This window comes from Cherax quadricarinatus, chromosome 21, assembly GCF_038502225.1.
Source record: "Cherax quadricarinatus isolate ZL_2023a chromosome 21, ASM3850222v1, whole genome shotgun sequence".
Lineage (NCBI taxonomy): Eukaryota > Metazoa > Arthropoda > Malacostraca > Decapoda > Parastacidae > Cherax > Cherax quadricarinatus.
In genome coordinates this window covers 35,305,126-35,535,125 of record NC_091312.1, presented here as the reverse complement: position 1 = coordinate 35,535,125, position 230,000 = coordinate 35,305,126, and the positions used below count along the sequence as shown (strand labels likewise).

At 40.8% G+C, this 230,000-nt stretch overlaps 1 protein-coding gene across 2 annotated transcripts; it reads left to right on the top strand.

Moving 5' to 3' along the window:
* Positions 1-36,641: 36,641 nt before the first annotated feature.
* On the top strand, positions 36,642-212,189 carry LOC128689166 (uncharacterized). Of its 2 annotated transcripts, XM_070087371.1 has the most exons (8): positions 36,642-36,945; positions 106,340-106,399; positions 124,578-124,937; positions 146,823-146,929; positions 152,982-153,102; positions 164,944-164,967; positions 203,661-203,783; positions 209,895-212,189. In XM_070087371.1, exons 1-8 carry the CDS (start codon positions 36,889-36,891, stop codon positions 209,997-209,999), a joined length of 957 nt encoding a protein of 318 aa, XP_069943472.1. In that variant the 5' UTR covers positions 36,642-36,888; the 3' UTR covers positions 210,000-212,189. The 2 variants fall into 2 exon arrangements, with proteins under 2 accessions (XP_069943472.1, XP_069943474.1); XM_070087373.1 differs by lacking the exon at positions 164,944-164,967 and having other exon boundaries at positions 209,895-212,186.
* The last annotated feature ends 17,811 nt before the right edge of the window (positions 212,190-230,000 follow it).

The window sequence follows — 230,000 nt, the reverse complement described above, 5'->3', positions numbered from 1 at the left end:
ACCAGGTGTCCAGTCTGTCCAGGTCTCTTTGAAGTCCTGCCTGGTCCTCATCAGATTTAATTCTCCTCATTAACTTCACATCATCTGCAAACAGGGACACTTCTGAGTCTAACCCTTCCGTCATGTCGTTCACATATACCAAAAATAGCACTGGTCCTAGGACCGACCCCTGTGGGACCCCGCTCGTCACAGGTGCCCACTGTGATACATCATTACGTACCATGACTCGTTGTTGCCTCCCTGTCAGGTATTCTCTGATCCATTGCAGTGCCCTTCCTGTTATATGCGCCTGATGCTCTAGCTTCTGCACTAATCTCTTGTGAGGAACTGTGTCAAAGGCCTTCTTGCAGTCCAAGAAGATGCAATCAACCCACCCCTCTCTCTCTTGTCTTACTTCTGTTATTTTATCATAAAACTCCAGAAGGTTTGTGACACAGGATTTGCCTTCCGTGAATCCGTGCTGGTTGGCATTTATACTCCTGTTCCACTCCAGGTGCTCCACCACTCTCCTCCTGATAATCTTCTCCATAATTTTGCATACTATACACGTCAATGACACAGGTCTATAGTTTAGTGCCTCTTTTCTGTCTCCTTTTTTGAAAATGGGAACTACATTTGCCGTCTTCCATACCTCAGGTAGTTGCCCAGTTTCCAGGGATGTGTTGAAGATTGTGGTAAGTGGTACGCACAACATATCTGCTCCCTCTCTAAGGACCCACGGAGAGATGTTGTCCGGTCCCATTGCCTTTGAGGTATCGATGTCCTTTAGCAGTTTCTTCACCTCCTCCTCATCTGTATGTATGTCGTCCAACACTTGTTGGTGTATTCCTTGTTGGTGTCCCCATCTGGTCTGTCCCCCCAGAGTCCTTCCTGTCTCTACTGTAAATACTTCCTTAAATCTCGTGTTGAGCTCCTCACATACCTCTTGATCGTTTCTTGTGAGTTCTCCACCTTCTTTCCTCAGCCTTATCACCTGGTCCTTGACTGCTGTCTTCCTCCTAATGTGGCTATACAGCAGTTTCGGGTCAGATTTGACTTTCGATGCTATGTCGTTTTCATACTGTCGCTGGGCCTCCCTCCTTATCTGCGCATACTCGTTTCTGGCTCTTCTACTAATCTCCTTGTTTTCCTGGGTCCTATGCCTCCTGTACCTTTTCCATTCTCTGTTGCACTTAGTTTTTGCCTCCCTACACCTTCGGGTAAACCAAGGACTCGTTTTGGTCTTCCTATTATTTCTGTTTCCCTTGGGAACAAAACTTTCCTCTGCCTCCTTGCACTTTGTTGCCACATATTCCATCATCTCGTTTACTGATTTTCCTACCATTTCTCTGTCCCACTGAACCTCCTGCAGGAAGTTTCTCATACCTGTGTAGTCCCCCCTTTTATAGTTTGGCCTGTCCCCTTCAGTTCCTGTTACCTTCTCCACTTGTAACTCTACTATATAGTCAAAACTCAGAACCACATGATCGCTAGCTCCAAGGGGCCTCTCGTAAGTGATGTCCTCAATGTCTGAACTGCTCAGGGTGAACACAAGATCCAGTCTTGCTGGCTCATCCTCCCCTCTCTCTCTGGTTGTGTCCCTGACATGTTGATGCATGAGGTTTTCAAGTACCACATCCATCATCTTGGCTCTCCATGTTTCGGGACCCCCATGTGGCTCCAGGTTTTCCCAGTCGATCTCCCTGTGGTTGAAATCGCCCATTACCAGTAACTTTGCTCTGCTCGAGTGAGCTCTTCTTGCCACCTCAGCCAGTGTGTCCACCATCACCCTGTTGTTTTCTTCGTACTCCTCTCTTGGCCTCCTGCAGTTCTGTGGTGGGTTATACATCACTCCAATGACTACTTTATGTTCTCCGGACTGAATTGTACCTACAATGTAGTCTCTTTCTCCAATCATGTCCATGCCTTCCATTTCCTCAAATCCCCATTGGTGTTTTATGAGCAGTGCAACCCCTCCTCCCCCTCTACTCCTTCTATCTTTCCTCAGGATCTGATATCCTGTTGGGAAGATTGTGTCTGTTATTGTCTCAGCGAGTTTTGTTTCTGTGACTGCTATGATGTCTGGGGATTTTTCACTGATTCTTTCATTCCACTCCTCATGTTTATTCGTTATTCCATCTGCGTTTGTGTACCAAACCTTTAGTTTCTTTTCTATCATTGTGGTCATGCAAGAATATTGGGGTTGGGGGAGCGAGAGCCTTGGTGGGGGCCTATATGGGGCTGTGGTGTAGGTGGGGTTTGTGTTGATGGGGGTGGGGTCAGAATGTCCATAAGGGACAGCTGTTGGGGTGAGGTTTGTGATATGGGGGTTGGTGGCAGAGGGAACAGTGAGTGGGTTGTAGTATAGGTTGCTCAGTTGCGTTGGGAATGTCGCGGGTGGAGTCTTTTGGTGGGAGATTCTGTGGGGTGTGTTTGCCCTTCCTCCTGTGTCTGGGTCCTGCTCATTTTCATTGCTTCTCGTTCCTCCTTGCGTCTCTGTACCCTCTCTTTCAGTGTAGTCCTTTCTTCTTGTGTTCTGTCGTGGTCGAGGTATACTCTCTGGTACCCCTCTTTGTCCCTCAGTCTTGCTTTCTCTTGCAGAATCCTGGTTCGAACTGATTCTTCCTTGAAAGTTACTCTGACAGGCCATATCCTTCCACTCGCAAACCACCCAATTCTCTGAAAATTTGTCACCTGGGTCATATTGCCCTCCCCTATTGTTTTCATGATGCCTTCAATCATTTTTTTCTCCTCCTGTTTTATTTCTTCAAAGTTGGCCCCCTTGGCTTCTTGGAGCCCGTACACAAAAACTGACCTCGCCCTTTCCTCCTCCCACTGAGTCTCCATCTGCTTCCTCTGAGGCATTTTATTTCCTTCCATTGACATGTTCTTGCCTTCAGTCCCTGTCATATCTGAAACTTCTATTCTCGGTGAATTGTCTTTCCTGACCAGCTGTCCCTTGCTACTGCAGTTGGCTGTTAGAATCTCTGCATATAACAAACCTTCATTGTCTTCGGACCTGTCGCTTGATCTTAGTGTGCTCATCGTCTTTTCCCTGGCCCCACGTGGGTCTGATAGGGCCTTCGTGTACGGCATGTCTCCGTTGTTGCTTACCATCCCCTTGTCTGCGCCTGACTTTGAATTTCCTTCATTGTCTTTGGACCTGTCGTTTGATCTTAGTGTGCTTGTCGTCTTTTCCCTGGCCCCACGTGGGTCTGATAGGGCCTTCGTGTATGGCATGTCTCCGTTGTTGCTTACCATCCCCTTGTCTGCGCCTGACTTTGAATTTCCTGATGTTACATCTGAATTGTCATTTGTCTCTCTAATCTGTTTCAGGCTTTGCAGTTTCTCTTCTAAGCACTGTATCCTAGCTTCTGCTGCTAAGACCTGTACTTCCCACTTCCTGCACTCTTCAGCTATCCGCTCCTCCATTTTCTTACCAAGCTCTACTATCTTCCTTCCCCACTCTTCCTCCCTGTGTGTGTGTGTGTGTGTGTGTGTGTGTTAGTTACCATTTTGTCCTAGGCACATGCCGATTAGAAACTAGGCCTGTTGTATATGAGTACATGTGTGTGAGTGTTAGTTACCATTTTATCCTAGGCACATGTCGATTAGACACTAGGCCTGTTGTGTACTCACCTATTTGTGTGTGTGTGTGTGTGTGTGTGTGTGTGTGTGTGTGTGTGTGTGTGTGTGTGTGTGTGTGTGTATGTGTGTGTGTGTCAGTGTCAGTGTCAGTGAGTGTGTGTGTGTACTCACCTATTTGTACTCACCTATTTGTGGTTGCAGGGGTCGATTCATAGCTCCTGTGTGTGTGTGTGTGTGTGTGTGTGTGTGTGTGTGTGTGTGTGTGTGTGTGTGTGTGTGTGTGTGTATGTGTGTGTGACTCAACAATCAATATTTGCACCAATAACTCATTACAGTTGTGACCGGGTGTGGAAGTGTGAATTGCTCACTAAACTATAATTTGTTCATGATTGCAGCCATGTATAAACCTAAGTAACCATTCTTACAGAATTCATTACCTTTGTAACTTGTGAGCTCATTACCTTTGTACCTAGTTCAGCTATCAAAACTTTGGGGGCCCAGTCCCTGGACCCATTACGTACCTCTGTAATCTGTAAATACCTTTGTAACTTGTCATGGTTGTGACCAAACCTACCTGGAGTTCATTACCTTTGTAAATTGTGAGTTCATTACCTTTGTAAATTGTGAGTTCATTACCTCTGTAACTTGCTCAGCTATCAAAACTTTGGAGCCCAGTCCCTGGACCAATTATGTACCTCTGTAATCTTTTGACTACCGCCCACAGGATTGGTATGGGGTGCATAATAAACATGTTAAACTAAACTAAACTTGGGCGGTGATGGCTGGAAGATCAGTTGGAACAATGTTTCTTTTTTTTTATGGATGTGATTTTTAATATATCTGATGATTTTTAATATATCTGATGATCAGGAAACTTGAAGCTGGGCAGGTTGTTGAAGCAAAAGAGATCAGTAATGGTGGAGTCGAAGGTTTCTGAGCATGCAACGTTTTTCATGCTTCCATACAGTACAAGATCTTGGTGGGTACGCCGTCTGGGTGAGTTGAACTAGGGTTTATTGCAGTAACAGCTTGTTGGGTGATTTGAAGGATCTTCTGGGTATCACATTGCTTAAGAGTGATGACAGTATGAGTCGGGTTTTTGATGGAGTTGAGGTTCTTCTGATTTTCAAACCTCTTGCTAACAATTTCTTTCTGGACTGGGTACATAACTGCAAAAATAAGAACTTTATTTCAGCGTTATATGGTTGTACAAAGGAGTATAACAACTGAGTGTACATGCCAAAAGCCCCTTTACATGCAGAGCATTTCGGGCAAACTTAAGACTAACTTAAGATTAATAACGCAATAACAATGCAGTAAATTTGTGCATATGGTCATTAGGTGAGTTTACAATAAATACAAGAGAATTAAAAATTCTATTAATTCATGTTCTATGGTTTTAATAGGCTTGGTAGAGAGGAATTACAGTTTTGATTATTTACATTTGAGAGAATTACAGATATTGAGAGTAAGTATATATTGATTATGTTTTACCTAGGTTCATGATATTGAGCAAATGCATGTGTAGTTTTTACATATGTATTTATGATGGGCTGGGATAGGTTAAGGAGATAAGTTGTTTTTTAAATGTAGTTTTAAAAAATGCTAGTTGAATCAGTGGTTCTGGAGATTTCTAGCAGAGAGCTCCAGATTTTGGTCCCTTTTATGTACATTGAATTTTTTAAAAGATTTAGCCTGACACGGGGAATGTCACAGAGATTTTTGTGTCTAGTGTTATGTCTATGGGTCCTATTACAACTGTCAAGAAAGCGCTTCAGGTCGGGATTACTGTTAGAAGTGATTGTTTTGTCAAAGCAGGTTGCACAGTAGTACGAGTGAATGTTTTATATAGTGAGTAGGTTTAGGTCTTTGAAGAGTGGGGGGAGGGGGTTGTCTAGCGGTGGATTGTGTGATCATTCACACTGCAGCTTTTTGTTATCATTGGCTTTAGGCGAATTGCTGTTGTGGAATCCCAGGCACAAATAGCATAGGTGAAGTAGGGGTAGATCGGTGAATACTATAGTGTAAGTAGTGCTGTTTTTGGTACATAGTAACGTATCTTTGAGAAGATGCCAACTGTTTTAGATACTTTTTTTGTTATGTGTTGGATATGGGTGTTGAATTTTAGGTTGCTGTCAAGGTGCAGACCCAGCAATTTTCCCTCATTATGTTTAGCAATAAGGATGTTATTAAGCATAATGTTTAGTTGAACCTCACTTGATCTGCTCCCAAACATAATGTAGAAGGTTTTTTCTGTATTAGTGTAAATTTATTAACAGTCAACCAGGTTGCTATTTTTGCGAGCTCTTCGTTAACAATAGTATTGAATGAGGCTAGATTTTTTTTAGATTTTGCCACTGAAGTGGCTAGTTTATTGTGCACCCCATATCCATCCTGTGGACGGTAGCGCAAGAGCATATGGATACACAAAAGGCCCAGGAACTAGGCCCCAAAGGGTTAACAGGAATACATATGGATTTATTTATATCTACATATCTATAGTTCACTTATCTGTTACAAGCAAATTTAGGAAATTTGCTTAGTATATCTGGTATCTTATTTTCATTAATAAGATATCTTGACATGTCACATAGGTTATTATACTGTCTGTCTCTGTATTCTTCAATAAGTGGACAATTAAGCACATAGTGTTCAAGACAGTGACCATATGCCTGATCACATAATTTACATCTAGTTTGATCATCATCTGTGTGTCTCCCAAACTGCCAGAAGTACTTGTAACCAAGCCTAAGCCTGGACACTACAACATCAGTCAGTCTGTTCACATTGCAAGTTGCTCCATAAACATACTTATTTACGTTCATGTTATCATAGTGGGTTATAGATCTACTCAGGCTTCTAACTGCATTCCTATAACAATCATTTTCATTATTTACTTCTCTCCTAATATTATTCCTAATGCTAGACACAGTTATACCAAAGTTATATTCTACATTCTCCTTCTGGGTACTTTTCTTGGCTAACATATCAACTTTATCATGAAGGAGTAATCCAATGTGTGATGGGATCCATAGCAATTGTACATTAATTCCTTTGTCCCTGATTTTTTAGTATCTATACCTGGCTTCTCCAATGAGCATGTTGTTGGAGTCATTATATGAGTCAAGAGCATTCAGTGATGACATAAAATCAGTAATGATGATAGAGTAAAGCTCAGTGTCAAAGAACAAGGCAGGAACCTAAATAACTTACCACCACTCATGTATAAAAAAAAGCTTCTCATGTGTTGTCTCCAATTATTGCAACTCTTTTCAACAAATCCATTGAATCTTCCACCTTCCCATCCATACTCAAGACAGCATGGGTCACCCCGATCCTCAAAGGTGATCCAACTGAATTAAACAACTATAGGGCTATATCAAACTTGCCCCAACTATCTAAAATCTTCGAAAAATTAATTCACAAACAAGTCTACTCCTACTTAGTATCCCACAACATACTCAACCCCTGTCAGTTTGAGTTCAGACCGAAAAAAGTATTAATGATGCTTTTATACATATGCTTGAACTAATATATTCTGCACTCGAAAAAAAATAATTTTCCCTGGGACTTTTCACAGACTTACGAAAAGCATTTAATACAGTTGACCATAACCTTTTGCACCTAAAACTCGCACATTATGGGGTCAGAGGACACTCTCTCGATTCCCTAAAATCTTATCTTAGCAATAAAACCCAGTATGTACACACAAATGGAGCCAGTTCCACTACACATCCTGTTCTTGTTGGAGTCCCCCAGGGGAGTGTCTTTGGCCCACTTCTCTTTCTCATTTACATCAATGACCTACCAAACGCATCTAATCTCCTTAAACCCATTTTATTTGCAGATGCCACTGCTTATGTCTTCTCTCGCCCAGACCCAACCATACTAACAGACACTGTGAATGTAGAACTGCTAAAAGTATCTACCTGGATGACTACCAACAATCTTACTCTCAATATAGACAAAACCTCCTTCATGCTATTTGGAAACAGAGCTTCAAATGTACAGCTAAACATATTGATAAATAGTTCACCCATTTCTAGACAGAGGGAAAATTCCTAGGTCTCCACCTTGACTGCAATCTCAAATTTCAGACACACATCAGCAAATTTCCAAGAAAGTCTCCATAACAGTAGGTATCCTTTCAGAGATACGGTACTATGTACCTCAATCAGCTCTTCTAGCTTTGTACCACTCTCTCATTTACTCTTACCTCACCTATGGTATTTGTACATGCGGCTCAACCATAGCAAATCACCTAAAGCCTTTAATAACCCAGCAAAAAGCTGCAGTGAGATTGATTACTAACTTCTACATTATACAACACACTCCACCACTTTTCAAGAGTCTTAACTTGCTTAATATACAAAACATCCACACTTATTATTGTGCCTGCTACCTACACAGAACTCTATACTCAAATATAAACCCTCCTCTCAAACTCTTCCTTTATAGCTATAACAACACAGAGCCATAATACGAGACACAAATCACTCTTCGATATCCTTCATGTCTATCTCCCCCTATGCAAAAATGCTATGCACGTAAAGGGCCCGAAGATCTGGAATTCATTGCCAGAACACACTAAAGGACCCCTGTCTGCAAATCAGTTTAAGGCCCTACTAAGAAATCACCTCATCACCCAAATTTAACCAGACAAATCGTACCTAATACCTACCAATTGCTCAAAAGCTACTCATATTGTGCTGAGGATTGCTCAACCACTTACTCTCTGCTTCAAAATTAGTATGTCTAAATTTCATTGTTTTAAATAGAACTAAATTGTAATACATCATATTGTAAATTGTTTTCAATTCTTCTATTGTAATACTGTAATCTTTATAAACTACTTCAATATTGTAATTATTCTCTGCTAGACTTATCAAAGCCATGTAGCATTACCTAATAGAATATTCAAATCTCTCGTACTCACTGTAACTTATCTAATGACCATGTGAACTATTATTGCCTTCCTAATCTTAAGTTAATTTTTAAATTTGTCCGATATGCTCTGCATACAAAGGGACTTCTGGCATGTACACCCAATTATTATATTCCTCTGTACAACCATGTATCACATCAAAATAAACTTCTTAATGTTATTCTTGGTAACCTCAGTGGGCTCTGTTGGTGCAAGATAGAGGGATGTTGGGAAGTTTCCATCTAGATAATTATTAGCTCGGGCATTGGTAATTGTAATTTTATTGGCGATATTTGACCCTATGGTTGACAAGTCATTTATCTTGTTAGCTGTATTAATAGACTGGAGTTTCGGTTCGTTTGGTTTAGTTAGTTTAATATTACTACCTTTGTTCAGTTTGTGGGCGCCCAGGATCTGAGAGTGTCTTCCAAGTCTTTTTCATATCTCTTCTCGTTTCAGTGAATCTATTAGAATAGTATAGTTGCTTGAACTTTATGATTAATTTGGTGAGGACTGACGTACAGTGTCTAACAAATTCTTTAATTATTAGGTCCCTTCTATATTGCTTTTCACATTGATGGATCTTAGGATGCTGTTGGGTAACTTTGTCCTTTATTTGTTTTTATTGGACAATGTTTGTTATGTAGTCTTCAAATGGGCCACTCAAAGCAATATGAAGTTAAATGAAGAGAAATTTCAATCACTCAGATATGGAATAGTTGAAAAAATTAAAATTGTATCAGGGTATACAACAAATTCTAATCATACAATAGAGCGAAAAAGTAATGTGAAAAACCTGGAAGTGATAATGTAAGAGGATCTTGCCTTCAAAGACCACAACAATGTATATACCGCATACGCTAGGAAAAGGATGTGATGGATAATGAGACCCTTCAAAACTAGGGACACTAAGCCCATGATGATTCTCTTTAAATCGCTGTACTCTAATTGCCCCCTTCAAGGCAGGCGAAATTGCTGACCTGAAGAGTGTATAAAGAACTTTCACGGCACACATAAGTGCAATAAGGCGCCTAAATTACTGGGAACAGTTGAAGTCCCTCGATTTGTATTCCATGGAATGCAGGCGAGAGAGATACATGATAATATAAACTTGGAAAATCCTAGAGGGATTAGTATCAAACTTGCACACGAAAATCACTCCCTATGAAAGCAAAAAACTCAGCAGGACATGCAACATTCCCCAATGAAAAGCAGGGGCTCCACGAATACACTGAGAGACAACACAATAAGTGTCAAGGGTCCAAGACTGGTCAACTGCCTCCCAGTATACATAAGGGGGATTACCAATAGACCCCTGGCTGTCTTCAAGAAGGCACTGTCTCAGTAGTAGTACCAGTTCCTAGTAACCAGTTACCAGTAACCAGTGTACCAGTAGATGACTCACTACCAATCGTCTGTGTGAATCACTGTTATTCATATTGCTGCTGACCATAGCAGGATTTCAAACACCCTCACCCGTAGGCACTTGTGGGTCAGTCGAAGATAGGGAGCAGAGAGAGGCAGGTCGGCTGTTGGCGCTTCCCATACTTTCCGTTATATTATACATACTACCAGCCTACATGAGTATTCTTACCCCATCCACGTTATCGAAAACCCAACTGACAACTGGACAGGCACCTAAAGTCAGTACCTGATCAGCCGGGCTGTGGTTCGTACGTCAGTTTGCGTGCGGCCAGCAGTAACAGCCTGGTTGATCAGACCCTGATACACCACGAGGCCTGGTCTCACCCCGAGCTGCGGGGGCGTTGATTCCTGAAACCCTCTCCAAGTATACTCCAGGTATAGTCTATGTATTTTGTTTAGAAATATGTCTATACATTCATCTATACCAACAGCATTGGAAAATTCTGTAGGCCAGTCAACTGAGCTTAGTCGTGCAGTGAAGTTACTTCTTACTGATTCCTCATCATGAAGTCGAAAAGAGAACTTATTATGTTCCATTGGTTGCTAACAAATGTTTGTTAGGAGGAAAGTTGGGTAGTGGTCAGTAGTGTTGTCCGTGATTATCACAACTCTAAGGGGGGCTAGTATGTTTGTTCATATATGGTCAGTTATGGTTGCACTCGTCTCAATTAGTCTTGTTGGTTTTGTAATTGTTGATATGAGTAGTGTATTATTCATATTGTTAATGAAATCAGTTACAGGCTGGTCATCTGCTAGGCCAAGGTTAATGTTGAAGTCTCCTGCTAGTGGTAGGTGGTGCTTGTTCATGTGTGTATCTGTAATGAGTGTGTTTAGTTTATCATTAAAAGCCGGGATATTAGTATGAGGCATCCTGTGTATGGCCCCAATTGCTATAGGATTTTTTTAGTTTTTTTTACAGAGAAGTTTGCGAATATATATTCATCATACTCATCACTGAAGGATATAGTGTTGCAACATGATAGTTCATTTGAATAATAGATGGCAATACCTCCCCCAGTTTGTTCTGGCCTGCAGTTATGGATCGCTGTGTATCCTGGTAGTGTGTAGATGTTTATTGTGTCTTGCTCTAGCCAGGTTTCAGTAAGAATAATACAGGAGAATGTTGTCTTTAATGAACCTAGGAGTGCCAGGAGGTCATCATAGTGTTTACTTAGGGATCTAATATTGTAATTAAAAATTGTATTATTTCTGTCATTGCTGAGGACAGCACTGGCTTCATTATAAATCGGTAGCACCTAACTTTGGATTGTTATTGCACTCTGTTATAAACTGCACGCAATAGACAGTAAAAAATAAAGTGTATAGTTCTGTACTAATAAAGGACGGTAAAAGATAGTTAAAAATAATAAAAAAAAATTGTATACCAAAGGTTTGATGGTCACTCTTGCAGTGGAGATATTTCACTCTTTCATTCGAAGGGCAATCCTTGGAGTATACCTGAAGGATGCTCTGGGGGTCAACGCCCCCGTGGCCCAGTCCATGACCAGGCCTCGCGGTTGTTCAGGACCATATCAACTAGGTTCTTACTGCTGGCCGCACGCAAACCGATGTATGAATGTGCACAGTCCGGCTGGCCAGGTGCTGACTTCAGGCGCCTGTCCAGCTCCCTATTGAAGACAGCTAAGGGTCTATTGGTAGTCCCACTTATGTATGCTGTGGCAGTTAAATAGTTTTCGGCCCCTGACACTTATTATGATGTCTCTTAGTGCACTCATGGCACCCCTGCTATTCATTGTGGGATGCTGTACCGCTGCCGAGTCTTATGCTTTCATAGGGAGTGATTTTCGGGTGAAGATTTGGGACTAGTCCTTGGATTTTCCAAGCATATATTATGATGTATCTCGCCTGTATTACGAGGAATACAGGTCAAGGGACTTCAACGGTTCCTAGTAACTTAGGTGCTTTATTGTATTTATACGGCGACGGAAAAGAATAACAGAGCGGCTAAAAGAGGTCAATATATCTGAAATGCGTAGGGAGACACTGGTCAGAGAAATAGCAAGAATCGAACTTAAGCTAAAGAAATCTTGTAGGAGTCAGGAATCGCGGGAAGAACTAAAAGCCATAAATGAAATCGAAAGAAACCCAAAGTATTTCTTCTCCTATGCCAAATCAAAGTCGAGAACAACGTCCAGTATTGGGCCCCTACTTAAACAAGATGGGTCCTACACAGATGACAGCAAGGAAATGAGTGAGCTACTCAAGTCCCAATATGACTCAGTTTTTAGCAAGCCGCTAACCAGACTGAGAGTCGAAGATCAAAATCAATTTTTTATGAGAGAGCCACAAAATTTGGTTAACACAAGCCTATCTGATGTTATCCTGACGCCAACTGACTTCGAACAGGCGATAAATGACATGCCCATGCACTCTGCCCCAGGGCCAGACTCATGGAACTCCGTGTTCATCAAGAACTGCAAGAAGGCCCTATCACGAGCCTTTACCATCCTATGGAGAGGGAGCATGGGCACGGGGGTCGTCCCACAGTTACTAAAAACAACAGACATAGCCCCACTCCACAAATGGGGCAGTAAAGCAACAGCAAAGAACTACAGACCGATAGCACTAACATCCCATATCATAAAAATCTTTGAAAGGGTCCTAAGAAGCATGATCACCACCCATCTAGAAACCCATCAGTTACACAACCCAGGGCAACATGGGTTTAGAACAGGTCGCTCCTGTCTGTCTCAACTATTGGATCACTACGACAAGGTCCTAGATGCACTAGAAGACAAAAAGAATGCAGATGTAGTATATACAGACTTTGCAAAAGCCTTTGACAAGTGTGACCATGGCGTAATAGCGCACAAAATGCGTGCTAAAGGAATAACAGGAAAAGTCGGTCGATGGATCTATAATTTCCTCACTAACAGAACACAGAGAGTAGTAGTCAATAGAGTAAAGTCCGAGGCAGCTACGGTGAAAAGCTTTGTTCCACAAGGCACAGTACTCGCTCCCATCTTGTTCTTCATCCTCATATCTGACATAGACAAGGATGTCAGCCACAGCACCGTGTCTTCCTTTGCAGAAGACACCCGAATCTGCATGACAGTGTCTTCCATTGCAGACACTGCAAGGCTCCAGGCGGACATCAACCAAATCTTTCAGTGGGCTGCAGAAAACAATATGAAGTTCAACGATGAAAAATTTCAATTACTCAGATAAGGTAAACACGAGGAAATTAAATCTTCATCAGAGTACAAAACAAATTCTGGCCATATAGAGCGAAACACCAACGTCAAAGACCTGGGAGTGATCATGTCGGAGGATCTCACCTTCAAGGACCATAACATTGTATCAATCGCATCTGCTAGAAAAATGACAGGATGGATAATGAGAACCTTCAAAACTAGGGATGCCAAGCCCATGATGACACTCTTCAGGTCACTTGTTCTATCTAGGCTGGAATATTGCTGCACATTAACAGCACCTTTCAAGGCAGGTGAAATTGCTGACCTAGAAAATGTACAGAGAACCTTCACGGCGCGCAAAACGGAGATAAAACACCTCAATTACTGGGAGCGCTTGAGGTTCCTGAACCTGTATTCTCTGGAACGCATGCGGGAGAGATACATGATTATATACACCTGGAAAATCCTAGAGGGACTAGTACCGAACTTGCACACAAAAATCACTCACTACGAAAGCAAAAGACTTGGCAGACGATGCAACATCCCCCCAATGAAAAGCAGGGGTGTCACTAGCACGTTAAGAGACCATACAATAAGTGTCAGGGGCCCGAGACTGTTCAACTGCCTTCCAGCATACATAAGGGGGATTACCAACAGACCCCTGGCAGTCTTCAAGCTGGCACTGGACAAGCACCTAAAGTCGGTTCCAGACCAGCCGGGCTGTGGCTCGTACGTTGGTTTGCATGCAGCCAGCAGTAACAGCCTGGTTGATCAGGCTCTGATCCACCAGGAGGCCTGGTCACAGACCGGGCCGCGGGGGCGTTGACCCCCGGAACTCTCTCCAGGTAAACTCCAGGTCTCCAGGTACGTGCAGTGAAAGTTCTTAGCATATTCTCCAGGTCTGCAATTTCGCCTGCCTTGATGTGTGTGTGTGTGTGTGTGTGTGTGTGTGTGTGTGTGTGTGTGTGTGTGTGTGTGTGTGTGTGTGTGTGTGTGTTTATGTGTGTGTGTGTATGAATTTGTATGTGTGTGTGTGAGAGAGAGAGACTCAGCAATCAACATTTGCACCAATAACTCACTACAGTTGTGACCGGGTGTGGAAGTGTGAATTGCTCATTACATACTCTAAAATTTGTTCATGATTGCAGCCATGTATAAACGTAAGTAACCATTCTTACAGTATTCATTACCTTTGTAACTTGTGAGTTCATTACCTTTGTAACTTGTGAGTTCATTACCTTGTACCTAGTTCAGCCATCAAAACTTTGGAGCCCGGTCCCTGACCCATTGTGTACATCTGTACTCTGTAAATACCTTTGTAACTTGTCATGATTGTGACTAGACCTACCTGGAGTTCATTACCTTTGTAAATTGTGAGTTCATTACCTTTGTAAATTGTGAATTCATTACCTCTGTAACTTGCTCAGCTATCAAAACTTTGAGGCCCAGTCCCTGGACCCATTATGTACCTCTGTAATCTTTTGACTACCGCCCACAGGATGGGTATGGGGTGCATAATAAACATATTAAACTAAAAACTTGAAAGGAGCCGTTAGTGTACAGCAGTACTCCAGCTTAGAGAGACCAAGCGATTTGAAATGACTCATCATCGGCTTCACCACCACCAGATGTAGACCAAACGAAATATAAACTTTGCGTCATTATGTATTGGAGTGCGATAAAATTAATGAATTTAGAGACAACTCACTCAGAAATGTTCAAGATATGTCTAAGTATTTTATCCACAGTGGTATATTACAGACCATTCTGGAAAAATACCCTGACTTTGCTCCCTGTAAATAAAGCATCACCACGTGTGTGTGTGTGTGTGTGTGTACTCACCTATTTGTGGTTGCAGGGGTCGAGTCATAGCTCCTGGCCCCGCCTCTTCACTGATTGCTACTAGGTCCTCTCTCTCCCTGCTACATGAGCTTTATCATACCTCGCCTTAAAACTATGTATGGTTCCCGCCTCCACTACTTCACTTTCTAGACTATTCCATGACTTGACTACTCTATGACTGAAGAAATACTTCCTAACATCCCTTCGATTCATCTGAGTCTTCAACTTCCAATTGTGACCTCTTGTGTCTGTGTCCCATCTCTGGAACATCCTGTCTTTGTCCACCTTGTCTATTCCGCGCAGTATTTTATATGTCGTTATCATGTCTCCCCTGACCCTCCTGGCCTCCAGTGTCGTCAGGCCGATTTCCCTCAACCTTTCTTCGTAGGACAATCCCCGTATCTCTGGGACTAGTCTTGTTGCAAACCTTTGCACTTTCTCTAATTTCTTGACGTGCTTGACTAGGTGTGGATTCCAAACTGGTGCTGCATACTCCAGTATGGGCCTGACGTAAATGGTATACAGGGTCTTGAACGACTCCTTACTGAGGTATCGGAACGCTATCCGTAGGTTTGCCAGGCGCCCGTATGCTGCAGCAGTTATCTGATTTATGTGTGCCTCAGGAGATATGCTCGGTGTTATACTCACCCCCAGATCTTTTTCCTTGAGTGAGGTTTGCAGTCTTTGGCCATCTAAACTATATTGTGTCTGCGGTCTTCTTTGCCCTTCCCCAATCTTCATGACTTTGCATTTGGCAGGGTTAAACTCAAGGAGCCAGTTGCTGGACCAGGCTTGCAGCCTGTCCAGGTCTCTTTGTAGTCCTGCCTGATCCTCATCCGATTTGATTCTTCTCATTAACTTCACATCATCTGCAAACAAGGACACTTCTGAGTCTATCCCTTCCGTTATGTCGTTCACATATACCAAGAACAGCACAGGTCCTAGGACTGACCCCTGTGGAACCCCGCTTGTCACAAGCGCCCACTCTGACACCTCGTCACGTACCATGACTCGTTGTTGCCTCCCTGTCAGGTATTCTCTGATCCATTGCAGTGCCTTTCCTGTTATGTGTGCCTGATCTTCTAGCTTTTTCAGTAACCTCTTGTGAGGAACTGTGTCGAAGGCCTTTTTGCAGTCCAAAAAAATGCAGTCGATCCACCCCTCTCTCTCTTGTCTTACTTCTGTCACCTTGTCATAAAACTCTAGTAGGTTTGTGACACAGGATTTTCCTTCCCTGAAACCATGCTGGTTGTCAATTATACACTTGTTTCTTTCCAGGTGCTCCACCACTCTCCTCCTGATGATCTTCTCCATGACCTTGCATACTATACACGTTAGTGATACAGGTCTGTAGTTTAGTGCCTCATGTCTGTCTCCCTTTTTAAAAATTGGGACTACATTTGCCATCTTCCATACCTCAGGGAGTTGCCCAGTTTCAAATGATGTGTTGAAGATCTTTGTTAATGGCACACACAATATCTCTGCTCCCTCTTTAAGGACCCACGGAGAGATGTTGTCTGGTCCCACCGCCTTTGAGGTGTCAAGTTCGCATAGCAGCTTCTTCACTTCCTCCTTGGTTATATGTACCTCATCCAGCACTTGCTGGTGTACCCCCCTGTTCTGATTTCCTGGAGTCCTACTGGTTTCCACTGTAAATACTTCTTTAAATCTCGTGTTGAGCTCCTGACATACCTCTCGGTCGTTGCTTGTGAATTCCCCATCACCCTTCCTCAGTCTGTGTGTGTGTGTGTGTGTGTATACTCACCTACTTGTGGTTGCAGGGGTCGAGTCTCAGCTCCTGTCCCCGTCTCTTCACTGATCGCTACTGGGTCCTCTCTCTCTCTGCTTACTGAGCTTTGTCATACCTCGTCTTAAAGCTATGTATGGTTCCTGCCTCCACTACATCACTTGCTAGGCTATTCCACTTCCTGACGACTCTATGACTGAAGAAATACTTCCTAACATCCCTGTGACTCGTCTGAGTCTTCAGCTTCCAATTGTGACCCCTTGTTTCTGTGTCCCTTCTCTGGAACATCCTGTCTCTGTCCACCTTATCAATTCTACGTATGTATCTGTGTGTGTATGTGTGTGTGTGTGTGTGTGTGTGTGTGTGTGTGTGTGTGTGTGTGTGTGTGTGTGTGTGTGTGTGTGTGTGTGTGTGTGTGTGTGTGTGTGCTTGTGTGTGTTTGCGTGCGTATTTGTGTACTCATATATGCGTGTGCTTGTACTCGTGTGTGTGTGTATGTATACTCGTGTGTGCTTGTACTCACCTATTTGTGTGTACTCACCTAATTGTACTCACCTAATTGTGGTTGCAGGGGTCGAGACTCAGCTCCAGGCCCCGCCTCTTCACTGATTGCTGCTAGGTCCTCTCTCTCTGCTCCCTGAGCTTTGTCGTACCTCCTCTTAAAGCTATGTATGGTTCCTGCCTCCACTACCTGGAGGTTATTCCGGGGATCAACGACCCCGCGGCCCCGTCCACGACCAGGCCTCCCGGTGGATCAGGGCCTGATCAACCAGGCTGTTACTGCTGGCCGCACGCAGTCCAACGTACGAACCACAGCCCGGCTGATCCGGCACTGACTTTAGGTATCTGTCCAGCTCTTGAAGGCAGCCAGGGGTTTATTGGTAATTCCCCTTATGCTTGGTGGGATGCTGTTGAACAGTCTTTGGCCCCAGACACTTATGGTGTTTTCTCTTAGTGTACCATTGGCGCCCCTACTTTTAATTGGGGGTATTTTGCATCACCTGTCCAGTCTTTTACTTTCGTAGGGAGTGATTTCTGTGTGCAGATTCGGGACCATTCCTATCATGTGGGAGTTCGACACGTGGATTAGGTAAAGAAATACTCACGTAGGCTGGTAGTACGTATAATTACAGACAAGATGAGTAGCGCCCTTACAGCCGTAACCTAGTCTCTCTGCTCTCTCTTGTACAACTGACTGACTGGCCACCCACAGTACCCATATGTGAGGGGGTCTTTGAATAGTGCCAGGTCAGCACAATATGAATAGACAGTGACTCAGGCAGAGACGGTTGGTCGTGAGTCAACTGGCACAGTGGTTACTGGTAACTGGTTACTACTACTGAGATTCCTTCTAGGATTTTCCAAGTGTAGATTATTCAATTCAATTCAAGTTTATTCTCTATAAGGGTTACAATGTGGGGTTTACAGGTTTTGGGTATTGTGTGGTTTATAAAATACTAATTACAGAGGGGGCCACTAGGACACCTAGCATGGCTAGGCATTTCGAGTAGACTTAGATTAATTCTTAACATTAAATCCTTACAGATTATGGTATTAAGGCTAAGTGACTGCATCATAATTTGTGAGTTTAGCAATGTGAATGCTTTTGTTTTGGCACAATACAAGGTGTCTATATTGGAGTATCATAGGCAAACTTATGACTAGTTAGGATTTATTATTTTAAGATTAAGATTAGTACTTCTGGGTTTATAGTCAGTGGGTGAGTGAGTGTAATTGTGAACCACCAGGTGGTTATCATGTAGTTAGTTGTCGGGGTGGATCAGGGAGATAAGATGTTTTCTAACTGTAGTTTTGAAAGTGATGAATGTGTCTGCAGTTCTAGAGTTTTCAGGTAGGGTGTTCCAGATTTTAGGTCCTTTGAAATACATTGAATTTTTGTAAAGGTTTAATCGAACACGGGGAATGTCATAGAGATGTTTGTGCCTGGTGTTATGTCTGTGGATCCTGTCACAACTATCAAGAAAGCGTTTTAGGTCAAGGTTAATATTGGAATTTAAGGTCCTGTAGATATAGATTGCACAGTAGTAAGTGTGGATGTTCTGAACAGGGAGTAAGTTTAGATCTATGAAGAGTGGGGGGAGGGGGTGTTGCCAGGGATGGGATTTAGTGATTATTCTTACTGCGGCTTTTTGTTGGGTTATTATTGGATTTAGGTGTGTTGCTGCAGTTGAACCCCAAGCACAGATAGCATAGGTGAGGTATGGATATATAAGTGAATGGTATAGTGTGAGAAGGGCAGTTTGCGGCACGTAGTATCGTATCTTGGAGAGGATCCCCACCGTTTTGGATACTTTTTTGTTATGTGTTGGATATGGGTGCTGAAATTTAGGTTGTTGTCGAGGTATAGGCCAAGGAATTTGCCCTCATTATGTCTGGCAATTAGAGTGTTGTCGATCTTAATGTTAAGTTGCGCAACACCTGCTCTGCTACCAAACATAATATAGTAGGTTTTGCCAGTGTTAAGTGTAAGTTTATTGGCTGTCATCCAAGTCGATATTTTGAGCAGCTCCTCGTTAACAATGGTGTTGAGGGTGGCAAGATTAGGGTGGGAGATGACATACGTCGTGTCGTCAGGTGTTGGGATATGTTTGGAAGATCATTGATGTAAATGAGGAAGAGCAGGGGTCCAAGGACACTTCCCTGCGGAACTCCAGTATCAAGTGGCCGTATTGATGAGGCTGTGTTTTTAATGGTGACATACTGATACCTATTAGAAAGGTAGGATTTAAAATATACAAGCGCATGGCCTCTTATACCATAGTGGTCAAGTTTGTGGAGTAGGATGCCGTGGTCTGCTGTGTCAAACGCTTTTCTCAGGTCAATAAAAATTCCTAGCGGATATTCCTTATTTTCCAATGCTGTGTAAAGCAGGTCTAGCATTTTTATAATTGCATCATTAGTGCTTTTATTTTTCCTGAATCCAAATTGGCAGGGGTTAAGTATGTTTTGTGACGTTATAAATGAATATAGTCTCCTGTGCACGAGTTTCTCGAAGATTTTGGATAGCAATGGTAAGTTTGATATTGGCCTATAGTTGTTTACGTCTGTAGGGTCACCACCTTTATGTATTGGTGTAACCCTTGCGGTCTTGAGTAGTGTCGGGAAAGTGCTAGTTTCTAGTGACTTGTTAAAAAGTAATGTAATAGCATGCGAAAGGACATGGGCCGCTCGCTTGTACAATAATGGTGGGACGTGAGACAGATTCCCCGAGTTATTTTTAAGTGACTTCATGATCGATTATGATATATCTCTCTCTCCTGCGTTCCAACGAGTACAAGTCAAGTGCTTCCAAGCGTTCCCAGTAGTTCAGGTGCTTGATAGAACTTATATGTGCAGTAAAAGTTCTCTGCACACTCTCTAGATCTGCAATTTCACCTGCTTTGAACGGAGATGTTAATGTACAACAGTATTCCAGCCAAGAGAGAACAAGTGATTTGAAAAGAATCATCATTGGCTTGGCATCTCTCGTTTTGAACGTTCTCATTATCCATCCTATCATTTTCTTTGCACTTGTGATCGTGGCACTGTTGTGATCCTTGAAAGTGAGATCCTCAGACATTACTACTCCCAGGTCCCTTACATTATTTTTTCCGCTCTATTGTATGGTCAGAGTTTGTAGTATACTCTGTTCTAGTTATCTCCTCCAGTTTTCCATAACGAAGTAGTTGGAATTTGTCCTCACTGAACATCATATTGTTTTCCGTTGCTCACTGGAAAACTTTGTTTATATCTGGTCTGGTGGCTAAAACTCCCGCTTCACACACGGAGGGCCCGGGTTCGATTCCCGGCGGGTGAAAATTCCGACACGTTTCCTTACACCTATTGTCCTGTTCACCTAGCAGCAAATAGGTACCTGGGTGTTAGTCGACTGGTGTGGGTCGCATCCTGGGGGACAAGATTAAGGACCCCAATGGAAATAAGTTAGACAGTCCTCGATGACGCACTGACTTTCTTGGGTTATCCTGGGTGGCTAACCCTCCGGGGTTAAAAATCCGAACGAAATCTTATCTTATCTTATCTTATCTTATCTTAACCGTGTCCTCAATAGACGACAGCCTCATGCAGATCCTAGTATCGTCTGCAAAGGATGATATGGTGCTGTTTACCTGGAGTTTACCTGGAGAGAGTTTCGGGGGTCAACGCCCCCGCGGCCCGGTCTGTGACCAGGCCTCCTGGTGGATCAGCGCCTGATCAACCAGGCTGTTGCTGCTGGCTGCACGCAAACCAACGTACGAGCCACAGCCCGGCTGATCAGGAACTGACTTTAGTTGCTTGTCCAGTGCCAGCTTGAAGACTGCCAGGGGTCTGTTGGTAATCCCCCTTATGTGTGCTGGGAGGCAGTTGAACAGTCTCGGGCCCCTGACACTTATTGTATGGTCTCTTAACGTGCTAGTGACACCCCTGCTTTTCATTGGGGGGATGGTGCATCGTCTGCCAAGTCTTTTGCTTTCGTAGTGAGTGATTTTCGTGTGCAAGTTTGGTACTAGTCCCTCTAGGATTTTCCAGGTGTATATAATCATGTATCTCTCCCTCCTGCGTTCCAGGGAATACAGGTTTAGAAACCTCAAGCGCTCCCAGTAATTGAGGTGTTTTATCTCCGTTATGCGCGCCGTGAAAGTTCTCTGTACATTTTCTAGGTCGGCAATTTCACCTGCCTTGAAAGGTGCTGTTAGAGTGCAGCAATATTCCAGCCTAGATAGAACAAGTGACCTGAAGAGTGTCATCATGGGCTTGGCCTCCCTAGTTTTGAAGGTTCTCATTATCCATCCTGTCATTTTTCTAGCAGATGCGATTGATACAATGTTATGGTCCTTGAAGGTGAGATCCTCCGACATAATCACTCCTAGGTCTTTGACGTTGGTGTTTCGCTCTATTTTGTGGCCAGAATTTGTTTTGTACTCTGATGAAGATTTAATTTCCTCATGTTTACCATATCTGAGTAATTGAAATTTCTCATCGTTGAACTTCATATTGTTTTCTGCAGCCCACTGAAAGATTTGGTTGATGTCCGCCTGGAGCCTTTCAGTGTCTGCAATGGAAGACACTGTCATGCAGATTCGGGTGTCATCTGCAAAGGAAGACACGGTGCTGTGGCTGACATCCTTGTCTATGTCGGATATGAGGATGAGGAACAAGATGGGAGCTAGTACTGTGCCTTGTGGGACAGAGCTTTTCACCGTAGCTGCCTCGGACTTTACTCTGTTGACGACTACTCTCTGTGTTCTGTTAGTGAGGAAATTATAGATCCATCGACCGACTTTTCCTGTTATTCCTTTAGCGCGCATTTTGTGCGCTATTACGCCATGGTCACACTTGTCGAAGGCTTTTGCAAAGTCTGTATATATTACATCTGCATTCTTTTTGTCTTCTAGTGCATTTAGGACCTTGTCGTAGTGATCCAGTAGTTGAGACAGACAGGAGCGACCTGTTCTAAACCCATGTTGCCCTGGGTTGTGTAACTGATGGGTTTCTAGATGGGTGGTGATCTTGCTTCTTAGGACCCTTTCAAAGATTTTTATGATATGGGATGTTAGTGCTATTGGTCTGTAGTTCTTTGCTGTTGCTTTACTGCCCCCTTTGTGGAGTGGGGCTATGTCTGTTGTTTTTAGTAACTGAGGGACGACCCCCGTGTCCATGCTCCCTCTCCATAGGATGGAAAAGGCTCGTGATAGGGGCTTCTTGCAGTTCTTGATGAACACAGAGTTCCATGAGTCTGGCCCTGGGGCAGAGTGCATGGGCATGTCATTTATCGCCTGTTCGAAGTCATTTGGCGTCAGGATAACATTGGATAGGCTTGTGTTAGTCAAATTTTGTGGCTCTCTCATAAAAAATTCATTTTGGTCTTCGACTCTCAGTCTGGTTAGCGGCTTGCTAAAAACTGAGTCATATTGGGACTTGCTGTGGGTTACATTTCTGTCTATGTCTGATATGAGGATGAGGAACAGGATGGGGGCGAGTACTGTGCCTTGTGGAACAGAGCTCTTCACTATGGCAGCCTCCGATTTAACTCTGTTGATCACTATTCTTTGTGTTCGATTGGTTAGGAAGTTGAAGATCCATCTCCCCACTTTACCAGTTATTCCTTTAGCATGTATTTTGTGCTCTGTTACGCCATGATTGCACTTGTCAAATGCTTTCGCAAAGTCTGTGTATATTACATCTGCATTCTGATTTTCTTCCAGTGCATCCAAGGCCATATCATAGTGATCCAGTAGTTGTGAGAGGCAGGAGCGACCTGCCCTGAACCCATGTTGCCCTGGATTGTGCAGTTTTGGGGAATCCAGGTGGTTTGCAATCCTGCTTCTTAACATTCTTTCAAAAATTTTTACGATGTGGGACGTTAGAGCTATTGGTCTATAGTTCTTAGCTAATGCTTCGCTGCCACCTTTATATAGTGGGAATATATAATAGCTAAATTCAAATCCAAATACCTACAAAAACCTCTCACAGTGATAAACATCTACAGAGTTCCACAATCAAACATTAGCCAATATAGTCAAAACCTAGGAAGTATGATAATTGATGCACGCATGAACAAAGATCACTTACTACTCTCAGGTGACTTCAATATAAATCTCCTGCAAGACCAGGACCCACACGTTACTGAATTCACAAACATAATGAGTAACTGCATGTTGCTACCAACAGTAACAAAACCTACAAGAGTTACAGAGACTAGTGTTTCCCTACTTGACCACATCTGGACCAACACCATATCCCATTTAAAATCAGGCATAATTACAGATAATACCACAGACCACTACCCTACTTTCCTCATAACAACTCTTGGTAAAATACCCCAAGACACTACTAAAGTCACCTTCAGACTTCACAATGAGGCAGCCATTAATAACTTCACAACAGCAGTAACAAACATTGACTGGCACACTGAGCTAGAAATCTATACAGATATTGACGAATGTTTTAATAATTTTCTAAAAAAGACCCAATACCTTTATAACAAGCACTGCCCTAAAAAAACTAAACAGATGACAGCTAAGAGACTGAACAGTCCCTGGCTAACACCCAGCATTCTCAAATCCATAAATACAAAACACCGATATGAAAAACAGTACAGAATGGGTCACATAACCAGAGACCAAACAAAACGTTACTCGTCAATCCTAACCAGCCTGATAAGAAGGGCAAAAAAAAAAAATGTATTATGAGAACAGATTATCCAACTTACCAGGTGATATAAAAAAGACCTGGAAGACCCTATCAGAAATTCTGGGAACAAAAAAGATATCACGACATAGCGAAATAAAATTAGCAAAATCAGATGAACCCCAACTCCCACCAACAGAAACAGCAAACAGGCTCAATGATTTCTTCTCCACTATAGGTCAAAACCTTGCCAATAAAATCCCAAGCTCAGATACCCCACCAAATGACTACCTCACTGGCAACTACCCGAACACACTGTTCCTAGCTCCGACTAACCCATACGAAGTCTCCCTTATTATCAACGCACTGAAAAACAAGGCAGGAGATTTAAATACCTTACCACCCTTTATATACAAAAAAGCGTCACAAGTACTATCACCAATCATTGCAACACTCTTTAACAAATCCATTGAATCCTCCACCTTCCCTACAGTTCTCAAAATAGCAAGGGTCACCCCGATCCATAAAGGAGGTGACCAAACAGAGTTGAATAACTATAGGCCAATATCCAGTTTACACCCTCTCTCAAAAATCTTCGAAAAATTAATTCATAAACGAATCTACTCCTACCTCATCTCCCAAAACATTCTCAACCCCTGCCAATTTGGATTCAGGCCTAATAAAAATACTAATGATGCTATTATACACATGCTAGAACATATATACAATGCAATAGAGAAAAAAAGAAGTCCCACTGGGGATCTTCATTGACTTACGTAAAGCTTTTGATACAGTTGACCATGACTTGCTCCATGTAAAATTGTCACACTATGGTATTAGAGGGCACTCCCTCAACTACCTCAAGTCTTACCTCAGCAACAGAAGCCAATATGTGTACGCAAATGGGGCAAGCTCTTCCGCACAACCAATTACAATTGGTGTCCCACAGGGAAGTGTCCTTGGCCCTCTTCTCTTTCTCCTATACATAAATGACCTACCAAATGCTTCGCAATTACTCAAACCCACACTTTTTGCAGATGACACTACATACGTCTTCTCTCACCCGAGCCCAGTCACTCTAGTCAATACTGTAAACACCGAATTACAGAAAATATCTACCTGGATGAGGACTAACAAACTTACACTAAACATTGACAAAACCTACTTCATTCAGTTTGGTAACAGAGCTACAGATGTACCTCTTAACATAACGATAAACGGATCACCTATCACAAAGCTAACAGAGGGAAAATTCTTAGGAATCCACCTAGATAATACTCAAATTTCATACACATGTACAACAAATTTCTAAGAAAATTTCCAAGACTGTAGGCATACTATCGAAGATACGGTACTATGTTCCACAGTCAGCCCTCCTGGCCCTTTATCACTCTCTTATTTACCCCTATCTCACCTATGGAATTTGTGCATGGGGCTCAACAACAATTAACCATCTCAGACCACTAATTACACAACAAAAGGCTGCAGTTAGAATGATAACAAATTCTCACTACAGGCAACACACTCCACCAATATTCAAAACACTCAACCTACTCACCATACAAAACATCCATACTTATTATTGCACCTATTACATACATAGAACACTTAACTCTGATATTAACCCTCCCCTCAAACATCTCCTTGCCAACCTCAACAGAACACATGACCATAACACAAGGCACAGATCACTCTTTGATGTTCCTCGTGTCCATCTCACGCTATGCAAAAACTCAATGCACATAAAAGGCCCTAAAATCTGGAATTCATTACCTGTAAATATAAAAGAAACACTACCTGTTTACAAATTCAAGTCTCTTCTCAAAGTTCACTTACTCACTCAAAACCAAATAAATACTGAATAACTGAACCTTATAAATTGTATATCCAAAATGTTACTCACAATTATATCACATAAATGTTAAACCTAGGACCCAATCTAACTTTGTTATTTTTTTAGATACACTACCTAACAGAATACTTCATTCTACTGAATGAACAGCAATGCATGCAACCATATGAGCTGTCTTTGTAATACTCATTTGTGCTTTATAGTTATCTGTTTACAATAATGTCTTATCACTGATTTCATCATTGCTTAGTTAATCTCAAGTTAATTTTAAGCCAGCCCGTAATGCTATGCATATAAGTGGCTTTGGCATGCTGCTCTTACCTGTATTTTTTTTTGTACCTCTGTATGTATGCTTAAATTTCTAAATAAATAAATAAATAAATAAATATATCCGTTGTTTTAAGTGACTGTGGAATTTCACTCATGTCCAAGCTCCATCTCCATAGTGTACTTAGTGCACGTGAGAGGGGTTTCTTGCAGTTCTTAATGAACACAGAGTTCCATGAGTCTGGGCCTGGGGCTGAGTGCATGGGCATGTTGTCAATGGCTATTTCAAAGTCTGTATAATGTTGGTAGAATTACCGACAATATGCAAAGTAAAAGGACACAAGTGCAACTAATGTGACATTTTATTGTGGCAACGTTTCGCTCTCCAGGAGCTTTGTCAAGCCGATACGGCTTGACAAAGCTCCTGGAGAGCGAAACGTTGCCACAATAAAATGTCACATTAGTTGCACTTGTGTCCTTTTACTTTACATATTTCAAAGTCTATCGGAGTTAGGGTAATGTTGGAAATCTGGCATACGTTTATGGAGTTTTCAGGCTCATTCATGAAGAAATCATTTGGGTCGTCGATCCCCAGACTGATTAGTGGCTCACTAAACACAGAGTCGTATTGGGATTTCAGTATTTCACTCATTTCCTTGTTGTCATCTGTGTAAGTCCCATCCTGTCTGAGTAAGGGCCCGATACAAGATGTGGTATTTGCCTTGTTTTTGGCATATGAAAAGAAATATTTTGAATTTCTTTCAATTTCACTAATAGCTTTAAGCTCCTCCTGTCTCTCCTGGTTCCTGTAAGAGTCTTTTAACTTAAGTTCGATAGTTTCCACTTCCTTGGTCAGCGCCTCCTTCCGTGTATCAGATATTCTAGCGTTCCTAAGGAGCTCAGTGATTCTTTGTCGTCTTCTGTAGAGGGAGCGTCTTTCTCTCTCCAGTTTACTCCTGCTCTTCTTCTTTCTTAGGGGAATATGCCTAGAACATGCTTCAGCTGCCAGGAAGTTGATCCTTTCAAGGCACTGGTTTAGATCCATGTTATTTAAGATATCTTCCCAACATGTTTCATTTAAGACATGGTTTACCTGGTCCCAGTTGATGATCTTGTTGTTGAAGTTGTATTTTGTGAAGACACCTTCACAGGTACATACATTTTACTGATCAGGACCCTTGTGCATGTAAGTCTCAACTTCGATTAGACTGTGGTCGGAATTAATTGTTTTTGATATTGTTATGTCATGTCTCTTACCAGGTCCTCATTATTTGTGAAGATAAGGTCAAGTGTGTTTTCTAGTCTTGTTGGCTCCACTATCTGTTGGCTTAAGGTGTGTTTATCACAGAGACTTAGTAGCTCATGTGTGTGTGACCTTTCATCTGCGCTACCTCCGGGGATTGTTTCAGCTATAACATTATTCGCTACATTCTTCCATTTTGTATGCCTTAGGTTGAAATCACCAAGCAGTAAGATGTTTGGGAATGGGGTTGGAAGGCTTTCCAGACAGTAATCAATTTTCAGTAGCTGTTCCTTGAACTGTTGGAAAGTTGCATCTGGTGGCATATATACAACCACGATGACTAGGTTTTGGTTCTCAATCTTTATTGATAGAACTTCCACTACATCATTTGTGGTGTTCAGTAACTCCGTGCAGATGAGCGACTCTGACATATAGGCCAACCCCCCCTTGTTGCCTGTTCTTTCTGTCGCATCTAAAAAGGTTGTACCCACTTATCCATATTTCACTGTCAAAGTGATCTTTTGTGTGGGTCTCTGTGAAGGCTGCAGACATTGCATTAGACTCCTCTAGAAGTCCACTGATAAAAGGTATTTTGTTGTTGGTGGATGGCTTAAGGCCCTGTATATTAGCAAATATGAACGAGGTTGTATTTTGTGTTTGTTGGGGGGATTTTGTTATTGGCATCAGTAGTTGTAGTTCTGGAGGGCCATGGGTGGCCACTGGCTGTGCCTCCAGTCCAACAAGGCTCCAAGGTGGCAGACATCACTTGTTAGACTATTCCACTTCCTGACAACTCTATGACTGAAGAAATACTTCCTAACATCCCTTTGACTCGTCTGAATCTTCAGCTACCAACTGTGACCCCTTGTTTCTGTGTCCCCTCTCTGGAGCATCCTATCTCTGTCCACCTTGTCTATTCCACGCAGTATTTTGTATGTCGTTATCATGTCTCCTCTAACCCTCCTGTCCTCCAGTGTCGTCAGGTCGATTTCCATTAACCTTTCTTCGTAGGACATTACCCTTAGCTCTGGAACTAACCTTGTCGCAAACCTTTGCACTTTCTCTAATTTCTTGACGTGCTTGATCATGTGTGGGTTCCAAACAGGTGCTGCATACTCCAGTATGGGCCTGACGTATACGGTGTACAGTGTCTTGAATGATTCCTTACTAAGATATCGGTGTGTGTGTGTGTGTGTGTGACCCAGCAATTAATATTTGCACCAATAACTCATTACAGTTGTGACCGGGTGTGGACGGGTGAATTGCTCATTACTCTATAATTTGTTCATGACTGTAGCCATGTATAAACGTAAGTAAATTTACTTACAGTTTTCATTACCTTTGTAACTTGTGAATTCATTACCTTTGTACCTAGTTCAGCTATCAAAACCCTGGGGGGCCCAGTCCCTGGACCCATTATGTACCTCTGTAATCTGTAAATGCCTTTGTAACCTGTCATGATTGTGACCAGTTCTACCTGGAGTTCATCAGCTTTGTAACTTGTTCAGCTATCAAAACTTTGGGGCCCAGTCCCTGGACCCATTATGTACCTCTGTAATCTTTTGACTACCGCCCACAGGATGGGTATGGGGCGCTTAACATATATATTAAACTAAACTAACTTGTCATCCCTTGTTTTGAAGGTTCGCATAATCCATCCTATCATTTTCCTAGCAGATATGGTAAAGACATTGTTAAGATCTTTGAAAGTGAGATTCTCTGACATTATCACTCTATTGTGTGGTTAGAATTTATTTTATGCTCTTATCTGGTTTTTATTTCCTTGATTTTTCCAGAGCGGATCAATTGAAATGTATCCTCATTGAAATTCATGTTGTTCTTTGAGGCCTATTTAAGATTTGGTTAATATCCGCTTGGAGATTTCCATTGTCAGTGGATGACACTGTCATGCAAATTCTGGTATCGTTAACAAAGGAGGACATGGTGCTCAGGCTTACATCTCTATGTCAGATATGAGAATGAGGAAAAGGATGAGGGAGAGTACTTTGTGGAACAGAGCTTTTCACTGTAGACTCCTCTGACTTTACTCTGTTTACCATTACTCTTTGTGTTCTATTTGTTAAAAAGTTATAGATCCACCTCCCCACTTTTCCTTTTATTCCTTTATCACGCATTTTGTGTGCTGTTACATCATGATCGCACATATTGAAGGCTTTCTCAATCTGTGTATACTCCATCCACATATTGTTTGTCCTCCAATGCATTCAAGACCATGTCATAGTGGTCCAGTAGTTGTGAGAGGCAAGAGCGACCTGGGGTTGTGCAACTGTTGGGTGTCCAGGTGGTTGGTGATCTTGCTTGTTAGAACCCTTTCAAAAAAATTTTATGATGTGTGACGTTAGTGCTATCGGTCTGTAATTCTTTGCAATTGCTTTACTGCCACCATTGTGGGGTGGGGATATATCTGTTGTTTTTAATCAATACGGGATGACCCCTGGAGCTGTGGAATTCAGAGTAACAGCTCCAATATGGGGTGATGTGTTGGTATCGTTCTGGTTCAATATTCCTAGGGTTGATGTTGTACTATGAGATGCAGAAACCTTTGTGGAGAGTTTAGTTGAACATTGAAATCTCGGTGAAACTGATCTTAAGTATCACAATGGTCGTGTCTACCTTGGCCCATTCGTTCTAGTTCGCTGACGGGTTGTTGATTTCACGATCTAGCCTCTGAGCGAACACTTCCTTCGCTCCCTGAGCCTGAAATAGAATTACTTTGAAGTCTTTCAGCGCCCTCATAACTGCAAAAGTGGCGATCTTGTTGGCCTCAGCATCGCTGAAGCAATCGAGGAAGGCATTCTTGACTGAGATCTGGTTTGACAGTTTCATCATAGTGTTCTTCAGGATGGAAGCAATGATCCTCGTCATAACGTCGGTGGTTGTCCCACGAGGTGGTCTGGTTTTTACTCGATGTGCTTGAATCATGGTGAGGAAAGATTCTCCTTCCCAACAGCGAATATGGAGCAGAGAGTAAGACTTAATGGCTAAAGTATCTCCCCTCTCCGACAGGGATCGTAGGGAGACTGGAAGTAAGAACGCTTTCTGAGCCTGTACAAACCTTGTCACGCACTGAGGTTGTAATAGTTTTGTAAATAACAAAAAAGGCACAATACCGTGACTGGAACGATACACAAATAACCCGCACATAAAAGAGAGAAGCTTACGACGACGTTTCGGTCCGACTTGGACCATTGACAAAGTCACACTAACCAGAGGTTGTTGTTGTTAAAGATTCGCCGGAATTTTCCCGGCCCGGGCCTTTTCCAAGTGGTGGCCCGGCACTGGCTCCCTGTCTAGGGAGTGTCTGAGACCTAAGTCTTCCATGGGAGGAGGCACAAGTATCCCCTCATCTTGTGAGCTACAAGCTCGGGCTCAGGCACCAACCCTGCCCTAGAAGGGCTGGGCATGGTGTCGATCGTACCCGTCATCTCCGGGACCAACTGTCCTCAGGCCTAGGCACATTCCCCGCCCTCATGGAGCTCGTAGGGAGAAGCTAGGCCTCTCTAGTCTGCCATCCCCGCCCCAGGGGGGCTAATGGGAATGGCAGTCTTGTGAGCTGAAAGCTCTGGCTCAGGCACCTACCCTGCCCTAGAAGGGCTGGGCATGGTGTCGATGCTCCCGCTGTACAGTGTGCTGGTCTGTGTGTTGATTGCTGTGACAATCACAATGCTGGGCTGTGCTAACCAGAGGTACGAAAACGAAACGAAACGAAAGTTCAGGTAAGATCCCAAATGGGATGAGCGGGAAAGACGGGACAGACGTAGAACAGTGCTGGAGAGGAGTGTTCTTAGTCGTAGAAATAGAGCCAGGGCTTAACCCAGCAGCGAGGCGATCGTGGGACAAATATTGAGAAGAGAAATTCAGGCTCTTCTGTTGGGACTCCGGTGGGGTGAGCGGGAAGGAAGGGACATGGAAATAGAGTAGACACCAGGAACATCTGTAGAGGGAGGAGAGGTATGAACGAGATTAGTGCGAAGAGTGTTAGTCTGGCGGAAGGTAAGCTTGATGTCTAAGGGACGGAGAGAATTGTTGAGATTAGAAAGACCGGAAATGTAGGGAAGGCAGAGGATAGAAGAGTTCCCATGAGTAGAGAGTTTGGGAGAGAAGAAATTGCGTTTAGCACGTGAGAGGGCAGGGTCTATGAAATGGGAAGGGTAGCCAAGACGGGAGAACGAATTATGAAGAGTGGAAATTTCTGCTGGAAGGAACTGAGGATCACAGATGCGGAGGGCACGGAGAAAGAGGGAGATAAGAACACTTTTCTTGACAGGGGAAGCATGATAGGAAAAGTAGTGAATGTACATGCCACTGTGCATAGGTTTACGGTAAACGGAAAAGGAAAAACCTGTATCTGAGCGGTGGACATGGACATCAAGGAAAGGAAGCAAGGAATTAGATTCCCATTCAGCCTTAAACTTAATGGAAGGGGCAAGATTATTAAGAGCTTCAAGAAAAGGTTGGAAGAGACTGGAGTCATGAGGCCACAGAGCAAAGATGTCATCCACGTAGTGGAGCAAGAGTGAAGGTTGCACATCGAGGGTAGGAAGAAGAACAGTCTCGAAGTATTCCATGTAAAGATTAGCAAGGACAGGAGAGAGAGGAGAGCCCATAGCGACACCGAAGGTTTGAGAATAATATTTCCCTTGGAAGGAAAAAGAGTTAGAGTCCACACAGAGGCGGATCAGATCAAGAAAGACATCAGTGGGGATAGGGAGATGAAGAAACCCTTCATGGGCCTTCTCTCTAAGGAAATCAAAGACATCATCAAGAGGGACATTGGTGAAGAGGGACTCAACGTCAAGACTAAGCATCTTACAGGTTGGGAGAGAGCGAACCCGTTCAATGAAGTCTTGAGAGTGACGGAGGTGGGCAGGAGAAAAAGTACCAAGAAAGGGAGTGAGGGTTTTGGCAAGCCAAGAAGCAAGAGAATAAGAGACAGAACCTCTAGAGGATATAATAGGACGAAGAGGAATATCAGGTTTATGAGTTTTGGGAAGGCCATAGAAATAGGGAAGAGAGGGACAGATGACACGAAACCGTTGAACAAGGTCAAAGTCAGGAGGACAGAGGTCGGAGAGAGTCCCTCTTGATGCGATCAAGAGGGTTGGAAACGAGAGGAGTGTAGGTGCGTGAGTCAGAGAGCAAGACATCAGCTTTACGGAGGTAATCCTCGCGATCAAGGATAACTACTGAATTACCTTTGTCAGAAGATAGTATGACAATGTTAGTGTTGGATTTAAGAGAAGAAAGGGCAAGTTGGTAACGGCGTGGAAGGTGGTGATTCTTAGAAAACAGACTAACAAGAGCAGGAAGGAGAGCACCACGAAAAGTGGACAAGTCAGGAAGATTACGGAAGCGAGATTGACGAAAGGAATCAAAAGAGCTAATCAGGGAAATACCAGCGCGAGGAGTAGGCGAAGTGGCAAAGGAAAGGCCAAAACCAAGAAGTTCAAGCTCATACTGAGAGAGAGACAGAAGACAGATTAGTAACACAGTCAGTGAGGGAGAATTTAGACCAAGGGCTAGCTGAGATGAGACGTTGAAGTTTATTTTGTAGTTTGGAAGAATGAATTTGTGCATTCAGGCGAGCAGTGTCAAAGGCAATGGTAGAAAGAAGGTTACAGAGATCCTGTGGTAGAGCCGCAAAGAGAGCACGTTGACGTTGACGAAAAGTAAAGAAGGCATCTTCAACCTGTGATTTAGTAGAAAGAATGAGCTGTTGAAGTAGGAGACGGGCATGATCAGGAAAGGGAGTGCTCAGTGGGTTGGTTTTCAGGAAGTGGGAGAAGGAAGGGCGCAGAACTTGTTCAGCAAGACAGTCACATAGGAAGCGAAGCTGATTCTTACGACGCCTGGTAGCAATAAGAGCAGCCTCATAAGATCGAAAGAGGGGTTTAAAAGAGGGAAGAACATTAAAAAAGTTGGAGAGAATATGACGCTTAACTGCGGGGTCCATAAATTTCTATGGCCTTCCCAAAACTCATAAACCTGATATTCCTCTTCGTCCTATCATATCCTCTAGAGGTTCTGTCTCTTATTCTCTTGCTTCTTGGCTTGGTACTTTTTCTCCTGCCCACCTCCGTCACTCTCAAGACTTCATTGAACGGGTTCGCTCTCTCCTAACCTGTAAGATGCTTAGTCTTGACGTTGAGTCCCTCTTCACCAATGTCCCTCTTGATGATGTCTTTGATTTCCTTAGAGAGAAGGCCCATGAAGGGTTTCTTCATCTCCCTATCCCCACTGATGTCTTTCTTGATCTGATCCGCCTCTGTGTGGACTCTAACTCCTTTTCCTTCCAAGGGAAATATTATTCTCAAACCTTCGGTGTCACTACGGGCTCTCCTCTCTCTCCTGTCCTTGCTAATCTTTACATGGAATACTTCGAGACTGTTCTTCTTCCTACCCTCGATGTGCAACCTTCACTCTGGCTCTGCTATGTGGATGACATCTTTGCTCTGTGGCCTCATGACTCCAGTCTCTTCCAACCTTTTCTTGAAGCTCTTAATAATCTTGCCCCTTCCATTAAGTTTAAAGCTGAATGGGAATCTAATTCCTTGCTTCCTTTCCTTGATGTCCATGTCCACCGCTCAGATACAGGTTTTTCCTTTTCCGTTTACCGTAAACCTATGCACAGTGGCATGTACATTCACTACTTTTCCTATCATGCTTCCCCTGTCAAGAAAAGTGTTCTTATCTCCCTCTTTCTCCGTGCCCTCCACATCTGTGATCAGTTCCTTCCAGCAGAAATTTCCACTCTTCATAATTCGTTCTCCCGTCTTGGCTACCCTTCCCATTTCATAGACTCTGCCCTCTCACGTGCTAAACGCAATTTCTTCTCTCCCAAACTCTCTACTCATGGGAACTCTTCTATCCTCTGCCTTCCCTACATTTCCGGTCTTTCTAATCTCAACACTTCTCTCCGTCCCTTAGACATCAAGCTTACCTTCCGCCAGACTAACACTCTTCGCACTAATCTCGATCATACCTCTCCTCCCTCTACAGATGTTCCTGGTGTCTACTCTATTTCTTGCTCCTCCTGTCCTCTTCAATACTTCGGAGAAACTGGTCGATCTCTTTCTGACAGACTTAGGGAGCACAAAAATAGTGTTAGGCTTGCCGACACTAACAATGCTCTTTTCTGTCACGTCAGAGATCACAAGTGCAACTAATGTGACATTTATTGTGGCAACGTTTCGCTCTCCAGGAGCTTTATCAAGCCATTACAAACAATACATGGACACAGAGGGTATTGTTTGTAATGGCTTGATAAAGCTCCTGGAGAGCGAAACGTTGCCACAATAAATGTCACATTAGTTGCACTTGTGTCCTTTTACTTTACATATTGTCGGTAATTCTACCAACTTTATTACACGTCAGAGATCATAGCCATCCTATTGACTGGTCTTCTGCTAAAACTGTCTTCCCTACTTCCAACTCGAACAGTCGCTGTGGAAATTTATTTGGTCCAAATAGTTCCACAGCTCAGATCCAGCTTGGGCGTCTAGTCGTCTGAGCCGAGCGGCCCTTAAACCCTCCCAAACACGGCATTCTCTGGTTGGTGGTTGGTAAGCTTATTTAATTTATAGATTTACTCTTCAGGGAAAGAGTAGGTAGTTTTACTGGTAGTACACTAATATTAGGTTTACTAAGGCATCTGTAGATAATGATAGAGTAGACCTAAGACCTTAACATAGGTAGTAATAGGCCGATAATGTAGGCAAACACTAGGATAAGTTAGCTAGGGAGAACTGGCAGCCCTAGCTTGAATGGCGGGGCGCAGGTCACAAAGACAGAATAGCGTCCTTCTTATGATAGACACCGACTGGACGAGACGTGCCGTGAACAGCAGGCGGCGCCCCCACGTGTCTTCACATCTGAGACCTGGGGAAATCTGGTAGAGGCACCTCGACGTACCGTAGATGATCTCCTCCATCAGCCCATACAGTAAGACGAGATATTCACCTTTTCCCGTAGGATCTGGCCAGTGACTTAGGAGATTGTGGGTTGAGTTACTGTGGGCTCGGTGTGCTACAGAGAGAGAGCATGCCCAGTAAGTACCAGCGTCTCAGAGCCGTTTGAAGCTAGCGTCTGAGTCTGCATAGTTATACTAGGGGATACATACCCTCTTGGATATAGGAATTTCTGAGGTGCAGGCAGGACACTAATAACGATTGAATATTGCAGGAATTAATGCTCCCGGTTGCATGTGGTTCCCAAGGGGAAGTCCAAAGGGGCTAAAGCTAGGCTTAGGAAGTTGAAGATCAGGATATATGCTGCAACACCAAGTAAGTTAGTCCTTTACACGTGCATGCAGGCAAAGTTTCTTGCAATACCAATCATTTGTGAAAAATCTGTTCTATAAGCCACTTGTGAGGCTGAGGTACCCACCTCAGAGCTCGGTGTCAACAGAGATTGCCAGGGTAGGCGACTCACTTGGAGGCAGTCCACACAAATTTTCACAGTCGCCGTCTAGTTGAATCCTCTCTAATACACAACTTTCCTTGTATGAACCTTAGCCCTGGCTTCGTCTCTGTAGATGCCTTCCTCTCCCACTACAATGTAAAATGCTCCAAACTTCAGAACACCCGTGACTTAACCTGAATCCTCATTTTTTCTTTTTCTTCTTCTTCCTCTTTCCTTTTCTCCTCTGGGTTGTCTTTCTCTCTCCTGTCTCGTGTTTCTGTTCCTTCATTTATTTCACCACTTTCCCTTTCACGCACCTCTGTGCGCTTGCTCTCCCTCTGTGGGCATCTAGCTCTCTTGCAGTGCTCCCCTTCCTTTGTATCTGACTGGCTCGTCATTCTTATTTCCCACTTCTACTACCTCTTCTTCTACTACAACTACTGGTGAAATTAAGACACATGTGCGGCGTCTGGTTGTCTTCGTTGTGGACGTTTCGCCATCCAGTGGCTGGCTGGATGGCGAAACGTCTACGATGGGGATGCCCGGGTGTTGTGCATGTATCTTAATTTCATCTTGTCGGTATTATATACAATTCTTGTACTACTACTACCACCACCTCTTCCTGCCTATATATAGCCGTCCTGCTCCACCTCTGGTTAGTGTGACTTTGTCAATGGTCTAAGTCTGACCGAAACGTCGTCGTAAGCTTCTCTCTTTTACGTGCGGGTTATTTGTGTATAGTTTCGTAAAAAAAAAAAAAAGTTCAATAAACGCATAAATATTCTTTATCACGTGATTAGATAAACCACAATATATGGATACCTTTTATGCAACTCGAGAATAATTTCAGCGTCTGGAGTTTTCTTACACACTGGTAAATCCTCTATGGAAATAAATGGTATAAAATACCGACACAATGGCAATATAAACACAAATGCAGTATAATGTGACTTGAAAAAGCCCACTGTGTGGGCGAAACGTAGTCAATAAAGGATCACATTATACTGCATTTGTGTTTATATTGCCAAATCCTCTATAATATATCTCTCTCTCTTAAGTTGCAGCAGAACAGCACACGATGACACGCTCATTAAAAACCACCTGTATCATCTCATCTCCAGCAAACTGAACTATGCACGTAAATTATATCTAAAAGATGAAGAAATAAATATAAATTATATAGTAAAATAGCCATTCTGTAGATAAATACGGACGTATGTGTTGAGAGGAGTGTGAGATGTGTGGTGGAGTAAGAAAGTAATGTAAGTTTGAGGGACTCGTACACGTTCATCCTACTCCGTGTTTACAAATATAACAATGGCGGCAAACGACGTGATACAGCTTGACTCTGGATCCTCCGATGATGAATTCCAGGTAAGAGCCTCCAGGAGCCACACTCTGCTCTCGGTAGTCATGTTTCAGGGGTGTTAAACCAAAGGGAAGCAGAGAATTGATAACATGTTTCACATTTCGTCTGTTTATTTGAGCGTGTGAGAGTGTATGAGCCCGGGATGTTATCTTGTAGTAGACATCTTCATCTATCATCCATTGGTACTTCTCACTATTTTAAATATTTTTTTTAATTCACTTAGTCATTTATTTTTGCACTTCCTGATTTCATAAACAGGGCGGAATGGGAAGGTTACAGTGGTATCCGGGTAGTTCTTATTACTACCTTCCTCTTCAGTGTAAAAGGTTCTTGATATAAATGCAAATCTTCATTTAAAAATTACGGAACAAAACACACTAATCTGAAGAGCCATTTGATGCAGAGAATTTTGGACAAAACTTAGACTATGCTGTACTTAAAATTTACATAGTTTTTTTTTTTATTGGAGTGCCTTGGCCATCCAAGATGGTGTGTGAGAGTGTTAGATAGCAGTGAGTGCAGGAAAGTGATTTTTTGTGCCTTGATGTGCTGTTTATGAAGGTTTTGAGGGAAACAGGTTACCTGGACTTGAGTCCTGGAGGTAGGAAGTACAGGGCGACCTGCACTCTGAAGGAGGGTGTTGATACTGCAGTTTGGAGGAGCATCTGAACTAGCATCAGCACACCTCAGGCAAGACAGTGATGGTGAGAGTGATGGTGAGAGTGATGGTGAGAGTGATGGTGAAAGTGATGGTGAGAGTATTTCCTCTTTTTAGGGTCACCCTACCTTGGCATCTGTGTTAAAAAATATATATATATTTTATTAAGAGTGATTTTAAATTGGAACTTAAAAATAGATAAAAATTTTCAATTTAATTCGTAAAATAACAAAATAAGAAATATAATTGTTGAGTTGTAATTGGGTGAGTGGTATTAGTTAAGTTACAAACAAAAGAGCATGATGAAGTATAAGTTCTCTGAGAATTGTTTCTGCAGATATGGATACAAGAAATATAGACAGAGGTAATGCTATATGTAAAATTATCAGTACAGCAACTATCAAAGAAGGGATCGCAGCATATTGTATAATGCAGCCTCTCCTCACTTTGTGACATACTCGTTTACCAGTGACTGGGACTTACGATGGGCTCCCTGACCAGTGTGTAAATCTCAATAATGTATATTAGAGCTGATTTCCTTTGTTCTGTTTATTACAATATACAGTACATTGCTGTATAAACATTTAAAAATATACTTAAAATGTTATAAATGTTGCAAAGGTGACATTAAAACAATATCAAAGATGGTTAACACAAACCCACTACCATTATAGTACGTATAATAATAATAATATATCTTTATTTGCTACAAGTACGTGTACTTGTAGTACTAGTACCAAACTTGCACACGAAAATCACTCATTAGGAAAGCAAAAGACTTGGCAGACGATGCACCATCCCCCCAATGAAAAGCAGGGGTGTCACTAGCACGTTAAGAGACCATACAATAAGTGTCAGGGACCCGAGACTATTCAACTGCCTCCCAGCACACATAAGGGGGATTACCAACAGACCCCTGGCAGTCTTCAAGCTGGCACTGGACAAGCACCTAAAGTCAGTTCCTGATCAGCCGGACTGTGGCTCGTACGTTGGTTTGCGTGCAGCCAGCAGCAACAGCCTGGTTGATCAGGCTCTGATCCACCAGGAGACCTGGTCACAGACCGGGCCGCAGGGGCGTTGACCCCCGGAACTCTCTCCAGGTAAACTCCAGGTACAAGGAATACAGGCCTAGCTGACGTCAGTGACATACTACTATATAGAAAGCCCCTTGTTATGCTGAGCATTTCGGGCAAATTAGGTCAGTGTCCCAGGATGCGACCCACACCAGTCGACTAACACCCAGGTACCCATTTTACTGATGGGTGAACATAGACAACAGGTGTAAAGTAACACGCCCAGTGTTTCTACCCTGGCTGGGAATCGAACCCAGACCCTCGCCATGTGAAGCGAGAGCTTTAACCACCAGGCCACCAGAGCCCCTATGCTCCTTGCTTAGTGATGAATTCGTTTACTGACTTGGTCTTAGGAATGGAACTCCATCGTTAAGTGAGGAGAGGCTGTATGTATATGTGAGTAGAAAGAACAAACTGATACAAGAAGTACATGTATAGAGATGAAATTGGAGGAAAACAAGGTTTCAAGATTTGTTTGACATGTTTCGCTCAGGTATAATTTGCTGCAGTCATTACAAGGGATTATGCATACCCCTGCAGAGATTGAAGCTTGTCTTGTCTATTACTGATAATGTCTTTGATGGTGGTGGATGTGGAGGTAGATACTTGGAATGAGGTATTGGTATATTGCTGTCAAGAGTCACAATAAAATGAGGAAGTGCTTTGAAGCAGTTGGCACACACGGAACCTTTGGAATCTTCATGCAGAGTTTTCCAGACTTTAGTGCCTTTTATACACATTGAGTTTTTACTCAGGTTGAGTCAGATATGTGGGATATTAAAGAGATTTTCGTGTCTTATATTATGCTTTTGAGTTATGTTGCAGCTATCTAGGAAGAATTTGAGAGCAGAGTTTACGTTAGACAGAAGGAAATGGAATTCTCTTCCCTTTCTTTGGATCTAACCTATTTAGTTTTCATTCCCCAGGTGCTGTATAACTCCAGTGAGTTTAGTGCTCCTCATTGAATTTAATAATAATAACAATAATAATAATAGCAATAATTAGCTACCGCCCAGAGGATAAGCATAGGGTATCCAGTAACATTAATGATAACTTACCTTGTACAGTAATTAGGGAATAAGTTTTTTCAGTAAGTGCAAATGCTGTAGTTTTTTATGTCTTATCTTGTTAACCCATAAACGGTCCAAACGTATATATACGTTCTCTCCCGTAGTGCCCCAAATTTTTTGAGAGAAAAAAAACTGTTTTAATAGGAAAAAAGAGCATATGGTACCTAGGCATCCCTAGTTATTTTAATATGGCACACAGTGAGTGCGCACACCCATTCTCTCATGTCTGGGCTACTCAGGCTTATCGTGGCAATGTTGAATGCATGACAAATAAAACGTATATATACGTTTGGGGGACTAGCGGTAAAAATGTATATATATACGTTTGGACTGTTTACGGGTTAATAAGTACAGGTAAGTTTTTATTCAGATTCAGTACACACAAAGATTTTAAAAATTATAGAATAACTTATGTGTAAATAAACCTAGGGTAGCTCAGTAGTGTCAATTAAATATTTATGCTAATTGCTACAGTATTTTGTTTGATAAAATGTAATTCTTAAAGTAAATAAACTATTATGTTGGTGATTGTACAGCTCTGGCTATGGAAGTACTTAGCAGAGTGATTGTTAATGTATAGTGAAACTAACTTCCTTACTCTATGCTTTCTCTCGGTTGATAGCATCCTCAGCTCACACACTGAGGGACCGGGGATCGCTCCTCGGCACAGGTCAAACGTTGGGCATGTTTCCATACACCTGCTGACCCTGTTCACCTAGCAGTAAGTAGGTACCTGGGTGTTAGTTGACTGTTGTGGGTCGCATCCTGGGGAGAGCATTAAAGGACTCCAATGGAGTCCCTGATGACGCACAGATTTTATTGGGTTATCCTGTGTGGCTAGCTCTCCAGCTTAAAAACCCGAACAAAATTTCATCTTATCTCTTATCGTATTGTAAATTTACCCTTAAAGTGTAGCTAAAATGTCTAGGTGAATTCATAACAGCCTTTGAAATACAGTGTACCCTCGCCTAACGATATTAATCCTTTGTCAGGCAATGTCTGATATAATGGAATTTCACACTTAACTCCTTTAGAGTGGATAGAGTACCTCAATATAAGATGAATGAGGCCATATAAATGGAATTCTGATGGTTAGTTTCCGAGCAATTGCTAATCTGCGAAAGGCAGTTAAACTCGCCCATGCCTGAAATAGGGAGTATAAATTTCAATGTTGCAAACTTGCAATTGTTAATAAAACACCCAATAACTATTTTTAAAATTTATTATACAAACATACAATATCAAAAACATCAATGGAACTTGTATCAAAACATTTTGTAAGTATTAGAAAAATATAAAAATGAAAGAAATAGCAACAAGAACACATTGCAAAGGGATAAAACTTTCAAGTCCCATATTCCTGAGATTCATGAGGAAGAGCAATCATTGTATATTACTAATTGCTAGAATGGAAGTCTATGAAGCAAAGGGTCATTTTGGAGGTCAACCTGGGACCACTTGGGTTCAACTTGAAGAGCAAGATCGTCATAAGTATGTTCCTCATCAGGGTACTCCTCGATCGTAATGCCTCTTTTTCTTGACTAATTTCTGCTTTTTGGCTGGCCTTTCTTCCTCCTCATCATCACTTGACACCTCTGCATCCAGTGGCAAGTATTCATCGCCGCTATCAAGCAATTCAGGGTCATCTACCTCTGGTTCTGAGTCACTGTCATCCAAAATGCAGACATATTTTGACCTGGTATTGGAGGGCTCCCCATAAAACAATTTCTCATTGATCTGGAAGGACAATAAAAACGTTCTGTATACATCCAGACTACTACCGAATTCATATATGCAGTAGAATTTTTTTTATAAATATTTATTTTACTGAAAGTGGACTATGTCGCTACTCGGGCAGAGGCAGTCCTGACTGCCCTTCTTTTGTTGCACTTTTTTCAACTGCATGCTACACTCACATTATGCTTCACACAGACTTTATGTATATATCAAAATATGCCTAAACTATTCATGTACACACTAAACACAACAATCAGTACTTACCGACATTGTAGAGGGTAAAAATGGATGGAAAAAACCCACTCTGGGTGACGCCAAGCCAGAAGTGTTTACATTTTGTTCTCTCAACCAATGGGAAGCCGGCAAACGCCATCACCACTTATCTGAAGCGACTCAGGGAAGGCTTGTGATTGGTCTGAATTAAAGAACGGGAATCCAGATGCGCGGTGCGAGTAGGATGACACGCGTAATGGTGCACGTGTTTAAAGGCAGTCAAACCTGCCTCTACCCGACAAAGGGTTTAATCCGCTCCTGAGAGCTCATCGTTAGCCAAAATTATCGTTAGCCGAATTAATTTTCCCCTTAAGAAATAATGGAAATCAAATTAATCCGTTCATGACACCCCAAAGTATGAAAAAATTTTTTACCACATGAAATATACATTTTCATACACCCAAAAAGAAGACATGCACAATTACTACTGTACTAAATAAAGAATACATGACACTTACCTTTATTGAAGTTCTGGTGACAATTGATGGGATGGGAGGAGGGGAAATGGTGGAAGTTATTGTTGTTTGAAAGGGGAATCCCCTTCCATGTGGACTTGAGGTAGCAAGTCCTTTTCTGGGGCTACTTCCCTTCTTTTAACGCCACTAGGACCAGCTTGAGAATCACTGGACCTCTGTTGCACAACAGATCAGTCCATAGAGCTCTGTACCATGCGTTCCTTTAAGATTTGCCTAAAATGGGCCACAATATTGTCATTGTAATAGTCACCAGCACGGCTTGCAATAGCTGTGTTAGGGTGATTTTCATCCATAAAGGTTTGCAGTTCAACCCACTTTGCACACATTTCCTTAATCTCTTTTTTCAATTCCATACTAATTCTCACCCTATTTACCACAGGGTTGGCACTAGAAGCTTTCTTGGGATCCATGGTGACTTATTTTGCAGTTACAAGCACTAAAAACACTGGGATATTGTGAAGTGTACCGAATGTATGCGTAGATGCGACCGCACTGGCTGGCTTGTAAACACTGGCACTCATGGGGCAGCGTGGACAGGTTCCGGACGAATCACGTTGGGCGAGTTTTTTATCGTTAGGCAGGGCAAAATTTTTACGCTCAAACACTTTGTTAGGCAGATTTAATGTTATGTGATGCGTTCGTTAGGCGAGAGTCCACTGTAGTGTATTAAAGAGTTCGGCAATGTAACTCCTCAAGGAAGGTGCCTTGATTCAAGTGAGGGGCTGCTGGCCCAAAGCAGTGTCTCTATCCTCTTCCCTTGGATCTAACCTGATTACTTCCATTTCCCATGTGCTGTATGACTCATATGGGCTTAGTGTTTCTTCTTGATTATAATAATAATTGTCAACGTAATAACATGAATCTTAGGTTCGCTTAGTCTGCAGAAGTAGCACTACTTTACTTAACTTTGTCTAATCATCCTAACCTAGCTTTAGTACATTATCCATAAAAACAATCATAAAGCCTAAATACCTTTAACATAGCATAATGCCTACAATAAAAAATAGCCACAATGTCTAGGTACATCCAGGTTTACAATTTTTGTGACGATATCCCCCTCAAGAAAGGTGCCAGTGTGGGGCTTTTGATCCTGTCCTTCCTTATGAATTGAACCTGATTGCCTTCCATTCCACATGTGCTGTGACCCCTATGTGTTTAGTGCTTTCCCCTGATTTTAATATAAAAAATGTGAATACAGTAATTATACCTAGATATATCTTTAGCAATTGTCATGTTTTATTCAACACAAGAGGATGATTCTCTCTCCACCTACATCTGTAGAAATAGTTCCAACCAATACTTCTACTGAGAATAATTTTTGACGTCATTCTCGTGGTACAGTAGGGCCACTTATATGGCGGGTTAGGTTCCAGGCTGTCGCCGGAAAGCAGACATCGCTGGAAGGCAGAACGCCATTTTTTCCATTTATAAATGCATATAAATGCCAGACAATAAGTTTACACTAAATTATATTAAGTTAGTAATAGAACTAGGCATTAAAAACACACAAAGTAAAATACATTCACAGTACATTCATTACTTATCTTAAAGTATTTGTAATCTTAATGTAGGGAGAGAGGTGAGTAGTACTTGTTTGTAGGAAGTCAGGTGCAGGTAGCCCAGGTGTAGGTAGCCCTGGCTCCCTGTCTCATACTTAATATACAATATTTAAAACATCCCAGAGAGGTAAAATACACATACAGTACACTCATTATTTACCTTACAATGTGTGTAGTCTTAATATAGGAAGAGAGGTGAGTAGTATTTATTTGTAGGAAGTCAGTAAAGGTAGCCGGCAGGTGTAGCCCGCCTGGGCTACACCTACTGGCTACCTACACTGTGGCCCAGAGCCATATTATTAACATCGACATACCTTGTTCACTGAATTTAATAATTTCTAACAACTACCTTTAGATGCCATCATAAACGAAGTGAGAAGTAATGAATAATTCATGCCGAAAATTGTAAACAAAAGCAGAGTGGGGGAGTGGCTGGGCCAAACGCAGATTCATACACGTTTTCTCTGATGGCTGTGCAGAGAAAACGTAATGTTGTCCCTCCACCCAGCTACCACACAGGTCCACAAGTATTATTATCAAGAGCACATATAAAATATGCAATAAATGCCAGACAACAAGTTTTCACTAACTTATATTAAGTTAGCAATAGAAATAGGCATTAAAAACACAATAAAAGGTAAGATACACACAGAGTACACTTATTACTTGCCTTAAAATATTAATACAGTGGACCCCCGGTATTCGATGGCATCGGTATTCGATAAATCCGGTATTCGATGCATTTTAACGCAGAAATTTCGCCTCGGTATTCGATGCGATTCGTACGAGACGTGTCCACGTGTGGCCTGAACTGCCCCATGTGTGTCAATGTTTACAAGCCAGCCAGTGTGCGTGCATCTAAGGATACATTCGGTACATTCCATATCATCACTGTTTTTGGCGCTTGTTTCTGCAAAATAAGTCACCATGGGCCCCAAGAAAGCTTCTAGTGCCAACCCTGTGGTAAAAAGTGTGAGAATTAGTATGGAAATTAAGAAAGATTTTGAAGGGTTTGGGGCTAACCCTGAGAAGCCTATGCCAGTTGTGGAATCCATTGTGCCTTCTTCAAAAATTAAGGAAATGTGTGCACAGTGGGTTGAACTGCAAACCTTTATGGATGAAAATCACCTTAACACAGCCATTGCAAGCCGTGCTGGTGACTATTACAATGACAATGTTGTGGCCCATTTTAGACAAATCGTAAAGGAACGGGAGGTACAGAGCTCTATGGACAGATTTGTTGTGCGACAGAGGTCCAGTGACTCTCAAGCTGGTCCTAGTGGCATTAAAAGAAGAAGGGAAGTAACCCCAGAAAAGGACTTGCTACCTCAAGTCCTAATGGAAGGGGATTCCCCTTCTAAACACTAACACCATCCACACTCTCCCCTCCTCCCATCCCATCAATCATCACTAGATCTTCATTAAAGGTAAGTGTCAATTATTCTATTGTTATTATTCTATTGTTATTGTTGTTATTGTAATTATTCTATTGCATTAGACTTAATATTTCATGTGGTAAAATATTTTTTTTTCATACTTTTGGGTGTCTTGCACGGATTAATTTGATTTCCATTATTTCTCATGGGGAAAATTGATTCGCTTTTCGATATTTTCGGTATTTGATGTGCTCTCAGGAACGGATTAATATCGAATACCGGGGGTCCACTGTATTAATGTGTGAGAGGTGAGTGGTAGGGTGTTTATTGAATAAAATCAGAATGGCACACCATCATCCTCTAACTTGGCACTTAAAGCAAGAGGCTTACGACTTCTCTTTTTATCACAGCTAACCTTAGATGCCATCGTCAATGAGAGCCAGCTAGTTAAAGAAAGAGCAAACGAGAGAGAGAGAGAATGAGATACAGAGTTGAGACAATGTAAGAACACAAACTGAACAGGTAGTGGGCGATCACTTGGTCAGGCGAAATAAATGTGTATTATTGTGTCTACTTTTAGTTCAGTCACGTACGTTTGTAAGAGTTGTAAAACATTTACCTCAATATTTTTTTATTATAATAATTACCTTGCAATACAATTACTCTTACATTTTGTACAAGTTAGTACAGAATAAACAAACAGCAACACACCATTTTTAGAGTGAATGATGATGATGATGATGATGATGATGATGATGATGATGATGATGATGATGATGATGATGATGATGATGATGATGATGATGATGATGATGATGATGATGATGATGATGATGATGATGATGATGATGATGATGATGATGATGATGATGATGATGATGATGATGATGATGATGATGATGATGATGATGATGATGATGATGATGATGATGATGATGATGATGATGATGATGATGATGATGATGATGATGATGATGATGATGATGATGATGATGATGATGATGATGATGATGATGATGATGATGATGATGATGATGATGATGATGATGATGATGATGATGATGATGATGATGATGATGATGATGATGATGATGATGATGATATAAAAAGCACTAAACCCACAAGGGTCATGAATTGCTATATATAAAGGCATACGAAAGGAATATTTTTCTACAGTTATCCCCCAGTTTGACTAGAGAAAACGTAATTCTTCTGGCTCTACCTACACAGCTGCTTTGTAAACAAATCTCATATTTACATAAATTTTTATTATGTATGTATCATGTTTATATGCTATGTAACGGGTTTCATATATAATTTTGAGGAAAATATCATAGATGGATTAATGAAAATGCCTATATTAATGTAAAATAAGACATTTAGTGTGCGCAAGAGTGATTATTATTACGTAGTATTGACGTCATGAGTAGAGAGAGACTTAGCGATTTTATTGTGTACCTGCACACCAGCACAGTAAGTATATTTAGGTACAGGTACACATAAGTATAATTATCAGAGTACATATAAAATACGCAGTAACTTTAACCCTTTGAGGGTCACAAGGCCCTCTCAGAGACTTGTTCTCAGGGTCGCCAAAATTTAAAAAAAAAAATTATTTTTTCTTATGAAAAGATAGAGAATCTTTTCCCGATCATAATGACACCAAAAGTATGAAATTAGATGGAAAACTTACGGAATTATGCACTCACGAAGTTAGCGGTCTCAACGATGTTTATGCATCGGCGATTTTGCCCACTTTGAGCCCTATTTTCGGCCAATTCCAGTGTACTAGGCGACAAAAATCATAACTATTTCTCTAGAACTCCGTTTTTTTCTATCGAATGAGTACAAGAAACCACTCATTTACTGATTTCAACTATCCAATAAAGTGGTCATAATTTAACAATTTTGCCAATTTCACACAAATTTCAAAAGATGCCAATTTCCAAATAGGGTCCAGAATAAACAAGAAAGACATTCCTGGCACTAAAATAACATATCCTCTGTTCATTAGTCACATCCCCAGGCCCCTCTTACATTTCTTTTGTTTTCCCCTTTGATTTTTTATTCTCACAAAAATAATAAGATTTTCTGTTATGCAGACTACTGCATTAGTGTAGAAATGGTATAAATAATATCGACGCACTTGTGAAAGAATATTAGACTCACCAGTTGACGTGTATTGGACGCTGGGCATGATTTGTTTACTTTTGAACTTTGGTAAAAATCGAACATTTCTGCTACTTTGAGCTCACATTCTAGGTACTTTTCATTGTAAAACCAGTCAAAATCATCTCAATTTCTGTAATATGTCTTCCATTTTATACAATGAGACCAGGAAAACTAGAATACAACAATAAATACCATACGAAAATACAGTGCAAAGTCACTGTCGTAAACCAAAAACGGTCAAAGTTTTTTTTTCTCGTTACGCACTGTGTGCTGCAGGATTTTTTTTTTTATACTGAGCACACTGACCACATAGACCCATTCTTTCATATATAGGCCTACCAGCTTTCTCTTGCTAGATTTGAGGGCGCTAGAATTTATGTGCACTAGTACGTCAAAAACCCTGGCGCGTAAGCCGTACTAGTATGGCCGAAACCCCGAAAGGGTTAAAACATTTGAAATTTTGGAAAGTTTCCCGACATAATAGATGTGGTCACGGAGAATGTAAACAAATCGGGTGGGGGCGCTGTATTTGAAAAACCACTTGCCGTATAGCAAATTTTGGTCATAATTTGACATCGCCGTATTAGCGGAATGTCGTAAGGTGAAACGCTATAAAGTGGGGCCCTACTGTACTGAGAAATCAGCAGCTGCTGCTATTATTACGGTACAGAGGAACTAGCACTGTTGAGCTTAACCTAATCTAACCTGATTAATATACTGTAAATAAGTCTTAACCTTACCTCTGCCTGGCATTTTAGGGATCAAAAGTTGAAAGTGATCTTTCTGTTAACCACGAAAAACCCAAAACAAAATCCCAAATCCCTCCAACATAATGTAAAAATGGCAGTTGGAGCTGTACGTTAGTTTTCTACAAGCTGAAAGAGACCTAGTTACAGGGATGTAGGATTGCATGCCCATAAACCCAGACATACCTAACTTAATCCTACAGTTGCACGTGATATTTAATAAACAACAAATCATCTCTGTTATTACTGTTCCATAGACCCTGTGGACACATTCTCACAAATGTGAACAGTCCATTGTTAGTCCCTCATGTATGTTCAAAGCTAAGGCTTTTCATCTAAAGTGCTCTGCATGGCTTCTATGCAAGTTCAGTTGTACTGCAGAGTGCTGTCTTCATTTAACCCTTTGAGGGTTTCGGCCGTACTAGTACGGCTTACGACCCAGGGTTTTTGACGTACTAGTACGCCTAAATTCTAGTGCCCTCAAATCTAGTGGGAGAAAGCTGGTAGGCCTACATATGAAAGAATGGGTCTATGTGGTCAGTGTGCATGGTATAAAAAAAATCCTGCAGCACACAGTGCATAATGAGAAAAAAAAAACTGACCGTTTTTTTGGAATAAAACAGCAACTTTGCACTGTATTTTTGTATGGTATTTATTGTTGTATTCTAGTTTTCTTGGTCTCATTTTATAGAATGGAAGACATATTACAGAAATTGAGATGATTTTGACTGGTTTTACAATGAAAAGTGCCTTGAAATTGAGCTCAGTGTAGCAGAAATGTTCGATTTTTACCAAAGTTCAAAAGTAAACAAATCATGCCAAGCGTCCAATACACGTCATCTGGTGAGTCTAATATTCTTTTGCAAGTGCGCCAATATTATTTATACCATTTTTTACACTAATGCAGTAGTCTGCATAACGGTAAATCTTCTATTTTTTGTGAGAATAAAAATTCAAAGTGGAAAGCAAAAGAATGTAAGAGGGGCCTTGAGACATGACTAATGAACAGAGGAAATGTCATTTTAGTGCCAGGAATGTCTGTCTTGTTTATTCTGGACCCTATTCGGAAATTGGCATCTTTTGAAATTTGCGTGAAATTGGCAAAATTGCTAAATTCTGACCACTGTACTGGATAGTTGAAATTGGTAAATGGGTGGTTTCTTGTACTCATTCGATAGAAAAAATGGAGTTCTAGCGAAATATTCATACTTTTTGTCGACTAGTACAGTGGAATTGGCCGAAAATGGGGCTCAAAGTGGGCAAAATTGCCGATATGTAAACATCGCTGAGACCGCTAACTTCACGAGAGCATAATTCCGTAAGTTTTCCATCAAATTTCATAATTTTGGTGTCATTATGATCGGGAAAAGATAATCTTTTCATAAGAGGGTCGACAGGCTAGAGGGCCTGTCAACCCTCAAAGGGTTAAATAATCGTGGGGGCATACATGTCATATTAGTCACGTGAGATTGTACCATCATGTTGGTATACGTATGTCTACTCTTAACCCCTTCAGGGTCCAAGGCCAAAATCTGAAGTGGTGCTCCAGTGTCCAAGAAATTTTGAAAAAAAAAAAAAATTATTTTTTCTTACAGAATTAAAGAGCATATTTTTGTGAAGGTAATAAGACAAAAAAAAAATTCTGATCAGTACTTACCGAGATACAGTGCCAAGATGTCAAAAATGATGTGGTGGCGGCAACATCGACGAATTCCACATACGCGCATTACATTATTTTGCGGTTTTTGTTGTTTTTTCTTTTCTTTTCCAATTTTTTTCTATTCCTACTAACATTTGGGGCCTGAGAGACCAATACTGTATATAATGTATATATATAAACTCAATGTATTGAACACAATAACCGCACTAAAGTTATTATCATATTATTGTTTACCACTGTTATTATTATTTTATTATCATACTGGCCGATTCCCACCAAGGCAGGGTGGCCCGAAAAAGAAAAACTTTCACCATCATTCACTCCATCACTGTCTTGCCAGAAGGGTGCTTTACACTACAGTTTTTAAACTGCAACATTAACACCCCTCCTTCAGAGTGCAGGCACTGTACTTCCCATCTCCAGGACTCAAGTCCGGCCTGCCGGTTTCCCTGAATCCCTTCATAAATGTTACTTTGCTCACACTCCAACAGCACGTCAAGTATTAAAAACCATTTGTCTCCATTCACTCCTATCAAACACACTCACGCATGCCTGCTGGAAGTCCAAGCCCCTCGCACACAAAACCTCCTTTACCCCCTCCCTCCAACCCTTCCTAGGCCGACCCCTACCCCGCCTTCCTTCCACTACAGACTGATACACTCTTGAAGTCATTCTGTTTCGCTCCATTCTCTCTACATGTCCGAACCACCTCAACAACCCATCCTCAGCCCTCTGGACAACAGTTTTGGTAATCCCGCACCTCCTCCTAACTTCCAAACTACGAATTCTCTGCATTATATTCACACCACACATTGCCCTCAGACATGACATCTCCACTGCCTCCAGCCTTCTCCTCGCTGCAACATTCATCACCCACGCTTCACACCCATATAAGAGCGTTGGTAAAACAGTACTCTCATACATTCCCCTCTTTGCCTCCAAGGACAAAGTTCTTTGTCTCCACAGACTCCTAAGTGCACCACTCACTCTTTTTCCCTCATCAATTCTATGATTCACCTCATCTTTCATAGACCCATCCGCTGACACGTCCACTCCCAAATATCTGAATACGTTCACCTCCTCCATACTCTCTCCCTCCAATCTGATATTCAATCTTTCATCACCTAATCTTTTTGTTATCCTCATAACCTTACTCTTTCCTGTATTCACCTTTAATTTTCTTCTTTTGCACACCCTACCAAATTCATCCACCAATCTCTGCAACTTCTCTTCAGAATCTCCCAAGAGCACAGTGTCATCAGCAAAGAGCAGCTGTGACAACTCCCACTTTGTGTGTGATTCTTTATCTTTTAACTCCACGCCTCTTGCCAAGACCCTCACATTTACTTCTCTTACAACCCCATCTATAAATATATTAAACAACCACGGTGACATCACACATCCCTGTCTAAGGCCTACTTTTACTGGGAAAAAATTTCCCTCTTTCTTACATACTCTAACTTGAGCCTCACTATCCTCGTAAAAACTCTTCACTGCTTTCAGTAACCTACCTCCTACACCATACACTTGCAACATCTGCCACATTGCCCCCATATCCACCCTGTCATACGCCTTTTCCAAATCCATAAATGCCACAAAGACCTCTTTAGCCTTATCTAAATACTGTTCACTTACATGTTTCACTGTAAACACCTGGTCCACACACCCCCTACCTTTCCTAAAGCCTCCTTGTTCATCTGCTATCCTATTCTCCGTCTTACTCTTAATTCTTTCAATTATAACTCTACCATACACTTTACCAGGTATACTCAACAGACTTATCCCCCTATAATTCTTGCACTCTCTTTTATCCCCTTTGCCTTTATACAAAGGAACTATGCATGCTCTCTGCCAATCCCTAGGTACCTTACCCTCTTCCATACATTTATTAAATAATTGCACCAACCACTCCAAAACTATATCCCCACCTGCTTTTAACATTTCTATCTTTATCCCATCAATCCCGGCTGCCTTACCCCCTTTCATTTTACCTACTGCCTCACGAACTTCCCCCACACTCACAACTGGCTCTTCCTCACTCCTACAAGATGTTATTCCTCCTTGCCCTATACACGAAATCACAGCTTCCCTATCTTCATCAACATTCAACAATTCCTCAAAATATTCCCTCCATCTTCCCAATACCTCTAACTCTCCATTTAATAACTCTCCTCTCCTATTTTTAACTGACAAATCCATTTGTTCTCTAGGCTTTCTTAACTTGTTAATCTCACTCCAAAACTTTTTCTTATTTTCAACAAAATTTGTTGATAACATCTCACCCACTCTCTCATTTGCTCTCTTTTTACATTGCTTCACCACTCTCTTAACCTCTCTCTTTTTCTCCATATACTCTTCTCTCCTTGCATCACTTCTACTTTGTAAAAACTTCTCATATGCTAACTTTTTCTCCCTTACTACTCTCTTTACATCATCATTCCACCAATCGCTCCTCTTCCCTCCTGCACCCACTTTCCTGTAACCACAAACTTCTGCTGAACACTCTAACACTACATTTTTAAACCTACCCCATACCTCTTCGACCCCATTGCCTATGCTCTCATTAGCCCATCTATCCTCCAATAGCTGTTTATATCTTACCCTTACTGCCTCCTCTTTTAGTTTATAAACCTTCACCTCTCTCTTCCCTGATGCTTCTATTCTCCTTGTATCCCATCTACCTTTTACTCTCAGTGTAGCTACAACTAGAAAGTGATCTGATATATCTGTGGCCCATCTATAAACATGTACATCCTGAAGTCTACTCAACAGTCTTTTATCTACCAATACATAATCCAACAAACTACTGTCATTTCGCCCTACATCATATCTTGTATACTTATTTATCCTATTTTTCTTAAAATATGTATTACCTATAACTAAACCCCTTTCTATACAAAGTTCAATCAAAGGGCTCCCATTATCATTTACACCTGGCACCCCAAACTTACCTACCACACCCTCTCTAAAAGTTTCTCCTACTTTAGCATTCAGGTCCCCTACCACAATTACTCTCTCACTTGGTTCAAAGACTCCTATACATTCACTTAACATCTCCCAAAATCTCTCTCTCTCCTCTGCATTCCTCTCTTCTCCAGGTGCATACACGCTTATTATGACCCACTTCTCGCATCCAACCTTTACTTTAATCCACATAATTCTTGAATTTACACATTCATATTCTCTTTTCTCCTTCCATAACTGATCATTTAACATTACTGCTACCCCTTCCTTTGCTCTAACTCTCTCAGATACTCCAGATTTAATCCCATTTATTTCCCCCCACTGAAACTCTCCTACCCCCTTCAGCTTTGTTTCGCTTAGGGCCAGGACATCCAACTTCTTTTCATTCATAACATCAGCAATCATCTGTTTCTTGTCATCCGCACTACATCCACGCACATTTAAGCATCCCAGTTTTATAAAGTTTTTCTTCTTCTCTTTTTTAGTAAATGTCTACAGGAGAAGGGGTTACTAGCCCATTGCTCCCGGCATTTTAGTCGCCTCATACGACACGTATGGCTTACGGAGGAAAGATTCTTTTCCACTTCCCCATGGACAATAGAAGAAATAAAGAAGAACAAGAGCTATTTAGAAAAAGGAGAAAAACCTAGATGTATGTATATATATATATATGCATGTGCGTGTCTGTGAAGTGTGACCAAAGTGTAAGTAGGAGTTGCAAGATATCCCTGTTATCTAGCGTGTTTATGAGACAGAAAAAGAAATACAAATCTTGTATAATACTAATGTTCTATCATATATTTACATATTTACAATCACTGGACATGGTTTTAGAACTGCTGGAGCTTGTGGAACTCCTTGAAACAAGGCACCATGCACAGAGGCACCTTACATTCCTCACACATAAACCGAGTGTCTTTGCGTCTTTGTTGCCGTCGTTTTGTTTGTGCACAGACGATGCATCTCTTCTGAGCAAATTTCTTCTGAGTTGAAGGAAGTTGTATTATGAAATGATCACCTTCCCTCCTCAAACGCTTGGGTATATCCTGAGAAATTCGAGGACCGTGTTGTATAGCAGGTGTTCTTACCTGGTACTTCATTATGAGTTGTCTGACAACAGACAAACAAAATTCACCATACGGTGGTCTGTTGCCAGTCTTTATTTGGTACATATTATATGCATTGAGCATTGAAATGTCCATGAGGAGGAAGAAAAGTTTCATGTACCACTTGTAACTCTTACGAACACAGTCAAGAAAACCAATCTGCATGTCACATTTGTCAACCAAGCGCATGTTTTGTGTATAATCAATCACTGTCACTGGTTTTCGAATACGTTCATTAGTCACTCGATCAACTTTGCCACTGTCTTGCATTTCATTACGGTGAATGGTTGTCAACAATGTGACATCTCGTTTGTCATGCCACCGTAATGCCATGATGTCATTGGCAGTAAACACCTGCATGTCATCACCACGAGCACCTGCGTTGAGCCTGGGCATATATTTACGATTAGAACGCACTGTGCCACACACATCTGTCTTGTTCACTCGCATGAAATCACTGAGTAATGGGCTTGTGTACCAGTTATCGGTATATAATGTATGCCCCTTACCAAGATAAGGTGCCATCATGTTTCTCACTATGTCACCTGAGATACCCAATAACATCTTGGTATCTTTCAATGTTTTACTACCCGTGTATACAACAATATCCAACACCAGGTCACTGTCACAATCACAGAGTACAAACAGTTTTATGCCAAAGCGTTTCCTCTTGCTCGGTATATACTGCTTGAATGACAGTCTACCTTTGAACAAAATCAAAGACTCGTCAATTACAAGATTCTTGAATGGATAAAAGTATATGCTGAACTTTTGTTTGAGATACATGAAAACATTTCTAATCTTGTATAACCTGTCACTTCTGTCAGGCCTGGTTTTGTCAGAGAAGTGCAACATACGTAAGAGTAAGATAAACCTGTTCACTGGTATGATTTCACTGAAGACCGGGGTAGAAATTACCCGATCTGTGGACCAGTATGCTTTTATATTATGCTTATAGACGTGAGGCATAAGCATTATTGTTGCAAAAAGCAAATACATTTCTGCAACAGTCGTCTCTTTCCACCTGTGTAGTCTTGACTGTGGTGATAAGATCGTATTTGCCATAGTGTACTCAAAATACTTATTACTTTCCCTGACAATAATTTCCATCAATGGCTGGTCAAAGAATAATTCAAAGAATTCCAGTTCTTTGGCCGTGGTTCCAAGGGGACAAGTAGGTAGAATTCCACTTTGAGAGTCATCAAAGTGGTGAGGCTTGGGAACAAAATTGGGATTTTGCTGCCAATCCCACATACGGTTTGCTGGTAGATACTGGACATCATAGGCTGGTTGTGCGGGTGGTTGTGGTTGTGGTGGGCTGGTGGCTGGCGCTCCGCTTTGTCCTTGAACTGACGAGTCAGCAGCGTGGGTCCCAGCGTGGCCTGGTGAGTCACGCATGGCGTTGCCATTACCATCACCACTAACACCATCCACTGATGCCTGTGGTCTATCCATGCCAAGTGTAGCCACATCATCCTCACTATCACTACCTAAAATTGGTGTTGGGCCACGGGATGTACTCCAGGATGTACTCCGGGATGTACTCCGTCCCCTGGGCACAGCATAGGGTACACTACCCGAGCGCATGCAGCGGCGAACATACCGACGCTTCACTGGTGAATATGATTCCTCACTATCACTACTCGAATGATCGTCGAGCGCAATAAAATCACAGTCCACGTCACTATCATCATCATTACTGAAGTCAGAGGCCTGGCCACGCGAAAATATTAGTTTTCTCTTGCGATGAGGAACAACCGACCGTGAGTCACGAGTGCCCACACCAGAGGTAGAAGGTTGAGGATCGTCAGGGTTTTCTGCACTATTATCGATATCCTGGTCATTCTTTTCGGTCACTAACTGATCAAAGCCGTAGAATTCGTCTTCATTTCCACTTCCATCAGTGTCAGAACTATCAGATAGGAAGAGGAGAATCCCAATTTTCCGGGGAGTGAGAGCTGACTTGCGACGAGGCATGGTGAACAAGGGTAACTGAGCCGGCGTTCCCACAATGCTATGCGGGTGCCTAGATTTTTTGTTTATGGCGCACACCCACCACGCAGACCCGTTCTCTCACATGTAGGCCTATGAGCGTTTTCGCGCTAAATTTGACGGCGCTAGAATTTTGGCGTAGATCTACGGTTTGGACACTCAACGTGAAGCCGTAGATCTACGGGATGGACCCTGAAAGGGTTAATACTGCGACCTGTGTGTGTGTGCAGATTTTAGGAAGAAAGGTGTAGAAACTGGTAGGAAACTTCTCTCCAGACTTGGTTCCCTTCTTTTCATTGGTAAAAGAAGGGAACCAGTTCTGGTGATATAGCATTGGCTACAGGATATTACTTTGCTTAAGTTTCCCAAGAGCTACACTTGGCACCACACTTACTTTTGGTACAAAACTATGCAGGAATCTATACGTATTAGGTTTTACATTACATATTGATGAACCATTTAATGTACAGTAACTTTTATGTACCTTGAACTTGTATCGTTATTCTCAAAATATCAGGCTACAACTGCCAGGCGGTGATGTTTGAGGAGCTTAACTTTGAATATAAAAGTGATGAGTGTACACTAGGGCCCCACTTATGTGGCAGGTTAGGCTCCAGGCTATTGCTGGAAAGCAGACATCGCCGGAAAGCAGAACGCCATTTTTTTCCATTTATAAATGCATATAAATGCTAGACAAATGTACTCTAACTTATATTAATTTAGTAATAGAACTAGGCATTAAAAAACACAACAAAAAGTAAAATGCATACACAGTACATTCATTACTTACATTAAAATATTTGCAGTCTTAATGTACGGTGAGAGGTGAGTAGTACTTATTTGTAGGAGGTCAGGTGTAGGTATCCCTGGCTCACTGTCTCATACTTAATATACGATATTTAAAGCAGCCCAGAGAGGTAAAATACACATACAGTACACTCATTATTTACCTTAAAATATGTGTAGTCTTAATGTAGGATGAGAGGCAATTAGAATTTATTTGTAGGAAGTCAGTGTAGGTAGCCAGTAGATGTAGGTAGCCTGAGCTACATAGCTATAAATATTTAATGCTGCCAAGAGCCATATTATTACCATCGACATACCTTTTTCACTGAATTTAATCGTTTCTAACAACTACCTTTAGATGTCATCATAAACGAAGGGAGAGGTAATGAATAATTCATGCCGAGAATTGTAAACAAAAGCAGAGTGGAGGAGTGACTTGGCCAAATGCAGATTCATACACGTTTTTTTTTGGTGGACCAGAGAAAATGTAATATTTTCCCTCCACCAGGCATATAAACATAGCATGTTTATATGCTATGTAATGTGTTTCTTACATAATTTTGAAGAAAATTTCATAGATGGATTAATGAAAATGTCTATATTAACGTAAAATAAGACATTTAATGTGCCCCAAGAGTGATTATTATTAGTATTACGTAATGTTTCCTCTCCGCCCGGCAACCACACCTCCATAGCATATAAACAGCATGTTTATATGCTATGTTTATATAACTTGTGTCTTATATAATTTTGAAGAAAATATCATGGATTAATGAAAATGTCTATATTAACATAAAATAAGACATTTAATGTGCCCAAGAGTGATTATTATTAGTACATCCTCTCCTCACTTAGCAACATATTTGTTTACCGATGCCTTGGACTTACGATGGGCTCTCAAATCAGTATTCATACTTAAATAATTAGAGCTGATTTCTTCTATTCTGTTTATTTCAATATACAGTACACTATTGTATAAAAATTTAAAAATGCAGTGGACCCTCAACCAACGGCTTTAATCCGTTCTAGATAGTTAGCCTTTAGTCGTATTAGCCATTAGTCGAATTAATTTTCCCCATAAGAAATAATGGAAATCCAATTAATCCGTTCCAGAGAGCCAAAAGTATTAAAAAAATAATTTTTTTCTTTGTGAAATATACATTTCCCTACACAGAAAACAATGAGACATGCCCAATACATACATAAATAAATACTAAAATGACACTTACCTTTATTGAAGAGTATTGTTGAGTGATGAGACACTGTTTCTCTTGAACACACTGGGATTTTCACAGTGATACATAAGTAACGGCTTCACTTTGCAATCCCTACTAGCATTACAACAAAACTTGAGAGTTAGCCTGTCTTTCATAGGCTTGTGTCCTGAGAGTGCCTCCTCCTGAGTAATGAGTAATGTAGGTCCTGTTTGGCATTTTCTTCCAGAACATGCCTGTTTCGTCACAATTAAACACTTGTTGGGGTTGGAATTTTTCAGCTTTGCCATGTCTTATCACATTGTATGCCACTATGATTCTTAAATCTCTCAAACCAACCTTTGCTGACCTTAAATTCACTAATATGAGCACTAGTTCCAGGAATTTTTTCTGTTCACCTGGGTGTTAGTTGACTGGTGTGGGTTGCATCCTGGGGGACAAGATTAAAGAGCCCAATAGAAATAAGTTAGACAGTCCTTGATGACGCATTGACTTTCTTGGGTTATAATGGGTGGCTAACCCTCTGGGGTTAATTGTTTCTTGGTATTCTCAATCAGCCACACCAACAACAGTTTCTCCACATCTTCAAGTAGTACAGCTGACCGTGGTGCAGCAACAGCTGAAGGTGGTGCAGCAACAGCTGATGGTGGTGCAGCAGCAGCTGATCGTGGTACGATAATATTTCGATAGTATTTCTCACCCTTTTTACCACAGAGTTAGCACTAGAAGCTTTCTTGGGGCCCATGGTGGCTTATTTAGCAGTTACAAGCACAAATAACACTGGAATAATACAAAATATATCGCAGGTACCTGTGGAATCAACCGAAACAGCTTGTAGACATTGGCACACTGAGTCTTGGAGTAGCTGCGCCCGCTCAGGCCACGCTCTGGTCGCATGGACTTGTTCAGGACGAAAGCCATTAGAGGAGTTTTTTGCCGTTGGTAGAGCCAATATTTTTACGCCAAAGAGCGCCGTTAGATGAATTTGGCGTTAGTCAATGCCGCCGTTGGTCAGGGGTCCACTGTATACCAGAAATGTTATAAATGGTGCAAAAGTGACATTAAAACAATATCAGCGATGATTGACACAAACTCACTACCATTATAGTATGCTCCTCACTTAGCGACGAATTCATTTAACAATGTGGTCTCAGGAATGGAACTCCGTCGTTAAGTGAGGAGAGTGCTGTTACGTAATATTTCCTCTCTGCCCGGTAACCAGACCTCCATAGCATATAAACAGTGTGTTTACATGCTATGTAACGTATTTCTTATATAATTTTGAAGGACATATCATAGATGGATTAATGAAAATGTCTATATTGATGTAAAATAAGCCATTTAATGTGCCCAAGAGTGATTATTATTAGTGTTACGTAATGTTTTCCCTCCACCTGGCAACCACACCTCCATGTTTCTTATATAATTTTGAAGAAAATATCATAGATGGATTAATGAAAATGTCTATATTGATGCAAAATTAGACATTTAGTGTGCCCAAGAGTGATTATTATTACATAATAGAGAGATGTGCTGATGGAGAATGTAAACAAACTGGGTGGCGCGCGCTGTATTTGAAAGACTGCTTGCCGTATAGGAAGTTTTGGTCATACATAGAACACTCAACTCTGATATTAACCCTCCCCTCAAACATCTCCTTGCCAACCTCAACAGAACACATGACCATAACACAAGGCACAGATCACTCTTTGATATTCCTCGTGTCCATCTCACGCTATGCAAAAACTCAATGCACATAAAAGGCCCTAAAATCTGGAATTCATTACCTGTAAATATAAAAGAAACACTACCTGTTTATAAATTCAAGTCTCTTCTCAAAGATCACTTACTCACCCAAAACCAAATAAATACTGAATAACTGAACCTTATAAATTGTATATCTTAAATGTTTCTCACAATTATATCACATAAATGTTAAACCTAAAACCCAATCTAACTTTATTATTTTTTAAATACACTACCTAACAGAATACTCCATTCTACTGAATTTATAACAATGCATGCAACCATATGACCTGACTTTGTAATACTCACTTGTGCTTTATAGTAATCAGTTTACATTAATGTTTTTCACTGATTTCATCATTGCTTAGTTAATCTTAAGTTAATTTTAAGCCAGCCCGTAATGCTATGCATAGTATAAGTGGCTTTGGCATGCTGCTCTTATCTGTATTTTTTTTGTACCTCTGTAAGTGTGCTCAAATTATAAATAAATAAATAAATAAATAAATATGTAATTTGAGATTGCCATATTAGCAGAATGCCGTTAGACGAAATGCCGAAAAGCGGGTCCCTGCTGTAAATGAAAGCAAATCTTTTGAGTGACATATATACAACCAGGGCCCCACTTTACAACACCTTGCTTTACAGTGTTTCACTAATACAGGGGTTTTCAATTACATTGGTACCCCGGTTTTCGTCCAGTCCGGTTATCGAACAATTCCGTTTTTGACTACTTTTTTCGGCAAAATTTTCCCCGTTTTCCTATATCCGCTCGGAAATTGTCCATACCAGACGTATCCACCTGCCCGCGGGATGTGGCTGCTCATATGTTAGTGACTTAGTCTGCCTTTGTTACTCGTTTGGTGAGCATTACTCCACATGTTCATCCGAAACATTTTATAATATGTAATCCATTGTTTTTTGTGCTTGCAACTGCTAAATAAGCCACCATGGGACCACAGGGTCCAGTGACTCAAGCTGGTCCTAGTGCCAGTAAAAGACAAAGAAGGGAAGTAACCCCAGATAGGGCTTTGATACCTGAAGTCCTTATGGAGGGGGATTTCCCTTCCAAACAATAACCTCTCCTCCCTCTCCCCTCCTCCCTGTCTTCCATATGCCAACAAGAGTCTTCAATAAAGGTAAAAGTGATGTTAAATGCTCATTTATCCATTTCATTGTTTTCTGCATGTACAACTATAGTTATTCTCTATAAAATGTATTTTTTGTTAATATTTTTGGTGTATGGAACGGATCAATTGGATTTACATTATTTCTTATGGGAAATATTACTTCAGTTTTTGTACAAATCAGTTTTCAGCCGACCTTCTGGAATGGATTGAAGACGAAAACTGGGATTCTACTGAATACCCATTCTTCATTTATTCAGACTTCCTATACAATATATACACCACTTGCTACAGGTCAGCCATCACTAATCTGGCATCATTGGGACCTGTAGTGTGCCAGATTACAGAATGGTTAGGTTAAAATACACTTAATTAACCTTTTCAATAGAGAGACTGCTACATCTTCCTCATTTTCATCACTGCTTTCTCCTCCACTGGCTTGCTGCTGTGGATTTACAACCATCTGCACAATTTCTGAGTCAGTATAATGATGAAATTTGAGTCAGTATAATGATGAAATTTGAAATTATGCTAGCTGAAATTAGTGCTGGATTACTAATGGAACCAGATAACTGATTGCCGGATTAGTGATGGCCGACCTGTATCAGCTAACGATGAAAGGTAAGTAAGGTAAGTAATGCGTGTACTGTATGTGCATTTTTTAGCCCTGGCTATATTGCTCACTTAATACAGCCTTTCTTCACATAACGATGGAGTTCCATTCCGAAGACCACATCGGTAAAGGAATTCATCGCTAAGCAAGGAGCATACCATAATGGCAGTGGGTTTGTGTCAGCCATGTTGGATATTGTTTTAATGTCACTTTTGCGCCATTTATAAAATTTTTAGTATATTACTAAATGTTTATACAGTAGTGTACTATACAGTACGGCCCCACTTATATACAGTAGGGCCCCACTTATACGGCAGGTTAGGTTCCAGGCTACCGCCGTAAAGCAGAAACCGCCGTAAAGTGGAACACCCTTTTTTTCCACTTATAAATGCATAAAAACACTAGATAACAAGTTTACACTAACATATATTAAGTTAGCAATAGAACCAGGCATCAAAAAACAATAAAAAAGTACAATACAAACATAGTGCACTCATTACTTACTTTAAAATATTTAGTCTTAATCTAGGGTGAGACAAGTAGTATTTATTGTAAGAAATCAACTGTGGTATGTATGGTAGTCAGCCAAGCTACCTTACCAGGCCACCCCACCCACACATACTATTCTATGATATTTAAGCATCCCAGAGCGATAAAATGTATATACAGTTCACTCATTACTTACCTTAAAATATTTGTAGTCTTAACCCTTTGAGGGTCCGTCCCGTAGATCTACGGCTTTACGTTCAGGGTCCAAACCGTAGATCTACGTCATGAGCTCAGCTCTCTCTGATAAACTGTGAGTGGTACATTTGGGCCTAGATATGAGAAAATACATCTATGTGGTATGTGTGCACCACATAAAACAGATCCTGCAGCACGTTGTGTATAATGAGAGAAAAAAACTGAAATCATGATTTTTCGATTAAAACAGCGACTTTGCAGTGTTTTTTCATATGTTTTTTATAGTTCTATTTGCGATTTCTTGGTCTCATTTGATAGAATGGAAGACATATTACAGAAATAGAGATGATTTTGATTGGTTTTAGCACTGGAAATGGCTTGAAACTGAGCTCAAAGTAGCAGAAATGTTAAATTTTTGCCGATATTCAAGAGTAAACAAACGACCTCACACGTCTAATACACGCCAGCTGGTGGGTCTCATGCATTCACAAATAGGGTGATGATATTTATACAATTATTACCCTATTGCATAACTGTAAATCTTCTATTTTTTGGTGTGAATAAAAATTCATTATGTGAATAAAAAATCAAAATGGAATTTATTTGTAAAGCCTCAAAACGTAACTAATGAACAGAGGAAATGTTAGTTTAGTTCCAGGAATACCTACATTGTTTATTCTGGACCCTATTTTGAAATTGGAATATTTTGAACTTTGTGTTAAATTGGCCAAATTAACAATTTCCGATCACTTTAATTTGTAGTTGAAACAGTTGACTTGGCGATTTCTTGTGCTCAATCGATAGAATAGAAGGAATACTAGTGAAATAGCTAAGAATTTGGTTGACTGGAATAATGTAATTGGCCTAAAATGGGAGTCAAAGTCGGCAAAATCGCCAATTCGTGAATATCGCTGACACATCAAAATTCGCGAGAGCATAATTTCGTCAATTTTCCATCAAATTTCGTACTTTTTGTTTTATTACCTTCACAAAAAGATTCTCTACCATTTCATAAGAAAAAATAACAAATTTTTTTTTTTTAAATTCTTGGACACTGGGGCACCACTTCAGATTTGGGCCTTGGACCCTGAAGGGGTTAATGTAGGGTCAGGAGTAAGTAAATGAGATAAAACGAATAAATGAGAGAGAGAAAGAATGAGTGCATGAGAGGGGACAGGTGCAGAGTTATGTAAACAAACCAGGCGAAGGTAAGTTTTGTAAACAAAGTGTACACGTCTGGTTTGTGTACAAGTTACATTGTGTACAGGTTGTCTCTACATTGATACAGTAGAATAAATAAAGAAGAACACTCCCATTCTCATGTAACATCATTTTGAGAAGAAATGATGTTGTGAGTGAAGGCAATGGAAATAAGTCACTCTGACTTTTTTGGGTTATCCTAGGCTCTCTGCACATATGTTGTTATGTATGATAATCTATGTAACTGTATTTGTGTATACCTGAATAAACTTACTTACATACATACAAAAGGAATAATTTTCTACAGTTATCCCCAGTAACACATTTTGTGGAAAATATTTTAATTTTCCGAAACTATAGTGCCTAATAGGTGTTTAATGTGTCTATATGGGTCAAAAATGTATTTGAAAATAGAGTAGAACCAAGAGTTCCCTTTGCGCATGCGCGGATGTGCGGGGGGTTTGGGGCGACTCGGGCCAGAGGGGAGGCGGATTGTTTTGAATGTGGTGAGGAGGCTGAGAAAACCGGGAATGAGGAAACTGGCGTTCACGGGGGCCTAAGGATCAATATAGGCCTCAATTCATAATAGGAAGTGTCGTGACTGTCCCTAGTGAAGAGTGAGGGAACGTGATTTACGGGACCACTGTAAAGGGGTGGTAAAATTAGTGAATAATGTTCGACCGGGTGGCAGGTGCACGGCCAGGGTGTGTGTCCAGGGGACATACCCGTGTGTTAATCCTCGCTCATCGGCCTCAGATCTTAATGGAGTGACCTCTAATTTGTATAATAGTTATGAGACGTTAAATCGTCTTGTGAATGGTAATGTAATCAGTGATAATAACATTGAGTTAAGAGAATGCGGGATGTGAAATAGAGCGCCCTGCTCCGAGTGAACGTGTGACTCTCGTACCGGGGATAATGGAGATTTATGGAATCACGACTTCTAAACCGGGACAAACCGACGGATACCTCGTCCTGCCGGAATGAGAACCGTGTCGGTGTAGCAGGACATCGAAATGAGATGGTGAATGGAGGAAATAAGGAGTATCAATCACCCACAGTTAAGTAACCCTTCTAGTTATAACAGACTCATGCTGGCCAGTTATGTTATGTTGTAATTGGATAGGTTATGAGTGATCCAGCTACATCAAGTGACCACCAGAGAACAGCTGGTAAGTGGTGGGATTATGTACAAATGTTTTTCCTTGATGGATGTATCCATGTGTATCCTACCCCCCCCCCCCTTCATTCAGCTAAACTAATATAATATATACAGTCCACAATTAATTAGTAGCACCGTACTTGTGGGTGCTATCCAATCCATACTGGTCTCGGATAGATATGGATAAGATTGTGAGGTCGAAGGGGCCACCTGTAGTGACCAGAGGTGGTTAAGTTTTCTCACATGTCTACACGGGGTGACTACGGTAAACAATATGGTTGTCTCCCAATGAGATTACTTGTATGTATATAATGTTGAGGTACATACAGATAAGCATCCTAGAAAATTTTCCATACATTTTCTCTTATGTTAGATTAGAGAAAAAGTCATTCTTGCCATCACTTGGACAAGTTATCTGGCTACCACATCTCATATTTATGTTTATTTATTCTATTGTGGGGTGTATTTACCATCTTTTTATGTTATGTATTGTGTTTATTATATAATTTTGAAAAAAATATCATGGATGGATTAATGAGAATGTGTATATTAACGTAATATACGACATTTAACCCTTTCAGGGTCCGTCCCGTAGATCTACGGCTTTACATTCAGGGTCCAAACCGTAGATCTACGTCATGAGCTCAGCTCACTCTGATAAACTGCGAGTGGTAAATTTGGGCCTAGATATGAGAGAATACATCTATGTGGTATGTGTGCACCACATAAAACAAATCCTGCAGCACACTGTGTATAATGAGAGAAAAAAAACTGAGACCATGATTTTCGATTAAAACAGTGAATTTGCAGTGTTTTTTCGTATGTTTTTTATAGTTGTATTTGTGATTTCTTGGTCTCATTTGATAGAATGGAAGACATATTACAGAAATAGAGATAATTTTGATTGGTGTTAGCACTGGAAATGGCTTGAAATTGAGCTCAAAGGGCGGAAATGTTAAATTTTTGCCGATGTTCAAGAGTAAACAAACGACCTCACACGTCTAATACACGCCAGCTGGTGGGTCTAATATACATTCACAAATGTGGTGATGATATTTATACAATTATTACAATATTGCATAACAGTAAATCTTCTATTTTTTGGTGTGAATAAAAATTCATTATGTGAATAAAAAATCAAAATGGAATTTATTTGTAAAGCCTCAAAACATAAGTAATGAACAGAGGAAATGTTAGTTTAGTGCCAGGAATACCTACATTGTTTATTCTGGACCCTATTTTGAAATTGGAATATTTTGAACTTTGTGTTAAATTGGCCAAATTACCAATTTCCGGTCACTTTATTTTGTAGTTGAAACAGTTGACTTGGCGATTTCTTGTGCTCAGTCGATAGAATAGAAGTAATACTAGTGAAATAGCTGAGAATTTGGTCGACTGGAATAATGTAATTGGCCTAAAATGGGAGTCAAAGTCGGCAAAATCGCCGATTCGTAAATATCGCTGACACATCAAAATTCACGAGAGCATAATTTCGTCAATTTTCCATCAAATTTCGTACTTTTTGTTTTATTACATTCACAAAAAGATTCTCTACCATTTCATAAGAAAAAATAACAATTTTTTTTTTTTAAAATTCTTGGACACTGGGGCACCACTTCAGATTTTGGCCTTGGACCCTGAAAGGGTTAATGAGACTCGGTGATTATTATTATTATTATTATTATCATCATTTCTAATATGGCGTCACTTGTGCAAGTCGTCTGCTACCACATCTCACATTTATGTTTATTTATTCTACTGTGGGGTGTATTTGTCTTATTTATATGTTATGCATCGTGTTTTATTATATAATTTTGAAAAAATATCATAGATGGATTAATGAAAATGTGTATTTAACGTAATATACGACATTTAAATGAGACTCGATTATTATTATTATCATTACTAATATGACGTCTGGAGACATAAGACACTCTTACTGATTTTAATGTGTACCTGCATGCCAGCACAGTATGTAAGTTTATTTAGGTAGAGGTATACATAAGTATAATTATCAGAGTATATATAAAATATGAAATAACTTTTAAAAACATTTGAAATTTTGGAGTTTCCAGACAAAATGGAGAGACTTAGTGCTTATTGAGCTCACGGAGAATGTAAACAAACAGGGTGGGGCGCGGTGACCATATTAGAAAGTCAGGTGGGGGGAGCCGTATAGCGAGTTTTGGTCATAATTTGAAATGACCGTATTAGCAGAACACCGTAAAGTGAAACGCCGTAAAGCGGGGCCCTACTGTATTAGGTTAGGTGTGAGGCTTCTGCCGGAAAGTGGACATCGCCAGAAAGCAGAATGCCATTTTTCACTTATAAATGCATATAAATGCCAGATAACAAGTTTACACTAACATATATTATGTTAACAATAGAACCAAGCATTAAAAAACAGTAAAAAGTAGAATGTGCACACAGGACACTCATGACCATAACACAAGACACAGATCTCTTTTTGATGTACCCCGTGTCCATATCACACTGTGTAAAAACTCTATGCATATAAAGGGCCCCAAAATATGGAATTCATTACCAGAAGATACTAAAGTAACCCGGTCTGAAAATCAGTTTAAGACTCTTCTCAAAAGCCACTTAATCACCCTAGACCAAATGCTCAATACTCAGTACTCACATACTCAATACGTATTCCCACATCATAATTTCAACAATTACTTTTGAACCTTTTATCCATTGTTGACAGGAATATAATTGAATCATTGTTTCACAAAAAGCATTTTTGAATATATGGATACAGTATATCTTTTGTCTTATATAATTTTTTTTTTTTTTATTTTTATTAACACACTGGTCGATTCTCACCAAGGCAGGGTGGCCCGAAAAAGAAAAACTTTCACCATCACTCACTCCATCACTGTCTTGCCAGAAGGGTGCTTTACACTACAGTTTTTAAACTGCAACATTAACACCCCTCCTTCAGAGCGCAGGCACTGTACTTCCCATCTCCAGGACTCAAGTCCGGCCTGCCGGTTTCCCTGAATCCCTTCATAAATGTTACTTTGCTCACACTCCGACAGCACGTCAAGTATTAAAAAACCATTTGTCTCCATTCACTCCTATCAAACACGCTCACGCATGCCTGCTGGAAGTCCAAGCTCCTCGCACACAAAACTTCCTTTACCCCCTCCCTCCAACCTTTCCTAGGCTGACCCCTACCCGGCCTTCCTTCCACTACAGACTGACACTCTTGAAGTCATTCTGTTTTGCTCCATTCTCTCTACATGTCCGAACCACCTCAACAACCCTTCCTCAGCCCTCTGGACAACAGTTTTGGTAATCCCGCACCTCCTCCTAACTTCCAAACTGCGAATTCTCTGCATTATATTCACATTAGATTCACTTATAATTAATAATCTACTGTACAACTATGAAATAATTCTTAGTGTTAAGTACTCAGTAAGCCATTAATGTTAAGTTGGCCCATAATGCCTAGGCATAATAGAGGCTCTATTTGCATTGCAACCCATTACAGTGGACCCTCAACCAGCGATGGCATCGATTAACGATAAATTTGACTAGCGATACATTTTAACGCAAAAATTTTGCCTCAACTAGCGCTTAAAAACCCGACCAGCGCTATTCGGTCCGTACCATACGCGTCCACTTTGGCCTGAGCGCGCCTCACTTGTCCCTTGGTGCCAGTGTTTACAAGCCAGCCAGCCACCGCGGTCGCTTCCAAACATACAACAACTGGAACATTTCATATTATCACAGCCTTTGTAGTGATTGCACCTGCAAAATAAGTCACCATGGGCCCCAAGAAAGCTTCTAGTGCCAACCCTACAGCAAAAAGGGTGAGAATTACTATGGAGATGAAAAAAGAGATCATTGCTAAGTATGAAAGTGGAGTGCGTGTCTCTGAGCTGGTCAGGTTGTATAATAAACCCCAATCAACCATCGCTACTATTGTGGGTAAGAAGACGGCAATCAAGGAAGCTGTTCTTGCCAAAGGTGCAGCTGGTGCTGCACCACAGTCAGCTGTTGTTGTTGCTGCACCACCATCAGCTGTATTACTCGAAGATATGGAGAGAGTGTTGTTGGTGTGGCTTAACGTGAATCAATTACCGAGAAACGATTAACCCCGGAGGGTTAGCCACCCAGGATAACCCAAGAAAGTCAGTGCATCATCGAGGACTGTCTAACTTATTTCCATTGGGGGTCCTTAACCCTTTCAGGGTCCGTCCTGTAGATCTACAGCTTTACGTTCAGGGTCCAAACCGTAGATCTACGTCATGAGCTCAGCTCACTCTGATAAACTGTGAGTGGTACATTTGGGCCTAGATATGACAGAATACATCTATGTGGTATGTGTGCACCACATAAAACAGATCTTGCAGCACACTGTGTATAATGAGAGAAAAAACTGAAATCATGATTTTTCGATTAAAACAGTGACTTTGCAGTGTTTTTTCGTATGTTTTTTATAGTTGTATTTGCGATTTCTTGGTCTCATTTGATAGAATGGAAGATATATTACAGAAATAGAGATGATTTTGATTGGTTTTAGCACTGGAAATGGCTTGAAACTGAGCTCAAAGTAGCGGAAATGTTAAATTTTTGCCGATATTCAAGAGTAAACAAACGACCTCACACATCTAATACACGTCAGCTGGTGGGTCTAATATACATTCACAAATATGGTGATGATATTTATACAATTATTACAGTATTGCATAACAGTAAATCTTCTATTTTTTGGTGTGAATAAAAATTCATTATGTGAATAAAAAATCAAAATGGAATTTATTTGTAAAGCCTCAAAATGTAACTAATGAACAGAGGAAATGTTAGTTTAGTTCCAGGAATACCTACATTGTTTATTCTGGAGCCTATTTTGAAATTGGAATATTTTGAACTTTGTGTTAAATTGGCCAAATTAACAATTTCCAATCACTTTATTTTGTAGTTGAAACAGTTGACTTGGCGATTTCTTGTGCTCAATCGATAGAATAGAAGTAATACTAGTGAAATAGCTAAGAATTTGGTTGATTGGAATAATGTAATTGGCCTAAAATGGGAGTCAAAGTCGGCAAAATCGCCGATTCATAAATATCGCTGACACATCAAAATTCGCGAGAGCATAATTTCGTCAATTTTCCACCAAATTTCGTACTTTTTGTTTTATTACCTTCACAAAAAGATTCTCTACGATTTCATAAGAAAAAATAACATTTTTTTTTTGAAAATTCTTGGACACTGGTGCGTGACTTCAGATTTTGGTTTTGGACCCTGAAAGGGTTAATCTTGTCCCCCAGGATGTGACCCACAACAGTTGACTAACACCCAGGTGAACAGGAAAAAATGCCTGGAACTAGTGCTCATATTGGTGAGGTTAGTGGGGAGGATGTGGAAGAGTTGGTGGAGGAGGACAATGACGAACTAACCACTGATGAGCTGCTAGAGCATCTTCAACAATAAGAGGCCACACCTGAGGAAACTGCTTTGGAGGAGGGGAGAGAGAAATTGAAGAAGTTGCCTACTTCAAAGATTAAGGAAATGTGTGCAATGTGGCTTAAAGTGCAAACCTTTTTTGATGAAAATCACCCTCACACAGCTATTGCAAGCCGTGCTGGTGACTATTACACTGACAATGTTGTGAAACACTTTAGGATAAAGGAACGAGAGGTACAGGCCTCTATGGACAGATATGTTGTGTGACAGAAGTCCAGTGACTCTGAAGCTGGTCCTAGTGGCATTAAAAGAACAAGGGAAGTAACCCAAGAAAAAGACTTGCTACCTCAAGTGCTAATGGAAGGGGATTCCCCTTCTAAACACTAACAAGATCAACGGTCTCCCCTCCTCCCATCCCATCAATCATCACCAGATCTTCAATAAAGGTAAGTGTCATGTAACTGTGCATGTCTTCTTCTGTTTGTGTGTATTAAAATTAATATTTCATGTGGTAAAAGTTTTTTTTTTCAATACTTTGGGGTGTCTTGCATGGATTAATTTGATTTCCATTATTTCTTATGGGGAAAATTAACTTGACTAACGATTATTTTGATTAACGATGAGCTCTCAGGAACAGATTAATATCGCTGGTTGAGGGTCCACTGTATTGTAAATACATAATCTCAATGAACTATTTGTAAAGACATAAATAAATAAATAAATAATTACTTACCTCAAAATATTTGTAGTCTTAGTGTAGGGTAAGAGGTGAGTAGTATTTATTTGTAGGAAGTTGGGTGTAGGAGGTATGGTAGCTAGCCAGGACACCCCACCCACATGTAATATACTACGACATTTAACCCTTTCAGGGTCGGCAGGCCCTCTCCTAAACTTGTTCTCAGGGTTGGAAATTTTTCGAGAAAACAAAAAATTATTTTTTCTTATGAAATGATAATCTTTTCCTGATCATAATGACACCAAAAGTATGAAATTTGATGGAAAACTTATGGAATTATGCTCTCTCGAAGTTAGAGGTGTCGACGATGTTTTCGCATCGGCGATTTCACCCACTTTGAGCCCTATTTTCGGCCAATTCCAATGTACCAGTCAACAAAAATCATAACTACACTATGTCGCTAGAACTTCATTTTTTCTATCGAATGAGTAAAAGAAACCACCCATTTACCAATTTCAGCTATCCAATAAAGTGGTCAGAAATTGACAATTTTGCTATGGTGCTCTTCGCACCTACTCCTAGGTTGAGGGACTGATTACCTCATCTTCTGTATATAGTCCTACTGTCTTCAAGCTATGTCCTAGAATTTGTATTGATAAAGCCACTGGATGGCGAAATGTCTACAATAAAGATACCCAGATGTTGCACATGTGTCTACATTTCTTTTGCTTTCCACTTCGAATTTTTATTCTCACAAAAAATAGATTTACTGCTATGCAGACTACTGCATTAGTGTAGAAATTGTGTAGAAATGGTATAAATAATATCAGCGCACTTGTGAAAGAATATTAGACTCGCCAGTTGACGTGTATTGGACGCATGGCATGATTTGTTTACTTTTGAACTTTGGCAAAAATCGAACATTTCTGCTACTTTGAGCTCAATGTCAAGGTACTTTTCATTGTGAAACCAATCAAAATCATCTCAGTTTCCGTAATATGTCTTCCATTCTATAAAATGAGACCAGGAAAACTAGAATACAATCATAAATAGCATACGAAAATATACTGCAAAGTCGCTGTTTTAAACCAAAAACACGGTCGGAGTTTTTTTTTTCTCATTATGCACTGTGTGCTGCAGGATTGTTTTTATACTGTGCACGCTGACCACATAGACCCATTCTTTCATATGTAGGCCTACCAGCTTTCTCTCGCTAGATTTGAAGGTGCTAGAATTCATGTGTACTAGTATGGCACCAACCCTGGCGTGCAAGCCTTACTGGTATGGCACCAACCCTGAAAGGGTTAAAGTGCTCCAGAGCAATAAAATGCATGTACAGTACATTCATTACTTACCTTAAAATATTTGTAGTCTTAATGCAGGGTGAGGAATGACAATGAAAATGAAAATGTTTGCAGTGGACCTTCCCTTTTCGTCTTTAATTTGTTCCAGAGAGTCTGACGATATGTGAAATCAACTAAAACTGAAACCATTTTACCCATAAGAAATAATGTAAATCCAATTAATCTGTTATAGCCACCAAAAAGTATTAAAAAATAATTTTTTATACATTAATCCTTTGACTGTTTCGGTTGTATGTATGTATACGTCTTACGAGCCAATTTTTTTGACGTATTAATAGGGCAAAATTCTAGCGGCTTCAAATCAAGCAGGAGAAAGCTGGTAGGCCAACATGTGAGAGAATGGGTCTCCATACAGGATTCATTACCTTTGTAATTTGTGAGTTCATTACCTTTGTACCTAGTTCAGCTATCAAAACTTTGGGGGCCCAGTCCCTGGACCCATTATGTACCTCTGTAATCTGTAAATACCTTTGTAACTTGTCATAATTGTGACCAAACTTACCTGGAGTTCATTACCTTTGTAAATTGTGAGTACATTACCTTTGTAATTGTGAGTTCATTACCTCTGTAACTTGCTCAGCTATCAAAACTTTGGAGTCCAGTCCCTGGACCCATTATGTACCTCTGTAATCTTTTGACTACCGCCCACAGGATGGGTATGGGGTGCATAATAAACATATTAAACTTAAAACATGGTCAGTGTATGCACTATAAAAAAATTAGGGAGCCAGTAGTGCATTGTGGGAATGCCATTTCAGTAGTCCTTGTTCAGCATGCCTAGTGGTAAGAAATATGTGACTCCCTGGCGAATCTGGGACTTCTCTTCCCAAGTGATCACTCTAACACAGATGGAAGTGTCAGTGAAGATGAATTTCATGTTTTTGAGGAGTTTGTGACTGAAAGCAGTGCCCAGGATACCAGAAGAAAGAAAGATAAAGAGAAAGAAAGAAAGAAAGAGAAAAAGAAAGAAGGATAGAGGAAGAAAGGGAAAGAAAAAGAGAAAGAAAGACATAACCAACACCTTATACAGAGGGACTTTGATGACCTTGCAGTATTTGACATGGGAAACTGTTGATTTCTCTACTCACATCTCTGGCTCCTCCCTTGACCCAGTACAGGTCCTCCATCACAAATCTGGCATCACTGGGACCTGTAGTGTGCCGGATCACTGAGTTTGCCGAATTACAGAGTGGTTAGGTTAGAATACACTTAATAAAATTAACCAACTTGACTTACACAGTTCATTGAACATTGGCAAAAATCGAACATTTCTGCTACTTTGAGCTCAATTTCAAGGTCCTTTTCATTATGAAAGCAATCAAAATCATGTCTATTTCTGTAATATATCTTCCATTCTATCAAATGAGTCCAAAAAATGAGAATACAACCATAAAACCATATGAAAATATACTGCAAAGAGGCGGCTAATGGCTGAGAAGTGAACTCCCTTATTTATCGTCCGTCTTTTTTATTTTTGTTGTACGTTAAGAAGCATCTTTCTATCATACATTGCCCAAGTTTCAATGAGATAGCCCAACAAACAACCGAGAAAAAAAAATATTTACCAAAAATCATATATGGCAAGCCCAAGCCAGGTACTGGAAATAAGTCACATTGTCTGACTTTCCTGGGTTATCCTAAGTTCTCTATACATACACTGATGTGTATGATAATCTATGTAACTGTATTTGTGTATACCTGAATGAACTTATTTACTTCTAGTCTGTCAACTGAGTACAAGAAACCGCCCATTCACTTATTTCAACTACCCAATAAAGTGGTTAGAAATTGGCAATTTGGTCGATTTCACACAAATTTCAACAGATGCCAATTTCAAAATAGGATCCAGAATAAACAATGCAGACATGCCTGGCACAAAAATAACATTTTCTCTGTTCATTAGTCACGGCTACAGGCCCCTCTTATATTACTCTTGCTTACCATTTAGAATTTTTATTCACAAAAAAAAATAGAAGATTTACTGTTATGCAGACTACTGCATTATTGTAATAATTGTATAAATAATGTCAATCCATTCTTGACTCCGTACTGGAATTTAGACTGGCAGGCGGACAGGTATTGGACGGTGACATCATTTGTTTACTCTTGAGCTTCACTAAAGAATAGGACATTTTCGCTTCTGTGAGCGCAATTTCAAGGTACTTTTCGTCATGAAAGCAATCAGAATCATATCAATTTCTGTAATATATCTTTCATTCTATCAACGAGACCGAAAAAATGAGAATATAACCATAACAACCATACAAAAATATACCGCTAAGCGGCCGCTAATGGCTGAGAAGTGAACTCCGCTATTTATGGTCTGATTTCTTTCATTTTTGGTGTACGTGAAGAAGTATCTTTCCATCATACATTGCCCAAGTTTGAATAAGATAACCCAACAAACAACTGAGAATATAATATAATAATAATAATAATAATAATAATAATAATAATAATAATAATAATAATAATAATATCTTTATTTACTACACGTACATGTACACAGTATACAGACCTAGCTGATATCAGTGACTTACTACTGTATAGAAAGGCACTTGTTATGCTGAGTATTTCAAGAAAATTAGGTCAGTGTCCCAGGATAACACCCACACTAGTCGACTAACACCCAGGTACCCATTTACTGATGGGTAAACAGACAACAGGTATAAAGAAACACGCCTAATGTTTCTACCCTGGCTGGGAATCGAATATTTACCAAAAATCATATATAGCTAACCTAAGCCAGGTACTAAAAATAAGCCACGTTGACTTTTTTGGGGTTATCCTAGGTTCTCTACACATATGCTGCTATGTGTGATAATCTATAGAGAGAAAATAACTTTTTTATTTCATGTTTATGGTGGAGTACGAGTGTATATCATAGTTAGCCCTGTGCTATACTCCGTTTTCTCTAATATAAACCACCAAGACAAGGATAGGAGAATGGTATTTGTTTACCATATCCTCTTCATAACTCTGTCGAACTGCTCGGTGTTATGCCAAATATTATTCATTCTGGAGTATTTAACATGTTTTATGTTATTTATATTGTTTCTTATGTCATATTAGATAAATTGTGATAGGCAAATAAGCTGTAGTGTTGATATTAGCGTAATAATAAAGCATATTCTCCTGCTTCATGAGACTGAGCTCATGGCAACCGACAATGGCTTCAAAGCCACCTTATCTTTAATGGATAATGTACTGTGTAGATGCTTTACATAATGAGAAGCATTTCTTTATTCATTGGAACCATGGCTAGGGCTAAAAGTAAGCAGGTTAAAACAATAAATGGAGAAAAAGAAATTGGAATGACTTGTGCAGCAAGTACGCCACCAAACAGTACCAGCAGGTTGGTGTGGCGACCCTGGAAATTTGAAATTATGCTAGCCAAAATTAGTGCCGAATAACTGAAGGAACCGAATAACTGATTGCCGGATTTGTGATGGCGGACCTGTAGTAAGTGATCTGGCAGAAGGTATAGTCACTTGTCAAGCCCTCGGCTACGTTGGATCATCTGACCACAAGGTTGTTTTTATGACACTTAAGACCCCAACAGAACGAGGTGAGGAGTCCACACGCACAATGTGGCTATGGGAAAGAGGTAATTGGCCAGCCCTTTGCTCTGAGCTTGCCACCACCGATTGGAATGCTCTTCTCCAAGGGGATGTTGACAACCAAGTGAAAACCATCACTGGACACATCTTTAATCTACAACAAGAACACATTTCTCACTGGCAATATGTGACAAAGCCTACAGATCAGCCTTGGTTTGGCTTTCGTTGTAGAGAGGCTGCTACTGCTAAGTACAAGGCATGGTGAAGGTATAAGAGACATCCTACCACCTATAACAGGAACTTGCACAGGCAAGCCCGTAGGCATATGGGTGACGTTCAAAAGTGGGCCATCGCTAAATGGGAGGTGGACACAAAAAGAAAGCTAGCATCAGGTAGAGTAGGCTCCAAAACCTGGTGGTCCCTGGTCAAGGACAGACAAGATTATCTGCCTGATGAACTCATTCCACCTTTAAATCGACAGGATGGGACCACCTCTACTAGTAGTCAAGAGAAAACGGACCTCTTTGCCGAACACTTTGCTACCAAAATGCAAGTTCCTGATCCAGCAAGGGACCCTCCTTGGCTAGCTGCAAGAACTGTGTCAAAACTGTCAGTGGTTACAATAAGGCAGGAGGAGGAGGAGGAGGAGGTGGTGCATTTCCTTCTTAAATTGCTTGACCAAGAAAATGCTGTGGGCCCAGGCAAGTTGAGCCCAAGATTGCTGAGAAGATGTGCAGACCAGCTAGCAGCACCTCTAACCCGCAGCTTTCAGCACTGCCTTGTACAGTGTAAATGGCCTTCTCTGTGGAAAGAGGCAAATGTGGTCCCTGTTCACAGAAAGAAGAGCAGAGCAGAAATCGGCAACTACAGACCAGTGTCACTGCTGTCACTCATTGGCAAGATCCTTGAGACAGTAATCTAAAGACAATTGACAGGTTACTCTGCTGCTGATCTGTTGTTAAACCTCTCCACTAAGTGGCATCAGTCACTGGATGAATCCAAAGTCAGCTGTGTGGTAGCACTGGACATTGCTGGTGCTTTCGATCGGGTGTGGCACCAGGGCCTCTTAGTAAAACTGCAAGCTCTGGGAATTGCAGACTCTATGCTATGTCTCCTCAGTGACTACCTTCATGGTAGATCTCTAAGGGTAGTTCTCAATGGAATGGAATCAGCAAGACATCCTAGTGGGGCAAGTGTTCCACAAGGAAGCGTGCTGGGACCATTGTTATGGAATGTCTACTTCAGTGACCTTCTTCATCTCATCCCAGAATCCCGTGCATATGCAGACGACTACACACTGACATTCACTTATCCAAGAGAAGAAATGCCAGCTGCTCTAAGATACATCAATCACCAGCTAAGAGCTATATCAGCTTGGGAAATAGATGACAAGTAACATTTGCACCTGAGAAAACACAAATGATGATGGTCTCTAGGCACCATGATGGTAATGCCGTGCAGTAGTAAGGATGAATGGGAGGGTGTTGGCACCTGGAGAAGAAGTTGATATCCTTGGGGTGAAATTTGACTCCACACTGATCATGAGGAACCACATTGTAAATCTTGCAAACAAGGCAGCCAGGAAGCTTATAGCACTTCACCCTATCTCGCATCTGCTTGACAGTAGGGGTTGCAAGATTTTGTATGAGGCACAAGTACACTCACACCTTGAATATGCTCCATTTTCTCGGTTTGCCCGCCCCCCTCCCTCTCATCTGCGACTGCTTGACAGAGTAGAGAATAGAGCAAGACATCTCATCTCTCACCTGGACCAATCCTGGATAGATCTGTCATTTTAGCAGAGCCTTCAACACAGGAGGGATGTGGGTGGCCTTACTGTTATGTACAAGGCCAATATTGTCAAAGTACCACACCTTGATCCACTTTGAGGACAGCGTGAAGCAAGCTTCTATACCACAAGACGGGCAGAAAGCAGCAACTACACTCTGGCTGTACCCTTCTCCAGAACATCACTTCATCACTTCATACAGCATTATGATGTCAACGAGATAGTCAGTTGATCAAATGAAAATGCTGGCCCACAGATGGCTCCAACTTCATCCTGTTTCCTACTTGTATGTCTCATAACAATAAAAATGCTTTCAAATGAGCTGATGTAGGTAACAGCTCTTAGATTGTCAATAAAGGTAGGAATCCTTAACCTGTAAATAGCTTGTCAATAAAGTTAGGGATTCTTAACCTAACCTTGTCAAGCCCTGTGTAAAAAAAAAAGAGAAAGGAGAGAAAGAGAGAAAGAGAAAGAAAGACAGAAAGAAAGTAAGAAAGAGAAAGAAAAAGAAAGAGAAAAGGAAAGAAAGAAAGACTGGTAGGTAGTTACGAAGGAGGTGGGCAGGAAGGCATGGTACCCCATGGGTGTTGACGAACAGTAATATGTCATTTTGACAGCTGCGGACCCTGACTCAGCATATTTAGGAGTGGGCACATGCACACGCACACACACACACATACACATACACTCACACACGAAGAAAGGTTGAGGGAAATCGGCCTGACGACACTGGAGGACAGGAGGGCCAGGGGAGACATGATAACGACATATAAAATACTGCGCGGAATAGACAAGGTGGACAAAGACGGGATGTTCCAGAGAAGGGACACAGAAACAAGGGGTCACAATTGGAAGTTGAAGACTCGGATGAATCAAAGGGATTTTAGGAAGTGTTTCTTCAGTCATAGAGTTGTCAGGCCATGGAATAGCCTAGAAAGTGACATAGTGGAGGCGGGAACCATACATAGTTTTAAGGCGAGGTATGATAAAACTCATGGGGCAGGAAGAGAGAGGACCTAGTAGCAATCAGCGAAGAGGCAGGGCCAGGAGCTATGAATCGACCCCTGCAACCACAAATAGGTGAGTACGTACACACACACACACACACACACACACACACACACACACACACACACACACACACACACACACACACACACACACACACACACACACACACACACACACACACACACAGGCAGGACCAGGCACTGGAGGACAGGAGGGTCAGGGGAGACATGATAACGACATATAAAATACTGCGTGGAATAGACAAGGTGGACAAGGACAGGATGTTCCAGGGAGGGGACACAGAAACAAGAGGCCACAATTGGAAGTTGAAGACACAAATGAGTCAGAGAGATAGTAGGAAGTATTTCTTCAGTCATAGAGTTGTAAGGCAGTGGAATAGCCTAGAAAATGACGTAGTGGAGGCAGGAACCATACACAGTTTTAAGACGAGGTTTGATAAAGCTCATGGAGCGGGGAGAGAGAGGGCCTAGTAGCAACCGGTGAAGAGGCGGGGCCAGGAGCTAGGACTCGACCCCTGCAACCACAAATAGGTGAGTACACACACACACAGCTTAGCTTTAAGCAGAGGTATGATAAAGCTCACGGTTCAGGGAGAGTGACCTAGTAGCGAACAGTGAAGAGGCGTGGCCAGGAGCTTGGACTCAACCCCTGCAACCTCAACTAGGTGAGTACGTACACACACACACACACACACACACACACACACACACACACACACACACACACACACACACACACACACACACACACACACACACAAAAAAAAAAAAAAAAAAAAAAAAAAAAAGCATTCCGGTACATCAGTAAGGAATCGTTCAAGTCTTTATACACTGTGTACGTCAGGCCCATACTGGAGTACGCAGCACCAGTTTGGAACCCACATCTGGTCAAACACATCAAGAAATTAGAGAAAGTGCAAAAGTCTGCAACAAGGCTAGTTCCAGAACTAAGGGGAATGTCCTATGAAGAAAGGTTAAGGGAAATCGGTCTGACAACACTGGAGGACAGGAGGGCCAGGGGAGACATGATAACTACATACAAAATACTGCATGGAATAGACAAGGTGGACAGAGACAGAATGTTCCAGAGATGGGACACAAAAACAAGGGGTCACAGCTGGAAGCTGAAGACTCAGACGAGTCAAAGGGATGTTAGGAAGTATTTCTTCAGTCATAATGTTGTCAGGAAGTGAAATAACATAGTAAGTGATGTAGTGAAGGCAGGAACCATACATTCAATTCAATTCAGTTCAAGTTTATACTCTATAGCTTTAAGACAAGGATGACAAAGCTCAGGGAGCAGAGAGAGAGAGGCCTTAGTAGCGATCAGTGAAGAGGCGGGGCCAGGAGCTGAGTCTCGACCCCTATAACCACAATTAGGTGAGTACACACACCACAAGCTTCCAGAAGATAATAGCAGTTCTATATTAAGTGTCCAGTGACTATATATGTGTATATATATTATAGAAACCAGAAGGAAGGAAGGAAGGGAGGAAAGAATGAAGAAAGAAAAAGAATGAAGAAAGAAGAAAGAAAGAATGAAGAAAGAAAGAATAAAGAAAGAAAGGTAGGTACGAATGATGACACATGGCTATTTACCTAGGATAACTACCTAACACAACTGCCTGCTAATACTTTGAAGAAAACTGCTCAGAAGAGGTGTTTTGTCTGTGCACATATAAAAAAATGCCCACAGAAATGCAGACACTCGTTTTATGTGTGAGGAGTGTAAAGCACCATTGTGCATAGACCCATGTTTCAAAGAATTCCACAAGCTGCAGCAGTTCTAGGAAAGTGTCCAGTGATTGTACATTTGTATATATATTGTAGAACAATAGTAATAAAATTTTTTTTATATTTTTGTGTAAACAAATTTTGTAAACAATATAATGATACTAATGTTTGTGCGATTATTGTGTTACATACGAGTGTATATATGTACAGTGGAACCTCAAATTTCGAATGTATTGCTTATCGAACTCTTCGAAAAATCGACTGCTCTTTTCAAACCAGTTTTGCCCATTATTGAACTCGCCCCTATTTTCGAACCGCCGGGTACCAGACCTGTCCGCCAGCCCGCTCTATCCGCGTCCCATTGCAGGCGCCTTGAGCCAGTCAGGCTTTGTTGATGCTTGAGTGAACACTAATCTGCGCTCTCATTCAAATATTTTACGATTAATTCATTGTGTTTAGTGCTTGTGGGACTGTGAAATAAGCTACCATGGGTCCAAAGAAACTTGATAGTGGTACCCCTGTGGTAAAGAAAGTGAGAAACACTATACAGAGGAACCTCAAAAATCGAACTTAATCTGTTCCAGGAGCTAGTTCTAAATTCGAAAAGTCTGAAATTGGAAGCAATATTTTCCATAAGAAATAATGGAAATACAATTAATCCGTTCTAGAAACCCAAAAATATTCACACAAAAAATACATTTTATAGAGATAAATTACAGTTTTACATACAACAAATACTATAGTTTTTAATTATGTATAGTAATACATATAAAATAACATTTTTACTTACCTTTATTGAAGATTGGTGATGGCATCTGGAAGATAGGGAGGAGGAGAGAAGGAGTTGGAGAATCCCCCTCCATGAGGACTTCAGGTAAAGCCTTCTCTGGGGTTACTTCCCTTCTCTGTCTTTTAATGCCACTAGGACCAGCTTGAGAGTCACTGGACCCCTGTCTCGCAAAATAACTGTCCACAGTCCTCTGTTTCTGGCGCCTCTTTAATATTTCCCTAAAATGGGACATGGTTCTGTCACTGAACTTGTTGCAAAGATGGCTTGTTTCAGCTTGCTCAGGGTGGTACTTCTGCACAAACATTTGGACATCATTCCACTTGGCACAAATCTCCTTAATCTTTGAAGAAGGCACCTCATCCACTCCCTATATTAACACCTTTTGCAACATCAGCTTCATTGATTTGTTCTTTCTTTGACAGGATAGAACCGATGGTCGACTTGTTTTTCCCTTACATCCTGGCAAGCTCAACAAGTCTCACACCACTCTCATACTTCTGTATTATTTCCTTCTTCACATCTATGGTGTTTCTAACTTTCTTTACCACAGGGGTACCACTAGCAAGATTCTTTGGGCCCATGGCAGCTTATTTCACAGTCCCACAAGCACTAAACACAACGAAATAATCGTAAAATGCGTGAATGAGAGCGCAGGTTAGTGTTCACTCAAGCATAAACAAAGCTAGACTGCTCACAGCGCCTGCGCGGGAATGCAGACAGAGCGGGCAGCAGACAGGTCCTGTACCCGGCGGTCCGAAAATAGGGGCGCGTTCGATAATAGGGACACTGTCCGAAAAAATGGTCCTATTTTCGAAACGTTCGATATGTGATACGTTCGATTTTTGAGGTTCCACTGTACATATGAAGAAGGAAATAATACAGAAGTATGAGAGTGGTGTGAAACGTGTTGAGCTTGCCAGGATGTATGGGAAAAACAAGTCGACCATCGCTTCTGTCCTGGCAAAGAAAGAACAAATCAAGGAAGCTGATGTTGCGAAAGGTGTTAATATGCTAACCAAAAAATACCACAGACAATCGATCAGGTTGAGAAGTTGTTACTGGTGTGGATCAAGGATAAAGAGATGGCAGGTGATAATGTTTCAGAGACGATTATTTGTGAAAAGTTCAGTGGCAAAACAATGTCCCATTTTAGGGAAATCTTAAAGAGGCACCAGCAACAGAGGACTGTGGACAGTTATTTTGTGAAACAGGGGTCCAGTGACTCTCAAGCTGGTCCTAGTGGCATTAAAAGACAGAGAAGGGAAGTAACCCCAGAGGGCTTTGATACCTAAAGTCCTTATGGATGGGATTCCCCCTTCCAAACACTAATCCCAACTCCCTCTCTCCTCCTCCCTATCTTCCAGATGCCATCGCCAATCTTCAATAAAGGTAAGTAAAAATGTTATTTTATTTGTTTATTTAAATTTATTAATACATAATTGTACACTATATTTGTTGTGTGTATGTAAAACTATAATTAATCTATAAAATGTATTTCTTTTTTGTGAATATTTTTTGAGTTTCTGGAACGGATTAATTGTATTTCCATTATTTCTTATGGGAAATATTGCTTCGCTTTTCAAACTTTTCGAATTTAGAACTAGCTCCTGGAACGGATGTCATGTGGGTTCAATAACGTGGATGGGGTAAAAACACTCACGTAGGCTGGTTAGTACGTATAATTATAATGGAAAGTATGGGAAACACCATCAGCCGCCCTGCCTCTCTCTGCTCTCTATCTCAGACTGACTCACCAGTGTCTAGAGGGTGAGCGGTGTTCAAAAACATGCTAAGGTCAGCAGCAACGTGAATAACAGTCAGTGATTCACACAGATGGTTGGTAGTGAGTCATCTACTGGTAACTGGTTACTGGTACTACTGAGAGCTCGGCGACGCTAACGTATGTCATCCCGACATACAGCTAATACAAACTAGAGATGGCAAGCGTACGGCTTGGGCTGATTCTGTACAATGTCAAAGTACACAACAATTGAACATTATAACATACATAAGTAGAATATTGGAATGGAAGGTTACGTAATTGACTATAATGAAACTTACTGTAATGAAACTGTAATAAATTACAAGGTATGATATAGCACAACTCATCGAATGAAACTCAACATTGGGATTACACAATAGAAGTGATAAAAAAAAAATTTGATCGATCGATCTGTATTCATGTGATCTACGGATTCTGAGGAAGAAATATATACAAAGAAAGAAGTGTTTAACAGAAAGGCAGATTCGGTGCACTCAAATCTAGACTGTTAAATCTCAGAATTCGGAGAGAACGTGAACACAAAAAAAAAAAAAAATTCTTGAATATTGATAAAGTTGATACTGTAATTATTCATCTATACAGGTTATTTACATTTAACCCCAACTCTGCTAGGGTGAGATTGACATATGGGTGTCATCTCTGGGAGGATCAAACTGTTGCACTGGCTAACTCATGCCGTATTTGAGGCAAATCTGAATTGGTAGTTACAAATGATACTTGAGGATTTCTCAATACCTGTCGTATATGTAGGGAATAACGACATTCAGGTTGATCGTCTGACTGATTATCAGAGGTAGAGAGTACAGGATCAGGAGGATTGTCAGAGTCTGTCACATTAGTCTGGGTTGGAACATCATTATCATCACATAATAACTTCATATGATCTAAATGCGATTCTTTATACTGACCAGTACTAATTTCTCTAACCTTATACTTATTACCAGTGATATGTTCAACTACTCGATAAGGACCAACAAACTTTTGATCAAGCTTAGGCACTGCAGACGTTTTGTTAAAGTTAGTCAGCATAACTCTCGAACCTACTTTGATTTTGGACGGCTTTGCTCGAGTGTTTGCGACGTGTAAATTCTGCTGCTGATTTATGAAATGTTTCACGGATTCTTCTAAAGACGCTTTGAACTAAGCTGGTACGAGTTGCTATGAAATCATCAGGGTTGTAATTTGGGTTTGGAATAGAATATAGCAACTCGTAAGGCAAGCGTGTATCTACACCGTACAATGCATAATGTGGAGTGTCACCTATGGAAACATTGTAAGCAGAATTTATAGCACACTGCACATAGGTATAACTTCATCCCAAGTTTCACTGTTGGGATTGATAGTGGCTCTCAAGACATCAAGTACTTTCTTATTGGTTCGTTCCGCTAACCCATTGCTGGCAGGATGATGAGGTACAATGGTGGATTTAGAGATCTTGTACAAGGTACACAAATTTTCAAGAATCTCATTACAGAATTCACCTCCATTATCTGTTACTAGGGACTTAGGGGTGGTATGCCTGCAGATAATGCGTTCTTTAAACCCTTTAGCTACTGTCTCGGCAGTCTTATCTGCAATAGGAACTAACTCACAATATCTGGTGAAATGGTCTACCATAACACACAGATGTTTGTTGCCCTGGAGGGAACATTGGAAATTAGTTAACAGATCTAGCTCAACTCTTTCCCACGGTTCTCTAGTAGTTGGATACACTTAGATTGGATTAGGACCATTAGCATTACCTTTATGTTGCATGCAGACACTACATTTCTTAACATACTCAGAAATATCAGTTGCCATACGAGGCCAAAAGTATTTCAATCTGGCTTGTTTTACTGAACGATCCATACCAGGGTGCGCAACACCTGGTACATCGTGAACTAGCTGTAAGGCTACATTCACTAGTGACTGTGGAATTACTAACTGGTATACTCTTCTGCTAGGAGTACCCAACTCGGCTGTTCGATACAGTAATTCTTGGTTCATGACAAAGTCACAGATAGGTGCTGGTGGCTTCACAGTCAGAATAAGATCTTCCTGGAGCAGGAATTGAATCACACCAGACCACATGGGATCTGTTCGTTCTTATTGGAGGAATGAACAAACTCGGTGGAGTGGATGACTCTCCCCGGTTGAAAAAATAGCGCTATAACATGCAATGAGCAAGGAAGATAACGGCTCTATCTCTCATTGCAAGCACAGGGGAAAAGAAATGAACACGGTTGACAATACTGGTATTCATTCTGAGTCGCACACAGTGACACGAGGTATCAACTATAAGGAGACTACACTTACAAACATTAACAACATGTAAAGGTTACTCGAGAAACAACTTTTTACATTACACGGATTACTGTCAACGAGGATAGTATCACCATCTGGAACACAAACAACAAACACTCGAGTGAGTACACTAGCCACAGAAATGTCTTTCTGCAACGGTTTGTGACATCAGCAAGAGATGGCATAACTCATTACAAGTAATGTTCTTCACAAAGCGTCCCCTGGAAGGAACGACTACTTTAACAAGTCGCCATCGCAGGGATAGTAGTCTCAGCACCCAGGGTTGTCTGAATCCTCTGAAACCCAAGGTAACTGTACACTATACTTCGTGCATGATATTGTGGCTGGATTCCAGACAGGAGTGACAGTATTACTAGTGCCTGACCGCTCGGCTACGTTAATAAGTAATTCACAGAGGAACTTAATCTGAACTTCACATTCCTCAACACTTTAACAAGTCTCAGATACAAGCTGTGAGAACAAACACGTTGTCTAAGAGCTAGGTATTGTCTTTCAGTCAGTAAGGGAATATTAGGACTGTGGACTGATTCATGTTTACTTGGACCAGCATGGCACACTAAGTGAGCATTCGAAAGTGACTGGGACAGTCTGTCAGTCAATAAGAAACTAGGACTGATGACAGGAGCAGCAGTAGCCTGAGAGATCTAAGTGTCGCCATTCACTAAAGTATCACTTGATGGTATGTGAGGCATAATGGCAAAGAAGTTGCACAAGAACAAATAAGGCAAAAAATAATGAATAATAAAAATGACACAAAATGCTAAAATTGAAATAAAAGAGATGCAACTAATTCTGCAGAAGTAATAAAAAAAAAATGTCTAAGATACACTGCAAGAGGAAGGACAACTCAATGTAAGGGACTGCTGGCCAAGATAAAGTAACACATTGAAATTTACAAGTAAAAATATTACTGGAGGCTGAATTAAATGCAAAATGAGTTGTCTGTACTCTTGCTAATAAAGAAATTAACTAATAAAATTGTAAATCAATGTAAAAAGTATAAAATAAAATCACTAAATTGTATGCAAAGAGAGATAACTGGGAAATTTAAATATTTTCTAAGCCTGCATAAACAAAATTAAAATATAATGCAAAGACAATATCAGGAAAAATAATAAAATGAAAAACAGGACACTCAAACAATAATGAACTGAGAATAATAATGGGTAGAAATATCAATAAAAGAAAATAATTCACTGCAGAACAAGTGCGACAAAATAAGGCACAGAAATAATCAATGCAGTAATAAAAGTCACACTGGGAAAATGTAGGTTAAATAATAAAAATAAAAATATGAAGAAAGACTGATTGAACACTTTAACTCTAATTGTAAATTAAACAAAACAGTTTTACTCAGAGTAAAGAAAACACTTTACGTTAAAAAGAAATTGAAATTACACTAAGAGTGAATTTGTTCAAGAAATATGAAAAATATGAATAAAAATAAAACAAGAAACAAAACTGGAAGTGTAACACTTACAAGTGGCGGGGCACACAACACTTACAAGTGGCGGGGCACACAACACTTACAAGTGGTGGGGCACACAACACTTACAAGTGGCGGGGCACACACAACAAAGATTAATTATTTCTCAATTATGTTCTTACAACAAAATCTTGCTGTGACTGAGACGACAAAAATTGCTCGCAAAAATAATGGTACACAAGTCTGCAAAAAAATCAAGGGAATGAAACACTGCTGGACATACGAAAAAATAAAAAGGCACAGTAATAAATGGATAATTTAGTATACTGGGATGAATATCACTGCAGGGACTACAATAATGACAAATACTGGAGAATACATTGCTGAAAGAATACAAGATAAAAAAAATGAATGAATTACTTCACATGCAGTGAATGACTGGGGTAAGGAACAAAATACTGCACAGAAATAAGGAATACACTTGAACACTACAAAATAATACTTACTAAAGGCAGAGAGTGGTATAAAAAAAACAGATAAAAAATATAAAAGTGAAACACGAGAGATGAGCGATAACACTGAAAAATATTGCAAAAATATTGAGTCAAAGAAACACTGAGTCTACACTGAAAACACAAGGCTTAGAGTACACAAGAAATTCACTGTAAATGTCTCACACACGCATCTTTAAATGCAGGAAAATGTCTCTAAACAGAAAATTATCACTGGAATCTGGAGTGGTAAACGGGAGGTGACGGGTGATGAGGTGAAGACGTGGTCCTGTGGGCGGGTGATGATCCCTCCTACACTCACACTGTTGCCGTGAAGAAATGCACTTTCTAGGTGAACTCACATAACTGGCTTTATCGTTGGTGCACAGCTACAATCTCTTGACCAATTATGTGAGCCAAAACAGTACTAGGACCAGGGTGGAAAAACCCAAAGGTAGATGAGGAGAGTGGGTGGCGGGTGGGTGAAGGGAGCGTGACTCAACTCGCTGGTGCTCACTGGCGCAGTCTCACCACTCACACTCCAGGTGGCTTAACTAAGCCACACTATGCCACGGTGATGGTGAAGACCACTCCTAGCATCCAACTGGGAGCACAAAGCGATATATGAGACAATACTTCAGAGGAACTTGCGTGGCTTACTTCTCTCTCTCAGCTGGGTTGTCATGCTGGCTTAACCCACGACAATGCCTGACTGGAAGACGTGTAACGATGCACACAGCATGAAGGAGCAGGTGGATGACAGGAGACAGACTGGATGATAGGCTGAGGCAGGCTGACTGGCGCTCACTTCCACAGTCTGGCTTACTGGTTGGCTTAATTGCAAAATCCGGGTCAACCCCTCGGAGATTGAAGCAATTAGCACACGAACTAAGCCAGGAAGCTTGAAAGACGGCTGCAACTTGCTTGCAGGCTGGAGTACACAGGGTGGAGGTGAGTGAGGGTAAGCTGCTAGCTGGAGGTGGCAGAGACGGTTCACCTCTGACCTGCCGGCACCCCACAAACAATCTTCTGTCTGAAATACCCGTAAATCCACGCATCCCACCACTGCCACCAAATTGTCATGTGGGTTCGATAACGTGGATGGGGTAAAAACACTCACGTAGGCTGGTTAGTACATATAATTATAACGGGAAGCACCATCAGCCACCCTGCCTCTCTCTGCTCTCTATCTCAGACTGACTCACCAGTGGCTAGAGGGTGAGCGGTGTTCAAAAACATGCTATGGTCAGCAGCAACGTGAATAACAGTCAGTGATTCACACAGACGGTTGGTAGTGAGTCATCTACTGGTAACTGGTTACTGGTAACTGGTACTACTGAGACGGATTAAGTTTGAAATTTGAGGTTCCACTGTACATTGCACCTTACTTTGGTCTCACAGGCCAGATAAGTTATGTGAAGAGTAAAATAGTGGAAAAAAAGAAACCTTCAAATGGAAGTAAGCCAAAGTTTAGTGAGTGAGCAGTATTCGCCACTGTTGCCATACGCGGCTCATTTTCTGCCAACTACACTCCTCTATATCTCAGTAAGTACTGATGGCAATTTTTTTTTTTTTTGGGGTGGGGGGGCTTAAAACAATCACAAAATTAATCTTATCATTTTGATAAGAAAAAAATAATTTTTTTTTTTCGAATATTTTTTGACACCAGGAAACACTTCAGAGTTTGGGGTTGCAACAGTCAAGGGGTTAAATATAAAATAATAATAACATGACACTTACCTTTATTGAAAACTCTTGTTGGTATATGGTCGATAAGGAGGAGGGGAGAGGGAGGAGAAGCCATTATTGTTTGGAAGGGAAATCCCCTTCCATAAAGACTTTAACCCTTTGAGGGTCGACAGGCCCTCTCCGAAACTCGTTCTCAGGGTCGGCCAAATTTAAAAAAAAAAAAATTATTTTCTCTTATGAAAAGATAGAGAATCTTTTCCCGATCATAAGGACACCAAAAGTTTGAAATTTGATGGAAAACTTACAGAATTATGCTCTCGCAAAGTTAGCGGTCTTGGCGATGTTTACGCATCGGCGATTTTGCCCACTTTGAGCCCCATTTTCGGCCAATTCCACTGTACTAGTCGACAAAAAACATGAATATTTCGCTAAACTCCATTTTTTTCTATCGAATGGGTGCAAGAAACCATCCATTTATGAAATTCAACTATCCAGTACAGTGGTCAGAATTTAGCAATTTTGCCAATTTCACACAAATTTCAAAAGATGCCAATTTCCGAATAGGGTCCAGAATAAACAAGAAAGACATTCCTGGCACTAAAATGACATTTCCTCTGGTCATTAGTCACGTCTCAAGGCCCCTCTTATATTCTTTTGTTTTCCACTTTGAATTTTTATTCTCACAAAAAATATAAGATTTACTGTTATGCAGACTACTGCATTAGTGTAAAAAATGGTATAAATATTATTGGTGCACTTGTGAAAGAATATTAGACTCACCAGTTGATGTGTATTGCATGCTTGGCATGATTTGTTTACTTTTGAAATTTGGTAAAAATCGAACATTTCTGCTACTTTGAGCTCAATTTCAAGGTATCTTTCATTGTAAAACCAGTCAAAATCATCTCAATTTCTGTAATATGTCTTCCATTCTATAAAATGAGACCAAGAAAACTAGAATACAACAATAAATACCATACGAAAATACAGTGCAAAGTCGCTGTTTTATTCCAAAAAAATGGTCAAAGTTTTTTTTTCTCATTATGCACTGTGTGCTGCAGGATTTTTTTTAGACTGTGCACACTGACCACATAGACCCATTCTTTCATATGAAGGCCTACCAGCTTTCTCCCACTAGATTTGAGGGCGCTAGAATTTAGGCATACTAGTACGTCAAAAACCCTGGGTCGTAAGCCGTACTAGTACGTCCGAAACCCTCAAAGGGTTAAGTAACGAGTCCTTATCTGGGGTTACTTCCCTTCTTTGTTTTTTAATGGCACTAAGACCAGCTTGAGAGTCACTGGACCCCTGTCACACAAAATTTTTTTCTGAGAGCTCTGTTTCTGGCTTCTCTTAAAAATTTGCCTAAATTGGGACGTGGCATTGTCATTGTACATGTTGCCGACAGGGCTTGCAACAGCTTTGTAAGGATGATGTTCCTCCACAAATGTTTGCACCCTGCTCCACATTGCACAAATCTCCTTAATCTGTGAAGAAGGCGCCTTTTTCTCTCTGTCTTCCTCCTCGTCTGAAGCATTTTCCTCAGCTGTGCTCTGTTGCTGTTGCAGATAAAGCTCTTGCAGCTCTTCAGTGGTTAGCTCTTCACTGTGGTCCTCCATCAACTCTTCCACATCCTGGCCACTCACATCCAACCCTAAGGAATTCCCCAATGCCACAATACATTCCACAACAGGTGTAGGGTCAAAAGGGTCAGCCCCAAACCCTTCAGAATCCCTCTCTTGGACACACACTGGCCACAGTTTTCTCCAAGCAGAGTTCATTGTCCTGGAAGTCACTCCCTGCCAAACCTTATCTATAAGGCCTATGCAATTGAGGATAGTGAAGTGATCTTTCCAGAACTTTCTTAGGGTCAACTGAGTGTCTGAGGTCACATCAGAGCACCTTTGAAACATTGCTTTGGTGTAGAGTTTTTTGAAGTTTGAAATGATCTGCTGGTCCATGGGCTGGATGAGAGGAGTGGTATTAGGGGGCAAGAACTTCACTGTGATGAAATTAAACTCCTCCACCATTTGGTCATCCAGGTCTGGAGGATGACCAGGAGCATTGCCCATTACCAGGAGGCACTTGAGTGCCTCCTGGTAATGGGCAATGGTAATGGTCAATGCCTCTTCACACTTGGGCCAAACATTTCATTGAACCAATCAAGGAAAATTTCCCTCGTGACCCATGCTTTACTGTTAGCCTTCCACATCACACAATTTACTCTTGGCGACACTCTGTTTTTTGAACATTCTGGGATTTTCAGAGTGATACACCAGTAAAGGCTTCACTTTTAAATCCCCACTAGTGTTACTACAGAGCAAGAGAGTTAGCCTGCCTTTCATAGGCTTGTGTCCTGGCAGTGCCTTTTCCTCCTGTGTGATGTAGGTCCTCTTTGGCATTTTCTTCCAAAAGAAGCCTGTTTTGCCACAATTGAACACTTGTTGGGGGACAAATCCTTCAGCCTCTATGTACTCCTTGAATTCATGAACAAATTTTTCAGCCTCATGTTTATCTGAACACGCTGTCTCAGCATGCCTTACAACACTGTGTATGCCACTGTGCTTCTTGAATTTTTTGAACCAGCTTTTGCTGCCCTTAAATTTACTAACATCAGCACTCGTTCGAGGCATTTTCTTTACGAGATCGGCATGCAACTGCCTTTCCTTTTCGCAAATTGTCGACTGCACAATACTGTCTCCTGCTAATTGTTTCTCATTGATCCACACCAACAACAATTTCTCGACATCTTCCAGTGTTTGTGATCTCTGTTTTGTTATTACTTTTACCCCTTTCACAACATCAGCTTCCTTGATTTCATTTTTCTTTGCTACGATGGAACTGATGGTTGATGCAGGCTTACTGTATATCCTCGCGATATCGATCACACGTAAGCCAGGTTCATATTTTTCAGTGACTTCTTTCTTTAATTCTATCATGTTTCTCACCTTCTTTACCAAAGGACTGGCACTATCAGCTTTGTTTGGGCCCATGGTGGCTTATTTAGCAGTCACACAGAATAAATACATGCAAGAAACAATGAATTATTACGAAATAATTCCTATGAGCTTGCAGGGTAATGTTCACTCACCCATAAACAAAGCGATACTGCCTCCTCAGAATGCATGTGTGGGAGGGTGTGTGTGCGGTACACTCAGACATGTACCATACCACTGACGAGAACGGATGAAAGCAACGACAACTGAGCCAATAATTTTACAGAGAAATTGGCGATAACTGAAATAAGCGAAAACAGAGCCCAACGAAAAGGGAGGGTCTACTGTATTTCCTTGTAAAGCTTACAATGTGTGGTTTACATATTATAAAATATTAATTACAAAGAAGGCCACTAGCATGCCTAGGGATTTCTGGTAGACTAATACTAATCCTTACTCTACTCTATATTGAAATAGGTTATGGAGCATTACATTTTAACATACATTATTAGATACAGTGGAACCCTGAATATTGGCCACTGAGTTTATCGGCCGATTTGTATTTAGGGCAGCTTTTGGGCTGAAATTTTGCTCCGTATTTCGGCCGGTGCCTTGTAAATTGGCCGTATTATATGCATCAGCCTGCCTCCCGCCGGGACGCTGCTGTATAGGTGAGTCAGTCTCCTTGTGTCTCTCGGTGAATGAGCACATACTCCGTGCATTCATCCAAACATTTCTTTAAAATCCATTGGTTTTTGTGCTTGTTTATTAAGTGTGACTGTGAAATAAGCCACCATGGGGCCAAAGAAAGTGAGAAACACGATAGGATTTAAGAAAGAAGTTATTGAAAAATATGAGAGTGGTGCTCGAGTGCTAGAACTTGCCAGGTTGTATGGGAAATCGCTGTATAGCCCTTGTGGCTTAGCGCTTCTTTTTGATTATAATAATAATTATATGGGAAATCCAAATTAACAATCACTTCTATCCAGGCAAAGAAAGAACAAATCAAGGAAGCTGATGTGGCAAAAGGAGTAAACATGTTAGCAAAAAAGAGATCACAAACAATGGAAGATGTGGACAAAGCTTTCATGAATGTGTTCAGTTTCCTTGTGTTAGGAGCAAGCTGTGTTTGTGAATTGTTTTGATCTTTAATTACCATATTTTGTATCTTCCAAGCAGTCATAGCACCCAATAGGTATACAAGTGTTGCTGAAAGTGGCAAGAAAAGGTATAAGTGTTTAAGTCTTAGAATTAACAAAGAAAATAGAGATATTAGACAAGAGATAGCCTTTGGAAATAAGTCACTGACTTTTTTTTGGGTTATCCTAGGTTCTCTACACATACGCTGCTATGCATGATAATCTATGTAACTGTATTTGTGTATACTTGAATAAACTTACTTTTGACCTTAATGAAGCATCCCTTTGTACAATTAAAAAATGAGATAAATATACGAGTTTGTGTGATGACTTGACTGACAGACTTACTTGGCTGACTTTACTGACTCACTGACTGACTTGACTGACTGACTGACTGACTGACTGACTGACTGACTTACCGACTTAACTGACTGACTTACTGACTTGACTTACTGACTTGACTGAATGACTTGACTGAATGACTTACTGACTTAACCCTTTCAGGGTCCAAGGCCCAAATCTGGAGTCACGCACCAGTGTCCAAGAATCTTCAAAAAAAAAATTTGTTATTTTTTCTTATGAAATCGTAGAGAATCTTTTTGTGAAGGTAATAAAACAAAAAGTACGAAATTTGGTGGAAAATTGACGAAATTATGCTCTCGCGAATTTTGATGTGTCAGCGATATTTACGAATCGGCGATTTTTCCGACTTTGACTCCCATTTTAGGCCAATTACATTATTCCAGTCAACCAAATTCTTAGCTATTTCACTAGTATTACTTCTATTCTATCGATTGAGCACAAGAAATCACCAAGTCAACTGTTTCAACTACAAAATAAAGTGATCGGAAATTGTTAATTTGGCCAATTTAACACAAAGTTCAAAATATTCCAATTTCAAAATAGGGTCCAGAATGAACAATGTAGGCATTCCTGGCACTAAACTAACATTTCCTCTGTTCATTAGTTATGTTTTGAGGCTTTACAAATAAATTCCATTTTGATTTTTTATTCACATAATGAATTTTTATTCACACCAAAAAATAGAAGATTTACTGTTATGCAATACTGTAATTATTGTATAAATATCATCACCATATTTGTGAATGTATATTAGACCCACCAGCTGATGTGTATTAGACGTGTGAGGTCGTTTGTTTACTCTTGAATATCGGCAAAAATTTAACATTTCTGCTACTTTGAGCTCAGTTTCAAGCCATTTCCAGTGCTAAAACCAATCAAAATCATCTCTATTTCTGTAATATGTCTTCCATTCTATCAAATGAGACCAAGAAATCGCAAATACAACTATAAAAAACATACGAAAAAACACTGCAAAGTTGCTGTTTTAATCGAAAAATCATGATTTCATTTTTTTTCTCTCATTATACACAGTGTGCTGCAGGATCTGTTTTATGTGGTGCACACATACCACATAGATGTATTCTCTCATATCTAGGCCCAAATGTACCACTCACAGTTTATCAGAGTGAGCTGAGCTCATGGCGTAGATCTACGGTTTGGACCCTGAACGTAAAGCCGTAGATCTACGGGACGGACCCTGAAAGGGTTAACTGAATGACTTATTGACTTAACTGAATGACTTAGTGACTTAACTGATTTGACTGAATGACTTGACTGACTGACTGGACTAACTGAATGGTTTGACTGACTGACTGGACTAACTGAATGACTTGACTGACTGAATGAATTAACTGACTTACCGAATGACTTAAAGTTAGGCTTTTTTACTGAAGAGGACCCTGAAATGGTGTCTAGAGCAGCTGATGCCTTACCGTCAGTTGTATAATGTACTGCAGGGTAAAATACAACAGAAATCCATTACAAAATTTATGCACAGTCTAGTACAACCATTGATTTCAGTACCAAAACCTCTACCATCCACCTCAGCCCAGTAGGACCACAACATAACTCTCCACTCTCTTCACAATCATCCACAAACACCAGCACCCACAATTTAAGGTAAGAAATACTATTATATCTGTTGCAGTTATAGTCTTAAGCAATAAAAACAACATAATACATCACGACAGTGAACTACAATTATATATTCACTTTTATTTTTGTAATATCTGGAGGTCTAAAAAAAAGTTGTTCGAAGGGGAAGACCGCATCCTGAATTTTTGCCCATATCCAAAAACAAAAAAATCAACTGAGCGACTGCTTGTATCCTGAAAAACTCATATGGTGGGGGATTCGTAAGCCGACGTTCCACTGTATTATTATTATTATTACGTATTATTATTATAATAATAAATTAAGGGTTATTTTCAAGCCGTGGTAAACTGTGGATGACTGAAACTGCGGAAACTGAATTCGTGGATACGAGAGTTCTACTGTAGTATTGTAAATTGTACTAATTGTATTTTTTTTTTTTGCAATTGCTCTACTATAAATTTTATTAATTTTAAAATTTTTCACTATCCCTCTTTTTGTAATAATGTATAATAAAAATTCACCTCTCCATAACCTGTGTCTAGCTTTAAGTACAGTGGAGACCCTCAAGTTTCGTGATTAATCCGTTCCAGAGTCTGCCGACTGGCAAAATTCATGATTGGCAAATCTATTTTCCCCATAAGAAATAATGGAAACCCAATTAATCCGTTTCAGATAACCAAAAGTATTAACAAAAAATAATTTTTTTCAAGATTAAATATAGATTTACACACAGAAAACAATGACAAATAAATATAAAGCACTAATAAAATGGATAAATGAACATTTAACATCACACTTAACCTTTATTGATTCTTGTTGGTGTAGGAGATAGGTAGGAGGCAAGAGGAAGGTGCGTTTATTATGCTTCAATATGACGCTAATATCATCTCTACAGCTTATCTATCTATCACAATTCATCTAATATGACATTATAGGTAGTAGGTTGGTAGACAGCAACCACCCAGGGAAGCACTACCGTCCTGCCAGATGACTGTGAAACAGAAACCTGTAACTGTTTTGCATGATGGTAGGATTGCTGTTTTCTTTTTCTGCCTCATAAACACGCTAGATAACAGGGATATCTTGCTACTCCTACTTACACTTTGGTCACACTTCACAGACACGCACATGCATATATATATACATACATCTAGGTTTTTCTCCTTTTTCTAAATAGCTCTTGTTCTTCTTTATTTCTTCTATTGTCCATGGGGAAGTGGAAAAGAATCTTTCCTCCATAAGCCATGCGTGTCGTATGAGGCGACTAAAATGCCGGGAGCAATGGGCTAGTAACCCCTTCTTCTGTAGACATTTACTAAAAAAGAGAAGAAGAAAAACTTTATAAAACTGGGATGCTTAAATGTGCGTGGATGTAGTGCGGATGACAAGAAACAGATGATTGCTGATGTTATAAATGAAAAGAAGTTGGATGTCCTGGCCCTAAGCGAAACAAAGCTGAAGGGGGTAGGGGAGTTTCAGTGGGGGGAAATAAATGGGATTAAATCTGGAGTAACTGAGAGAGTTAGAGCAAAGGAAGGGGTAGCAGTAATGTTGAATGATCAGTTATGGAAGGAGAAAAGAGAATATGAATGTGTAAATTCAAGAATTATGTGGATTAAAGTAAAGGTTGGATGCGAGAAGTGGGTCATAATAAGCGTTTATGCACCTGGAGAAGAGAGGAATGCAGAGGAGAGAGAGAGATTTTGGGAGATGTTAAGTGAATGTATAGGAGCCTTTGAACCAAGTGAGAGAGTAATTGTGGTAGGGGACCTGAATGCTAAAGTAGGAGAAACTTAGAGAGGGTGTGGTAGGTAAGTTTGGGGTGCCAAGTGTAAATGATAATGGGAGCCCTTTGATTGAACTTTGTATAGAAAGGGGTTTAGTTATAGGTAATACATATTTTAAGAAAAAGAGGATAAATAAGTATACAAGATATGATGTAGGGCGAAATGACAGTAATTTGTTGGATTATGTATTGGTAGATAAAAGACTGTTGAGTAGACTTCAGGATGTACATGTTTATAGAGGGGCCACATATATATCAGATCACTTTCTAGTTGTAGCTACACTGAGAGTAAAAGGTAGATGGGATACAAGGAGAATAGAAGCATCAGGGAAGAGAGAGGTGAAGGTTTATAAACTAAAAGAGGAGGCAGTTAGGGTAAGATATAAACAGCTATTGGAGGATAGATGGGCTAATGAGAGCATAGGCAATGGGGTCTAAGAGGTATGGGGTAGGTTTAAAAATGTAGTGTTAGAGTGTTCAGCAGAAGTTTGTGGTTACAGGAAAGTGGGTGCGGGAGGGAAGAGGAGCGATTTGTGGAATGATGATGTAAAGAGAGTAGTAAGGGAGAAAAAGTTAGCATATGAGAAGTTTTTACAAAATAGAAGTGATGCAAGGAGGGAAGAGTATATGGAGAAAAAGAGAGAGGTTAAGAGAGTGGTGAAGCAATGTAAAAAGAGAGCAAATGAGAGAGTGGGTGAGATGTTATCAACAAATTTTGTTGAAAATAAGAAAAAGTTTTGGAGTGAGATTAACAAGTTAGGAAAGCCTAGAGAACAAATGGATTTGTCAGTTAAAAATAGGAGAGGAGAGTTATTAAATGGAGAGTTAGACGTATTGGGAAGATGGAGGGAATATTTTGAGGAATTGTTAAATGTTGATGAAGATAGGGAAGCTGTGATTTCGTGTATAGGACAAGGAGGAATAACATCTTGTAGGAGTGAGGAAGAGCCAGTTGTGAGTGTGGGGGAAGTTCGTGAGGCAGTAGGTAAAATGAAAGGGGGTAAGGCAGCCGGGATTGATGGGATAAAGATAGAAATGTTAAAAGCAGGTGGGGATATAGTTTTGGAGTGGTTGGTGCAATTAGTTAATAAATGTATGGAAGAGGGTAAGGTACCTAGGGATTGGCAGAGAGCATGCATAGTTCCTTTGTATAAAGGCAAAGGGGATAAAAGAGAGTGCAAAAATTATAGGGGGATAAGTCTGCTGAGTATACCTGGTAAAGTGTATGGTAGAGTTATTATTGAAAGAATTAAGAGTAAGACGGAGAATAGGATAGCAGATGAACAAGGAGGCTTTAGGAAAGGTAGGGGGTGTGTGGACCAGGTGTTTACAGTGAAACATGTAAGTGAACAGTATTTAGATAAGGCTAAAGAGGTCTTTGTGGCATTTATGGATTTGGAAAAGGCGTATGACAGGGTGGATAGGGGGGCAATGTGGCAGATGTTGCAAGTGTATGGTGTAGGAGGTAGGTTACTGAAAGCAGTGAAGAGTTTTTACGAGGATAGTGAGGCTCAAATTAGAGTATGTAGGAAAGAGGGAAATTTTTTCCCAGTAAAAGTAGGCCTTAGACAAGGATGTGTGATGTCACCGTGGTTGTTTAATATATTTATAGATGGGATTGTAAGAGAAGTAAATGCGAGGGTCTTGGCAAGAGGCGTGGAGTTAAAAGATAAAGAATCACACACAAAGTGGGAGTTATCACAGCTGCTCTTTGCTGATGACACTGTGCTCTTGGGAGATTCTGAAGAGAAGTTGCAGAGATTGGTGGATGAATTTGGTAGGGTGTGCAAAAGAAGAAAATTAAAGGTGAATACAGGAAAGAGTAAGGTTATGAGGATAACAAAAAGATTAGGTGATGAAAGATTGAATATCAGATTGGAGGGAGAGAGTATGGAGGAGGTGAATGTATTCAGATATTTGGGAGTGGATGTGTCAGCGGATGGGTCTATGAAAGATGAAGTGAATCATAGAATTGATGAGGGGAAAAGAGTGAGTGGTGCACTTAGGAGTCTGTGGAGACAAAGAACTTTGTCCTTGGAGGCAGAGAGGGGAATGTATGAGAGTATAGTTTTACCAACGCTCTTATATGGGTGTGAAGCATGGGTGATGAATGTTGCAGCGAGGAGAAGGCTGGAGGCAGTGGAGATGTCATGTCTGAGGGCAATGTGTGGTGTGAATATAATGCAGAGAATTCGTAGTTTGGAAGTTAGGAGGAGGTGCGGGATTACCAAAACTGTTGTCCAGAGGGCTGAGGAAGGGTTGTTGAGGTGGTTCGGACATGTAGAGAGAATGTAGCGAAACAGAATGACTTCAAGAGTGTATCAGTCTGTAGTGGAAGGAAGGCGGGGTAGGGGTCGGCCTAGGAAAGGTTGGAGGGAGGGGTTAAAGGAGGTTTTGTGTGCGAGGGGCTTGGACTTCCAGCAGGCATGCGTGAGCGTGTTTGATAGGAGTGAATGGAGACAAATGGTTTTTAATACTTGACGTGCTGTTGGAGTGTGAGCAAAGTAACATTTATGAAGGGGTTCAGGGAAACCGGCAGGCCAGACTTGAGTCCTGGAGATGGGAAGTACAGTGCCTGCACTCTGAAGGAGGGGTGTTAATGTTGCAGTTTAAAAACTGTAGTATAAAGCACCCTTCTGGCAAGACAGTGATGGAGTGAATGATGGTGAAAGTTTTTCTTTTTCGGGCCACCCTGCCTTGGTGGGAATCGGCCAGTGTGATAATAAAAAAAAAAATGACATTATAAACAATATTAATAACATAGAAACATGATATATTCTCTAGAATGAATAAAATATGTCATAATGTATTTGAGGAGTAAATGGTGTAAGTTGTTGTTGGGTTTAAGGGCTGCCACTGAGCGAAGCCATGTTGGTGGCGGTGGAAGCTTTGGCCAAGACCACCATCACACTTAATGTATGTAATTTATAAATAAGAAATATTTACATTTTAATTTATGAATAAGAAATATTTACATTTTAATTTATAAATAAGTAAGTTTATTCAGGTATACACAAATACAGTTACATACATAGATTATCATACATAGCAGCATATGTGTGAAGTACCCAGGATAACCCAAAAAATTCAAGAGTGACATATTTCCATTGGTGTCCTTTTATATTTACACTTATATTTACTTTTATACTTACACTTTTATATTTACACTTACCTTGGAGGACATATTAGTTTAATTAGTTAGTTTGATGAAGGAGATGTTAGCAGAGGTTTAGGGTGGTGGAAGATAGCAGGGCGGTGTATGTTCAGCAGTCCTATACACATCCAACAACATTAGAGAGTTACTCTCATGTTGTTTTTCTATCACTTACTCGCTTAACTTACTTGCTACACTGTTAATTCTACACTTTATCGCTGGCTGGAGCTATAGCCTTTATTGATACCTGCTGCTTTAGTATCATACATATTGTAGAATCACTGAATCACTGCAGAAGGCACATTCTCCCCTCTCTCTTCCTCCTCTACTTTAGTACTTTGCTATGAGTTTTTTCTTGAATTCTATCATGTTTCTCACCTTCTTTACCAAAGGGCTGGCACTAGGAGCTTTCTTTGGCCCCATGGTGGCTTATTTAGCAGTTGCAAGCACAAAAAACAATGAATTATTATGAAATGTGTTGTATGAACCCGTGGGATGGTCACATGCTGGTAAACAATGGCACACTGAGTGTGAATAGTGCAGGAGACTGGCTTTGTGTGCGTGCTGATGGGCAGACGCATACCAGAAGGTCGCCGAGTCACGAGTCCAATCACGAACCATGAAGCTAAATTTTGCTGAAAAAACTTACCGAAAGTCGGATTTCACGAAAGTCACAGCCGACAAACAGCGCGGGTACACTGTAGTCTGTAAACATTAAAATTAGCCTGCCCGAAATGCTCATGCAAGTTAGTGGCTTTCTTTGTGCTTAACAAACTTTTACTGCATGTAAACTACTCGTTGTATACTATGCAAAGAAATAAATTTTTGAATTTGAATATTAGGAACCTATAAAGCAGACTGGGGAGTGTAGGGAAGCCTTATCTGTCCTCAGGAAAATCGGAAAAATAAAATATTTCCACTACAGTGGAACCTCAAATTTCGAACTTAATCCGTTCCAGGAGCTAGTTCTAAATTCGAAAAGTTTGAAAAGCGAAGCAATATTTCCCATTAGAAATAATGGAAATACAATTAATCCGTTCCAGAAACCCAGAAATATTCACAAAAAAATACATTTTATAGAGATTAATTATAGTTTTACATACACACAACAAATATAGTGTACAATTATGTATTAATAAATTTAACCCTTTCAGGGTCCAAGGCCCAAATCTGGAGTCACGCACCAGTGTCCAAGAATTTTCAAAAAAAAAATTTGTTATTTTTTCTTATGAAATCGTAGAGAATCTTTTTGTGAAGGTAATAAAACAAAAAGTACGAAATTTGGTGGAAAACTGACGAAATTATGCTCTCGCGAATTTTGATGTGTCAGCGATATTTACGAATCGGCGATTTTGCCGACTTTGACTCCCATTTTAGGCCAATTACATTATTCCAATCAACCAAATTCTCAGCTATTTCACTAGTATTACTTCTATTCTATCGATTGAGCACAAGAAATCGCCAAGTCAACTGTTTCAACTACAAAATAAAGTGATCGGAAATTGTTAATTTGGCCAATTTAACACAAAGTTCAAAATATTCCAATTTCAAAATAGGGTCCAGAATGAACAATGTAGGTATTCCTGGAACTAAACTAACATTTCCTCTGTTCATTAGTTATGTTTTGAGGCTTTACAAATAAATTCCATTTTGATTTTTTATTCACATAATAAATTTTTATTCACACCAAAAAATAGAAGATTTACTGTTATGCAATACTGTAATAATTGTATAAATATCATCACCATATTTGTGAATGTATATTAGACCCACCAGCCGACGTGTATTAGATGTGTGAGGTCGTTTGTTTACTCTTGAATATCGGCAAAAATTTAACATTTCTGCTACTTTGAGCTCAGTTTCAAGCCATTTCCAGTGCTAAAACCAATCAAAATCATCTCTATTTCTGTAATATGTCTTCCATTCTATCAAATGAGACCAAGAAATCGCAAATACAACTATAAAAAACATACGAAAAAACACTGCAAAGTTGCTGTTTTAATCGAAAAATCATGATTTCATTTTTTTTCTCTCATTATACACAGTGTGCTGCAGGATCTGTTTTATGTGGTGCACACATACCACATAGATGTATTCTCTCATATCTAGGCCCAAATGTACCACTCACAGTTTATCAGAGTGAGCTGAGCTCATGGCGTAGATCTACGGTTTGGACCCTGAACGTAAAGCCGTAGATCTACGGGACGGACCCTGAAAGGGTTAAATAAATATATAAAATAACATTTTTACTTACCTTTATTGAAGATTGGTGATGGCATCTGGAAGATAGGGAGGAGGAGAGAAGGAGTTGGGGTTAGTGTTTGGAAGGGGAATCCCCCTCCATAAGGACTTTAGGTATCAAAGCCCTCTCTGGGGTTACTTCCCTTCTGTCTTTTAATGCCACTAGGACCAGCTGGAGAGTCACTGGACCCCTGTCTTACAAAATAACTGTCCACAGTCCTCTGTTTCTGGCACCTCTTTAAGATGTCCCTAAAATGGGGAAATCAGCTTCCTTGATTTGTTCTTTCTTTGCCAGGATAGAAGCGATGGTCGACTTGTTTTTTCCCATACATCCTGGCAAGCTTAACATGTTTCACACCACTCTCATACTTCTGTATTATTTCCTTCTTCACATCTATGGTGTTTCTCACTTTCTTTACCACAGGGGTACCACTATCAAGTTTCTTTGGGCCCATTGTAGCTTATTTCACAGTCCCACAAGCACTAAACACAATGAATTAATTGTAAAATGTTTGAATGAGAGTGCAGGTTATTGTTCACTCAAGCATCAACAAAGCCAGACTGGCTCAAGGCGCCTGCGCGGGGACGCGGACAGAAGGGGCTGGTGGATAGGTCCAGTACCCAGTGGTTCGAAAATAGGGGCAAGTCTGATAATAGGGACAAAGCTGGTTCGAAAAAAGCAGTCAATTTTCAAAGAGTTCGATATGTGATACGTTCGAAATTTGAGGTTCCACTGTACTTTGAGCTAAATTTTTAACTGCCTTCAGTCCTGAAACCAACCAAAATCATCTCTATTTCAGTAGTATGTCAGCCATTCTATCAAATGATACCAAGAAACTCCAGTAAAACCATTAAAACCATCTGAGAAAACACCTCAGAAATACTATTTTAAATCATATACGTACATGGTCAGACTTTTACTTTTTCCATCATGCACCACATGGGGCAAGATTTTTTTTATACTGTGCACACTCACCAAACAAGCCCATTCTCTTATCTAGGCCAAAATTTACTGCTCATGGCTTATCTGAGTGTGCTGAGCTCATGATACAGAACTGTATGAGGGACCCCTGACCTCATTGAAGTAGTTCAATGTGATGGCCACTGAAAGGGTTAATAATATCTGTAGATCCCTTTCCTTGTATCCTACTCCCAAAATTTGTAACATAATCTATATTCTTAATGTGATCTGATTTTGCTTCTCATTTCCTTTACATAGTTTTTATCAGCATTAAACTCCATTATCCACCTGTCATTCCACTTGCTCAATGTATCCAAGTTACCTTGTAAAGATTTAGTCACTTTTATTATGGTATTTATTTTGTATGAGATTTTTTCATCATCCACATGCAAATTCATGGGGTATTCTATTCCTTCTAGAAAAACTAAACAGATCACAGCTAAGAGACTGAACAGTCCCTGGCTAACACCCAGCATCCTCAAATCCATAAATATGAAGCACCAGTATGAAAAACAGTACAGAATGGGTCACATAACCAGAGACCAAACAAAACATTACTCATCTATCTTAGCCAGCCTGATAAGAAGGGCAAAAAAATTATATTATGAGAACAGATTATCCAACTTAAAAGGTGATATAAAAAAGACCCGGGAAACCCTATCTGAAATTCTAGGAACAAAACCAGATGAACGTAGCCTACTTCCACCTACTGAAACAGCAAACAGACTCGACGTTTTCTTCTCCACCATAGGAAAAAACCTTGCGGGTAAAATCCCAAGCTCAAATACCCCACCCAATGACTACCTCACTGGCACCTACCCGAACACACTATTCCTAGCTCCAACCAACCCAACAGAAGTCTCACTTATTATCAACACACTAAAAAACAAGACAGGAGATTTAAATACCTTACCGCCCTTTATATACAATAAAGCTTCAAAAGTGCTGTCACCAATCATTGCAACACTCTTTAACAAATCCATCGAATCCTCTACCTTCCCTACAGTTCTCAGAATAGCAAGGGTGGTCACCCCGATACATAAAAGAGGAGATCAAGCAGACTTGAATAACTATAGGCCAATATCCAACTTACACCCTCTAAAATCTTTGAAAAACTAATTCATAAGCAAATCTATTCCTACCTCATCTCCCACAACATACTCAACCCCTTGTCAGCCTAATAAAAATACGAATGATGCTATTATACACGTGCTAACACAAATATACACTGCACTCGAGAAAGAAGAAGTCCCATTGGGAATCTTCATTGATTTATGTAAAGCTTTTGATACAGTTGACCATGATTTGCTGCACATAAAATTATCACACTGTGGTATAAGAGGGCACTACCTCAACTACCTAAAGTCATACCTTAGCAACAGAAGCCAATATGTGTACACAAATGGAGCAAACTCTTCCACACAGCCAATTACAGTTGGTGTCCCACAGGGAAGTGTCCTTGGCCCTCTTTCTCATTTACATAAACGACCTACCAAATGCATCGCAACTACTCAAACCCACACTATTTGCAGATGACACTACATTGTCTTCTGTCACCCAAGCTCAGTCTTACTAGCCAATACTGTAAATACCGAATTACAGAAAATATCTACCTGGATGATGATTAACAAACTTACTCTCAATATTGACAAAACCTACTACATTCAGTTTTGGAACAGAACTACAGATGTTCCTCTTAACATAATGATAAACGGATCACCTATCACAAAGCTCACAGAGGGAAAATTCTTAGGAATCCACCTTGATAATAGACTCAAATTTCAAACACATGTACAACAAATTTCCAAGAAAATCTCCAAGACCGTAGGCATACTATCGAAGATACGGTACTATGTGCCACAGTTAGCCCTCCTGGCCCTATATTACTTACTCATTTACCCCTATCTCACCTATGGAACTTGTGCATGGGGCTCAACAACAATAAATAATCTCAGACCATTAATTACCCAACAAAAGGCTGCAGTCAGAATGATAAATTCCCACTCCAGGCAGCATACTCCACCAATATTCAAAACTCTAAACTTACTCACCGTACAAAACATCCATACTTATTATTGTGCCTACTACATACACCTACCATCCGACTTACGACCTGCTCGACTTACGACCACTCGACTTACGACCGTGTTTTTTATGCCAAATTTCTGGGAATTAAACAACTATTTGTGTTGTACACAGTGTTTATCCTAAACCTTACAGTATAAAATACAGTACTAACAGCATAAAAAGTAAAGTAAAACATGAAATACCAAAATAAAACAATAAAATAAAGTCATTACAAAAATGTTTTGTTGATATTCAGTAGTAAAGTTCGACTTGCGACCATTTCGACTTATGACCGGTTTCTCGGAGCCGAACTCGGTCGTAAGTCGGATGGTAGGTGTACATATAACACTAAACTCGAATATAGACCCTCCCCTCAAACTTCTCCTTACCACCTTCAGCAGAACACATGACCATAACACAAGGCACAGATCACTCTTTGATGTTCTCCGTGTCCATCTCGCACTATGTAAAAACTCAGTTCACATAAAAGGCCCAAAAATCAGGAATTCATTACCTGTGAATATAAAAGAAATACTGTTTGTTTATCAATTCAAGACTCTTCTTAAAAACCACTTACTCAACCACAACTAAATAAATACTGAATAACTGAATCTCATAAATGTATAACCTGTGACCCTATCAAACTATGTTTTTTTTTTAATTACATTCTCTTGAATGCACAGTAACTCATCTAATGACCATATGACCTGTTTCTGCACTACAAATCATTGATTTTACTTGATCTGATTCGATTATATTATACATTGTTATGCTACAAATTTGTACAACTTTAATGCTTCTTATTTGAAATACTCATTTGTACTTCATGTTGTAATTTGTTTACTGTAATTTTTACCACTGAATATATCATTGCTTAGTTAATCTAAGTTAATTTTAAGCCTGCCCATAATGCTCTGCATACAAGGGGCTTTTGGCAGGTACACCCAATCACTATATTTCTTTGTACACCTATGTATCATGTCCAAATAAAAAATAAATAAATATGTACAGTACTGTATTTAAATTATTGTTGGGGCAAGTACAAATCCTTATGACACAGACCTTTATGGATTGTGCACTTCCCATAAGTATTAGAATATTTGCTTAGACACAAGTATACTCAATAAACACAAATATAGTAGGATGGTAGATTACAGTCATCCAAGAAGTAACTACTGCCCTATAACATGAGCTGGAAATGGGAGCCTGTTGAATGTCTTGCATTGGTAGGATTACATTTTCTTTACCCCATGAACATGTAGGGTGACAATATACAGTTACCTTTACTTACTGGAGTTTTTCTTAATACAGTAGTTTTATTTCTATAACTGCATTTCCTTTCCTATTTATAGGGTCCAGTCTGAGACCAGGCTATGAGGGTGATGGTCTTCAGAGGTGGAGGTAACCTGAGTACACGTACTTTGTTTCCAGGCAGACTACAGATATTCGAACACAAACACATGCATGAATGCATGCACGCATGTGTTCATGCACATAAACATGACTACAGATATTTAAGATTTTGCAAAATTCCTGCCATGAAACACTAAGTGGGAGGTGATGGGGGATACCTTCCTTCCACCATTTAGTTATCAATTCATTATCTAGTTTTATGAATGATTATACTGTATTTTTATAATTTAGTTTAGTAACTATTTATATGAGAGAAAATCATATTAGTTGTTACTGTAAAGTTTTACTTTTCAGGATCCTCCCAGGAAACCTATTGGGTGGAATTACCAGTTAAAAACATCAAAAGATGACAAGGTTAGTATATGATGTTTTAATATTTTAATGGCTGTTATGTTCATGTGTTATGTGATGAGATTGCAGTGAATTCAGTGGGAAGTATGCTTGTTTACAAGAGAATTAATGACGTATATAAAGAAAAGTCATCAAGGATGAATGAGTTTTTTAATTGTGAGGCTTCAGTATTCACACTACTATTCATTTGTACAATCTGCTAATATTGAATGTCAGCATGTATATGTGAAGCATTTTAGGCACTATTGTTATTTTTAGTTTATAAGGCAATGATTATTTTACCAAAAATGCTGTGTGTAAATTCATTGTTGTAATAATTCTTCTAAAATCAGTTTGAACACCAGAAAATGGAATTTCACTTATGTTAATTAACCCCTTGACTGTCGCGACCCCAAATCCTCAAGTGTCTCTCTGTGTCGCAAAATATTAAAAAAAAAAATTATTTTATGAAATGATAGAGAATCTTTTCCCGATGGTAATAACACCAAAAGTACGGAATTTGATGGAAACCTTATAGAATTACTTTCTCACGAAGTTAACGATCTCGGCAGTATATACGCATTGGCGATTTCACCCATTTTGAGCCCTATTTTCGGCCAATTCCATTGTTCCAGTTAACCAAACTCATAGCTATTTCTTTAAAAATCCATTTGTTCTATCGATTGAGTACAAGAAACTGCTCATTTACCGATTTCAACTACCCAATAAAGTGGTCAGAAATTGGCAATTTGGCCAATTTCACGCAAATTAAAAAAGATGCCAATTTCAAAATAGGGTCTAGAAGAAACGATGCAGACATTCCTGGCACTAAAATAACATTTCCTCTGTTCATTAGTCATGTCTCCAGGCCCCTCTTATATTACTCTTGCTTTCTATTTTGAATTTTTATTCACACAAAAATAGAAGATTTACTGTTATGCAGACTACTTCATTATTGTAATAATTGTATAAATAACATCAACCCATTTGTGGCTGCGTATTAGAATGGCTAGTTGGACGTGTATTGAACATCGGCAAAAATCGAACATTTCCGCTAATTTGAGCTCAGTTTCAAGGTCCTTTTCATCGTGAAACCAATCAAAATCATCTCTATTTCTGTAAAATGTCTTTCATTCTATCACATGAGACCAAGAAAGCGAGAATACAATCATAAATACTATATGAAAATACACCTCAAAGTTGGTGATTTAATACAAAAACACGGTCAGTTTTTTTTTCTCATTATGCACTGTGTGCTGCAGGATTTTTTATACTGCGCACATTGACCACACAGACTCATTCTCTCACATGTGGGCCTACCAGCTTTTTCCTGCTTGATTTGAAGCTGCTAGAATTTTCACGTATTAATACGTCAAAACCACTGGCTCGTAAGGCGTATATATACAATGAAAACAGTCAAAATATTAATATAATTTAAATTAAAACTTGACTGATACAGATTTAGTAGGATTTAGTTGAATTATATCAGGTTAATTTTGGAAAGATTAGTTTTGGTGCAAAGTAAATATTTTTTTTAGCACTCTGGTAGTCTCCCACCAAGGTAGTGACCCAAAAAAGAAGAAACACTCACCACAACTCACTTGATCACTGTGTTGATAGAGACATGCCAATACTACAATTCAGATGCCCCTCCAAACTACAATTATCCCCACCCCTCCTTCAGAGTGCAGGCACTATTCTTTCTACATCCAGGACTCAAGTCTGGCTAACTGGATTCCGTGAATTCCAGCATGAGAACATAAGAAAGAAGGAGCACTGCATCAGGCCTACTGGCCCAAGCTGGTCAGGTCCAGCTCATATCCTCCCACACCCACCCATGTATTTGTCTAACCCATTTTTGAAACTACACAACATTTTAGCTTCAATGACATTACTTAAGAGTTTGCCCCACTCATCCACAACTCTATTACCAAACCAGTGCTTTCCTATATCCTTTCTAAATCTAAATTTTGCTAACTTGAACCTATTGCTGTGAGTCCTGCCTTGGTTAGATATTTTCATCATGTTATTTACATCCCCTTTGTTGATTCCTGTTTTCCATTTACATACCACAATGATATCCCCACTAATTCTACCCCTTTCTAGAGAGTGCAGAATCAGGGCCCTCAGTCTATCCCTGTAGGAAAGATTTCTGATACGTGGGATCAACTTAATTATCCTTCTTTGTTCCATTTCTAGTGCATTCTTATCCATTCTGTAATATGGTGATCAGAACTATGCAGGATAATCTAAATAAGGCCCAACCAATAATATATATAATTGAAGAACAACCTGAGGACTCCTGTTATTTATACATCTTGATATGAAGCCAGGTAGGTAGTAGGTTGGTAGACAGCAACCACCCAGGGAAGTACTACCGTCCTGCCAGATGACTGTGAAACAGAAACCTGTAACTGTTTTGCATGATGGTAGGATTGCTGGTTTCTTTTTCTGTCTCATAAACACGCTAGATAACAGGGATATCTTGCTACTCCTACTAACACTTTGGTCACACTTCACAGACACGCACATGCATATATATATACATACATCTAGGTTTTTCTCCTTTTTCTAAATAGTTCTTGTTCTTCTTTATTTCTTCTATTGTCCATGGGGAAGTGGAAAAGAATCTTTCCTCCGTAAGCCATGCGTGTCGTATGAGGCGACTAAAATGCCGGGAGCAATGGGCTAGTAACCCCTTCTCCTGTAGACACTTACTAAAAAAGAGAAGAAGAAAAACTTTATAAAACTGGGATGCTTAAATGTGTGTGGATGTAGTGCGGATGACAAGAAACAGATGATTGCTGATGTTATGAATGAAAAGAAGTTGGATGTCCTGGCCCTAAGCGAAACAAAGCTGAAGGGGGTAGGAGAATTTCAGTGGGGGGAAATAAATGGGATTAAATCTGGAGTATCTGAGAGAGTTAGAGCAAAGGAAGGGGTAGCAGTAATGTTAAATGATCAGTTATGGAAGGAGAAAAGAGAATATGAATGTGTAAATTCAAGAATTATGTGGATTAAAGTAAAGGTTGGATGCGAGAAGTGGGTCATAATAAGCGTGTATGCACCTGGAGAAGAGAGGAATGCAGAGGAGAGAGAGAGATTTTGGGAGATGTTAAGTGAATGTATAGGAGCCTTTGAACCAAGTGAGAGAGTAATTGTGGTAGGGGACCTGAATGCTAAAGTAGGAGAAACTTTTAGAGAGGGTGTGGTAGGTAAGTTTGGGGTGCCAGGTGTAAATGATAATGGGAGCCCTTTGATTGAACTTTGTATAGAAAGGGGTTTAGTTATAGGTGATACATATTTTAAGAAAAAGAGGATAAATAAGTATACAAGATATGATGTAGGGCGAAATGACAGTAGTTTGTTGGATTATGTATTGGTAGATAAAAGACTGTTGAGTAGACTTCAGGATGTACATGTTTATAGAGGGGCCACAGATATATCAGATCACTTTCTAGTTGTAGCTACACTGAGAGTAAAAGGTAGATGGGATACAAGGAGAATAGAAGCATCAGGGAAGAGAGAGGTGAAGGTTTATAAACTAAAAGAGGAGGCAGTTAGGGTAAGATATAAACAGCTATTGGAGGATAGATGGGCTAATGAGAGGATAGGCAATGGGGTCGAAGAGGTATGGGGTAGGTTTAAAAATGTAGTGTTAGAGTGTTCAGCAGAAGTTTGTGGTTACAGGAAAGTGGGTGCGGGAGGGAAGAGGAGCGATTGGTGGAATGATGATGTAAAGAGTGTAGTAAGGGAGAAAAAGTTAGCATATGAGAAGTTTTTACAAAGTAGAAGTGATGCAAGGAGGGAAGAGTATATGGAGAAAAAGAGAGAGGTTAAGAGAGTGGTGAAGCAATGTAAAAAGAGAGCAAATGAGAGAGTGGGTGAGATGTTATCAACAAATTTTGTTGAAAATAAGAAAAAGTTTTGGAGTGAGATTAACAAGTTAAGAAAGCCTAGAGAACAAATGGATTTGTCAGTTAAAAATAGGAGAGGAGAGTTATTAAATGGAGAGTTAGAGGTATTGGGAAGATGGAGGGAATATTTTGAGGAATTGTTAAATGTTGATGAAGATAGGGAAGCTGTGATTTCGTGTATAGGGCAAGGAGGAATAACATCTTGTAGGAGTGAGGAAGAGCCAGTTGTGAGTGTGGGGGAAGTTCGTGAGGCAGTAGGTAAAATGAAAGGGGGTAAGGCAGCCGGGATTGATGGGATAAAGATAGAAATGTTAAAAGCAGGTGGGGATATAGTTTTGGAGTGGTTGGTGCAATTAGTTAATAAATGTATGGAAGAGGGTAAGGTACCTAGGGATTGGCAGAGAGCATGCATAGTTCCTTTGTATAAAGGCAAAGGGGATAAAAGAGAGTGCAAAAATTATAGGGGGATAAGTCTGCTGAGTATACCTGGTAAAGTGTATGGTAGAGTTATTATTGAAAGAATTAAGAGTAAGACGGAGAATAGGATAGCAGATGAACAAGGAGGCTTTAGGAAAGGTAGGGGGTGTGTGGACCAGGTGTTTACAGTGAAACATATAAGTGAACAGTATTTAGATAAGGCTAAAGAGGTCTTTGTGGCATTTATGGATTTGGAAAAGGCGTATGACAGGGTGGATAGGGGGGCAATGTGGCAGATGTTGCAAGTGTATGGTGTAGGAGGTAGGTTACTGAAAGCAGTGAAGAGTTTTTACGAGGATAGTGAGGCTCAAGTTAGAGTATGTAGGAAAGAGGGAAATTATTTCCCAGTAAAAGTAGGCCTTAGACAAGGATGTGTGATGTCACCGTGGTTGTTTAATATATTTATAGATGGGGTTGTAAGAGAAGTAAATGCGAGGGTCTTGACAAGAGGCGTGGAGTTAAAAGATAAAGAATCACACACAAAGTGGGAGTTGTCACAGCTGCTCTTTGCTGATGACACTGTGCTCTTGGGAGATTCTGAAGAGAAGTTGCAGAGATTGGTGGATGAATTTGGTAGGGTGTGCAAAAGAAGAAAATTAAAGGTGAATACAGGAAAGAGTAAGGTTATGAGGATAACAAAAAGATTAAGTGATGAAAGATTGAATATCAGATTGGAGGGAGAGAGTATGGAGGAGGTGAATGTATTCAGATATTTGGGAGTGGACGTGTCAGCGGATGGGTCTATGAAAGATGAGGTGAATCATAGAATTGATGAGGGAAAAAGAGTGAGTGGTGCACTTAGGAGTCTGTGGAGACAAAGAACTTTGTCCTTGGAGGCAAAGAGGGGAATGTATGAGAGTATAGTTTTGCCAACGCTCTTATATGGGTGTGAAGCATGGGTGATGAATGTTGCAGCGAGGAGAAGGCTGGAGGCAGTGGAGATGTCATGTCTGAGGGCAATGTGTGGTGTGAATATAATGCAGAGAATTCGTAGTTTGGAAGTTAGGAGGAGGTGCGGGATTACCAAAACTGTTGTCCAGAGGGCTGAGGAAGGGTTGTTGAGGTGGTTCGGACATGTAGAGAGAATGGAGCGAAACAGAATGACTTCAAGAGTGTATCAGTCTGTAGTGGAAGGAAGGCGGGGTAGGGGTCGGCCTAGGAAAGGTTGGAGAGAGGGGGTAAAGGAGGTTTTGTGTGCGAGGGGCTTGGACTTCCAGCAGGTATGCATGAGCGTGTTTGATAGGAGTGAATGGAGACAAATGGTTTTTAATACTTGACGTGCTGTTGGAGTGTGAGCAAAGTAACATTTATGAAGGGGTTCAGGGAAACCGGCAGGCCGGACTTGAGTCCTGGAGATGGGAAGTACAGTGCCTGCACTCTGAAGGAGGGGTGTTAATGTTGCAGTTTAAAAACTGTAGCATAAAGCACCCTTCTGGCAAGACAGTGATGGAGTGAATGATGGTGAAAGTTTTTCTTTTTCGGGCCACCCTGCCTTGGTGGGAATCGGGCAGTGTGATAATAAATAATAAAAAATAATAATTCTATTCACTTTATTGGGAACACTTGTGCCTTATGACTGAGAGAGCAAAGTCCCCATCAATTCAATATAATTAGGTATTATTATAGTAACTGTTACTTATAAATACATGTTGGGTCCTATATCCCCATAACAATAAACATGTTAATAAACAACCAGGGTGACATCAAGCATACCTGTCAGGCTTATTTTTACTGGAAAATCTTTTTTCTCTCTCCTACACACCCCAACCTTAGCCTCACTATCCTCATAAAAACTCTTTACTTCTTTAAAAGTCACCTTTTAAGACATGCATAGCTTACTGGGGAAAGATTTTTTCCACTTCCTCACTAATCTAATCTAAAATAATGTGCATAGAAGAATTGCCTTTCATATAGTAGATAAGAGAGCAAATGAGAGAGTGGGTGAGATGTTGTCAACAATAAAATAAGAAAAAAATAAAGTAAGAAAAAATTCTGGAGTGAGATTAATAAGTTGAGGAAGCCTAGGGAACAAATGGATTTGACAGTTAAAAATAGGGGAGGAGAGTTATTGAATGGAGAGTTAGAGGTATCAAGAAGATGGAGGGAATATTTTGAGGAATTGTTAAATGTTGATGAAGATATGGAAGCTGTGATTTCATGTATAGGGCAAGGAGGAATAACATCTTGTAGGAGTGAGGAAGAGCCAGTTGTGAGTGTGGGGGAAGTTTGTGAGGCAGTGGGTAGAATGAAAGGGGGTAAGGCAGCTGGGATTGATGGGATAAAGATAGAAATGTTTAAAGCAGGTGGGGATATAGTTTTGGAGTGGTTGGTGCTGTTATTTAATAAATGTATGGGAAAGGGTAAGGTACCTAGGGATTGGCAGAGAACATGCATAGTTCCTCTGTATAAAGGCAAAGGGGATAAAAGAGAGTGCAAAAATTATAGGGGAATAAGTCTGTTGAGTATACCTGGTAAAGTGTATGGTAGAGTTATTATTGAAAAACATAGACAGATTTATTCCTGCCTCGTCTCACACAACATATTAAACCTTTGTCAATTTGGATTCAGGAATAATAATAGCACAGGTGATGCTAGAACTAATATATCCCGCACTTGAAAAGAAAGAAGTCCCTCTGGGCATTTTCATTTTCATTGATTTACGTAAAGCTTTTGATACAGTTGACCACGAACTGCTGTACTCTAAATTAACACACTATGGTATCAGAGGCCACTCCCTCAACTACCTAAAGTCATACCTTAGTAGCAGAATTCAATATGTGTATGCAAATGGTGCAAACTCTTCACCTCAACCAATCACAGTAGGAGTCCCACAGGGAAGTGTCCTTGGACCACTCCTCTTTCTCTTATTATTTTATTATTATCACACCGGCCGATTCCCACCAAGGCAGGGTGGCCCGAAAAAGAAAAACTTTCACCATCATTCACTCCATCACTGTCTTGCCAGAAGGGTGCTTTACACTACAGTTTTTAAACTGCAACATTAACACCCCTCCTTCAGAGTGCAGGCACTGTACTTCCCATCTCCAGGACTCAAGTCCGGCCTGCCGGTTTCCCTGAATCCCTTCATAAATGTTACTTTGCTCACACTCCAACAGCACGTCAAGTATTAAAAACCATTTGTCTCCATTCACTCCTATCAAACACGCTCACGCATGCCTGCTGGAAGTCCAAGCCCCTCGCACACAAAACCTCCTTTACCCCCTCCCTCCAACCCTTCCTAGGCCGACCCCTACCCCGCCTTCCTTCCACTACAGACTGATACACTCTTGAAGTCATTCTGTTTCGCTCCATTCTCTCTACATGTCCGAACCACCTCAACAACCCTTCCTCAGCCCTCTGGACAACAGTTTTGGTAATCCCGCACCTCCTCCTAACTTCCAAACTACGAATTCTCTGCATTATATTCACACCACACATTGCCCTCAGACATGACATCTCCACTGCCTCCAGCCTTCTCCTCGCTGCAACATTCATCACCCACGCTTCACACCCATATAAGAGCGTTGGTAAAACTATACTCTCATACATTCCCCTCTTTGCCTCCAAGGACAAAGTTCTTTGTCTCCACAGACTCCTAAGTGCACCACTCACTCTTTTTCCCTCATCAATTCTATGATTCACCTCATCTTTCATAGACCCATCCGCGGACACGTCCACTCCCAAATATCTGAATACGTTCACCTCCTCCATACTCTCTCCCTCCAATCTGATATTCAATCTTTCATCACCTAATCTTTTTGTTATCCTCATAACCTTACTCTTTCCTGTATTCACCTTTAATTTTCTTCTTTTGCACACCCTACCAAATTCATCCACCAATCTCTGCAACTTCTCTTCAGAATCTCCCAAGAGCACAGTGTCATCAGCAAAGAGCAGCTGTGACAACTCCCACTTTGTGTGTGATTCTTTATCTTTTAACTCCACGCCTCTTGCCAAGACCCTCGCATTTACTTCTCTTACAACCCCATCTATAAATATATTAAACAACCACGGTGACATCACACATCCTTGTCTAAGGCCTACTTTTACTGGGAAAAAATTTCCCTCTTTCCTACATACTCTAACTTGAGCCTCACTATCCTCGTAAAAACTCTTCACTGCTTTCAGTAACCTACCTCCTACACCATACACTTGCAACATCTGCCACATTGCCCCCCTATCCACCCTGTCATACGCCTTTTCCAAATCCATAAATGCCACAAAGACCTCTTTAGCCTTATCTAAATACTGTTCACTTATATGTTTCACTGTAAACACCTGGTCCACACACCCCCTACCTTTCCTAAAGCCTCCTTGTTCATCTGCTATCCTATTCTCCGTCTTATTCTTAATTCTTTCAATTATAACTCTACCATACACTTTACCAGGTACACTCAACAGACTTATCCCCCTATAATTTTTGCACTCTCTTTTATCCCCTTTGCCTTTATACAAAGGAACTATGCATGCTCTCTGCCAATCCCTAGGTACCTTACCCTCTTCCATACATTTATTAAATAATTGCACCAACCACTCCAAAACTATATCCCCACCTGCTTTTAACATTTCTATCTTTATCCCATCAATCCCGGCTGCCTTACCCCCTTTCATTTTACCTACTGCCTCACGAACTTCCCCCACACTCACAACTGGCTCTTCCTCACTCCTACAAGATGTTATTCCTCCTTGCCCTATACACGAAATCACAGCTTCCCTATCTTCATCAACATTTAACAATTCCTCAAAATATTCCTTCCATCTTCCCAATACCTCTAACTCTCCTCTCCTATTTTTAACTGACAAATCCATTTGTTCTCTAGGCTTTCTTAACTTGTTAATCTCACTCCTAAACTTTTTCTTATTTTCAACAAAATTTGTTGATAACATCTCACCCACTCTCTCATTTGCTCTCTTTTTACATTGCTTCACCACTCTCTTAACTTCTCTCTTTTTCTCCATATACTCTTCCCTCCTTGCATCACTTCTACTTTGTAAAAACTTCTCATATGCTAACTTTTTCTCCCTTACTACTCTCTTTACATCATCATTCCACCAATCGCTCCTCTTCCCTCCTGCACCCACTTTCCTGTAACCACAAACTTCTGCTGAACACTCTAACACTACATTTTTAAACCTACCCCATACCTCTTCGACCCCATTGCCTATGCTCTCATTAGCCCATCTATCCTCCAATAGCTGTTTATATCTTACCCTAACTGCCTCCTCTTTTAGTTTATAAACCTTCACCTCTCTCTTCCCTGATGCTTCTATTCTCCTTGTATCCCATCTACCCTTTACTCTCAGTGTAGCTACAACTAGAAAGTGATCTGATATATCTGTGGCCCCTCTATAAACATGTACATCCTGAAGTCTACTCAACAGTCTTTTATCTACCAATACATAATCCAACAAACTACTGTCATTTCGCCCTACATCATATCGTGTATACTTATTTATCCTCTTTTTCTTAAAATATGTATTACCTATAACTAAACCCCTTTCTATACAAAGTTCAATCAAAGGGCTCCCATTATCATTTACACCTGGCACCCCAAACTTACCTACCACACCCTCTCTAAAAGTTTCTCCTACTTTAGCATTCAAGTCCCCTACCACAATTACTCTCTCACTTGGTTCAAAGGCTCCTATACATTCACTTAACATCTCCCAAAATCTCTCTCTCTCCTCTGCATTCCTCTCTTCTCCAGGTGCATACACGCTTATTATGACCCACTTCTCGCATCCAACCTTTACTTTAATCCACATAATTCTTGAATTTACACATTCATATTCTCTTTTCTCCTTCCATAACTGATCATTTAACATTACTGCTACCCCTTCCTTTGCTCTAACTCTCTCAGATACTCCAGATTTTATCCCATTTATTTCCCCCCACTGAAACTCTCCTACCCCCTTCAGCTTTGTTTCGCTTAGGGCCAGGACATCCAACTTCTTTTCATTCATAACATCAGCAATCATCTGTTTCTTGTCATCCGCACTACATCCACGCACATTTAAGCAACCCAGTTTTATAAAGTTTTTCTTCTTCTCTTTTTTAGTAATTGTATACAGGAGAAGGGGTTACTAGCCCATTGCTCCCGGCATTTTAGTCGCCTCATACGACACGCATGGCTTACGGAGGAAAGATTCTTTTCCACTTCCCCATGGACAATAGAAGAAATAAAAAAGAACAAGAGCTATTTAGAAAAAGGAGAAAAAACCTAGATGTATGTATATATATATATGCATGTGCGTGTCTGTGAAGTGTGACCAAAGTGTAAGTAGGAGTAGCAAGATATCCCTGATCTACCGAATGCATCACAGCTACTCAAACCCCTATTATTTGCAGATGACACTACATACATTTCTCCCACCCAAGCCCAGTCATACTCGCCATCGCTGTCAATGCCAAATTGCTGAAAATATCTGCCTGGATGATGACTAATAAACTTACCCTGAATACTGATAAAACCTATTTCATTCAGTTTGGAAACAAAGCTGCAAATGTTCCACTTAACATAACGCTAAACGGATCATCAGTCACAAGACTTGCAGAGGGAAGATTCCTAGGTATCCACCTTGACGGTAGCTTTAAGTTCCAGACACATATACTAAAACAAATCACCAAGAAAATCTCTAAGACTGAAGGCATACTATCAAAGATACGGAACTACGTTCCACAATCAACTCTCCTGGCACTGTACCATTCACTCATATACCCTTATCTCAAATATGGAATTTGTGCATGGGGATCAACAACATTAACCCTTTGACTGTCTCAACCCCCAATCCTGAGGTGTCTCCTGGTGTCGCAAAATTTAAAAAAAAAAAATTATTTTTTATTATGAAATGATAGAGAATCTTTTCCCGATTGTAATGACACCAAAAAAACGAAATTTGATGGAAAACTGATGGAATTATGCTCTCGCGAAGTTAGCGACCTCGGTGCTGTTTACAAATCGGCGATTTCGCCCACTTTGAGCCCTATTTTCGGCTAATTCCATTGTTCCAGTCGCCCAAACTCATAGCTATTTCTTTAGAACTCCATTTTGTCTATCGATTGAGTACAAGAAACTGCCCATTTACCGATTACAACTTCCTAATAATGTGGTCAGAAATTTGCAATTTGGCCAATTTCACGAAAATTAAAAAATATGACAATTTCAAAATAAGGTCCAGAATGAACAATGCAGACATTCCTGGCCCTAAAATAACATTTTCTTTGTTCATCAGTCTCATCTCCAGGAGCCTCTGATATTACTCTTGCTTTCTATTTTGAATTTTTATTCAAGCAAAAAATAGAAGATTTACTGTTATGCAGACTACTGCAATATTGTAATAATTGTATAAATATTGTTAACCCATTCATGACTGCATGTTAGAATGGCTACTTGGACATTTATTGGAAAATGACATCATTTGTTTACTTTGAACATTGGCAAAAATCAAACATTTCCCCTACTTTGAGCTCCATTTCATGGTTCTTTTCATAGTAAAACCAATCAAAATCACCTCTATTTCTATAATATGTTTTCCATTCTATCAAATGAGACCAAGAAAACGAGAATACAACCATAAATATTATACGAAAACAGACCACAAAGTCAGCATTTTCATTTAAAAAACGGTCAGAGTTTTTTTTTCCTCATTATGCACTGCGTGCTGCAGGATTTTTTTATATGGTACACACTGACCACACAGACCCATTCTCTCACATGTGGGCCTACCAGCTTTCTCCTGCTTGATTTGAAGCCGCTAGAATTTATGAGTATATATACGTCAAAAACAGTGGCTCGTAAGACGTATATATACAACCAGAACAGTCAAAGGGTTAAAAACATCCATACTTATTCATGTGCCTACTACATACACAGAACAATACACGCAAATATAAACCCTCCACTCAAACTTCTCCTCACCAACCTTAACAGGACACATGACCATAACACAAGACAGATCTCTTTTTGATGTACCTCGTGTCCATATCACAGTATAAAAACTCTATGCACATAAAGGGCCCCAAAATATGGAATTCATTATCAGAAGATGCTAAAGTAACCCGGTCTGAAAATCAATTTAAGACTCTTCTCAAAAGCCTCTTAATCACCTTTCACTAAATGCTAAATACTCAGTATTCACATACTCAATATGTATTCCCATATCATAATTTCAACAATTACATTTGAACCTTTTATCCATTGTCAATAGGAATATAATTGAATCATTGTTTTCACAAAAAGCATCTTTGAATATTTAAATATATATCTTTTGTCTTATACAAATTAGATTAACTTATAATTAATAATGTACTGTACAACTATGATATAATTCTTAGTGTTAAGTAGTCAGTAAGCCAATAATGTTAATTCGGCCCATAATGCCTAGGCATAATAGAGGCTCTCTTTGCATTGCAACCCATTATTGTAAATACATAATCTCAATGTACTATTTGCAAAGACATAAATAAATAAATAAATCCTAGGTAGTAGGTTGGTAGACAGCAACCGCCCAGGGAGGTGCTACCATCCTGCCAAGTGAGTGTAAAATGGAAACCTGTAATTGTTTTACGTGATGGTAGGATTGCTGGTGTCTTTTTTTCTGTTTCTTATACATGCAAGATTTCAGGTACGTCTTGCTACTTCTACTTAAACTTAGGTCACACTGCACATATATGTACAAGCATATATATATATATATATATATATATATATATATACACACCCCTCTGGGTTTCCTTCTATTTTCTTATTAGTTCTTGTTCTTGTTTATTTCCTCTTATCTCCATGGGGAAGTGGAACAGAATTCTTCCTCCGTAAGCCATTCGTGTTGTAAGAGGCGACTAAAATGCCGGGAGCAAGGGCCTAGTACCCCCTTCTCCTGTATAAATTACTAAATTTAAAAAGAGAAACTTTGGTTTTTCTTTTGGGGCCACCCTGCCTTGGTGGGATATGGATTGTTTGTTGAAAATAAATAAATAAATAAATAAAAAGAATTAAGAGTGAGACGGAGAGTAGGATAGCAGATGAACAAGGAGGCTTTAGGAAAGGTAGGGGCTGTATAGACCAAGTGTTTACAGTGAAACATATAGGTGAACAGTATTTAGATAAGGGTAAAGAGGTTTTTGTGGCATTTATGGATAGTGAGGCTCAAGTTAGAATATGTAGGAAAGAGGGAGATTACTTCCCAGTAAAAGTAGGTCTTAGATAAGGTTGTGTGATGTCACCGTGGTTGTTCAATATATTTATAGCTGGGGTTGTAAGAGAAGTAAATGCGAGGGATCTTGGCAAGAGGTGTGGAGTTAAAAGATAAAGAATCGCACATAAAGTGGGAGTTGTCACAGTTGCTCTTTGCTGATGACACTGTGCTCTTGGGTGATTCTGAAGAGAAGTTGCAGAGGTTGGTGGATGAATTTGGTAGGGTATGTAAAAGAAGAAAATTGAAAGTGAATATAGGAAAGAGTAAGGTTATGAGGATAAAAAGATTAGGTGTTGAAAGATTGGATATCAGATTGAAGAGAGAGAGTATGGAGGAGGTGAATGTATTCAGATATTTGGGAGTGGACGTGTCAGTGGATGGGTCTATGAAAGATGAGGTGAATCATAGAATTAATGAGGGGAAAAGGGTGAGCAGTGCACTTAGGAGTCTGTGGAGACAAAGAACTTTGTCCTTGGAAGCAAAGAGGGGAATGTATGAGAGTATAGTTTTACCAACGCTCCTGTATGGGTGTGAAGCCTGGGTGATGAATGTTGCAGCGAGGAGAAGGCTGGAGGCAGTGGAGATGTCATGTCTGAGGGTAATGTGTGGTGTGAATATAATGCAGAGAATTCGTAGTTTGGAAGTTAGGAGGAGGTGCGGGATTGCCAAAACTGTTGTCCAGAGGGCTGAGGAAGGGTTGTTGAGGTGGTTCGGACATGTAGAGAGAATGGAGCGAAACAGAATGACTTCAAGAGTGTATCAGTCTGTAGTGGAAGGAAGGCGGGGTAGGGGTCGGCCTAGGAAAGGTTGGAGGGAGGGGATAAAGGAGGTTTTGTGTGCGAGGGGCTTGGACTTCCAGCGGGCATGCGTGAGCGTGTTTGATAGGAGTGAATGGAGACAAATGGTTTTTAATACTTGACGTGCTGTTGGAGTGTGAGCAAAGTAACATTTATGAAGGGATTCAGGGAAACCGGCAGGCCGGACTTGAGTCCTGGAGATGGGAAGTACAGTGCTTGCACTCTGAAGGAGGGGTGTTAATGTTGCAGTTTAAAAACTATAGTGTAAAGCACCCTTCTGGCAAGACAGTGATGGAGTGAATGATGGTGAAAGTTTTTCTTTTTCAGGCCACCCTGCCTTGGTGGGAATCGGCCACTGTGTTGATAAAATAAAATAATAATATGGATTTGGAAATAGGCATATGACAGCGTGGATAGGGGGGCAGTGTGGCAGATGTTGCAGGTGTATGGTATAGGAAGTAGGTTACTGAAAGCAGTGAACAGTTTTTATGAGGATAGTGAGGCTCAGGTTAGAGCGTGTAGGAGAGAGGAAGATTATTTCCCAGTAAAAGCAGGACTTAGACAAGGATGTGTGATGTCACTGTGGTTGTTCAATATATTTATAGATGGGGTTGTAAGAGAAGTGAATGCTAGGGTCTTGGCAAGAGGTGTGGAATTAAAAGATAAAGAATCAAACACAAAGTGGGAGTTGTCACAGTTGCTCTTTGCTGATGACACTGTGCTTTTGGAAGATTTTGAAGAGAAGTTGCAGAGGTTGGTGGATGAATTTGGTAGGCTATGTAAAAGAAGAAAATTAAAAGTGAATATAGGAAAGAGTAAGGTTATGAGGATAACAAAAAGATTAAGTGATGAAAGATTGGATATCAGATTGGAGGGAGAGAGTATGGCGGAGGTGAACATATTCAGATATTTGGGATTGGACGTGTCAGCAGATGAGTCTATGAAGGATGAGGTGAATCTTAGTATTGATGAAGGGAAAAGGGTGAGGAGTCTGTAGAGACAAAGAACTTTGTCCTTGGAAGCAAAGAGGGGAATGTATGAGAGTATAGTTGTACCAACACTCTTGTATGAGTGTGAAGTGTGGGTGATGAATGTTGCAATGAGGAGAAGGTTGGAGGCAGTGTAGATGTCATGTCTCAGGGCAATGTGTGGTGTGAATATAATGCAGAGAATTCGTAGTTTGGAAATTAGGAGAAGGTGTGGGATTACCAAAACTATTATCCAGAGGGCTGAGGAGGGGTTGTTGAGGTGGTTCGGACATATAGAGAGAATGGAACAAAACAGAATGACTTCGAGAGTATATAAATCTGTAGTGGAGGAAAGACAGGGTAGAGGTCGGCCAAGGAGGGGTTGGAGGGAGGGGGTAAAGGAGTTTTTGTGTGCGAGGGGCTTGGACTTCCAGCAAGCCTGCATGAGCGTATTTGATAGTGAATGGAGACAAGTGGTTTTTAATACTTGACATGCTGTTGGAGTGTGAGCAAAGTAACATTTATGAAGGGATTCAGGGAAACCAGCAGGCTGGACTTGAGTCCTGGAGATGGGAAGTACAGTGTCTACACTCTGAAGGAGGGGTGTTAATGTTGCAGTTTTATAGTGTAAAGCCACCCCTCTGGCAAGACAGTGATGGAGTGAATGATGGTGAAAGTTTTTCTTTTTCGGACCACCCTGCCTTGGTGGGAATCGGCTGATGTGTTAATTAAAAAAAAATAGTAGATAACCTAGGTTGTGCCTTAATCATTTAAAGAGGTTGCCCTTTAGAATGTACATTAGCAAGCAAAAGAAAATTGTATCTGGATGTAAGGCAGCTAAGGATTTTCTTAGCAAGTTTCTGTGTATTAATGCATCGAGTGATTTTAAGTTAACCCTTAAATTGTCCAAATGTAGATCTACGTTGTTACTGCTAGCTCTCCAAACGTAGATCAACATTTTATTTTTCCTGCCTCCAAATTTGGCACTGTTGGCCTGGGATGCCTGGTCATTATAGAATGGGTCTTAACACTGTGTGTGCAGTATTAAAATCTGGGACCACTTAGTACCTTGTGGGAGCACCAGTTCAATTGAGGGCCAGCTAGAGCAAACAGCATGGCAAACACCAGGGATTCACTGATGCTGTGTTGTATTAACACTTCCCTTTTAAGAGGAAAGTGATGTTGACCCAGAGTTTAGTGGCTTTGAGATGGATGTGGCCACAAGTGATTGAGAAAATATCAAAAACCTTGATAATAACCATGTGTAACATTTGTGTCACATCCTTTCAATTTTGATACCACTGGTAGTGTCATCCTGCCAGAATGTCCTATAACCTATGCCCTAAGTAAAGAGAAACAATTCTGGAACATGTGTAATACTTGTTTGGCAGGCTGACTGGCTGGATGGCTGACTGGCTGGCTGACTGGCCAACTGGCTGGTTGGGTGGGTGGCTGAGTAGGTGGGTGGCTGGGTGGGCTTGGCTGGCTGGTTGGGCAGGTGGCTGGGTGGGTTTGGCTGGCTGGTTGGGTGAGTGTCTGGCTGGCTGGCTGATTGACTTTGGCTGTCTCTCTGTCTGTCTCTGTCTCTGTCTCTATCTCATAGGTACACATAAATACAATTATACATATTGTAAATTACCTAGGATAACTCAAAAAATGCAGACAAAGTACTGTACTGAGCTTGTAGATATAAGGCATAATAAGCATGACTGGCAAGTAATACGCATTTTCACTTGTTCAGGAATCAGATGTGACGACTCTACATTTTGTGTAATACCTGTTGGTTTGTGAGTGGCTCTCTGAGACAGAGACAAGCAGAGAGAGAGAGAGAGAGGAAGACAAACACACACAGGCAGACAGAAAGACAAATAAGCAGACAGAGCTAGACAGACAGATACAGACAGACAGATAGATACACACAGACAGACATGTTTATGTGTAACAGTGAAAACAAATAGAACCATGGTTCCTTGGAGCAGTGCTTGATCATCAATTGTCACTTCACTGCTGCACTGTCAGCAGTGGAGTGACACTCGTATTACACTGTGCTTCAAGGAGTTTCATATATACTCCAGCATGTCTAAAACATTGCTGGGACCTGTAAATACTTTGTATATAGTATGTGACCAAAACTGGTGAAAATGTTCACCTGTCATTGTGTTTGTGACTATTACAGTACTATTTCAGTACTTAATATTAGTGTCAGAACAAAGATTGGCTATGAAATCACAAAAATTACTGTAAATTGTAATTATCAGAACATAAAAATTACATAATTAAAATAAATATGAGAAAAAAAGGTATATTGGCAACACTTCTGCAAGCAGCAAGACTCCATGTTGCTGTCAGGTGAGCATCCAGCGCCAACTTTGGGGCCTTATATCTCAGCAAGTACTGCCCCTAAATTTTTTTTGTTTTATTACACACAGAAAATTGCCCTCTTTAATTAAAAATAAAATACCAGAATATTTGGAGTGATGGTAGTGAAAACGTAGATCTACGTTTGGACAGTTTGGACAGGGTGAAAGCTGATGCTTTTTATTTTATCATTTTGAGATCCAGACATCTCTACATATATTTTAGTGTTACTTGAAAGTAGAACTGAAATTCTTTTATGGATTTGACTTTAGGAGTATGAGAACAAGGCAAATATCATTGTAGCTGGTTGTATGTGTGGAAAATTGTTTTTACTTATGAGCACCATAACTTAATATTATTAACATATTTTAGAATAAGGTTTTCATATAAGGAAATCCTTTGTAATGCTTTGTTAATAAAGTGTTCTTGTAGTCTGCATTATACATACTTTTTAAATATGATAATCTAACAATTTATTGTATAATTACAGGAAAAGAATGATAAAGCAAATGGTGCAGTTCACAAAACTGATGACCTAGCTGATGATCCAGAAATTGTTGAAGTAAAGTGCAATGAAGATAAGTGCGAACCTTCAAAAGGAAAAGTCCACCCAAAACTTCCAATTTCCAGTACCAGATCAGAAATACGTAAAATTATCCGAAACACTTCACAGTCAACTTTATCTGATTTTTTTGAACAGGAAAAGAAAAATAATAAAAGTGAAAATATAAATACTGATAAGACTAACTGTGTAAAAGAAAATAAATCTAATTCTTTACAAGAAAATGATGATAAAACAGAAGACATTGTAGAGGAAAACAGTGAAACAAGTATAGCAGCACTGGAGAGAGTAAGTATTTTATATGCTAATTTTTTGTTGGAATGTTGTCACATGAAGATAAGATTTGTTCAGTTTTTCACACCAGAGGGTTAGTCACCAGGATAACCCAAGAAAGTCATTACATCATGAGGGACTGCCTTGTCTCATTTCCATTGGGGTCCTTCAGTTTTGTCCTTCAGGATGTGACACATCAGTCAGCTAACACCCTGGTACCAACTTACTGCTAAATGAACAGGGACAACAGGTACAGTAGGGCCCTGCTTTACAGCATTTCGCTAATATGGACATTTCAAATTATGAACAAAACTCGCTATACAGCTCCCCGCACCTGACTCTCTAATACGGTCATTGTGCACCACAAAGTTTGTTTATATGCTCTGTGAGCACGTCTTTCCATTATGTCTGGAAACTTTCCAAAGTTTCAAGTATTTTAAAGCTATTGCATATTTTATATGCACTCTGATAATTATACTTATGTGTACCTGTACTTAAATAAACTTACACAACGTGCTGACATGCAGGTACACATTAAAATCACTAAGGGTGTCCCTCTAGTCTTGATGCCATATTAATAATAATACAGTGGAACCTCTACTTGTGAGTTTAACCCTTTGACTGTTTCCGACGTATAAATACGTCTTACAAGCCAATGTTTCTGACGTATTTATACGCATAAATTCTAGCAGCTTCAAATCAAGCAGGAGAAAGCTGCTAGGCCCACATGTGAGAGAATGGGTCTCCATGGTCAGTGTGCACCATATAAAAAAAATCGGGGAGCCAGTGGTGCATTGTGGGAATGCCATTTCAGTTGTCATTTTTCAGCATGTCTAGTGGTAAGAAATATGTGATTCCCCAGCAAATCTGGGACTCTTCTCTTCCCAAGTGATGCTCTAACACAGATGGAAGTGTCAGTGAAGATCAATTTCATGATTTGGAGGAGTTTGAGACCAAAAGCAATGGAGGAGGAGGAGGGGGAGGAGGGGAGGAAGAGGAGGAGGAGGAGGAGGAGGAGGGAAGGAAGAGGAGGAGGAGGAGGAGGAGAAGAGGAGGAGGAGGAGGAAGAAGAAGATGTAATAATATTGTTCCCTTGAAGCAAGAAAAAAAAAAGTCCACCCCATGACAGTGACAAGATAAGGGGAGATAACATCTGATAAGAGCTGACTTTGATGAGCGTAAAGGAGGGTAATATTACATGACCATCGCCTCCCTTTGTTTTTGCTGGTACACAAACATTTCTGTCTGTCTATTTGTCTGTCTGTCAAGCTCCCTGTCTGTCCATCTAGCTCTCTGTCTCAGAGAGAGCCACAAGACTGTGTCATCACGTTTACTCACATCTTCAAGCAGAGTATAGCACTTTGTCTGGATTTCTTGGGTTATCCTAGGTAATTTACACTATGTATACTTGTATTTATGTGTACCTGTGAGACAGAGATAGGCAGACAGAAAGAGAGACAGATTGAAAGATATAGAATGAGGGAGAAAGATAATTAGATACAATGGAGGAGGGGAAGCAGCATCCGACCCCATTGTTTTGACAGGGGTAGGGGTAGTGACTAATGAGATAATATGTCACTTTGACAGCTGCCGACTTCTGACTCAAAACAATTATAAGCCACACACTCGCACACAAGGAGGAGGAGGAGAAGGAGGAGAAGGAGGAGGAGAAGGAGGAGAAGGAAGAGAAGGAGGAGAAGGAGGAGGAGGAGGAGAAGGAGGAGAAGGAGGAGAAGGAGGAGGAGAAGAAGAAGAAGGAGGAGAAGGAGGAGAAGAAGGAGAAGGAGGAGAAGAAGGAGGAGAAGAAGGAGGAGAAGAAGGAGGAGAAGGAGGAGGAGAAGAAGGAGGAGAAGGAGGAGGAGAAGGAGGAGGAGAAGGAGGAGGAGAAGAAGGAGAAGAAGAAGAAGAAGAAGGAGAAGAAGAAGAAGAAGAAGGAGAAGAAGAAGAAGGAGAAGAAGAAGAAGGAGAAGAAGAAGAAGGAGAAGAAGAAGAAGGAGAAGGAGAAGAAGGAGAAGAAGGAGAAGAAGGAGAAGAAGGAGAAGAAGGAGAAGAAGGAGAAGAAGGAGAAGAAGGAGAAGAAGGAGAAGAAGGAGAAGAAGAAGGAGAAGAAGAAGGAGAAGAAGGAGAAGAAGGAGAAGAAGGAGAAGAAGGAGAAGAAGGAGAAGAAGAAGGAGAAGGAGAAGAAGAAGGAGAAGAAGAAGGAGAAGAAGAAGGAGAAGAAGAAGGAGAAGAAGAAGGAGAAGAAGAAGGAGAAGAAGAAGGAGAAGAAGAAGGAGAAGAAGAAGGAGAAGAAGAAGGAGAAGAAGAAGGAGAAGAAGAAGGAGAAGAAGAAGGAGAAGAAGAAGAAGAAGAAGAAGAAGAAGAAGAAGAAGAAGAATTGTTTGTTTGTTTGTTTGTTTGTTTGTGTAAACAAGTTTTGTAAACAATATATTGATAATTATGTTTGTGTGCTTATTGTGTTGTATACAACGAGTGTATATATATATACATTGCACCTTACTTTGGTCTCATAGGCCACATAAGTTATGTGAAAAAATAAAATAGTGAAAAAAACAACAAACCTTCAAATACAAGTAAACTAAAGTTTACCGGGTGAGCGGCAGTCGCCGCTGTTGCCATACGCGGCTCATTTTCTGCAAACTTCACGGCTCTATATCTCGGTAAGTACCAATGGCAAAAATTTTTTTTTTGGACTAAAACACTCAGAAAAATAATCTTAACATTTTCATAAGAAAAAATAATTTTTTTTTTTTTTGAATATTTGGCGACATAGAATGACAGTTTCAGAGAGGGGCCTGAAACAGTCAAAGGGTTAATGAGTTCCGTGACCATGCTCGCAATTGGATTTGCTAGTTTGCAGAGTCAATTTTCCTCATTTAAATTAAGTGAAATGCAATTAATCTGTTTCTGGCTCTCAGGAGGCTAATAAGATTATTTTATTATTTTTATTAACACATCGGCTGATTCCCACCAAGGCAGGGTGGCCCAAAAAAGAAAAACTTTCATCACCATTCACTCCACCACTGTCTTACCAGAGGGGTGCTTTACACTACAGTTATAAAACTGCAACATTAACACCCCTCCTTCAGAGTGCAGACACTGTACTTCCCATCTCCAGGAATCAAGTCCGGCCTGCCGTTTCATTGATTCCCTTCATAAATGTTACTTTGCTCACACTCCGACAGCACGTCAAGTATTAAAAACCGTTTGTCTCCATTCACTCCTATCAAATATGCTCACACATGCTTGCTGGAAGTCCAAGCCCCTCACACACAAAACCTCCTTTACCCCCTCCCTCCAACCCTTCCTTGGCTGACCCCTACCCTGCCTTTCCTCTACTACAGATTTATACACTCTCAAAGTCATTCTGTTTTGGTCCATTCTCTCTACATGTCTGAACCACCTCAACAACCCTTCCTCAGCCCTCTGGATACTAGTTTTGGTAATCCCACACCACCTAATTTCCAGACTATGAATTTTCTGCATTATATTCACACCACACATTGCCCTCAGACAAGACATCTCCACTGCCTCCAGCCTCCTCCTTATTGCAACATTCATCACCCATGCTTCACACCCATACAAAAGTGTTGGTACAACTGTACTCTCATAGACTCCTTTCTTTGCTTTCACGGACAAAGTTCTTTGTCTCCACAGACTCTGAAGTGCACCACTCGCCCTTTTCCCCTCATCAGTTCTATGACTCACCTTATCCTTCATAGACTCATCTGCTGACACGTTCACTCCTAAATATCTGAATACATTGACTTCCTCCGTACTCTCTCCCTCCAGTCTGATACCCAATCTTTTACCACCTAATCGTTTTGTTTTCCTCATCACCTTACTCTTTCCTTTATTCACTTTTAATTTTCTTTTTTTACATACCCTACCAAATTCATCCTCCAAACTCTGCAACTTCTCTTCAGAATCTCCCAAAAGCACAGTGTCATCAGCAAAGAGGAACTGAGACAACTCCCACTTTGTGTCTGATTCTTTATCTTTTAACTCCACACCTCTTGCCAAGACCCTCGCATTCACTTCTCTTACAACCCCAACTATAAATATATTGAATAACCATGGTGACATGTCACCATGGCTAACAAGATACTTCAATATTTCGCTAATGTCATCTGTACTGCTTTTTTATCTATCACAATTCTTCTAATATAACATAATAAACAATATTAATAATATAGAAACATGATAAATACACTAGAATGAATGAAATATTACGTATGTGAGTAGTGTTAGTGGAGGCGGAGGCACAGCGGCCAATGTTGTTGTTGTTGTGTATAGGGCCACCATGGTGGCCATTGTTCCTCCTGACATACCTTTCCATGCTTTTATTATAACAGAAAATGGAGTGTTTGTAAGGCAAACTCCTTTAGATCACTATGTACATAGTTTCATAAGGAGACAATAGTAATAATAATACGTAAAGAAATTATGTAGTAATACAGCATTTACCTTGGAGATGGAGAAGAGATGCTGGGCACATTGGCATATGCTGTCATTAAATAAGTCCAGTGCACTAGGCATACCTAAGCATACTAGTGGCCTTCTTTGTAATAAGTATTTTATGCACGACCACTTGAAGCTTTCTCTGAGTGATACACTCTTAATCCTATGTCCACTTAATTGCTATACTCTTAATCCTATGTACACTTAATTGCTACAAATTTTATTTAATGATACGTACTTCACTATTCACTGATTTTTGGCTTTTTCTCCACGCTTGTCACACTTTTATCTGCAGAGCATTGCAAGAAAAAACTGTCCAAGGAAGTTTGTTTCTTCCTCCCTTTCAGAATGTTTCGGAAATGACTTATGCAAGCTTCGTTAAGTAGGTCCACTGCACGACCACTTGAAACTTTCTCTGGATGTTTCCTTTCAATAAAGCCTGATAATCCCTCCCAGATCCCCAACATTTCCTTTATCTCACTTGTAGAGATACACTCCTCCATATCTTGCTCCTCCATGGTACGAATGTCCTGCAAAGCCTCCTGATGCTGCTGCTTATGTAGTTCTCCTAACTCCTCCGTCGTCAGCTCCTCGGAGTGCTCCTCAATGAGATCGTTCACATCATCTTCATCCACCTCCATGCCCAAGACCTTTCCAAGGGACACAATCTCCTCCACCACTGGCTCTTCCATGCAGAGGACAAGGTCCTCCTTGTAACACCCTGCCAGGCCATATTTATAATTTTGAGGCATATCACGATGTTATAGTGGTCCTTCCAGAACTCTTGAAGGGTCATGTTTGTGTTCTCTGTCATGTCAAAGCAGGGGCACAACAGGTGCTTGGTGAAGAGCTTCTTAAAATTGGAAATCACGTGCTGGTCCATGGGCTGCAGGATAGGGGTGGTGTTGGGTGGAAGGTAGAGAACCTTTATAAACTTGAACTCTTCGTTTATGTCATCTGTAATGTTTGGTGGGTGAGCAGGTGCATTGTCCAGGATGAGAAGGGCTTGCAGGGATAGGTAATTTTCCTGGAGATACTTCTTAACGGTAGGACCAAAGACCAGGTTTACCCACTTCACAAAGAACTGCCTGGTGACCCATGCCTTTGGGTTTGCCTTTCACATAACGTCCAGTTTTTCTTTTAGAATCTTATGCGACTTAAAGTCTCTGGGGTTTTCCGAATGATATACCAGCAGCGGCTTGATCTTGCAGTCGCCACTCGCATTTGCGCACAGTGCGAGGGTTAACCTGTCCTTTATGGGTTTGTGGCCTGGCATCTTTTTCTCCTCTGCAGTTAGGTTAGTCCTCCTTGGCATCTTCTTCCAGAAGAGCCCTGTCTCGTCACAGTTGAAGACTTGCTTAGGGATGTATTCTTCAGCTGCTATCACTTCTGCGAAAGTTTTGAGAAAATCCTCAGCTGCCTTCACATCAGAGCTCGCTCCCTCACCATGCTTGATGAGAGAGTGAATGCCGATCCTCCTTTTAAACTTTTCGAACCAGCCCTGACTGGCTTTAAATGATGTTTGCGATGCCTTGTCCATTGAATAAAGACAGACACACACAGGCAGACAGAAAGACAGACACACAGGCAGACAGAAAGACATAAGCAGCTAGACAGACAGACAGACATGTTTATGTGTAACAGTGAAACAAATAAACCCAGGGTTCCCTGGAGCAGTGCACAATTGTCAAGTGTCACTCCACAACGGCACTGTCAGCAGTGGAGTGACACTCGTCTTAGACTGTGCTTCAGGGAGTTTCATGTATACTCTGGTGTGTGTAAAACACTGCTGGGACCTATACATACTTTATATATATTTTTAGACAATAGTAAATGACCAAGGCAGGCAAAAATGTACACCTGTTGGTGTGTTTTTGACTATTTGAGTGCTACTTCAGTACCTAATGTTACTGTAAGGATGAAGATTGGCAATGAAATCACAAGAACTACTATAAATTGTAATTATCAGAACATAAAAATTGCATAAATTAAAATAAAAATGAGGAAAAAAGGTATATTGACAACACTTCTGCAAGAAGCAGGACTCCATGTTGCCGTCAGGTGAGCATCCAGTGCCAAATTCGTGGTCTTATATCTCGGTACGTACTGGTCCTAAAACTTTTTTTTTGGTCGTATTTTTTTTGTACTAACGCATTGGCCGTTTCCCACCAAGGCAGGATGGCCTGAAAAAGAAAACTTCCATCATCACTTATTCCATCACTGTCTTGCCAGAGGCGTGCTTACACTACAGTTATAAAACTGCAACATTAACACCCCTCCTTCAGAGTGCTGGCATTGTACTTCCCATCTCCAGGAATCAAGTTCTGCCTGCCGGTTTCCCTGAATCCCTTCATAAATGTTACCTTGCTTACACTCCAACAGCACGTCAAGCCCTAAAGATCGTTTGTCTCCATTTGCTCCTATCTAACACGCTCACGCACTCTTGCTGGAAGTCCAAGCTCCTCGCACACAAAATCTCCTTTACCCCCTCGCTCCAACCTTTCCCAGGCCGACCCCTACCCCGCCTTCCCTCCTCTACAGATTTATACACTCTTGAAGTCATTCTATTTCGTTTCATCCTCTCTACATACCATTAGCACAAGCCCTCAGAATTCTTTGGAGAAAGAGTTTAGATCTAGGTGAAATATCAGAGGCCTTAAAGAGCACAGACATAGCTCCTTTGCCTAAGGGAGGTAGTAGAGCACTAGTTAAAAATTACAGTCCAGTAGCCCTAACTAATCACATCATAAAAATCTTGAAGAGAGTAATGAGATGGCAGATTACAAATTTCATGGACCAGCATAACCTGAACCAGCATGGTTTTAGAGCAGGATGATCATGCCTGTCACAGCTGCTGAACCATTATGACAGAATTATGGAGGCATTAGAAGACGACCAAAATGCAGATGTGATTTACACAGATTTTGCAAAGGTGTTTGACAAATGCGATCATGGAGTGATAGCGCACAAAATGAGGGCCATGGGCATTACGGGGAAGGTAGGCAGATGGATTTTCGGGTTCCTAACACACACAACACAAAATGTAGTAGTGAACAGGGCAATATCCAGCATCAGCGAGGTCAAAAGCTCAGTGCCCCAAGGCACTATCCTGGCACTTCTGATGTTTCTCATCCCCATAGCAGACATAGATAAAAACACCCGGCACACTTTTGTATCATCATTCGCAGATGACACTAAAATAAGCATGAAAGTCACTATGGTAGAGGACACTGAAAAGTACAGGAAGACATAAGCATGGTTTTCCAGTTGGCAGTGGAGAACAACATGACATTCAATGGTGATAAGTTCCAGCTGCTTAGGTATGGAAGGAATGAAGAACTCAAAAGGATCACTATATACATAATCCAAGATGGTCACCAAATATGTAGAATGAAAGGAACGCGTAAAAGACCTGGGAATAATTATGTCACTGACCTTTCTTTTAAAGACCTGGGAGGCATACCATCTTTTAGGAGTAAAGAAGAGCAGGATGTGAGTGTGGGGGAGGTGCGTGAGGCATTACATAGAATGAAAAGGGGTATTAAGTCCAAATAAGATTGTAAAACAACTAACCACTATTCTATGTTTAGTTTTAAGTATAATTACTATGTACTATTCTCTTATCTAGTTTTAATTAGTTACTATGTATTGGGATTAGTTTGCCAGAAATACCTCAGCATGATAGTGGCTATCTTTGTACTTAGCAAATCAAAATTGTAATTACACATTGTAACCTTTACAAAGAAATAAACTTATTATTATTATTATTAAACCAGCTGGAACTGGTGGGATCATGAGAGAAATGTTAAAAGAAGGATGAGATATAGTGTTGGAGTGGTTGGTATCTTTGTTTATTAAATGTATGAAATAGGGAAAGGTACCTAGGAATTGGCAGAGAGCATGTATAATTCCTTTATATAAAGGGAAGGGGGACAAAAGAGATTGTAAAAATTATAGAGGAATAAGTTTACTGAGTATACCAGGAAAAGTGTACGGTAGGGTTATTATTGAAAGAATTAGAGGTAAGACAGAATGTAAGATTGCAGATAAGCAAGGAGGTTTTAGAGTGGGTAGGGGATATGTAGATCAAGTGTTTACATTGAAGCATATATGTGAACAGTATTTAGCTAAAGGTAGGGAAGTTTTCATTACATTTATGGATTTAGAAAAGGCATATGATAGAGTGGATAGGGGAGCAATGTGGCAGATATTGCAAGTACATATATGGAATAGGTGGTAAGTTACTAAATGCTGTAAAGAGTTTTTATGAGGATAGTGAGGCTCAAGTTAGGGTGTGTAGAAGAGGGAGACTACTTCCTGATAAAAGTAGGTCTTAGACAGGGATGTGTAATGTCACGATGGTTGTTTAATATATGTATAGATGGGGTTTTAAAAGAAGTAAATGCTAGGGTGTTCGGGAGAGGGGTGGGATTAAATTATGGGGAATTAAATACAAAATGGGAAGTGACACAGTTACTTTTTGCTGATGATACTGTGCTTATGGGAGATTCTCAAGAAAAGTTGCAAAGGTTAGTGGATGAATTTGGGAGTGTGTGTCAAGGTAGAAAGTTGAAAGTGAACATAGAAAAGAGTAAGGTGATGAAGGTATCAGATGAGGTGAATGTTTTCAGATATTTGGGAGTTGATGTGTCAGCAGATGGATTTATGAAGGATGAGGTTAGCCATAGAATTGACGAAGGGAAAAAAGGCGAGTGGTGCGTTGAGGTATATGTGGAGACAAAAAAACATTATCTATGGAGGCAAAGAAGGGAATGTATGAAAGTATAGTGGTACCAACACTCTTATATGGGTGTGAAGCTTGGGTTGTAAATGCTGCAGCAAGATGGTTGGAGGCGGTGGAGATGTCCTGTATAAGGGCAATGTGTGGTGTAAATATTATGCAGAGAATTTGGAGTGTGGAAATTAGGAAGTGTGGAGTTAATAAAAGTATTAGTCAGTGGGCTGAAGAGGGTTTGTTGAGGTGGTTTGGCCATTTAGAGAGAATGGATCAAAGTAGAATGACATGGAGAGCGTATAAATCTGTAGGAGAAGGAAGGCGGGGTAGGGGTCATCCTTGACAAGGTTGAAGGGAGGGGGTAAAGGAGGTTTTGTGGGCGAGGGGCTTGGACTTCCAACAAGTGTGCGTGAGCGTGTTAGATAGTGAATGGAGATGAATGGTATTTGGGACCTGAAGTGAAGGGATTCAGGAAAACCGGTTGTTTTTATATAGCCGGATTTGAGCACTGGAAATGGGAAGTGCAATGCCTGCACTTTGAAGGAGGGGTTTGGGATATTGGCAGTTTGGAGGGCTATGTTGTGTATCTTTATACGTATATGCTTCTAAACTGTTGTATTCTGGGCACCTCTGCAAAAACAGTGATTATGTATGAGTGAGGTGAAGGTGTTGAATGATGAAAGGATTTTCTTTTTGGGGATTTTCTTTCTTTTTGGGTCACCCTGCCTCAATGGGAGATGGCCAACGTGTTGAGAAAAAAAAAAAAGACAAAGATCACGACAGCCCGGAAGATGACAGGGTGGGTATTGAGAACTTTCAAAACAAGGGAAATAATGCTGATGGTGACACTCTTTAAATTGCTAGTGCTCCCTCATTTAGAATATTGCTCAGTGCTGATGGCCCCATTCAAAACAGGAGAAATATCAGAGCTGGAACAAATGCAGAGACCCATTACGGCTCACATTGAGCCAATAAAACACCTAAATTACTGGGAGCGTCTTCAAGTCTTGAACATGTACTCATTGGAGCGAAGGAGAGAGAGAGACATGATAATATATATATGGAAAGTACTCAAGGGCCTGGTCACAAATCTACACACTGCCATAACAACATACTGGAGTGAGAAATATGGAAGGAAGTGTAAAATAAACCCAATGAGGAGCAGGGGTGTAGTGGGTACAATAAGGGAACACTATATTAGCATCTGGAGTCCCAGACTATTCAACATCTTACCAGGAGATATCAGAAACACGGCGACCCCCTGCCAGTTAAATCAGCACTCCCTGCCGCGTCCACAACTTCGTAAACCACTGTCTGCCTAGCAACTGGGTTAAGCCCTGGTATTATCCCTTCCACTCACGAATCTTCCTCTCACCAGCCTAGTCTTCCACTATCCCCACTTCCCACTCACCCCTCAAGTTTAGAAGCCTTCAAGAGGAAACTGGACAAGTATCTTCACCAGGTGCAAGATCAACCAGGCTGTGATGGATATGTGGGGCAGTGGGCCTCCAGCAGTAACAGCCTGGTTGACCAGGCAAGCACCAAATGATCCTGGCCCATGGCCGGGCTCCGAGAGTAGTCAAACTCTTGAAGCTCTTCAAAGGTATATTAAAGGTATACATGTCCAAACAATCTCAATAACCCCTCCTCAGCCCTCTGGATAATAGTTTTGGTAATCCTGCACCTTCTCCTAATCTCCAAACTATGGATTCTTTGCATTGTATTCACACCACACATTGCTGTCAGACATGACATCTCCACTGCCTCCAGCCTTCTCCTTGCTGCAATATTCACCACCCATGCTTCACTCCCATACAAGAGCGTTGGTATAACTATACAGTGGAACCTCAAATGTCGCTACCGAACGAATTTATTCCCATCAGGAATAATGTAAATTAGATTAGTCCACTTCTGACCCTCAAAAATACACTTATAAAAGCACTTACAAAAATACACTTACATTATTGGTTGAGTACAAAAATACACTTACATTATTGGATGAGTACAAAAATACACTTACATTATTGGTTGAGTACAAAAATACACTTACATTATTGGTTGAGTTGGGAGCAGTTCGATTTTTGAGGTTCCACTGTACTCTCATACATTCCCCTTTTTGCTTTCATGGATAAATTTCTTTGTCTTCACAGACTCCTCAGTGCACCACTCACCTTTTTTCCTTTGTCAATTCTATGATTCACCTCATCTTTCGTAGACCCATCTGCTGACACATCCACTCCCAAATCCCAAATATCTGAATGCATTCACCTCCTCCATACTCTTGCCCTCCAATCTGATATCCAATCTTCTGTTACCTAATTTTTTGGTTATCCTCATCACCTTACTCTTTCCTATATTCACTTCTAATTTCCTTCTTTTACATACTCTACCAAACTCATCCACCAAGCTCTGTAACTTCTCTTCAGAATCTCCCAAAAGCATAGTGTCATCAGCAAAGAGCAACTGTGACAACTCCCATTTTGTGTTTGATTCTTTATCTTTTAATCCCACACCTCTTGCCAACCCCTGAGCATTCACTTCTCTCACACCTCCATCTATTAATATATTGAACAACCATGGTGACATCACACATCCCTGTCTAAGGCATACTTTTACTGGGAAATAATCTTCCTCTTGCCTACATACTCTAACCTGAGCCTCACTATCCTTGTAGAGACTCTTCGCTGCTTTTAATAACCTACCTCCTATTCCATACATTTACAACATCTGCCACATTGCCCCCCTATCCACCCTATCATATGCCTTTTCCAAATCCATAAATGCCACAAAAACCTCTTTACCCTTATCTAAATACTATTCACCTATATGTTTCATTGCAAACACTTGGTATATGCACCCCCTACCCTTCCTAAAGCCTCCGTGTTCATCTGCTATCCTGGTCTCCATCCTACTCTTAATTCTTTCAGTAATAACTCTATCATACACTTTCCCAGGCATACTCAGACTTATTCCCATATAATTTTTACACTCATTTGTCCCCTTTGCCTTTATATAAAAGAACTATGCATGCTCTCTGCCAATCCCTAGGTACCTTATCCTCTTCCATACATTTATTAAACAGAAGCACTATTTCAAAACTATATCCCCCACCTGCTTTTAACATTATCTTTATCCCATCAATCCTAGCTGCTTTATTCCCCTTCATTTTACCCACTGCCCCATGCACTCTCCCACTCTCACAACTGGTTCTTCCTCACTCCTATAAGATGTTATTCCTCCTTGCCCTATACACGAAATCACAGCTTCCCTATCTTGATCAAATTTAACAGTTCCTCAAAATATTCCCTCCTTCCCGATACATCTAACTCTTCATTTAATAACTCTCCTCTCCTATTTTTAAGTAACAAATCCATTTGGAGTGTGGAAATTAGGAGGAGGTGTGGAGTTACTAAAAGTATTAATCAGAGGGCTGAAGAGGGGTTGTTGAGGTGGTTTGGTCATTTAGAGAGAATGGATCAAAGTAGAATGACTTGGAGAGGGTATAAATCTGTAGGGAAGGGGTTAAAGAAGGGAAGGGTTAAAGGAGGTTTTGTGGGCGAGGGGCTTGGATTTCCAACAAAAGTGTATGAGCGTGTTAGATAGCAGTGAATGGAGACGAATGGTTTTTGGGACCTGACGAGCTGTTGGAGTGTGAGCAGGGTAATATTTAGTGAAGGGATTTAGGGAAACTGGTTAGCTGGACTTGAGTCCTGGGAATGGGAAGTACAGTGCCTGCACTTTAACCCTTTGACTGTTTACGCCGTATATATACTAGCCGTATATTTTTTTTTTTATCACACTGGCCGATTCCCACCAAGGCAGGGTGGCCCGAAAAAGAAAAACTTTCACCATCATTCACTCCATCACTGTCTTGCCAGAAGGGTGCTTTACACTACAGTTTTTAAACTGCAACATTAACACCCCTCTAGCGGCTTCAAATCAAGTGGGAAAAGCCTGGTAGGCCAACATGAGAGAGAATAGGTCTCAGTGGTGGGTGTGCACCCTGTAAAAAAAATCTTGGACTCAGCGGTGCGTTGTGGGAACGCTATCTTGGTAGTCCATTTTCACTATGCCTCGCAGTAAGAAGTACCTCACTCCTCGGCGGATTGGAGGTCTTTCGTTCCCAAGTGATGAAAGTGTCAGTGACAGTGAAGTCCAGGGTTTTCAAGTGAGGGTGACCGAAAAAAGTGCCCAGGATGATGTAATTAGTGATGAAAACCCAGATGACCCACAACCTTCCACCTCTGGTGCTGGGCCGGCTTGTTCACGTTCACGTTCACCTGTACCAGGACGAAAGAGGAAACTATTTGGTCATGTACAAGACCCAGATGTTAGCAGTGAATGTGATAGTGATAGTGATTTCAAGGTTATTGAGGGTGAATATTCCCCATTGAAGCGGCAGTATGTACGATGGAGCATGCGGTCTGGTAGTGTTTCATATGCTGTTCCAAGGGGAAGGAGTAACTCTGGGAGCACATCTCGTGGCCCTACACCACGACCTGATAGTGAAGATGACGATATTGTTACGATGGGTATGAATGATGTGAGTGAGGCAGCAGGCAGTGGTGGTGATAGTGATGGTGGCACCAGCAGCGGGCCACGCTACTACCCACGCTGCTGACTCTGCACAACAACAACCAGCCTCACCCAACCCCACACTCCCACAACCTACACAACCACAACCTGCACAACCACAACCTGCACAACCACAACCTGCACAACCACAACCACATTACAATATCCAGAACCCACCAGCAGACCGCATCTGGGATTGGCAGGAAGGTGACGAGTTTGTTCCCAGTCCCCATGACTTTGATGAAACACAAAGTGGAATAAAGCCATCCTGTCCACTTGGGAACAATGCTAATGAACTGGAATGCTTTGAGTTATTCTTCGATGAACCCCTGATGGACATAATTGTCAGGGAAACCAACACATACTATGAATACACCATGGCAAATACAATTCTCTCACCAAGATCACGGCTACACCAGTGGAGTGGCAGAGATGTACCTGTTTTTTGCCACAATAATGCTTATGCCACATGTGTATAAGCACACTGTCACCACATACTGGGCAACAGAACGCCTGATTTCAACTCCAGGTTTTAGTGACATTGTAGGTGTCAATCGTTTCCTGATACTGTTACGTATGTTACACTTTTCAGACAAAACCAGGCCTGACAGAAGCGACAGGTTATATAAGATTAGAAATGTGTTTATGTACATGAAACAAAAGTGCTGCATGTATTTTTATCCCTTCAGGAAGCTTGTTATTGATGAGTCTTTGATTTTATTCAAAGGAAGACTCTCATTCAAGCAACATATACCAAGCAAGAGGAAACGCTTTGGTATGAAGTTATTTGTACTGTGTGATTGCAGAAGTGGTCTAGTTTTGGATATCATTGTGTACACTGGCAGTAATACTTTGAGAGATATCATGAAGTTATTAGGTATCTCTGGTGATGTGGTTAGAACAATGATGGAACCATATCTTGGTAAGGGGCATATGTTATTTACTGATAACTGGTACACAAGCCCCTTACTCAGTGATTTCTTGCGAGTGAACTTGACAGACGTGTGTGGCACAGTGCGTGGTAATCGTAAACATATGCCAAGGTTCAACGCTGGCACTCGCAGAGGTGAGGTGCAAGCCTTTGCTGCCAATGACATCATGGCATTTCGGTGGCATGACAAACGTGATGTCACATTGTTGACATCAGTTCACCAAAACAAAATGGCAGACAGTGGCAGGCAGCATAGAGAGACCAATGAACCCATTCTAAAGCCTGCAGCTGTCATGGACTACAACCTCAATATGCGCTTAGTGGACAAATGTGACATGCAGATTGGGTTTGCTGATTGTGTATGCAAGAGTTATAAGTGGTATATAAAACTTTTTTTCCATCTTGTTGATATCTCCATGCTAAATGCTTATAACATATACAAGTTGAGGACCAACAAAACACCAAAATATGGTGAATTTTGTTTGTCAGTAATCAGACAAATAATCGCCAAGTACCAAGGAGCAACACCTGCAATAGACCAGCGCCCACGAAATTACCAACACCCGCCATCTCGTTTGAGGCCTAGTGATCACTACCCCATACAACTGCCCCCTACTACTTCCAAGAAAAATGCTCAGAAGAGGTGTTATGTATGTACACATACCACAAAATGCCCACAAACACGCAGAGACACTCATTTTATGTGTGAGGAGTGTCAAGTGCCACTCTGCATATACCCATGTTTCAAAGAGTTCAACAAGTTGCAGCAGTTCTAGGAACATGTTCAGTGACTGTACATATGTATATATATTATGGAACAATAGTAATAAACATTGTTTTGTATTGTTTGTGTAAACAAATTTTATACACAAACTAATAGTGATAAAGTTTGTTCAGTTATTGTGTTGTAAACAATGAGTGTATATTTGAACAATGCACCTTACATTGGTCTCACAGGCCACATAAGTTACTTGGAAAAGAAAAATATTGGAAAATACAAGAAACTTTTGAATTAAGAGTAAATAAAAGAATACCGGGTGGGCGGCAGTCACCGCTGTTGCTGTACGCAGCTCACTTTCTGCCAACCTTACGGCTCTATATCTCGGTAAGTACTGATGGCAAAAAATTTTTTTTTAGGCTTAAAACACTCGGTAAAATAATCCTAACATTTTCATAAGAATTTTTTTTTTTCGAATATTTTGCGACATAGAATGACAGTTTCAGAAAGGGGCCTGCGACAGTCAAAGGTTTAAAGAAGGGGTTTGGGATATTGACAGTTTGGAGGGACTTCTGAACTGTCGTATCTGAGCGGCTCTGCTAAGACAGTGATTATGTATGAGTGAGGTGAAAGTGTTGAATGATGATGAAAGTATTTTCTGTTTGGGGATTTTCTTTCTTTTTGGGTCACCCTGTCTCAGTGGGAGATGGCTGACTTGTTGAAAAAAAAAATCTGTTAGTTCCCTAGGCTTTCTCAACTTATTAATCTCACTCCAAAACTTTTTCTTTTTTTCAACAAAATTTGTTGATAACATCTCACCCACTCTCTTATTTGCTCTCTTTTTTGCATTGCTTCACCACTCTCTTAACCTCTGTTTTTCTCTCCATATACTCCTCCCTCCTTGCATCATTCTACTTTGTAAAAAGCCTCCTATATGCGAACTTTTTCTCTCATATTACTCTCTTTACATCATCATTCCACCAATCGCTCTTCTTCCCTCCCGCACCCACTTTTCTGTAACCACAAACTTCTGCTGAACACTCTAACACTATACAGTGGAACTTGGGTTTCGTGATTAATTCATTCCAGAAAGTTTGACGAAACCGAATTGTATGAAAACTGAAGCAATACTTCCCATGAGACATAATGTAAATCCAAATAATCTGTTTCAAACACCCAAAAATATTGACAAAAAATACATTTTATAGAAAATAACTATAATTTTACATACAGAAAACAATGAGAAATAAATATAAATGAGTAATGAAATCATGCAAGATTTCAGGTACGTCTTGCTACTTACACTTAGGTCACACTACACGTACATGTACAAGCGTATATATACACACCCCTCAGAATTTTCTTCTATTTTCTTTCTAGTTCTTGTTTATTTCCTCTTACCTCCATGGGGAAGTGGAACAGAATTCTTCCTCCGTAAGCCATGCGTGTTGTAAGAGGTGACTAAAATGCCGGGAGCAAGGGGCTAGTAACCCCTTCTCCTGTATATATTACTAAATGTAAAAGGAAAAACTTTCGTTATTCTTTTTGGGCCACCCCACCTCGGTGGGATACGGCCGGTGTGTTGAAAGAAAGAAAAAGGAGAAACTTTCGTTTTTCCTTTTGGGCCACCCCGCCTCAGTGGGATACGGCCGGTGTGTTGAAAGAAGAAGACTAATGAAATGGATAAATCAACATTTAACATCACTTTTACCTTTATTGAAGACTCATGTTGGCGTATGGAAGACGGCAAGGAGGGGAGAGGGAGGAGAGGTTATTGTTTGGAAAAGGAATCAACTCCAAAACACTGTCCCGCTAACTGTTTTTCATTGATCCACACCAACAACAACTTCTCAAAATCTTCAGTTGTTTGCTATCTGTTTGGTTAGCACATTTACCCCCTTTAGCAACATCAGCTTCCTTTATTTCTTTTTTCTTTGCCAGGATGGAACTGATCATTGATGCAGATTTCCCGTACATCCTGGCGAGATCAGCCACCCGTATGCCACTTTCGTACTTAGCTACGACTTCTTTTTTGAATTCTATTTAGCAGTTGCACTCAGTAAACGAACACAAAAAGCAATAGATTATTACGAAATATTTTGGCTGAACGTGCGGGGTGATGCTCACTCAACAATAAACAAAGGCAGACTTGAGACACTCGACACTTGAGTGGCTGAGTGATATGGGCAGGTAGGCGGATGCGTTCGGTACGGACCATTGTCAACTCTACGAAAACCGAGATGTACAAAAACTGGGACAAAATTTTGACTGAAAAAGTCGTCGAAAACCGAATCCTATGAAAACTGGGGCACACAAAAACCGAGGTTCCACACTATTCTTAAACTTACCCCAAACATCTTCTACCCCATTGCCTATACAGTGGACCCCCGCATAACGATTTTAATCCGTGCAAGAGGGGTAATTGTTATGCGAAATAATCGGTATGTGAATGAATTTTCCCCATAAGAAATAATGGAAATAAAATTAATCTGTGCAAGACACCCAAAAGTATGAAAAAAATTTTTTTTTACCACATGAAATATACATTTTCCCACACACAAAGAGAAGGATATATGCACAATAGTAGAGTAGTACATGCACAGTATATATTGTGCATGTACTAGTCTACTAAATGAAGAATAAATGACACTTACCTTTATTGAAGATGCAGCAATGACTGATGAGACACTGTGTCCTGGGAGTGCCTTTTCCTCCTGAGTACTGTAGGTCCTGTTTGGCATTTTCTTCCAGAACAGGCCTTATCACACTGTGTATGCCACTACGATTCTTAAATCTCTCAAACCAACCTTTGCTGGCTTTAAATTCACCAATATGAGCACTAGTTCCAGGCATTTTTCCCTGTTCACCTGGGTGTTAGTCGACTGGTGTGGGTTGCATCCTGGGAGACAAGATTAAGGACCCCAATGGAAATAAGTTAGACAGTCTTCGATGACACTGACTTTTTTGGGTTATCCTGGGTGGCAAATCCTCTGGGGTTAATTGTTTCTTGGTATTCTCAATAAGCCACACCAACAACGGTGCTACAGCAGCAGCAGCAGCTGACGGTGGTACAGCAGCAACAGACGATGCTACAGCAGCAGCAGACGATGCTACAGCAGCAACAGACGATGTTACAGCAGCAGCAGACGATGCTACAGCAGCAGCAGCAGCTGACGGTGGTACAGCAGCAACAGACAATGCTACAGCAGCAACAGACGATGTTACAGCAGCAGCAGACGATGCTACAGCAGCAGCAGCAGCTGACGGTGGTACAGCAGCAACAGATGACGCTACAGCAGCAACAGACGATGTTACAGCAGCAGCAGACGATGCTACAGCAGCAGCAGCAGCTGACAGTGCAGCAGCAGCAGCAGCAGCTGTACCACCAATAGTAGCGATGGTTGATTGGGGTTTATTATACAACCTGGCCAGCTCGGAGACACGCACTCCACTTTCATACTTATCAATGATCTTTTTCTTCATCTCTATTGTAATTCTCACCCTTATTGCTGTAGGGTTGGCACTAGAAGCTTTCTTGGGGCCCATGGTCACTTATTTTCCAGAAAAAGCACCGAAAACACTGTAATAATACGAAATATTCCGATTGTATGCTTGGATGTTACCGCGGAGGCTGGCTGGTAAACAATGCCACCGGCGGAACATGTGAGCGTGGCTCAGGCCGCACATTGGACGCGTCTCGGACGAGAATCGGTGAGCGGGTTTTTAAGCGGTATGTGAGGCAAAATTTTGGCGATTAAAGCAAGCGGTATGCGGATTAATCGCTATGTGATGCCATCGGTATGCAGGGGTCCACTGTACTCACACTAGCCCATCTGTCCTCCAACAGTTGTTTATATCTTACCCTAAGTGTCTCCTCCATTAGTTTACAAACCTTCACCTCTCTCTTACTTGCTGCTTCCATTTTCCTTGTATCCCATCTACCTTATACTCTCACTGTAGCTACAACTAAAAAGTGATCTGATATGTCTGTGGCCCCTCTATAAACATGTACATCCTGAAGTCTACCCAACAGTCTTTTGTCTACCAATACGTAGTCGAACAAACTACTGTCATTACGCCCTATATCACATCTTGTACAGTGGTCCCTCAATTATCGTCCTAAATCCGTTCCTGGAAGTGGGACTGTTATCGAAATAGACGATTTTCAAATCAATTTTCCCCATAAGAAATAATGTAAATCCAATTAATTCGTTCCAGACACCCAGAAGTATCAACAACAATTTTTTTTTTTACCTAAAAGATAGATTTACATGCACAAAAGAATGAACATTCAACATGACAGTTACATTTATTGGAGGCTGTTGTTGATGAATGGAAGACGGAGGAGGAGAGAGAGGGAAGATTGGTTATTGTTTGGAAGGGAAATCCCCCTCCATAAGGACTCTAGGTCACTTCAGGGGTCACTTCCCTAGCATAAATATAGATTTACATGCAGAAAAAAATGCCAAATAAATGTAAAGCACTAATAAAATGTATAAATGAACATTGGTAATAGGGGTAGTTGATGAGTGGAATGGTCTGCCTAGTAGGGTGATCGAAGCTAAAACATTGGGTAGTTTCAAATTTAGGTTGGATAAATACATGAGTGAGAGGGGTTGGATTTGAGTCGGACTTGCACCTGAGCTTATTGCTTGGGTAGCATTTGTTCTGTTAGTGGGTTGGATTTGTGAAGGACTGGCCTAGTATGGGCCAACAGGCTTATTGCAGTGTTCCTCCTTTCTTATGTTCTAAAAGCTATGGCTTGGGTAGTTTCAAATTTAGGTTGGATAAATACACGAGTGAGAGGGGTTGGATTTGAGTCGGACTTGCACCTGAGATTATTGCTTGGGTAGCATTTGTTCTGTTAGTGGGTTGGATTTGTGAAGGACTAGCCTAGTATGGGCCAGCAGGCCTACTGCAGTGTTCCTCCTTTCTTATGTTCTTATTGGAGACTTGTTTGTGTGAGGGAGGGATGGCAAGTTTATTGTTGGAGAATATGACACTAATGTCAACTCTACGGCTTATTTATCTATCACAATTCAACTAATATGACATAATAAACAATATTAATAACATAGAAACATGGAATATACTCTAGAATGAATAAAATAAGTCATTACGTATGTCATGAGAGGTGTTGTGTTATGTTGTTGTTGGGTATATAAGGGCCACTGAGAGTAAGCCATCCATAATGGTGGTGAAGCAGCAGCTGAGGCGGTGGTGTTTTCTTTAGCCCTATATAACTCCAACAAAATTGGAGGAGTTGGTAGAATCGCTGAATCACTAAAGAAGGAACCCTCTACCACCATCACTACCACTATTACAACTGTTACCACCATCACTACTACCTTCTACCACCATCACTACTACCTTCTACCACCATCACTACCACCATCAACCACTATCACAACTGCTTCCACTCTACCACCACCACCTTTGTATTTTTCTACAAACTTTTTCATAAATTGTATGTGTTTCTCACATTCTTTACCAAAGGGCTGGCACTAGAAGCTTTCTTTGGAGCCATGGTAGCTTATTGAGCACTTGCAAGCACTAAAACCAATGGAATATTATGAAATATTTCGTAGGAGCATGTGAGGGGACCGTCGCTCACTGGTAAACAATGGCACACTGGCTTGGAAGGCAGGCCCAGGCGGCTCAGAGCGTGAGTACGCGTCCCAGACGATGGATGATTAGCGAGTTAACGGACCATTTGTGAGCCAATGTTTAGACTAAATAACGGGACTAGTATTTCCGAAATGGACGACTTTCAGGCCGGACGATTATTGAGGGACCACTGTATACTTGTTTATCCTCTTTTTCTTAAAATATGTGTTACCTATAACCAAACTCCTTTCTATACAAAATTCAATCAATGTTCCCCATTATCATTTACACCTGGCACCCCAAACTTACCTACCACACCCTCTCTAAATGCTTCTCCTACTTTAGGATTTGGGTCCTTTACCACAATTACTCTCTCACTTGGCCCAAAAGTTCCTACACACTCAATATCTTCCAAAATCTCTTTCCTCTACACTCCTCTCTTCTCTAGGTGCATACACACTTATTATGGCCCACTTTTCACATCCAACTCTTATTTTAATGCACATAATCCTTGAATTTATACATTTATATTCCCTCTTCTCTCTCCATAACTGATCCTTCAACTTTAAAGGAGGGGTTTTGGGTTATTGGCTGTTTGGAGTGACATCTAAACTGCAAAGACAGTGATTATGTGTGAATGATGGTAAAAGTGTTGAATAATGATGAAAGTGTTTATTTCTTTTTTTTGGGTCACCTTGCCTTGGTGGGAGACAGCTGGCATGTTGAAAAGAAATAAATTCTTTTCTCTTTCTTACCCAGATACTGTACATTCATTGTGTTGAACCAAGGTGGTCAGCATTAGGATTTTTAGAAGAGTTTTAGCATATGAATAAACATTAATTTTCGTAAATATTTACTGTTTTTTTTTTTCAGTTTGTGTGTCGGTGGGAGGAAGTAAAATCTGGAAGAGATGACTTCAAAATTCGGGATAAGTTATGGAAATATTATTACTTATCCCATTCCAGCTATACACACTCCAGGTGATTTTTGGAAAATAAATACTGTAGTTGCTTCTTAATCATATTTCATCTGCTGTGAGCATATTGGTTTGTCTTTCTTGTATTGGAAAAATAAATGAATATTTATGAATCGTGTTGTTGGTATTGCATTTGAGCATGATAAACCCTCTCCTAATGATTGAGTTACATTCCTGAAAAGTGGCACCTTTGAACACTGACATTATATGAAGTGAAGAACATGTAGAAAAAAAAAAAAGGGTTACATTTCACACATACCTCCAAATTAACCAAACTACTCTTTCTAATGTTTTACTAGGTAAAAATTACTACATCTCAGTTGTGATTGCTTGTTGATATAGCAGCATGTAGAGAGGGTTGATGTGGCTAAGATGGATGGCCGTACTTCTTGTGTTGACGAGGATATAGAGTTGTTAGTAGTTAATGTTTGCACTGGAGTGCTCAGGTATTCAGTAATGCATCTCAGGTCTGTTTTATCCTCTAGTACTTAACAGAGCTAATGGTCAGGAATCAGTTAGGGTAAGATATAAACAGCTATTGGAGGATAGATGGGCTAATGAGAGCATAGGCAATGGGGTCGAAGAGGTATGGGGTAGGTTTAAAAATGTAGTGTTAGAGTGTTCAGCAGAAGTTTGTGGTTACAGGAAAGTGGGTGCAGGAGGGAAGAGGAGCGATTGGTGGAATGATGATGTAAAGAGAGTAGTAAGGGAGAAAAAGTTAGCATATGAGAAGTTTTTACAAAGTAGAAGTGATGCAAGGAGGGAAGAGTATATGGAGAAAAAGAGAGAGGTTAAGAGAGTGGTGAAGCAATGTAAAAAGAGAGCAAATGAGAGAGTGGGTGAGATGTTATCAACAAATTTTGTTGAAAATAAGAAAAAGTTTTGGAGTGAGATTAACAAGTTAAGAAAGCCTAGAGAACAAATGGATTTGTCAGTTAAAAATAGGAGAGGAGAGTTATTAAATGGAGAGTTAGAGGTATTGGGAAGATGGAAGGAATATTTTGAGGAATTGTTAAATGTTGATGAAGATAGGGAAGCTGTGATTTCGTGTATAGGGCAAGGAGGAATAACATCTTGTAGGAGTGAGGAAGAGCCAGTTGTGAGTGTGGGGGAAGTTCGTGAGGCAGTAGGTAAAATGAAAGGGGGTAAGGCAATGGTCAGGAATCTGGTAAAGTGTATGGTAGAGTTATAATTGAAAGAATTAAGAGTAAGACGGAGAATAGGATAGCAGATGAACAAGGAGGCTTTAGGAAAGGTAGGGGGTGTGTGGACCAGGTGTTTACAGTGAAACATATAAGTGAACAGTATTTAGATAAGGCTAAAGAGGTCTTTGTGGCATTTATGGATTTGGAAAAGGCGTATGACAGGGTGGATAGGGGGGCAATGTGGCAGATGTTGCAAGTGTATGGTGTAGGAGGTAGGTTACTGAAAGCAGTGAAGAGTTTTTACGAGGATAGTGAGGCTCAAGTTAGAGTATGTAGGAAAGAGGGAAATTTTTTCCCAGTAAAAGTATAAGCTGCTCCGTGGAGTTAAAAGATAAAGAATCACACACAAAGTGGGAGTTGTCACAGCTGCTCTTTGCTGATGACAAACCCCACTTCAGATTGGAGGGAGAGAGTATGGAGGAGAACAGATAATGCTTCTAGATGTGTCAGGGTTTTGTTCAGTGAGAAATGTCTGTACATTTACTGATAACTTGAAATTGCTGACAGAACTATAGCATTGTTAACTATTTATCTCCAGGTTCTTTGTCATTGTTATTTTTTATGTCTGTCTGTCTGTCTCTGAAATGGAGCTCCTTCAGCAGTTCTTCTGCAGTTGTCTCCTTCTCATCCTCTCCTAACAGTTCATTCAACTCATAAACTGTGTACACATAATAGTATACAGGGGATTAGGCTTTTTTTTGACATAATAGTACGCCCAATTTTTTATTTTGGCCTCTAATGACCATGCATCATTATTTTAGGGCTCATCTCAACTGTTTGAGTTCCCTACTGTCTCATGCCTAAGCAAAAAGTCTAGGACCAGGTGGGTCTATGCACTGCATCATGAGAAACACTGCTTCAGAAGTACAGTGGACCCTGGGTTATCGGCCGTAATCCGTTTCAAAAGGCCGGCTTAAAACCGAAATGGTCGATAACCGAAATAATTATTCCCATAAGAATTAATGTAAATACAATTAATCTGTTCCAGACACCCAAAAATATTCACAAAAAATACATTTTTTAGAGATTAACCCTTTGAATGTTTCGGTCGTATACATACGTCTTACGAGCCACCGTGTTTGACATATATATATACTCAAAAATTCTAATGGCTTGAAATCAAGTAGGAGAAATACACAAATAACCCGCATATAGAAGAGAGGAGGTTACGATGACGTTTCGGTCCGACTTGGACCATTTACAAAGTCAGTATGACTTTGTAAATGGTCCAAGTCGGACCAAAACATCGTCGTAGACTCCTCTCTTGTATGTGCGGGTTATTTGTGTATCGTTCCAGTCACAGTATTGTGCCTTTTTTTGTTACAAGCAGGAGAAAGGTGGTAGGCCCACACGTGAAAGAATGGGTCTGTGTGGTAAGCGTGCAACATATAAAAAAAATCCTGCAGCACGCAGGATTTTGATTGGTTTTACTATGAAAAAAACCTTGAAATGGAGCTCAATATAGGGGAAATGTTTGAGTTTTGCCGATGTTCAAAAGAAAACAAATGATGTCATTGTCCAATAAATGACCAACTAGCCATTCTAATATGCAGTCACGAATGGGTTGACATTATTTATACAATTATTACAATATTGCAGTAGTCTGCATAACAGTAAATCTTTTATTTTTTGTTTTAATAAAAATTCAAAATAGAAAGCAAGAGTTATATCAGAGGGGCCTGGAGACATGACTGATGAACAAAGAAAATGTTATTTTAGAGCCAGGAATGTCTGCAGTGTTCATTCTGGACCCTATTTTGAAATTGGCATATTTTTTAATTTGCGTGAAATTGGCCAAAATGCAAATTTCTGACCACGTTATTGGGTAGTTGAAATTGGTAAATGGGCAGTTTTCTGTGCTCAGTCGATAGAACTAATAGAGTTCTAAAGAAATAGCTATGAGCTTGGTCGACTGGAACAATGGAATTAGCCAAAAATAGGGCTCAAAGTGGACAAAATCGCCGATTCGTAAATATCGCTGAGGTCACTAACTTCACGAGAGCATAATTCCTTAAGTTTTCCATCAGATTTCATTCTTTTGGTGTCATTACCATTGGGAAAAGATTCTCTCATTTCATAAGAAAAAATGATTTTTTTTTCGAAAATTTTCGACACCAGGAGACACTTCAATATTTGGGGTTTCGACAGTCAAGGGGTTAATTATAGTTTTGCATACACAAAACAATGAGAACTAGATAAAATAAATAAATGAACAATTAAATCAGTATTACATACCTTTATTGAAGACTGTTGTTGGCTTATGGAAGATCGGGAGGAGGAGAGTGGGAGGAGAGAGTATTCTTTGGAAGGGAAATCCCCCTCTATAAGGACTTCAGGTATCAAAGCCCTGCCTGAGGTTAATTCACTTCTTTGTCTAGCTTGAGAGTCACTGGACCCCTGTCACACAAAATATCTGTTCAGAGAGCTCTGTTTCAGGTGTCTCTTTAAGATTTCCCTGAAGTGGAACAAGGTTTTGTCACTGAACCTGTTGCAGATGTAGCTTGTTTCAGGTTGGTCAGGGTGATATTTCTCAGCAAAAGCTTGCACCCTAGTCCACATTGCACAAATCTCCTTAATCTCTGAAGAAGTCACCTCCTTCACTTCCTCTTCTTCCTCCTCTGAAGCAAGTTCCTGAGCTGTGGTCTGTTGCTGTTCGAGATAAAGCTCTTGCAGCTCTTCAGTGGTTAGCTCTTTCCTGTGGTCCTCCACCAACTCTTCCACATCCTCACCACTAACCTCCAACCCCATGGACTTGCCCAGAGATACAGTGGATTCCACAACAGGCATAGGGTCCTCAGGGTCAGCCCAAAACCCTTCAGAATCCCTCTCTTGGACACATTTTGGCCACAGTTTTCTCCAAGCAGCATTCAAAGTCCTGGAAGTCACTCCTTCCCAAGCCTTCCCTATAAGGCTTATGTAATGGAGGATATTGAAGTGATTCTTCCAGAACTCTCTTAGGGTCAAATCTGTATCCGAGGTCACTTCAAAGCACCTTTGAAACCCTGCTTTGGTGTACAGTTTTTTGAAGTTAGAAATGATCTGCTGGTCCATGGGCTGGATGAGGGGAGTGGTGTTAGGAGGCATGAACTTCATTGTGATGAAATGGAATTCCACAGACAATAGGTCTACCAAGTTTGGAGGATGAGCAGGAGCATTGTCCAGTACCAGGAGGGACGTGAGTGGCAATTTATGTTCCAGGAGGTATTTTTTCACACCCGGACCACACACATCATTCACCCACTCTTTGAAAATTTGCCTTGTGACCCATGCCTTAATGTTAGCCCTTCACATCACACACAGTTTACTCTTGAAAACATCGTGTTTCTTGAACACTGGGATTTTCAGAGTGATACACCAGTAAAGGCTTCACTTTGAAATCCCCAGTAGTGTTAGCACAGAACAAAAGAGTAACCCTGTCTTTCATAGGCTTGTGTCCAGGCATGGCCTTTTCCTCCTGCGTAATGTAGGTCCTCTTTGGCATTTTCTTCCAAAACAGGCCTGTTTCATTACAACTGAACACTTATTGGGGGAGGAATCCTTTAGCCTCTACGTACACCTTGAAATCCTGCACAAAATTTTCAGCCGCACAGTTATCGGAACTTGCAGCCTCTCCATGCCTTACCACACTGTGTATGCCACTACACTTCTTAAATCTCTCAAACCAGCCTTTTCTGGCCCTAAAATCACTAGCAGCAGCACTTGTTCTAGGCATTGTATTTACAAGATATGCATGCAACTGCTTTGCCTTCCCACAAATCACTGACTCCACAACACTATCTCCCACTAATTGTTTTTCCCTGATCCACAACAATAGTAATTTTTCCATATCTTCCATTATTGGTGACCTTTGTTTCGTTATCATATTTACTCCTTTCGCAACATCAGCTTCCTTCATTTGTTCTTTCTTTACCAGGATGGAAGTGATGGTAGATTTGTTTTTCCCATACATCCTGGCAAGTTTCGACACTCAAATTTTTCAATCACTTCTCTCTTAAATTCCATTATGTTTCTCACTTTCTTTACCACAGGAACATTACTAGGAACTTCCTTTGGGGCCATGCTTACTTATTTCGAAGTTGCACTTAATAAATAACAAAGAAAAACACTGATTTATAGCAAAATGTTTGAATGAATGAGCAGAAGCTTCTTCATTTGGCCAGCGACACAGCTACACTGACTCAGGAATGCCTGAACGTCGACGGACGATAAGCGTCCAATACGGCCGATAAGCGAAATAATGGCTGATAACCGGAAGCCGAAAAACCGGCTGATAAGCGAGCTGGCCAGTAAGCGGAACAGCCGATAAGCAAGGGTTCACTGTACTTGTAAACAATTGAAGAATCACCTGTCTTACTGGTTTTATAAGTTTTGTTCATTATATTGTATTATAATTTCATAAACTAGCACCACTGAACTATTTGCAAATTCTCAGTTAATATTTTATATTCTTCACTGAATCATTGAAATCATTCGTGGAAAAGAGCCTTTTCTTATGTAGCTCCAAGATTGTTCAACAGGTTGCGAATGTCTGTCAAGAGTCTGTTTGTACTTTCAAATCTCAGTTGAAAATAAATCTCTAGAGCTTATGATCTTGATCATACTGTCACTCTTGAATATGCACTTCAGCATTTCTTATTCATTGTTATTGTATTTATGGATTGGTGAGTGAGTGCTTGTGAATGTCTTTCCAGAGCAGGCACTGAAAAATAACAATTCCTGAAAAATAACAAAACCCAAATTTTTATTATAATTATTATGTGCATGTAACCAGTTAAATATTACAGTTTAAATGTTATTTATCACATGTTTTTAGGTTTCAGTTATTTTTATTTTTGTTTTATGTTTTGACAGAAAGTTTATCGACATGATTGAGGGTGCAACGCGTAAGCTGTCAGTTGACAACATTTATGTCGTAATAAAAGACATATTAGACAGTTTGAAACGCTACAAAGATGTTCCCTTTGGAGACAAGGTAAGTTACACATGATTGTTACTTTTTTATTATACAGGTGCCCTTTGACTTAGGATGGTTCGACTTAAGATATTTCAACTTTACAATGGTGCAAAAGCAGTTACATTTTGGAGATGAAACTTGAGATATTTACCTAGCATGAAGGTGGCAGGTCCATAGCTTGTACAGGTGTCCCTCAACATTCGCGAGGGTTAGGGGATCAAGAGCCTCGCGAATGTTGAAAAACCGTGAATGTTTGGTGCCCCAATATATTGTAGGGAATTATAATACAATACTGCTTAACTTGTTGAACCATGAACAATCATAAAATACATGAAAACGTCGTAAATTGTACTAAATATATACATGTTATGCTTTAATAACATGTATGTTATTAAATACCACAGACTCCACCACTGCCTCCACCACTGCCTCCACCACTGCGGCCACCACTGCGAGTCCCTACTACCCTCCCTCCGACCCCCGCAACTGGCAGCCAGCCCTCCCACCACTCAGTGTGGTGAGTGTTTTGTTTATTCATTATTTGCTATTAAACTACAGTATAAATAATGTAAACACATTCATGACTGCATATTGGAATGGCTGTTTGAACAGGTATTGGACGGTGACATCATGTGTTTACTCTTGAACACAGCAAAGAATCAAACATTTCTGCTACTGCTAATAATAATAATAATAATAATAATAATAATAATAATAATAATAATAATAATAATAATAATAATAATACGATATAATTGAAGGAGGAAATTGTACAAAAATTTGAGGGAGTGGTTGACACATCTTCAGTGTGGCTTTGTTTATGCTGGAGTGAACATTAGTCTCCCTGCTCTTCCAAACATTTCACAATAATTCAGCGGTTGAGGCAGTGGTAGAGGCAGTAATAGAGGCAGTGATAGAGGCAGTGGTATTTACTAACATATACGTATGTTATAAATAATAATAGTACATGTTAATATTAATAACATTTATAATAATAATAATAAATGTTATTCATAATGTACTATTATTATTTATAACATATATGTTAGTAAATATCACTGCCTCTACCACTGCCTCTATCACTGCCTCTACCACTGCCTCTACCACTGCCTCTATCACTGCCTCTACCACTGCCTCTACCACTGCATCTACCACTGCCTCTACCACTGCCTCTATCACTGCCTCTATCACTGCCTCTACCACTGCCTCTACCACTGCCTTTACCACTGCATCTACCACTGCCTCTACCACTGCCTCTACCACTGCCTCTATCACTGCCTCTACCACTGCCTCTGTCACTGCCTCTGTCACTGCCTCTATCACTGCCTCTACCACTACCTCTACCACTGCCTCTATCACTGCCTCTACCACTGCCTCTACCACTGCCTCTACCACTGCCTCTATCACTGCCTCTACCACTCCCTCTACCACTGCCTCTATCACTGCCTCTATCACTGCCTCTACCACTGCCTCTACCACTGCCTCTACCACTGCCTCTATCACTGCCTCTTCCACTGCCTCTATCACCTCTACCACTCCAGTCACACTCAATCTACAAGCACCAAACAATGAATTATTGTGAAATGTTTGGAAGAGCAGGGAGACTAATGTTCACTCCAGCATAAACAAAGCCACACTGACGATGTGTCAACCACTCCCTCGTATTTTTGTACAATTTCCTTCTTCAATTATATCGTATTATTATTATTATTATTATTATTATTATTATTATTATTATTATTATTATTATTATTATTATTATTATTATTATTATTACTATTGTTATTATTAGCAGTAGCAGAAATGTTTGATTCTTTGCTGTGTTCAAGAGTAAACACATGATGTCACCGTCTAATACCTGTCCAAATAGCCATTCCAATATGCAGTCATGAATGTGTTTACATTATTTATACTGTAGTTTAATAGCAAATAATGAACAAACAAAACACTCACCACACTGAGTGGTGGGAGGGCTGGCTGCCAGTTGCGGGGGTTGGAGGGAGGGTAGTAGGGACTCGCAGGTGGCGGGAAACTTGAATATGATTTGGCGGCTGGGAATTTGGTGGCTGGGAATTTGGCGGTTGGGAATTCGCGAATGTGTGAAGCCCGCGAAAGCTGAAAACGTGAATGTTGAGGGAGACCTGTATTCATTTATTTATTTTTCAGTGTTGGTATTTAGTTACAGTAATTATTTGTTTATTTACATATTCATATTCGACTTAAGATATTTTTGACTTACAATGGGTTTGTCAGAATGTAACCCCATTGAAAGTCGAGGAGCACCTGTACATACATATTCTTAGTTTTACACAAGTGGTATTATGTCTGTAGGCTTCCAATTATGGAACTTAATAGATCTTGCAGGTGTTGATTCATTGTATTTATGTTATTATTGTTACCTTTTTCATTTTAGGCATCCTCACATGAACGTAAAAAAATACTGTATTTATGGGGAAATGCTAAACCTGCAGGGGGTCATATACCAAAATACCCCTTAAAACCCTCTGCTATTCAAGTGTTTTTTAATCTGCCTTAGTTGGGTTTGATGTGATGATGTGAAGGGGAAGATAGCTCTAATTCCTTGACATAATGAGTCCTTCACCAGCATCAAGGCACCCCTCCCCCCCCCATCTTGAGGGAATTAAATATATATATAATAAAATATGAAATACAGTGGACAATCATAATTCACGTAGTTTATATTCCTGACAATTGCTCTGCCTATTATTTGTATGGCTTATGGAATGAAAAGCATGAGAAAAGTAGGGTTATGTTTCTTAGACCTCCAGTAGAGCCATAATAATTTTTAATGTAATGCTTCTAAAAATTGTAGTTTCTGAACTTTAGTGAGATTCAGACTCTGAAAAGGAAGACTAGGTGTAGCTAAGAATGGTTACTTCAGTATTAGAGTATTTATTACCTTCAGGTTGGGTTACTGATGCTTAACATCCTAGAGTGGAAAGGATGGCTGTGGCCCTGTTGGGTTTGGGTTGATGCAATGTTGAAGGTTGAGTATCTTGGGATGCTGATGCAGCTTCATCAGTTGATTGTTGCTGTGGAGTGCTCAGGTATTCTGTCATATGCTGCTGGTTTGTTGTACACTGCAGTTTTTTTTTTATACAGCTCATTGTGTATTCTAAACTGGTTTATTAAACCATTCATCACTAAATGTGACTTGTTTCTGGGCTGTCTTTCCTCCTTGCAAACTGTTTTATGGTATGATAAGGCTTGTCTTCTAATAATAAGGCCATTAAGAGGAACACCCATATTTCTTGATTTGTTTTCTTTTCAGGCCACACATTTAGTAAACTCTCTTTTTTTATTTAGCTGTAAAGACTTATAGTATTCCTCATTCTTTTCACTGTGTCACATTAAGGATTACTCATTGCCCAAGCATTTATTGTTATCTCATTGTCTCAAATTGAATCAGCTGTTGATTCTCTTGACACCAAACACTTGTCGTCTCAATGACTCATGCACTGTCTTTCAGTATCTTGGTTACCTCAAAATTTTTTAAATAGGCATAGCTTTATGCTTAATTCTCCTCTTTGCTTCACCATTGTCCCCTGCACTTTGTTTGGATACCAAGATAAATATCCAGAGACAAGATGGAAAGAAGGAAAAATGAGCAATGATATACATTGATATATGTTAGCCTCTGATTTTGTGATTTTCAGTTATTGACTTTTTTTTGTCAAAATATAGTCTCTGCTTTTGTTAATTCCCTCTGGTTTCATCAGTCCTGCGTAACATGTCTGAATGCCCATGTGCACACACAGCCTCCCACACACCATTCTGAGTCAGTATGGCATTGTTTCTCGGCGAGTAAACATTACCCTGTGAGGTCATACTAAACATTTCGTAATAATCCATTGTTTTTTGTGCCTGTTTATTGTGTGTGACTGCTAAATAAGCCACCATGGGCCCAAAGAAAGCTCCTAGTGCCAGCCCTATGGTAAAGAAGATGAGAAGCACGGTATTATTCAAGAAAGAATTTGTAGCAAAGTACCAAAGTGGAGGAGGAAGAGAGAGGGGAGAATGTGTCTTCTTCAGTGATTCTACGATATGTACGATACTAAAGCAGCAGGAGCCAGTGATAAAGTGTAGCATTATCAGTGTAGCAAGTAAGTTAAGCAATTAAGTGATAGAAAAAGTATGACACGAAACTAACTCCTCAAATGTTGTTGGAGGTATATAGGGCCACTGACAAGATACGCCGCCCTGCATATCTTCCACTACCCTAAACCAATGCCAGCATCTCCTCTGAGGTAAGTGTAAATATTTCTTATTTATAAAGTGTAAATCTTTCTTATTTATAAAGTGTAAATATTTCTTATTTATAAATTAAAGTGTAAATATTTCTTATAAGAACATAAGAAAGAAGGAACACTGCAACAGGCCTACTGGCCTATGCGAAGCAGGTCCAATTCTCCCACCGGCTTAATCCAACACCTTAACCTAGTCAGGTCAGTCATGTCACTTAAGGGAGGAGCACGGCATCTGACCTAGTAGCATAAGCAGTCGGGTCCCACCCACACCCACTCATGTATTTATCCAACCTACATACGTATTTTTAAAACTACACAACATCTTCGCTTCTATAACAGTACTCAGGAGTTTGTCAACTCATTCACAACTCTGGTACCAAACCAGTGTTTTCCTATATCCTTCCTGAATCTGAATTTTTCCACTTTAAATCCATTGCTGTGAGTCCTGTCTATGTTAGATATTTTTAGCACACTATTTACATCCCCCTTTATTAATTCCTGTTTTCCATTTATACATCACAGTCATATCCCCCTCTAATTCTATGCCTTTCTAGAGAGTGCAAATTCAGGGGCCTATCCTGTATGTAATGCTATAGTTATTCTCTTTAATTTTTTTTTTCAACAAATCGGCCGTTTCCCACCGAGGCAGGGTGACCCAAAAAGAAAGAAAATCCCCAAAAAGAAAATACTTTCATCATCATTCAACACTTTCACCTCGCTCACACATAATCACTGTTTTTGCAGAGGTGCCCAGAATACAACAGTTTAGAAGTATATACGTATAAAAATACACAATATATCCCTCCAAACTGCCAATATCTCAAACCCCTCCTTTAGAGTGCAGGCATTGTACTTCCCATTTCCAGGACTCAAGTCCGGTTATATAAAATAACCGGTTTCCCTGAATCCCTTCACTAAATATTACCCTGCTCACACTCCAACAGCTTGTCAGGTCCCAGATACCATTTGTCTCCATTCACTCCTATCTAACATGCTCACGTACGCTTGCTGGAATTCCAAACCCCTCGCCCACAACACCTCCTTTACCCTTCCCTCCAACCTTTTCGAGTACGACCCCTACCCCGCCTTCCTTCCCCTACAGATTTATACGCTCTCCATGTCATTCTACTCTGATCCATTCTTTCTAAATGACCAAACCACCTCAACAAACCCTCTTCAGCCCTATGACTAATACTTTTATTAACTCCACACCTTCTCCTAATTTCCACACACCGAATTTTCTGCATAATATTTACACTTACATAATATTTGACTTCAAGAGTGTATCAGTCTGTAGTGGAAGGAAGGCGGGGTAGGGGTCGGCCTAGGAAAGGTTGGAGGGAGGGGGTAAAGGAGGTTTTGTGTGCGAGGGGCTTGGACTTCCAGCAGGCATGCGTGAGCGTGTTTGATAGGAGTGAATGGAGACAAATGGTTTTTAATACTTGACGTGCTGTTGGAGTTTGAGCAAAGTAACATTTATGAAGGGGTTCAGGGAAACCGGCAGGCAGGACTTGAGTCCTGGAGATGGGAAGTACAGTGCCTGCACTCTGAAGGAGGGGTGTTAATGTTGCAGTTTAAAAACTGTAGTGTAAAGCACCCTTCTGGCAAGACAGTGATGGAGTGAATGATGGTGAAAGTTTTTCTTTTTCGGGCCACCCTGCCTTGGTGGGAATCGGCTAGTGTGATAATAAAAAATAATATTTACACCACACATTGCCCTTAGACAGGACATCTCCACTGCCTCCAACCGCCTCCTTGCTGCAGCATTTACAACTCAAGCTTCACACCCATATAATAGTGTTGGAACTACTATACTTTCATACATTCCCTTCTTTGCCTCCATAGATAACATTTTTTGCCTCCACATAAACCTCAATGCACCACTCACCTTTTTTCCTTCATCAATTCTATGATAAACCTCATCCTTCATAAATCCATTCGCTGACACGTCAACCCCCAAATATCTGAAAACATTCACTGTCTTCCATACTACTCCCCAATTTGATATCCAATTTTTCTTTATCTAAATCATTTGATACCCTCATCACCTTACTCTTTTCTATGTTCACTTTCAACTTTCTACCTTTTCACACACTCCCAAATTTGTCCACTAACCCTTGCAATTTTTCTTGAGATTCTTCCATAAGCGCAGTATCATCAGCAAAAAGTAACTGTGTCACTTCCCATTTTGTATTTAATTCCCCATGGTTTAATCCCACCCCTCTCCCGAACACCCTATACCTGGATACCTGGATTATAACTGGAGAACTGGAGAGGGTTTCGGGGGTCAACGCCCTCACAGCCCGGTCTGTGACCAGGCCTCATGGTGGATCAGGGCTTGGTCAACCAGGCTGTTATTGTTGGCTGCACAAAAAACAACATATGAACCACAGCCAAGCTGGTCAGGTATTGATTTCAGGTGTGTGTCCAAAGCCTTCTTGAAGACAGCCAGGGGTATATTGGTAATATCCCTTATGTATGCTGGGAGGCAGCTGAACAGTCTTGGGCCCCTGACACTTACTGTGTTGACTTCTTTTACAACCCCATCTATAAATATATTAAACAACCATGGTGACATTACACATCCCTGTCTAAGGCCTACTTTTACTGGGAAGTAGTCTTCCTCTCTTCTACACACCCTAACCTGAGCCTCACTATCCTCATAAAAACTTTACAGCGTTTAGTAACTTACCACCTATTCCATATACTTGCAACATCTGCCACATTGCTTCCCTATCCTTTTGGGTGTCTGAAACGGATTAATTAGATTTACATTATTTCTTATGGGGAAAATTATTTTGGTTTTCGTGATTTTTGAGGGTCCACTGTACATGTACTCCTCACTTAATGACTGAGTTGCGTTCCTAAGAGTAAGTCAGTAAGTGAATTGGTCATTAAAAGAGGAGCTGCCCCTTACTGATATTTCAGGCGCACTGTAGTGGTAGTGGGTTTGTGTCAACCATCTTTAGATATTGTTTAAATGTCACCTGTGCACCATTTATAACATTTTTATTATGTTAAAAATAGAACTAAGCATTAAAATCAATAAAAAATAAAATACACATACAGTACACTGGTCGGAGAGCTGGTCATAAATCTGAGCAGTCGTTAAACAGGTAGGTTGTTAAATGAGAAGTTCCTTTATGTACATTGACCCATGTGGGAGGCTGTTTATATATGTTCATCCCCTCTCACACCTTCCTATGGACCTCTAAAAGAGTTGAGTTGCCCAATGAGTAGTAATGGGTCTCCTGCCTGCCTGCTGTGGTGCTTCTTAATGGAAATGTGTGCCACCAATGGAAATGAATTTCACCTTGGTGTTCATTAATGGAAATATGTGTCACCAGTGGAAGTAAATTCCACTCAGTTAGAGATGTAAAATTGAATTTGGATCATAGAATACTGAATATGTGAGCTACTGTATTTTTATAAAGAGGGTTAAGAGGAGGAGGATGTCAGGTAGAGAGGGACAAGGAAAGAAAAAAGTAGGTGAAAGAAAAGTGATAGAGGGCAAGGAAGACTAGGTGTATAAAAAATTAGGTAAAGGAAATAGGAAAAAAGGATGAAGAGGGAGACAAGAAAAAAAGGTGTTGAAATGGAGAGGAAAAAGATGGATGTTTAGAGGGGGAGGAGAATGAGAGAGGGGGAGGATGAAAGGAGAGAGAAAGAGAAGGAATAAGGAGTGAGGAATGATGAAGATACGTAGTCAGGATAAGAAGAGAGGGGAAGAATTAGGAGAGACAGGGTGGGGAGAACGGTGAGGGAGGAGGATTAGGAAAGGAAAAGAAGGGAGATAGAGGAGAAAAGAGGGAGGAGGTGGAAAAGAAAAAAAAAGAGGTGGAGGAGGAGGTGGAGAATGGAGGAAAGAGAAAAAAGTTGGAAAAACAGGAAATAGGGGAAAAGATAGAGTGATTATATGTGCAGTAAGAAAAAGAAATAGGGATTGGAAAAAGTTAGGGGTTATTGGATTGGGAGTTGGAGGTATTGGGAAGATGCCAGGAATATTTTGAAGAATTGTTAAATGTTGATGAGAAAAGGAAGTAGTGATTTAATGCATTGACCAGGGAGGTATAACATCCTGTAGCTCAATTGCTAGTACACTCAGCTCACACACTGAGGTCCGGGGGTCGATCCCTCAATACGGCTGGAAGACATTAGGACGTGTTTCCATAAGACACTTGCTGTCCATGTTCACCCATCAGTAAAATGAGTACCTGGATGTTAGTCGACTGGTGTAGGTTGCATCCTGGGACAAAAATTGACCTAATTCACCTGAAATGCTCTGCATAACCAGTGACTTTCTGTGCAGTGATATGTCATTGATGTCAGGTAGTCCTGTATACCTTGTACATGTAGAAATAAAGATATTATTATTTAGGAGTGAGGAAGAGCCAGATTTGTGGGTGGTGGAGGTGTGTAAGAGAGAGAGGGTACATCAAGATACAAATGTAGAAGCAGGCAGGGATGTAGTTTAGGAGTGGTTAGTGCTTTGTTCAATAAATATATGGAAGAAGGGAAGGAACCTAGGAATTGGCAGAGTGCATGCATAGTTCCTGTGTATAGAGGAAAGAGGAACAAAAGAGAGTGTAAAAATTATAGGGAAATAAGCCTGTTAGAGTGTGAGCAGGGTAATATTTTGTGAAGAGATTCAAGGAAACCGGTTAGCCGGACTTGAGTCCTGGAGGTGGGAAATACAGTGCCTGCACTTTAACCTTTAAACTGTCCAAACGTAGATCTATGGTTGCGCACGTAGCGCTCCGACCTTGATTTTCTCCATAAACAATGTAAAAAAAACGTAGATCTACATTCGGAGAGCTACGCAAGCAAATGTAGATGTATGTTTGGACAGTTTAAGGGTTAAAGGAGGGGTTTGGGATATTGGCTGTTTGGAGTGACATTTAAACTGTCATATCTGAGCACCTCTGCAAAGACAGTGATTATGTATGAAAGATGGTGAAGATGTTGAATGATGGTAAAAGTATTTTTCTTTCTTTTTGGGTCACTCTGCCTCGTTGGGAAGTGGCCGGCATGTTAAAAAAAAATAGCCTGTTGAGTATACCAGGTAGAGTGTGTAAGATTGGAGGAGGGAGTATAGAGGAAGTGAATATGCTCAGATATTTGGGAGTGGACTTGTCAGCGAATAGGCATGTGAAAGACGAGATGATTCAAATAATTGATTAGGGGACAAAGGTGGGTGGTGCATTGAGGCATCTGTAGAGACAAAGAACATTTTCCATGAAGGCAAAGAGGGGAATGTAAGAGAGTATAGTGGTATCAACATTCTCATATTGGTGAGAAGCATGGGTTGTGAATGTTGCAGCAAGGAGGAGGCTGAAGGCAGTGAGATGTCATGTCTAAGGGCAATGTGTGGTGTAAATATTATGCAGAGAATTCGTTCCTTGGAAATTAGGAGGAGGTGCAGGGTTACTAAAAGTATTATCGAGAGGGCTGAGGAGGGGCAGTTGAGGTGGTTTGGACATTTAGAGAGAATGGAGAAAAATGGGATGACTTGGAGGGTGTATAAATCAGTAGTGGAGAGAAGGCAGGGTAGCTGTCCCTTTAGGAAAGGTTGGAGGCAAACGTGTGTGCGGGGGGGAGGTAGGTGGGTGTGTGAGGGGGGGGAAGGTAGGTGTGTGTGTTAGTTACCATTTTGTCCTAGGCACAAGTCGATTAGACACTAGGCCTGTTGTATATGAGTACGTGTGTGTGTGTGTGTGTGTGTGTGTGTGTGTGTGTGTGTGTGTGTGTGTGTGTGTGTGTGTGTGTGTGTGTGTGTGTGTGTGTATGAGTTTGTGTATGAGTTTGTGTGTGTGTGTGTGTGTGTGTGTGTGTGTGTGTGTGTGTGTGTGTGTGTGTGTGTGTGTGTGTGTGTGTGTGTATGAGTTTGTGTATGAGTTTGTGTGTGTGTGTGTGTGTGTGTGTGTGTGTGTGTGTGTGTGTGGGTGTGGGTGTGGGTGTGGGTGTGAGTGGGTTTTTTGGACTTGGTGAGGTGTTGGAGTGTAAACAAGGTAACTTTTTTGAAGGGATTCAGGAAAACCAATTAAGCAGACTTGAGTCCTGGAAGTGGGAAATACAGTGCTTGCGCTCTGAAGAAGGGGTTGCATCTGGACCGTAGTATTGGTGTGCCTCTGGTAAGACTAATAGTTTGAATGATGGTGAGAGTATTTCTTCTTTTTCTGGTAACCATACCTTGGTGGGAGATGGTCTGTTTGCTAAGAAAAAAGCATTAATTAAGGTAATAGATTATTGGTAGTAGCAAATTGTAAAAATAGAAGGAAATTAGTAATGATGAATGCAAACTAATTTTTATATTAATTTCTAGATATTTAAATCAGTGAATAATCAAATGGTTCCATTGCATTGTAAATTCTACAGTTGGATCTCAGCATACTTTGTGGTTTGCTTTCCTCAGTTCATTTCAGAGCCTAACTCTAATTGTAGTGTACACCTCACAGGAAGTAACCAACTGAAGCTCATGCACATATCTTGCCTAGGTATTGAACCCAGGTCCTTGCAGTTGGAAGTTGAATATTCTGACCACTGATCTATTTATCACCTTTATTTTAAAGTACACTAGTCATCTCTCACTGCTACTTAAGTATTTTTGTAATTTTCAGCTCAGCCAGAGAAACTCACGTGCATACATTAATATACAAGAGTTCCCCGATTCACAAATATGTATCCCAAGTTACACACATTCACAAATATGTATCCCAAGTTACACACATTCACAAATATGTATCCCAAGTTACACACATTCACAAATATGTATCCCAAGTTACACACATTCACAAATATGTATCCCAAGTTACACACATTCACAAATATGTATCCCAAGTTACACACATTCACAAATATGTATCCCAAGTTACACACATTCACAAATATGTATCCCAAGTTACACACATTCACAAATATGTATCCCAAGTTACACACATTCACAAATATGTATCCCAAGTTACACACATTCACAAATATGTATCCCAAGTTACACACATTCACAAATATGTATCCCAAGTTACACACATTCACAAATATGTATCCCAAGTTACACACATTCACAAATATGTATCCCAAGTTACACACATCCACATTTACAGACAAAGCACTTAGGAACCACTTAATTTTTTACATCTTCACTACAAACATGTATAAAATGTATCCATCCTTCTTATTAGTGTTTTCTATATCACTAATTCATTTGTAAATGAGTAAGACACATGTGCAACCATTAGGTACTTTTGTTTCCAAAACGTTTCACTTGTACTGTAGGCTTCTTTAGCCGAAGACAGAGATTCCTAAAATGGAGACAGTAAAAGCAGTGTAGAGGTAAAAATGATACCAGCAGTTCATCAGCATATGTCTTACTTAGCTACTTGTCAGTATTCTATACCGTTATTACAATGATTTATTTGTAAGTTGAAGAAGCAGTAATGTAACTGGTAAATTGGGGAACCTCCTATACTCTATTGATTAAACTTAATAATACCATTTTCTGCTTGTATAATTGTAATTGAGTATTAATGGTTAGTGGCAGTTTTATTTAAAACAGTTAACATACACTAATGCTTATACCTTTGTGCTGCTGTAGATACAGGAAGAAGAAGCTCTGGAGGTGAGTCTGTTTATAAAATTTTATTGAAAGGTAACACTTTTAATACCTTTGCAGATGAAGAGAAATAAACCACTTGGGCATCAAAAATGTAATACAGGTAACCTGTGAGCTTCAGTTTCAAAGATCCTCCTCGGCAGATAAGTGTACATGTTATAGGAGGTAGGTAGGTAGGTAGGTAGGTAGATAGATAGATAGGTAGATGTATGTATATATGCATGAGGCAGTTTGGGAATGTAGAGAGCATGGGGAGGGATAGTTTGATGAAGAGGGGTGTATAAATTTGGTGTGGAAAATAGAAGTAGAGTCGTTTCTGGAACAGATGGTGGGAGGTGGGAAAAGAGGCTTCGAATTTTAGGGGCTTGAGCTTCCAGTAGGGTTGTGTGAGTGCATTGGATAAGAGTGAGTGAAGACAAATAGTTAACCTTTAAACTGTCCACACACCTCAAATTGAAAGCCCTTTCTGTATCCACAAATAAAAAAAAAAAAATTATCTAAAATGGTAGAGAATATGAAATTTGATGGAAAACTTATGGAATTATGCAAGGGTGAAGTTAAGAGGTCTGGGCACAATTTATGAATCAGAGATTTTGCCCACTTTGAGTCATATTTTAAGCCTGCTCCATTAGACAAATTCTTAGCTATTTCACTACTATGCCTTCTGTTCTGTCAATTAAGCATGAGAAACTGCACACTCAGCTATTACAATTACCCTGTGAAGTACACATAAATTAGTAATTTGGCCAATTTTACATAAAATTAAAAAGTACAAATGTGAAAATAGAGTTCAAAGTAAACAGTGTTGACATTCCTGGCACTAAAGTAACATTTCCTGTTTGTTAATCATGTCCCCAGGCCTCTCTTATATTACACTTGCCTTCCATTTTGAATTCACAATCACAAAAAATTATAGATTTACCTCATTTCTCGGATAATAAAATATAACCAGGAATGATTAGTTATGGATTATGGCATCCCAATAATTGAATCAGACCTGTTAAAAAACCTATTTAACGAATTGTGATGTTTAGTGGGCCTCATTATCCTTGGTAAAATTGTCAAAAATCAAATATTTCTGTTACTGTGAGCCTAGTTTCTTGATGCTTCTGATCCTGAAGCCAGTCAAATTCATCTGTCTTCCAGCAGTCTGTTGAATGATACAGAGAAACAACCAATTAAACCATAAAACCCATCCAAAGTAAAAAAAAATTGCAGGATTTTTTTTATTCTGTGCACACTCACTACACAGACCCATTCTCTGGTATCTTGACCAAAATTTACCTCTCAAAGCTTATCTGAGTGAGCTGAGTTCATGACATAGATCAACATGAGGGACCCTGGCATCAATAACATAGTTCTACGAGATGGTCACTCGGTGTTAACCCTTTCAGGGTTTCGGACGTACTAGTATGGCTTGCGCACCAGGGTTTTTGATGTACTAGTACACCTAAATTCTAGCGCCCTCAAATCTAGTGAGAGAAAGCTGGTAGGCCTACATATGAAAGAATGGGTCTATGTGGTCAGTGTGGGCAGTATAAAAAAAAATCCTGCAGCACACAGTACGTAATGAGGAAAAAAAACTTTGACCGAGTTTTTGGATTAAAACAGCGACTTTGCACTGCATTTTCGTATGGTATTTATTGTTGTATTCTAGTTTTCCTGGTCTCATTTTATAGAATGGAAGACATATTACAGAAATTGAAATGATTTTGACTGGTTTTACAATGAAAAGTACCTTGAAATTGAGCTCAAAGTAGCAGAAATGTTCGATTTTTACCAAAGTTCAAAAATAAACAAATCATGCTAAGCGTCCAATACACTTCAACTGGTGAGTCTAATATTATTTCACAAGTGCTCTGATATTATTTATACCATTTCTACACTAATGCAGTACTCTGCATAACAGTAAATCTTCTATTTTTTGTGAGAATAAAAATTCAAAGTGGAAAGCAAAAGAATGTAAGAGGGGCGTGGGGACACGACTAATGAACAGAGGAAATGTTATTTTAGTGCCAGGAATGTCTTTCTTGTTTATTCTGGACCCTATTTGGAAATCGGCATCTTTTGAAATTTATGTGAAATTGGCAAAATTGATAAATTCTGACCACTTTATTGGATAGTTGAAATTGGTAAATAGGTGGTTTCTTGTACTCATTTGATAGAAAAAATGGAGTTCTAGCAAAATAGTTATGATTTTTGTCGAATAGTACACTGGAATTGGTCGAAAATAGGGCTCAAAGTGGGCAAAATCGCTGATGCATAAACATCGAGACCGCTAACTTTGCGAGAGCATAATTCCGTAAGTTTTCCATCAAATTTCATACTTTTGGTGTCATTATGATCGGGAAAAGATTATCTTTTCATAAGAAAAAAATAATTTTTTTTTGAAATTTGGGCAATCCTGAGAACAAGTCTGGGAGAGGGCCTGGGGGCCCTGAAAGGGTTAATATACTGTAATACTTACAGAATTACACGAGAGTGAAGTTGGAGGTCAGGGAGTACTTTATACAGCAGCAGTTTTACCTAATTATAGGCATATAGTAGGGCCCCGCTTTACGGCGTTTCACTTTACGGCGTTTCGGTTTACGGTGTTTCGCTTTACGGCGTTTTGCTTTACGGCGTTTTGCTTTATGGCGTTCCGCTAATACGGCCATTTCAAATTATGACCAAAACTCTCTATACGGCTCCCCCCACCTGACTTTCTAATACAGTGGACCCCTGCATACCGTTGGCCTTACATAACGTTAAATCTGCATACCGATACATTTTATCGCTAAGATTTTGCCTCGCATACCGCTAAAAAACCCGCTCAACGCTGTTCGTCCGAGACACGTCTATGTGAGGCCTGAGCCAGCCTCGCATGTTCTGCAGGTGGCATTGTTTACAAGCCAGCCTCCGCGGTTACATCCAAGCATACAATCGTAACATTTCGTATTATTACAGTGTTTTTGGTGATTTTATCTGCAAAATAAGTGACCATGGGCCCCAAGAAAGCTTCTAGTGCCAACCCTGTGGTAAAAAGGGTGAGAAATATTATCGAAATACTGTGGTACCATGGTCAACTGCTGCTGCTGCTGCTGCTGCTGCTGCTGCTGCTGCTGCTGCTGCTGTAGCACTGTCAGCTGCTGCTGCTGCTGTAGCACCATCAGCTGCTGCTGCTGCTGTACCACCGTCAGCTGCTGCTGCTGCTGCTGCTGTTGTAGTACCGTCTGCTGCTGCTGCTGTAGTACCGTCTGCTGCTGCTGTAGCATCGTCTGCTGCTGCTGTAGCATCGTCTGCTGCTGCTGTAGCACTGCTGCTGCTGCTGCACTGTCAGCTGCTGCTGCTGCTGTAGCACTGTCAGCTGCTGCTGCTGCTGTAGCACCGTCAGCTGCTGCTGCTGCTGTACCACCGTCAGCTGCTGCTGCTGCTGCTGTTGTAGTACCATCTGCTGCTGCTGCTGCTGTTGTAGTACCATCTGCTGCTGCTGCTGCTGTTGTAGTACCATCTGCTGCTGCTGCTGCTGTTGTAGTACCATCTGCTGCTGCTGCTGCTGTTGTAGTACCATCTGCTGCTGCTGTAGCATTGTCTACTGCTGCTGTAGCACTGTCAGCTGCTGCTGCTGCTGTAGCACTGTCAGCTGCTGGTGCTGCTGTAGCACTGTCAGCTGCTGCTGCTGCTGTACCACCGTCAGCTGCTGCTGCTGTAGTACCGTCTGCTGCTGCTGCTGCTGCTGTAGTACCGTCTGCTGCTGCTGTAGTACCGTCTGCTGCTGCTGCTGCTGTAGTACCATCTGCTGCTGTAGCATCGTCTGCTGCTGCTGTAGCACTGTCAGCTGCTGCTGCTGCTGCTGTAGCACCGTTGTTGGTGTGGCTTATTGAGAATACCAAGAAACAACCCCAGAGGGTTAGCCACCCAGGATAACCCAAAAAAGTGTGTCATCGAAGACTGTCTAACTTATTTCCATTGGGGTCCTTAATCTTGTCTCCCAGGATGCAACCCACACCAGTCGACTAACACCCAGGTGAACAGGGAAAAACGCCTGGAACTAGTGCTCATATTGGTGAATTTAAAGCCAGCAAAGGTTGGTTTGAGAGATTTAAGAATTGCTGTTGCTGGATCAGTCAGCTGTTGCTGGACCAGTCAGCTGTTGCTGGACCAGTCAGCTGTTGCTGGACCAGTCAGCTGTTGCTGGACCAGTTAGCTGTTGCTGGACCAGTCAACTGCTGCTGCACCACGGTCAGTTGCTGTTGCACCATCAGCTGTCTCTGAACATGACTTGTCCCGAACCTGTCCCGAACCTGTCCGTCCAGCCTGAGCGCCTGCCTTGCCGTCATTGTTTACAAGCCAGGGTGGCCGGTTGCATGCATACATTTGATACATTTTGGATTATTCCATTATTTATAGTGCTTGTAACTTCTAAATAAGCCACCATGGGCCCAAAGAAAGCTTCTAGTGCCAACCCTGTGGTAAAAAGGGTGATAAATACTATCGTACCACAGTCAGCTGCTGCTGCACCACAGCTGCTGCTGCACCACAGCTGCAGCTGCACCATGGTCAGCTGTTGATGCACCCAGCTGCTGCTGCACCATGGTCAGCTGCACCACAGCTGTTGTTGTTGCTGCACCACCATCAGCTGTATTACTCGAAGATGTGGAGAGAGTGTTGTTGGTGTGGCTTAACGTGAAACAGTTACCGAGAAACAATTAACCCCGGAGGGTTAGCCACCCAGGATAACCCAAGAAAGTCAGTGCATCATCGAGGACTCTAACTTATTTCCATTGGGGTCCTTAATCTTGTCCCCCAGGATGCAACCCACACCAGTCGACTAACACCCAGATGAACAGGGAAAAATGCCTGGAACTAGTGCTCATATTGGTGAATTTAAAGCCAGCAAAGGTTGGTTTGAGAGATTTAAGAATCGTAGTGACATACACAGTGTGATAAGGCCTGTTCTGGAAGAAAATGCCAAACAGGACCTACAGTACTCAGGAGGAAAAGGCACTCCCAGGACACAGTGTCTCATCAGTCATTGCTGCATCTTCAATAAAGGTAAGTGTTATTTATTCTTCATTTAGTAGAGTAGTACATGCACAATATATACTGTGCATGTACTACTCTACTATTGTGCATGTATCCTTCTCTTTGTGTGTAGGAAAATGTATATTTCATGTGGTAAAATTTTTTTTTTCATACTTTTGGGTGTCTTGCACGGATTAATTTGATTTCCATTATTTCTTATGGGGAAAATTCATTCGCATAACGATAATTTCGCATAACAATGAGCTCTCATGAACAGATTAATATCGTTATGCGGGGGTCCACTGTACAGTCACTGTGCCCCACCCTGTTTGTTTACATTCTATGTGAGATCCGTAGGCACTAAGTCTCTCCATTATGTCTGTAAACTTCAAAATTTCAAGTGTTTTTAAAAGTTATTTCTTATTTTATATATACTCTGATAATTATACTTATGTATACCTGTACTTAAATAAACTTACATACTGTGCTGGCGTGCAGGTACACATTAAAATCAGTAAGAGTGTCTTATGTCTCGAGAGTCATATTAGTAGTGATGATAATGATCACTGAGTCTCATTAACCCTTTGAGGGTCGACAGGCCCTCTCCGAGACTTGTTCTCAGGGTCGGCCAAATTTCAAAAAAAAAAAAAAAAAAAAAAAAAAAAAAGAATTATTTTTTTCTTATGAAAAGATAGAGAATCTTTTCCTGATCATAATGACACCAAAAATATGAAATTTGATGGAAAACTTTCGGAATTATGCTCTCGCGAAGTTAGCGGTCTCGACGATGTTTACGCATTGGCGATTTTGCATAGTTTGAGCTCTATTTTTGGCCAATTCCAATGTACTAGTCGACAAAAATCATAACTATTTTGCTAGAACTCTATTTTTTGTATCGAATGAGTACAAGAAACCACCCATTTACTGATTTCAACTATCCAATTAAGTGGTCAGAATTTAGCAATTTTGCCAATTTCACACAAATTTCAAAAGATGCCAATTTCCGAATAGGGTTCAGAATAAACAAGACATTCCTAGCACTAAAATAACAAGTTCTCTGTTCGTTAGTCACATCCCCAGGCCCCTCTTATATTTCTTTGGCTTTCCACTTTCAATTTTTATTCTTACAAAAAATAGAAGATTTACTGTTATGCAGACTACTGCATTAGTGTAGAAATGATATAAGTAATATCAGCGCACTTGTGAAAGAATATTAGACTCACCAGTTGATGTGTATTGGACACTTGGCATGATTTGTTTACTTTTGAACTTTGGTAAAAATCGAACATTTCTGCTACTTTGAACTCAATTTCAAGGTACTTTTCTTTGTAAAACCAGTCAAAATCATCTCAATTTCTGTAATATGTCTTCCATTCTATAAAATGAGATCAAGAAAACTAGAGTACAATAATAAATACCATACGAAAATGCAGTGCAAAGTCGCTGTTTTATTCCAAAAACACAATTTTTTTTTTCTCATTATGTACTGTGTGCTGCAGGATTTTTTTTATACTGTGCACACTGACCACATAGACCCATTCTTTCATATGTAGGCTTACCAGCTTTCTCCCACTAGATTTGAGGGCGCTAGAATTTAGGCGTACTAGTACGTCAAAAATCCTGGGTCGTAAGCCGTACTAGTACGGCTGAAACCCCCAAAGGGTTAAATGTTGTACATTACGTTAATATACATATTTTCATTAATCCATCTATGATATTTTTTTTAAAATCATATAATAAACACGATGCATAACATATAAAGATGATAAATACACCCCACAGTAGAATAAATAAATATAAATCTGAGATGTGGTAGCACACGACTTGCACAAGTGACGCCATATTAGAAATGATAATAATAATAATAATTATAATAATAATCACAGAGTCTCATTAAATGTCGTGTATTACGTTAATATACACATTTTCATTAACCCTTTCAGGGTCCGTCCCGTAGATCTACGGCTTTATGGCGAGTGTCCAAACTGTAGATCTACGCCAAAATTCTAGCGCCATCAAATTTAGCGCGAAAGCGCACATAGGCCTACATGTGAGAGAATGGGTCTGCGCCGTGGGTGTGTGCCATAAACAAAAAATCTAGGCGCCTGCATAGCATTGTGGGAACGCCGGCTCAGTCACCCTTGTTCACCATGCCTCGTCGCAAGTCAGCTCTCACTCCCCGGAAAATTGGGACTCTCCTCTTCCTGTCTGATAGTTCTGACACTGATGGAAATGGAAATGAAGACGAATTCTATGGCTTTGATAAGTTAGTGACCGAAAATAATGACCAGGATATCGATAATAGTGCAGAAAACCCCGACGATCCTCGACCTTCTACCTCTGGTGTGGGCACTCGTGACTCACGGTCGGGTGTTCCTAAACGTAAGAGAAAACTAATATTTTCGCGTGGCCAGGCCTCTGACTTTAGTAATGACGATGATTCTGACGTGGATTGTGATTTTATTGCGCTCAACGATCATTCGAGTAGTGATAGTGAGGAATCATATTCACCAGTGAAGCGTCGGTATGTTCGCCGCCGCATGCGCTCGGGTAGTGTACCCTATGCTGTGCCCAGGGGACGGAGTACATCCTGGAGTACATACCGTGGCCCTACACCTGTTTTAGGTAGTGATAGTGAAGATGATGTGGCTACACTTGGCATGGATGAGCCACAGGCATCAGTGGATGGTGTTAGTGGTGCTGGTGGTGGTAGTGGCACCACCATGCGTGACTCACCGTGCCACGCGGGGACCCATGCTGCTGACTCGTCAGTTCAAGGACAAAGCGGAGCGTCAACCACCAGCCCGCCACAACCACTACCACCCGTACAACCAGCCTATGATGTCCAGTATCCACCAGAAAACCGTATGTGGGATTGGCAGCAAAATCCCAATTTTGTTCCCAAGCCTCACCACTTTGATGACTCTCAAAGTGGAATTCTACCTACCTGTCCCCTTGGAACCACGGCCAATGAACTGGAATTCTTTGAATTATTCTTTGACCAGCCATTGATGGAAATTATTGCCAGGGAAAGTAATAAGTATTTTCAGTACACCATGGCAAATACGATCTTATCACCACAGTCAAGACTACACAGGTGGAAAGAGACGACTGTTGCAGAAATGTATTTGCTTTTTGCAACAATAATGCTTATGCCTCACGTCTATAAGCATAATATAAAAGCATACTGGTCCACAGATCGGCTAATTTCTACCCCGGTCTTCAGTGAAATAATACCAGTGAACAGGTTTATCTTACTGTTACGTATGTTGCACTTCTCTGACAAAACCAGGCCTGACAGAAGTGACAGGTTATACAAGATTAGAAATGTTTTCATGTATCTCAAACAAAAGTTCAGCATATACTTTTATCCATTCAAGAATCTTGTAATTGACGAGTCTTTGATTTTGTTCAAAGGTAGACTGTCATTCAAGCAGTATATACCGAGCAAGAGGAACCGCTTTGGTATAAAACTGTTTGTACTCTGTGATTGTGACAGTGGCCTGGTGTTGGATATTGTTGTATACATGGGTAGTAAAACATTGAAAGATACCAAGATGTTATTGGGTATCTCAGGTGACGTAGTGAGAAACATGATGGCACCTTATCTTGGTAAGGGGCATACATTATATACCGATAACTGGTACACAAGTCCATTACTCAGTGATTTCATGCGAGTGAACAAGACAGATGTGTGTGGCACAGTGCGTTCTAATCGTAAACATATGCCCAGGCTCAACGCAGGTGTTCGTGGTGATGACGTGCAGGTGTTTACTGCCAATGACATCATGGCATTACGGTGGCATGACAAACGAGATGTCACATTGTTGACAACCATTCACCGTAATGAAATGCAAGACAGTGGCAAAGTTGATCGAGTGACTAATGAACGTATTCGAAAACCAGTGTCAGTGATTGATTATGCACAAAACATGCGCTTGGTTGACAAGTGTGACATGCAGATTGGTTTTGTTGACTGTGTTCGTAAGAGTTACAAGTGGTACATGAAACTTTTCTTCCATCTCATGGACATTTCAATGCTCAATGCATATAATATGTACCAAATAAAGACTGGTAACAGACCACCGTATGGTGAATTTTGTTTGTCTGTTGTCAGACAACTCATAATGAAGTACCAGGTAACAACACCTGCAATACAACATGGTCCTCGAATTCCTCGGGATATACCCAAGCGTTTGAGGAGAGAAGGTGATCATTTCATAATACAGCTTCCTTCAACTCAAAAGAAATTTGCTCAGAAGAGATGCATTGTCTGTGCACAAACAAAACGACGGCAACAAAGACGCAAAGACACTCGGTTTATGTGTGAGGAATGTAAGGTGCCTCTGTGCATGGTGCCTTGTTTCAAGGAGTTCCACAAGCTCCAGCAGTTCTAAAACCATGTCCAGTGATTGTAAATATGTAAATATATGATAGAACATTAGTATTATACAATATTTGTGCATGTTTATTGTAATAAAAAACAGTGGTAAACAATAATATGATAATAACTTTAGTGCGGTTATTGTGTTCAATACAGTGAGTTTATATATATCAATTATATACAGTATTGGTCTCTCAGGCCCCAAATGTTAGTAGGAATAGAAAAAAATTGGAAAAGAAAAGAAAAAACAACTAAAACAACAAAATAATATAATACGCGTATGTGGAATTCGTCGATGTTGCCACCACCACATCATTTTCTATAAACTTCTTGGCACTGTATCTCAGTAAGTACTGATCAGATTCTTATTTTTTTTTGTTTCATTACCTTCACAAAAATATGCTCTTTAATTCTGTAAGAAAAAATAATTTTTTTTTTTTCAAAATTTCTTGGACACTGGTGCACCACTTCAGATTTTGGCCTTGGACCCTGAAAGGGTTAATCTATCCATGATATTTTTTTTTTTAAATTATATAATAAACACGATACATAACATACAAAGATGATAAATACACCCCACAGTAGAATAAATAAACATAAATTTGAGATATGGGAGCCAGACTTTTACGAGTGACGGCAAGAATAACATTTTCTCTATTCCAACATCAGAGAAAATATGTTACTGGGGGTAACTGTAGAAAATTATTCCTTTTGTATGTATGTAAGTAAGTTTATTCAGGGATACACAAATACAGTTACATAGATTATCATACATAGCAGCATATGTTGTGAGAACCTAGGATAACCCAAAAAAGTCAGACAGAGTGGCTTATTTCCATTGCCTTCACTCAGAGCGTCATTTCTTCTAAAAATGGTGTTACATGAGAATGGGATTGTTTTTCTTTATTTACTCTATCGTATCAGTGTAGAGACAACTTGTACACAATGTAACTTGTACACAAACCGGACATGTACACTTTGTTTACAAAACTTAGGTTCACCTGTTTGTTTACATAACTCTGCACCTGTCCTCCCTCATGTACTCATTCTCTCTCTCTCTCTCATTTATTCGTTTTATCTCGTTTACTCACCTCTGACCCTACATTAAGACTACAAATATTTGAAGGTAAGTAATGAGTGAACTGTATGTGCATTTTATCGCTCTGGGATGCTTAAATATCATAGAATAGTATGTGTGGGTGGGGTGGTCTGGTATGGTAGTCTGGCTGACTACCATACATACCACACTTGATTTCTTACAATAAATACTACTCATCTCACCCTAGATTAAGACTACAAATATTTTAAGGCAAGTATTGAGTGCACTATGTGTATTTTACTTTTTTATTGTTTTTTGATGCCTAGTTCTATTGCTTACCTAATATATGTTAGTGTAAACTTATCTAGTATTTGTATGCATTTATAAGGGTGTTCCACTTTACGGCGATTTCCGCTTTACGGCGGTAGCCTGGAACCTAACCTGTTGTATAAGTGGGGCCCTACTGTATTTTAGGCTAATTCCTTTCCTTGTAATGACCGAATTCCTGACTTTTTATGCTAGTATTCCTTCTGTGCTATCCAATGATTGCAAGAACTCCCCATTAATCTATCAGAGTCACCCTATTAAGTGCTCAGAATCAGAAATTTGGCCAATTTTACACTTTTTCAATAAATTCCAATTTAAAAGCAGTAAAACAAACACTATAGGCATTCCTGCCACTAAATCAGTGTTTCGTCTGTTCATTAATCATGTCCTTATGTTTCTCCCATATAACACTTGACCTCCATTTTGAGTCCATCGTCACACACTAAAAGTCAACGTTTCCCCCCCCCCCCCTGCATTACTCAGTTAATAAACTGTAACCAGGAATGTGGCAGATGTTGCAGGTGTATGGTGTAGGAGGTAGGTTACTGAAAGCAGTGAAGAGTTTTTTACGAGGATAGTGAGGCTCAAGTTAGAGTATGTAGGAAAGAGGGAAATTATTTCCCAGTAAAATAGGCCTTAGACAAGGATGTGTGATGTCACCGTGGTTGTTTAATATATTTATAGATGGGGTTGTAAGAGAAGTAAATGCGAGGGTCTTGGCAAGAGGCATGGAGTTAAAAGATAAAGAATCACACATAAAGTGGGAGTTGTCACAGTTGCTCTTTGCTGATGACACTGTGCTCTTGGGAGATTCTGAAGAGAAGTTGCAGAGATTGGTGGATGAATTTGGTAGGGTGTGCAAAAGAAGAAAATTAAAAGTGAATTCAGGAAAGAGTAAGGTTATGAGGATAACAAAAAGATTAGGTGATGAAAGATTGGATATCAGATTGGAGGGAGAGAGTATGGAGGAGGTGAATGTATTCAGATATTTGGGAGTGGACGTGTCAGCGGATGGGTCTATGAAAGATGAGGTGAATCATAGAAAAATTGACGAGGGGAAAAGGGTGAGTGGTGCACTTAGGAGTCTGTGGAGACAAAGAACTTTGTCCTTGGAGGCAAAGAGGGGAATGTATGAGAGTATAGTTTTACCAACGCTCTTATATGAGTGTGAAGCATGGGTGATGAATGTTGCAGCGAGGAGAAGGCTGGAGGCAGTGGAGATGTCATGTCTGAGGGCAATGTGTGGAGTGAATATAATGCAGAGAATTCGTAGTTTGGAAGTTAGGAGGAGGTGCAGGATTACCAAAACTGTTGTCCAGAGGGCTGAGGAAGGGTTGTTGAGGTGGTTCGGACATGTAGAGAGAATGGAGTGAAACAGAGTGACTTCAAGAGTGTATCGGTCTGTAGTGGAAGGAAGGCAGGGTAGGGGTCGGCCTAGGAAAGGTTGGAGGGAGGGGGTAAAGGAGGTTTTGTGTGCGAGGGGCTTGGACTTCCAGCAGGCATGCGTGAGCGTGTTAGATAGGAGTAAATGGAGACAAATGGTTTTTAATACTTGACATGCTGTTGGAGTGTGAGCAAAGTAACATTTATGAAGGGGTTCAGGGAAACCGGCAGGTTGGACTTGAGTCCTGGAGATGGGAAGTACAGTGCCTGCACTCTGAAGGAGGGGTGTTAATGTTGCAGTTTAAAAACTGTAGTGTAAAGCACCCTTCTGGCAAGACAGTAATGGAGTGAATGATGGTGAAAGTTTTTCTTTTTCGGGCCACCCTGCCTTGGTGGGAATCGGCCAGTGTGATAATAAATAAAAAATAAAACCAGGAATTACTTGGTTGTATTTTAAGTTATTCCAATAACTGTTGCAGATGGGGGAAGGGCTACCCTCTCCCAGAAAAGTTGCTAAAAATTGGCCATTTCTGCCACTTTGAGGTCTGTGTCAGACCACTTCTGGTCTTAAACTGACTGAAAATTTCTGTACAGGTCTTCCATCACAAATCCAGCATTAATGGGACCTGTAGTGTGCCAGATTATTGAATTTGCCAGATTACAGAGTGGTTGGGTTAAAATACCCTTAACCCCTTGACTGTCGCAACCCCCAAACCTGAGGTGTCTCCTGGTGTCACAAAATTTAAAGAAAAAAAAAATTTTCTTATGAAATGATAGAGAATCTTTTCCCGATTGTAATGACACCAAAAAAAAAGAAAAAACAAAATTTGATGGAAAACTGACGGAATTACACTCTCGCGAAGTCAGCGACCTCGGCGATATTTACAAATCGGCGATTTCGCCCACTTTGAGCCCTATTTTTGGCTAATTTCATTGTTCCAGTCGACCAAACCCATAGTTATTTCTTTAGAACTTCATTTTTTTATATCGATTGAGTACAAGAAACTGCCCATTTACTGATTTCAAATACCCAATAACGTGGTCAGAAATTTGCAATTTGGCCAATTTCACGAAAATTAAAAAATATGACAGTTTCAAAATAAGATCCAGAATGAACAATGCAGACATTCTTGGCTCTAAAATAACATTTTCTTTGTTCATCAGTCACATCTCCAGGCCCCTCTGATATTACTCTCGCTTTTTATTTTGAATTTTTATTTAAACAAGAAATAGAAGATTTACTGTTATGCAGACTACTGCAATACTGTAATAATTGTCCAAATAATGTCAACCCATTCATGACTGCATATTAGAATGGCTAGTTGGACATTTATTGGACAATGACATCATTTGTTTACTTTTGAACATCAGCAAAAATCAAACATTTCTCCTACTTTGAGCTCCATTTCTAGGTTCTTTTTATAGTAAAACCAATAAAAATCACCTCTATTTCTAAATATTTCCAATTCTATCAAATGAGACCAAGAAAACGAGAATACAACGCTAAATACTATACGAAAATAGACCACAAAGTCGCCATTTTATTTAAAAAAACGGTCGGAGTTTTTTTTTTCTCATTATGCACTGTGTGCTCCAGGATTCTTTTTATATGGTGCTCACTGACCACACAGACCCATTCTCTCACATGTGGGCCTACCATCTTTCTCCTGCTTGATTTGAAGCCGCTGGAATTTTTATTATTTGTTTTTTTATTAACACACTGGCCGATTCCCACCAAGGCAGGGTGGCCCGAGGTGCAATTCCGCACCTCCTCCTAACTTCCACACTATGAATTCTCTGCATTATATTCACACCACACATTGCCCTCAGACATGACATCTCCACTGCCTCCAGCCTTCTCCTCGCTGCAACATTCATCATCCATGCTTCACAATCCATACAGGAGCGTTGGTAAAACTATACTCTCATACATTCCCCTCTTTGCTTCCAAGGACAAAGTTCTTTGTCTCCACAGACTCCTAAGTGCACCGCTCACCCTTTTCCCCTCGTCAATTCTATGATTCACCTCATCTTTCATAGACCCATCTGCTGACACGTCCACTCCCAAATATCTGAATACATTCACCTCCTCCATACTCTCTCCCTCCAATCTGATATCCAATCTTTCATCACTTAATCTTTTTGTTATCCTCATAACCTTACTCTTTCCTGTATTCACTTTCAATTTTCTTCTTTTACATACCCTACCAAATTCATCCACCAACCTCTGCAACTTCTCTTCAGAATCACCCAAGAGCACAGTGCCATCAGCAAAGAGCAACTGTGACAACTCCCACTTTATGTGTGATTCTTGATCTTTTAACTCCACACCTCTTGCCAAGACCCTCGCATTTACTTCTCTTACAACCCCATCTATAAATATATTGAACAACCACGGTCACATCACTCATCCTTGTCTAAGGCCTACTTTTACTGGGAAATAATCTCCCTCTTTCCTACATACTCTAACTTGAGCCTCACTATCTCGTAGAATCTCTTCACTGCTTTCAGTAACCTACCTCTGCCACATTGCCCCCCCTATCCACCCTGTCATTCGCCTTTTCCAAATCCATAAATGCCACAAAAACCTCTTTAGCCTTATCTAAATACTGTTCACTTATATGTTTCACTGTAAACACTAAAATTTATGAGTATATGTATGTCAAACATGATGGCTTGTAAGACGTATATATACGACTGAAACAGTCAAAGGGTTAATAAAAGTTAACCAACTTTACTTAGACAAGAAAGTTCACCACTGCTGCTTCCAAAGTGAATAGCTGAAATTTACAACTAAATACATTTACATGTCTTGAGGTGAAGGGCTGTCAGGATTGCCATCTTCTTGAGATGAAGGGCTCTCAGGATTACCATCTTGAGGTGAAGGGCTGTCAGGATAGCTGTCTTCTTCATCTTGGAAGGTGACTGAGATATTAGGAACTGATGATGACAGTGGTAGCACATCAGGCTGAGCAGATGTTGAAGGCACTAGATTTTCAAGTGGTGACTCCTCTATTGCACACTTTTTAGCTATTTTTTGAACATATCTTGAAAGCTGAGCTGTTTCATATATTTTGGCCTTTCTTTGATTAATTTATCCTGCAGCATGTAAACATTCATTATTTCTTGTTCACTATAAAACTCCATTGTTCTAGACCTTTTAGCAATTCACCTGCCAACTGAATTAACCTATCAATAGAGACTCTTTCTGCTACATCTTCCTCATTTTCATCACTGCTTTCTCCTCCACTTGCTTGCTGTTGTGGATTTACAACCATCTGCACAATTTCTGAGTCAGTATAATGATGTACAGTAGCTGCATCTTCATCTACATTCATCCATTCCCCAACATTATCTTCATCCATCCTCGATGCAAGATCCTTCGCAGCAGGATTAGTCAGATCACTAGCAAAAGAAAGCAGACTATGTATAATCTGTTTGTCCTTTGAAGCCCTAAATCCTGTGAAGTCATTTTCAATGTCTTCCCCAGGTGCAGTCTCGAACATTAACCCTGGCCACAATTTATGCCATCCATTTTTCAGTGTGGATGCCTCTACAGACTTTCAAGCATTGGCAACACAGTAAACCATATCTCTCACATTAAATTACTTAAGAAACTCACATACTGGTCTGCCAGAGTTAACTGCACTCAGTAGGTGCTTCATTAAATGGGTGTGATACCTAGACTTAAAAGAATGCAGTTTGCCATTGTCCTGGGGTTGAATTAATGATGTGCAGTTAGGTGGGAGGTAGATACTGAAAACGTTGTTCTTTACCAGGAGTTCTGCTTTCAGATGTGCGGAACAGTTGTCTAAAATAAGCATTATCTTAAAGTTGTGGTCCAAACCAGCAGAGTCACAGGGAGCTCTTGCTTTTGGAGGAAAATGATTTTCAAACCAATTTAATGTAATTTCAGTTGTTATTCATCCTTTTTTGTTGGCACGGTAAATTACAAGGGAAAATGTTTGGAGTTTAGTTTACTGGTACCAGAGCACTGAAAACCATTTGCCAGTAACCCAAACCCTACCCTTGTTCCTAACCTTGAGCATCTAAGGTGCAGGGTGATTTCCTAAACACAATCATATTGAGACTTCAGTATCTCACTCATCTCTTTGTTGTCATCTGTGTAAGGTCCATCTTGTCTGAACAAGGGCCTGATACTAGATGTGGTTTTTGCCTTGTTTTTGGCATGTGAAAAGAAATATTTTTAATTTTTTAATTTCACTAATTGCCTTTAGCTCTTTCTGTCTCTCCTGGATCCCGTATGAATCCTTTAACTTAAGCTCAATATTTTCCACTTCCTGGTCAATGCTTCCTTGCATATTTCAGATAATCTAGCCCACTTGAAGAGCTCAGTTTTCTTCTCTTCTTTTTTCTTAAGGAAATATGCCTTGAGCATACCTCAGCTGCCAGAAAGTTGATCCTTTCAAGGCAGTGGTTTGGATCCATGTTATTTAAGATATCTTCCCACCATGTTTCATTTAGGACATGATTTACCTGATCCCAGTTGATGTTCTTGTTGTTGAAGTTGAATTTGGTGAAGGCACCCTTGTAGCTGTATGCATTTTACTGGTCAGGACCCCTGTGCATGTAAGTGTGGACTTCAGTTAAATTGTGATTTGAATTAGTTGTTTTTGATATTGTAATGTTTCTTACCAGGTCATCATTATTTGTGGAAAGAAGGTCAAGTGTATTTTCCAGTCTTGTTGGCTCCACTGTCTGTTGGCTTAGGGTGTATTTATTGCAGAGCTTCAGCAAATCGTGTGTGTGTGTGTGTGTGTGTGTGTGTGTGTGACTTTACATCTGAGCTTCCTCCAAGGATAGTTTCTGCTATAACATTTGCTACGTTCTTCCATTTTGTATGTCTTAGATTGAAATCAGGAAGCAGCAAAATGTTTGGGTTTGGGGTTGGAAGGTAATCAATTTTCAATAACTGTTCCTTGAGCTGTTGAGAAGTTACATCTGGTGGCTAATATACAATCAAAATGACTAAGTTTTGGTTCTTGATCTTTATTGTTAGAACTTCAGTTACATCATTTGAGGTGTTCAGTAACTTCGCAAATGAGCGACAAACAGCCCCCCCCCCCCACTTGTTGCCTGTTTACTCTGTCACATCTAAAAACGTACCCTGTTATCCATATTTCGCTGTCAAAGTGGTCTTTTGTGTGGGGGTCTGTGTAAATTTTGCAAACATCTCATTTGACTCTAGAAATCCACTGATGAAAGGTATTTTGTTGTTCGATGGCTTAACCCTTTGAAGGTCCTAGCCATAGTTCTATGCCTTGAAATTTGATTGAAAATTAACGAAATTATACCATGGCGAATTTTACTGCGTCAGTGATACTTATGCATCGACAATTTTGCCCACTTTGACTCCTATTTTAGGCCAATTACATTATTCCAGTTGACCAAATTCTTAGCTATTTCACTAGTATCACTTCTATTTTATTGATTGAGCACAAGAATCTGCCCAGTCAACCACTTCAACTACCCAATAAAGTATCAGAAATTGGTAATTGACCAGTTTTTCACACAGTTCAAAATATTCTAATTTCAAATTAAGGTCCATAAACAGTGCAGGCATTCCTGGCACTAAAATAACATTTCCTCTGTTTATTAGTCATGTTTCCAGGCTTTACAGCTGAATTCCATTTTGATTTTTTATTCACATAAAGAATTTTTATTCACACCAAAAAATAGAAGATTTACTGTTATGCAATATTGTAATAATTGTATAAATAATATCAGTGCATTCGTGAATGTGTATTAGACCCATCAGTTGGCATGTATTGGACGCATGACGTCATTTGTTTACTCTTAACCCTTTCAGGGTCTGTGCCGTACAGCTATGGCTTTATGTTGAGGGTCCAAACCGTAGATCTACGCCATGAGCTCAGCTCACTCTGATAACCTGTGAGTGGTAAATTTGGGCCTAGATACATCTATGTGGTATTTGCGCATCACATAAAACAAAGCCTGCAGGACACAGTGCATAATGAGAGAAAAAACTGAGACCGTAATTTTACAGTGTGTTTTCGTATGGTTTTTATAGTTGTATTTGCAGTTTCTTGGTCTCATTTGATAAAATGGAAGATACAGTGGAACCTCAAAAATCGAACGCATCACATATCGAGCGTTTCGAAAATAGGACCATTTTTTCGGACAAACTGTGTCCCTATTATCGAACGCGCCCCTATTTTCGGACCACCAGGTACGGGACATGTCCGCAGGCCCACTCTGTCTGCGTCTCCGTGCAGGCGCCGTGAGCAGTCTAGCTTTGTTTATGCTTGAGTGAGCACTAACCTATGCTCTCATTCACACATTTTACGATTATTTCGTTGTGTTTAGTGCTTGTGGGACTGTGAAATAAGCTGTCATGGGCCTAAAGAAACTTGCTAGTGGCACCCCTGTGGTAAAGAAAGTGAGAAACACCATAGATGTGAAGAAGGAAATAATACAGAAGTATGAGAGTGGTGTGAGACTTGTTGAGCTTGCCAGGATGTATGGGAAAAACAAGTCGACCATCAGTTCTATCCTGTCAAAGAAAGAACAAATCAAGGAAGCTGATGTTGAGAAAGGTGATAATATGCTAACCAAAAAAAGACCACAAATAGTTGAAGAGGTTGAGAAGTTGTTGCTGGTGTGGATCAAGGATAAAGAGATTGCAGGTGATAGTGTTTCAGAGACGATTATTTGCGAAAAGGCAAGGAAGTTGCATGCCAATCTGGTACAGAAAACTCCTGGAACCAGTGCTGATAGTGAATTTAAGGCCAGCAGAGGCTGGTTTGACAGATTTAAGAAGCGTAGTGGCATACACAATGTTGTAAGACATGGTGAAGCAGCCAGTTCAGACAAACGGGCAGCTGAGAAGTTTGTACAGGAGTTTAAGGGGTACATAGACAGTGAAGAATTCAAACCTGAACTAGTGTTTAATTGTGATGAAACAGGCTTGTTTTGGAAGAAAATGCCAAAAAGGACCTTCATCACACAGGAGGAAAAGGCATTGCCAGGACACAAGCCTATGAAAGACAGGCTTACTCTTTTGTTCTGTGCTAATGCTAGTGGTGATTTTAAAGTGAAGCCTTTACTTGTGTATTTATTTATTTATTTATTTATTTATTTATTTATTTATTTATTTATTTATTTACAATTTGAGCATACATACAGAGGTACAAAAAAATACAGATAAGTGCAGCATGCCAAAGCCACTTATACTATGCATAGCATTTCGGGCTGGCTTAAAATTAACTAAGCAATGATGAAATCAGTGATAATACATTATTGTAAACAGATAACTATAAAGCACAAATGAGTATTACAAAGACAGGTCATATGGTTGCATGCATTGTTGTACATTCAGTCGTATGGAGTATTCTGTTAGGTAGTGTATTTAAAAAATAATAAAGTTAGATTGGGTTTTAGGTTTAACATTTATGTGATATAATTGTGAGAAACATTTAAGATATGCAATTTATAAGGTTCAGTTATTCAGTATTTATTTGGTTTTGGGTGAGTAAGTGATCTTTGAGAAGAGACTTGAATTTATAAACAGGTAGTGTTTCTTTTATATTTACAGGTAATGAATTCCAGATTTTAGGGCCTTTTATGTGCATTGAGTTTTTGCATAGTGTGAGATGGACACGAGGAACATCAAAGAGTGATCTGTGCCTTGTGTTATGGTCATGTGTTCTGTTGAGGTTGGCAAGGAGATGTTTGAGGGGAGGGTTAATATCAGAGTTAAGTATTCTATGTATGTAATAGGTGCAGTAATAAGTATGGATGTTTTGTATGGTGAGTAGGTTTAGTGTATTGAATATTGGTGGAGTGTGCTGCCTGTAGTGAGAATTTGTTATCATTCTAACTGCAGCCTTTTGTTGGGTAATTAGTGGTCTGAGATGGTTAATTGTTGTTGAGCCCCATGCACAAATTCCATAGGTGAGATAGGGGTAAATAAGAGAGTGATATAGGGCCAGGAGGGCTGACTGTGGAACATAGTACCGTATCTTCGATAGTATGCCTACAGTCTTGGAAATTTTCTTAGAAATTTGTTGTATATGTGTATGAAATTTGAGTCTATTATCAAGGTGGATTCCTAAGAATTTTCCCTCTGTTAGCTTTGTGATAGGTGATCCGTTTATCATTATGTTAAGAGGGACATCTGTAGCTCTGTTACCAAACTGAATGAAGTAGGTTTTGTCAATGTTTAGTGTAAGTTTGTTAGTCCTCATCCAGGTAGATATTTTCTGTAATTCGGTATTTACAGTATTGGCTAGCGTGACTGGGCTCGGGTGAGAGAAGACGTATGTAGTGTCATCTGCAAATAGTGTGGGTTTGAGTAATTGCGAAGCATTTGGAAGGTCATTTATGTATAGGAGAAAGAGGAGAGGGCCAAGGACACTTCCCTGTGGGACACCAACTGTAATTGGTTGCGCAGAAGAGTTTGCCCCATTTGCGTACACATATTGGCTTCTGTTGCTGAGGTAAGACTTGAGTTAGTTGAGGGAGTGCCCTCTTATACCATAGTGTGACAATTTTACGTGGAGCAAGTCATGGTCAACTGTATCAAAAGCTTTACGTAAGTCAATGAAGATCCCCAGTGGGACTTCTTTTTTCTCTATTGCAGTGTATATATGTTCTAGCATGTGTATAATAGCATCATTAGTATTTTTATTAGGCCTGAATCCAAATTGGCAGGGGTTGAGTATGTTTTGGGAGGTAAGGTAGGAGTAGATTCGTTTATGAATTAATTTTTCGAAGATTTTTGAGAGAGGGTGTAAGTTGGATATTGGCCTATAGTTATTCAACTCTGTTTGGTCTCCTCCTTTGTGGATCGGGGTGACCCTTGCAATTTTGAGTACTGTAGGGAAGGTGGAGGATTCTATGGATTTGTTAAAGAGTGTTGCAATGATTGGTGATAGCACTTGTGACAGTTTTTTGTATATAAAGGGTGGTAAGGTATTTAAATCTCCTGCCTTGTTTTTTAGTGCGTTGATAATAAGGGAGACTTCGTATGGGTTAGTCGGAGCTAGGAACAGTGTGTTCGGGTAGTTGCCGGTGAGGTAGTCATTTTGTGGGGTATCTGAGCTTGGGATTTTATTGGCAAGGTTTTGTCCTATAGTGGAGAAGAAATCATTGAGTCTGTTTGCTGTTTCTGTTGGTGGGAGTTGGGGTTCATCTGATTTTGCTAATTTTATTTCGCTATTTTGTGATATCTTTTTTGTTCCCAGAATTTCTGATAGGGTTTTCCAGGTCTTTTTTATATCACCTCGTAAGTTGGATAATCTGTTCTCATAATACAATTTTTTTGCCCTTCTTATCAGGCTGGTTAGGATTGACGAGTAACGTTTTGTTTGGTCTCTGGTTATGTGACCCATTCTGTACTGTTTTTCATATCGGTCTTTTGTATTTATGGATTTGAGAATGCTGGGTGTTAGCCAGGGACTGTTCAGTCTCTTAGCTGTCATCTGTAGTTTTTTTAGGGCAGTGCTTGTTATAGAGGTATTGGGTCTTTTTTAGAAAATTATTAATACATTCGTCAATATCTGTATAGATATCTAGCTCAGTGTGCCAATCAATGTTTGCTACTGCTGTTGTGAAGTTATTAATGGCTGTCTCATTGTGAAGTAGTGTCTTCAGAAAATCATTCAGAAAATCCCAGAGTGTTTAAGAAAAACAATGTCTTTAAGAACAAGTTATGTGTCTTGTGGAAAGCTAATCATAAGGCATGGGTCACAAGACAAATTTTCAAAGAGTGGGTCTATGAAGTGTTTGGCCCCAGTGTGAAAAAATACCTCCAGGAAAAGAAATTGCCACTCAAGTGCCTCCTGTTAATGGACAATGCTCCTGCTCATCCTCCAAACTTATTAGACCTCTTGTCTAAGGACTTCAGTTTTATAAAAGTGAAGTTCTTGCCTCCTAACACCACTCCTCTCCTCCAGCCCATGGACCAGCAGGTCATTTCTAACTTCAAAAACTCTACACAAAAGCAGTGTTTGAAAAGTTCTTTGAAGTGACCACAGACACTAAGTTGACCCTAAGAGAGTTCTGGAGGAATCACATCAACATCTACAGCTCCATAAGCCTTATAGGTAAGGCTTGGGAGGGAGTGACTTCCAGGACTTTGAACTCTGCTTGGAGACAATTGTGGCCAGATTGTGTCCAAAAGAGGGATTTTGAAGGGTTTGAGACTGACCCTGACCCTGACCCAGCTCACCCTCTGCCTGTTGTGGACTCTGTTGTGGCATTGGGGAACACCCTGGGGTTGGAGGTGAGTGGTGAGGATGTAGAAGAGTTGGTGGAGGACCACAGGGAAGAAATAACCACTGAAGAGCTGCAAGAGCTTCATCTGGAACAGTATCAGACCACAGCTGAGGAACTTGCTTCAGAGGAGGAGGAAGAGGGAGTGGATGAGGTGCCTTCTTCGAAGATTAAGGAGATTTGTGCCAAGTGGAATGATGTCCAAATGTTTGTGCAGAAGTACCACTCTGAGCAAGCTGAAACAAGCCATCTTTGCAACAAGTTCAGTGACAGAACCATGTCCCATTTTAGGGAAATGTTAAAGAGGCACCAGAAACAGAGGACTGTGGACAGTTATTTTGTGAGACAGGGGTCCAGTGACTCTCAAGCTAGTCCTAGTAGCATTAAAAGACAGAGAAGGGAAGTAACCCCAGACAGGGCTTTACCTGAAGTCTTCATGGAGGGGGATTCTCCTTCCAAACACTAACCCCAACTCCCTCTCTCCTCCTCCCTATCTTCCAGATGCCATCACCAATCTTCAATAAAGGTAAGTAAAAATGTTATTTTATATGTATTACTATACATAATTAAAAACTATAGTATTTGTTGTATGTAAAACTGTAATTAATCTCTATAAAATGTTTTTTTTTTGTGAATATTTTTGGGTTTCTGAAACGGATTAATTGTATTTCCATTATTTCTTATAGGAAATATTGCTTCGAATTTCAGACTTTTCGAATTTAGAACTAGCTCCTGGAACGGATTAAGTTCAATTTTTGAGGTTCCACTGTATATTACAGAAATAGAGATTATTTTGATCGGTTTTAGTATTGAAATTGGCTTGAAACTGAGCTCAAAATAACGGAAATGTTAAATTTTTGCCGATGTTCAAGAGTAAACAAATGGCCTCACACGTCTAATACATGCCACCTGGTGGGTCTAATATATGTTCACGAATGTGGTGATATTATTTGTACAATTATTGCAATATTGCATAACAGTAAATCTTCTGTTTTTGGTTTGAATAAAAATTCATTATGTGAATTAAAAATAAAAATGGAATTCATTTGTAAAGCCTGAAAATGTAACTGATGAACAGAGGAAATGTTAGTTTAGTGCCAGGAATGTCTGCATTGTTTATTCTGGACCCTATTTTGAAACTGGAATATTTTGAACTTTGCATTAAATTGGCCAAATTACCAATTTCCGATCACTTTATTTTGTAGTTGAAACAGTTGACTTGGCAATTTCTTGTGCTCAATTGATAGAATAGAAGTAATACTAGTGAAATAGCTAAGAATTTGGTCGACTGGAATAATGTAATTGGCCTAAAATGGGAGTCAAAGTTGGCAAAATCGCCGATGCACAAACATCGCTGACACATCAAAATTCATGAGAGCATAATTTCGTCAATTTTCCATCAAATTTTGTACTTTTTGTTTTATTACCTTCAGAAAAAGATTCTGTACCATTTCATAAGAAAAAATAACAAAATTATTTTTTGAAAATTCTTGGACCCTGGTGCACACTTTGAAATTTGGCCTCTGGACCCTGAAAGGGTTAAATTAATTGAAAAGCTATTAATCCGTTCCGACAGAATTCCTGCTCTCAGAGGCAGGAAAAATACACTTCAATATTTATTTATTTATTTATTTATTTATTTAGAAATTTTAGCATACATACAGAGGTACAAAAAAAATACAGGTAAGAGCAACATGCCAAAGCCACTTATATGCATAGCATTACGGGCTGGCTTAAAATTAACTTAAGATTAACTAAGCAATGATGAAATCAGTGATAAGACATTATTGTAAACAGATAACTATAAAGCACAAATGAGTATTACAAAGACAGGTCATATGGTTGCATGCATTGCTGTTTATTCAGTAGAATGGAGTATTCTGTTAGGTAGTGTATTTAAAAGAATAACAAAGTTAGATTGGGTCCTAGGTTTAACATTTATGTGATATAATTTTAAGGTTCAGTTATTCAGTATTTATTTGATTTTGAGTAAGTGAACTTTGAGAAGAGACTTGAATTTATAAACAGGTAGTCTGGTGGTCTGGTGGCTAAAGCTCCCGCTTCACACACGGAGGGCCCGGGTTCGATTCCCGGCGGGTGGAAACATTTGACACGTTTCCTTACACCTGTTGTCCTGTTCACCTAGCAGCAAATAGGTACCTGGGTGTTAGTCGACTGGTGTGGGTCGCATCCTGGGGGACAAGATTAAGGACCCCAATGGAAATAAGTTAGACAGTCCTCGATGACGCACTGACTTTCTTGGGTTATCCTGGGTGGCTAACCCTCCGGGGTTAAAAATCCGAACGAAATCTTATCTTATCTTATCTTATTTACAGGTAATGAGTTCCAGATTTTAAGGCCTTTTATGTGCATTGAGTTTTTGCATAGCGTGAGATGGACACGAGGAACATCAAAGAGTGATCTGTGACTTGTGTTATGGTCATGTGTTCTGTTGAGGTTGGCAAGGAGATGTTTGAGGGGAGGGTTAATATCAGAGTTAAGTGTTCTATGTATGTAATAGGTGCAATAATAAGTATGGATGTTTTGTATGGTGAGTAGGTTGAGTGTTTTGAATATTGGTGGAGTGTGCTGCCTGTAGTGAGAATTTGTTATCATTCTAACTGCAGCCTTTTGTTGGGTAATTAGTGGTCTGAGATGGTTAATTGTTGTTGAGCCCCATGCACAAATTCCATAGGTGAGATAGGGGTGAATAAGAGAGTGATAAAGGGCCAGGAGGGCTGACTGTGGAACATAGTACCGTATCTTCGATAGTATGCCTACAGTCTTGGAAATTTTCTTAGAAATTTGTTGCATATGTGTATGAAATTTGAGTCTATTATCGAGGTGGATTCCTAAGAATTTTCCCTCTGTTAGCTTTGAGATAGGTGATCCGTTTATCGTTATGTTAAGAGGTTCATCTGTAGCTCTGTTACCAAACTGAATGAAGTAGGTTTTGTCAATGTTTAGTCTAAGTTTGTTAGTCGTCATCCAGGTAGATATTTTCTGTAATTCGGTGTTTACAGTATTGGCTAGCGTAACTGGGCTCGGGTGAGAGAAGACGTATGTAGTGTCATCTGCAAAAAGTGTTGGTTTGAGTAATTGCGAAGCATTTGGTAGGTCATTTATGTATAGGAGAAAGAGAAGAGGGCCAAGGACACTTCCCTGTGGGACACCAACTGTAATTGGTTGTGCGGAAGAGCTTGCCCCATTTGCGTACACATATTGGCTTCTGTTGCTGAGGTAAGACTTGAGGTAGTTGAGGGAGTGCCCTGTAATACCATAGTGTGACAATTTTACTTGGAGCAAGTCATGGTCAACTGTATCAAAAGCTTTACGTAAGTCAATGAAGATCCCCAGTGGGACTTCTTTTTTCTCTATTGCAGTGTATATATGTTCTAGCATGTGTATAATAGCATCATTAGTATTTTTATTAGGCCTGAATCCAAATTGGCAGGGGTTGAGAATGTTTTGGGAGATGAGGTAGGAGTAGATTCGTTTATGAATTAATTTTTCGAAGATTTTTGAGAGAGGGTGTAAATTGGATATTGGCCTATAGTTATTCAACTCTGTTTGGTCTCCTCCTTTATGGATTGGGGTGACCCTTGCTATTTGGAGAACTGTTGGGAAGGTGGAGGATTCAATGGATTTGTTAAAGAGTGTTGCAATGATTGGTGATAGTACTTGTGACGCTTTTTTGTATATAAAGGGTGGTAAGGTATTTAAATCTCCTGCCTTGTTTTTCAGTGCGTTGATAATAAGGGAGACTTCGTATGGGTTAGTCGGAGCTAGGAAGTGTGTTCGGGTAGTTGCCAGTGAGGTAGTCATTTTGTGGGGTATCTGAGCTTGGGATTTTATTGGCAAGGTTTTGACCTATAGTGGAGAAGAAATCATTGAGTCTGTTTGCTATTTCTGTTGGTGGGAGTTGGGGTTCATCTGATTTTGCCAATTTTATTTCGCTATGTCGTGATATCTTTTTTGTTCCCAGAATTTCTGATAGGGTCTTCCAGGTCTTTTTTATATCACCTCGTAAGTTGGATAATCTGTTCTCATAATACAATTTTTTTGCCCTTCTTATCAGGCTGGTTAGGATTGACGAGTAACGTTTTGTTTGGTCTCTGGTTATGTGACCCATTCTGTACTGTTTTTCATATTGGTGTTTTGTATTTATGGATTTGAGAATGCTGGGTGTTAGCCAGGGACTGTTCAGTCTCTTAGCTGTCATCTGTTTAGTTTTTTTAGGGCAGTGCTTGTTATAAAGGTATTGGGTCTTTTTTAGAAAATTATTAAAACATTCGTCAATATCTGTATAGATTTCTAGCTCAGTGTGCCAGTCAATGTTTGTTACTGCTGTTGTGAAGTTATTAATGGCTGCCTCATTGTGAAGTCTGAAGGTGACTTTAGTAGTGTCTTGGGGTATTTTACCAAGAGTTGTTATGAGGAAAGTAGGGTAGTGGTCTGTGGTATTATCTGTAATTATGCCTGATTTTAAAGGGGATATAGTGTTGGTCCAGATGTGGTCAAGTAGGGAAACACTAGTCTCTGTAACTCTTGTAGGTTTTGTTACTGTTGGTAGCAACATGCAGTTACTCATTGTGTTTGTGAATTCAGTAACGTGTGGGTCCTGGTCTTGCAGGAGATTTATATTGAAGTCACCTGAGAGTAGTAAGTGATCTTTGTTCATGCGTGCATCAGTTATCATACTTCCTAGGTTTTGACTAAATTGGCTAATGTTTGATTGTGGAACTCTGTAGATGTTTATCACTGTGAGAGGTTTTTGTAGGTATTTGGATTTGAATTTAGCTATTATATATTCCCCATGTTCATCCCTTGTGCAAGTATTAGTGATACATTCTAGTTGGTCTGAGTAGTATATAGCTGTGCCACCCCCTTGTTGGTCTGGCCTACAGTTGTGTATGGCTGTGTAACCAGGAATGGCATAGACATCTGTAGTATCAGGCTTTAGCCAGGTTTCAGTTAGTGTAATGATGGACATATTGGCATGCAAGGAATTTAGTAATGCTAGGAGGTCATCATAATGCTTGCTTAAAGATCTGATATTGTAGTTAAAGATATGTTGTTGTTGGCTCTGAGAAGTGCCTTTGATTGTTCTGCTGTGTAGTAATTACAGTAACTGATTGAATCATTTAAGTCATTAAATAAGAGGTTGGTATCAGGATCAATGCTCGTTAATATCAACTCTACGGCTTGTTTATCTATCACAATTGATCTAATATGACATAATAAACAATAAAAATAACATAGAAACCTGATATATACTGTAGAATGAATAAAATGTCATTATATGACAAGTGGAGGTGGCCATAACCGCTCCTGCATTGTTGTGGTATTCACTGCCATCTAGTGATGGCCTTTCAAAGTCATCTATTATTATAATTATTATTATAGTATACATTATTATTATGTATTATATTATTATTATTATTAATTACAGTGGTACCCCGAGTTCCAGCCATAATTCGTTCCAGAAGGCAGTTTGAGTGCCGTTACCAAACGAATTTGTTCCCATAAGGAATAATGTAAATTAGATTAGTCATAATAAGCGTGTATGCACCTGGAGAAGAGAGGAATGCAGAGGAGAGAGAGAGATTTTGGGAGATGTTAAGTGAATGTATAGGAGCCTTTGAACCAAGTGAGAGAGTAATTGTGGTAGGGGACCTGAATGCTAAAGTAGGAGAAACTTTTAGAGAGGGTGTGGTAGGTAAGTTTGGGGTGCCAGGTGTAAATGATAATGGGAGCCCTTTGATTGAACTTTGTATAGAAAGGGGTTTAGTTATAGGTAATACATATTTTAAGAAAAAGAGGATAAATAAGTATACACGATATGATGTAGGGCGAAATGACAGTAGTTTGTTGGATTATGTATTGGTAGATAAAAGACTGTTGAGTAGACTTCAGGATGTACATGTTTATAGAGGGGCCACAGATATATCAGATCACTTTCTAGTTGTAGCTACACTGAGAGTAAAAGGTAGATGGGATACAAGGAGAATAGAAGCATCAGGGAAGAGAGAGGTGAAGGTTTATAAACTAAAAGAGGAGGCAGTTAGGGTAAGATATAAACAGCTATTGGAGGATAGATGGGCTAATGAGAGCATAGGCAATGGGGTCGAAGAGGTATGGGGTAGGTTTAAAAATGTAGTGTTAGAGTGTTCAGCAGAAGTTTGTGGTTACAGGAAAGTGGGTGCAGGAGGGAAGAGGAGTGATTGGTGGAATGAAGATGTAAAGAGAGTAGTAAGGGAGAAAAAGTTAGCATATGAGAAGTTTTTACAAAGTAGAAGTGATGCAAGGAGGGAAGAGTATATGGAGAAAAAGAGAGAGGTTAAGAGAGTGGTGAAGCAATGTAAAAAGAGAGCAAATGAGAGAGTGGGTGAGATGTTATCAACAAATTTTGTTGAAAATAAGAAAAAGTTTTGGAGTGAGATTAACAAGTTAAGAAAGCCTAGAGAACAAATGGATTTGTCAGTTAAAAATAGGAGAGGAGAGTTATTAAATGGAGAGTTAGAGGTATTGGGAAGATGGAGGGAATATTTTGAGGAATTGTTAAATGTTGATGAAGATAGGGAAGCTGTGATTTCGTGTATAGGGCAAGGAGGAATAACATCTTGTAGGAGTGAGGAAGAGCCAGTTGTGAGTGTGGGGGAAGTTCGTGAGGCAGTAGGTAAAATGAAAGGGGGTAAGGCAGCCGGGATTGATGGGATAAAGATAGAAATGTTAAAAGCAGGTGGGGATATAGTTTTGGAGTGGTTGGTGCAATTATTTAATAAATGTATGGAAGAGGGTAAGGTACCTAGGGATTGGCAGAGAGCATGCATAGTTCCTTTGTATAAAGGCAAAGGGGATAAAAGAGAGTGCAAAAATTATAGGGGGATAAGTCTGTTGAGTGTACCTGGTAAAGTGTATGGTAGAGTTATAATTGAAAGAATTAAGAGTAAGACGGAGAATAGGATAGCAGATGAACAAGGAGGCTTTAGGAAAGGTAGGGGGTGTGTGGACCAGGTGTTTACAGTGAAACATATAAGTGAACAGTATTTAGATAAGGCTAAAGAGGTCTTTGTGGCATTTATGGATTTGGAAAAGGCGTATGACAGGGTGGATAGGGGGGCAATGTGGCAGATGTTGCAAGTGTATGGTGTAGGAGGTAGGTTACTGAAAGCAGTGAAGAGTTTTTACGAGGATAGTGAGGCTCAAGTTAGAGTATGTAGGAAAGAGGGAAATTTTTTCCCAGTAAAAGTAGGCCTTAGACAAGGATGTGTGATGTCACCGTGGTTGTTTAATATATTTATAGATGGGGTTGTAAGAGAAGTAAATGCGAGGGTCTTGGCAAGAGGCGTGGAGTTAAAAGATAAAGAATCACACACAAAGTGGGAGTTGTCACAGCTGCTCTTTGCTGATGACACTGTGCTCTTGGGAGATTCTGAAGAGAAGCTGCAGAGATTGGTGGATGAATTTGGTAGGGTGTGCAAAAGAAGAAAATTAAAGGTGAATACAGGAAAGAGTAAGGTTATGAGGATAACAAAAAGATTAGGTGATGAAAGATTGAATATCAGATTGGAGGGAGAGAGTATGGAGGAGGTGAACGTATTCAGATATTTGGGAGTGGACGTGTCAGCGGATGGGTCTATGAAAGATGAGGTGAATCATAGAATTGATGAGGGAAAAAGAGTGAGTGGTGCACTTAGGAGTCTGTGGAGACAAAGAACTTTGTCCTTGGAGGCAAAGAGGGGAATGTATGAGAGTATAGTTTTACCAACGCTCTTATATGGGTGTGAAGCGTGGGTGATGAATGTTGCAGCGAGGAGAAGGCTGGAGGCAGTGGAGATGTCATGTCTGAGGGCAATGTGTGGTGTGAATATAATGCAGAGAATTCGTAGTTTGGAAGTTAGGAGGAGGTGCGGGATTACTAAAACTGTTGTCCAGAGGGCTGAGGAAGGGTTGTTGAGGTGGTTCGGACATGTAGAGAGAATGGAGCGAAACAGAATGACTTCAAGAGTGTATCAGTCTGTAGTGGAAGGAAGGCGGGGTAGGGGTCGGCCTAGGAAGGGTTGGAGGGAGGGGGTAAAGGAGGTTTTGTGTGCGAGGGGCTTGGACTTCCAGCAGGCATGCGTGAGCGTGTTTGATAGGAGTGAATGGAGACAAATGGTTTTTAATACTTGACGTGCTGTTGGAGTGTGAGCAAAGTAACATTTATGAAGGGATTCAGGGAAACCGGCAGGCCGGACTTGAGTCCTGGAGATGGGAAGTACAGTGCCTGCACTCTGAAGGAGGGGTGTTAATGTTGCAGTTTAAAAACTGTAGTGTAAAGCACCCTTCTGGCAAGACAGTGATGGAGCGAATGATGGTGAAAGTTTTTCTTTTTCGGGCCACCCTGCCTTGGTGGGAATCGGCCAGTGTGATAATAAAAAAAAAAAAAAATAGATTAGTCCGTGTCAGACCCCCCAAAATACACTTACAAAAGCACTTACAATAATACACTTAAATAATTGTTCGAGTTGGGAACTGTACGAAACTTGGGGGGGGGGGATGGAAGGTATTCAGGCTTAATTTAGGGAACTGGAACACAGATCCATTTCCCTTGATAAAGAGCCCCTCACCACATAATAATAATAATAATAATAATAATAGTAATAATAATAGAATATTAATAACAGTAAGGAGAAACTTCAAGAGGCTGCCAGTAGTTGGTGCCACCATCAGCAAAACTTTGGTAACCACTACTATTTTTCACCTGTCTAGACTTAAGTAGTCTACAAGTACATGTATTAGGTTAAGTCTGCCCGAAATGCCTTGGCATGATAGTGACTTTCTTTGCCCCAATCATATCATGATATGTAAACACACATTGTAACCTTTGCAAAGAAATAAAGATTTCATTCATTTATTTATTTAACCCTTTCAGGGTCCAAGGCCAAAATCTGAAGTCACGCACCAGTGTCCAAGAAATTTTGAAAAAAAAAAAAATTATTTTTTCTTACAGAATTAAAGAGCATATTTTTGTGAAGGTAATAAAACAAAAAAAATTAGAATCTGATCAGTACTTACCGAGATACAGTGCCAAGAAGTTTGTAGAAAATGATGTGGTGGCGGCAACATCGACGAATTCCACATACGCGTATTATATTATTTTGTTGTTTTAGTTGTTTTTTCTTTTCTTTTCCATTTTTTTTCTATTCCTACTAACATTTGGGGCCTGAGAGACCAATACTGTATATAATGTATATATATAAACTCACTGTATTGAACACAATAACCGCACTAAAGTTATTATCATATTATTGTTTACCACTGTTGTTTATTACAATAAACATGCACAAATATTGTATAATACTAATGTTCTATCATATATTTACATATTTACAATCACTGGACATGGTTTTAGAACTGCTGGAGCTTGTGGAACTCCTTGAAACAAGGCACCATGCACAGAGGCACCTTACATTCCTCACACATAAACCGAGTGTCTTTGCGTCTTTGTTGCCGTCGTTTTGTTTGTGCACAGACAATGCATCTCTTCTGAGCAAATTTCTTTTGAGTTGAAGGAAGCTGTATTATGAAATGATCACCTTCTTTCCTCAAACGCTTGGGTATATTGTGATGAATTCGAGGACCATGTTGTATTGCAGGTGTTGTTGCCTGGTACTTCATTATGAGTTGTCTGACAACAGACAAACAAAATTCACCATACGGTGGTCTGTTACCAGTCTTTATTTGGTACATATTATATGCATTCAGCATTGAAATGTCCATGAGATGGAAGAAAAGTTTCATGTACCACTTGTAACTCTTACGAACACAGTCAACAAAACCAATCTGCATGTCACACTTGTCAACCAAGCGCATGTTTTGTGTATAATCAATCACTGTCACTGGTTTTCGAATACGTTCATTGGTCACTCGATCAACTTTGCCACTGTCTTGCATTTCATTACGGTGAATGGTTGTCAACAATGTGACATCTCGTTTGTCATGCCACCGTAATGCCATGATGTCATTGGCAGTAAACACCTGCACGTCATCACCACGAACACCTGCGTTGAGCCTGGGCATATGTTTACGATTAGAACGCACTGTGCCACACACATCTGTCTTGTTCACTCGCATGAAATCACTGAGTAATGGGCTTGTGTACCAGTTATCGGTATATAATGTATGGCCCTTACCAAGATAAGGTGCCATCATGTTTCTCACTACGTCACCTGATATACCCAATAACATCTTGGTATCTTTCAATGTTTTACTACCCGTGTATACAACAATATCCAACACCAGGCCACTGTCACAATCACAGAGTACAAACAATTTTATACCAAAGCGGTTCCTCTTGCTCGGTATATACTGCTTGAATGACAGTCTACCTTTGAACAAAATCAAAGACTCGTCAATTACAAGATTCTTGAATGGATAAAAGTATATCCTGAACTTTTGTTTGAGATACATGAAAACATTTCTAATCTTGTATAACCTGTCACTTCTGTCAGGCCTGGTTTTGTCAGAGAAGTGCAACATACGTAACAGTAAGATAAACCTGTTCACTGGTATTATTTCACTGAAGGATGGGGTACAAATTAGCCGATCTGTGGACCAGTATGCTTTTATATTATGCTTATAGACGTGAGGCATAAGCATTATTGTTGCAAAAAGCAAATACATTTCTGCAACAGTCGTCTCTTTCCACCTGTGTAGTCTTGACTGTGGTGATAAGATCGTATTTGCCATGGTGTACTGAAAATACTTATTACTTTCCCTGACAATAATTTCCATCAATGGCTGGTCAAAGAATAATTCAAAGAATTCCAGTTCATTGGCCGTGGTTCCAAGGGGACAGGTAGGTAGAATTCCACTTTGCGAGTCATCAAAGTGGTGAGGGCTGGGAACAAAATTGGGATTTTGCTGCCAATCCCAGATACGGTTTGCTGGTGGATACTGGACATCATAGGCTGGTTGTACGGGTGGTTGTGGCGGGCTGGTGGGTGACGCTCCGCTTTGTCCTTGAACTGACGAGTCAGCAGCGTGGGTTCCCGCGTGGCACAGCGAGTCACGCATGGCGGTGCCACTACCACCACCAGCCCCACTAACACCATCCACTGATGTCTCTGGCCCATCCATGCCAAGTGTAGCCACATCATCCTCACTATCACTACCTAAAACGGGTGTAGGGCCACGGGATGTACTCCGGGATGTACTCCGGGATGTACTGCGGGATGTACTCCGTCCCCTGGGCACAGCATAGGGTACACTACCCGAGCGCATGCGGCGGCGGACATACCGACGCTTCACTGGTGAATATGTTTCCTCACTATCACTACTCGAATGATCGTCGAGCGCAATAAAATCACAATCCACGTCAGAATCATCGTCATTACTGAAGTCAGAGGCCAGGCCACGGGAAAATATTAGTTTTCTCTTACGTTTAGGAACACCCGACGGTGAGTCACGAGTGCCCACACCAGAGGTAGAAGGTCGAGGATCGTCGGGGTTTTCTGCACTATTATCGATATCCTGGTCATTATTTTCGGTCACTAACTTATCAAAGCCGTAGAATTCGTCTTCATTTCCACTTCCATCAGTGTCAGAACTATCAGACACGAAGAGGAGAGTCCCAATTTTCCGGGGAGTGAGAGCTGACTTGCGACGAGGCATGGTGAACAAGGGTGACTGAGCCGGCGTTCCCACAATGCTATGCAGGCGCCTAGATTTTTTGTTTATGGCGCACACCCACGGCGCAGACCCATTCTCTCATATGTAGGCCTATGAGCGCTTTCGCGCTAAATTTGACGGCGCTAGAATTTTGGCGTAGATCTACGGTTTGGACACTCACCGACCAGCCGTAGATCTACGGGACGGACCCTGAAAGGGTTAAGGAACCTCCCTTGAGGGGAAAGTTTGCATCCTGAAATTTTGTTAGTATCTAGTATCAAAAAACCGACCAAACTACGGTTTGTATACTGAAAAGTTCGCATGGTGGGGCGTTCTAAGCTGAGGTTCTACTGTATTAAGTTAGCAATAGAACTAGGAATTAAAAACAATGAAAAGTATAATACATACACAGTACACCCATTACTTACCCTAAAATGTTTGTAGTTTTAATGTAGGGTGAGAGATGAGTTTTATTTGTAGGAAGTCAAGTTTGAGAAGTATGGTAGCCAGCCAAGGCAGCCCTCCCTGCCCCACCCCACCCACCCATAATATAAACAAACCAGGTGAACACATTTGGTGTTCTTTCATACACGTTTGTATTATACCATAATACAAACACTTTACATTGTGTACAAGTTGTCTCCACGTTGATACAGTAGAATAAATAAAGACCAACAGTTCCATTTTCATGTAATTTTTAGGACTGATGCTCTGACAAATTATTATTATTAAAAGTTGTTATTATTATAATCTTAATAAAAAAGAAGAGCTAAACCCACAAGGGCCGTGAATAACTATAGATAGAGTAAAAGCATACAAAGGAATAAATTTCTAGTAAAATTACTGGTATTTGACTAGAGAAAACATAATTCTTTGACTCTCCTACCAAACGGTAAATAAATTTCATATTTATGTCAGTTTTTATACTGTGGGTGTATGTATCATCTTTATATGTTAATTAGCTTAATATATGACATTTAATGCACCCGAGAGATTATATGGCATTGAGTAGAGACACTTAGTGATTTTAATGTGTACCTGCATGCCAGCACAGTGTGTAAGTATATCTGTGTACAGGTACACATAAGTATAATTAGAAGAGTACATATAAAATATACAATAATTTTAACCCTTTCAGGGTTGAGAGGCCCTCTCCTAAACTCGTTCTCAGGGTTGAAAATTTTTCAGAAAAAAAAAATTATTTTTCCTTATGAAATGATAGAGAATCTTTTCCCGATCATAATGACACCAAAAGTAAGAAATTTGATGGAAAACTTAGGGAATTATGCTCTCACGAATTTAGTGGTCTCGATGATGTTTACGCATCGGTGATTTCACCCACTTTGAGCCCTATTTTCGGCCAATTCCTGTCTACTTGTCGACAAAAATCATATCTATTTCGCTAGAACTCCATTTTGTCTATTGAATTTTGCTAGTTTCACATAAATTCCAGAAGATGCCAATTTCCAAATAGGGTCCAGAATAAACAAGACAGACATTCCTGGCACTAAAATAACTTTTCTCTGTTCATTAGTCATGTCCCCAGGCCCCTCCACTTTGAATTTTTATTCTCACAAAAAATAGAAGATTTACTGTTATGCAGACTACTGCATTAGTTTAGAAATGGTATAAATAATATCAGCGCACTTGTGAAAGAATATTAGACTCACCAGTTGACATGTATTGGACGCTTGGCATGATTTGTTTACTTTTGAGCTTTGGTAAAAATCTAACATTTCTGCTACGTTGAGCTCAATTTCAAGGTACTTTTCATTATGAAACCAATCAAAATCATCTCAATTTCTGTAATATGTCTTCCATTCTGTACAATGAGACCAGGAAAACTAAAATACGACCATAAATACCATACGAAAATGCACTGCAAAGTCGCTGTTTTAAACCAAAAACACGGTCAGAGTTTTTTTTCTCATTATGCACTGTGTGCTGCAGGATTTTTTTTAAACTGCGCACACTGACCACATAGACCAATTCTTTCATATGTAGGCCTACCAGCTTTCTCTCGCTAGACTTGAAGGTGCTAGAATTTAGGCGTTTTAGTACGTCAATAACCCTGGTGCATAAGCCGTACTAGTACGTCGGAAACCCTGAAAGGGTTAAAACACTTGAAATTTTGGAAAATTTCCAAACATAATAAAGTTGTGCTCATGGAGAATGTAAACAAATTGAGTGGGGTGTGCCATATTTGAAAGACTGCTCGCTGTATAGCAAATTTTGGTCATAATTTAAAACTGCTGTATTAGTGGAATGCCATAAGGTGAAATGCTGTAAAACAGGGTCCTACTGTATATATAAAATACTCGGTACTCCTTAAAACACCTGAAATTTTGGAAAGTTTCCAGACATAATAGACACAGAGCTCAGGGAGGGTGTTGTAATAGCGAATCAGGGAGCTGCATAAATGAATTTTTTGTTGTAATTTGAAATGTCCAAATTAGTGAGTTGCCGTAAAGCGGGCCATCCTGTAGGTGCTTATATCTCACCCTAGCTTCCTCTTCCCTTAGTTTATAAACTTTCACCTCTCTCTTACTCACTGATGCCATTTTCTTTCTGCCCCATTTGCCTCTTACTCTAACTGTAGCAACAATTAAATAATGATCTGATATGTCTGTTGCCTCTCTATAAACATGCACATCTTTAAGTCTGCTCATCAACCTTTTATCCATCAATGCATAATCCAACAAACTGTTTTTATTATTATCCATATCATATCTTGTATACTTACTTATCCTCTCTTTCTTAAAATACAGTCAAACCTTGGTTTTCGTATGCCCTAGCCTTTGTATGATTCGGTTTTCAATGACTTTTTTAGTTGAAATTTTGTCCCAGTTTTTGTACATCCGCTCAGTTTTCGTACAGTTGAAAATGGTCTGTACCAAACTCATCCGCCTGCCTGTGTGACTCGGCTCCTCATTTCCCAGTATTGAGCGCCCACACAGAGCATCCCATGCGTTCGTGACTCAGTCTGCCTTTGTTTCTTGTTAACTGAGCATCACCCCACGTGTTCATCCGAAACATATCATAATAATCCATTTTTTTTGTGCTTGTTTATTGAGTGTGACTGCTAAATACGTAAACCACCATGGGGCCAAAGAGAGTTCCGAATGCCAGCCCTTTAATAAAGAAGGCGAGAAAATGATTTTTTGTGCGACAGGGGTCCAGTGACTCAAGCTGGTTCTAGTGCCAGTAAAAGACAAAAAAGGGAAGTAACCCTGGATAGGGCCTTGATACCTGAATTCCTTATGGATGGGGATTCCCCTTCCAAACAATAACCTCTACTCCTCTCTCTTCCCTCCTCGCCATCTTCCATACGCAAACAAGAGTTCAATAAAGGTAAAAGTGGTGTTAAATGTTCATTTATCCATTTCATTAGTCATTTATGTATTTTTTCTCATTGTTTCCTGTATGTAGAACTATAGTTATTCTCTATAAAATGTATTTTTTTGTTAATATTTTTGGGTGTCTGGAACAGTTTTTTCCACTTTAGCATTTAGGTCCCCCACCACAGTTACTCTCTCACTTGGTTCAAAACTACCCAGTCACTCATTCAACATCTCCCTAAAGCTCTCTCTTTCTCCTTTACACTCGTCTCTTCTCCAGGTGCATAAACACTTACTATAACCCACTTTTCACATCTGACCCTTATTTTACTCCACATAATCCTCAAATTTATACATTTATATTCCCTCTTCTCCTGCCATAACTGATCCTTCAACATAATTGCTTCCCCTTCCATAGCTTTAACTCTGTCGGATACTCCTGACTTAATTCTGTTTATTTCTTCCTACTGAAACTCCCCTATCCTTTTCAGCTTTGTTTTGTGTAGAGCTAAGACATCCAACTTTTTATTTGTAACATTGGCAGTTATCTTTTTCTTATTATCCTCACTACATTCATGCACATTCAAGCATCCCAACTTCTTAGTTTTTCTTTTATTATTATTATTATTCTTTAGTAATTTATATTGGTCATGGGGTTATTAGTGCATTGCTCCTGGTATTTTAGTTGCCTCTTATGACATGCATGGCTTATGGAGGAAAGATTCTTTTCCACTATTTAAACACACTGGTCATCTCCCACAAAGGTAGGGTGACTCAAAAAAGAAACATTTTCACCATCCTTCACTCTGTCACTTTCTTGTCAGAGGCTTGTTGATACTACAGTTCAGATGCCTTTCTAAACTGCAGATATCCTTGCCCCTTCTTTAGAGTGCAGGACCCCAAGACTCAAGTTAAGCTGTCATATCTCATATCTCATTGTAGGGTATCTTACGGTAAGTTGATATATGAAATTCATTTATGTTGGATTTGTAAAGTCTTAGAATGTATTCCTATGTTTTGTATATTGTATTCAACTTGCTTTATTTGATATCTCTTTATGTGCCATCAGCCATGAATGCATCCATAGCATACAGTAGGGGACACCTGTACTTGGAGGCAGCTCTATTAAATTGCCAAGATACTTGGCAACTGAAGGCGATGTTTGTGGTCAGTTTTGTTTAAAACAAAAGTGTAAGAATTTGTTCATTTGTTATGTATGGGTCAGATAATGTTAAGAATGGTTAGTGAATATATAGTATGAACAAATTTCTTCCTGTGTCATGTGTAATATTGCAAGGATATGTATGTTCAGAGGCAGCGGGCCAGTGGTGAAGACTCTACTGGTGAGGGTGGGGTAGCATCTCCATTACCAGAAGAAACTGAAGAAGACAGAAAAAGGAACTCCAGACTAAGAAAAGTTGAGAAGAAGATGAAAGTAAGTGTTCAAATGTTACATTCTAATATTGTATTTATACATCGTGTTGTCCTGTAATGCACTTAACCCTTAAACTGTCCAAATGTAGATCTACGTTTTTTCAACATTTGAAAGTATGTAAAAAAACGTAGACCTTCTTTCTTTTTTTTACATTTGAAAATGTGTAAAAAAACTTTGATCTACTTTTTTTTTGTTATATTTGAAAATATGTAAAAAAATGCAGATCTGCTTTTGGAGCACTACGCATGTGAACGTAGTTCTGTTTGGACAGTTTAAGGGTTAATAATAAAAACACAAGAATAGGGGTGCATTCAGTAAGCCTATTTGTCTGTGTTAAGTATGTGTAACTCACACCCATTCATGTATCTGTCCAACATATTTTTAAAGCTACACAAAGTTTTAGCTTTGGTGATGCTACTTACAAGTTTGTTCCACTTGTATAAAAATCTGCTGCAAAACAAATGCATTCATATACCCTTTCTAAATCTAAATTTGTTCAACTGGAATACAGCCTCTCCTCACTTAACCCTCTGAGGGTCTGTGCCGTAGATCTACGGCTTTACGTTGAGGGTCCAAACTGTAGATCTACGTCATGAGCTCAGCTCACTCTGATAAGCTGTGCGTGGTAAATTTTGGCCTAGATATGAGAGAATACATATATGTGGTATGTATGCACCACATAAAACAAATCATGCAGCACATAGTGCATAATGAGAGAAAAAAACTGAGACTGTAATTTTCGATTAAAACAGCAACTTTGCATTGTTTTTTCGTATGTTTTTTATAGTTGTATTTGCAATTTCTTGGTCTCATTTGATAGAATGGAAAATATGTTACAGAAATAGAGATGATTTTGATTGGTTTAAGTACTGGAAATGGCTTGAAACCGAGCTCAAAGTAGCGGAAATGTTAAATTTTTGCCGATGTTTTAGAGTAAACAAATGACCTCACACGTCTAATACACACCAGCTGGCGGGTCTAATGTTCACAAATGTGGTGATATTATTTATACAATTATTACAGTATTGCATAACAGTAAATCTTCTATTTTTTGGTTTGAAAAAAAAAATCAGTATGTGAATAAAAAATCAAAATGGAATTCATTAGTAAAGCCTGAAAACATAACTAATGAACAGAGCAAATGTTAGTTTAGTGCCAGGAATGCCTGCATTGTTTATTCTGGACCCTATTTTGAAATTGGAGAATTTTGAACTTTGCATTAAATTGGCCAAATTACCAATTTCCAATCACTTTATTTTGTAGTTGAAACAGTTGACTTGGCGAATTCTTGTGCTCAGTTGATAGAATAGAAGTAATACTAGTGAAATAGCTAAGAGTTTGGTTGACTGGAATAATGTAATTGGCCTAAAATGGGAGTCAAAGTTGGCAAAATTGCCGATGCATAAATATCGCTGACATCAAAATTCGTGAGAGCATAATTTCATAAATTTTCCATCAAATTTCATACTTTTTGTTTTATTAACTTGAGAAAAAGATTCTCTACCATTTCGTAAGGAAAATGAAAGTTATTTTTTGGAAATTCTTGGACACTGGTGCACACTTTGAAATTTGGCTTCTGGACTCTGAAAGGGTTAATGATGGAGTTACGTTCCTAAGACCACACCGGTAAATGAATTCATTGTTAACTGAGGAGCATACTATAACAGTGGTGGGTTTGTGTCAACCATCTTTGATATTGTGTTAAAATCACCTTTGCACCATTTATAACATTCCTGATATATTTTTAAATGCTTATACAGTAGTGTACTGTATATTGTTTGGGGTGTTCAGGGAGGGGTAGTACCTCTGGCATGGGGGAGCTTGTCGTGCCCTTCTCGGGGCAGCTCGCCAGCTTTTGGTCCCCACCTGACGCCCAGCTCTCACTTGTGGCTCCAAGTAGCTGTTAGCATGCGACAGCAGCCACACCCCGGGCAACGGCTTCGACAGGCCGGCTAAACCAAGTGAGGGTAGCCATCGGGTCATTGACCCCCGGTAAAGCCAACTAGGGCTTGCCTACCTAAGCATGGGAAGACTGGCTCCGGCAGACCGCACGGATGAAACCACTAGATTAGTTCAACGGGCAGAAAGGCAGTTCCAGCAAGGCGTTGTGGAGCGCTAAGGGCACGATGAGGCACCAAGGACATCCTGGTCATCCACTGCATCCGATCCCATCTCCACTCGTCTCGACTTTGTCTTGCCACTGGCCTCAGATGGCTCCGGACGAGAGAGTGAGGTCGACACTGCGCAACTCTTCCTTACTTTAAACAAAGTCACAGCGCATGTCATCAGTCATCCTTTATCCCACCTCATCACCCAAGACCTGTGGCGACGGGTGAGCGACAAAGCGACAGGTGTGGGTACACTGGAAGTCGTAGCCGCGGACCTGCAAACAGGCGGCTCAGGCCATAGGGCCGTTCTTTACCGACTGGAGCAGCGGTGGAGTCCGGCAGTCGTCTGAGTGACTGAGCAGCCCTCTTCAGGAATGCACTGCTCACCTCCATGGCATGAGGAACGGACTAGAAAAGGTATCCCAAACATTGCCTGCTCCACGAAACCCTAGCCAGCTTACTGCTGTTGACGGGCACCCTTCTACATGCGGTCGAAACTACAAGACATCAAAGAAGAAAACCAAGATCACACCTCTCAACCTTGCCACTTGGAACGTCCATACGCTTCTCGACAGGGACGACTCAGACAGACCTCAGAGACGTACAGCACTCATTGCGAACGAACTCGCCAGATACAGTATTGACATCGCTGCCATAAGTGAGACTAGACTTGCTGGCAAGGGCGAACTCTGCAAAAGAGGAGCAGGCTATACCTTCTTTTGGTCCGGACGAGGAGCCGAGGAGAGACGGGAGGCAGGAGTTGGCTTTGTAGTGAAGTCATCCCTCATTGGCAAGCTGGCTGGCCCACCAAAAGGAGTGAACGATCGCCTTATGATGATGAGAATCCCCTTGTCCTGCGGACAGAAGTTTGTCACTATTAGCAGCGCCTATGCCCCCACCATGACCAACCCAGACGAGGTTAAGGACAAGTTTTATGAAGACCTGAACGCCGTCATCACCACTGTCCCCAGCGCAGATAAGCTCATCATCCTTGGTGACTTTAATGCGAGAGTCTGTCATGACAGCACCGCCTGGGAAGGCGTGATCGGAAAGCATGGGGTGGGCAGCTGCAGTATTAACGGCCTGCTGCTCCTTCAGACCTGCGCCAAACACGACCTTCTGATCACCAACACCGTCTTCAGCCTCCCTACCCGCAACAGGATATCATGGATGCACCCGTGTTTCAAACACTGGCATCTCATTGATTATGTCATCGTCAGAAGACGGACAGGCAGGATGTACGAGTCACGAAGGTCATGTGTGGCGCGGAATGTTGGACAGATCATCGCCTCATCGTCTCGAAACTCAGGCTCCGTGTCCGGCCCAGGAGACGCCCTCAGGGCACGAAACCACCAAAACGCCTGAACGTCGGCAAGCTGAAGGCCCACAACGTCAAGCAGTCCTTTGCAGAAATCCTGGAAACCCGCTTGGAGTCCGTCGTGCTGGACATTCAAAACGTCGAAGCAGCATGGATCGCACTCCGTGATATAGTGTACAGCACAGCCATGGAGTGTCTAGGACCCGTCACCAGGAAGCACAAGGACTGGTTCGATGAGCACTGCACAGAAATCCAGCAGCTGCTGGAAGAGAAACGAAAGGCCTACATGGCCCACATCAACGACCCAAAGTCCACAGCGAAGCAAGATGCACTGAGAAACATACGCAGCAATACCCAGCGAAAAATGCGTGAAATGCAAGACTCTTGGCTAAGCAACAAAGCCGATGAGATTCAGGGCTTTGCAGACAGAAACGATATGAAGAACTTCTATGACGGCCTGAAAGAAATCTACGGCCCTACCACCTCTGGCACATCACCACTCAGCGCAGATGGGTCAACGCTGCTCACAGACAAGGAGAAAATTCTAGAGAGATGGGCAGAACATTTTGACAGCGTGCTGAACCGTCCATCCACCATCAACGATGAAGCCATTGAACGTCTACCTCAGATTCCGACCAACAAGACGCTGAATGCCATCCCCACTTTGGAGGAGACTCAGCAAGCAATACGTCAACTGTCCAGTGGCAAAGCTCCTGGGTCTGACGTCATCCCAGCTGAAGTCTACAAAGAAGACAAAATAGCACTGGTAGAAAAACTTCACCAACTCTTCCAGCTTGTATGGCAGTACGAGACAGTTCCTCAGGACTTTAAAGATGCTTCCATCGTGCATCTCTACAAACGAAAAGGAAACCGCCAGGCATGCGACAACCACCGTGGTATTTCCCTGCTTTTCATCGCAGGCAAAACCCTGTTTAGAGTTCTACTCAATCGGCTCAATGAACATCTAGAGCAAGGACTCCTACCTGAAAGCCAGTGCAGCTTCCGGAAAGATCGTGGGACTATCGACATGGTGTTCGCTGCTAGACAGCTACAGGAGAAATGTCAGGAACAGAACGCCGACTTGTACTCCACCTACGTCGATTTGACCAAGGCCTTCGACACCGTTAGTAGAGAGGGCCTTTGGAGAATCATGGCGAAGTATGGCTGCCCAAAGACATTTATCGCCATCGTACGCCAACTTCACGATGGAATGCTGGCCAGAGTCCAAGACAACGGAGAGACGTCTAAACCATTCCCAGTCTCAAATGGAGTGAAACAAGGCTGCGTGCTTGCTCCCACCCTGTTCAGCCTGATGTTCTCGGCCATGCTTACAGACGCATTCAGGGACACAGACACAGGAATCGGCATCAGGTACCATACAGATGGGTCTGTCTTCAACCTCAGGAGGCTTCAAGCAAAAACCAAGGCTGCAACTGACACCATCAATGACCTGCTATTTGCTGATGACTGCGCCCTCAACGCTGCTTCAGAAGCCGCCATGCAGCACGGTGTTGACAAGTTCTCTGACGCCTGCAACAACTTCGGGCTGACAATCAGTACAACGAAGACTGAAGTGATGCACCAGCCTGCTCCGGGAAAGACGTATGTTGAGCCAAACATCACCATCAATGGGCAGCGACTGAACGCCGTAGACAAATTCACCTACCTCGGCAGTACCCTTTCCAGAAACATTGTCATCGATGATAAGGTGAATGTCAGACTTGCCAAAGCCAGTACCACCTTCGGCAGGCTCCACAAGAATGTATGGAACCGAAGAAGCATCACCACAAGCACCAAGATCAAGGTGTACAGAGCCATAGTCCTCACCACACTTCTCTATGGCTGCGAAACCTGGACTGTCTACAGACGTCACGCCAGAAAGTTGAACCACTTTCACACCACACGGCTCAGAAAAATTCTTGGCATCAAATGGCAAGATAAGATCCCAGACACAGAAGTGCTGACTACAGCTGGCCTGCCTAGCATCTACACCATCCTAATGCAGACACAGCTTCGCTGGGCAGGTCATATTGCTCGCATGCCAGACCACTGGCTGCCAAAGAAACTCTTGTTTGGCGAACTGCAGCATGGAAAGCGCTCTCAAGGAGGCCAAAAGAAGCGCTATAAGGACACCCTTAAGACTGCTCTGAAAGCTTTCAACATCAACCACACTATGTGGGAGCTGATAGCTCAGGACAGGAATGACTGGCGAGCAGTTGTCCAGAAAGGGGCAACATCCTGCGAGGCAAGCAGAATCTCACTAGCTGAGCAGCGCAGGCAGGTGAGGAAGACTAGAGCCATCAGACCCCTCGATGCCGCCACCCTTCTCTGTCCACACTGCCAGAGAACGTTTCGTGCGTGGATTGGCCTGACAAGTCATCTGTGTACCCACCAACTTCGACCCCAGGATGACTAGATGGTCCTCGTCGAATCGACAGACAAACAACAACAACAACAGCAGCATATTGTAATAAACAGAATAGAGGAAATCAGCTCTAATATACATTATTAAAGTATGCATACTGGTCAGAGAGCCCGTCATAAGTCCGAGTCGTCAGTAAGTGAGTATGTCGCTAAGTGAGGAGAGGCTGTATTCCCATTGCTGTGAGTCCTGTCTTTGTTATTAATTCAGGTTTTCCATTTATTCACTTCACTCATGTCCCCCCCAATTCTACATCTTTGCAGAGAGTGGAAATTCAGTGCCCTCAGCCTATCATCGTAGGAAAGATTTCTGATACAGGATTAACTTCGTCATCTTTCTCTATGTATTTTCCAACACCTTTATGTTGATCTGTAATATGGAGACCAGAACTGAGCAACATAATCCAAATGAGGTCTTACAAAGGATATATAAAATTGAAGTATAACCTGAGGACTTCCATTATTTATACTATGTGATATAAAACCATTAACTTTGACAAAACCTATTTTAGTGCCATCGGCAAACTTGCTTGTGTTGCTAGTTATTTGCCTATTTTTGTAGATTGTGTATAATAAGGGTCCTGATACTGACCCCTGTGGAACACCATTTGTAACAGTCCCCATTCTGATACCTCACCATTTATGCCAAATTTTGTTTTCTATTAGTCAACCATGTCTTAATCCAGGATAATTTCTCCTTTACTGTGTGCCACTACTTTCTTCAACAGTCTTCTTTGTGAAGCTCTGTCAAAGAACTTATTCAATTTTTTTTAAATTCAAATTCAAGTTTAATTTTATTTCCACATGATACATTGTTTATACAGAAATGGGTGATACTTGAATGCATGCAGAAAGCCAGCCAACCCTGGATTAACCATGAAGCAATATGAGCATGTGTTTAGGGCACCAAGGGAAGGGGGGGGGGAGACCACAGAGTACCATACCATAGCTGTAACCATTGAATTTTAAGGAATTCCGGATTCACAGAAAGGGCCTAGTGGCATATTCTAAGAGTTGAAAATTTTTATTATTTGTGCTTTATTTTATTACACCCAGTCAACCAGCTTTAGGCTGTGTGTGCCCCATGATGTCATCTGACATACATCACAGTGCAACATCTGGTGAAGAAAGATGAGGCTTAACTTGCCGCTTACACGAAGTGAAGGATTAGCATTAAAACCATGCAGTATCGAGTCACATTAATTTGTTTACAACTGACTAATCAATCAGATACAAAAAAATTCACTGCAGTTGTGCACAAGACTCCACAGTGCAAGACAACTGCTAATTAATTAATTTGATTTAGGCAGATGTTTTATAAGGTACGAAAGACTGAATTAATGGTTTTAAAACACTGGCCATTGTTCTTTGTAATCATTATAAATATTCATGATCCATATTCATTTAATGCCCAAGACTGGAAAGCTAGCTAATTTTTTTTCACACTAGTTGCACAACGTGATCTTCCAAATCAATATCAATTTCAGTCATCGGATGCTACTCGTTTCTTACTTTGACATGATTAATGTTGAACAAAACTCCACACTTACTACTACCTCATTGTCCACTTCAAGGTTAGAATATCATGTTGATGTTGAGGTGTCACAGGCTGGCTCAAATGGCACAAGTCTCACTACTGTTCTCACTTTACCTGTAAATTCTCTTAATATCTCTATTGCAGATGTTTATGCAAGTTGCTCTATAAGAAAGCCTGAAGTTAAAATAACTGCTGAAAATGAAAATCTACTGGACAATGATGAAATGATCCAGTCTGCAAAAGATTTTTTTATTGTTTTATTAACACATCGGCCTTCTCCCACCAAGGCAGGGTGGCCCAAAAAAGAAAAACTTTCATCATCATTCACTCCATCACTGTCTTGCCAGAGGTGCACTTACACTACAATTATAAAACTGCAACATTAACACCCCTCCTTGAGAGTGCACTGTACTTTCCATCTCCAGGACTCAAGTGTGGCCTGCCAGTTTCCCTGACTCCCTTCGTAAATGTTACCTTGCTCACACTCCAACAGCACGTCAAGTCCTAAAAGCCATTTGTCTCCATTCGCTCCTATCTAACACACTTACGCATGCTTGTTAGAAGTCAAAGCCCCTTACACACAAAACCTCCTTTACCCCTTCCCTCCAACCTTTTCTAGGTTGACCACTACCTCGCCTTCCCTCCACTACAGATTTGTACACTCTCAAAGTCATTCTATTTTGTTCCTTCCTCTCTACGTGTTCGCACCACCTCAACAACCCCTTTTCAGCCCTCTGGATAATAGTTTTGGTAATCTCGCACCTCCTCCTAATTTCCAAACTACAAATTCTCTGCATTATATTCACATCACACATTGCCCTCAGACATGACATCTCCACTGCCTCCAGCCTTTCCCTTGTTGCAACATTCACCACCCATGTTTCACACCCATATAAGAGCATTGGTATAACTATACTCTCATATATTCCCCTCTGTGCCTCCATGGATAAAGTTCTTTGTCTTCACAGACTCCTAAGTGCACCACTCACCTTTGTACCCTCATCAGTTCTGTGATTTACCTCATCTTTCATAGACCTATCTGCTGACACGTCCACTCCTAAATATCTGAATACTTTCACCACCTCCATAGTCTCTCCTTCTAATCTGATATCCAGTCTTATGTAACCTAATTATTTTTTTATCCTCATCACCTTACTCTTTCCGATATTCACTTTTAATTTTCTTCTTTTACATTTTTTTTTTTCAACAAGTCGGCCGTCTCCCACCGAGGCAGGGTGGCCCAAAAAAGAAAGAAAATCCCCAAAAAGAAAATACTTTCATCATCATTCAACACTTTCACCACACTCGCACATTATCACTGTTTTTGCAGAGGTGCTCAGAATACAACAGTCTAGAAGCATACACATATAGATACACAACATATCCCTCCAAACTGCCAATATCCCAAACCCCTCCTTTAAAGTGCAGGCATTGTACTTCCCATTTCCAGGACTCAAGTCCGACTATATGAAAATAACCGGTTTCCCTGAATCCCTTCACTAAATATTACCCTGCTCACACTCCATACATACCCTACCAAATTCATCCACCAACCTCTGCAACTTCTCTTCAGAATCTCCCAAAAGCACAGTGTCACCGGAAGGGGCACACCGCCAACAACTGCCTGCGAGATACCAAGTGCAATTACTGCTACAAAAAAGGACATCAGGAGGACCAGTGTCGGAAGAAAAAGGAACTTGACAGACAGGACCACTTGTTTAGAGACCTGTTCTCAGAACAAACCAGCAGGATCTCTGAATTGGTGAACACACTCACACGTCACCCACTCAGCTACTCCTATCTCAGCCCAGCACGTGGTATTGTGCCTTATACAAGACCACAGACCTACATCCCTGCAGCTGCCTCAGTACCCTACCTCTCTCAAGGGTAGGCACCTTACATGCCCTACACACCCACCACCTCAAGCTGACCACATCATGAGGAGCCAGTCTATCAGCATCCTGTTGGCCAACATTGGAGGTTTCATTACTAATGTTGGAGAGCTCGCACATAGTTTTGTGAACACTCGATGTCCCGACATGATAGCTGTTGTTGAAACATTTTTGGATGACAGGACTCCTGAAAATTTTGCAAGAATTGCTGGCTACACCTCATGGATGAGAAGAGACAGGCAAGGGCAAGGAGGAGGTGTTGCTGTGTGCTTCTCTAAAAGTGTTAATGCCTAGCACATTGATGTTGCCACCCCTACTCATCTTGAAATGATGTTCTTCAAGCTCTGCATAAACACTAGTACCTCTGTACTAGCATGTGCAATGTACAGACCTCAGTGGCAACATGCAGACTCCATCAACTTCCTAATGGAAAATATGGACTCCCTTCTACTACAACACAACTATCAACATATTATAATTGTTGGTGACCTCAACCAACACCTTATACAGAGGGACTTTGATGACCTTCTTGCAGTATTTGACATGAGAAACTTTGTTGATTTCCCTACTCACATCTCTGGCTCCTCCCTTGATCCAGTAGTGAGTGATCTGGCAGAAGGCATAGTCACTTGTCAACCCCTCGGCTACGTTGGATCGTCTGACCACAAGGCTGTTTTTACGACACTTAAGATCCCAACAATACGAGGTGAGGAGTCCACACGCACAACCTGGCTATGGGAAAGAGGTAATTGGCCACCCCTTTGCTCTGAGTTTGCCACCACCGATTGGAATGCTCTTCTCCAAGGGGATGTTGACAACCAAGTGAAAACCTTCACTGGACACATCCTTAATCTACAACAAGAACACATTCCTCGCCGGCAATATGTGACAAAGCCTACAGATCAGCCTTGGTTTGGCTTTCGTTGTAGAGAGGCTGCTACTGCTAAGTACAAAGCATGGCGAAGGTATAAGAGACATCCTACCACCTATAACAGGAACTTGCACAGGCAAGCCTGTAGGCTTGCCTCTGCTAAATGGGAGGTGGACACAAAAAGAAAGCTAGCATCAGGTAGGGTAGGCTCCAAAACCTGGTGGTCCCTGGTCGAGGACAGACAAGGTTATCTGCCTGATGAACTCATTCCACCTCTAAATCGACAGGATGGGACCACCTCTACTAGTAGTCAAGAGAAGGCAGATCTCTTTGCTGAACACTTCGCTGCCAAAATGCAAATTCCTGATCCAGCAAGGGACCCTCCTTGGCTAGCTGGAAGAACTGTGTCAAAACTGTCAGTGGTGACAATAAGGCAGGAGGAGGTGCATTTCCTTCTTAAATCACTTGACCAAGAAAACGCTGTGGGCCCAGACAAGTTGAGCCCAAGATTGCTGAGAAGTTATGCGGACCAGCTAGCAGCACCTCTAACTCGCATCTTTCAGCACTGCCTAGTACAGTGTAAATGGCCCTCTCTGTGGAGAGAGGCAAATGTAGTCCCTGTTCACAAAAAGAAGAGCAGAGTAGAAATCAGCAACTACAGACCAGTGTCACTCCTGTCAATCACTGGTAAGATCCCTGAGACAATAATCTCAAGACAAATGACAGAGTTTTTTGACTACCACTCACTACTTTGTGATCGTCAATATGGCTTCAGGAAAGGTTACTCTGCTGCTGATCTGTTGTTAAACCTCTCCACCAAGTGGCACCAGTCACTGGATGAATCCAAAGTCAGCTGTGTGGTAGCACTGGACATTGCTGGTGCTTTCGACCGGGTGTGGCAGGCTCTACACTATGTCTCCTCAGTGATTACCTTCATGGTAGATCTCTAAGTGTAGTTCTCAATGGAATGGATTCAGCAAGATATCCTATTGGGGAAAGTGTTCCACAAGGAAGTGTGCTGGGGTCATTGTTATGGAATGTCTACTTCAACGACCTTCTTCATCTCATCCCAGAATCACATGCATATGCAGATGACTGTACACTGACATTCATTTACCCAAGAGAAGAAATGCCAGCTGCTCTAAGCTACATCAATCACCAGCTAAGAGCTATATCAGCTTGGGGAAATAGATGGCAAGTAACATTTGCACCTGAGAAAACGCAAATGATGATCGTCTCTAGGCACCATGATGTTAATGCTGGTGCAGTAGTAAGGATGAATGAGAGGATGTTGGCACCTGGAGAAGAGGTTGATATCCTTGGGGTGAAATTTAACTCCAAACTAACCATGAAGAACCATGTTGTAAATCAAGCAAACAAGGGAGCCAGGAAGCTTACAGCACTTCGCTGTATCTCGCATCTGCTTGACAGTAGGGGTTGCAAGATTCTGTACAAGGCACAAGTACATTCACATCTTGAGTATGCTCCACTTTCTTGGTTTGCCTGCCCCCCTTCTCATCTGCGACTGCTTGACCGAGTGGAGAACAGAGCAAGACGTCTCATCTCTCGCCCGGGTCTGTCCTGGATAGATCTGTCATTTCAGCAGAGCCTTCAACACAGGAGGGATGTGGGTGGCCTTACTGTTATGTACAAGGCCAATATTGTCAAAGTACCACACTTGGATCCACTTCGAGGACAGTGTGAAACAAGCTTTTATGCCACAAGACGGGCAGAAAGCAGCAACTTCACTCTGGCTGTACTCTTCGGCAGAACATCACTCCATCTGAGATCATATATACCCAGGATGACTCAAGTATGGAACACATTCGTACAGCATAATGATGTCAACGAGATAACGTCAGTTGATCAAATGAAAATGCTGGCCCACAGATGGCTCCAACTTCCTGTTCCCTACTTGTATGTCTCATAACAATAAAAATGCTTTCAAATGAGCTGATGTAGGTAACAGCTCTTAGCTTGTCAATAAAGTTAGGAATCCTTAACCTGTAAATAGCTTGTCAATAAAACTAGGGATACTTAACCTTGTCAAAGTCTGTGTAAAAAAAAAAAAAAAAAAAAAAAAAAAAAAAAAAAAAAAAACCACTTTGTGTTAAATTCTTTATCTTTTAACCCCACACCTCTTGCCAACACTCGAGCATTCACTTCTCTTACAACCCCATTTATAAATATATTGAACACCCATGGTGACATCACACATCCTTTTCTAAGGCCTACTTTTACTGGGAAACAATCTCTCTCTCCTACATACTCTAACCTGAGCCTCACTATCCTTGTAAAAACTCTTCACTGGTTTCAGTAACTTACCTCCTATTCCATACATTTGCAACATCTGCCACATTGCCCCTCTATCCACCCTGTCATATGTCTTTTCCAGATTCATATATGCCACAAAAACCTCTTTACCCTTATCTAAATACTGTTCTCCTCTATGTTTCACTGTAAACACTTGGGCTACACACCCCGTACCTTTCCTAAAGCCTCCTTGCTCATCTGCTGTCCTACTCTCCTTCTTACTATTAATTCTTTCAGTAATTACCATGCACTTTACCAGGTATACTCAACAGACTTTTTTTTTTTTTTTTTATTAACACACTGGCCAATTCCCACCAAGGCAGGGTGGCCCAAAAAAGAAAAACTTTCACCATCATTCACTCCATCACTGCCTTTTCCTATAATTTTTGCACTCTCTTTTGTCCCCTTTGCCTTTATACAAAGGAACTATGCATGCTCTCTGCCAATCCCTAGGTACCTTACCCTCTTCCATACATTTATTAAATAAAAGCACCAACCACTCCAAAACTATATGCTCACCTGCTTTTAATCTTTCTATCTTTTTCCAATCAACCCCAGCTGCTTTACTCCTTTTCATTCTACCCACTGCCTCACAAACTTCAACCACACTCTCAACTGGCTCTTCCTCACTCCTACAAGATGTTATTCCTCCTTGCCCTACACATGAAATCACAGCTTCCCTATCTTCATCAGCATTTAACAATTCCTCAAAATACAGTGGAACCTCAGTTTTCGTCATTAATTTGTTCCAGAAAGTCTGTCGAAAACCAAATTCGTCGAAAACTGAAGCAATATTTCCTATAAGAAATAACGTAAATCTAATTAATCCATTTCCGACACCCAAAAGTATTAACAGAAAATACATTTTCTAGAGAATAACTATAGTTTTACAAACAGAAAACAATGAGAAATAAATACAAAGGACGAATGAAATGGATAAATGAACATTTAACATAACTTTTACCTTTATTGAAGACTTGTTGGAGTATGGAAGACAGCAAGGAGGGGAGAGGTGGGAGAGATTATCTCTACCACCATCACTGCCACCCTCTACCACCATCACAACTGCTACCACCCTCTACCACCATCACTACCACCATCAATACCACTTTCTACCACCTACTACCACCATCACTACCACCTTCTGCCTCCCTCTACCTTTGTAGAGGGTGGTAGTGATATTTCTCCACAAAACTTTGCAACTCATTCCACTTTTGTACTTTGTTATGAGTTCTTTCTTGAATTCTATTGTGTTTCTCACCTTCTTTATCAAAGGGCTGGCACTCAGAACTTTCTTTGGCCCTATGGTGGCTTATTTAACAAGCACAAAAAAATGGATTATTATGAAATGTTTCGAATGAACGTGCAGGGTAATGCTCACTCGACGAGAAACAAAGCCAGACTGACTCAATGCATGGGATGCTTTGTGTGGGTGTGGGCAGACGTACACGTTCGGTACGGCGGACCACTATAAATTTGACGAAAACCAAGGTGATGAATGAAAACTTTAACAAAATTTTGATGAGAAAAGTCGTTGAAAATCGAATTTGACAAAAACCAGGGCAAATGAGAACCCAGGTTCCACTGTATTCCTTCCATCTTCCCGATACCTCTAACTCTCCATTTAGTAACTCTCCTCTCGTATTTTTAACTATCAAATCCACTCATTCCCTAGGCTTCCTCAGCTTATTAATCTCACTACAAAACTTTTTCTTATTTTAAACATAATTTGTTAATAACATTTCACCCACTCTCTCATTTGCTCTCTTTTTACATTGCTTCACCACTCTCTTAACCTCTCTCTTTCTCTCCATATACTCTTCCCTCCTTGCATCACTTCTACTTTGTAAAAACCTCTTATATGCTATCTTTTTCTCCCTTACTACTCTCTTAACATCACCATTCCACCAATTGCTCTTCTTTCCCTCTGGACCCACTTTCCTGTAGTCACAAACTTCTGCTGAACACTAACACTGCATTCTTAAACCTGCCCCATACATCTTCGACCCCATTACCTATACTCTCACTAGCCCATCTATCCTTCAGTAATTGTTTATATCTTACCCTAACGGCCTCCTCCTTTAGTTTATAAACCTTCACCTCTCTCTTGCTGTTTCTATTTTCCTTGTATCCCATCTACCTTTTACTCTCACTGTAACTACAACTAAAAAGTGATCTGATATATCTGTGGCCCCTTCATAAACATGTACATCCTGAAGTCTACTCAACAACCTTTTATCTACCAATTCGTAGTCCAGCAAACTACTGTCATTACGCCCTACATCCTCTTCAAGGGGGGCTCCTTGGCGTGGTGAAGAGGCTCTTGGTCTGAGGAATTAGCCCTGTCGGTCTTCTTCCTCAGACCGAACCTAATTACCCCCCATTCTCCCCTCCCCTATCCCATCCTCCCCATCCTCCCCTTTTTCCATTCCTCCTCCTCCTCCTCACCCCTCCCTTTTGCCCTTCCTCTTTTTAGCCTTCGTGATTTCTCCCACAGGCGCGCTAGTTCCTAGGTAGGGGAAAGGACACCGGGGTCCATCCCATTCCGTTGAGGTTTCTTGGCGGTGGCGTAGTTTGCCGTGGAATCTGGATTGCCTAGGGATGTCCCGATCCCTCTCCGGTATCCCGGAGTAGCTTTGGGTGTCTTTTGGGCGACGGGTGTAGCTCTGGAAGCCACCTTTCGGATTCCGGGGGTGGTGGCTGAAGGAGGTATGCTTTGTGGCGGATATCCGGCCGCCCTCTCTTTTGTCCACCGAGGTAGCTCGGCAGATGTGAGGTTGCTATCCCAGATTGCTGGTTTACTGGCATGAAGGGTAGGGTATGGCACGGGTTCCATGCTGCATCTGCGCTACTAGCGGTGTCGAGTCCTCTTGGGCGCGGAGGGAGATTTCTGGCCCTTTCATTCCTCCTAGGAACTATCCCTCCCCGGTCCCCCCTTTTTTTTTTTCTTTTTTTTATTTTTATTTTCTTTTCTTCTTTCTTTTTTTTTCTTAAAAACAAAAAGAAAGAAGTAACCTAACCATGGCAGCCCTAGTCCATGAACCTAGTACCCCCGGGCCCCTTCTTGATACCGCACCCCGTTCTGACCCCGCCTCGTCTTTGGACCACTCTTCAGACATTCCTCATGCCTCTGTACCTATTGCCGGTGCTGTTTCCTCACCCGCTTCAGGTACTGAGGCCTCGACTGACTCCTTCGATTTATCAGACCTTCGCTCTCCTCTGACTATGCTTCCGGCCTCTCCCTCTACGGTGCGGCAATTTTCAAATCGCCGACCCGTTCCACGTCGGACCAACTCTGGTCCCACGCCTAAACGTCAACGACAATTACCTGCTGATGATACTTCTCCACCTTCACCTTCTCGTTCTTCTCAGAAACGATCGACACGTCCTTCACTACCTTTCCACGCTCAGTTTCAGACTGAACAGTGGACTAAATTCTTCACTTTACGACCAACTTCCTCTACTGCCTATCTTTCTGACCATAGTATTGGCAAGGCACTCCTACGCCATGTTGGTAAAGATATTTCTTTTCATGCTCTTAAGAGCGGTACGCGCATCATTACCGTACAGAATGCTACCCAGGCTCGTGAGCTCTCTCGTCTTTCCCATATAGATACTGTTCCTGTCACCCTTGAAAAACATCATTCCCTCAATTCTTGTAGTGGTACCGTTATTCTGCCCCATACCATAGTTCAACAAAATTTCCAGACATGTGGCACCGACATTCTAGAACAGCTGGAACTCCAAGATCTCCCAATCCTCAAGGTAGACACTTACGTTCTTCCTGCCCGTGGGCGGAGACGATACCCTAGCAATGTGGCTCGTTTAACTTTTGACAGCCGAGAACTCCCATCCTCCGTTTATATAGCAGGACATCGGTTACAAGTTCGAAAGGTGATCCCTACACCACAACAGTGTAGAAATTGCTGGCGATTTGGCCATCCAGCGAAATATTGCAGATCTATCGCCGAATGCCCAGTCTGTGGTGCCGATGACCATTCTAATACGTCTTGCAATCGATCTCCCTCTTGCCTTAACTGTCATGAGGCTCACCCTTCGTACTCTCGCCGTTGTCAGGTCTATTTAAACGAGCGGGAAATCCGTTACCTCAAAGAGACAGAAGGTCTCCCTTATGCCATGGCAGTTTCTCATCTCCGCCTCCAAGGGAGACTCCCACGTGTTTCTTATTCCCGTGTTTCAAAACGTCCCCCCACTTCTGGTATCCCATCTTCTACACCCACCTCTGTGGTTACCTCTCCCATAATCACTCCTGTATCTAATCCTTTTGCTGTCCTCGGCTCAGACGTCCCTACTTCAACGCCTCAGTCTAATCTCGCTTCTTCGAGTTCTCTCTTACAAGCCTCAGTATCGACGAGACCTCGTACGACACCTCTTCCCAATCGTCCCTCTACTTCTCAAAAGTCAAAAAAAGGTCCGGTAACACCTCCTACCCATCTTCCACCTCCTCATTTTACCCTCCCTGTCTCTGTCCCTAGTTCTTCCCCTCTCACTGGCTCAGTTACAAGTGCAGAGGTTCACCCTCCTCCTCGTAATGTACCTTCCTCCCCTGTTCCCTCCCAAGTTTCTTCCTCTTCTGCCACCTCCCAGGTTCCTGTCTCTTCTGTCCCCTGCCACGCTTCTCCAGTTCCCTCCACCCTTTCGCCCCCCCCTACCTTGGTACAGTCCAATACAGTTCCAATCTTTACTCATCCTCCCCCTACCATTCCCAATATTGTCTCCCATACGACATCTCTGAATTCCGAAACACTTGAAGCAATCTCTGAATATATTGCAGAGACCAAACCATCAATGGACACTGATCCACCTTCCGCTCTTTCTCTCTCCTCTGCTCCATCTGCGCAACTCCTTTCTTCACAGCGCACCGTTCCTTCGCTGCTTGAACATTTTCCACTGCCTCCGCATGTGGACTTTTCTAACCCTTCTAGTCCGTAGGAACCCTTACCTGCGGATTTCAAGTATCTTTATCATTGCCAATCATGGCCTTTTTACAGTGGAATATACGCGGCCTCAGGGGTAATCGGGGTGAGCTTCAGATGTTACTCTCCCAGTTTGCCCCTGTTGGTGTTTGCTTACAGGAACCAAAATTACACTCTGCTGTTATTTCTCACATCTCAGGCTATAATTTATTGTATTCTTCAGATCCTTTTCCTGATGGGACCTTTAATGAAAGTGCCCTTCTTCTCCGCACTGATATTCCGTACCATCAGCTATTTATTCATACTTCGCTGCATTACACAGCAGCCCGTATCCACTTACATAGGTGGTATACGCTCTGTTCTTTATATCTCTCTCCTTCTCGGGCATTATCTATTCCGGATTTTGCCTTCCTTGTTTCGTCATTACCGCCACCGATTCTGTTACTTGGTGATTTTAATGCCCACCATTTCCTCTGGGGAGGGTCTCACTGTGATTCCCGTGGAATTCAGTTAGAGGCTTTTCTTGCCACCCACCCCCTCCATGTTTTAAATACAGGTACTCACACCCATTTTGATCCTCGGACTCATACTCTCTCTTGCATCGATCTCTCAGTTTGCTCTTCCTCCGCCGCATTAGACTTTACTTGGTCTGTTCTCCCGGACTTACATGACAGTGATCATTTCCCAATCATTCTTACTTCCCCTTCATATTCGCCACCTCTTCGCACCCCACGCTGGCAATTTAATCGGGCAAATTGGAACCTTTACTCACACCTGACTGTTTTTAAAGAGGTTCCTTCTTCGTCCTCCATCGATGAGCTTTTACACCTCTTCTCGTCCTCCGTTTTCACCGCAGCTTCTCATTCTATACCCCAAACTTCGGGCAGGCATTCTCAGAAATGCGTGCCTTGGTGGTCTCCTGCTTGTGCTCGTGCAGTACGTTTGAAACGCGCTGCATGGGGCAGGTACCGGTACAATAGAACCACAGAGCGACTCCTTGATTTTAAACAGAAGCGTGCGATCGCTCGCCGTGTCATCCGTGACGCTAAACGCACTTGCTGGCGAGATTATGTCTCCACCATCACCTCTGCTTCCTCTATGAGTGCAGTCTGGAAAAAAGTACGAAAACTGAGTGGTAAATATTCTCCTGACCCGGCTCCTGTTCTGCGAGTTGCCGGTGTTGATATAGCAAACCCACTAGATGTTGCCAATGAAATTGGCAATCATCTGGTCCGTATTTCTCAGGGACTCCATCTGTGCCCCTCATTTCTTTCCTCAAAGTCTGCCAGAGAGTTAGCACCCTTGGACTTTTCTTCTCTCAGAGAAGAACAGTATAATGTGCCTTTTACACTTCAAGAACTGGAGGCAACACTCTCAGCTTGTCGATCATCGGCAGCTGGGCCCGACGACATTCATATTCGTATGCTACAACATTTACATCAGTCAGCCCTTGCAGTCCTATTACGCCTTTACAATCTTATTTGGTCACAAGGAGTTCTTCCACAGCTGTGGAAATCCGCCATTGTTCTCCCTTTCCGCAAACCAGGCACTACGGGACATGAAACCTCCCACTATCGTCCCATTGCTCTTACCAGTGCAGTTTGCAAAGTAATGGAACGTCTAGTAAATAGACGTTTAGTGTGGTATTTAGAGACACACAACAGTCTCTCCACTCGTCAATATGGCTTTCGTAAGGGACGTTCTACCATAGACCCCTTACTGCGCTTGGATACGTATGTTCGTAATGCCTTTGCGAATAACCACTCAGTTATTGCCATATTTTTTGACCTTGAGAAGGCATATGACACAACTTGGAGGTATAATATTTTAGCCCAAGCCCACTCCTTAGGCCTTCGAGGCAATCTACCATCCTTCCTTAAGAACTTTTTAACTGACAGGCATTTCCGTGTTCGGGTTAATAATGTGCTCTCCCCGGACTTTGTCCAAGCTGAAGGTGTCCCCCAGGGATGTGTTCTGAGCACAACACTTTTTCTCCTTGCTATTAATGATTTGGCCTCTAGTCTTCCATCAAATATTTGGTCATCACTCTATGTTGATGACTTCGCTATTGCCTGTGCAGGCGCTGACTGTCACCTCCTTACAGTTTCTCTCCAGCATGCAGTCGACCGTGTTTCCAATTGGGCCACCACACATGGGTTTAAATTTTCCAGCACTAAAACCCACCAAATCACTTTCACTAGACGCTCTGTCATCTCTGATCATCCTTTGTACCTCTATGGCTCACGTATCCCTGAACGTGATACAGTCAAGTTTCTGGGCCTCCTCTTTGATCGTAGGTTATCCTGGAAACCTCACATTACCTCTCTGAAGGCAACTTGTCACAGCCGGCTGAACCTTCTTAAAACCCTTGCTCATCTTTCGTGGGGAGCTGATCGTCGAACCCTCCTTCACCTACATTCCACCCTTATTTTATCGAAACTTGATTATGGTGACCAGATCTATTCAGCGGCATCTCCTGCTACTCTCTCTAGCCTTAACCCCATTCATCACCAAGGATTACGTTTATGCCTTGGTGCTTTTCGCTCTTCCCCTGTCGAAAGCCTCTATGCAGAAGCGAACGTTCCATCCTTATCCGATCGCCGTGATGCCCATTGCCTGCGCTACTATGTACGCTCTCATGATCTCCGCAATCCTTCCATTTATAGAATGGTCACTGATATTAGTAGACATTCTTTATTTGTTCGCCGCCCCTGCTTACTCCGTCCCTTCTCTCTTCGCCTTCATTCGCTCTTGTCTTCTCTTCAACTACCACCTTTCTATGTACATGTAGCATCTCACTTTTCCCTACCCCCCTGGGAAGTTCCAGCTGTTCGAGTCTGTTCTTTCTCCCTCCCTTGCTCGAAAGCCCAACTGTCTACGGTCGCTTCCCGCTCTCTTTTTCTTGACCACTTTCACTCTCATTCTCATGCCATTGCTGTGTACACAGATGGCTCTAAGTCTTCTGACGGCGTAGGATTCGCAGCAGTGTTTCCGGACAGCGTCGTACAAGGGCATTTACTATCTTCAGCTAGTATTTTTACTGCTGAATTATATGCCATCCTTACAGCACTTATCCGTATTGCATCTATGCCTGTGTCATCATTTGTGGTTGTCTCAGACTCCCTTAGTGCTTTACAGGCTATACAAAAATTTGATACACCTCACCCCTTAGTCCTCCGTATCCAACTTTGGCTACGCCGCATCTTTACTAAGCATAAAGATATTGTTTTTTGTTGGGTCCCTGGTCATGTTGACGTACAGGGCAATGAACAGGCAGACACTGCTGCGCGGTCAGCAGTACATGACCTACCAGTTTCTTATAGAGGTATTCCATGTACGGACTATTTTGCTGTAATATCTTCCCACCTTCACACCCGTTGGCAACAACGTTGGTCTACTATGCTCGGCAACAAACTTCAGTCTATTAAACCGAGTATAGGTTACTGGCCGTCTTCTTATCACCAGTGTCGAGGTTGGGAGACTACTCTCTCCCGTCTTCGCATTGGCCATACTCGTCTTACTCATGGATATCTCATGGAGAGGCGTCTTGCTCCTCTCTGTGAGAATTGCCAAGCTCCATTATCAGTCAGCCACATTCTGTTGGACTGCCCACTTTATCAACGAGCACGCAGAATTTACCTCTGTCGTCGTCTTCGCCCCGCTGCTCTCTCTTTACCTTCCCTTCTCGCTGATGGACCCACCTTTCATCCGGACTCTCTTATTGACTTTTTGACAACGACTGACTTACTTCACAAATTCTGATACTTTCAGCCCTTTCTACTTGTATCTCTTGCTACCCTCTACCCCCGTACTATCCCCTGCCCCGCTGTTTTCTGTAACCTGCTGATCATCCCCCCTCCCTCCTGCCATCCAATTCCCTTGCTTCCTTCCCTACCCTGCAGCGCTGTATAGCCCTTGTGGCTTAGCGCTTCTTTTTGATTATAATAATAATAATACGCCCTACATCATATCTTGTATACTTATTTATCCTCTATTTCTTAAAATATGTATTACCTATAACCAAACCCCTTTCTGTACAAAGTTCAATCAAAGGACCCCCATTATCATTTACACCTGGCACCCCAAACTTACCTACCACACCTTCTCTAAATGTTTCTCCTACTTAAACATTTAGGTCCTCTACTACAATTACTCTCGCACTTGGTTCAAAAGTTCCTACACATTCGGTTAACATCTCCCAAAATCTCTTTCTCTCTCTCTCCTGCAAAAGATAGTCATTAAATCAAAAGGACCAGGATCGTGTCTCGATTTCTCAGCTGATTAAGATTAAAATCAGGATTAAGATTCCTTATTTCAGCATGATCAAGTGTTTGTACAGAGTTGAATGACGTTTAGGTGTGCATGCAGAAAGCCCCTTAACTTTTTCAAGGTCGGTCCCGTTGTTCTACTGCTTTGAAGCCAGTGCCAATCCTTTAGTACTACGCCATGAACTCAGTTCACTCAGATAAGCTGTGAGCGGTAAATTTGGGCTTAGATATGAGGGAATGGGTTTATGCGGTAAGTGTGCACCATATATAAAAAACTGCAACATGCAGTGCATCATGGGGAAAAAAAAACTGCAACTGTTTTTGGTTTAAAACAGCAAATTTGCTGTGTATATTTGTATGTTTTTTATTGTTGTAGTCTCAATTTCTTGGTTTCATTTGATAGAATGGAAGATATATCACAGAATTAGAGATTATTTTGATTGATTTCAGGAGAGAAAGTAGCTTGAAATGTAGCAGAAATGTTCGATATTTGCTGATATTCCAGAATGTGTAAATGACATCAATTGTTCACCATGTGTCCATCTGGCCATTCTGATAAGCATTTACAAATGCACTGACATTATTTATACAATTACAGTGGAACCCCGGATTTCATACTTAATCTGTTCCAGAAGGTCAGTCTAAATCCGAAACGTACGAAAACTGGTGTAATATTTCCCATAAGAAATAATGTAAGTACAATTAATCCGTTCCAGACACCCAAAAATTTTAACAAAAAATACATTTTTTAAAGAATAACTATAGTTTTATGTATAGAAAACAATGAGAAATAAATATAAGTGACTAATTTTAATGATACAAGGACATTACATACCTTTATTGAAGACTCTTGTTGACTCTTGTTTGTGATTTCTGTTTCGTTAGCATATTTACCCCTTTCACAACTTTAGCTTCTTTGATTTGTACTTTCTTTGCCAGGATGGAACATTGTTGATTTTGACTTCCCATGCATCGTGGCAAACTCAGCTAAACGTATGCATTAAAGATCTGTTCTGGACGGTATCTGCCTTTCTCGATGATTTTCTCAAACTGGTCAACAAATCTTTCCACTGCTTCTGTGTCTGCGCTTGGCGCCTCACCACTGATACTCCTATTATGCAAGTTGAATCTCCGACAAAACTGTTGAAACTATCCATGGCTTGCTGTAAGTGTTTCCTTTGATTCCTCACCATCACATGTCTTCAAAGTCTCAAAGATACTGCGTGCCTTGGCTTGAATTATTAAAAGGCCCATCGGCATTCTTTTTCGTATCTGATTGTCAAACCAGATCGCCACTAATTTCTCCATTTCATGAATGAGGCCTTTCTACTGTCTAGTTATTATGGTTCGAAATTCTGTCGATGCTTTCACTGCCTCCTTCACTGTATCTGTATTCTTCATTGTAGTGTAAATGGTAGAATGTGCCAGCTTCAAGTCATTGGCTATCACTTGCACTTTCCTACCAGCTTCATGGTTGTTTATAATCTTCATTGTCACCTCAAGAGTAAGAACCTTCCTTACTTTTTTGGTGCTTCCTTCAGGTGAAGCCATGATTTTCCTTTTTGCTGACATCTTGTACTATGGGATGCACAATAAAGTACAAATTTGTACAAGTATGTAGTGTTGCAGACTGTGAAAGCTAGTGTACTAAGTGGCTGTGGGAAGGAGGCTGAGATGCTTGATGCTGAGTTGCCGCGCTGCCCGTTTCCATGACCCAAGTTCTTGTACGGCATACAGTACATGTACTAACTTGGAGAGCCCGTTGTAGCTCCGAGTTGTTGGCAAACGAGTACGTCATTAACCCCTAAACGGTCCAAACGTTTATATAACGTAGCGCCCCAAACGTATATATACGTTTTAATTTTCCTGCCTCCAAATTTGGCACGATTGGCCTGAGATGCCTGGTCAGCATAGAATGGGTCTTAACACTCGGTGTGCACCATATTAAAAAAATCTGGGACCACTTAGTACCTTGTGGGAGTGCCAGTTAAATTTAGCCCCAGCTAGAGCAAACAGTGAGGCAAACACCAAGGATTCACTGATGTAATGTCATATTAACACTCCTCTTTTAAGAGGAAAGTGATGTTAACCCCAAGTTTAGGGTCTGTCGATCTCTATCTCTATCTGTCTATCTCTGTCTCTGTATATCTGTCTCTTTATCTCTATCAGTCTCTGTCTATCTGTCTGTGTCTGTCTATCTGTTTCTGCCTTTGTCTATCTGTCCCTGTCTATCTCTTTCAGTCTGTCTCTGTCTCACAGGTACATATAAATACAAGTATTTGTATAAATTACCTAGGATAACCCAAAATATCCAGACAAAGTGCTATACTCTGCTTGAAGATGTGCGTAAACATGATGACGGAGTCTTGTGGCTCTCTCTGAGACAGAGAGCTAGACGGATAGACAGGGAACTTGACAGACAGACAAATAGACAGACAGACATGTTTGTGTACCAGCCAAAACAAAGCAGGGCGATGCTCATCAAATGTCACCTCTAATCTTTTCTTATCTGCTGCACCCTCCCCCCACCCTCATGTATGCTCATCAAGCGTCAGCTCTTAACAGATGTTATCTCATCTTATCATGTCACTGTCAGGGGTGGACTTAGTTTTTCATGCTTCAAGGCAACTTATTATTACCTATTATTATTATTATTATTATTACGTATTCTTCTTCTCCTCCTCCTCCTCCTCCTCCTCCTCTCCTCTCCTCTCCTCTTCCTCCTCTTCCTCCTCTTCTTCCTGTTCCTCCTCCTCTTCCCCCTCTTCCTGCTCTTCCTCATCCTCCTCTTCTCTCCTCCTCTTCTCTCCTCCTCTTCTCTCCTCTTCCTCCTCCTCTTCCTCCTCGTCTTCCTCCTCTTCCTCCTCCTCCTCCTCCTCTTCCTCCTCCTCTTCCTCCTCCTCTTCCTCCTCCTCTTCCTCCTCCTCTTCCTCATCTTTCTCCTCATCTTTCTCATCTTTCTCCTCATCTTTCTCCTCATCTTTCTCCTCTTCTTTCTTCTCTTCTTTCTCCTCTTCCTTCTCCTCTTCCTTCTCTTCCTTCTCCTCTTCCTTCTCCTCTCCTTCTCCTCTTCCTTCTCCTCTTCCTTCTCCTCTTCCTTCTCCTCTTCCTTCTCCTCTTCCTTCTCCTCTTCCTCCTCCTCTTCCTCCTCTTCCTTCTCCTCTTCCTTCTCCTCTTCCTTCTCCTCTTCCTTCTCCTCTTCCTCCTCCTCTTCCTCCTCCTCTTCCTCCTCTTCCTCCTCCTCCTCTTCCTCCTCCTCTTCCTCCTCCTCTTCCTCCTCTTCCTCCTCCTCTTCCTCCTCCTCTTCCTCCTCCTCTTCCTCCTCCTCTTCCTCCTCCTCTTCCTCCTCCTCTTCCTCCTCCTCCTCCTCCTCCTCTTCCTCCTCCTCCTCTTCCTCCTCCTCCTCTTCCTCCTCCTCCTCTTCCTCCTCCTCCTCTTCCTCCTCCTCCTCTTCCTCCTCTTCCTCCTCCTCCTCCTCCTCCTCCTCCTCCTCCTCCTCCTCTTCCTCCTCCTCCTCCTCTTCCTCCTCTTCCTCCACCTCTTCTTCCTCCTCCTCCTCCTACTCTTCCTCCTCCTCCTCCTCCTCCTCTTCCTCCTCCTCTTCCTCCTCCTCTTCCTCCTCCTCTTCCTCATCTTTCTCCTCATCTTTCTCCTCATCTTTCTCCTCATCTTTCTCCTCTTCTTTCTTCTCTTCTTTCTCCTCTTCCTTCTCCTCTTCCTTCTCTTCCTTCTCCTCTTCCTTCTCCTCTTCCTTCTCCTCTTCCTTCTCCTCTTCCTTCTCCTCTTCCTTCTCCTCTTCCTTCTCCTCTTCCTTCTCCTCTTCCTTCTCCTCTTCCTTCTCCTCTTCCTTCTCCTCTTCCTTCTCCTCTTCCTTCTCTTCCTTCTCCTCTTCCTTCTCCTCTTCCTTCTCCTCTTCCTTCTCCTCTTCCATCTCCTCTTCCTCCTCCTCTTCCTTCTCCTCCTCTCCTCCTCTTCCTCCTCCACTTCCTCCTCCTCTTCCTCCTCCACTTCCTCCTCCTCTTCCTCCTCCTCTTCCTCCTCCACTTCCTCCTCTTCCTCCTTCTCTTCTCCTCCTCCTCTTCCTCCTATTCCTCCTCCTCTTCCTCCTCTTCCTCTTCCTCTTCCTCTTCCTCCTCTTCCTCTTCCTCCTCTTCCTCCTGCACTTCCTACTCCTCTTCCTCCTCTTCCTCCACCTCTTCCTCCTCCTCTTCCTCCTCTTCTGCCTCCTCTTCCTCCTCTTCCTCCTCCTCTTCCTCCTCCTCTTCCTCCTCCTCCTCCTCCTCCTCCTCCTCCTCCTCATCCTCCTCCTCCTCCTCCTCCTCCTCCTCCTCCTCCTCCTCCTCCTCCTTTGCTTCCACATATCCAAAAGATTGCTGGGACCTATAAATACTTTGTATATATTCCAGGACAATAGTAAGTGGCCAAGGCAGGTGTAAATGTCCACTTGTCAATGTGTTTGTGACAATTTGAGTACAATTTCCATACCTAATGCTAGTGTCAGAACAAAGATTGGTTATGGAATGACAAGAACTACTAAAAATTGTAATTATCA

Bases quoted from the DNA above. Each gene is read 5' to 3' on its own strand.
- LOC128689166 (XM_070087371.1), top strand. From the start codon at position 36,889: ATGGCGGCAAACGACGTGATACAGCTTGACTCTGGATCCTCCGATGAT. The intron at 106,400-124,577 runs GTTAGTATATGA...GTATAATTACAG, and splicing joins AAACATCAAAAGATGACAAG to GAAAAGAATGATAAAGCAAA. The intron at 164,968-203,660 runs GTGAGTCTGTTT...ATGTATGTTCAG, and splicing joins AGGAAGAAGAAGCTCTGGAG to AGGCAGCGGGCCAGTGGTGA.